The sequence below is a fragment of the Manacus candei genome, unplaced genomic scaffold, assembly GCF_025592945.1.
Source record: "Manacus candei isolate 608988 ecotype Guabito, Panama unplaced genomic scaffold, ASM2559294v1 h1tg000028l, whole genome shotgun sequence".
Lineage (NCBI taxonomy): Eukaryota > Metazoa > Chordata > Aves > Passeriformes > Pipridae > Manacus > Manacus candei.
In genome coordinates, this window is record NW_026138076.1 from 34,107,389 (window position 1) to 34,395,746 (window position 288,358).

The window sequence follows — 288,358 nt, forward strand, 5'->3', positions numbered from 1 at the left end:
ATGGTGCCTATCAGTGTCCAGAGTTGGAGATGCTGTTGAGAGTTTCCCTGGAAAATCCATCCTCGAGTTCATTCCCTAAAAGCAAGGAAGAAATATCTGTCCCCAGACAGCAGCCTGCAGATGTGCTCCAGAGTGGTTGGGTAAAAAAAAACTTGAAAAGATCTCTTAAGTGTTTATTGCTTCATCAGTAGAGTTGTGTTTTCCTTTTACACACCAACTGGAGGTTGTGGGTGAGGTGAGAATCAAGGGCAGAACTGAAGTCTGATTTTTGTCAGGCCGTGATGGGTTGTGAAGTGGTGCAGACTAGTACTAAGCTGTAACAGCAGTAACTGTTAGGGCAACGTACTGCAAAAAAAAATTTAAAACTGTTTGGATATGGATGGCTTCTTAAGCAATAGGTGGTTCTTTCACATTTGTGTGAAATGTGAAAATGATGCAAAGGGGGGAATTGGATTTTTTCTAACAGATTTGTGGCCTTTCCTTGTGCGTCATTTCTTGGTAGATGTGGTGCTGTCCAGCCATCCCTCTGCACTGTGCAGCAGGGTGTCACCGCAGTGGGAGCAGTGAGCAGTGCTGAGGGCATACCCAAACAGAGAGCTCTCAGCGGTGGGAGCTGGTTCTCCTGTAAGCTCTTATCGTGGCTGCTATTGGTTACCTTCAGGAAGCCCCAGGACTGAGACACTTCTACCCTCTGACATAATCTTCTCCAACTATACTTGTATTATAGTGTAGAAACATAGTCCTGGTTCTGTGCACTTGATGTTGTTGCACTAACCCTCTCAGCTGTATGGTTTTCAAGGTTGAGATTGTAATCCAGGATGAATATTTATGTGAAATTCTAGGTGGTCTGCCTGAATAGGATTAATTCTGGTTTGAATACAGCCCAAACAGTCTTTTATGCTCTTGAGGGTACATCTTAATTGCACTGGAAATGGTATGGTTTAATCTCTAGTTATTTAATCTCTAGTTAAATTAGCTTGAGGTGACTCGGTCCTACTCCTTGTCTAATTTTAAAATTTTTCTAGGTTTTAGCAAGAGAGACTCAGCTTTTTGGAAATGCTGGACTGTATATACCTTTGTTGCAATACAGGTAAGCTTCAACTGCCGCCTAGGTCTACCTTCCTGTCACCTAAAAGAAGCAGTTACTGGAATTTGCAGCAGACTTGACATGTGTCAGGAAGGGAATAAAACACCTTGCCAGCTGGCTATCCTGTTGCCAACTGCTGTACCTTGCAGTGCTGAGCCTGGAGTTTGTAAGGAGGTTTGTACAGGTGCACAACTATGCTTGATAATACTTCTGCCTTGAAATCACTGTGTCTTCCCTGCATTGTGTCAGTTTTGAGAGGCTTTATTTCTGCCTATTTTATAACAGTTTCTGAGAATTTCCCTGGTATTGTTGAGATATGCCAAGGTTTTTTAACATCTCTGGAACTGTATGTTGGTTAATGCACCTGCATGCTGGCTGCAGCTGGACTTGGCTCACTTGGAAAAGCAAAGAAGAGATGCCTAGCTGCCTGGTGCATCTATTTAATTTTTTGGTTGGTTGGGTTTTTTTTCCAAAGCTGACCTGTGCTAATAAAGTGGAGAGTGCACATAGCTATGGTAGCCTTTCAGTTGTGCCCTTTAATATCTTCCTGTAGAGGGGATGGCCAGCAAAAGGTAGAGGAACAGCCTCACAGGAACATGCCAAAGGGCAGTGAAGCTGTTACTCAAAAGTGACTGAGCTACTGGGTCGGTGAAACAGCTTGTTCTGGATCTGAAGAAGTCAACCCAAAATACTATTAAAATTCGTAGGTTTTGTCCTAAGCATTATAGTTCCTTCTTTCCATAGGTCTGAGCCTAAATACTTCAGAACGTCTTCAAGAAAACATTTCACACTTTGCTCTGCATGTTTCAGGGGCCAGTATAAGCTGTGCTCATACAATTGATGCCACTTTGCTGAAGTAGATAAAAGCTGTGTGAGAGGGGCAGAAGCACAGTGCTGATCCGCACAAGAGGAGCTGCGTGTAGAGCATGTTTACACCAGCCAGAGTGCCTCAAGCACTGAGCTTTTTCCAACTGCCTTTGTGCTCTTCCTCTTCAGGTAATCTTTTGCTTGGTTAAGCTACAGCTGCTGGGCTGTAAGCAGTCAAAAGTCCTTTACTGGACATGAAGTTTCAGCACAGCTCAGAGGCACAGCATGTGTGAGCTGTTCCATACCTGGTAATGGCATTAGGGGATGGGTGACTTGTGCTGCAGTTTTTGTGCCAGTATATTCAGCAAGTGCCATCTCAGCGTTAATTCCAGTGAGAAAACAAGTATTATTGATGGTGATAAAGACAAATTGAAGGCATCTGAGCCAAAGCACTTCCCTAGGCCCTAGGCAGATGCTGAATCTGAAATCAGATATAATAAGAGATTGAACAAGTTTTACAACTCATCCTCAATCAGCATCAAATGCTTTTGATGCAGCAGCTGCTCTGTGAGGTCAGTACTGTGCATGTGACAGTTTTATCAATTTTATTGCTTACCTTAATGCTATGTTTTTGGGATTTCCAGTTTACCCCGTGCAGCTCCTTTACTACAGCAGACAGAAACTGGAGTTTCCGAAATGGTATTGTTGGACAGGGCAGTTCATATTTTCCAGTTTGTAGTCTAAGCTGTCCCTTGAGTCTTGAGACAATTGACTTTAAAAGGCCTTTTAACTGCAGAAGTCTAAATGGGAGTAGAAAATAAGTTTGCAGTTCTGTTCAGCAAAGTCCCCATATAAACATCAGTCCTCAACCTGACAAGAAAAGGCTTTTGCTGTGTGGACAGTTTTCTGCAGCATTAGTCCAATGTTCACCTCAGCGGTTAGCAGAAGGCTCTGGGGCGACATGAAAGTAGTAAATTAGGGAGAGAAAAACAAGTTTTTGTCACTTCCTGATAGTTTGCCAGAGTCCATCCCGGTCTTCATATCTGTGTGGGGAGTGCTGGGGTAGAAAATTCAATCCACAGACTTCTCTACCTGTTTCCCATCTCTGTCCATGTGATATTTTACAGAGGAAGAATTCAATTGAGTTTGAGATCTTGTAGAAAGGGAAAAAATTCAGATAAGGTGCTACTTAAATCTTTTGTTTCAGTCATTTAGTGAGACTTAGATGTTTCCAAAATAAAACAAAAAATTAAAAAAAAAGTCACTGAGTTCTTGTTTTCCAGTGACTTCAGGCCTGTGGTGTTTGATCTGTTCTGTTCTGGCCGCATGGTTACCCATGGAGAAAACAGTAGTTGACAGCTTAAAAAACTTAGCTTGTTGGAGTTTTTTTTCCTTTCAGTGAAGTTCCTTTTGTGCTTTGTCATTAAGCACCATGGGGCAATTTTCTGTGGTTTAGATTTTGCTGCAGGGGCTATAGAAACGGGTGGGGATAGGAATGTGTGGATTAAGAATTTCGCCCTGGAAAAAGCTTCTCAGTGGCACAGAACTGGAAGATACTAGGAAGATAGAGCAGGATGATATGCTCTCTTAGGGAGATGGTATGCTGGAGGCACAGCTTAGAACAGCTCCAGTCCAGCTGGGCAGCAAGCTCCCTCTCTGACTCCAGTGCTGTCCCTGGCTTTTAGGCATCCTCCCTTCTCTGCTTTGTGTGTGGCTGCACTGCTGAGGGAATGTGGCCTTGTATTTCCCTGCAGCAGGCTGTGGATGGCACACAAAGGAGTGTTTGAGAGCTTCACCAGGTGTGTGTATTGTTTCCAGATATGCTCTGGAAAGGCTTAACAGCTGGGCCTGTTCCCACCTCCTTCCTGGCTGAGATGATTGGATGCTAACTCAAATACTTGCAAGCACACACTTACCAGGTGCTGGCCTCCAGCTATCATCTGCCCTCATGCAGTAATAAGATGGTAGCATAAAAAATTTCAAGCAGTAAACACACGTGGAGGGAGACATTTTGCACAGCAGTAGGCAAGCATGTCCCAAACAGAACTCCAGTAAAAAGTGAGACAGAAACCAGCAGTGCCTTCCCTTTTCACAACAGTTGGTATTGTGTTTGTTGTGATTAGGATCACCTAAAAAAACTTTCAGCATGTTTTCCTGTACAGCTGTTCATATCTGCCCCAGCAAGAGGGACTTAACACATTTGGAAAAATCAATAGACTTCAGCTGCAGGGGGATGGGGCATGGGCTGGCTTTTGCACTGAGCCCTTTAGAGACCTTATTTATCTAGTGGCATGAGATGTGCAAGAGGAAAATAACTGTTACATGATTCTTGTGCCTTGCCAGAGTCCAAAGCAGGAAATGCCATAATTACAGCAGTTCTGTGTAGTTGCCTGGATTAGAAAGGTAACTCTTAAACCATGGTAGATGTTTTTGAACTTGTTGAAAGCGGTTTCCAGCATGCAGTTTGATGTGATTGTTGCTCTCCCTTCAGGGCAGGAGGACAAAAATGTGAACATTTTTTGTTCATATAGTTAGTTGTTATCACTATGAGTTGTGGTACAAACAGGAAAATTAGATTATGTGTAACTATAATACTGAACTGGGCTGACAGGAACTTATGTTCTATAGACTAAAATGTCACTAAAAAGGGAATATTCTTTACTTTGCAACATGTGGTGAAATCCAGGACCTGTTTATTCTTTGGAGGCAATTTAAAAGCAAAAAAAATCCCCCAAATGTAGGTGTTTCATTACTGCTAGTAGAGCTTTAAAGATACTTTATTACTTGGAGCATTCCATGCAGAAAATTAGTTTTCTAGCTCACTTGGGAGGCAGGAGCTCTGCTGTTTGCCTTCCTTTGGCACATACTGTATTCTTGACCATGCTTATCTGAATCTTGGGGCTGACAGCAAAGATGTCCTCCTATCTACTGACTTGGTTAAAATATTGACTGAACTTTGTGTCCTGTTTCCAACAGTAGCTCATGACAGATGATTAGGAAACAGCTTAAGAATTGGAAGATCTGTAGTGTAATCTTTGCGCTGGGACACCTTGTTAACTTGTGGCAGAAGTACCTTGACCATCTTATATAATAGCTCCTGATTGATCTGTCTCCATTAATTTGGTGAGTCCCTTTATGAATGAATTTATAGTATTGTTCTTCAAAGTTGTCACAGCAGTTGAATTTCCAGCACAGCGATGCCTTGTGAGGAGGCAGTTCCGCCTGTGTCATCCTCTGTAGCACCTTCCCACAAACAAACCTGTCTTGGATTGAACCTCCCCTTTCAATTCAGTCTGGTGTCAGACATGTCAAAACTACCACTTAACAGAGGAGGTGGAGATACTTGTCTTTGCTTTAGGTTTTGTTTTTTTTTAAAAAAAACTATGCTCTCTACCAATCCCATTTACAGTTTAGCTTGCATATTTTGTTGGGTTTTCAGTTGTTGAATACTGGAAACCTGGTTAACAACTTCATTTCTTCCACCTGGGGCAATGCAAACAGCACAGTTACAGTATGTAAATAAAAGTATTGCAATTTAGCAGACTATGTTGTAGAAAGGATGGAATTACAGAAGCAGAAAATCTGTTTTTCAAATTAAAAAAAGAAAGGGGCAACTCCTGATAATTAGCACAACTTTTCCAAAGTAGTTCTGTCTGCCTTCCTCCAAGTCTACCTCACCTTATAAAGCAGACCAGGGGTGTTTCAAATGCAAGCTTTATTTTTTGACCCTAGTAATAGTTAGATCATTAAGCCCAGATGTCACTTGGCAAAGCTATCTGTAGGTACTGTGGGCTTTTCGCTTTGCTGCTGCTGTAAATCCTCTTTCATTTAAAAGTAAGCAAATACAAATGGTGTATATTTGTAGGGGAACCCTCTCTCCTGTACTCCATCCTCTTGTGTTAACTATTTTCAAACAGCTCCATGGGTTCCCAATTACTTCAGGAACCTTGTGCTCTAATAAATGAAACAGCCATAAACAAAGCCAGCTTAATCTCCTCAGGCATTTTGCCATGGGAAGTCATTGTTAGCTGGCTCAACTCTGTCAAATTGAAGAGGTACTGAGAGAGAGAGATGACCCATCATGTAAACTCATCTTTCTCTGTCATGGTGAGAGAGCTTTATACATTGCCCTCTCTCTGGGCTCTGCAGACCAGGAACCACACCAACTCGACCAGCAGGACCCTGTTTGCAACTCTGCAGTATGAGGTGTATTTCCATGGAGCAGCATCTCCTTACGTGCCTGTGTCTTCAGGTTGCCTCCTTCCAGAGTTCAGACTCCATCCTCCATAAAAAAATGCTTCACAGGATTTTGAGGTAGCTACAGTAGCTTGCTCTTTTAAAGCTGACCTTCAAAGGAATAAATGCTGTCAGCATGTTTGAGGAGGTCCTGATTACTTTTTCTTTCTTTTCTGCTTGTTCTTTATGTCACTGATTAAGATCTTGTCTGTCCTGGATGACAGAGTGGCAGATCTGGAAATGTAACAGAAGTGTGAATTCACAAGAGCAAAACTTGGATCTGCTTGAGGGTAAGGGTCTTTTTTTTTTTTTTTTTTCCCCCTTTGATTGTTCTAGAATAATTAATTCATGGTGAAGCTTGCAAAAAGGAAGGAGCTACTGTTCCTGATAAATAGTAATGTATATAAGACCCTCACTCTCATAGGTATAAGTTTTATTTTTAGGGTATCTGACCTATTGCTGGAGCCTGAATTTCAGGTGCATGGACTTTCCCTATCGAGAGACCTTGCTGAAATTGCTACAATTCTTCTTTATAGAACTGTTAGTTTTTCTCTGCCAAAGAAACATCTTATTTGATGTATTATGTTGCCTCCTGAAAAACTTAACTCCTTTTTAGACAAATTCAGTTGAAGATAAAAATACTTCCAAAACCCATTGTGCTTCATTTGTGCACAAATTTTGCCAGTAAGGGAAGTTTAATAAATATCCCTCACCTTGCCTCCATAAAATTAACTTTCATACATCTGTACTGTAATTTATTAATAAAAAATTTCTTAGTTCATAAGCTTACAAAAATACCAGCCATTCCACATAATAACTACTTCAAGATAAATTTTTTACATTCCAAGAGTAAGAGGATATAAATCTTACAACAACTGATAGAAGACAGGCTCAAATAACAGAAAATTCCAGCTATAACCTACTTTCCTTTGGAGAAAAAAAAAAGGGAGGAAAAATGTAAGATTTTATAAATATGCCAAGTTTGCATTTTATTTCAGTCCTCGGATTTAGTTGAAATAACTGTATCTGTGTTATGGACCTGTATTGTAATGCATAGGCTCTGTTTGGTGTCTTTACTTTAGATAAAGTTTCTGGAGAGACCTGTAATGCAGCAGTAAACTCTGCCCACAAGATTCAAAAGCTAAAGGTGAAAACTGGATGCTGGTGGTTGTTGCTGAGTCATGCTGACAGCTCAGCCTGGTTAGCTTTAATGAAGGTTCAAAGTGGAACAGGGCATCTTCTTGAGTAATGAGGTAAGACCGAAGAAGTCCTGCAGGCAGTACCGGTGCTCAGTCTGATTCCTGCTGAACCTGCTGTGCCTCTGAGCTGACAGCAAGGGAAAGAATTTGGCTTCTGATTCTCGGGTTTCTGGTGCTGTAATTAGGGCTTTGGCTTTTTGACTCTGCAGAGCAGCATCTTAAAGCAATCTGAACAGTTCCTTTGCTGTCAGATATCACTGGGGTGTAAACAAATTTTCATTGACTTCAACGATGGTGCCCAAAGTTTTACTTTATAATTTTTCTTAAATGTGATTAGACACTCTTGCAGTGAAGGCTGCCATTGCTGCCAAGGGATTCTGGGAACACATATAAAATACAATTTACATGTGAGTAAACTACGAATGGATGAACTTTCTTTTGATAACCAGTTAGGTTAGAACTCCATCGTGCCCTGGAAAGCCAGTGGAAAAGGGACATGGAACCTCAAGGCAAAAGTATTTTCTCCCTAAATCAATCCTTTGTGGTATCTGTCACAGGATGTCCTTTTGCAAATGTGTGTCCGCCATAGAAAATGGCTTAATGAAAAAGTTGTATAGCAACAGATGTTGTTTGTCTTCAGGTGGGTTTACTCAAGGTGCAAAGGATGTGCTTCCTGTTTTCTGACTTTGTGGGCACGCATTTGGCTGGGGAAAAAAGATGCTATTAGTGTGTGGTAGTTCATACCCTACCAAGGATAGAGCTGTTTGCCCTTTCGGTATGAGTCACGCTGGACTAAGCACTGCATGATGCCAATCACTTGTTTCATCCTGTTAGTTCTTGTGAAAAATAAAGTTTCTTGCTCTCTCACCTGCCTTGCATTAGTAATCTGGCCTTGCACATAAACTAAGATCACTCCTTTTCTCACAACCAAATATAAAGCCCACTTTTCAAGTCTGCATGACTCCTGCTAGCTCTGACAGCTCTGGTCTGCAGCCCCTGTCAGTTATTATTTTGTGAAAGTTCAGGTTTCAAACTCACCTGTCTGCCTGACACTACAAGGTTTCCCTTTGGATATATTCATTGGATGTGACTTTAGCTTTATTTACCACTAGGCTTGTTTTACTGTTCCAAGTAAGGGCTAGCCGCTTCCTAGTGCAGAATGTGTGGTATTTGTCAGAAGGAGACTGCTTTAAGGCTTCCAGATAACCTGACCAGCCTGCTCCTCTGTAAACAATTTTGTGGGCTCTGCTGATAAGGATAAAGCAACTGCACTGAAGATGATTAGAAGATGCTGATATCTGTAGGGGAGCAGACTAGTACTGCTCTAGCATATGACTACCCTTGAAGAAAAGCACTTACAAACTTATGAACATTTATAACATCTTGTTACTGGTGATGGCACTGATCTGCAGTTTTTCTGCTGTCAGTGTATGCCATCAAGCCCCAGATGCTTGTTATTTTGTTCTGATCAGAATCCCTACATTGGTTTGCAGGCCCACAAGAAACTCTCTGTGGCTCTTTGCAACAAACTAAATGATAAACAAACTCCCTCCAGACCAATCTGGGTGATGTTTATCAAAGGGTTACTCATATAGATCTTGCCTGTACTGGAAAAGGTATATACCCCTAGAATGAGGCAGCTGGATCCATGGAGCTGCTGGTTCCACTAACTGTTCAATCTTTATCTGAAATTGATTTTAAACCTTGCAGGATTAATGTAAGATTTTGCAGTTAGGGATTACGTAGACCTATGAGGTCATGCCAGTGACATTTTGCTTGTTAAAAATTGTGTTGTAGATTAGATTCTAAGGGACTCAAGTATTTTAAAACTGTCATTCAACCTTGTACAGGTGGACCAAATTTATCTGGTGGGCATGTATAATGAAAACCCTGAGAAGAAGAGTGGAGATCTGTTTTCTCGTTATAATGGCAGCAACAGAGAAGTGATGGCTTTAGGTTAAACCTGTCAGGTTTCACCACTGCAGGCAGGGTAAGGAGAGCAACACCTTCATCCTTCCAGCAAACTGGCAAATAGAAAAGCAAAGACTACAAAGCAGAAGAGGCTGAAAGAAGAATCTGGGGTCTAAGGAGAAGATGGCTCAAACAGAAGCACTGCGTGTCCTGCAAATACTTGCTGTGTTGAAGCATGGGAAGCCTTAAAAGCAGTCTGAAAATCTGAGTATTTACCATCTGCAGAAAGAGAGAAGGGGAACCAGAGAGCAGGTATTAGCTTTTTTTCCTCTGGTTCTATTGCCAGAGGGCCAAGACAGGTGATGGTTGCAGCTGTCTCCAGGGTATGTGGGCAAACCTATCAGACTCCTTGCATTGCTTTCATTTCAGTGCAACTCTGCTCCTTACACCAAATTCTTTTAGAAGATCTATAGACTGCTACTGCCTGCCCTTGCCTTTCCCTGTGTAATTTTTGCAGGAGAAATGGATCAATTTTGCTTGATGTCTGCTGCTTTTAAATCAGCTTCAACTGATGTGAGACTCAAGTGGTGGCAGCTGGGAGACTGCTTAGCTTCAAGCATGGCTGGAATTGTTCTGTGACCCGAAGAAGATGGCAGAATGCCATGCATTAAGGGTGATGGAAAATAGGTATGTGGGAGGAAGCCCTTACTCAAACAGTTAATACACCTAAATGTGAAGAAAAGAGGATTTGGTGTCAAAGTACATCTGTTGCCTGTGGTTTGATGCAGTCAGCGTGACGTATTGCTAAACCTTTGTTCCAGCTGTCATAGGCACCTAAGTTTATGTGATTTTTCATTGGCTGCTGCTTTTGAAATTTAGTGCTTCTGACATACAGGAAAATTTTTTTTCAAAGTGTGAGTGAGCCTGCAGGATGGGTGTGTTGGTAGTACATGGCTGACCACACTGTGCTGAGAGCTTTAGTGCAGCAGCATTTCAACTCCTGGCTGCAAGGGTAGTTAGAAACAAAGAGAATCAAACTGGATAGCTCTCATCAAGTCCTCTGATTCATAGTTCCTGAAGAGATTCTTGTCCTAGTCTACTCCTATGTGCTATATAAAGGAAAACATATAAACTCTTCCCTTTGTATTTAGAAAGCGGGCACGGATTAGGCTTACTAAGCAATAATCAGCTTTCACTGGTTTAAAATTAACTAAAACAGCACTAGTCTTTTTTTCTCTCAGCTGGTGGCAGTGGGGGACAGAAGATGTCTGGAGGAGGTGGCTCAGGCTTTTGTCGCAGTGTGAAGAGAGATGTGACCTGCAGCAAGCTCTGTCCATTGCCAGAGGCATGGTGCTTTGTCCATCCTGGATGAGTTTTCCTGGCCTATCTTCCCAGCTGCCAGAATGGCTGTACTGGAGAGGTGAAGACTGCACTATTAGGGAGGGGGAGGGAGAGGTGTTGTTCTGATGGGATGGGACTGCATGTCCTGGGGCTGGTGGCGTGCCAGCAACAGCAGGTGTCCTTTGCTGTCCACCATCCTCCACCTGTTACCCTAAAGAGAATTTCTCTGGGCACTCTCCTCTCCTCCCCTGCGCTGATAGTTGAGCTGTTTGTTTGAGTTGTAATTGAAACAGGCATGTTGGGGATTTTAAGCCCCTGCCCATTTCAGGGGTAAGGACACTGAGATGCCTTTGCTACCTTCTCTTCCTTTGCTCCCCTGATAACATGCTAAGAGCTTCAATGACAGAGGATGTTTCTGATAGCTCAAGCTGAGTTTGGTTTTGTTTTATTTTGGCTGAGTAGCAGCTAAAGTTTTCCCCTTTCCACTACTGAGCAGTTGAGCCAATGGCCTCCTCCTGAAATCACAACTGCAATCCATTTTCTCTGTTAAAGCAGCAATGATGCAATAGTGCACAGCATAGCACAGACCAGTGCCTAGGAGGCAACACTCACAATTTCTTCTGTTTGCCAAGTTTCTTCTGTTTGCCAAGTCATACTGGGAGTTGTAACTTAAGGCTAAAAACCCTCCACAGGGTGTGGAAGGCCTGTCTGTGTGTCAAGCATCTTTGCGTCTCCTTTTAGATGGCACTGAATAGTAGAAGGCTATTTTCCTTTTCTAGCATTAGGGGGAGCACAGCTGTTAAGAGAAAGATACTACATGGTAAAAAAAAAAAAAAAAGAAAAAGAAAAAAGATACAAACTGGAAAAAAGTTCTGAACCTTATGAGTCCATTTAAACCCTGTCCTTACACAATGGTCTGTTTATAATCCCTGTGCCACCAGTAACAAAGTGTCTGCAGGCACCCAGGACTGTAGGACCTTGCTACCAGAGATGTCAGGCAAAGAGGAGGAATAGAAATGGACAGCCTGCTAATTTTTCAGTCCCCTAGAAAGAAGCAAATAAAACTGAGTGACATTAACAACTGTTTTAAGCTTTCTTGGTGTTCCAGAAGTCATGTTGACAATGTTACAACAGCTATTCAGGAATGCTGTTATACCACCAGGGCTGTCTTTGAGAATTTATAGACTGTAATTTCTTGTTTTAGCTTCCAGTGGTGTCATTGATGATTGTACATAAAGCCTTGGCTACAGGGGAAAATATTCTTCTCTTGTTCCAAGCCCTTGACTCTGCAAATTGATTTTGTTTTGCACTTTGGTAGGAACATTGCCCAGTAAGCTGTGTGGTAAGGCCTCTCTACCCATAAAATCCCCAAACTCTTAATGATTTTCTCAGAGCTAGGATTTCACATGTGGGCTCAAAGTTCATAGGCCTATGTAATTCCTCTGCTTCTACCTCTACTGGCTTTGTGCTTGCTTCCTCTGCTTGTGAAAATACTTGATTGATCAGATCTCTTTAAAACCATAAGGATACTTCCTGGCTACTCAATGAGCAAGGCTAGCAGAATCAGTCCCTGTGTGCATAAAAGGTACCAGATAATGACATTTAGGCCAAATATTCTATCAGGGATATTTTACTTCATATATTTTTCCTCAACTCAGCACACGCTTTAATCATTGGAATGGACAGGCTGATTGATTGCTTGGCTGATTCCTCTGCACTCAGCACCTAAAAATAAATGTTTAAAAGTTACATAATCTTGGAGTTAAGGCTGCTGTCTGCATATTCTTTGGAAGTGAGAAGTCCAAGTTAGGGCCTGTGCTTTGGGAGAGCAGAGAGGATCCTCTGAGAGCAGACAGTGTACCAGACTTGGTTTGTAAAGAAAGGTCAAGAGAGAGCATTGTAGTTTGATTCTGCTCTTTCCACTGGTGTGATCAGCTGGCTCTTAGTGGTGTTACTGATTTGGTTCTGTCAGGTTCACAGGAACATGTCAGCATCCATGCATCTCAACTAGTCCATTCTAGCACATGTTCAATTTGCTTCTTTAGGAATATACCAAAGTTAGTATTGTGAGGAGAAATGAAGGACAAAGTATTTAAGAAGAATTATTCCTTCCAAGGGTAAAGTTTGAGATGCCCAAAAGAGGCATGCCTGGGTGCCAAACAATAGTACTGCTACCTGCAAGAATACTGTGCAAGGAGGAAAAATTGTAACTGGTACATGTGGATCTCTCCTTAGTAGTATTACTCGAGGAGAAGTTCCTATGATACGTGTGATATTTGTAGTGCTTCCAGAAGTCAGAGAAGGAGAAGTGGGAGAGAGTTGAAAGGTACTAAAGAGGGAGGAAGAATCTGGGGAAAGGCAAGGAAGAAAACCAGAAAGAAAAAACATTTGTAGGTCATTCTGTGAAGGGTACAAAGATAACACATGCTCCAGAGGGACAGTGCCATGAAAGTTACAATAGAAATCACCAGTGGGAAAGGATACTCTTCTTTCCTCTTTTTTTTTTTTTTTTTTAATTTAATTCAACAGGATGGCAGGAGCATGATGCAAAGTGTTATTCATATACTGGGGAAGACACACATATGAGGACATCTGTTTTAAGAAGCTGCTTCAAAAATAACCACAGGAGAGGAGTGTGTTTGCAAAGTGCAGCAGGCAACCTGCAGAGCAGTGAAAAGTAAGACAGCAGTGGTGCTCTGAGTACAGACAGCCCCAAATGTTTACAGGATTGTGTACATTTATACTTGCTGCTGAACCATCCCACCCTGACCTCTGTGGGTGTTTTACAAATGGAAGGAGGTGCTGTTTCCATGTTTTCTGCATGAGAACATTGATCCCTTTTCTGTTGCTCTCCTTCTTGACCCCTTTTTCTTAAGTCAGCAGCTTCTAAATTCCAGTTTCAAGCCTTTAAGAAATAACCCTGTTTCAATGAATATCCAAAATGTATGGGAGAGGAATACAGATTTGAATACTACTCCATCCCAAAGATGAGGCCTTACTTGCCTGGAAAAAAAGGAAAAGCAGGCTGAGAGATTTTGAAGCAGGATGCTCATATCCAGCATTCTACCCTAGCCTCTTACTGACTGCTGAGTACAGGAACAGGCAGCAAACCTGGCCACTGATTTACTGAGATGCTGTGAGGAAGTTCATTACAGCTTACCTGTTGTTTCAGCTTCCCGATGGGTAAAACAGAAGTGAAAAGCACAACTCTTGTGCTTGTCTTCTTCCTGAAGTCTGTGGTTTCAGACAGCTCTGAAAGTGCTATGGTGTAGGATTCAATGCAAGTATCAGGTGTGATCCATTAGTGAAATGAGAAGGGGTAAAGCCAGATGGCAGGAGGCATCCCACTGGGGAACACAATGTTTCAGGCACCAGGCAGTTAATTTCTTGTGTTAGCCAGGTAAGAGAGCATGTTTGATAAAGACCAGATGAACAATGAGCATAATTGTGCATTGGGAGATTCAACCTCTCCTTAAAACAGAACTTTGACAAAACATTCATAAAGAATTGTCATCCCTATGTATTTTCTAGTTTTTCATGGGAGAATCAATGGCAAATACCACTTCAAAGTAGCAACCAGATGTTTCCCTCCTGCTTTTTTAGCTACCCATTGTGGATAACAGAAACATTTGACAAATAGAAGTGAGAGTTTGATATATAGTAGCTGATATCAATCTGGTAGGAAACAGCTGTATTTCTTTTCTGCACTAGTGGCTGTCAGCAAGTAACACTGAGCTGACTTCGGATATCCCCTACCTCAAGGGAAGCGTTATCCTCTGTACTCCCTCCAGTACTGTGTTTTCTGATAAAGAACAAATGTGTCTGCTAAAATCAGTTCATGCTGCAGTAACCAGTTGGAGCAAATCTTTGTTTTCAGTTATAAAAATTCTCCCTTACAGCACAAAGCTAACTATTTGGAGTTTTGCAGAATTATTCCATATTTACCTGGCTATGCATGGTATAACCCCAGCTGCACTTTGGCCAGTGTTCGGTAGCTGAGTGAAACCTGCAATGCATTTTCATATGTATGTAAACCAATAAAGGGATGTGCTTTGGACAGAATCTGATATTTCAAAAGAGTTGAGTAGCAGTCAAATTAGCTTGGAGTAAAATGTAGCAACAGGGAATTTAATATCATGCTGTTACTCTACAGGTTAAACAGAGATGGAAATCAATTGCTTGTCACTATATAAGGGGCTGTATCTCTAATATTGGCTGTTTTAAGTAAAGTACTTAAATTTACAGTTAAATAAACAGATTATTTGCTTTATGTTTTTGCTGGGGCTCAATTCACGTTGAAACCAATGGTCATTTAATGTCCAAATTGCTTATGCCATCCCACTGGATACCTCTTCTCAGTGCCCAAGCAAGTTGCAGACTAGGCCCTGCAGGACTTGCATCTGACTGCTTTTAAGTGGGCTTCTAAGCACTGAGATTGCTTTTGGAATGGGAGGTCTGGCATACTGCACTGAATACTAAGAGGTATTCAGGCATACAAATTGTTTGGTTTTTAAACTGTCCTTGAAGTATTTCATGGTTTACTATTTTGATGTCACTTCAGGCTTTGCCAAGATTAAACTTTTTCTATTACTTTGTAACCATATAGAAGATATAAAACAGTTCACTCTCAAAAAGCTTTTTATTCCAGCTAGGACTATGCATATGGCTTTCTGTGGTTAGTTGTTTGATTCCATCATTCTTGTTTCAGTTGTGACAATTTGGCTTACACCTTTCTCTTCTTGTGTGAAGTGAGATCTGAGTGCACTGCACCATTCTGTTGTGCATACCCACTGGACATGCTGTTCTCTGCTATGGAACTATGGAAAAATGCCCAAATTTTTCTCTGAATGCTGCTATACAGGTGCAGGCAGGGTGGCAAGCGTAAACTCATTGGGACAAAGATGTATTCTGAAAGAAGGACTGACTAAGCACTGTAAGCAGGCACCTGTAAGCAGTTGTACCTCTACAGTGTAGAACACTGACTGCAGGCTCCTCCTTGCCCACCCAGCCAAAGCTGACCTTGTGTTTGACACGGTTACTGCTCCTGTCTGTCTTCCAGTTTGGCTGCAGGGTCCTGTGCACCTTAGCTAACTCCCTAGACGTCTCACTGCTGCCACATCCTGCACCTATTAAAATCTGGGCACTGTCCCTTTCTCCCTCTCCGGAGCACATGGAGGCCCTGTGAGTATCCCCATGGAAGGCTGACGCCAACAGGCTGCACAGCGGGGTAATTTACCACTAGATGGCTGGACCTCCTTATTGTCCAGCTCTCGGTTTTGTTCCCGGCTCAGCGTGACCATGCTTAGTACAGAACAATGGACTCGTTGTAAGCTCTCTGCCCACCCACTTTATAGCTTAACATTTTTAAACAGCTGATGCTTTTAGCAGATTTGCCTTCGTGATGAATAGTTCAAACTTTTGAAACGTACTGAAAGAGCTGTGGTAATATCTAAGAAAATTATAGCTATTTTGCAAGGTGAAAAGGAAAAGCTCCCTAGTCCTATTCTATTTTTTTTCCATTCCATTATATGTGTAATACAGCATTCACTGAGTCTTTTATTTTGTACGTGCAAACACAAGTGGGACGCATTTAACAGTTTGTCACTCAGGCTGGGATATAACATCATGATGTCCTGAGTAATCACAGCCACATAGTTTGATCTGGTGAATTTGGTGATGTAAAATCTGTAAAACTTTTAGACACTGACATATATGTCACTGTAATTTGAGGCAGAAATGTCTTTCCTTTAAGAAAAATTATTTTACTCTCAGTCAATCTCTTCAAAAAGTTTAATACCTCTGAGTGAAAAATGTCAACTTTGCTGATGATTGCAGACTGATACATTATACAGAGCAAGAAAGCCTACTTCAAAAGGAAGATTTCTCCTGCCTGAAAGCAGACAAGAGGAATAGACAAAGTAAACATCTGTTTCTTAAAGATATCACTTTTTTCCCCTTATCAGGTCTCTTCACATTTTCAGCTCTGTTACTTGTATTTACTGGGTTCACGTTGTATGTCTATAGATGTATTTGTATCCTTGGGTTGCAAACAACAGAGAGGGATATTTTTAAATTAAAATTACTTTAGTTGCTTTGCTGTCACAACAGTAGCATTTTATATTTGCCATTTGCAGGAACACAGAGGAGTCATAGTCCCTGCCTCCAAGGTAGTATAAACTAAAATATCAAACCTGGAAATCTTAGGGCACGTTAACAACTTTGTGAGAGCCTGAAGATGTGCCTAAGAAGGTGATACATGGAATGGTAAGATAGAGATGAATCTAGAAATAGATTTGGGGTGGGTTTTCTTTTATTTTTTTGAATATCAGTATCAGTCTTTCACAGTTCAATTTTCTTAAAGCACTATGACAGTAAAAAAAAAAAAGCTGATAGTATAATTAGTGTGTTAGAAGAACAGGAAATTAAAATGAACTCCACCCATCCAGACTCACAGAAAAACATAGGTAGTGAAGCATACAGCAAGTGACAAGCCTCTGAAAAAACAGACTTCAAAAGTAATTGTTCAACCCAACAAGAATATGGGTTGCTACTCTGTTCTCATCTGCAGGAAGGTTTCTGGTTATGTTAATGCAAAAGGTGAGAGTAAGAAAGGCTTGGAAATTTACACTTACTGGACTTGCAAACAAGTAAATTATATATTTTTCTGAAGTGCTTCTTTTTAAAGGTGCTTGAAGGGTAATGTGCAGGTTATATATGAAGTACAACTTCATGCTTGGAAGTAGTCTGGACCCAGTTTACTTGCTCTTTGAACTCTTAAATACTGAAGTTCCAAAGTAGATAGAGAAATCACATGGCTAGCTTCAATCTTAGTTCTGGTACTTGATCCTGTCACAAACAACATGTTATTGCTGAGCACAGAAGATTGTCTGCCCAAGATGTAGCGTTATCACAGGCATTGTGTATTCCTCCTATGAAGTTATAGGAAGTATAAAGCCCTGACAACACAGCATGGCTTTGTAATCACTCTAGTACTGCTATTGGGAATGTTTAAAAAAACTTTATTTACCTTGTTCCTAAGCAGGTCCAGTGATTAAAAAGTCTACAGAATACTGCTGTAAAATACCTGTTCATTGGTGATATTACAAGTGCTATGTTTGCTGTGGCAACTCTGCATAACATTTGAGAAATTTAAAGTGTCAATGCCAAGGTAAAGGAAATAGGTATCTTTGATCTAACTATGTGGTAACTGTCATTAGAGGTGAATAAAAAAGGCATATATGAAGAACCAGACAAAAAATTGTGAGGAAATCAGCCTAAGCATTTCAACCACCTTCCTTTGGGATTATCAGCTCACTTGCAGAACTCTTGTACAGTCCTAAAAAACTGGTGGAGGCCCAGGATACACCCTGTTATGTAGACTGACAGACAGGAGACAACGATGTCACAGCAAAGATGGCATCCCTTTTGTCTGCTGCTCTTGCAGCAAGATGATTTAAGGACTTCACAGAGGTCTGGGGGCTGAACTCCTGACCAAGATGGCCAAACATATACTCCAATGCCTTGTTGCTCAATTATTGGTCAGGTCATGGTAGCAAATTGTTCTAAAAGCTGAGCTCTGAGATTAATTGTTCTCTCAGCCTCCCCTCCTACCGCTTTGGCAGCAACTTACAGTTAAAGCCTACAACAACCAAATTTGCAGGCGTGCACTCTCTCATTCTACTTCCTGCTTCCACTCCATGACCTTCTGTCAGGTTTACAGATATTCCTGGCAAGAGATACCAGAATGATTCCTGAGGGACTGTTCATGTGGAAAACTCTGATCCAGGCTCCCAGGAAAAACAAAAATCTGCACAGGAGGAGGGATGAGAGAAGCTCAGGTGGTTTAGGCCTGACTTAAAGGAAACCCTTGAAGGGAACCATACTCAAAGATTACTTATAATGGTGGACTTGCGGAAAATCTTATCACCATTACAAACACACTCAGAGGAACTTGTTCTCACACTTGTTCTTCTGAGTGGTATTACAGAGGAAATAGCTGTTAAACCTCTGAGTTGTAGGTGTCTGAGGGAGGATGTCCTGTGTTATATGATGAAGAATCCCTGAAAGCAACTCGGAGGGCCTTGAAAAACCTCATGGATCTTAAGAAAATCATATGGTGTTCCATTTATAGGATAAACATTGGTTGCCCTTTTGAACAGACCATCGTCAAGAATTATACCTGAACCCCCAGGTATACACAGGCAGTAGTCTGTGTTTGGGAAGTGAACAGTTTCCAAATTTGAAGTTTGTCCAGTGCTTTTAGCAATACAAAGTTAGAAGGATAAATTTTACACGGGAGTCTAAGTTTATATCCATATTAACGACCATGGTCCCGTAGCACCAGTAATGAAAGGGGAGGTCACTACCCATATTCTGATTGCAGTCACCTCTCATTTAGAACTGTAAATCTGTGTCTCTTTTTGTAAAATAATGCATATGTTTTATCTCATTAAGCCCTCTCACTATCCTGTGCACAAAATGGTGGTAATAAGTACCTCATAATTAATGCACTTTGGAGCCAGTTTGGTTGTAAGAGTGCTTGTAACCACACCTGCAGTCACTGTGCGGCAGTGAGCTATGGACCAAGTATGTCATATTATTCCTACTTCACCGTTGTATAGACTCATCAGAGGATAATTCCTGATAAATTTCTGATAAGAAAGAGCTCTGTAAAACACTTCAGAAGAGGAGCTTGCTGAGGCACAGCACTACAGAAACAGAGCTGTGTGTCAGCGTGTTTGCCCCAAGCAACACCAAGGTGCAGACGCAGCCCTGGCTGTTCCTTCGCTTCTGAGTGCACAGTGTGGGGAGGAAGTGTGCCACCACTCCCACTCCTTCCTCCCACAAGCAACAGAGGTAGCAGCCTCGAAGTGCCTGACACAAAATGTACAGCATTTTGAGAAAGATAATAAAGACTCAGATGCACATTCTCATGAGAAAATAAAATCAGACTTAATGTGATTGGTTATTGGTTGTTATTTGGTACTCCTTAGCTTCAGATTCTGGCCTGGAATCCTGTAGATGTATAAACATGTTTAATGCTTTGTGAATCATCATAACAATGTTGTTGTTATCACATTCTAATGATGTTGGGTTGGTCCTGCAAGATGATATCATTATCCAGTATCGAGAGCTAAGTTTCATATGAAAAAGCAGCTCACTACTCACCAGTGTTACCCATAAAAGTAATTAAGCAGTACTTGCACTTGTAAATTAATGAAATATATTTGTGTTATTCCTAAGAGAAGCTGCAGTCATGTTCACAACTGGGACACAGCATGTGATTCCACCAAGGCCAATACAACTTGTATCACTACTTGAGTTTAGACCTATGAAATTCTTAGCTCAGAATTCCTTTTAAACCTACAAAAAGTCCCCTCATCACTGTTCACTCAGTTGCTAAGTGGAAAGCATGGCTGCAAAATTATCAAATGAACACAAATGGCGTTACAAGCTAGTATGGTATTTAGATTGAAAAATATTTTGAGGTAGGTAATACCTCTGACTCTACAAATCTTGTTTTATGTCAGAAAGCTCTATGGCTTCCCTACAGAAAAAGATTGCTCTCCTATGAATTTCTACTAAAATTAAGTGTCTAGGAAATACCTAGACTTATGGACACAGACACTGAACTTCTCTTAGACCACAACTCTTTATCTCAATACGTGTGGCATGAGGTGAGATTGGCAATGTGATAAGTCCCAGAACTACAGTCTTCAATGTGCTGCTCTGCCATTTCTCAAGTCGCTCAGGCTTGCATTTCTTTTTCCCTGGAAAATGTCAAAGAATTCATAGATCAAAAACTGGGAGCTGATGCACAGACAGAGGTGCTGGATCTAAGAAGTGATTGAGGAACTGAGATGAGAGTTCTTGGTGGAAAGTAAGAATTTTACAGTCCGCAACTCTACCTCTTTTAAGATGTGAACTTCTTAAACTTGCCGCACTTATTAGCATTAGAATTGGCAGGTCTTTAGTCAGAAGAAGTCCATTGATATCTACATCTTAGAGATGGGAAGTAGGTTGTCATTTGGTGGGGACTTTTTCTCCAACGTCAGTAGGAAATCAAGGCATTGCCCAGTGTTATGAAGCAGTGTGCTACTAGAAACATTGCTCTGTCATTGAAATACCATCCATTGGTACTCGTGACTCGTCAGATGAATTATGAACTAACTGAATTTGAGTAATTGTCTTGCCCTACTGCAAGGAAAGGTAATATTGCTCCTGCTTAGTATTGCCTCAGGCTTTTGTGCCAGAAGAGCACACTAGAATTCAATGTTGACTGGTAACTAACAGTGAATTTAAAGTGCTGTCACACTGATTGTGCTCAGCTTCCCTAGGTGGCCAAAACACGTAAGAAACAATCCACAAGAGATGGCACAAAGCTAAAGGATGGGGATTGTTTTAATCCCTGTTTGTTTAGGAGAGGAAACAAAATGTGTTTGTAAACCAGAGAGGCTGCTGCAGGTGTAGAGGACTTTGTTACAGCTGGCATTCTGAAAGATCAATTACCTACATCAAAGCTGTTCTGCTGCCTTTGCTGTCTGCTTGCTTATTTCTGAGGCTGCACAGGAACCGTACACACAAAGTGAATTAAAAAGAGCAGGGTTCTGCATTCAATACCCTCTTTGAGTGAGCGGTCTGACCCTTAACACCAGACATCCCAAGTTCCCCTTAAGCTGATGAGATGATGGGACAAAGTGAAATGCTTTTCGCTTTAAAAAGACACTTGGCAATGATAATATTATGCTTGATTGAGAAAGCAAGTGAAATCATGTAATATGATGCTAGAAATGATGTAGGTTGTGTTTCAGTTTGAGTTGTTGATTGGGAATGAATGGATTAATAGGTAAAACATCTGAGGTTGTTACTGAATTTATTGTAATAAATATTACTTTACAATATTTTCTTCCTGCTTGTGAAGCATTAAACTATTAAGGGGTGCCAACACATGATATTAGGAGTGTGTTATGACAGGAATATTATAAATGTTTAATATTAATAATTTAATAAGTATTACAGGTTGTCACCAATATTTGAAGCCACTTGTAAGAAGCGCACCTTAATATACCACATTATTACCATACCCTACTGTAAGGCACCTGTTGTGCCTTTATCCACTGGTATGGAACATATGCATTACTGATGATTCACCTTTTTCTACCCTCTTGCCATGGATGGTCTTGTAAAGATAGTGTTAACAACAGACACAGGGATAAGGCTCATGTGATGAACGGTACTGTCATAGTTAGTGTATAGATGTGTTGCATTAATTTCTCATTTACCAATAATTTTGTAGCTGTCAGGTTCAATATAAACTCAGAGTATGTTAAAATATAAATTCTAGCAATCATTGTAAAACAGTTCTTCACGCGTTCCTGCGCACACGAGGTCCCGTGGGAGGCGATCCGAGGGCGCCCATTCAGAACAACACACACGGTGTAATTACGGTCTGTCTCCTCCTCGTTACCGCAGCCAGCCTGGAACCGGGGCTGTCGTCCGTGCCAGGCGGGGCTATTCCTCGCCGTCTCGGCATTCCCGGGCCTGTGTCACCCCGGAGGAGAGGGAGGAAGGAATGGCAGCCGGACAGGGAGACGGAACTCCCGGGAGCGGCTGCGGAGGGAGCGGGGCCGCAGCTCCGCCCACTCCCCGCCCACACGGGGCGGGCGGCGGCCGCGCGGTCTGATTGGCGGGGAGCGGCGCCAATCACGGGGCGGGGGCGGGGCCGGGCGCGCGCGGCGGCCGTTGGCGCTGCGGGAGCGCGCTCGGGGCAGCGCGCGGCTCCGGCCTCTGCCCGGGCAGATCCTGCCCCGCCGGCGCCTCTCCCGCTCCTTCTCTCCTCCCTCCCGCCGCGAGCAGCCGAGGGCGTCCTCCATGCGGGAGAAGAGGAGGAGGAGGAGGAGGTGGGAGCTGCTCGCCGGCCATCCCCGGCGCCCGGCACGTCGGAGCCGACCCGCCGCCGCGCCGCTGCTGCCGCATCTCCCCGCGGCGCGGAGCCGGCGCTGAGCCCTGCCCGCCGCGCCGCACCCGCACCCCGCCTCGTAGTCTTACCCCTACCCTCCTTCCAGTCTTCCCAGCCCCCTCCTCCTAGTCTTCCCCCTCCTTTTTTTTTTTTATCCCCCTCCCGCCCCCCCGCGCCCCCATTTGGTTCTCACCCTGGCCGCGAGCAAAGCGTCTTCATGAGCGCAGAGGATGTCCGGGAAGCACTACAAGGGGCCTGAAGTCAGTTGTTGCATCAAATATTTCATCTTCGGCTTCAATGTCATTTTCTGGGTAAGCGGAGCCGGTTGCGCGGCGCTTCGTGTCCTCCTCTGCCACCTCCTCCTCATCCTCCTCCGCTTCCATCCCGGCCGCCGGCGCCCCCGGTCTGGGCACGGCCGGGAGCGACAGGGACGTGTGACAGCCGGGCGCGAGGCCGCGGGGGATTTTGGATGGGGTGCGGGTGCGAGGCCGGGGGTGCCGCCGCCTCCGACACCCCCCCGGCCCCGGACAGCCCTTCCCCGGGCAAGTTGTGGTGCTGCATTCCTCCACCTCCCGGGGATGCCGGCTCCTCTTCCCTTCCGGCCCTCCTAATTGCTTTTGTTGTAGGTGCGAAGAGGATTTCGTGCCTTTTTTTTTCCCCCTCCTTTTTTCCTGTTTCCTCCTTCCTTTCCCCTCCTCTGCTTTGTGGTGGGGGAGGGAGGGAGCAGCCAGACACCCGGGCCTGGAGAACAAATTGATCAGCGTGTTTTCACGCTGACATCCCTGTTAGATGCAAATAATAATAAAAAAAAAACATCGCAGCTCAGATTCTCTTAACAGTGATGTTTAATGATTGCACAATGGTGAAGCTGAGTATGGCAAGGGTTTGTTATGATTAGCTGTTAACACATACTAGTAGTAGCAAGCATAGAATGGAGGAGGAGGGAAACAGTATTTCCACCCATCCCTAAAGTTCAAGCCCATGGGAGGCTCGCTTGGGCATTTGTTGGGATTCTGGCTGTGATCTGCCTGCACAGTATCTTGTTGCACCATTCTGGCTGTAGAGTAGGCAGAACTGTATAGTGAAATGTAACCTTCATATACTAGTACTTCTAGCATCTTCTCCATGTGTTAGATTTGAAAGAGAAGCAGCTGGTTTTGGATGTACATGCCAAATTTCGGAACCACAGAGGGGAAGGATGTGAGCATTCTCACACACGTGTAAATGATGAGGTCTTACTGCATAGAATGTTCAAGTCAAGTGAAGGCTCTTACATGTACAGTCCCCCTCTTGTCATGAGATGTTGCACATAACAATGAGAAACATGCACAAACCCAGGTAGGGTGAATGTGTTTTTGAGGGGCTTTGAAGGCAAGTAGAATATATATCCAGTATAGTGACTTGTTTGGACTAGAAAGGAGAATTGAGGAAAAAACCCCACACCACTTTGAAGTTTTATGGATGAAAAGGGGGAAGAATAGAAGAGAAAAAACCTAAGCAGTACTGAGCTTCTGATTGTCCCCTTGGTGAGAACAGAGAGTGGTTACATGGGCAGCAGGTATCTATAGCTAATCTCAAGTCTGTTTTCCTGGAAAATAAAGATACCTGAAGAGGATGTTTGAAAGGATGGGAGTTTTGATTAATTACATTTTTATACTGAAATACCTTTCCTTAATCAAGAAGGTATGCTGCAAGAGTGAACCTGACTAGCTTTATGTGGTGTTTACTTGGCCCCAGGCTGACCCCTGGAGATGAGTGGTAGCAAGCTTTGTAGTATTCTGACCCGACAGAGCTGTTTTGATTGTACTCTTACGTTCAGTTTTTAGTGGTTGAGTTTGCCATGGTTCTTTTCACTTGTCTGTTTCTTTATTTGGATTCTTCTAGGCATATGTTGCTGTGAGCATGAATATTTTGCAGCAGGAAACAAGTGCTGTGAGGAACATTTGAGTGCAGTGTCCTTGGACTAAGAAAGGGAGATTATGGTGAAATCTATGTTAACATGCTGTTTCAGGCACTGTCAGTATATCAGAGGCTATACACCCTATAATTGCCTTCATTTTGTTTTCTGAAGGTTAATGTGTGCAGGGTGCAAGTTGGAAAGTGGTATGTTTTCTGTAGCTACTCGTTTTCTAGTCCTGTGTTCTTGAGGCTGGTGCAGCACAACTTCTGCAGGTGTGCCTCTCTTGTAACTGAATGGGCCAAAGGATATTCCACTAGGCCAGAGGCTTTATACTATTGGAATGCTAATCTGAAAACCTGAAAAAATATAATTGTATATCACCCACTCAGCCACTTGCTTGATGTGTGGCCCTTGCTTGCAAATTTCCTCTTTTGTAAATGGTAATCATCTCATTTGTGTTCCTGGCAAAACTTCTTGAAATTCACGGATACCAAGCACTTTATAAGAGTTTAGTAATTTCTTTAGAATATTGTAATCTCTTTACAAGAAAACTTGCATTTATTACCACATCTTTCATGATTTGGAGTGAAAATATAGGCAGTTACTCTCGTAGAATACATTTTAATATTGTTTTTACTGAATTAATAGCAAATCCTTCAATAGTCTATGATGAAACTGGGCCAGAAAAGCTGTAAATGAAAATTGCAAATTCAGTTGGCTGTTTACAGAAAGTAATTAGCCACTAATGTAGTAATTTTATATAGGTAAAAATGATTAAGAAGTCGTCATATTAATGCCATGACACTCTCCAGGATCTTGCAAACGTGGAGATACGTAGCACACCTTTGTTAGACCTTTTACCTGAGCATTGTTATATAGTTGTTTCAACACAACCTTTAAAAATTTTAATGTAAACAAGTGGGAAATACGCTTTATTCTGCATCATAAACCAATGGACTAAAAGAGAATGAGTTGGAAGAGTAATGATTTTGACAAGAAAATTGTCAATGCCTTGAATAGAGGAATGTTATAGATCTGCTGAAATGATTGGGAGAGTGATTGTACATGCTACTTAAACTGAAATTATTACAAAAAATCCGAGGCTTTAAATGCCACAGAATATGGGCAAAATAAATTACCAGGCCTTTTTTGTCTTTTTGGTTTTGTGCTGGTTAGATATTTCTTTCTTTAAAAACCACAACTGACTTATTAGAGCAACAACTATGGGAAAGTTGCACTCTAATGCTCTGTATGTAGTTGTGACTAAAGGTGACAGTATGCTTTTTGAAGATAGTTCTCAGACTTGCATCACACCAGGTAACATGTTCTTGCCTAAATATGTGCTTCATACTGTTGTAGAAGACAATATTATCTGCTGAGTCTATGCATAATTAATGTTTTAGTTATATTTGCAAGCTTAATTTCTTTTGGAAATTCGGTATTAATGTTGGTAAATATCCTGAAAGTGTTTGGTCAGAAAAACTTATTTTATGAGACTACTATGCTGCTGTGGAAAAGGAAAGCTCATTTTGTGGTGGTCAAAGTAAGATTTAGGAACGGAGAACTAATAGGCACAAATACATCTAAATCAAAATTTAGAACTCAATATTATGCCTCCCTCCCTTCACATTGCTCAGCTGCTGTCCTTCTGCAGGTTGTTCAGGGGGCACACACCTCTGCTTTAACTTGATTAGCATAATGCCTGTGCAAAGCATCACATGGCTTGCTACCTTTCTAGGCTGGCAGCTGGTGGAATAGACAGTGCTTTTTTATGAACCTCTCTGGTTTTGTCTAGGTAAACCATAAGCTGTAATATAAGGTAAGAGAAAGCATTTTTCTATAGTTAAAGAAAGCCCCTTAGGCTTCCATGTACAATGTTGTCAAAGATAGAGTGCAAAAGGTCAAAGTAGGCCAGCCAGCTTCCCAAAGGCCAAGAACCATTTTTCCCTCTTTCCCCCTCTACTTTTGCAAGACAGTTTTAGGCTGACTTTAGTTCCAAGAGCTGTTTTTAATTGTTCTCTGTGTTTTATTATATTTGATGGAAACTGCATATATATACTATTGCTTAACTCTGAATTTCAATCCACACTTGATTCCACTGAACCTTGTCTAATTGGAAAGATATAAAAAGCACTGACAACTCAGAAACTTTTGCTTTATCTGATGATTCACTGTAAGTTGTGAGATATGCTGCAGTTATGATACATCAGCATATTACAAGTCATAACTTGTGTTTTAATTTACTTGGCATCTGATGGTTTTGATGGCAACCATATGGGAGTCTAGTCTTCCGAATTACAGAGAGATAGCAGAAAGAAAATAAGGTTATGTAAGTGTGTTATGGGAAAAGTGTTGGAAAAGTGCAGTGACCTTTAAAGGACAACCAATAGATTGCTTTTTAAATTTTGTACATTGTTGATAGTTTGTTTTCAGAAGGGGAAAAAATAATTTTTGATGTCAGCTGGTTTTCAGATATCCACAAGGAAGTTTGGATTATGTAATTTTCCCTTGCCAAAACAAATCAATGTTTGTTCCGTGCAATTTTCTAATGCATTCTGCTGCATTTGATCTTTAAAAATTTGCATTGAGAAGATGTCCTTGCAGTGGAAGTGGAAGCATTCTGTTCATTTCCCTCCCTTCCCCCTTTTATGATCAAATGATTCTTATTTTTTATTTTGCATTTCTTAATAGCACAGATAGCTAAACATTCCACAAGTGGTCTTGCCAGAAGCAAAACAATGCTTGTTTTGGGCAAGTATCCTGCTGTTTTGTAACAGTGAAGGGAAGTGGTATATATATTGATGAAAGAGATGCGTTGTTGTGAGTTTGTGATTCTTGAACTCCTCAGTGTCTCTTTCAGCAGGTGTAGCCCCAGTATTTCAAATGCATATAAAAATTTAGTAGCTCCTGGCTCCAAGAGACTTGCTTCAGATTTGTAGAGATTGTTCATGGCATAGAATTTTTCCTTGCCTTGCATTCCCTTATAGCTTGGTGATAGACTGTGTCATTGGTCATACAAAAAGAAATAGGTAAGGAACATGGATGAAACTGTTTCCTTTCTCATAAATATTTGTTTTCCCAAACTAGATGTTTGTAAATATGTTACTGTTTTAAGCTCTTTGATGTCTCTAGTTTCTGAAAGACTGAAGAAGTGTAAGGGCACAAGAGCTAGAGAAAACTCATTGTGGTTGATTGTGTGACTCCTCCTGTTTGATGTCAATGTACTTCAAGAGAATATTATAGAAACTATCATAAGCAGCTTACATACTTTTCTTCTCTGTTAAAGATGAATTTGGTAAATATATTTACCAGTCTCTCACCTTGATTGAATTGTCAGAGTAAGTTTTTTCTGGTTGCACATCTGTCTCAAAGTACGAAGAGTCAATTTTGAATCTTTAATGTTCCAGTCAGAGAAAAATGTGAATGGCACGCAGAGTACAGTCAGTCCCAACAGAATACTTCTGCAAGTGAAACATCTTACTGATATGTGTATGTGTAAAAAGAGGTTGTCTTTGGTCCTAATGTCATCCCCTTTGTTGCATGTTGATAATACTTCCTTAATAAAGGCAAGAAATCCATGTTCTGTAACACTGAATATCAGGGTGGACGTGCTACCTTAATTCTGTAAGGCAGTCTTGTAATTGTAAACTTTTTGGTGTATGGATTATGTGTATGAATATGTACATATTCAACTGCAGTGTATGATATAATAAGCATATAGGGAAGGCAAGCATCAGCTATCCTGGGGAAGAAAGGCTTTTTTCCCAGATGGGAACCCAGAAAACATATTCTTGTAAACAAACAAAAAAATTACTTACCAGGTGCAATAGATGTAGGATAATTTTCAGATGGAAAATGTGGGGGAGAAAGTTTTTTTGGGGGCAAGGGAGAAGGAAGGGTTTGGGTGTTTTTGTTGTTGTTTTTGTGTGGAGAGTAGAAAGAAGAAAAATGTAAGGAACTTCTCTATCCTCTCCAGTGGACAGGAGTTTGAAAATATGTATGTAATCTGCCATTTAAGAATGCTCTCTAAAACCTAGTTCTATAGATTACAACAATCGTGATGTACTTCTTAGTGAACTTTTAATTTATTCTTTGTTCCTTAAACTCTGTAAGATGCAAGTTAATGATTAGTAGAGGATGAGAAACTTGGGCTTACATTGCTTCCTTTTCTTTTGATTTCCATTCCTACAAATAGACTTTATGATGTCTATGTTGAAAACAAATTAGAAACTGGTTTTGGCACCTGGACTACTACAAGTAATAAATTTGGAGCAAGAAGCTGATGTGTTGTTAAGTATTCAGGCTAAGTACTTCAACAGTTTATACTCCATTAACCAAAAGCAGTAAGCTGTGAAGATTTGCTGTGAACATTTAGACTATAATGTTTTACTTTCAATTAAAACTGGAGGTGGGAGAGAATATCTTTTGACCCAAAGAAATCGCTTGACCTAATTCTGCCAGTTAGGGGATTCTGATCTTAAAGCGTAGTGCTGTAGGAGAGAACCAGCCTTCAGACTTGGCTTTACCCAAAATATGCAGCACGTTTCTCAAGTACATGGCTAGTAGTCTGTCAACAGGACTGTCATTGTTTTATTGATATGGACAGGAGCGAGAAGCTAAATAGCTTGTGAAGTAACCCAGCTCTGTTAGAGATGACCCAGAAGTCACTGTTAGCATTAGCCCTAAAAGTGCCTTCCAGTATGGTAATATTTTAAACTCTTCTTAATATCTGACTTTTCCATTAGCTAGCATTTCATAGTGACTTTGTACTCTTGTACCAGTTTCTGTCTTTGTTTCTCATAAAAGTTAGCAAGTATTGTTGCAATGCAGTAAAGAAGTAAAACAGAAAAAGCTTATCCATTTTAATGAATGTACTGAATTGCATTTAATGACACATTTACAGTGCAAAATCTAGGAAAACATTAGACCTCAAATCAGTAAAGAATAATCTGTTTCTTTTTCATTGTACTGTTGTGTGAGTTTGGAAAACATCCCATTTTTTGTGATTGTTCTGCTGCTCCTGCCACAAAATATCCTATCTCACGGATCACTGTGGATATAGATTTTCACTGATTTCAGCAGTATTTTGTACAGGTGTTAAGGGTTGTTGTGGGTGGATGTCACTCTTGGCACAGTGCTCGGTGTAGCTACTTCTGTAACGTACACAGAGATCTAGAGCAGTTCAGCCGCCTTCTTATGCTGGCATTTAAAAATGTCACTAACACACTGAGGCTTGCAGTCAGGGGTGCTTGATTTGGTATCAAACTCTGACTCAGTGTGATCTCATATAACCTCCAGATGGCCTAACTTGCGGAGATGCTAAAAACAGTCAGATCCTACTCCTTTAGCTTTATAAAATAAATGAACCAAATGGCAGTACAGGTATTTATTTTAATGCACATCAGTCTCCACATCAGATTCTTCTGCTAATGTTTCAACTTCCCAGCCACTTTCCTCTGGACACATTTAGAATAAGTATTTCAGCACACACAGAGGATCTTATGAATGAACTGTCAATTTCCCACAGAACTGGGAAAAATCAATATGCCTCTTCCAGGCCTTGAAAATCCCTGTGCTCTTAGTGAAGACTCCATTACATCAAATAATATTGAAAATCATTTCAAGCAAAGTTCCTGATGTATTGTGATGGAAGAGCTTTTTTCTTTTTGCAGCAAAGCAAATACATATTATGAAGACACTTTGTATATCTGTTCTGTACCTTTCGTCACCTGGTTTTCCTAACAACATAACTTCTTATGGAAAAAAAAAAGAATTGTAAAATTGTATTTTGCTTAAATAGGTTCTTTTTCTCCTCAATAAGCAAGTAACATTATTTCTGAAAGTGTTTGATCCTTCTTTGTGGTATTAAATTCAAAGAAAGCATTAAAAGGAGACTAGGTATCTTTAGATACATGCAATACTTTGGGTTCATAGAGGCTTCTGTTTTGTTTTCTTGAACATAGTGTTAATGAGTTAAAACCTGAGTATGTCTCTGGTCCTAGCTCCAGTAAGCTACTGTTAGAGGGTAATGAGTGTGATAGAAATGATACTGCAAGGATGCTTGAAATAAGTCAGCCTACGGGGTGTTTCCTAGTGTTAGTACCTTACATTTGATGAGAGCCCAGCTTAATTTACTTTGATTTAGGGGCAAAACTTCTATGATGTGGAACACTGTTTTATGTCAGGATTTTCTCTGTGTCAAGAGGGCAGACTCTCTCAGCTGAGCTCTGGTGCCCTAAGCAAAGATGCGGTAGCACTTTGTGTGGGGTGTCACCCCAAGCAGATCCACCTGGTATCTGTTATTTTGTCAGAGCCTGCATCACAGGTTCTGCCTGTTGGACACCTTTGCTTTATGTACCCATCTAAGCTTCACATATGCATATATTTACCCTTTTGAGGCTAGGTTCTCTGTGCTTCCCTCGCACTGAACTGCATCTCTTCTGCTGCATTCTGTGTTCCAACCAGCTGTGATTTAAAAAGAGCTTGATGGGAGTTCCCTCTACATGCTGTAAATGCTTTATATATAAAAATGGAGACACTGAGGAAAAACATTTACAGATAATATTTAGCAAAGGTTTTGCTACTTCATGCAATGCTTCGGTTAACTGTGTCACCTTGTGGAAGATCACTCTCAAGTTTGTCTTTGCAATGCCATGAGGTTAGAGTGTTTCAGGCTGGAGAACAGAATTTCGAAATGGTGACAGTTTAAAACATCGAGTCCTACTAGGTAATGAAGAGGAGGGTTGGCAAGTATCTGGGGCTATTCTCAGCTGGGAGTATACAGAGGTGTTCTACTATGCACAGAGCAAGGGTTTCAGATGTTTTAATTTTTACCACCTAAATATAAAACTAGAAAGGTTCCCTGTGGGTATAAGATAGCATTTCATAGAAGTTGTCTTCCTGACTGCCAGTTTATGTGGGTGTATGTCAAAAGGAATATGTGTGAATTCAGTCAGTCCAACAATAATGAAATATAAAATTAAAATAATTTAAAAAGAAGAGGTAAAACTTGCACAATTAGAATCCCTCTTTTCCAAGGAGATATCTAATTAATTCCTAGATGAAAATTCAGCCATTTGGCTTGTGAAGACTATAAAAATGTGTATATATAAATATGAAATATGTATAATTGTACTTAAAAAATTACTAGGTCCAGTTTCTAATCAATATTGCTTGATATCATGAACATTCTCTTGTTTCTTTTTCTTTCTGTAAGCATTAAGGGGTCATATGAGGTGTTGCCTAATTCAAATTTTTTTCCTCTCTGAATACCTAGGAAGACCTATTTCTGTAGCAGGACCACTTCCCCACCTTGGTTGGCAGTAGTTTCGTGGCTGGTTTTGGTGTGCTGTCTTGCAAATTCTGGTGTCAAAATGAAAGCAGGGGGCTGCAAGTGGCTGAGGCTGGCACAAGGCTGCAGAACCACATGTGTTAATACAGCTTCAGTGGACTGATAGCAGTCAGTTACCAGATCTGACTGAGAACTCTCTCATCTGGAACAATTTCTATTGACTTGCTGTTTAGCTGCAAGAGTGAAGTATGGGAAAATGATAGGACCATCTTCTCCTTTCCCTGCACAGATCAACTTTAAGTGATTGTACAAGCATGGCCTGTCTCAACTCTAGGTAAAGTGGTTTTGGACTCAAGAGTACACAGAGGTGTAAGACATGCTGCTGTGTTAATAGATAACTCACTCCAGTGAGGACTGTTATGTAGACATGGGCTACTTGGGAATACCCCTCTGGTGCACTTTGATCTCTGTTTTTGTAAGAGTTGTGGTGGTTATCTGTTTTCTCCTTAGTGCTCAGTGAAGTGGAGAAACAAAGAGCAATGTTTGTCTACCAAGTTTATTGTAATGTGAACTTAATTTGAACTTAAGGTTAAGTGGACAACTCCATCATTTACCTCTCTAGTTTCTTCTCCTTCCCATAAATGTCATTCTAAACACCATGCCACTCCCTGTAATAATGCAAATCCTTCATTGGAGTGGCCTGCTAGATGGGGTGGCAAATGATCTCTCTGAAGAGAATTTGTCATGATTGTCCCTTCCCAAGTAGTATCCTTTCTGGTGGCTTTGTTACAAACAAAAGGTTAGTATGCATTTAATGTTGGAGATACATTTATATATATATATAATACTATGCATGCATATATATATATATATATGTATATATATATATAAAACATGTACATAAAATAACGCAGTACTAAAAAATTTTTTTTTCTTGCTAGAGCAGAAGTTTATTATTAACTTATGTATTTATCTATTGTTGTGTATCTAAAAGGAGCACTTGAAGGGACTGGAAACCCATCTAATTGCTGTTACGGGCAAAGGACTTTTTGCTTCCTCTGACTATTGTACTGTTCTGTTCCTGCTGGGAGCTCTGGCATGGTCACCAGTTGTGTTCCTGCTTCAGCTCTGTGGGCTGGGTGTGGTTTGAAAACGTTGCTTTTTGTTTTGTTTTGTTTTCTTCATTTTGAAGATAGGCAAAACCACTTCCTGGGTAACTCTAGTGGTTTGTGGTATTTGAATCAATGTTTTATTTTGCAGAAACTTTTCCATGCAAGTAAGTTTGTGTTTGACTCAAGAACATAAACCTGTTAAAGTTTTACATGGTTTACATCCTTGTTGACCTCTGCTTTCCCTCATTTTTCCTAAACCATTCTCATGCTTGTGGGAGAGAAAGTAGCTCCTGAACAGATGCAGTTAATAACTTTGCATATTAAAGAAAACCACTGCCAGTCCTGATGAGACTGACACTGAAGAGTTTGTGCCACTGTAAGAGGTGAATGAGTTGTAGCTCCCATCTGGCCATTTTTTTTGTTCTGAGTACTCTTCTCTGCCCCATAGTTTCATGACCCTATCAGCTGTTCTGCAGAGGGGCTGACCTCTGACAAAGGCAAAAGGACAGCAACAGCGGGCAACGGTAGCTTGTGTCTTCAACTTTTTCCATCCCAGAAATTTCTCTGTATGTGTATGTGTGTGTGTGTGTGTGTGTGTGATTTCCAGTGAACTCTCTATCATCCAGTATTTCATATATTATTTTAAATGTCATACTTAATAAATGACAGTGATGATGTACTCCACTGTTACTTGTGGCTTTCTTGTCAATAGCAGCTTACTACTGCCTGGATAAATCACTGTTCCTGCCTCTTGTTACCTGATTCTTGTTGTTTTCGCCCTCCTTTCAGTTTGTGCTGTACTCCAACTTGCAGAGACTGTTCCATTCTCCAAGAAAGCCCTTTTTGTGTCCTATATGTGTCTGTTCTTGCTCTTGTCACCTGGAGTTGAAAGCTCAGCTGGGTCTGTGCTGTTAGCCCACAAGAGCCTCTGCATGGTCATTGCCGTGCTCCAAGAGGCGCAGTTTGCTGGCTTTGTTACTGGAATTCAGCTACATGTCCACAGGGTTGAGAGTTGGTGGGATTCCTTTTTTGTGTCTTTGGAGATGATAAGAACTCCAGTGGGTATTGCTGTTTGTTTAAATCTCCGTAGTGTACCAAGGTCAGATTTTCATTTACTTTAAAAGGCTATCTTGCTCCAATCTGCCACTGTAACATGTCCTTAAAATGACTGCAGATGATGAGAGCTACACTTCTGGTGTAGCTGTGTTGTTAAAATTGTTCAAGTGAGCAGTATTAGACACCTAGCTTGAGGAATTCAAAGGACTTTATAAGTTGGAAGGATGGACTTTGCATTGCGGGATGTGATTGGACTTCTGTGTAAATGATGGTGAGAAGAGAAACCTGTAACTTTTCACAAAAAGAACAGGAATGGAATACACCACTTGTTCATAAAGCAGAAGGTGTTAAAATTTAAGAATGTAGTCTTTTAAAAGTGAGAGGATAGTCATATTTTGTCTGAAAAACACTGCCTTATTTTTTATTGTATCCATGTTGCTTTCTGCAAAGATACTTTTCTGCAGTTATTGTTGTCAAAGCGCCATTCTGGGAGCTCCCTTGTTATTGTTTCACTTTGTTTTGTTAGTAGAACTTTAGTTTAAAAACTTTCTACCGTGGAAAAAAACCCCGCAAAGACAAACCAAAACAAACGTCCATAAAGATGTCTCAGAATTCCGAGAAACAAACTATGGATCAATTATTAAGTACCTTCCCTCTCCCTCATGCACTTCCTGATGTGGTATTAATTTTACATGAGCCCCCCGCATTGCCCTTCATCTACTTAGGGTATAGAGCACAAAGGCTTTCAGCACTGTAAATGATTGGGCACTTGTTACAACCCTCTGCGTAAGAGCAGATCCTGTTGACTTCAGTGGGAATCACTTGTTGGCAGCTGCATAATTGTTTTTCAAACAATGTAGTTTTTTGCAAAAAAAAAAAAAACAAACAAAAAAACAAACAAAAAAGGGAGGATGTGTGGGACAGCTCAAAGAGGTACCCGAAACAAAACACTGAAAAGTCTTTCATAAGAGCTAGAGCAATTACCTCAGTTGCCTAAGTAGCTAAGAGCTGGCAAAAAGGGTGTTACAGTAGTCTAACCAGAAACTCTGGCAGAGAACAGTGGAGCCTATCAGGCAGCGTTCCCACTCATTTGTGTTTTAGAATAAGCATCCTGTCTGACCATCCTTTAGATGATAACTTCCCCTCAGTAGCAGGAGCTATATGTGACTCTAATACTTGTAGCACTGGGAGAACTCAGCCAATGAAGCACATGGAGTTTGTCCTCAGCAAGCAATTGTGACTGTATTCTCTCTAGTTGTAGAGCAGTGGTGTGATTGGATGAAATAGCTTTACATGTGCTGAAATACCACTTAACAGTGGTTTCTGCAGGCTATGTGCCTTGCCACTAGTCTGGGCAGCGAGCTGGTCACTGGTGTAATTTTTTTATAACTAGCAATTCATAGTACTTCATTGAGCACTGAGTCCTGCTTTTGCCAGGCATGTACATAACAGCAGCAACTTCATGATAAATCTTTGTCCAATGGAGCTGCTAATGCTCAGCTCTAAAATACCACTACTTATGTGGTCTACCATTAACCACATAAGAAATCTCCACATTTTGTTTATGGCATCTGAACTTCGACAGCATCTTGGGCTAAAGATAATGGCTTCTGCATGAAATATGTTCCATTACTGCTAATGGTGTCTTATTTTATCTGATACACTAGCTTACTTGATAATTTCTGTAAACAAAGCATAAAAGAAGCCATGTATATAAATCAAGCCTGAAAATCAATTTATAGCTGAATGGGAACTGAACATCTCGGTCTAGTTTTGTTTATACTTTGGTGATTGATAAAGAAGAAGTAAAAACAGTCCAAATGTAGAACTTGATGCATATTGCATTTATTTTCTACTATTGGATTGTTTCAGCACTTTGTGGAAAAGCAATATGAGTAGGTAGTTATAGTCTGTGCTAATACCAATGATTTCAATACTATTAAAAGTAAACAGTAAGAGCCACCTTTCTTTTTGCCTTCGAGGAAGGCTTTAGAGAACTGTGCAACTGATTCTTATTGATGGCTCAGGAAAAAAAAAAGGGTCAAAGTTAACAATCCCTGCTTTTAGATTCATTGTACCACCAAGGGAGATGAAGAACTTTGAGCTATTGCACTGAATCCTTAATCAGCTAAATTGTCATGTACCTTCAAATGAAACATTAGCCTCCAGAGCCAAAAGTTGCTCCACAGTTTTGGAGATGTGCAGAGCCTTCCCTTTTGACTAGATTCGATGCAAGGGAGTTCCCCAAGGGAAAGAATCTTGCTCTTTTATTTCTCACTAGTATGTGAAGAAACAATATATTAATGTACCTACAGCTCTTATTAAAAACGTCAAAATTTTAATGGTTTCAAGTTTAAAAGTTTGAAGATCCTGTAGTCTGAATTTCTGTTACTTTTGTGTGGATTGACAACTTTTAAATACCTAGAACAGGTGTTTGTTTATTTTAAGATATATTTGGCTCTGTTTTGTACGGTGTGAAAGATGTGGTTAAAAAGGCATTTTTGAATAATCTTTAATTTCCAGATGGGGTCCCATACAGATCAAAAGTAGTTTGGAGGTTTGATGGGTTTTTTTCCCAGAGGACATTTCAAGATGGTATCCTTGCCAGCTAAACTAACTTAGAACAGTTGGGCCAGTGTAAGGTATAGCTTCATAAACCAACTGAGAGGCTGGTGAAGAGTGGCATAAGAGGAAGACAGCTCCACTCAGGTGAGGATGTGACCAGGGGAACTAAACAGACCATTTTGCTACTGAAAAACCTATCTGGTTTAACTGCCTTGAGTTAAAGTCATGTAGGTTTTGTTTTTATGAGTGTTGTCCATGTCAAACACCACCACTGCAATTAATATTTGGCATAATTAGTAATTTTTATGGACAGACCCAATCTGGAAAAAAAACCCCACTGTAGACCGAGCAATGTCCCTTGAAAATATTAATCTTAATTAACTTTGAAGTCTGTGGACAAGTTGTCATTTCCCTGTTGTTTTCAAGGTCTGATACCTTTGATTGACGCCAGGCTGAGTTAAGAAAGCCTGAGTTGTGAAAGGCATGTTGAAATCTGCAGAGCTAGAGTTACTACAGAAGTTATGGAAACTAAACCATCAATACTGGTCTGGTATGACCCAGCAGGAGTTTGGAATGGTTTTTCTGCTGTACTTTACTTAAGGGTGGTAAAGGTGTGCTCTTTTCTTTCTCCCTTGAGCTTTGGGATAAATGTGTCTAGTGAAAATTCTTCTTTCAGGCTTAAGCTGAGGTAATGCCAGCAGTTTGGACTGCATGATCTGTAAACTGTAACAAAATTTCAAAATGAATTCTCAGTGTTCAGGATGAGTTATATATTTGCTGTTCGTGAAATGTTCTCAACAAACTAAAATCATCAGTAAAGGAACCGAAAGCAAAAGGAGTAAATAATCTTAGGTTTCAAAGGTAGTATTGGAAGTAATTTTGTGAGTGTTATTAAAGGTAGCTCTGAAATTTTCAAGAAATTGTTACTTTAATGAGAATATATAGAATTGAAACGTTTGTTTAAATTCAGATAAACTGTTAAATCAGTGTCTTCCTTTTAATATGGGAATGTTCTTAGATTTGGATAGGATGCAAGATGAAAACTTGTGGAGGGTTGGGCAGAAAGTTGTTTTGAAGCTTTTATGGTGAAATGCTGTGAGCTGTTCTAGTCTTTCCTCTCTGACATCTAGCATTATGTTTGGATTGAAGCATTTTCTGATATAGAATAAATAAGGTATAGAATTCCTGATGCAGAATAAAATAAGGCATCACTGTTAAGGTAGTCCTCAACCTTTTTAGAAGTGCAGCAGAGACCATACCAGTGATCATACTGGACCAGACAATAGGTTTGTTTAAGGTAAATATTCTTAGAACAGCGGCCAGCTGGTAAGAAGTATGAGAAACAAGGCAGGTAGTGATAAATGTTAGGGAGTATGCTCTGAATCCCCAGCCTTTCAGATCTAGAATCAGTATCTTTGTGCTTGGAATCCCTATATGGATTTTTCTTTGTGAATTTATCTGGTTGGTCCTTGAATCTCTGCCTTTCTGAAGTGTGTGACATCCAGTTGTTAGCTGTACATTTTCCCTATTAGTATTGGCTTACTTTTGCAAGAGGTGGAGTTCCAACAGGCATCTAATAAAGCATTCTGCAGCTTGGAGTCAATTAACTTTCATGTTCATCTGCTTAGTTTCTGTGAAACCACAATGAAAATCCTGCATCTAAAGAATGTAGTTTGAAACACCTTTTATCTGCTCCCTCTGTACCCTGCCCCTGGCTTTTCCACACAATACCATTAAGAAACAAATTTTGGATACCTTCCTTTTCAGTGGTTCGAATGGTTGAATTACAAATGTAGGAGGCGTGTAAAGTCAAGTAAGTGTAGCAGTCCAAGGCAACTACAGCTGGATGTCACAGATGAAAAAGCTTTCTGCTGGGAAGAGGAGCTTTAAGTTTCCAGATGGTGACCTACTTGGATCTTTACACAGCTCCTCCAGTTACAATGAATTAACCATTTTCAGCCCAGGCTGTGTTTAACAGCAAGGTATATAGATGGCAGTTTTTATGTAGGATTCCAATTGCTTGTCCTTTCTCATCCTCTCTCTCCCTTGCCTCCCAAAAGGAAGAAATGAGCAAGTCTGCACTCCCAGAGTTCTTATTTAATTCTGACATTGGTTATGGTGGATCCTTATTAAGTAACAATGGTATACTAGGGCTGAGAGTTTTGCGATAGGCAGGTGAATCTGAAGAGTGTTCTCAGGCAGCTGCCAGACTGTTCCTTCCTTTGATTACTATTTTGGTAGGTTCTAGAAATTAGCTTTAACATAAGAGCTCAAATGTAGCACTTACCTATTATTTTGGAAGGAAAGGTGGGAAATTCCTTTCTTGTCTGGGCCCTGAGAAAGTCCACGAGCAAGTCTGTGGCTTTTGGGCAGTGCTACCTGCTGCCTAGGCTGTCTCTGAAGCAGAGACCAATGTGCTAGGAGTACGACTTTGAGGGTTTGCATCAGGTAAATCAGTGGCCAGACAGTACAGTGGAGTCATCGGTGCTGTATAAGCATGACATCCCTAAGGTTGTGTTGTAGCCCAAGCAAATTTGTTAAGACAAGTTTATAGAAGTCACCTTACGTCATACCATGGCATTTGACACCTGGTAAATGCAATGTGAGACTTTTCTTGTTTATTTGCATAATAGTCTTGAGAAGGGAGGAAGAACATAAGTGTCATGGGTGACTACTTGTATTTACTGGCTGACTGAGAGAAGACAAGAGATAGGCAAGAGAGCCACATAAGCTGGTGATAAGGTTCTCACCGAAAAATACCAGATCCTTTAAAGCTAGCTGACCACGCAGAGGCTGACTTTAGATTTAAGTTAGTTTACTAGGCTTGGGGAAAAAAAAAAGCTGACAGAGTTCTAAGACTTTTTGTTTTACTAAGAAATAATAAATGAATGCTTCTGAATGCCTTTGTAAGTCCTTATTCCCAGGGCCCAGGTCCATGATCTGATCCCATTGGGAATGGGATTTCCAGATAAACAACTTAATCTAAATTCCTGTTGTTATAGGAAATGAAAAAAAAAAAAAGGAAGAAGACCTGAGAAAACAGTTTGGTAGGTGTTCATCCTGAAATCTGTTTTATTTGCTGCACGGGGATCTATTTTAGAAGTACTTCAATGAAAACTTGCACAATAGAACAAAGTGCTTTGAGGCTTTGCATTTAAAGGTATGTTATTTTGTTTGGTTGATAGTTTTGGTTTTCTTAAGTTTTTAGGTGTGTGATTTTGTGGGGGTTTTTGGGGGGGTGTGTGGGTTTTATTTTTGGTTTTTTTTATATATATGTGAACTACTTGGATTAATTAGTGTTTTCTTGGCAGCAACAAAGAGTGGTTCCCTCTCTTACCTCCATCCTTGGTGTTTGCTGTATAACTGTGTTTTGCATCATACCCTGATCTTTGATATGATAGATTCTACTGAAGAAGAAATAAACCCATCCTGCAAACTGAATTTCATGCTGTGGGCTAGGTATACTTTCAAAGGTGTAATTGCTACAAAACTATGGTTTCTACTAGTGTTAATAAAATCCATGTTTACTAGGATGTTTACTTTTATATAAAGATATGTTTATGTGTGTATATATATACTTTTTTAATGTTTTTCCCTGGTTCTGTTTTTCCACTTCTTCTCCATACCAGTACTGCTGAAGCTCATTGAAGAGAACAGCTTTTGCTCTTGCCAGCCAGAATCTGTTTTTGCAGTGAGGGGTCCCTGCTGGGGAAGTCTTTCTTTTTCTGCTATCTTTCTTCTCTCTGCAGGGTATCAGGCATCAGGGCTGCCCTCCTGTCTGCCCTGCTGACAGCCGTACGTTCTCTGCTCTTACTGCAGCAGCAGCTGCTCCTCAGCCTGACTGAGAGAGCATAAATTAAAATACAAAAGTCTCCTGTGGCCACTCTTGGCTGACAGTGCAATGGCAGAACAGACCTTCCTACATCATCTTCACTTGACTTTCTTCTTTTTCTCAAGAATTTCCTCTGCATTTGTATCAGTCACAGTCTTTTACCACTGGGCTGAATAGCAGCAGCAATCCAGTAACTCTAAATGTTTTATGTACTTGAGTGATTGGAGCTGTTTGCAGAGAAAAGAATCAGCAATTCACCAAAAGCTCAAGTCTTTCTTTCTGCTTTTTATACTGCCTGAAGAAGGCAGGCTATTTTTGTGCTTTTCATGGCTGCTGAAGATACAGGGCTAATTCCTGTTCTCTTCTCCCCACAAAGTCAGTCGGAGAGTTAGAAACATGAGAACCATTGCGTTGCCATTGTGTGTGTGTGTGTGTGACTTAGGGCACAGCAGTAAGTGGAGTGTTTTCTCAGACGAGTCTTTATTGTTTTGAAGCCTGGTGTTTGTAAAGGGGTTCTTAACTCCCAGAGGGCAGAGAGGGAGCTGCTTAGTGGTGGGATGGAATGCTATGCCTCAAAATTGGCTATGTAGAGTTTCTGACCCAACTGTATTCTTTTTGTGAGGAGGTTGTTTTGTATTTACCCTATATGTGTCTGCCATAGATGTTCTTTGGCTCAATGTACTTAAATGTGAGGACCCTTCCTTGCAGAGGTGATAAGTGATGAGGATGATGATTATTTTTAGTCTTTTTGTTAAAGGAACTATGCCCACCTTCTCTGCTTTTCCCTGCTCTGGATTCCACAAACTGGTTTGGCTTATTGGGCACTTGAGTGAAAATGTATTGATACATTGTGTGTGAATTTCATATCCTCTTTTAACTTTCGGAGAGCACGTTAAGCCACAAACACTTTTCCAGATGGTTCATTTTGTTAAAAACTGCAGTGTTTTCAAGTTAGGTGGACACTCCCCCCTCAATCCTCTTCTAACATGTCATTGTGAGCTTTAAGTTCTGACTGGGCAGTTGGGGCATTTCATCAAAGCATTGCTCTGATTATCTGCGTCTTCTGAGTGGAGAAACAGTTCTGGAGGGAACAGTCTCAACAACATTTTTCCAGGGGTTTTTGATGAAGCTAAGTGTAGCTGTCAAGTTAATTTTTTTGTTAAGAGTTATTTAGGCCTTAACTGAACAAAAATAGGCTTCAAGCACTTAGAGAGTCTTACCTGAAATCAATGGCACTGCCTTTTGTTTACTGTGGAAAAGGGTCTTAATTTGCAAAGACTCTTTTCTCTGAAGTAAGAATTTGATAAAGCTTTCCAAAGTAGTGTAAGCTGTGGCCATCTTCACAAGTGGCTTCAGGCTGATGGAGGCTGATAAGAATCTCTCATTGATAATACAGCAGACTGGAGTCCATGTTAAATGTTAATAGGTCATCTAAGTGCTTTTTGAAAACTCGCCCTGTTTTAAAATTATTCCTTATAAATGTCATAGATATTATGGAAATTGTATAAGCATATGGTAATGTTTGGAAATAATCATGGGACTAACAGTGGAATTGCTGTTCTGCCTACCAATTGGACTTAACAAGAGCAAAATGCCATTACTACCTTTGTAATTAGATTTATTTTAATGTCTTTGAATAAAATACCTCTGAAATCAACTACTGAGTGCTTTAACTGCTTTGTTGCTGCTTAATGAAACCATGGCCTTGCCAGACTGCCTGCTAATGGAGTGCTTGTTCTTTTCCTCCCTGTATATTTAGTGTCTGGACCATCTTCAGTAATGCCTAATGCATATGCATGCAGTAATGAGATTCAAGAGGAGCAGGGTTGATGTCCCTGTATCTTTAATCACAGTTTTCATGCTTATAATGGCAGACAGGCCGGATGAAAAGTTCTCCTTCTTTAAACTTGAAGGCGAGTAAACATTCTTCCAAGACCGGTGAGAAAAATGTTCCTCTCCACCCATCCCCACCCCTCCTTGGGTGAACTTCTTTGCATGAATCAATAACTCTTACAGCAGGTTTTACTTATACGGTAATTGAAATTTGCATTCAGTACCCATCGATCAGAATAGAATTATCCTGCTGTTAGGTTAGGTGAGGAGGACTGTAATGGGACTGGTGACTCCTTGCTCACAGGGAGAGTGGGAGGATTCACTAAAAGGATCTGAATGGTGTTCAGGATCAAGCTGTTTACTGTGTTTCTTTGTCTGATTTCCCAAATCTGGAAGCAATGAACAAATGTCAGTGGTAATTCAAATACCTCTCCTGAATGAATAAACAGGCTATCCCATTTTGTCATACTAAATAATATTCCACATTGTGAAAGCCTAAAAGCAAAGCATGCCTAAGCTTAGAACCTTTTAATCTACATTACATTAAAATGTCTTGATTTATGTAATTGATTTTATGGATTTGGAGGTAGGGAAGTATCAGGGCTTGCTCATGCTGTTCATTTTATCATGCTGATTAGGCAACTGAAAGCTACCTTAGTGGTGGGGTTAGAGACAATATTGTGCAATTAAACTGTTATATGAAAGCAAAAAACACACATGTGGAAAAGTGCATGTGTGTTTTTCAAACCTTCGATAAGTTTAGTGCTAGTACCAGGTGCCAGATGAGTAGTCCTGTAAGATGGCATTCTGTATTTCCATGTCACATACAGCAGGATGAATGGGAAAGCAAGTGTCTGTACAGCATCCATGCTGAGGTGCAGTGCCAGGTACTTCTGTAGCTGTTGGTAGCTCTTTCCTGGTAACTGCACCCCAGCTAGTACAAACAATAGTGGCTCTTTGGTGTGAACTTGCCAGCTAGTGCTTGAATTGAGTAAGCTGGTCTTCCTTTGTTAGCTGCTCTTCTGGAGGGCTGCAGTTGTAACAGCATGTTGACTCTTCCTATCTTTTTTTTCTCCTTTTTTCTCTTTTAAACAGTAAACCTCCTTGGAGAGAATGACAAATATTTTGTGCACTGATTTGCTGTTTGTGGTGATGTGAAGGAGTATAAATTTCTGTTAAATTCTGGTCAGTCCAAAAATATTTTGGTAGAAAGAGACCAGGGTGTGGTGAGATTACCCAAAAAGGTTGCAAAGGACTCATAAAATTAATTGTAGGAATTTTACCATTCCTGTCAGTTGATGGTGCTCACTTCTTTTTTAGTTCTGAAATTGTATCATTCTTGAATGCGTTTTTGTGAATCACTGTCACTTGACTTGCTTGTGGGTTTAGAAGATTGACTTTTGTGTAAAGCTCTTCCCTGTCCTTTCCTGGCTGATTAAATAAATAACACTTTCCTGAATTCTTGGCATACCTTTGTGTTTGTGTTATCTTTTAAAGGTGAAGAAGAGGACTGAGAAGCATATCTGCATCCTCTTCTATTTAATACCAAAACTTACAAAACCCACGTGAATCATGAGGGCACCTTTGATGTTCATGCTGGTCTCTTCTACAGGCTAGAAGATAAGAAAATAGGAACAGTACCTGAAGTACATGGTAGACTGTAATTGCCTACTATCACACTGTGATTTACAAAGACTGTAGAAGCAATACAAATAGCATTGGTGGAGGGTTTTTTTTTCCCCAGGCAATGTTCCTTCCACCCTCAGTTATGACCAGTGCACTTTAGTTACAGCTCCCTCATATGAGTGAAGAGACTTATAGTGGTAGCTCAGTGTCAGAGAGGGTGTGTGTAGCTACAGTGTAGGATTCATTATGCTCTGAACTGACACTGCCATGATTCAGCTGACGGTTTTTACGCTTGCTGGCATGACCTTTTCACAACATAAGATGCTTTGTTCATTTAGTATTGTGCTAGGTGATTGCCATGATTTCAAACAGGCTGATCATGAGATTTTGAGTTTTTTGACACTTGTTTTGGGTTGACTGCACTAGCCTGTGTTTCCTGTGAGTGCTGTAATAATATAAATAACTGTGCTTTTTGTTCTGACCAAGCATATTCTTGAAATGTCATTTCAAATGTAATAATGGAGAGCATGTTAATAAGAACAAGTGGGGAATGCAGCTGTTGGGTTGTTTTCTTTTTTGAGACTGACCTGCTCAACCTTCCCAGGACCTTCTTCATTTTTTCGTGGGAGCTTGGGAAACAACTGCTGATACATTACCTTCAGGACATTGACAAGTATTGTTCAAAAGGGTAGTTTGTTCTGTTCTGTTTCCTCTACTTCCCACTGCAGTAAAGCTTGGCCTGGCTTGTGTGTTAAGAAGCCAGTTACTCTGACTGAAGCTCTCTTAAGGGCTATAGACAAAGACGGTGAGAACTTGCCTAAAATTTGGTGATGTCTTAGACTGGAATAACAGACTTTGGTTTGGTGTGACTTGCTGTTGTCAATGCTTTGCTCAGAATTTTGTAGGCTGTGCAGATAGCTGGAATACACTTGCATTAAGAATATTTTGGCATTAAAACAACATGTATTTTCATACTGAAAGTAAAGCCCTTTCTTGCTGATCTTGCATTTGTTCCTAAAAAGCAGAGTACTTCAGAGGTGCCTGTGGAAAAATAGAGATCATTTAGTTTTGAGCAGTTACTGAAGAACTAATCCTGCACTCCAGAATATAATGAGTTGTGGATTCTTCACTTCATTGAGTGAAATATAACTGGTGTGACCTACTTTATTTGCATATTTAACATATTGGATACTTTCTGTCGTTTTTGTTTGTTTTTTTTTTAGCTTGTTTCCTAGGAAACAAATGCCCTGGTATACTAGAGAACAGCTATTGTATGGAGAATGCTGCCCTTCTGAGCATTGTTCTTTTGTAGGTGGAAGGCTTTAAAGGGGAAAGAGCTGGAGTTTTCAAAAACATCTTTCTTAACCAGAATAGCACAAGGATGTGTTTCACGCTGCTCTGCAACCCCTCAATGTATTTCTTTTTTTTTTTTTTTAGTAGGAGTATCTATGTTATAATGGCTTATCTAGTAAAACTGCTATATATGTTCCTATGGAAGGCATACCAAAATAAACTGAATGAGTAACTAATAAATGGTTGGTTTTGTCATCCTTGCTGAGCACCATGTAGATGCATATTTCTAAAAGTGTTTTATTTTGAATTATGTGGAATGGAAACAATAATGCAGAATATAGGGGTCGAGTAGACTTCAGGAAGTAATATTTGCATTAGTGCAGTAGATCAAGAGGGGAGCGAGAAACCTTTTAGATGTAAAAATTGTCTGCAGTTTGTTATGCTGCTGTGGGTTTTTAATTTCTTATTTTTATTTTTAGCCCAATGTTTATTGTTATGATGTTAAAAAAAATAGTTGTGATTTTTGCAATGTTAAATTTGAAGCTGTGACAGTTTTGGGATTGGTAATGCTGAATCTTACTAAGTGACAAAAGAAAACAAACTAGGTCACTGGTTGAATTGTCTGGTTAAATTACAAGAATGGTGGGGAGAGTGTTGTTGAGTTTAAAAATACTGAGCAAACTGGGGGAGAAAGAATAAAAGGGAATCTGAGCTTTTGGTAATGTGTGACAAATAGGGAATGAGTTCTATGGGTTGAAAGTGCTGCACAGTTCCCCTTTGGTCTTTTTACACAGGCTTCAAAAACTCACATAATGACCAGTGATCAATGGGACAGGTAACTTACAACCATATCTCTTGTAATTTGTGGCTTGTTCTGCTGTTTCTGAACTGCTTGAACTGAGCGTGTAGAATGTGGTGTAAGTCTCAAATACATGTCACTGTAACCTGAGTTATGTGCTGCAAGGTCTTGATAGTTGTTGTTCTGATAATTTACTTTAATTCTGTAGTTTTCCTGTAGCCCACCATATGTTGAGAAGGGAATAGTGACAGGATGAGAGAAATCCGTCCATGTAGCTCCTTAATTTCTCACCAGAGCTTTATTTAGTGCCCCTTTATTCAGCGCCTTCCTGAGGGAAGGACAGATTGCTAACAGTGAGTGTGTGATCCTGAGCAAAATAAGGGGATGTGCTGGGGAATGGAGCTTGTTTGTGTAGAATTGCTTTTGGGTTTGAAATCCAACAGAGCTAATTCTTTGTCCATATTTGCCAGTAGTAGGGATATAATGTGTACTTCCTGCATTCTCTAGGGGTTACAACTTTCAAACAACAGAGCATGTTTCATATAGGGAAAGAAATGCAAATGAATCAGATGGTGAGCTCCCCAGGTGGTTGTCATGTGATTTATCAAGTGGTTTTACCTTGTGGAAAGAAAGTAGATGACTGACATTGTTCTGGATGTTCGATACCAGCATCAGCTGCTGTTCACGAGTACCTGTTCCTACTTGTGCTTGGTCAAAAAGATGACTGACTGCTAGTAATGAAAGATTTTACAAGTCTCTGAACTCTTCACATGCCAGCTTTTGTGGTTTGGGAGTACATTATGTCACTGCACCTCTTCACTGCTTACCAGGGAATCTCCTCAAATTGAAACAAAATTTGAAGACACAAGCATTATTTAACAGTCTCTCCAAGTAACTGCTTCAAGTTCTTTTAAAAGCAGCTGTACTCGATGTGATCTGCGCCTCTTGTAAGAGGTATGTGCCAGTAAAACCGTTGATCTTGTCTAACTTAGTGCACGTAAAATAAGACTTTCTCAACACATAGACACAGGCAAACAACTTCAGGTTTCAACACAAAGCATAAAAATCGCTAGTTCTCACACAGAGCATCTAAAGTTGTTTGTCAGCATAAGGGCTGGAGTGGGGAGCAAAAGTAGATCTAGGTGCCACAGATCTCTTGCAGCAGTAAAATATCTAGATTATATGACTTGAACCAATTAACTATTGCTGAACTGTCCCTTTGCATAATAAATACTCAGCATGTGAATGAAATAATGAGAAGCTGCTGGTTAGCTTGCTCTTCCACTACTGATGGTGGAAGAATCTAGGGGAGAACTCTGTGCCCTGACTACTCAGTTATTAACATCCATGGATACAGCAACTAAAACTGCAAAACATGGAGAGGCCAAGCGTTTGGGAGGGAAAATCTTTCTTTTAATTCCAGCTGGGATTAAGTTAAAGCCTGTGTGCGGTGACCATGGCAAATTTTGCAGCATGCCATATTAATTTAACCATAAGAGTCCCCGTTCTGTGGATACATTAGTTAACACTGTTACAAGCTGCTCTCTTTGAAAATGCTGAACGCCTTCCCCTCCCCAAACCCAGTGCTTGCCTCTGTTGCCTTTCTTCTGGTCACCTTTTGAGACAAGGTGAAAGGAGGTTGAGATGTCCAAATTGACAATTGCAAATAGGACTGTAACTTCTGTCTTTGCATTAAGCATTCCCATCTGTTGGATCTTTAATAGTTCTTTTCTTTCACTTACTTAGTGGTTTTTTTTCTCTTAATAGTACATGCCAAGCACATCCATTGCTGCTCTCAGAGCATTTGTATGCAAATGTAAAACTCTGAAGTGTAGTGCATTTGGGGTGATTGTGTAAAGCAGTATTTGATTGTGTACGTGATTGCAAAGTACAGGCATTCTCTTCTGTGGAACAACTAAATGTGTCATTTAGGGCAAGATCTCAGCTGTTGTAGAAAATACAAGTGGAAATGTTTTAAGAGTTCATTACATAACTGGGGCATCTGATTATTGTTATTCAAATCACTTCTCATAATAAAAGCCAAAAACTTGTAGAGGAGTTGTCCTTGTATGTTAGTGTCATCCTAGCTGTTCCAGTACAGTGTAAATCTCAAAGCAACTCTGAAACAGCAGTAGGGTGGTTCTCTCTTACAGCAAAGTTACAATTTCATTTAGTTTTACTATGCTTTTCATCATATATTTAATGACACGGGCATAGGAAATGTCATCCTTTTTTTTCCCCTTCAAGTAAAGAAGTTCAGCTTTGATTTGTAACAGAATCACAGAGTTTCTTAAATCTGTTAAGATTACTTACCAGTGCTAAAAATAGCTGTTGCCTGAGGTTTTGGAAAACCTCAGGTGCTCTGAGGAAATGAAACTGGTGGCCAGATAAAAGAGCAATATCAAGCAGTGGCTACAGCTGTCCCAGGTTGATGTAAACTGGCACCGATGATGTGGGAGTGTATTCTCACAATAGCTGCAGTGTTAGTGGGGTCCCTTGGTGTGGGGTGAATTGCATGTGGCAGTACCTACTGGCAAAGATTATTTTCCTCCCTGGGGCTCTCTCTAGGGTGTTGAAGGACACGATGGTGATATGAGAAGCAGTAAACAAGGACTATTCTCAACTGTGCTGGTTCTCTGTTTTCTACACCACTGATGACTGTGATATGTTGGTCAAAACTTTAAAGTGCTCTGTGTGCAAAAAAAACCCCCTTAAATATGGTGTCTAGATAATTGTCAAGTATGTTCTAGGCCTCGCAGAATAAATCAGCAGGAGAGCAGTGAGGTGCAAAATGACATGTCTTGCTTTAATTCAAAGTGCTTGGTCATTAGGGGTGCAAAGTTGCAAATATTCATATAGTAATACTGTTTTTTCCTGGTGCTTTCAGTTGCATTCAGTAACTCCTTGCAGAGGAAAATAGAAAATCCTGTCCCCTTTAATGATGCTTAGTTTGTTTTGAAGAGCATCATTACTTTCAGAAAAATTCTGGTGAGTTTCAGCTAGATGTAATATGAAATGACTGTCTTGGTGGCAGATTCACCATCTGCTGGTAGGTGACACTGTTAATTGTACTAGCATGATTGTTGGTTTGACAGCTCTCTAAACTGAAATGGTGAAATGATACAGGTTGCAAACATACAGAAAACCTCCTTTGTTTTTATGCCTTATTTTGTTTCTTGTAAAAATGACATAATTCATAGTTCCAGCTAAACAAAGTAGTGTTAGTGCCTTGAAGAAGAAGCAACCTCTGTCTCAGGGTGGAGGAGAAATGGGCATTGGAGGGAAGATCTCAGGCTTAAGATCTGTTGCTGATGAAAGATTATTTGCATAACCTCAGATGAAACCCTGGCCAGAGAGCCAGTCAATATGTGTCACATATGACCTTTGAAAGGAAATCAGGATCAACTGTAAGAGAATGTAGTAGAGCTGCTCTGTGGTGTTGTCAATTTTCTACTTGCTAGGTAAATGCAGTGGTGCAGTGAATTTGAAATGGTAGAACCTTAAGAAGATTCAACTGATTTTGTTGAAGATTGTGGTTTTTAATGGGAGTACCAAATCCTTATGATTTGGTTGCTTTTTAGCTACCTGTAGTTCCTGCTTTTCCTCACTGTTTTTTTTTCTCTCCATTTAATGCAAGTTACTTGCTGCAGAACTACATAATCCTTTTTTTCTCTCGAATAAATTGCTGCATATTAGTATAATTATACAACAAGCTTTATTTTGTTCCTTGCCTCATTGCAGTAGATCAGCAGTTCTCTAGGCCATGTAAATCTCTGCATTTCAGCATTGTTTTGCAACCTGCTTTAAACTTTTTTCAAATGAAACTTGTATTTTTACTGTATACCTTAGAAATAGAGTTAAGTCATTGACCTGCAAAGTAAGAATGTGGTTTGGGTTATTTTGACCTGAAATTTCTGGGGTATTTTTTTTAGGACTGCATTACTGCTTGATTTTTCATTTTGTTTTGCTAGCACAATGACTAGTGCATGTATACTGCACAGAATGGGACAGAAAGGTTCTACTTTTAGAGGGTTATTCTTAGCAGCATTGCAGTAAAGAGAGAATTGGTATTTTGATTTGCTGCAGTGTAGCCACGATCATGAATTAGGTGCATGAACAATGCCAAGAGAAGTGCTATGTAGCTGTTGTGCTGCCCTTTCACTTCTATTAGCTCTTTGCATGAGACAGTGACACCCAAACCTACTGGTGGTAATATCTACTATCTTTGTGTTCTGCCTGCACTTTGAGCCTGGAGTGGTTAATGTTTCTCTGTGCCCACTCGTGAGTCACTCCCTTACAGTGCTTCCTTGATTAGCTTCAAGCACTGCATTCCTGCTCTGTTCTTATACGTAAGCTCTTCCTGCAAGGACTTGAAATACAACCCTATGCTCCTGAAGCAGCAGATGGAAAACTTTTTGTTGCCAACGTTCTTTTGTTGCTAGCTGATCCATGAATTTGAGTTTCTCTTCAAGTAGGGTTAGGTGTACTCCTGTCACCCTCACTAACTACTCAGCTGCTCATGCTTTCAGCAGACCCTCAAGGAAAGAAGCAGCACTGCTGGGAACAGTGATGTGGTGGAACTTGTTTATCATATACAAGAGCAGCAGAGCTACCTTCATGTGAAAAGGCTTTTATAGTGAATATGTTGTTCTTATCAGCTGAAGTGAGACTTTAAAGCTTCTGGAGGAAAATATTAAGATACTTTTGAGTCTGCTAGAAGTTGCTTTATTGTGGGAGATGTACTGGCACAGATACTATTGAAAGCCTATTTTACATGACAGCATAATAGTAAATTTAGTTGAATGCTTTTAAAAACCTTTCACAAGAGCTGAGATTTAACACTATAATTTTTTCTTAGATTGTGTTTCAAAGAAATTGTTTTCTACCTTCTTTGAATAATCTGTAGGGAAGCAAAGCAATTTAGATCAACAAACAGGAGCTCCTCAAAATACATTTTTAGCAGCTAGTGATAAATAATCTTTTTCTAACAATGGATTTGTTGCTAAATCTAAGTATTGTTCCCAGGTATTTGATTACCTGAGCTGATTTTGTTCATATACTAGAAGTATTGCTGTGCTCTAGTCCTATGCTTATTGTTCAGGTTTGAGTGTATGTATCAGCACTGAAGATGGAGCTTTTAATACAAAAGACATGCAGTATCCATTTCCTTATTGTCTTGAGTGGAGCTGCCCCAAGCTGGCAGTCCTCAGACTGATCTGCAGCTGCTTTGCTGTACTGTGACAACACTGTGACTGAGGAGAGGCAGCAGCAGAAGGCAGAGAAATGGGCTTTCCTGAATTCCCTTCCTCACAGAGCAGTTTCTGTTCCAAAGGCTTTGCTTTATGGGAATTCAGTGTGATTGTAACTGAGAATGAAGCCTACAAGGAATGCGTTTTGAAAAACTGAAGTTCAGCAAGTTTATGATGTTCATTCATTAGTTTAAAAACATTTTCAAATGAAGTAAAGGGTCTCATGGGGCCAAGTGTCTCAGTGTTGAGCCCACGCTGATTCAGTTGAGCTCACATCTGGGGATTGCCATGAGGGAACACCTGGAGTTGGGGAAGGGTAAAAGAGCCATGCTGTAGGTCTATTTGCCACCCAGCTCTGTATTTGACACAACAGGACTTGCTGGACTGTGCAGAAAGTGTGAAGTGAGCACTGTATGGGCTTATACCATGTGGTGCCAGTAACAGAAGCTACAGTGTTTTGAGTTGGTCAGGTTTGGATGGAAAGCACTACAGGTAGCCTGAAGGGGCCTTGCTCACCCACCTGCGGCAGGCTTAGCACCCGGACAGCTCTTGCTCCATCCTTGGGTTATGCCCTTGTAATTTCCTTTTGTTCCTGCAGAACAAAAAATGGGTTGAGTGCTGTTGCCACACATACTGTGTCTTTCCTTCTCAGTTGAGTGGAACGCTAGTTTTAAAAATACTTACGAATCACATACGTAGCTACACAAAATAAGTGCCGTATTCTCAGACCTGAAGCCAGTGGCTCATGATGGTAATGTTCCCCAGTACTGGTTAACATGTGCGAATCTGTATGACACCTTTTGTAAGTCTTACCTAAAGGGTCCAACGTTTGACTGTTGTTTCATCTCATTTATAACATTTTGCATTGCATTGCGCAAAATTTGTTTAAAGCTTTGTAGCCAATTTCTGTGCAAAGCTTACATTTGGAAGACTTATTATCAGTTCTAAAATGTTAATGGCTCAAATATAGTGCCAAATCAACAGTTTATTCAATTTTTAATTGATTATTTTATATCTGGCAGTTTTTTAATTGCCAGTCATCACTTTAAAAAAAGTGATCATTCTGCAATTTTTAAAAGAAAGAAATCAGGTTACTTTGGCTGTCCAGTTTCTCAGATTATTGTTCCTTCTGTGAGCACTTGCAAAGAGGAACAGTCCACTTCAGCTGATTGTGTTGTAACTGTCCTAGTGGCTATGAGAAATTGTATGAACTCTTCTGTACTTATGGGAAAAAAAGGAAATATAGACTTCATGTGAAGATCTGGCTTTATTTGATAAAATATATTTTAATTTGAACTTTCACTTGTTTTCAGCAGCACTGCTTGATATGTTGATGCATAGTCTGTTTCTGAGGGCCCTTGAGTTGAAAACTACATGGAGGTATAGGTAAAGAATTTGGTTTCGTGTTTTACATTGTGTGTGATCCTGCACCTGGAGAATTCAGTTGGCTCTTCCATGCAGTTTCTCAATTCAACCAGTAATTGTGTTTTGTCTTGTTTGGTTTTTTTTGTTATTGTTTGTTATGCTGATATCCCAAAATAGCAAGGCATATGTAAATAACCATGATAATTTGTAACTACCTATCTTTTTTTGAGGGAGAGGAGGAATATATTGAATTGTGCAAAATCTTGGTCCTGTACCAGTGGGCTGTGACAATTCTGGTACCACCACTCTTCAAACTTTTGCTGACATGTTGACAAGAATACAGAGGAAGTAAGGACCTAAATGTGTTACCGTCTCCCCCTTCCTCTCTAATAATTCTAAAATCCTTTGGCCCACAGCTGCAATATTTATTGGAGAGAAAATGAATATATGCCTTTGATCTTATCCAAACACCTTATCCAAAGGGATGGAGTAGGAACCTTCTGCAGAGGATCCTGTTTTATAGACAGGAACTCTTTGAACAGTTAAAGTTCTGAGTTGTCGTTTCCAGAACTTGAAAAAGAGGGACAAGAGGGGAAAAAGAAAAGAGCTAAGAATAACTGAAGCGTCCCTTATTATTCAGATCCTAACTCTGTTGCCAAAGGAAAGCCTCAGCAAAGCAAGAATTAACGATGAGTTAGCTCAAGGTCTGCACCCTTGAGTTACTAGTTAACATAGGAGGACGTGGCCTGGCTTTCGAAAGAAGCTGCTGGCAGAGCACTGCTTGATATTTGGCTCTGACATATTCACGATGATATGAATAGATTTCTTATGTTGCAGCACGTAAGCAGGATGAGAATGTGAGTCTACTACAGCAGTTGGTGAAAACAACATACGTGTAGTTTTGTGAAGACTTAAGGACAGATGGTGTCCCATAGAATAATTATATAACAGCCAAAATTCCCTTAAAAAATCTTTATATAATAGGTGTGATAATTACTCATAAATTGCCAATCATCGCAATATTTTTCTGTTACATAAATAGTACAGGGATCTAGTTTAGCCCCACTTAAACACTTGGGTGAATTTGTTCTTTAGTCTAGGTTATTTTTTTTCACTTGCCTTGTCATTTCTAGTCTTCCCTTGTTTTTGACAAAAGGCCCAAGTGATGTGCGCTTCTGTCCAATCAAGTGAGATAAAGCTGAAAATGTCACCTCTCTCTTACCTCTGCCTCTTTAGGACTATTTTCTTTGCCTTCATGGACTGCCGTGTTTTACTCCTCCCAGTCTCTGTCCAAAGGCATTAATGTTCCCCTAAGAAGTTGGCTATTGCACGTTGCCCTGCAGTCTGCCTGAGAGGAATGGAGTATAGAATTAAGATCTGTTTTCTGGGAACTGCTGGCTTTTGCTCAAGATTTTACACCCATTTCTTCAGCTGTTATCTTGACTATTTCTTGCATGACTCTTGAGTGGGCTGGGAATTTGTGCAGATTGCTGGAAGAGGGCTTTTAAAACTGGGAATGATCTGGACAATTACTTCTGAGGCATCAGTGTAGCAGCCTTTGAAGCATCAGTGGCCCTGATTGATCTGACATCAAGATGAACTGTCTGCTAGCAAAGGACAGTTGTCTTTTGTTGAGAATTTTAAGGATTGGATTTAACAAAGTCCTTTCTTCCCTCTCTAAGTCTAAGCCCTTTAGTATCCAGTAGCTCATAACCCATCTGCTTTCTGTATCCAAAGGGCAGTTTGCCAACTCCATACAAGCCACAGGTTGCTCCTTGACTGACATCATTTTAGGGGAAGTTACAGATAAAGGTTTTTTCCTAACTTGTTGCCTATATCACGTCCATGCTGATTTCTACTTTTTCTATGGAAGGTAATATAGGGCAGGGATTCAGATATATATGATGTTAAATAGACTGGCCAAAATTAGGGACATGTTACATTTGGGAGGGACAGAATTCTGCTAACACAACATTTCAAGTAGTGCTAACCAAAAGTAGAAGCATATATTAAGCACTGGCCAGTTTGTCTGCAAAGTGTGCTTCTTACTTAAAGGCCTCTGTCTGAAGCTGTGTCCCTGCTTTCCCCAAAGGAACATTGATAGCTTCCTTGCTAGTCATGGACCTGTACCAATCAAAACAGATGAGGGTTTGAAGAAGTAATTATAGGAAGTACAGCAGCAAAAGTACTTCAGTAAATGCCACGGTTTCTCATCTGGAGAAGTACTAATGTTGATTTCCTTTGGGACACCACACTTATTCTCAGTGGTAGATATGAGTGTGGTCCTTGACAATTCTACTTGAGTAAGTTACAAGAAAGTTCCTCATAGCAAGAGCAACTCAGGACTGCAAAGTTGTAGAGGCTGCTTGTGTTAGCCAGGTCATTACTCTGAAAATGAATGTTTCTTTTGTGACCCTGTGCACAGCATAACTTACTTCCATGCTGTTTTATGAGAGCATCAACCCCAAACAAATTCTCTCCAGCAGTCAGTTGGAAGCTGATCAAAGACTTCTGGTTGCTGGGGCTGTATCTGTCTAGGCAAGGATCCTGGAAACTGGGCATTCACCTGCAAAAGCACAGATGGGGGAAATATTCTGGAGTTTGGGGGGTGCGAAAAAAGGGTATTTGTAACCTTTGTAAGTTACCAAATTAAAGCGTTTCAGTAACAATAAATTAAGGAAAATCTCCCTTTCTAAGGAGATTTCTAAGTCAACCAACTTGCTCACAGTCTGGTAATACAGTTAATTTTGTCACTCTGTCTGCAGAAGAAATTCAAATCGGATTCAGTCCCTGGCTCAGACAAACTGAGAAATTAAACAGATGTCTCTAGCATCCTAAAGAAGTTTCTGAGCAACTAGACTCTTGATTACTCTGTGATAACTTCCATGGTCATCCATCAAAGAGATGTGTTGATTTCTTGATCTGGATGTTGTTAGGACCCTTGCAGGACACTTAAATTTCTTATTTTCCAAGTCTAGTGTGATTTTTGCTTTACAACTTCAGGATCATCTTTCACATTGTCTGTTTGAATTTTTAGCTCATTCCTAAACAGTCCTTCTCTTGTAGTGCACAAGATTCAGCAAAGTCAGCTGGCTGTGAGAGAGCAGGGTGCTGTCTTTGCTCACTTGGGTAAAACAGCATACCTGCTTTTAATGCAGTTGACCAGTGGATTACCCTTGAAGCCCTGTGAATGCTAGTTGGCATGGAGTTCCTTCTTGCTCCTCGTCATAAAATTGCAGTTTCTCATGATAGGTCTCAGCTTCTCTGTTCATCAGCCCCCTGACTTTGCTTGCTCACAGTGCTCAGTGTGGTTTGTTGTCTTGCTTGTTTTTATTTGCATCTACTAAAAGCAATATGACTGATAGTGGCTGTCTAATATACATACTCAAGGATTAAAGACTGAATTCTGTGGAAAGGCAGTGAGATTGCCATCTCAGGCCTGAATTATTTTATATGCCTTTTTTATATCTTTTTTTTTTTTTAGGGTTTTTTTCCCTCCCCAGTTTATTGTCAGGATTGATTTTTTTTTTTAACTGAACATTTGTTCAGATTTATTCTGTGGTATTCCAAGATGATTGAAATTAGTATTTCTAAACCAGTGGTATAGGTGCCTGCATTCCCTTTATCATGGAGAGCTGCTCCTCATATTTTTCCATGTCCTGCTTCACTTCAGCCTGTTAAAATGACTCCACTGTTCTCAGTCTTGTCCTTCTCTTATATGGAGATCAGGTTGGTGCTTGGACAAATGAATACACAAATCTTGCACATCAGACTTCTTCATAGTCTTTTTTTTTTTTTGTGTATGTGTGTGCATCTTACATGAAACCCATTTAGGAATGAGATGTATTTTGTTCTGTGTTTAATCAGTTGGTCATTCTGTAACTTGCTTAATTACTGTTTGTATATAAATCAGGTTGAAAAGACACATAGTTTTTATTTGTGAGTCTACAGAAATGCTTGTTGACCCGTTTGGTGGACAGTTAAAACATTTGTTCTTGTTTTTTCAACCTATAGAATTACAGAATTTAATGTTGGATTATTTGCATATTCAGTGTCTTACTGTCACATATGGTAATTTGTATTATTTGCTCTGAGAGACCTGTGGCTGGGAGTAAGACACCCCTGATCAGCAGAAATCTTTCTTCTTTTGAGTCCCATACTGCAAGACCTGGGAGTGCAATAGGATCACTAGGGATCCAGAAATCTTTTCCCAGAACTTCTAGACATGACCCATTTATTGTTACAGCTTTTATGTCATGACTTTTTCTAACACTAAGTGGAAATTTGCACATCTTCCCTTGTTGCTTAACATGTTACACATACTAATTACATGCTTATTAAATATTTAATTATCATGCATGTCCTATAAAGAGCTTTGAGATGCTGAGACAGGCATTACCTATGCTGACAATTGTTTGCCCTTCTTAAGATGGGCTATAGGAGTTCAAGAGAAGGTTGACCTCAGACGTAACAGGATTGCTTTCTTATCTGTTAATAAAAGCATCAGCTCTCCAGTAAGATGAAGTGATAAAATACAGTCACAGTTAGGTGATTTCTAACATTGCCAGTGCAAGCCTTGAAAAATATCAAGGCTCCAAGATATGAGACTTGATTTTTAGTAATAATTTAAACTAATATAGTGGGAATTTTGGACTACTGATTTTTATATTTTTATTTGCCTGTGAAGACTAATGAGCCAAGCAAAACAGAGAATCTCAAGTAACAAATAACTAGTTAACTGAAGCTAACAGTAACGAGTAGTTAGAGTTTTGTGGAAAAACTTAATTACTAAGAGGTCCATAAAACACTTGGAAGAGTTGATGCCTCCCTATTTTGAGGATTTTAATTTTCTAGTACTGAGAATTAAAGAAAGGCTCTAAGCCTAAGAAGTATTGCTCCTTGTTAATCAAAGGAGTTGCACGGTGGTGACCGGAAGGAGTAGAATGCCAGTGTCTTTCTCAATAGGTAGGAAACCCCACTGATGTTCCTGCTAAGCAGGTGGATATGTGTTGGTTTTTTGAGTGAGGAATAGGAGTCAGAAAAGTGTAAACTTTATTCTGTTTTGTTAGAAAACAGAAACAGAAGTTTCTGTTTTGTTTTCTGGAATAGTCTGAGAGGATGTAATTCCCCTTTCTCTTAAAAGGTTCTTGAGCATTAAATCCTGCCTGGAAAGGTGCTATTATTGTCCCTTTATTCAGAGACTGTTGCAAATTCTCATTGATTAATGTTGAAATAACCTAAGCTATGCTAGAATAATGCGTGTATAGATAAGTGTATTTATATATACATACATAAACACACTGATTTTTTTAATTGCTTTGTATCACAGAAATTGCTTAACAGTTCTTGCATTTTTTTTCAACTTGGTTTGCTTTGTCCTTCAATCAGGAAATATTATATTTTTTTTCTTTATACATTTTTTTTTCATTCAAGTGAGGGAAAAATCCCAATTGTTCTGTTATAAATATAACTAGCAGACATCTGCCATATTTGCAAGTTCTTTTATTACTTTCTGGTAATTTAAATGTCATTTTTTGTAATATAACTTTTCTAATTTTCATGCTTTTAACCCCAACTGGCAACAAAGCTCCGTACAGCTGCTCACTCAGTCCCCCCACATCAGGATGGGGGAGAGAATAGGAAAAGTGAGAAAACTCATGGATTGAGATAAAGTCAATCCAATAGATAAAGCAGAAGCCACAGGCACAAGCAAAGCAAAACAAGAGATTCATCCCCCACTTCCCATGGGCAGAGTGGTGTTCAGCCAGTCTGAAAGCAGGGCTCAATCACATTGAACAGGTACTTGGGAAGGCAAACGTCATCGCTCTGAACGTCCTCCCCTTCCTCCCTCTTCTCCCCTCTTTATGTACTGAACATGGCACCATTTGCTGTGGGATATCCCTTGGGTCAGTTGGGGTCAGCTGTCCCAGCTGTGCCCCCTGTCAACTCCTTATGCACCCTCAGCCTCCTTGCTGGTGGGATGAGATGAGAAGTAGAAAAAGCCTTGACTGTGCAAGCTCTGCTCAGCAGTAACAAAAACATCCCTGCCTTATCAACACTCTTTCCAGCACAAATCCAAAACATAGTCCCTACTAACTACTGTGAAAACAATTAACTCTATCCCAGCCAAAGCCAGCATGCTGATGGAGGTGGGGACTGCATGCAAAAGAAAGGCATTAGGTCATAAAGCAGTGAAATGTTGCAAGTAAAGTTTATAGCTAATATTTGTGTTTCTTATGTGATCCTTAAAATTAAGAGTATATTCTGTTCATTCTTTTGTGGGGAATGGCTAAAGAGAGTTAGAGTTTATGATGTTGACATTATGTTGGTGAAGTGACAGTTGCCAGCAGTTTGCAAAAGAATATTCTTTCAGATTTCTCCAATTGGTGCAGCTTCTTTACCTCTTTTTAGCAGTAGGAGTCAGATAATTTAAGAAAAAAAAATCTCTGCTACTATAAGGCAAACTGCATTAATATTTCATCTATTCTAGACCATTGTATTGTGTGGAAGGTACAAGGTTCATGGGAATAAACTTATAAGCAGCAGTTAGTTGGTATGTGATTTACACACCATGAAAATCTATTTAACTATTTTAGGCCTTTAGAGCCTGTGATTCTTGAGTGGATCTATTGCCTGTCAAAGTTGGAGGACAGAGGCACTTACATCCTCGGGAAGATGCTGGTTTGGAGGAGTGAACTAGCTCTCTTTCCAGCCTGGGGTTAAAAGTAGGATTGTCAGATTTCCCTAAAGTGATCATTTGCAGCATGATATTAAGTCTTTTATAGTGAGGAAATAAAAAATATGCAATCTTAAATGATAACACTGAGAGTGTTGAGGTGTAAAGGTTTATTATCCTTAGTGTGTATACTGCTAAGTCTGGGAGTCTTACAGTAGTCTCTTCAGTTTGCATTTTTTTGTTTCACTCAGAAAACCTTTTAATGCATTCAACTTGTTCTTGCTACAAGAAAAAAAAGCTTTCAAAAGCAAAGAATGTGTATTCATTGAAGATGTGGGTGAGACAAAGCAAAATAATTATAATGACAGCCTGTAAGTTGGTCTGTACCAGCTTCAGTGATAACTTACTTCTACAAGTTTTTCTTTTTTTTGAAGTGCTCGCCTTTCTGGAATTTTTAACCCTACCTTGTAACTTGTCACTTGAATTTCAGAAATGTGAAAAAAAGATTTTGAATCCAAATCAGTTTCCCTTATTGATACTTGATAACAGAAAACTGCTAATAGTTTGATTTGATTGAGGTCTTTAAGGAACAAATCATTCCAGTGTGCAGGAGTGCTAAGAATGTCAGAAGAAGGGATGTTTAGCTAAGCAAGGAGTTTTAATGAACTCAAATGTATTAAGAGAGCGTAGAAGAAATACAAGAAAGGACAGGAAAGGCAGAGGTGCCTGCAAGCATCCTATGGGCCCTAGGGATTCTACCAAAAAGGCCAAAGCCTAGTTGCAGTTCAGACTAGCTTGGGACATAAAAAATTGTCAAGAAGGACCTCTACAAGTATACCAGTAGCAAAAAGAAAGTTCTTTGAAAATACAGGTCTGTTATTGAATACGGAGGCAACTTAATAATGGATCATACAGGGAAGGCCGAAGTATTCAGTGTTTTTGGCCTCAGAAAAGCAATAGGACAGAGACCTCCCAGAGAAGCTGAAGTGTTCTAGTGTTGTGCTATGAGAAAGCTTTATTTGATGTCTCGTCTGAATCCTCTTTGATTAAATAACAGCCTGTTGTTGTTTCTGTTTGAACGCAGAGTACAGGTTATTCTTTTTTCCTTATGCAATAAACGCTATTACCAGTTTGCTGCCCTTTGCCTTGTAAATAAAGATCATAAGCCTGTTCTTTTGAGGCCAACAGTCATTTCTTTGCTTTCTTAGATACTATAAGCTGCCCATGTCTTTGTAAAAGTTAAGTGCCTAAAACTAGATGTAACATCCAGCTAAGCTTTACAGGGACTAAGTAGAACGTAAGGATTACTGTCTATATTTTGCAGGATATATTGCTTCATTTTTAAGCTCCTGTATGAAGTTTGTGGGGTTTGTATAGTAGCTTTTTATTGTTGACTTAACTTACAATTTACCTTAGGTCTTTAAAACACTTATTTTTAATCTTTAATTTTTTTTAATCATACCTTCTCAGTAAGGAAGCAGTGTATGACTCTGGTTTTGCCAGAGAGGCACATCGTTATTGTGGCTGAAACTGCAGCAATGCCTTGGTGTTGCTGTCCTGGAATGAGAAAAAGGATGGGAAGTGGGGGATTCTCCTGAGAAGTCTACGTGCTATATGTGTGCATATGTGTATATATGTATAAATAGCTGAGACCTTTGAGTCTGGGCAGAATTTACTTGCGCTGAGAGTCTTAACAAGCGTCAGCCATTTGAATAATCCTGCATTAGATCTTTTTCTGTGAAGAACTGCCACGTGCTGTTCTCTGCACTGCACTTCTGCACTTGACTGTGTCAACTTTTGAGTAGCTCCTTGTACATTGTCCCTGATGAATGGATGATTTCATTCTGTTTTGATCTCTACTCTGTTAAAATAAACTTGAGGTCTCATTCTGACTTCTGTAGCAAAACCTATTAAATGTGCTGTCTTCTTTTATCCTGTTTTTAAGAAAAATATTTAATGGCACTAGACTTAGGACAGGCACCTTGTCATGTCCTTCCATTTTGGCAGGGGGGTATTGGTAATTACCCACTTAGCTTATTCTTGTCATTCTTACTGTCATCCTAGTAGATTCACTAAGACTACTTACCCAAACTTGACAATAAGAGCCTCTTAATTGAAATTCCTTCAAAATGCCCAGGACTAGTTAGTCTTGCTGGAGGTAATGGGGCCCAGGAGAGGCACAAGATGTGGGTGGATATTGCTGTAAAAACGAGGTTTTCACTTTTTATGTTGACATTAATCAAAATAATTTCAGCACAGTGCACAACTGCAGTGTCAGTGTCCTCAGGGAAACCTTTTTGATCTAAATGCAGTGGGTGTCATTGAGAGCACTTAAAGTGCACAGGGGAAGTGCAGTCTTGTGGCATGAAATAATCTCAGAATGGTTTGGATTGGAAGGGACCTTAGAGATCATCTATTCCAACTCTCCTGCCATGGGCAGGAGCACCATCTGTCATGTTTTATTTTATAAAGAATACAAAGACAGTTGCCAGACTTTTTTTTTTTTTTTTTTTTTGTATTTGTAGATTACGTTTGTCCTCCTTTGAATGGAGGAAAAGAAGCTTCTATTCATTATTTGATTTGCTTCAGAGCCATTATTGGTTTTGGAAATTTGATAAATATCTGAGTTAATGGTTACTCTGTTGCTTTTTCAAGTGGAGCCGGGCTTGGCAGAGGTTTGCCCTGGTACGTGGCAAACATGATAAAACTTCTCATCAGGAGCCTGTGTTTTGATTCTGTAAGCTGAAAACCAGTAACATCAACTTATGATCCTTTTTCCACTGATTCCAAAAAATGTTTTAAAAGATGCTCTCATGAGACCCTATGTGGAATACTGTTTTGAGCTCTCAGGTCCTTGGCACAGGAAGGACGTGGACCTGTTGGAGTGGGTCCAGAGGAGGCCATGATGATGATCAGAGGAATGGAACACCTCCTGTGCAGACAAGCTGAAAGCTGGGGCTGTTCTGCCTGGAGAAGAGAAGGCTCCAGGGGAAGATTATAGCACGTTCCAGCACCTAAGGGGTACCTATAAGAAAGGTGGGGACAAATGTTTTAGGAGATTCTGTTCCAATAGAACGAAGGTTAACAGGTTCAAACCAAGGAGGATCGATTTAGATTAGACATAAGGAAGAAGTTTTTTGCAATGAGTGTAGTAAAACACTGGCACTGTTTTTGTGATTTAAGGAGATGCTACCTTCTGAAGCTTTCAAGCTTTAAAAAATTTAGAGTTGTTTCATGTCTTTGATATGCTGTTGTGGTTTAACCTTAGCTGGCAACTAAGCGCCACACAACCACTCGCTTACTTTAACAACTCTGCCAATTCTGATGTAAAATTTACTTTGTCCTGTCATTACTGACAGTCTGTGGGAAGTAGTAAAAGTATCTGAATGAACAGAGTCACCATTTTGGATGGAAAGGTGAATCTTTTAGAAATCCTTCTATTTGTAAGTGTAACTTTTTTCTTATTAAATAAAACAAAAACCCTATCCAAAGAAAAAACCCCAAAACAATCCAGCCTGCAACATAAAGAGACCATGAACATTCTAATTGGAAATTGTCCTTTAAACACCACTGGGACTGCACAGTAAGTATTCAGTTGAAATTACATGAATTAGTCGCTTGAAACTGGTAATTCATATGGAAAACTCTAGATCTGTTTTGCTGTCTTCATTGCTAATAACATTGTCAGAGAACATTAAAGAATGAACATTTTGTCACTGAGTAGTAAATTTATATTGCAGTGCATGGGATGGTCATTAAGTGCTTTTTAATTTTTGTTTCTCTGGAGGAGCTGATTAAAGCTGGTCGCTGCCTAAAAGCACATTGGAAAAAGCTTCTGTTCTTGTTTTTTGGGTTTTCTCTTTGTTTTTAAGATAATCTAATGCAACTAATGCAATCTGTATGGGATCTAAATGAAAGAAATCTGCTTCAAGCAGATTTCAAGCAAAACAAGGATTTTGCTCCAAGCCTTATTTCATAGGGGAATTTCTCTTCTGAGAACTGGGTGGACATGCAAAACAGATGAGGAAATCTGGAACAGACAAGATAGCGGGTAACAAGTACTGCCACAGAGAAAAATGTTAACACACTTTTGGAATTTCTTTTTTTTTCACATTGTTGTTAGTATTTCTTCATTGTCTTGTCTGGGTTCCATCTGTGGTCTTGGTCCCTACCAGCTTGGAGTTCCCTGAATTATATTTGTGATGTCTGAGAGTGGCAAAAAATATCACAAGGAGCAGTTTTCGATCTAGTCAGCACTTCAGATTACTCTGGCAAGGACAAGGACATGCAGCTTGTAGCAAACAAGCTTAGTGCCCTTGCTCTCTTAGGATTCTCAATGGCATTACTAGACTTAATTGTGTTGATCCCAAATGCACTTTAATTAGGACAGGCAAGGAGAAAATGAACTGGACAGCACAAATCACATGAATCCCCTCTATCCTGCTTTTTACGTTCTTTGCTTTATTTTTCTCCCTCGTTTGATACTCAGACTTTTATTGGGGGGGGGGGGGGGAAAAGAAGTGTCTGGCTTTGTCAGACAAGGTAATTGCATCTTTTAAAGTATAGCTGTCTGCTGTGACTAAAAGGTACCAAAACAGCCATTAATGTCCTGATACTGATGAAAGTTTGTCAGGTGTGAATGGTTGATAAGGCTGCTGTTAGGTTTGTTTTCTAGTGACATTTAAGACAGGCCACTAGAAAAGATGGGCCTCTGCATTTCTCTTGTGTCTCCTCTGGGTTTTTCCTAGATACTTTTATCATACAACAGTAGTGCTACTCCTTTACACCTGCATTTATCTCTCTATTCTCTCCCTTCCTTTCCTTTTAGACTTCTTAAAATCTGTCAAATTTGTAACCCACTGTAACAATGTATGACCGAAACCAATGAGTGTTCAATTTAGCATTGCTAAAATGAAACCTTTGCTAAATGCTTTTTTCACATGGTGTGTTCTTTCCTGTATATTCAGTATGTTTGAGTGGAAGCGAACCAGCAATAATCTGTCATAAACCCCCAAATCCAGCCTTGTTTAATTGAACAATAAAAACCAGTGTTTCATCAACACTTTACCCTTCCTGAGCCTGAGAAACTACTGGGTGTTTTGCCTGTACAATAGGAATAGTATTGTACTCAACCGTCAGCTTTGAGAGAGGCCTTGTCCTGAAGAATTCACTCTATTTAGACAAGACAATAGATGATAGGGAAAACTGAGGCACAGGAGGGACATGACCTGTGCGGGGTCTTGTTGCAGGTCAGTGGCAAAACCATGGTGAGAACTCGTGTGCTGTAGCTGTTGTCTCATTGCTGGGTCAGCCAGCGCTCGCTGTGAGCTGCCGCTTCCCAGGCACTCCTGATAATCAACTTGCAACATGCACTGAAGGTCAAGCTTCTCAGTGACTCTGTGGGTGGTGCTGTCATATCTGTTCTTTCAGTTCATTGTCTAATATATAGCTTTGGGTCTCTCAGTTTGTTTCTAAACTTCTTCATAAATCCGAAGACTAATCTGGAATGAGAAAATGTTAATTTGTAGAAGTATCTTACACCAGATTATAATAAGCGGGTCATTAAGCTGTCATGGTCTGTCGTGTCTGTGGGACTTGAGAGACCTTTAATCAGCAGATTATTGACACTACATGGCAAACAGTCTGATATGGAAATGAAAGTTCATGACCTTAGGAATTGCTAATAAAAGTTCCTGATTCAGGTTACTGCTGCTAAAAAAGAAGAAAGGTTTATGTATATTTTTGCAGTTGTTTTTATTGTAAGGTCAGTGAGAGGTGAAGAAAGCAATGCCTTGTAGTTCAGGCTCAAGGCTTTTTATCAGCAACTGTAGCATTGCACTGCTGCTAATGTTCAATTTTGTCAAGCCTGCAACAGTTTCCATATGTTGTGCTGTAATCCTCTTTTTGGTAATATTTTTGTCAAAGTTGTTTCAAGTTCCTTTGACATAATAAGGATTTAAACAGTATGCGTGTAGTTTTAGGGATTTGTTTATTTAGTGGTAGTAAACTCATACACATTTTTTATGTAGAGTATAAGCACTGTGCAGAAGTTGCAGTTTAACTGCGTCTTCGAACATGTAAAACTGATTAGCTGTTGCTTTGTAATGTTTTAGATGGTCTTAAAAAACAGAATCCTTCTCTGTACATCAAGACAAAATGCATTTTGCTTATCAGCCCTCTCCCAATTAAAGGTGTGAGAGCATCTAAAGTAGAGAAATTTCAGAGCCCTTCTCTAAAAACAGCCATGTTGTCTCCCCCGCCCCAAGCTCAGTGCTCTGGGACCAAAGTAGGTTGTGAACTGCAAACCAGAACTGAAAGGAGCTCCTGGACTGTGTGTGAAGTGTAGTAGCTTTGGTGCAGAATACAAGTACAGATGGCCACAGTTAGTTTAGCTCCCCCAGAATTCCCACTGCAATCTCTTGTCCTTATGCAGTTGCCATTTTCCGTGTTTCATACCACAGTGAAAATGAAAACTAATGTTTGAAAACAACAGTTCTCAGGAAGAAGCTACAGCCTTAGTCCTTGGCGTCTGTAATTGACAATAAAAAGTTAATAAAACCAACAGAACTGACAATAAGCCTTTGCGGTAAATAAATTCTCTTACTTAGGATTTACAGAAGAAATTAATAATAGCTGACATTTTATTTTTCTCATATTGTTTAGACTTGTTGCCAGTGCTACTGCCTGTGCTACTCTTATTTTGAAGGGAAATGTGCTTACAGTTAATTGGCCTAACCCTAGTTAGCTGAATTTGGTAGATAGACAAAATTTTAATAATGAAAAGGATTACAAATTAATACAAATAGCTAATACTTTTGAATATTGCGTAAAGCATTCTAAATGTTAAATGGAACATGGGAATACAAAAAAGGCTTATTTTTAGTTGTTCATTCAGCCAAGTGTAAATCAATTAGATAGTGTACTTCTTGTCTTATAGTTGTTTTGTCTTTCATACCAGTTTTACAAGAACCTTAACTGAAACTCTGTAAGAAGGTGCTGTAGTTTTAGTTAAATGGGAAGGATTTTTCAGTGATGAATATTTCATACCACCACGTAATTTCGGAGGGCTACCTCTCTCCAAGCTGGATCAGGGGAAAGTCTGTCCCTGGGGGTCTTGAGACCCGATGGAAAGGTGGGTCCCTGGTGTGGAGCATCAGAAGGAACTTGGGAGACAGGAGATCAAAAGCGGGCACAGGCCGGAACTGCTCTCTCGGTACCTGGGTTTTGCCCGCTGGAGGACGGCGGACTCTGAGTCTTTTGCCGGAGTGCTCAGCCTTCCTCTGCTGTTCGGCTGAGCTCAGACTGGGGAACCACCATAGCGCTGCTTTTTGAAGCACTTTTGGAACTATTTTTCAGTAGCCCGGGAGGCACCGCCAGCCCAGGAATTTCCCTTTCCGGAGTCACTGCAGTCTCATCTTGAACCATTTCACACTCTCACCCGCACAAAGCGCCACTGCCAAGGGGTCTGAACCCGCTTGGCCCCGCCAGCCCCAGCCCCGTGCCGGGTCAGCCCCAGCTCTGCCACCACACACACGTGGTTTGCTATGCTGGAACCCACACCAGCAGCACAGGACTTCTTCAGTCTCCCCTCCTGAATGTATTGTCATTAAACCAAGACAGAAGGCTTGAGTTACTAATTTCAGTGATAGAATAAAGTAATGAAATATAATGAAATATATAGTAAGTATTAGATGTTAGACTGTTCAAGAGAAATACTACACTTGTTAGGTGTTTTTCTGACTTCTAAAATGTAGTTAGATTGCCATAACTTGGGGTTTGGTTTTTTTTTAAATTTATCTCCACTGTAATGGCATCAGTCTGTTGCTCCTAATCCCTCTTTATGGAAAATCTATGGGATTAAAAAAACACACTATACAATTTCACTGAAATGTGCTCTATTTTTTGTAATTTGATGTATGTTCAGTATTCACTGAGTAATAGTTCAGTGAAGAATTCCCCTTGTTAATTCAATTAACGCTTCTTGATCCTTCTCATTGTCCAAGTTGCAGCCTTCCTTTTGTGGAATGAAATTGAACAATTGATAGGAAAGGTCAATGGAAATTAGTTTGTCTGTGCTGCGGGACATGCAGCTTGTTCAAAGAATAGTCACTGAAAAGTAGATCAGGGATAATTTGTCTCATGTAAAAACTTTGGTGGCTTTGAGCTCATACACATGCTTCTATAGCAAAGTTCTTGCTCTTGTGTAAATAGAGAGGTAACGGGGACATGAGGTTGTTTCTGTATAAACATTTTTTGGCAGCTCTTTTTCAGTAGAAAAATACAAATGATGACAACTGTTGGAGTGAAAGAAATTTTGCTTCCATAAGGAATTTTTTTCCTATGCAAAATCATTAGTGGTGACCTTATTCAAAAGTATTAAAAATAGCAGTCTGTCTACACTTTGAATGATAAAAATGTACATAGTTTTGCTAGAAGGCATTACTCAGTGCCTTTTCTTGAAGGCATGAAAGGAATAGATGAGGGACCAGTGGTTAAACTGTATCACCCTTGATAACATGTCAGTGTTTTGGATTGTTATTCTTTTAACAGTGAATCACGGAAGATTTGAAGGTACACATTCAGGGTAAAAAATCTAAAGTGAAAATTGTGGTACAAGGATGCATTTAAAAAAAAACTAAGAACTTGTTATTTCTAAATCATGAGTTGGACTGTGCTGCATTGATTGCTTATGCAGACTACTAAAGTGCACCATCTTGGAAAATGAAGCGCATCCAGGATACTGCTTTGAGACTGGCAGATGTCATGCAGCACTTGGGGCAGATAATTGAGCACAGCTTACCTCCTCAGCTTTTATAGACAGGTATTGCATTTTTCAGGTTACTGGATTTTGGTTTTGGTATTTGTTTTCTTTTTTAAATTTTATTTTGCAGGTTAAGGCAGGGTGATATGTTAACTTTCATTATGAAATGAGCTATCTTGCTAAAGAAAACTTACCTGGATGCTTACCATGCAGCTTACCATACTGTGCATTGTATGTGCCAAGAATAAACATTATTTTTGGTATAATTCCTAGGGGACTTCTACAAGTAGGCAATTTTCAACATCACTGAACACAGGAATAAAATTCTCAATTTGTAAGATTAGCTGCAGTGCACTTATTAGGAAGGACTCAGAGCTACACAATCTAAAGAATAAAGAGAGAAAAAAAAGGGAAAGGAAGAAGAGCCTGAGATCCAGGTACTATTTTTATTAATGTCTGATCATATTTTATCTTTTAAAGCTAGAAAAATACTCTGATCAATATGAAAAATATTATTATAAAAATGTATCAAAGTTCTGGTTTTGCATTCACTAATATCTCTCATTACCCTAGAAGACTGTGTATTGGGGAGGAGAACTTTTGTAAAAAGTTCTAAATGTGTGCTTATGGCCAGTGTATACATACATGTATTCCTCGTGATTTTATCAGCTGTGTTATTGCCTTTCCTGCATATACCAGGAGAAAAGGAATGGCTGGATTACTCAGAAAGCCCTTGGTGACGGGATTTGGAAGAGTGAATTAAGTAGAAAGTGTATGTCAGAGCTTAAGCTGAGCTCTTAATTGTATTGCTCCTGTCAGGTGAGATTGACCCACAGAGTAACCTTCCCCTGGCATTGTGCAAACCTCCAGTGTTTTCAGTCCTGACTTATGGAAAAGCTACATGGAAATATAGTGAAAAAATATAGCAAAAAAAGACTCTTCTGTGGTTTACTGCAGTGCATAGGACACGCTATCGGGCAGCTTAGGGTCTTTGGTTTCGCTCCCACAGTTATTGCTGATTCATATGGCAGAAATAGGAAGAGCACCAGGATGTCTGTCTGTGTTGCATTGATCAGTGAGGTTGTTGAGAAAGAAATGGATGTATTTAATAAGCATATATGAGTATCTTATGACTCAAACTGGATGAAATTATTTTGTATTTACTGGGAGCCAAGAACTGAGGAAATCCCTCAACTGATGCAAAGAGGAGAATCTGTATTCATGACGCATCTTTTTTTCTCCAGGGAATCTGTGATCTGTAAGATGCCTTAATTTTGCAAGGGGGTAACCATTTAAAAAAGTAAACTGAGAGAATACAAAAACGCAGGTAGTTATTCTCAGATGGAGATATAAAACAGTTTCATTTGTAAAACTGACTGCTTGCAGTTTTAAGTAACAGAAGATATGGTAAGGCTGGTGGGCATTCTCATGTCTTTCTAAAATAAAAATTATTTTTAAAGAGGAGATGGAGCAGTTGGCATCAAATGCAGTGGTACTATTTGTAGTCTTCTGATTCTGTGATGTGAATTAATGGTAACTGAATTAAGGAAAGCTTGCTGGTTTCTCATGTTTTTCTTTTGTCCACTTAGTTTTGTCTACAGGTATGGTAATAAATTGTTTCTCTGAAGTCAAGTACTGTGGACATTAGCAATAATTACAGGGAGAATTTTCAAAAGCTTCTAATAGTTCTTGGCTACTGTTAAAGTCAAAAGGAAAATTAGAGGGAATTGTGCCTCAATGAAGTATGTTTGTATATCTTGATTGTTGTGCATATTTTGCCTAATTTTTTCAAACATTAAAAAAATTTTTTTTGGTTGTGTTTCATACTTTTGGATAAATAGATGCAGTGTCTTATGGGGACAGACAGTCAACTCAGCCAGCAGCCAAAACTAATCCCCTAGTCACTGGAACGTTGTGGGATGTGGGCTTTCTCCTTCTGCTGCTTCTTTCACAGCTTCAGCCTCCACACGACCCCATAGATGATCAGAAGCTCTTTTTTGTATGTATATGTGATTATGTTAGTTGAGAGTGCAGGAACTCATTTTACAAAATGGGGCTTGTAAGTTCTTGTAGCACAGCCTCAGACATCCGTGTCTTGTAGGAATTGTGTAGGAGAGGCAAGAGTAGGAGCACTGAACAAGTCAGTGATAGACCACACTGACAATGTAGAAATCTATGAGATAGATTTGTTGTCCTGCACTGTTATATAAAAATCATATGTCTTTACTGTAATGGCAGGGCAGGACAACAACTCTGTTCCTTAATTTGGAGCATACATGGTTTTTCCTTCTGCTCCACCCAAGGCAAGATCTGGTAGTGCTAATTACTGTATTAAGTGAAGGAGAGACAAAAAGCTATTGGTGGTGTCTCTTGTCTTCATACACACAGTTCCCCTTGCTCTCTCTTTTTAGTGCCCTGAGGGGGACTGCTGTAGAGTATAATTGTTTGATTTGGTGCATCGAGGGAGAGAGAGAGAATCTGACACGCCACCCTACTCTTGTTTGTTCTCTGCCCATTTGGCAGTGACAGAAACCAAGGCGAGGTCATGTGAGTGCAGCCAGAATAGCGTGGCAGTGCCGGGAACGCAGTCGCATTACACTGGGCTCCTTTCATGCCTTCTGTCTGAATAGGGGTCAGTGCTGAACAAATGTCATGGAATTAATTGGTGATTTTTATGCAGACACATCTAAATGGCATGCACTGAGGAACCCCACCCCGTGCTGCAAACAGCATGTTATGCTTTCAGGGCAGATGGGAAGAGCTGACCATGGACTGTTGAATGAAGGTTCAAATGAAAATGGGAATGACTTTGGAGTAAAGCAATTAGGGGGCTGATCCTAGAAAACCCGTTTACCTGCTTTTTGTATGACACAAGCTAGATGATCTACCATGGAGACCAGAGTCTAGCAGTCACACAAGGATCTGCTGAAGACATGTTCCCTAATAAAAACACCTGCCCCCCCCAAAGTTTTAGGGGGTGTAATCTTGTATGTTTCTGTTCATGTGTTTGTACTTCAATGTACCCTTGCTGGGATGCCTTGTCTCCCTAGCATCGTTGAGGTTGAAGTGTGGTTAATGAATGTGCAGTTTTATGCTGACATGCCCAACTACTTATGAAGTGTGATGGTCCATGTACAAAAATCCTGAGAACTCAATTTCATTGCTGAGTGTTGATGGGGTGCAGTGGGGTCTCATACAGGAGTTGTAATTCATATGCTTTAACTCTTAGAGTTGGGCACTGCCAGTGGCGGTGACATTTAAAAGAAGAGCCCACAATCATTTAGCAGGCTACAGCTGTACTAGTGGTGCTGTACTAGACCTTTGCAGAGATAATAGAATTGAGGGAAACTTAGAGAGCAATTAGTTTCTTTCTGAGAATGTTTTCTTAAATGTCATGAAATTTATTTTGCCTTTCTATATTCCATCAACTTACTAGCTCACAGATTGATGCATGCAATTTCAAAGCTGTCTTCTGTTGTGTTCCCAATGAATAAATTTTCAGCTTATAGCAGGTATTTTCTTAGTCCTTAAGTATATGATACTGTGTTTGGATGGTTAAATTTCATTCCATCTGTGTGTCCCATATGTTCAGCCCTCCTACTGTTCCAGTTTGTTTGTGGTCACATTTCTTCACTAAGTTAAGAAAAGGACATGAGGTACTAAGGGAAGGATTCTTGCTGATGGCTCCACAGTCATGTTGATGGCCTGTACAGCTGCATTCTGCTGACCTCTTACTCTGTCTCTGGGTAGCTCAGTGTGGGGTTAATTGCAGTTTTTGTGCAGCAGGGGAGGATCAAAGTTAAAAGTCTCTTTCTGTCTCCTGATGTTTCAGCTCAAATAAAGAAATACCTAAAAGTATATGAATATGGTTGTAGTGGATGTACTACAGCACAGGTTAATGGGGAAATCTCCTAGGCTGGAAATGGAAGAGAAGGTAAGAAGAGCAATCTGGATTTCCCTGGGCGTGTTGGTCAAGATAACAAATAGTTTCAGTTGTTTCAAAGAGGTCAGTAGATGAAATTATTGAAAAACAGTAAAAATATGTTTGATATTCCTTTTCCTTGCTCAATTAAATTTTTTTGGTTAGTTTGCATTTACTTCTCTAAAATTTGACTTCCAATTACACTTGTTCTTAAACAAAAGCAGGACTGAAAACTGGACAAACTATGTTAAGAGTGCTTTCCTTTCCAAACCTTCCTCTGGGAAAGCATGCCGTTGCCTTTCGAGTTGTCTCCTCTCCTGTTGTCTCTGTGTTTGTCACGATTAGTGGCTGGAAAGTGAAACCGACACTATTGTCTTTGGGTAAGACTTCAGCAGTGTTTTTCAGATGAGGGAAAACCTTCAAATAAGTTGTTATGCTTGCACTTTTGTGCTGCAAAATGTTTATTTTTCTCTTCTAGCATGGATTCAAATTGCAGCACAGGCAGGGAGGTGTCAAAATTGATTTAGCAGTTTGATGCTGTGCATGTTCTCCTTTATACTTATGTTCAAGTTTTTACCCTTGCTCTACTAGGATGCCTTCTTGACATTGGTATTTTTAGCAGGAATTAACTGTCTCTGGTTAGCAACGGAGATACACCTTCTTTGCTGTATAATGTATAATTATCTGTTATCTGTAGTATGGAGTTATACTCCTTTAGAAGATGAAGCCTTTTAAGCAAAGTTGAGAAAATGTCCTGTTTTGTGCTTTTGCCCTTTTGTTTCTGTGACACATTTGTTAAAACACACATTTCTTGATCTCTTCCTATCCTTGACTTTAATATTTATGCTGAGAAATCTGCTGTCAGGGGTAGTTGTGAGCCTCTCTGAGGCTCTCAGTCTGACAGAGGTCTGCTTGCCCTAACACATTAGTATTGTGTAATGTGTACAAAGCATCACAATTCCAACGAGATCCCGTGGAACTCTTAAAGGCAGAGTTCTAGACAGTTGTATTATCTTGCAGTTGATCAAGCCAATTGTAGTAGATTTGCCTGTAAGGCTGGAGTTGGGAGTCTGTGGATTGCAGATGTCCCTTTTGAGATTCTGTGCAGGGTTTCCATGGGGAAACAGCTAAAGTTGTTTAAATGAGTTTTACTGCTGGCAATCAATAGTAAAAAATAAATGCTTTCTTTTATTCTCTACTATAACAATGTCCAGCTGGGCGTGGAAACTTATCCAGTATTCATATTTTTATGATTAAATGGCTGCTTTGTACTGCTCATATACCTTGTACCTTGAAACCCTTCTGGGGCTGAGCAGAAAGAAAAAAAATACTTTTCCTGCAAATGAGGAGTTGCAGTTCTTGGACCAAGTTAAAGTGACGGGTGAATGCATAAAGTCAAACCAAATCCAGTTCTCTGTGCACGATTGTTGGGGGGTTTTTTGGTGGCATTTGTTCTTGAGGTGTTATTTCGTGTGATTTTTGTTTTCTTTTTAATCCCTGTTTGGATACTGAGGTGTGACATGAAGACTTTACTTTGAAGATCATACTAGTGTTTCCAAGGCTTTCTTAAAAATGGTCTTGAGGTACTGTCCTACTTGGTAATGACTATCTACAAGTATGTAAGGTGGGATCTTAAAAACAGCTGCTCTGCTTTTACAGATAAGGGAGAAAATTAGATTATCTGGTTGGCACGTACACTCTCTGCTGCAAGTTATCTTTGCAGTACCAGAACATCACCTTCATCCAGAAAGAGTGGTGGGCAAAGACTGACTGACCGCAAGAGCACAGCTATGCAACACAAGGGTCTTAATGGTACAGCATCATGTGCTTTTCATAACTTTTCTCTTAGGAAGCCTCCATATGTACTACAACTACATTTCCACATCCTTCAGAGACATTTTCTAATCCTTGCTTTTCTACTAGGTGTCGACAGAGGGATGAGCTATTGGTGTTTGTACAAAGCAGCGAAGGTTTGTGCAAACAGTAGACAAAGGTAGTGGATTCATCAGGAACTATAGTTTATGGCAATAATGTAGTTCAAAGTGGCAAAAAATTGGGAATAAAAGTTTGCACTTACAAATGAGCATTTTATATGATATAGATGATACTGTTGTTTAAACTGAAATTATATAAGAGTAGGCTCTGTTGTAGTGAACTGGAAATCTTCCAGTATGGTTCTGTTTATTCAATGCATTTATCCTTAAAGCAAGTTTAATACCCTCAAATTAAATTGCAGTGATAGCGTTGTAGATATCTTCAGCACAAATTCAGCAAAGGTGTCAGCAGCAAAACCACCCCAGGCTGCCATATGTGATCTCAAGAGGCACCTGTAGAGAAGTGGAGAGGATTTTGTCTACATGTTTTGTCTACATAGTCAAGCCCCTGATGCCTCTTTTGAGAATGACAAATAACAGAGGTGCTTTTGATACTACCTGGAAACTAGATAAAAGGGACAGCAGTCTGTTTCATTTAGACAAGCAGCTGTTTATAACTTTTTTTTTTTCCACTGCCAAACTGTGGAACTTTTGCCTAGAAATAAAGCCTTCAGGTAAGTGGCATTGTGGCCATTTGTTGCCTCTTGTTTGTTCCATGTCACTTTGTTTGAAAAGCAACTGAAATCACTTTTGTTTACTTTGCCCCCTGCAAATAATATGAGCGATAAAGAATTTTGGCCAATATTTACAGAACAGCTGTCTTGTAATTTGGCTTTGTATGTCTGGATTGCCAGTAGTAACTGTGTGTGGGTATTGGAAAATAATTTTTTATATGTGTCTAATTGGCATTGAGCTTTATTTGTTTTCCCCACATTTCTCTCAAAACCCAAGGTATGCATAGGTATACACACAGCTGGTCTGACTTTTGAGGTTGTGCTTTTGTTTGTGTTGACAAAATAGTGCTGGTTTCTGTACACTCTTGGCTGCATCTTTGTATAGTGAAGAGTTGCTAGGCTGTCAAATAACTCTTAATAAACCTACCACAGACCTTCTGGTGTCTGCTTCTATCCTGCATCCTCCAGCACTGGGTGCTATGACTATTGGAAATTGATTTAGTTTGTATATTAACATATGCCATATATGTGTGTGTTTACCATTGTAGAGTGTATAGTTCTGAGACAGATTTGTTCAGGGGAGAGGTGTGATAGGCTATACAGTTACATCATATCAGGGTCGGAACTTAGGATACTTGAACTTGGCTTCTGGCATGTTGTTAAATTGCAGTGCACTTCATACCTTTTCAAGCTATGATTTCTTCATATATGTGATACCGATTTCTTTGTAAATGGTTTTAAACATATTACTGTGGGGGACCCTAAAAAAGAACCAGGAGTGAGCATTCGGTGAAGGGAAGAGGCAATAAGCTATTAAGGAATTTGCTAGGAAAAGTTCTATGTGCAGATTGAGGGTGTGTTCACCATTTGCTTGATGCTCACTCTTTTACACACTGGTTGTTTTTTTTGTTTTGGTTTTGTGTGTGTGTGTGTTTTTGTTTGTTTCGGGGTTCTTTTGGTTGTTTTTTTGTTTGTTTCTTTGGGGTTTTTTTGTTGTTTTTTTTTGTTTCGTTGTTGCTGTTGTTGTTTGTTTTCTTTTGTTTTAAGTAGGAGAGCCAGCTTACATTGTTTGGCCCAGATTTGTCTGTAAAGCTGGTGGGGTTCACTTGCCTCTCTGTTCAGACTTGTTCAGTGTTCTCATACTTCCCATCCTCCATATGCACTTGCTTCTCTGGAAAGTGAAGGAAATGAATCTCTGAGTATAGTCCATTGAAACAGCCTGGGATGCGGTAGCTTCTGTAGCTGGGATAGAAGATCTTGGGACTCTCTCTCGTCCCTGTCTCAGCTGTGAGCACAGCTAGAAGCTGAGACTGCTTTCTCAAAAGGAAATGCTGAACATTCAGAATATCGTGCTGTGTTGACAAACCTACCTGTTTGTGTTTCCTGGCTCTGCACTCTGAGGTAGTCGCCACTTCAATCAATTGTGTACGCAACTCAATTGCCAATTTGTTACTAAGGAAAAAGACTAGCTCAGATTGTTTCAGTTTGCTGTATCAAATGCTTGAATTAGGCGTTACAACTTTACTGCTTGTAGCTGAAATAAGTGAATATTTGTGTATCAGTTTCCTAGTGAGACTTTAATGTATACCATGTTTTGTTCTGGTTGGGTTTTTTGTTTGTGTTTTTTTTTAAACTGCTTCTAGTAGAACAGCAGCTTCAGGAAAAGAACATGAAGAAGAATCATAGTGGGGCTGCACCTAAATAGTCTGCAGCTCAGGAAGGGTGGTTTGGGATGAATGAGATTGGCCCAGTGGCAGGAAGAGGACAGCCGGAGGAGGTCTTGCTGTCCTCTGGGGCTGGAAACTGCTAGTCCTGGGCAGCACAACAGACCTGGAAAATGACCCATTTACAATACTGCTTCCAGACCTTTTCCTTCACCTTAGCTTGAAACAGAACATGCTTTCTTTGCCTTTAAACTTTTTCTTAGCTTACAGGCCAGAATGAGAAGACTTATGTCCTTGCACTGTGAAATTGCCGAAAAGAAGTAATGAGTGTACTGCTAGAGGATGTGGAATTCAGGTTTAGTTTTTTCCCCCGATTATCTTATTTTATACTTTTCTGCTGCTTGTATTTGTGTTTTAAACCCATTCTGTTTTCATACACTGCTACACCACCACTTACATAATTTTGGGCTGTTTTAAAAATAGAAACTGACTTTGGGCACAGAAGCTGCAGTGGAGGACTGATCCAGGGATGGAACGGTATTGATGAGGAGAACAAGACTGGACAGGAAAAGTAGAGGGACATGGAGCACTTAATGTAGTTCAGAACTGAATGTGGGGAAGAGATCCTTGAAGAGGTGTGTGCAGCAGAATTTCTCAGTCTTTCCACAAAGTCTTTTGGGCTCAGGAAGAGCAGAGAAAAAGAGTACTGTGAAACAAAGACGAATTGAGAGTGTAAAGAAGCGTAGAAGAGAAGGGATAGGAGCTGTGCCAGATGTGTGTACCAAAGTGACAGTTAATGGAGATGTCTTGTTACTTCAACTCTGTAGGCTTTTTAAATGTTTGTGTGGTAGTGGTGGTCTACCAAAGACCTTAATGGTCTTTGATTTTTGTATGGGGAAAAAAGGTACTGGTTTTAAGAAATGAGCAATATCCCATAGAAACAAAAATATTAAACTCTCAAAAGCTTTAATAGAAGAATTTAACAAGTGACTGTCATGAATAAATTTTATGTGCTTTAAAATAAATCTGCTCCAAATGAAGTATTTTCTTTAGACATCAGGACCTGAGTTTGAAGAGTCTGTGTGCATTTGAAAAGAGTTAAATTTATTTTATCTAGGCTTGAGAGGAGTTGTTTGAAAGTTGAAGCAGGGGAAATAGGGTCCAATTCATCCTCCTTTTTCTGTTTTCTTATATATCAATTTCTATGGACAAGAGGAGAGGGACTTCAGTCTTTAGGGACTCTTACTCCAAGCCAATTGGCAGTGCTTACAATTGCACCACCAGAAAGCAATAAAATAAATACAGAGAACAACAGTAACAGAAAGCAGATGCCTTGCTTTTGCAATTAAAGAACTGGAGAAGGCAGTAAGAAAACAATGGCAATTGACTATGCGTTAGGACAGAGTGTATCTATCTTGGTTACTTGTCAAAACAGAAAACTGGTGAAAATGAAACATACTTTAACAGCCATAGTATCTTGCTTTGAAAATTTGGGTCAAATGTGCTTAATTTTTCATTAGAGAGCATCATGCTAAGAGTCCTGCAAGATGGAGCAGACAGCTTTTCTCATTGTGTTCTCGTGTCTGCTTTTCTACTTTGGATAATTCTGTAAAACCAGTCAAGTCTCTGATTTAGCTGAGCAAGATGTGTGGAAACTGGGATCTCTCTTTTTTTTCTTCCATATGTGTGTTTTGTATCAGGAGGGAAAAGGTGTTACTGAGACAGTTATCTGTGAAATATAGTTTAATGTTTTTTTAGAGGCTGCACATAAAATGGAAATATATTTGACATCTTGTAGTCTATATCTGAATGTCACCGTGAACTAAAATGGTAATTAGTCACCTACACAGCATCTTCATTCACTGACTGTCATACATGGAGCTTTTCTGCTGGTAGTGTCTCAAGGCAAACAAGAAATAGGCTTTAGGAGAATGCATTCTTTGTAAGCATTAGCATAACGTGTAAATGTATATGTATGCTTTGAGCAGTTTGCCTCTCCTTTCGTCAGCATGTTTGTTTAGCCACATGAAAATGAGATGCTGTAACAATTTGTGTTGAGAATGGAAAAGTTCTTGAAACTGGGGTGTATGGAAAAAGAAACAAGGGCAGACTTCTGATACCTTCCTTCCATGTGATATTGGTTCAGGCAAAAGCTGTAGGGTTGAGAAGATCTTTTTGCAGGAACGCTAGCTGACATATTTTAAGCAGAGTACACATCAATGGCATGAAGGGGAGAAAAAAACTGCGTGAAACCTTATTTTAATTTCTGGCTTGGTGCTTTTTCTGTCAGAGCTACTTAAAAACAAACAAGCAACAAAACCAACAACAAAATCCTTTGTGCTCTGGCAGACAGAGCTCCTTTTTGCCCTGGCTTCAAAAGCAAAATGACTGATTTGGCATAAAGTACTTTAAAGAAAGCAGTGAGTATTCTGGCTGAAATATCTCCGAGTGAGTCTGAGCACAGAATGCTGCAGAGGAAGTGCTTAGGGAAAAATTGTTCATCTGGGGTTTTGGAGTCAGTCAGGAGCTTGTCAGCACTGCTTTATATATATACAAAGCTCAGAAGTCCTGTGTTTTCTTGATTGTATTTCAGGATGTGAAATACTACACTTCATGTTGTCCTGATCACTGCTGTGCTTGTCAGTAAAATACTGTACCTTGTATTTCTGTGCTGTGCTGACTTAACTCACACAGAAAGAAGTCTTGCTCTGTGAATAACCTACAGCATATTGCCATGGAAGAAACACCGAAGTGCCCATAGGAATCCTTATAGATCTCTTGCTAACAGTCCTTGCTAACAGTCACCTTCAGGGAAGGGCAGGTGGAAGGTTTTCACGCTGCCAAAATATGAGGCTAAACACCAAAAAAGCTCTTGCAAGTAAGCTCTAGTTCTGAACTCTGACAATTTTGGCAGGCTTCTGATAGCGTGTTTGTGTTGTTATGGGGAAGGTGAAATTAGGTGGCTGAGCTTAGGGTTCTGTCTCTCACAAGTCTTTAATGTAACCACACTTGTACATACACTGGTTTATACACGTGGCACATTAACCAGCCTTTTACTGCTTGGCCTGCTGCTGTCATCCTTTTGGTTGAAAACTGGTGCCAAGTTATTTAAGAATGTCAGCTGAGATGAAAAATTCAGTATGTGAAGTCATGTCTGATCCCTCTACAATTAAGCTCCTCTCAAAGTTTTTCTAGTGTTTCTGTTAGTATTTGCCCCAGTAGCCTTTAAATGCACTGCTGTGCTGTATGGTGCTGCATCCCTAGCAACAAAGAATCATTTTCCTCCACCTAGGCAAGACCGAGAGTAAGGTATGTGCAGCTTGAAACACTTATTGATCAATTCAGTTCTGAAAACCGCATGTGAGTTTTACAAGCAGGGTAACAGTAAAAGTACTGCTACATGTTCTATTTTTAAATACATATAGGCTTTATAGAAGAAGAAATTGGAACACATTTGGTTTATGTTTATGAATAGAAAACCTATGGCTGAGAAAGTACTACTATGCCTGTTTTTTTGTAAGGCTAATATTCCAGAGGAATGTTTTAATATTCTCCTGCAAATTATTTTATAGAAAGGAAAAGTATCACGATTTTACAAGCTCTGCACCAGATCCAGTGACCATTTATAGTTAGGCCAAATGGTCTTACTTGATGTCTGTGGAGAATTGAGACTTTTTCTCTGTTAAGTGTTTTGTAGATAATGAGGCAAACTTCCACCTTTTTATTGCTCATTGGAATAATTTAGTGGATATAAATTAAATTTTCCAGACTTAACTGAGATTATGTGTGTGCCATCTCACCATCTTCCCATGTGCTTCAGATGCAAAGAGATTTTCTTTATGGTTACAAGCAAGCAGAACAAGACTGTCTTTGAGACATCTGCAGAAGGGCTGCAAGATAATCAGGATATGCATCCAGTTTTACTTCTGGTTCTAAGAGCAAATAGAGGGATTTTTGCTAAGCACTTCCAGATATTTTTAGGCTATGCAGGAGTTTATTTCATAATTGTCAAGAAAATCCAGAGTTAATCCTGGTGAGAGGTGTAAGTCTTCTCATGAACAGCTGTCTTCTTCCGGTGGGGATTACTGATAGCCTTCCTATGTGCTTTGTTACCATAGCAGGCTGTGTTTCTGTGAAGGTGGGCCTTTTTAGGGTGTGACTGTAAGGGCTTAGGTCAGTGGTCTGTCTACCTCTATATTTTATCTCAAGTAATGCAAGTGGAGTTTCTCCAAGGCGAGAGACATTTAAACAAAAAGCATGCACACAGAGATCTTTCCCTGATTGTAATCTCCCAATGAGCAACAGCATAAAAACTTTGAGCCAGGAGCTGCATCAGAATCACATTTCAATAGCTATGGATCCTCCATTAATTTATCTGATCTCTTTTTTCTGAACGCCATTAAGCTTTTGGTTTCCGTAGTATCATATGAGAGTTCATGATTTCATTCTGAACCTTTTTCACCTAATGGATCTTGTTCATTGTTCCTGTTTCTTATCTGCTCAAAAGAGCATTTCTGGTTTAGGGTATGGAGAGGACTGAGCAGCATGCAATTTTTTGAGCCTCTTGAAAACTTTGAGATTTTTTTTTTTTTCTTGACAGAAGCTTGACATCTCAGTTTTTTAGGTGCTTCAATTTAGTATAGTACAGTCTGATTACCCAGTCTGTAAATGGAGGCCTGGCTTGAGACCCTGTAGTCTAAGGCACCTTTTACAACCCATGAGGTAATCTTATCCTTAAGTCTCAACTTCTGGTGAAGGATCAGGACACTTGACTAGATTAAGTATGTAAACGAGTAGATCTGAGCCAGACTTGCAGCTGATGTGTATGGCTTTAAAGTTACACTCGTATGCACTGATAAAATTCTTTCATTCTGGTTTTCCACACTTGTTCTGTACAAAGCCATATTAAGCTTTTTGCAAAACATAATTTTTTATACCTCTTACCAATAACAATTTACCACTTCCAAATGCAACTTATGGATTTTTATAATACTATAGCTATTTCCCCCCCTCTTGACTCCTGTTCCTTCAACTATTGTGCCTTTGACTGTGTAAGAAAGAAGGAAAGGAGACTGTTGCTGCAAAAAAGATCTTTGTCTGAGAGATTTGGAAACTTGAACAGCTTTATCTCAAATTTCAAATAATCACTGCAGTCAGGAGGATTACACACGCTCTTCTGGCAAGCTTTATAACCATAATAAAAAAAGCAGTCATGATACAGGTAAGATGACCTTTTTTGGCTCAGGTAGTGTATCACAAGAGGCTGTACCGACTTTCTCAAATCCACCTTTCATACTTTATGAAAATTAAGGCTGTTGAAGTAAGACTTTCTTGACCAACAGTTATCTTTTTCCATCTAGGAAAAATTTCCATTTATCTTGTGTTAAAATGTGGCCAAACCTGCAACGGTTTCCTTTGAAGAATGCTAACTTGTAGTATTGTTTAAATTTACAGTCATGACTCTTCAAGTCAAAAAAAAAGTCTCATTCCCAGTATGCATGGTCCTTTGGGTAGCTGGAAAAGCACACTTGGAGGAGAAAGTCACAGAAATGAAATGGGCGTTAGGGAACTCCAGGGCATTGCAGTGAGCATATTCTGCTTGATATTGGGTTATGCTTTACATATATTGTTGTGGTACAAAGCTGAAAGTGCCCCTTCAAAAAAAAAAAAGTGCATGTAAGGAAGAAGGAATCTTTCTTTGAAAACATTGAAATCACTTCTGGGAAAGCTTTTAAAGTTTATGTTCCTGCCTCCTCCCACTTTTCAGCAGAAACCCACTTTTGTCCTGTTCTGCAAAGGAAAAATCATTAGGATACTTAACTGTTTACACAGATCTTAAGAGAAAAAGTACTTGTGTGCCAGAGTAAGTTCACGCCAATGCAGTGTGGAGAAACCACAAAGAAGACCAGAGTTTTATGTCTGAGCAACAATCCATTATGTACTCTAATACTAATGTGAATATAGTTTTCTTTTTAGTTAGCGCTTAGGTTTTAAAAACCAGATATGCAAGTTGGACAGATGGACATTTGGAGATGTGCTCATACATTTGCTGTGTGTTTTTTAAACATTTTACATGATAGCTACTGTATCATGCCAAATATGCAGTAATGATGTTGGGAGATGGAATGCTTGTTCTGCCTGCTTTGCTTGTCTCACTGATCTTTAGTGTAGATTTTGTATGGAAACCCTGTAGATTTGGAGGGAGGTGATGCCCTCTAAATTATTCAGTGGAATGGAGAAATACAGGGATGTAACAAAATCCGGGACACTGTTCCCTTTTCCTTAGTGGAGGAAAGGGAACTTTTGAGTTTGGAGCTTTTGAGTCCCTTGGAGGAGAAAGGGAATGTTAACTTCCTTTATTAAATACAGAAACGCTCAGTATCAGAAAAGTTGTAAAGTGTTGATTTCAGGGCTTTAAAAAGTTCTTAGTCTTTCAAACCAGTATTGTTTTTATTATTCCCTCCCCCGTCATAGGTTATTTTCTGTGGACAACATTGCTAAAATTGATAATACATGTGTGTCTAGGACTTTCTTTTAGTCACTTTCTCTCACTGGGAGAGCATTGTGAGGACAGATGCTTTGTGCAGGTGGTGGTAATACAGTAGTAAAATAATGTGTTGCTTGATGGTGGAGTCTGCTTTGAATCTGGCAAACTCAAAAAGAACTTAACTTGTTCAATGCTGGTAAAATGACACTTACTGCACTTACTATTCCTGTGTGGAACATCCCTGAGTTGTGCAATTTTTAAATTCTTCAAGTTACAATGGTTGAGTTGTGAAATAAACAACGAGATACGTATTATAAGTGTCTCTCAGTCCTGATAAAATTGATTCTCCAACAGAGAAGATGAATCAGTGTGTATGTTAAAAAAAAATAAGCAAAGAAACCCCCCCAAAACCCTGTACAAAACCCACCATAAATTTCTAGTTCCTGCTCTGATATTTTTTTTCCTTTTCCTTTAGTTCCTTGGCATAGCATTTCTTGGGATTGGATTGTGGGCATGGAATGAGAAGGTAAGCTGAATATAGCACCAAATTTTGTTTTTCTTCTTAATCTCTCTTTTTCTGATGAAATGTTAAAATAGTAATATGCTGTGTATTTTGGGTCCACACACATTTTCTACTGAAACAAAATCAAGCCGCTCTGTCAAATAAAACCTTGGCTTGGGTCACCTAGAGGAACATCATTGGCATTTTTCCCAAGAATACCTTGGCAAGACATCATGTCCGACACTCACACATAAAATAACCATTTCAGGCCTTACACACTCAAACTGCAGCTCAGATACCAGAACCCTTTACTGAGGCAGTATTGGCAGTGTGTTTCCACTCTGTGTGTCCCCAGGAAATGGAGAGGGAGCCTACATGTCTTATAAACCAGCTTCCTGAAAATAGGCCTGCTTGGCTTTGCCCTAACATAGCATGTTACTTGCTGTTCCTATTAAAACAACAAAAACAAAAAAAGAGAAACAAAATGAGCCCTGAAAATCAAGACAAACCTTTAGGGAACACTCTCTGTTGCAAGACTGTAAAATCATCTTCAAAATGGGAAGTGTGTATGTGTGTGGGGAGCAGGCAGGGAAAGAGAAAACAATTGTGAACCAGAGCCCAATTTTTAGTTTGCTTGCTGCTGAAGTTGAGAAGATGAAATATCAAGACATGCTATACAAAACAAGTCAGTATATCTGGGGTTACTGGATGAAGAGTTGGCTCGCTAAAAGACATCAGCTAAAATTAAAGCCAGAGTTTCCTTTTCTTCTTTGTTTAAAAAATTGAAAATAACAAAACCTGGCCGATAACAATGGTGCTATGAAGTTCAGTTACATAGTAGTTTTTTCTTCATTTAATGGAAAACACTGAGTAAGTTATGAATTGATGTTCACTTAATGCATTATAACTGGCACTTGCAGCAGAACAAATAACACATTGGGAGCTCTGAAGTTTTACCACTTAAAAATTCACAACAAATTTTTCTGGTTCAGAAGTGAGTTGTTAACTTAGATTCTAATTGCTCTCTGCGTATGCCTTGAATGTAAGTAATACGAATACTAATGGGATGTTAATTAACTCACACTATATACACTTATATATATTTATATACCATATAATACTGATGTTGGGTAGGTTCAATAACTATGTCTATTTTCATTCAGCAAGGGTGTAAAAACATGTCTTTTTTAATACTCTGAGCATAATCTCAGAGCTTTGTACCTGTGTCTAAGCCAAAGAGAACAGCATTATTTTGGAGTGGTTTTCTGGAAGAGATTTAGACATTTTTGTTTCATTGCAGTAGGTAATAGAAGTGATTCCTCTTCAGAATGAATGAGCAGCCATAGGAAAATCAGCTGTAGTCTAGTGTTTGAAGTCTAAAGTATGCCAGTCCTACAGTTAGAAGGTGTTCTGGCAGAGTAGTGTTTTTTTTAGGGTTTACATATTTTCTATATGGGAATGCATGCACCCTTTCCTAGGAAAAATGTATTCAATTCATAGTTGCTAATAACCAGAAGTCATAGGTCATGTTTTTACTTGAGGTTTGGACATCTGTTACCAAGTCATCTTAAACCATTTTTAATCAGATTCTGAAAGTGGAAGAAAATGCCACGTTGTTTTTAAGACAAGCAAATAAAACCACCTACAGCAGTTTAATATGTGTTAACTCAGGCTCCATATGTAGTAGGTTTTCCTTTAGAAATTAATAAATAAAATACTCTTTATTGGTATAAAGCACGGGTTTTTCCTTGAAAATGAGCATCTTTTCCCGGCTTTTTTAGCTGTTGTGTCTTGCAGTGCTTAGTGTGGACTCTGCCAGTTCATGGTTGTAACAAACAAAATGCCATGTAGGTGTAGCTGAACCACACAGCTCCTGAGCATAGACAGATTTGAGTTCTTGCTACAGTTTTGTAGCAAGAGCTATGGAAAAATGGACTTGTGTCAAGCTAATTTGAGGTCTTTATTTCACTCAGCTCTCCAGAGGACAGGCAATGGCCAAAAGCTGCAGTCAGCAGGATCAGGTTCCAGATACATAGACCCTATGTAACTTAGTGGGGGGCAGATGCGTTAGATCCCAGGCAGAGTTGTTCTTACTGCAGATGAGGATTTGGAGATGAAAACCAAGTAGGTGACGCCCAAGGTTTGAGAGATCTGTATCTTAACTGAAAAGCACTTCTCTAGTTAGACTGATTCTTGCCTAAGGCTGGACTGGATATCCCTTAGGCTCTGTGGGCTGTTGTAAGACAACAAAGCAGCTTGTCAGAGAAGGACACAGGAGTCCTGGTGTTCACAAAGTTGAACTTGAGCCAGCGGTGTGTCTTTGCGACAAAGAAGGCCAGTGGTGTCCTGGGCTGTACTAGAGTGTTACCAGCAAGTTGAGGGAGGGAATTATTCCCCTCTACTCAGCGCTGGTGAGGCCACACCTGGGCCAGTTCTGGGCTCCCCGGTACAAGAGGGACATACTGGAGGGTCCAGCAAAGGACTGCCTAGATGATTAAGGCACTGGAGCATCTCTTTTACAAGGAAAAACTAAGAGAGATAGAACTGTTCAGCCCAGAGAAGAATAGACTCAGGGGACTCGTAATGTATGTAAATACCTGAAGCAAGAGTGCAAAGAGGGTGGAGCCAGGCTGTTTTCAGTGGTGCCCAGTGACGGGGGCAGCGGGCACAAACTGAAACACAGCAGGTACTCTCTCTGAACATCAGGGAACACATATGTTTTTACTGTGAGAGTGACTGAGCACTGGCACAGTTTGCCCGAAGATGATTTGGAGTGTCCCTCTTTGGAGATTTTTCAAAAGGAGTCAGGACATGGTCCAAGGCAGCCACATCTAGATGACCGGATGACGTCAGCCATTCTGCGGAGACTTGCTGCTGCCCAATGAACTAAGTCTTTATCAAAGTTGAACTTGATGCTGTTATTGTATAATGTATAAACATAAATTTGTAAGGTTTTTTTGCAGGAGTGGGTCTTCAGAAGGACTCCTACTTAATTTGGTGCTGTCGAGGATTTTGATTTACTTCTGTTTTGAATCGTGTGACTTTATATCCAGCTGTGTGGTTTTACAGCCTGACCATCAACTTGTATAAACTTTTGCTACTTCACAGAATCTTTTTAAAGTAAAAAGATAGCATTCCAGGCCACATTAAAACTACAGGACAAAAAGAAATCCACACTTTTCAGAAGTCACATTTGCTGCTGGCTAAAACCAGTTTATGGTAGATTTGTGAACTTGGTGGCTAGTTTCTCTTTTTTTGCTAAGTTGTCTTGAATTCTCCCCTTTAAACTTTCTTGTAAAGAAGAAAAGCACAATATACAGTCTCGTGACCTTCCTTACAGCCTTTGCAGGGAGGCAAAAGAGCTCATTTGTCAAATAGGCAAAAGAATTGACTTGACAGCCAGTCAGCCAACCCTAAACAAAAACTGGGCAATTAGCATTCTGAGTCATGAACCTGAAAGAGAGCTGGGGTGGGTGGGGGCAGTAAACTCCGAGGACGAATAAAGCGATCTATACATGGATGTACTGTATAGCTCACAGTCTCGCAGTGTTTTCAGGCATGCTAGACTCGGGCTTGTACCGTAAAATAGTTCATCCATGGCAGCTATGAACATTTTTAACATATAAAGAGTCTATACTAAGCTCCAGCAACCTATACTACCTTTGCTCAGCAGCAGGGGAAAAAGTTTATATTTCACTGGTTTTTTTTAACCACTTCAAGTCATGCCTTCTGTTGACTCTTTAAAAATAAACTAGACTTGTACAAAAATGTCTATTTCCCTCCTCTGTTGTATATATTAGATTTTGTGATCTCTAGGGCTGTTCATGGTATGATGCCAGTAGGTGCTTTGGAAAATAAGCTTCCTGGCTTCCTCCAGGAGATTTATATTCAAGAGTAGTGAACCTGATGATGAATTGCTGTTACGTCTTCTGAAACCTTACAAGACTGTCTATGGGGACAGACTTCTTAGAAGGAAAGAACTGTGGTTTTGGGGTAAACTCTTTAGAAGGTAGCAAAAGTAGAGATACTAAAGTAGGGAAGAAATCTGCAGATCCTTGCAAATTTTGTTGATTAAACTCGGTTTGTGTATTAAGTTTACTGAAATGAAGAGGGAGAAGTGGAAGAAGTTGATTATGTGCATAAGTTTGGTTTCTAGGCTTTTCCTGTTAAATCAGCATAACTGTAAGACACTCCAGCTCAGAACAAGTTGTGTGCAGTTTGGAGTACCAGTATGGTACCTCTGTATGCCAGCATAGTATTCTTAGTGAGCAGGAGCTCTAAATCTGGATCTCAAGTTTTAAGGTACACTTTTACTTGCTAATATAAGGTGATTTGGGCCCGCTTTGGTGTTCTGGGAAAGGCTAAACTCCCTACATAGAAACAGTCACAATTTGTCAGACCAAGTCTGTCTCTCTTTGCCCTGAAGTGAAAACCACAGTTGTTTTCAGGAAAAAATTCTCACTTCTCTTACTGTCCCAGTGAGTGACAGACATCAAGAAGGAGTGATACACTAGTCACTCTATAATTGTTATGCATACATGCCTATCATACAGTTCTTCTAAAAATTATTGCCAGCAAGGAAACTGTGCACGTATCCTGTGGTTCCTTATGGGCTGAAGGATACCCAAAGCATATATCTTGCCTCTAAGTCAGGACTGTGTGTGGATTTTACATGATTGAGGAAGAGAGTGAGGGATACTAATATTCACTGTTACATTTTGTTTAAATTTCAGTACATAAAGATGAGTAATCTAAACAGACTTCTAAATAGTTTACTAGTGTTCCAACACTTTATAGCCCTTAATCCTGAAAAATCTAAAAATTTGTATCTTGTAATGTATTGTTCAATATTTCACCTATTGAACTCTTCTTTGTCAGGGCAAGAAAATTAAACTAGTCGTTCTCCTTTATTAGACACTGCTGCTTTTACTGTTTGCTGTGGGATATACAAAACCAACACAAATCAAGGAAATAAGATTTGTAAACATCTCCCAACTAGTTTCTTGCTTGGGGAGACAAAATTCCGAAGTAGAATTAATTTGGCATGTTTCAATGACTATTGTTCTGTTCCCCATTCTCATTCAGATGCACAGCATGGAGAAACTGCATGGATTTTATGACTAACAAAGCAGAGAGACATTTTTCCATTTTAAAATCATGCATTTGGAAATACTTTTATTTGCCATCACCCCCACATGTTCCTGTTTACCGGTGATTCTAAGTCCCACAGACAAGCCTGTGAAAAGGCTAAACCTCAGTTTGCAAAGAAGAAATCTTTTTTTGATCTTCTGGGTTGGTTGTTTTTTTTCTTTTTTTTTTTCCTCCCAGTAATGGAATTCTGCAACAGAGAAGTTTTTTTTTCCCCATCTTGGAGGAAATAGAAAATAAAAAGTAGCTGATTTCTCCCATCCTACTCTCACAGTGTATTACCCCATTGTTCCCTAGGATGATGATTCTCCTAAGGTGTCTCTGACTCAGTATGCCTTGAATTTTCATTACACTATCAGCTTTTCAAAATTGCTGCTGCCTGGTGTTTCAGTGGGTGCTGTTCTCTTGCCCTGCAGTGTGGTACTGGGCCTGCTAAATCAGCAGCTGTTCACAACAACAGACCATCTGGAAATCTCACTAGCTTGTTAGTGCACTTGTGACTTCCTTCTCTTTGGCCTCATCAGGAACCCAGGATCGCATCAGACTGTACAGGTGTGACAACACTGAGGCACTGTTCCAGCCAAGATGACTGTCTTGCTTTGGGTTCAGCGTGCAGAGGCTGTGCCTGCTAAATGCAGACAGTGTGGACCAATAGAACAGGAAATGGTGTTGAAGATCCAGCTTGCAAACTCTACAGGTTTTGAAAGGGTTTGAATTCTCTTCAGCTTAGTTCTAGGGTGATCTCATGAACTGAATACCTGCTAGTGGTTGGAGCATGAATTATGTTCCAGGGGCACGTCTTCATTTATAAGTAATCTAGTGTGTGTGCTCTGGGACTGATGTGGACTGAAGCACAGCTAGTGTGTGATCACGTCAAATGAACTGCTGGATCTGACCTGAAATATTAATTCAGATGTGCACCAAAGGCAGGAGCTGGAGTCAGGGACCTGTCTCTGGAAAGTAGTACAAGTTGTTCTGATGATCTTAAAAAGTACAAAATGGAGATGGGGTGGGGTAGAAATATGAGATCAGTCTTTCCTGTTCCATCTGTGCATCATTGCATCCTAGTGATTGAAGTAAAATACATTTCACAAATAAAGGAACTTTTCTAATAACTTCACTGTTATGTATTTTAGTTCACATATGGATGATGCTTTTGTTGTTTCACTACCCCAAACAAATTTTGACTTGTGTTGGATTAAAAGATTAATTAACAACTCATGCACTGTTATGTACAGCAAGATATGGAGGATGGAGGAACAGAGCAAACAGATGATCTGGAGCTCAGCCAGGGAACATGTTCTACTGGCTCTCGTTGTGGGACTACAGCAGAGCCCTAAGTTGACACCATGGCGAGAAGTAAAATATTTGAGTATGTAGGTTTTTACAAACAAAGTGTTTCCTGCCAAATACAGATTATACATGTGCCTAAACTACTAAGAACGTGATGTGCATGTACCTCAAAAATAACCATGCTTCCAAAATGAGAATGTGTGTTTAGAGGAAAAAAAGAGTTCCTCCTTTTAGAAGTTGAAGTATCAGAGTATCTGCAACTATTTAACAATAAAGGTTGAACTGCTACTGGGCAACTGCAGTAGCATTGCTGAGGAAAAATACCTTGCATTTGTAGAAAGCCTGATGCTAAACTATTTAGAGGTGGTTTGTTTAGATGTTGCATTGATGCAAGAGGGAAGTGGACAGTCACCATGACTGACTGCTCAGCCTGAGGATTCAGAGCAGATCACTGGAGGATGCAGTGTTAGGATATAAGATTCTTGATCCTCTGCTCAAGCACCTCTGTAAACATTCCCTTCTGCTTTTGGCTAAAGATGGGATGAAGACAGAATTGATCACTACCAGCTGTTTTTATATTTCTGTCAAACTTTCCCTAGCAGTAGCCATTGCAGCCAAACAATACTGAATACTGTGGTAGTAGGTACAGTAGGCATTACAGAAACCTGTGGTGGATAGGAAGAGTATGTGCCTAGAGGACTGTACGTTTAGTTCTTCTTAACAGTATAAAGTGAGATAATATTCCCCAGTTGTTGCCCTGCTGATTGAAGCAAAATATGCTTTTCTTCAGGGTATTGCACCACTGTATCTTCAGAGAGCTTATCTTTAAGTGTCCAGAAAACTGTATTTCAAGCAGTAATCTTCTATCAGACTACCCCTGTGCATCTCTAGCTGTAACCACAGAGCATTGTCTGTGTTTCTCATTCCCACTGCTGGCTATTGTTTTATTGCCAAAGCCTCTCTGAAGATTGTATGTCCTGAGATGTCCCTTCAGAATACTGATAACTTGGGGTTCATATGCAGAGAGCATATGCAGTACAAACAAGAATTACACAGTATGTGCTTTGCATTGTTGGGATGTATGATTTGGGATTTAGCCAAGCTAGGCTTATGATAGCCATGTATGCATTAGCAACAGATGCACATAAGATGCTTTCTAAGGACAGCAAACAATGGCAGATAAAGCTTGTGTTGTTTAATTTCAGTACATGTCAAATCATTGCTACCCTGAGAAACTGGAACCTGGAAGAGATGAGAGATGGGATAAGTTACTTGTACCAGGTGACTGGCCAACATGTTACATGCTAGGGTGCTAAGAGCCCAGCTGTGCTAGAAAATCAAGTAAAGTGGGAAAGGGCATGATCAGAAAAACAGTATAAAACTGGTTCAATAAATTTTACTGCCATCGACTTTCATGACTGTGTGGCAAAATGCAAAGGGATGCGTTTCTTACTACACTTTATATTATGACTAGCTTCTCTAAGAATCCACAGATGTGAGCTGAATTTCACCTGGATTTCTTTTCATTTGAATTTTACTACTTTCATATGGAAAGAGGTTGATTTAGCGTAGTAATTTTCTTTGGAGTTTTTGTTGGTTTTTTTTCGTTTTGTTTTGTGTGTTTTTAAAGAAAGACTAAGTGTCATACAAAAGGAGACTTAAATGGCTGTTCATCCATCTTGGATTTTTTTAAAGTAAAGACAAATAATACAAAGGCAACCTCCTTTATCCAGTGATTGTTTTTCCCCCTCTACTATTCTATGGTCCATCAACTTCAAAATCAGCTAATATTAAAAGAAAAGAGTAGTAGTACTTGCTTTAAGGTAGAATTTATTCTCATCTTGTGGTAACTACATAGGCACCGAAGAAAGGACTTTAAACTTTGTGAAGACATCATTTCAGTAGCTTTTTTTTTTCCCTTGAGGCAGAGGTCATGCTTCCTGTCTTGTGTATGGCCATAGCCAAAGGCCCCGATTTTTTCAAAGGTTTCTGTGTTATTGGATTGTACTGTTTATATTCTGGCTTGTTAGCCAGAAAGTTGTCTTGGATTTCTTTTCTATGACAAATGTAATGAAACGAAAGTAGTGGGAAACTTTTGCAAAAGCTGATATAAGTGTTAATGACAGGTAAGTGTTCATTTCATGCTGGTGTGTACCATCTATTCACTGAGATGGTCCCAGAAGAGGGGATGGGCCAACTGGTTTGCTTTGATAGTAGTGCTGGCTTTGAGTTGTGTTATGTCATTCCTTACATCTATTTTTGCGTTTTTAATGAATGACAGTAAGGCTAGTACTATATGTAATGTAGGAGGAAAGTGATGAATCTGATTTGTTTTAAATTTTTTTTTCATCCCTCTCTGTCAGGCAATAGCCTGTTGTAGTAGGAGGGAGAAGAATCTGCTTTGAGAATGTCATTCATGCTGTTGGATTATTGTTCGTACTTTAGGATTGGGTCATAGTCAGGTTTTTCTTTTGCTTTTAGCATACTGGACTTTTCTAAGGCTCCTTGATTGGAGAAATTCATGTGTACATTTTTATCTAGTCTGTCCTTGTCTGCAGAATTAAAAAACTTTGAGTACTGTCTTTGTCTACTACTTGTTCAATGTCAGTTTTGCTTGGGAAACTCTATGAAAGTGGTTGCAGACTACATGAAGTAATGTGTTAGAAATAATGGTAGCATGATAATTGGTATGTTTTGAGTGGCCCAAAATAGATTTATATATATAAAATAATCACAGGTCTAAAGCTACGGTTGTGAACAGTCATCCATTAAAAATGTTAATATCAACTTCTGGAAATAAGGTTGTAATAATTTCCTTCTAAATTATTGCTGGTTTGGGACTATTTCAAAGAAACAAAGGGGATATGAACAGGAAAAAGGAAAAGGATGAAGAACCTAATAATTCTGCAAATAAGGAGCTGTAGATGTAAAGGTCTATATTGCTGCTTTTTCAAGCCACAGCAATATTCAGGAGTTAGTAGGAAGCAGTAGCCAAAGCGCTCAGCCTGGGTTCTGAGTTCTTTGAGGAAATGCAGCAGTGTGCTTTGCATTGACCTACAGCACCAGGGAGGGGAATGAAGAAATAGTAACACTTCAGCATTTTTTTTCTGCTGTAACTGTTGCTGTGCAAACACACTGGAATAAGGGAGACTTTGTACTTGCTTCTTGATATGACCCATCTGTTCAGCATCAGCCAAGGGATTACTGGCATCACAACCCAAGCTCTGCTTCTAAGGCGAAAATGGCACTACAAGCAGACTGTGCTGACTGCCATATCTAAAACACAGCATATGTGATTTAACATATGATAGGTCTAACCTAAGTTAGTGTAAACCATATCCCAAGACAAGTCCTTAGACTGTCTTATGTCCCACTAAGAGACTTTACATTATTTTCAAATTTTTGCTGCTAACTAATTAGTCAGTAGCCACTTTATTTCTAGAACGAGGTTTTGGCACTGGAGATGCCTGAATCTGAATTGGCCAGGTATGTAGTTTGTCAGAATTGAGTGTAAAATTTTTTTTGCAAGGTGCTGCAACCTAGGACTAAATTCAAGTTGGTTTTATTACTGTTGACTGCTTTTTCTGTCATAGCATGTGTAACTGTGTGCTTACATAAATGGTGTATATGATATGTAAAACGCACCTCATCGTGGGTAATAAGATTGAGTTAAGTTTTGTTCAGATATCTCCTCTGACTTTCTGGCAGACTACTTCGTATTGCTGCAGAAGCAGGAAATGCCCTGTGGGTTTCTCACAGAAGACTCTAGAAGCACATTTTGTTGTTCATTCACATGTTGATTCAGAAATGTTGTACATAATTGCACTTTTTATCTCTTCTGGAATGCAAAGATTTTCTTAATTGTGTTTTCTTGCTGTACTGCAGAACATTTATTTTGCTATAGTCTTCTACCTTTTTAAAAAGAAAAATGCAAGCAGAATTTGTACAACTGAAAGCTGAACATGTTAACTAATTCTTGGCATTGTCTCTTTCCCAGGGAGTGCTGTCCAATATCTCCTCCATCACCGACCTGGGAGGCTTTGATCCTGTTTGGCTCTTCCTAGTGGTGGGAGGAGTAATGTTCATTTTGGGATTTGCAGGATGCATTGGAGCTTTACGAGAAAATACTTTTCTCCTCAAATTTGTAAGTAGCCTTTGCAGCTCTGGCATTCATCAGTTACACAGTGTGTCATGTTATCTGTTCTGCTTAACTGTGTGAAGCTTTTAAAATGTATTTTGGGGAGGAAGGTGTTATCCTGTGTGAGAGTACCACAAAAGCACTTAACTTTTAACACTTTACAGCTCTTCAGTCTCTAGTGATTACTAGTTGTGTTTTCTTAAGGTTGAAAACTATTGGTGGTAAGAATCATAACATGGAATTACTGCTTTTCATATGGATATAGCCTAACATTTTGCTTTCCTGTCACAAAAAGAGAGAAATTTCTGCAGAGAATCTGTGTGTTTAACTTGGAGGCCATAATAAGCTGCCTGTGAAATACAAGGGATGTACATACACCCCTGAATGTGACCCATGCGGCTTCTGCTGTGCAAGTGCTCCCCATGGTACAGAGGAGATTGGACTGTTATGAGGGGTTGCTTGCTGATATCCTCAGTCTGTGCTGTTTAACTAATTTGGAAAGGCTTCAATGCTTACTTTCAGTGCTGGGGCCTGAGAAGGAGGAAGGGAGAAGAATGTGCCCAGGACGTGTAAAGAAAATGCAGCTTGTCTTCTTGTACTCTGGGCTGGAGCGTTGGTTAGGAAAGGAGTTGCTGATATGCAGTCATACCTCAGTGTGCAGAACTCCTTTAGCTAAGTAGCTTGGTTCTGTTTTTTTTAAAGCCTTCCTCCTGTGAACTTTGAAGATGAGGATGACAGTTCCATTTTAGATAAATTGAAGATTTATAATAAAAATGTAAGATTCTTTCCTCCACCACTCCCACTTCCAGAGGTGGGCACAGCCTGGGTAATAGCTGTGTCTCCATTAGCGTTTAATATATACATGAAAAGGCTTTCAGGGAAATAACTGCCTCCGAGTGACACATTTGGCTCCCACAGACATGTTGTATATGGGGAGGAGGCAACTGAGAGTTACAGTTCTTGAGGCATTTATAAAGCAGCTTGTAACACTTTTTTTTCCTCTTCTTCCTTGCTTCTCTTAGCTTGCCTAAAATGAACCCATCTGCTGTACCAGAAATAGCTCCCCATACAGCAGCTGCAGGAGAAATTAAAAATGCATCTGAACACACACAGAGAGCATATTAAAATGAAATTCAAAGGCGCAGTTGCAAAAGGGATGGAGTTCCAGTATACCAGGCCCCCCTGTGTGTTCTAAAACAGTGTAGACTCAGTGGAAATGCTTAGAGAAAGTGGCAGATCATTAGTAATGCCTTTGGCATCCATTGCATTTGCATTAATCATAGCAGCCTCATTTGGTTTTAATGTGGATGTGAGTCATTTCATAGACATTCCGCTCTGACTTAGTCATTAATTAAGTTCTGCTGTTACCAATTTTTGCTTTGTCTGCTTAGGCGAAACTTTACCAGTGAGAGTAGCTAAAGAAGAAGTCATGTAGGAAACATTTTACTGGCACTACTGGTTGTTTATGCCTTTGAAAATATAAGTGCCTATGCGGAAATTAAGATGGGTTTTCAAGGGCCTTACATGTGGTGACTAGCCATTTCTTGAAACTTACAGTGAATTCTTTTGGATCTCTTTGAAAATCCTAGTGAAATGGCCAAGGTTTGAATTTGTTGTTGTTTTTATTATTTGTTAGACTATAATTAAGATTTCTGTACTACAGCCCTAATAAGAAATGGTATATTTTTAATTTAAAATTTCCTGTGTGCTAGAATGGCTTGAACTTGCACTGAAACAAATAAAGCCTTATCACTGGATATAATTATGAGCCTTGAAATAGTTTTTGATCATAAAGGAAAATAATTTTAACCTTTTTTTATTTTCTTCATAGTTTTCTGTATTTCTTGGAATTATTTTCTTCTTGGAGCTGACTGCTGGTGTTCTAGCATTTGTTTTCAAAGACTGGATAAAGGACCAGCTGTATTTCTTTATAAACAACAACATCAGAGCATACCGAGATGACATTGATTTGCAAAACCTCATAGACTTCACGCAGGAATATGTAAGTTGGCCTATGTTTATTTTTTGTAAAGCTTACTTTAAAGAAATATTTTAGCATATAATACTTTCGAATGTATATATGTATGTATATTTGTCTTTACAGAACTTCTACAAACAGTACCTGTGAAAAGTGGTTTATTTGTTGATGTATGACTGAGTAAAACAAGGTGGAGAGTTGGGGTGACTTATGCTGGAAGACTTAGTGTGTCAAATGCATTAAGTTGAAATATTTTATTGTAGGAGATGTCACATCTGTTTAAAAAATTATTCATTTTCTAAGCTTAATTTGGTTCTAAGATGAACGTTGGTGTAGTTTTAGCAGTGTTAGAGTTGCTACACCACACTGTAGAGTGGCAGAGATATTTGGTTGGTCCAAATGAAACTACAATGTTGTTTCTGCTGAAGTAGACTTAGTGGAATTGGGCCATTCATAGAGTTCTTGTGACTCTAAACTCTGTGACTCTTGTTCTCTAAGGGACACTACATCTGCACTTAGGAGGGAGTGGTGAAGCCAGAGATGTACCCACTTGTGAGGGTTAAGCTCTGTAACTTAACAGTGTGTGTAAAGGAAAATTGCACTGAGTTTTGCACACAGGTTATTCTATCAGTACCTTCTTGCTCCAGTACTCGGTTCTGGCCTGTGTTGATGAACTTTCTTTGAATTTGGCCCTGTGTGGCTAAGATGGTTAAGTGTTGTTTGAATTCATGTTTACTAATTTTTGTACATTCTACAATTAAGATAGTTTCAACATTTGATTTGCCTCTATGTGCCTGGGGGGAAAATGGCAAGTAACAGGATGTGGATCCTTGCACTGGTTTGAATCTTGTCCAGTTGGGAGAAGATCAGAGGTCACTACATCTGAAAGCAGTGGTCCATTTGTATGCAAACAAAAGCCTACAGTCCAACTTTGCAGTCACTGTATAAAGCTTTCTCTCCTTACTGGATTAGCACTCTTAGCAGATAAGCCAGGGACAGCACAAGTCTGAAGAGCAAGCTACTTTTTCAGCCAGTAAAGATAGTGCTTGAAGACATATTCAGGTATTGCAAAGAGAACTGTGCTACATCTAGAAAGAGAGAATTGCTATTCCAATGCTTTTAAAAATGTGGTTTGTTTGTGGGGTTTTACATTTTAAAACTTTTTTTAAGTTGACACAGATGGGTTCATTGGGCTAGCTTCTTAAATGCTGTAACCATCAGTGCTCCACTGATCTCCAGTCCATTCTTTGCAGTTCAGCAAAACACACCAGTTCTTTGTGTGTTCAACATGTTTTGCCAGAGACTAAGCCTGCCTTTTGGCAAATATACTCTTTAAAGAAGTCAGTAAAGATGTTATTTGTGCAGTGTGTGATGCTCAAGAAACAGTATGTTCATACAGTCTGATGCACAGACAGGCAAAGTTCTCCCAAACTGGCTAAAGTACCAGTGTAGCCCTCAGAGCTGATTAGTTTTGTTGAGAATCCAGGACACAGTTAGACTGGACTGAATGTCACACTCTTGGCTCTACTGTCCCTTGGGCTGAGCTTGTAGGCTTGTGCAATTCTGTGGTGGTGTTTGGGCTTATCAGCTCACTCCATGGGTTTCTCTCCAGGGAGCAGCATAGCAGGGTGTGAACATAACTTTAATCACATAATAACTTTAGAACAACTTACAGGTTTGGAATGGTCTTTAAAGAAACAACAACAAAAAACAAACAAACAAAACCAACAACAAAAAAAAAACAAATAAAAAACCCAAATAAACCCAACAACAACAACAACAAAAAACCCAAACAAAACAACCCCCCCAAAAAACCCCCCAAAAAACCAACCAAACAAAAGAAGCCAGTGGGAGCGTCAGATTTTGTTTTGAAAGCTAGAGGGAAACTGGTAGCAGTGATGCGTGTTACTAATGCTGAGATTTTTGTTCTGAAAGTTAAGAAGCTCTCCTTTCTTTGTTCTAGTGGCAGTGCTGTGGGGCTTTTGGAGCTGATGACTGGAACCTTAATATTTACTTCAATTGCACAGATTCCAATGCAAGTCGAGAGCGCTGTGGTGTGCCATTCTCTTGCTGTACTAAAGACCCTGCTGTAAGTGACAGTCAAGAGGGTAGATGGGTCTGCCATTCCAATTGTAAATCACTCTTCAAGATTTTTTTTTTTTTTTGGTCTGGAAATCATGCATAATCATTACCTTCTCACCCACCTGTATTCTTTCTGTTCTTGAAGCTCAGCTTACCACTAACTTTTCTGCAGACAGCAAAAATCCTAAGCTAACTTAAGTCTTCATTGTTTGTTTTCTGTTACTTTTCATTAGAATGAGAGAACCATGGGCTTGGCTGAATGTAAATATTAATTTTAGCAAGTATAAAAAGCAGAAGCTCTTAATGAGTTGAAGGATATGAGCTTTCAATTGAAAATCATCAGAACAGCACCTCTTAAGATCAGACACTCTGAAGGAGATATTATTCATTATTTAATGCAGTGTCCTGAGGCTGCAGCCAGTTTGACTCAGTTTGTTCCAGGTACAGTAATGAATGTTGGTCTGTGCCCTGAAGAACTGACGTGTTTGCATTAGAATCTGGAGTTGGGTATAGACACCTTTACACGCTCTTTTTCTCCCCTGTAAAATTACTGCCTGTCCTATGGTCACCTGAAATCAGACTTGAGAAGTCAGAAATTGTTTGAGGGAGCAGCTTTTTGGTAAATTTTCATGTCTTTTAAAATAGTTATAGTTCTGGATCAAGCAGAAAGTGTTGGAGCCATGTATTGCTAATATGGACATGATCAAGAATGAAGAGTAAAGTGTAGGAAAGCGTTCACTAACAGTGAAAGACTTGGAACAGGGATGGCTGTGTACACAGAGAGTGTTATGCGCCTAACAGTGTATACATTTGACTTTCATATGGCTTGAAAGAAGCTGGCTTTGAGTGTTTGCATTATCTAGCAGTTCAACTGTGGCTTTTTCTCCACCTGGAATGACTTAGATTTCCTTGAATGTATGAGTCTAGCACTGACTGAAGTTAGGCAAGTTTCCAACAGGCACCTCAGGTGCTTCCTGCCTCTCTAATGCAATGCAGTCACTGCTCCCAGCATCCAGTCACTGCTGCTGCACTCCTCCTCTCCTGATAAGGCACTGCCACTTGCATAAGCTGGTTCTGGTTCCTCTGCAGTTAATGTGTCTTTGCAGTAGTTTGAATCTTTCTCACAAACATAGCTGAAAATGTTTCAATGGGATATTAAAACAAAATGTAGATTAGGCTCAAGCATTACGTTATGCTTTGGATTCCCTCTGCTGTTTGCCTGTCTCCCCACCCATCCACACAGAGGTCATCACAACCCAGTTTTAAAAATATGGTTGTTATAAAACCAAACCAGTGACAGCAGTACAAGGTAATCCTATAAATCCTCTAGTTCTCTCTCTCTTTGTTGTGTATATGGCTATGCACTTTCTTAGAGTGTGATGGAGCAACCAGAAATTTAAAGATTAACCTGATTCATTGTAAGGAAACAACACACTTAATTGCCTTTAAAATAAAGACTAAAAATATTAGAAGTCATGTATATAATGGATATAATTGTAAACAAGCTGTGACTGGTTCAATTGCAGTGATTAAGTGTAGGTTTATTCTGTGGAAAAGCAAAGTTGTCCCTTTTGGAATTAGGATTCAGTGTTGGACTGATGCAAAGAGTTATGTGGATGCTTTATTGAACAGAACTTGCTTTTAGTTTAGCTTGAATCAGGAAGTGGTAAGTTTAAGGTAGACTAAAATAAGTATCTTAAAACAAATTTTGACTCCTGTAGTTCACTTTGCTATAGTTTAGCAGGTTCCTGTACAGACAAGTGTAGTCACGTTTGTTTATTTCAATTGCATTCTTCATACCTTCTTTCCGTTAACAAATTCCAAGGCAGAAGACATTAATGATGAGGCATACAGTACAAGGAAGAAAGCTTAAAATCCCTCTGTCAGAATCTTAGGTACTTTTACAGCCCTGAAGAACTTGGCACTTATATCCCGGCATTGAAAGATACAAGTTGCTCAAATCTTAAAGGTTCATTAAGGGAATCCAGTTTGGGCAACTGACAGAATGCAATCTGTTGTACTTCCTGCAGAGTGAGGAAACAGAGGAGCTTTAGTGCCGACAGGAGATATTTTTTTCCATATGTCTGCTTTTTAAAATCCATTTCTCCACTGCCTGCCTTTCTCACTTCCCACAATTTGATTATGTTGTGGTGTTTTGTACACCTAGCTAAGATTGGCTGATTTTCTCACTTTCTTGAGTAGTTCCTTCTTCTGCTCATTGTTATTATATGATAAACCAGTAACTTAATATTTTGCTCCCTTTGTGGATGACACTGAAAGTACTTGCTTCATTTTGTTGCCATGAAATAATTGTATACAAAATAATAATGCATCTTCAGCTGTCAGTGGATAGCACTTGTTCACTAGGGAAAGTCTTCCAGAGCCTATTTTATTACCTGTGCTTTGGGAGCACTAAAGGAAAGGAAGTAGGAAAAAAACCCCCCTCCTTTCCCATTGGTATTGAACTCCTGTAAGAATGAACAGGCAGTAAGAACACGTTCTGTTCTTTTTTCTTTCTGGTTTTTGGAAAGGAACTAGATACTGTATATATTTCTAGGGACATTCCCAGAAAGAACTTGCAATTTCTGCAACAGAACTGCCCCTTGTCACCTCTTCACTCTGCACAGACTGAACCCTGAAAATGTTAACAGTATTCTTGGCATATATTTTTTAGTATAGACAAAACCTTTTCAGCAGAAGGTTCTTCCATTTAAAATAGATGTTCCCTATTCCCTTTGCTTTGACTTCTGAATGCTTGTATCTGGAACATGAAGTTCACCCTGGTGGAGGGCTGGTCTTCCCAGCTTGCTGACTAAATCATGAAAAAGTTTTTTGGCCATGTGCTTTTGTTTGTTGCAAATAATTAATAGCACTGAGTGGAAGAGGAAGGCTTTGTTTTAAAGCAATATGCTAATCAAAGTTAAGGTGATTGTCTTATTTACATACAGGACCAACTCTGGGGAGCCTGGGAGAGGTGTTTGGGAGGCATTTCACTAATTGTCTCTCTCTCTCTCCCCCCCCTCTAGGAAGATGTTATTAATACTCAGTGTGGCTACGATGCAAGGCAAAAACCAGTAAGCTTTTTTTTTCTTTCTTCTTAATGTGGTATGTTAAGGATCTGAATCCCTGTTGCAAGAGCAGATTATTCTACTGATGGGATAGTTGAATATAATTATCTCTGTTTTCTTCCCTCTTCTCCTTGGCAGGAAGTTGATCAGCAGATTGTTATCTACACTAAAGGCTGTGTCCCTCAGTTTGAGAAATGGTTGCAGGACAACCTTACCATAGTTGCTGGTATATTCATTGGGATAGCATTGCTGCAGGTAAACATCACATCACGCTCCCTGTAATGAGTCACGCAAAGGAATAACGAATAAAGTGAATATATGAGGGGGGAAACTGTATATGAGAACTGGAAATACAGTGTCAGGTGCCCATAGAAATATAATGTGCTGGGTTTAGTGAGGGGAACTAAATGTATGAGGCTTTCTTTGTGTTAAGGAGTATTTAATTTCTATCTATAGGGATGCATTTTTTTCTTTTCAACTCTGTCAAAACAAACACTCTCTTAGATAAAGCTTAGGTAGAGGTTTTTAGTCCCTACAGACTTACTGTTTCTGATGGTGTTTAAATGAGCAGCAGAAAGCCTTTAGAATTGCTTTTGTTGAAGCAAGACTAGAACTGTTCAGTTTCCTGAAAGCCAGCGGCACTATAAAAATACTGGCATTACAGGAGTTTTGCAATGTTATTCCTTCTTGCAATTTACTGTTAATTTGATTTCTAACTGTCTGTTGCTTGTTTTCATACCTAAGTTCTATATAACCCAAGGAGCTGAACTTTGTGAAGAGTTATCTTATGCTCTAAATGAATAAACTGTCGTCTCTTCCAGATATTTGGGATATGCTTAGCCCAGAATTTGGTTAGTGACATTGAGGCTGTCAGAGCCAGCTGGTAAAACTGCTGAAGTAACCACAACAAGACACTGGACAACCGAAACCCTCTGAAACCTCCAGTGTGTCACTCCGACACCAAGCTGTATGGACATGGGTGACAGGGAAGCCTTCTCTCCAGAGCAGTCTCAAGTCTTAAGTTCCTGATATTGCAGTGAACTTGTGTTTCTTTGGGATGGGGGAGAGAAGAGTGGGCTATTGAAAATCTGCTGCTCACTGACAATTTTTTTTTCTTTTAAACCACCACTTTGAAAGCTGTTGAGCCGTGAATCTCTACTGTATTCTTGATTTTGAGTAACAAGTGGACACTTTTTTAAATTGGTGTATTCAGTGAGACAGAGTTGCATCGTTGTAGTCTGTGGATATGCTGTTTATTCTTCATGTCATGAGCTCTTTGGTAGCTGCCAAATATTCCTGAGATAGTCTGTCTCATCACCACTCCATAAAGGAGCAATCTTCTTGTTTTCACAGCTAAACGTAGCTACAGGCATAAACCCATGAAGCAGGAAGCAACTTTCTATGCATCTATTGTACAGTAAAAGAAATTGTTTTTAAAACAAGGGAAATTTTTTTTTTATGTAAGCTTCCAACCATCTCCCTGTAGTACCTTGAGGTTGGAATCAGCAAGCTCACAGGGAGAATTGCCTAATTTTATCAAGATCTTTCTTCCTTCTCCACCCTTGTATGATGGGAAAGGAGTTTTATATTTGACAAACAAGGGTTGTAGAGCCTTTGGTTGCTGCCATACCTTTGGACATCAGTCTTTTAAGGCAAGGATGGGATATAACTGTATAAATGTATGAAAGCAGTGTGGATGTTGGGTCCAAGTGAAGAATAATATTCAAAGAATGATTTATATATTAACTTAAAAAAAATCAAAACATATGTATCTGATATGGCAAAATCTTCTGTTTCTCTGAAATTTAGTGTAACCTAATGTTTTTAGGGATCTTGCTGATATTAATGCTTTGACATACTCCTGCAAAAATTCCTTTTTTCGTCTGTTCCTAGCTGAGGCTTTGGTCTTTCTTTTTTTCTTTTTCTTTTCACTTGCATGAGCTGTGGAGTAAGCATCTGTGACACTCCAGTGCTTTAAATACGTGCATATGTTTTCATACAGTCTAATCCAATCTTATTTATTGGTAAATGCATGTGATTATGGAAAGATCATATCCCATTCTCTTGGAAGTTGGAGAGAACAGTTTTTGCCAGAGTAAATACATACCTCCAGTGAACAAATCCTTGCTATGGAGATGTCTCCCTTTCTTGCTCTAAAGGCAACAAAAAGCTTTCTTGAAGCAATGGAATAAAAGTTTTAAAAGAGAAGTGTTTATTAGGATCAGCCAAGACAGACTCTTTTGAATTGGACAAAAGAGAGTAGAATTTGGCATAAAGCACAACTAGTGGAAGAAGGCTTACATCAGGTTCCATCCAGCTTAGGCTTTTTGATTTTTCCTTCTTCACTAACAGTAGTGAACTTACAGACCTGACCATGGCTTGGGTAGTTTTATTGCACTTTGTATAAATTTAGCTTGTTTTATGACCTTTCTCACTATCTGCAGAACTAGTCCTGAAAGCTGTAGGTTCTCAGCTCCTGCTTTGGTCAGACAGTGACAAAGGGTGTGCAGCACCTCTTTGTAAGAACTTAACATCTTTCTGAGTTGAGTTTCCTAAAACATGAGGTATGTGGAGTAGAAGAGGTGAATGCATTGCTTTCAAAGCTTTTCTGTTCTGGGGGATGGATAGAAGGCTGATCTGATGACCTGTTAAGGCCCTTTCTGGTCCTGTGACTCTTAAACAAATGAGTATACATACCCTTGCACGTTTTGCCTTTCTGTGCTTTAGCTGGCCATGGTTTTTTCCCTTCTGAAGGCTGGTGATAGGCACACCAGCACTTCACAGATGCCTCAGACAGACCTGTTGTCCTCCTGTCTTTGAGCATTACCTCATCCTCTTCTGGTTAACTCCCACTGACTGGCTCTGAATCAGGCAGCCTCCATATCCCTTGCTATCTGCTGTTAAAGGCCAGCCATGACTCAGAGTATTTTTTTAAAGCCTTTGAAAGCAATTATAATTCACTGTCCTTAATAAAATTGGTTCCACCTCACCACAGTGTTATGTTTTTCTTAGCCACTCCTCAACTTGAGGAGTTACTAATGTTTGTTTTGCCCCAAAAGGGACACACCATTTTGCCTGATAGCGGCAGGACAGGTATTGCTGCACTGAAACAAAATGATGCAGGGAAGCAGGAAGTAACCCTTCCACCAAAGAGCCTTGATTGTGACCCAGGGCTTTGGTTTGGAGGAAAAAAAAGCCCAATTACAGAAACATTCCTTGTTGCCACTGATCTTGAATACTGCTGTTGCTGCTCTGGGCTTCTGAAGACAGCTTCGTTCTTCTACTTGAATTTCTGCAGTTGTACTGTATTGGCCTTTTGTCTTGTCACGCTGTTCTCTCAGTTCCAGTCTGCTGAATGTGCTGTTGGCAGTGTCAAACTGATAGGAGGGTAGATGCTCTGAGGTGAGCAAATCTTGTTCTCACTACTTGCATGTGTACATACAGATGTGCAACACTTCTGCTGAATCCCGGAATGACTGACTGTTCTTACAAAAACCACTAAATAACTTATTTTTCTAGAGCTTGTCTTTATTGCTGCAAATGTTGATCTTCCTCCCTTCCCCACTCCCAAGAGATACTTATTTTCCTTGTGTTCACAGTTGTTTGATGTATGTGTACTGAATGTTCAGGATTAGCCGTCTATATTGCATATTTAAATCCCACATTTTCTTGTCTAAAGATCAGGTAAGATGTCCTAATAATGCCCCATCAGCAGCTGGGCTACTCAGCAGCTTAAGTGTCCAGTTTGCATAGCTTGTGGGGAGGCCTTGGAAATCAATGTATTATTGTTAGAGCCTGCTGAATACAAGCAAGCTTTCTTCCAGAAAACTGAAAAGTTCAGGTGAGCTGCAACTAAAGCACAACTGCTGCTACATGGGCTCAGTGTCTAAAGCAATAAGATACAGTAGGCGTGAGGACTCCTTGGCAATTTCTAGCCTGCCTGGTGTGGTGGTGGGGTGGATGTGAGGTCAGAGGTCAGTGTAATTATCTTTAATGTGCAGTAGTTGTTCAGAGAATTGTTGTCAGGCTTATGGCCCTTTAGACTGTGAAACAGCTCTGTTTGCTGTGTGATTCCTGTGGGATGGTGGCATTGCTAGTGAGGAGCCTGGTAGCTTCAGCAGCAGCACTGGCTTTAAAGTCATTTCCATATACCCCACTGAGCCCTGCCAAAGGGCATCACAGTCCTTGCTCCTCTGCTTTCTAAATACTCTGTGTTCACAGGCCTTTCTGTTGTTTGATTTTTTTCCTTTTTTGTTAATTAATAGCCTAATTGTCAAATGTTTGATTCATCTCTGTGTGACTCTTTTGGTAGCAGTAGAATCTCTTTGTTTCAAAATCCATAATTTTGATTGTGCCCCTTAGAGTTTGAAGCTGTGGGGATGCTTGCTCAAGTGTGCTCTGTCCTGAAAGCCTTCTTCTCTCCCCTTTGAGAGAGATGCTTATTGTAGTTCTGGTGTGTAAATAGTGTTTGAAATGTAAATAGTAGCATGCAGATTAAATGATTCTTGCACATGACTGCTTTTCACCCTGAAAGTGTTTATTGTGGATAGGAAAGGTGTCCACCGTGAGAGTTTGCTGGTGAGTCCTGTGTGGTGGTCTAGGCTGTCCCTCACACCAGGGATGCGGCCTGAGCACCTCAGCTGCCTGCACTTGCGTGTCTGCCCAGCGGGCAGGTGGGTGGCAGCACCTCAGAAAGGTGGAGCCCTGGCCACCCTTTCGGGCTCTGGGCAATGGCAGGACCTCCTTTGCCTTTTCCCTTTGCTGCTTGGCATTAGAACAGCATTAGACTGTAAAGTGGAGGGTTGGTGTCAGCACCTCCAGTTATGGGAGGTTGCCATCCCTTTGTGGCGGGACTAAACATGGTGCTATAAGAACTGTCCTGGACGTCAATCTGTGTTTTTACTACTTTAGAGTTGCCCTTGGTAAAATTGGTTCTGATTAATATGGTTGGTAACAAGAGAAACTATTGTGTGAGTTTTTGATTCCGTTTCCTTTCTTGCTGTGTGTGCCTTTTGGTGCATTGAAATGGCAGTTCTGCAAATACCTAGGAAGGAAATTAGACTTTAAGAGGTGTCAAGTACTCCTGAAGATTCAAGTTCCTCCCTCCAATTTTTGTTTTCTTTCTGAATCTTTTTCAGATACCTATAATAGGTGATGAAACTGTCTAAAGCAAACAAAACAATACTACCCTGATCCATTAGCTACCAAATTTTGCCACTTGAAGAAATAAAAAAATCAGTCTCCCTTAACATGCAGGATACAAAGAAGTGTTTGTGACTACTAGCGTGCACCAGGCAGCACTGCTAGCTGTCTTTTGTGTTTTGGCAATATAAGTGTGTTAATAAAAAGCTCTATGCCTACATGTGTTCATGTTCATGCTGTGTACATAGTAGAGATGGACCTGAATACCACCTTGAGCTCTGGGGAGATTGGGATTTGGGTTTTGTGACTCAGACCCATTTCTGATACGTATGTTCCAGTTTAGTTCCGGCTGAATCTCTTTTTCTGGTTCATCCTAAGGTGTACAGCAAGGTGTTGATATTTACCCTTTGTGTATCATTCCTTTTTATATGAATGTACTCTCTTGTGTTCCTTTTTTTATCAGTTGTAAAATTGATTGTAAAAGCCAACTACACTTACCGATTGAAAGTATTGCTATAACAGAACTGCATGCCCAGTAGAGTTTGACTTGAGCTTTAGTTTTCTGATTTTGGATTGGTTCCCTTCAGTCTAGGAGAAAAGCATAGATCAGGTGCATAATGTATTACTTGTCATCTTTAGCATTAGACTGTGGTATTGTATCACATGCTGATCTCAATGGATGTAACTGGAGTCTACTTAGGAAGTTAATGCAACTTCCTGGTAATTCATTTTAAGCTATTGAAAGTGGTCTTGGTCATGCTACTTGTGTTCTTGGGTTTTTGTTTTTTAATAGAGGCATTTTTTAGGAATGTTTTAATACACTTATGATGGACAATACAATAGTTTTAATAGTCGTGCAGTATTCTGTATTTACTTGAAGTAAATCATTTTATATGCAATTTGTTAGATAATTACAATTTTATAAATAAAACTGTGTGAAATATGGTGTTGTGAATGTGTACTCTTGATGTAGCACTTAATACAATACATTCATGCAAAATCCCTCCAGGAAAAGACCCCCTACCTCCGTCCTCCAAAGTAACAGTGGAAATAAATCCCCAAGTCTCTCATCTACGGTGTAGAATACTGTATTCTAATTAAGTCACAAAACACATTATCACACCACAAGTGGCTGCTCTTTAAATTAATGATAAGCTAATACGTGAAGAGCATGTCCTCACTTGAAGAGATCCCGTATCTGCTGTCAGCTCTTGTTAAAGTCTCTGGCTAATGAACATGCCCTGCTTCTTTCCAACAGGTCGTTGGTGTTCCTCAAGCTGCAGTGACTGCTCTCTCCCCAGAATCATTTTGGTGACCCTGAAGTGTTCATAAGTTGCTGCTTTGCAGGAAACAGCACAGAGTGGATTTGTCACAAACTTTTGAAAGGGAGGTGGGAATTTTATTTGTCTACATGCAACATGTCCTTAAACAGAAGTAGTGAGAGCTGGCTTATTTTTTTTTGTGCAGGTAAAAATGGGTAATGATATCTTATGCTTCTTTGGACAAAGAAGGAAGCAGCCCTTTTTTTTTTTTTAAAGTATTTCAAAAACTGTAGGTTTTGTACACAGAACACCACCATGACCAATTTGAAAGCAGGTCTCTACATCCAGATTGAAGTGGGTGCTCTGGATCCAAGGATCCGTATTGTTGGGATTTGTGTCTTACCCAAAGTGAAAATTCTCCTTGTAATAAGGACATTGTGAAATGTAAAAACATACAGATGTTTTTTTATCTTCCTGGCTGGTGTGATGCTAGGTCTTGCAAACTTCTTAGAGATGCAGACAGGTGTAATACACAAGGCAGGCACTGCCTGCCCTGTGTCGTGTGGCCACAGAGATACTTTAGCTTGGTATACGGTGGTAGTAAGACAGAAGAAAAGGCCCCATGTCCAGCATTGCCATCCTAAAAACAGTCTGAGCAGCAGATGTCAAGCTTTGCTGAGATGTAATCTATCTAGTAAACGTCTAATTGGAATTATTGTCAGCAGTTTCACTTAACTTGCCTCCAGTCAAGTGAGTAGCAAAATACATGCGATAGTAACATCCTTAAATCCCATTTCTGGTTTTGAAGGTGCTCAGAGGATAAATGATTTACCAGCTACATAGAAATGACCTGCAGGCTGCAGCATGCCTCAGGACAGTGCAGTGTTTGTGTGGCCAGATACAGTCTTCTCAATTACCTCCTTCTACTGTGACATATACCCATCTTCGTCCTTATGCAGCCTTTCCTTCTTAGACTTAGCACAGATTTTATCTAGGAATGTAAGTCATTTGATGTTCCATCCAGGGAAACCATCTGAAAGTAGGGTGTCACCACTGGCCTGTGCTTATGCTTGCTATGACAGTGGTATCCTTGCTTTGATGATCAGAATATGGCTAATGCTTAACCACAGCTACCATTAGACAATCAGGCAAATGGGAATTTTGTCAGTGTCACAACTTTGTCCGCTACAGCTCGTATGAGCACTTGCAGTTTATGCCAATGTCAAAAGAATGGTCTCTTTCTAGAACCAGGTAGGTCATTGATAACTGGCCTTTCAAATATATTTTGGGATCTGTTTAAATCAGTTTCTGTGCCTGACAAAACTTGGGCTTGTGAGGGCCTATGACCTGTGACTGTAAACATACTGGTTATGTTCAGCAGCAGTGCAGAGGTTCTGTGTTGTTTGAAGCCTGATGTCACAGGGTCCTGCACTCTGTTCACAGCTCTGCACTCTGTCAGTGGCTTTACTGCACTATTGCTAGCAAATGCCTTTTTGACTATGTGGGTTTGTTTTTTCTGTTGTTGTACAGCTTGGTATTAGAGGCTTTTTCTGGATGTTTCTGGCACTGGATTAAATGATTAAATGGATGTGGAATCTCTGCAGTGTGAAAACTCCTGTAGCATCTGCTGCGTTTTTTCAATTACCTGGCACAGGGATCTCATGGGTGCTTGAACTTTGGGTTTGCTGCCTCTGATGATAAAAAAGGAGCCTGAAACTTCCAAGGCTGGCACTTCAGCTCTGGAAATGCTGAATTCACTTTAAAATGTTATAGATCTTATGACCTTCGTGCATGGTGGGCTTGATCAAGCTAGGTAATGGTATCGCATAGTCCAAAATAACATCTGTTGGCTTGCTGGAAACTCGCAACTGCTCGTTGTTTTGCCAAAGTGGTGTCTGCTGATTTGCTCACAGGCATGTTACAAACCTACAAAGGAGCAGCTGTGAGATACGATGCTCAGACTGGCAGTTTCCATCTCCCTTACCTAGGAAAGGAGAAAAACGAAGTGTTTTGCATCCTCCATTTCTCACTCGATGGACTTCTGTTGAGAAACTGCTGCAAGATATGCCCTTAAAATTCCATCTACAAAAAAACCCCCTAGTAAACAAAAAAGCAATCCCAAGCAAGCCCAAGAGCACTTGTACGCACATGGCTTTATAGGATAAGGATTGTATCACGCACTGCTGCTCAAATGCATGATTGTTACACCACACAGTGCCTCTGTGTGAGCACACACAGCAAAAGTGGTTGGAATAGTTTCTTTTGTATCCGCTCAGCTGCAAGGCAGTGAATGCTTCGGGCCAGAGCCAGGAACAAAACCAACTCCTTGCCAGTGCACGGTAGTGCAGTCGCAGCTTCTGCGTGAGATTACAAAAGAGGATAAACCACAGAGTAAAGTGAGAGCACTGAAATTTTTATTTGTTACCTCTAGGTACCACGAGTTTGACATTAATAGGCAAGACCAGTGAATGAGCAGCAGTACATTGCATTCAAACCTGAATCTCCAAAGCACCAAAATTTGAGCTAGATTTACTTCTTAATCCTATAGTCAGCACACTAGTCTGGACTTGCTGCATCTCGTATTGTCCCTAATTTAGTAGTACATTGTTATGCAGTTAAGGGGCATGAGGAAAGAGTCAGTTGTGTAGTACCACTTCTACATCATCATAGGACTACAACATGCACATTCTACTGTGTGGCCCAAGCAACAAGAATACAAGTAGAACAGTTACGGGTGGAGACAGGTTCATGTTAACACCACCTATGAATTTGTAGAAACCTTTTTGGACGGGTACCTACAGCAGTTCATCAATTTGTGTGGGAACGTTACACGCATGCACGAGTGATACAGTGGAAAACATAGCAGGAGTGGCAGCAGGACGGAGGACAAAGGAGGAATCTGTGATGGGATGCACTGGAAACAAGACCTTCCTCAGCTTTCTACAGCAAGTCTCTGCTCTGTTAGCGAGGCCTGCTGGGCAACAGTTTTGTTCTCATGGCTGCGGAGTTTTGATATGACTTCTAGAAACGCCATGCTCTGCACTTCCTTTTGAAGAGGCTCTGGAAAAGGAAATATTAAACAGTGCTTTGTATGAGACGGAAAGAAGAACAGAAAACTGTGAGCAACTTTTCTACTGAACCCTGTACGCACGTAAGCACACAGCTCTGTGTGTACACATAATCTGGTTATTTACTTTTTTGAATTGCTTTTGAGGAAAGAGAAAACTCTTCAGGGCCTGGGGCATGCACAAACTCCATGGATTTCAGGTAATTATCAGTGATGAAACTGCTGAACAGCAGTTCATAACATCCACCTGCACTGCCTTCTAAAACAGAGGCTTTGGAAGTATTTTCACTGAAAACATTTTTTCACTTTATTCCTTAAACCAGCCTGACCAAGTGAGGTCTCAGCCTTGACAGGCTCACTGCATTGTTTGTGTGTACCAGCTCTTACTGGTTGTGTGGGGATTGATGTCTTTAATGGATGTGTCATGACCTGGTCACTGTTTGCTGTCCATTCACAGCTCAGCTCTGAAGTTAATGCAAACACAACGCACGGAGCATTGCCCAATGCAGTGCATATGGATACACTGCTCATGTTTTACTCAAAACTAAGAGACACTCTGATAAGTCTGATCCTGGATTGCATGGTACTTCAATAAGGAGAGGTTGTGAGCAACTCATAAAATCAAAGACCCATACTCTAAAAATCTCACAATTTTGATCCAAAGCAGTTGGTTTTGTTTCATGCTCTGTTCAGGCAACTCCAGTGAAATCCCACTCAGCAACAAATGCCTACATGTATTTTTGCTTTCCACATGCTGCTGTGGTCCTGATCTCTGAATTTCCCAGGAGAAAACCAAACCAAACCTGCTTGAGATAGCTACGCTGTAGCTGTGCTATTTACTTCTTTTTTTCTTTTTAAATAGCAGACTTTGCATTTGTTCCCATCCCTACCTTCTTTCTTGTTCACATATTTTTAGTTTTCACACAGTTTAACCCCCACCATGTCAGAGCTGGGAACTCTCATGCTGCTGCGCACCTGGGAACCTGTATGTGATGTCATCAGAGTGATGTCAGTGAAGCTGTTGGGGTGATTATGCCATGTAAGCACTTTCTTCTTTCTCCTGAGATATCAACATGTTTATGCAGGCATTTTACTGTGCTTTACAGCAGCTGATAACATCCAGGTTCCCAGAGGCTCTCGCACACAGAAGTGACTGTGCTAGCTACAAATGCTCTGCTTTTGATGATTCTTCCGTTTTCCATTATCCTCATTTTTCTTTCTCTAACCATTCACTCAGTTGCAAGAGAAACTTCCAGATGGCAAGAATCACATATAAATTGATATCTATTTACTGCTTAACACTGAATGAAGTTCAACAAAGGCAAAAGCAGGGTCCTGCACCTGGGGAAGAATTACCCCCTGCCCCCTGCTGGGAGCTGACCTGCTGGAAAGCAGCTCTGTGGAGAACGACCTGTGGGTCATGGGTAACAAGCTGTCCACGAGCCAGCTGTGTGCCCTGGTGGGCAAGAAGGTCAGTGGTATCCTGGGATGCATTAGGAAGAGCATTACCAGCAGGTCAAGGGACGTGATGCTGCCCCTCTACTCAGCCCTGGTGAGGCCACATCTGGAATGCTGTGTCCAGTTCTGGGCTCCTCAGTACAAGGGGGACAAGGAGTTCCTGGTGCAGGTCCAGGAGAGGGCAACGAAGATGCTTAAGGGATGGGAGCGTCTCTCTTATGAGAAAAGGCTGAGGGAGCTGGGAAGAGGCGACTGAGAGAGGACCTCCTGAATATATATATAATTATCTGAAGAGACAGTGGCAAGAGGATGGAGCCAGGCACTTCCTGATGGTGCCAAGCAATAGGACAAGAGGCAATGGGCAGAAACTGATGCACAGGAAGTTCCACCTGAATATGGGGAAGAACTTTACTGTGTGGGTGACCGAGCACCGGAACAGGTTGCCCAGAGAGGTTGTGGAGTCTCCCTCACTGGAGATATTCAAGAACGGTCTGGATGCAATGCTGTGCCATGTGCTCTAGGGTGACCCTGCTTGAGCAGGGAGGTTGGACCAGATGACCCACTGTGGTCCCTTCCAACCTGACCCATTCTGTGATCCTGTGAATACAGTTGTTGGCAATATCAAGTTAAATGTGATGCCAGATATCCTGTAACAAAGCACAGTAACAACAGCAGTCACTGGAGAATTAAACTTACCAATAATTAAACCAGTGGAACTGCTTACAGTCTTTATGAAACTATACTGGTGTCTATTACTTTAAAATGACTACCCAGGTCTGTTTACAGTAGAATACAGAACATGTAAATGCTCACTGCGTGGAGACAGTGATGAAAACAGTTTAGAGTCAACAGAACTGGGAGAGAGGTGTACTTTAGTATTTTCCCATGTAAAGGACATTTGGCTCTTTGATCCTCCCCTCCTTGGTTAAAATAGTAAAAAAAAAAAAAAAAGTTAAAAGTTAATTTGCTCAGTTGCTACTCTTGTGTTCTCACTGATTTTACAGAGGTCTGTTCGTCAGGAAGCAGGGCAGAACACCGGGTCAGTCAAGTGTTAGGCCTAAACTTCACAGCTGCATAATTCAGTAATGTGCTGTCTGTTCGCTGGGAGCAGGGTAAGGAGCCTCATGTCTAGGCAGAGCTTACAGTGTGTTTACACCTTTCTGTACTTAATCCAGTTGTCATCTTAGTTGTCTGTAAATGCCTGAAACCTTTATGGAATGAAATTAGTTCTCCTTCCACAGACTAAATACTTCTTAAAAAACCAAATTAAAGAAATGTAGCAACTTCTTGAAACCTCAGCTGGGAATCAAATTTTCCCCTCAATGACACCTTGCTCTTTTTTGTTTTGTGGTTTGTTTTGTTTGTTTGTTTGCCCACACACAGGTGGGAAGTTGCAGTATCAAACCACAGCCTGCTACACCACCCTGAAAACAGCTTGACCTTTAGCAGAGGGTGAGCTCAGAGAGATGAGAGTTTGCAGCGTCCAGCACTGACATGTGTTAATGCATGTCCTGCTCATCTTTCAAAGCAACCTAAACAGTTGTGGCTGGTGGGCTGAGCACATGAGGGCTGCTGAGGGAAGGACTCTTCCTAGTGAGGTAAGTGTAAGGATCCTTCCTAAACCACCATCAGTTATAGGGAACTTGCAGCTTAAGATGAAAATAAAGTTCTTGTTAGCCTTCATATTTGCAAAGACAACCTGATACTGTAATTTCTTTCCTGTCAAAGTTTGAGCTAGCTGCACCCTGCAGAAACCAGAGTCTGATTTCTGCAGTTAATATCCCAAACTGATTTAACAGCCCCTTCCCCTTCCTTGACACTATAAACGCTATCAAGAAAGTGTCATAGTAAATTGAACCTTTCTGTGTACATCCATTGCAAACAGAAAACCAGTCTCAGTGTGTTTGCATTTGCTCTATGTTCAGGCTGTAGGAGGGAACTAAGTTTACATCCATAAATCTCAGGAAACAGCCTCTCCTGAATACTCACCAGATCCTATAAGAGCACAGATCAGCACCATGGAATTGTATTTTATTTCTGGAGCACTCCTGTCGTCTGAGAGCAGTCTGTGTAGAATCTGAACAAGCTGAGCATTTTCAAGATCCTTTTCAGCAGTGACTGAAATAAAGTGAAAATTTTTAAGTCTGTAAGTGCCACTTGCTTTGATGCTTCCATGTGTAGCTATTTACTGAAACATGGATCTCTCACTGGAGTGAAAGGGGTGCTGTGGTACATAACTCACTGGTATGAAACTGAAGCACATAATTGATGGTATGATGACAGGAATCACAGCTCTTGCTATAGAAATGTGAAGTTGCCTAACTGCTTGAAAGGACAGCCACGGAGTTTAATGACAAAATCCAGTCTTAAATGTGCAGTGAGCTGATGGAAAAGCCACCAGGCTTTCTAGCTATTTAGGCCAACACTTGCAATATTTCAATTTTCAAGACTTCCATTGCCTGAATTTGCTTTTGGAAATTCTGTCTGAGTAAATACAGATTGTGAAGTTCTTGATTCCATGGTAGAGGGAGCTCAGAGTCCATTATAAAGGCTGTGAAAAACTTTTCAAGATCACAGTGTGAGTTACTACCTCTGTAGCTTTCTAAGAAACATTAGGTATTGAACTGGGGCTTAGCCTTTAAGGGCCTGAAGACAAGAGAGTTAGACGATTCATGTGACTAGGAACATCTTTCCTTTTATTTAAAACAATTCCCTGATGTATTGGCAGTGATTTGGAAGTTGAACAGAGCATTCCTGTAGTACGCACTTGATGACAAGAGATGAAATCAAGAGCAAAAATAAGTAATGCTATTTGTTTAGTTCCTTATCTTAGTTAATAAGCAAGGATAAACAGAACCTCAGTTGGCCATTTACCTTTCTGTTTGGAAATCTGAGGTACTACAAATGCAAGTCAAGCCGTGTAATCATCTCTGCCTTCATATGGCAACTCTTACACCTATTTCTGTGGAACTTAATGAAGACATTTTGGGGGCATTATCCATCTGTGTGTGTTCTGTAGCCCTTACTAATTAGGTAAGTGAAAGCTTTATTTTCATTCTGCCAGTTGGTTAGAGCATGGTCCTAATAACGCCAAGGTTGTGGGTGCAATCTTTGTATGGGCCATTCACTGAAGAGTTGAACTCAATCCTTGTGGGTCCCTTCCAACTCAGAACATTCTGTGATTCTGTGAGCATTCCAGTGTAGGAACAGGGTCAGGTCATATAGTCTCCACTGTAAAGTACATTCGCCTTCTTTTGGGTTTTGCCCAAAATCTGAAGGTTAAATTGAAGGGCCCTTCTAAATCATGTCAACATCTACCAGAAGGATGGAGCAGATACTGTAGAACCAGCAGTCTCCAGTTTTCTGCACAACATGACAGCCTGCAAGTGTCTTCATGAACCGTCACGTATTGCTGTGCTACCCAAAGGCAGGTGGAAGGAGGAGGCTGTTCTGCACTGCCAAAGAAACTCACACAACTCCCTCTATGGCTCCTCTTGGGCACAGACTGGAAAGGCAACAGGTGAACTGCTGGGATACTCACCTAACTCTAATGCCGCTATTAATGCCAGTGCAACGAGGGCTTCGTTCTGCATTATTACGTGTTCGCTGGTCGCCATGGTTACTAAATGCTTGATGCCACCACTCTGAACAATGGTCCTAATTACATCCTAAAATAAATAACACAAAGATAAAAAAAATCTGTATTGCATACAAACTGCATTAAATAAGGAAACTGTCATGAAGGCTATGTTATCTTCAGGTAAGGATCCGCGCACTGGCTTTATGCACATAGAATCACTTCATACATAAATGTACACACACACAGGCCTACAAGTTATCTGTTACTACTTTGCAACTGTAAGATACAATGTGTTAAACCAAGCCAGGTAACCCCATGACTAAGTTAAGACACACATAACTAACTCTTTTCCAGGTCATATCGTGTAACTCAGCTTCCCACGATGTGCCATCAATCACCAAACAGTGAGGTGTTCAAAGTACCCAGTGAGCCACATATTTGGGATAAGGAAACACAAGAACATTTTCAGAGTTTCTTCAAAATGTTCAGAGAGGTGAGATCACAACTATTACACCTTACTATGTAACAGAAATGGTGTACTTTAAAAAATATATTTAGACATAGGCAGGAAAATGAGCAGCAGTGTCTTAAATATTGTGGAATTTTCCTTCAAATACAAAGGAAAGGAAAAGGTAGGTGTGGGATACCAATGTGTTGGTTTCTGTTCTAATGCCAACCATTAAAATGAATTGTTGGCCAATACTGGAGCCCAGTATATAAGAAATTAAAACGCTGACTGGGTTACATATCCCCTAAATCAGTTCAAAAATACACAGCTGAGATTCTGTTTTCAAGTCCAAAATTTGATCCAACTTACTTATGTGACAAGCATGAATAAGGATTTCTAGTCTCTGCAGGTACTTGTCGGTTATAATTTTAAAATTGATTTTGCACCTAATGTTTTCACCATTTTATGTCCCAAAAATTGCAGCCTAATAACTCAAGAGTAACACATTTAAAACCCTTTTTTCCCCTAAATGACATAATGTATGCAAGCATTTAAGTATTTATATATATATATATAAAGTAATTATATATATATTATTTATAGAGTGTATTTGCAATGATGTGTTTTATTATTTGTGATTTTCTGGTGGAACTCCAAAGTAGTTTTGAGACAATCTAGAAACTGCTAAGACCTATTTGAATTGGTGTGGAATTTTGGCTGTATAAGCCTTAAGAATCAGTCAGCCTCATTGACATCAAAATTTTTTATGGCTTGGTGCTAGTGTGGCTAAAATCAAAAGTATCTACTCCATTTTTTTAGAATGACTAAAACTAAACTACTGTTGCCTTTGTAAATATTACTCCAAATCCTTTAAAGTTAAAAGCCAAATTAAAATCTGATATGCTGTAAAGAACCATACAGTTGTACTCATATTCAAACCTAGAGGGCAGCAAAAGCTTAAAAAAACCCACCCCCTCAGCTGTTTTCTTCTTCCAGTCAAGTTTCGTCTATGAGTACATAAACCACACAAAAATTCACCTGTGACAATTCTGTTAACTTCTGCATTAATATCTATTTCATGCTATCAGTAGTGTCTCCATATTTAGAACTGAATTCTGTTTTCCTGTAGAGAATATTGATAAAATCTTGCATCTGTGGTGGCATTTGCCATTCCACGCATGCTGGGGATTGTGTGGGGTGGGTGTAGAAAAAATGAGAACTCAGAGAAATGAAACCTGATCAGTTTGAGAGGCTGAACATAAAATGGAGAATGGGTATTAGAGAGAGGTAATATTAGAAACCAGGAAAGATTTAAATCTCTATAAGGCCTGTTGACTTGTTCTTGGAGAGGCTCAGTATAGATCAGGCCCACACTATGTTTTTGACTTTGTAAATGCCATGCATGAATGAAGAGGTCACTGTTACAGTCTGAGTTCTCCAAATCACACTTGCTATTTAAGCTCAGTAATGCAGCCTGTGTTCATATCAGTGAACACGCTGAAGGAAGTCTGAGCCTGAAATAGCTTGTCTCCAGAGGAGATGCATTTGTCCCTTCTAAGGCTACGTTCTGCCTAATACTCTCCTACAAGGACAGCAGGCTTGGACTGTTTAGGTAAAGGTATTTGATTGAAAGGTATTGAAGGTGATGAGATAGACAAATGAGTTTCTCTTAACATCATACCTTTAGCCACGTGCAAGCTAGCTTTTGTTAGAATTTGGGATAAATTATGATGTCTAATGATCCGTCAGAATCTTGTAACTCTGAAATATGCTATATGAAAAGCAGGGGGACAGACTGTTTCTGGATCTCATTTTTATATAAATATATATAGCAAGTTCATAACAACTGAGCTCAATGATTCTTCACATATAGCATCACTAAAACATGGAAAATATGGCATGCTGAACTGCTGCAGGATACATTAAAAACAAAAATGAGTCAAGACTTGGGCAGGGGAGATGTAACACATGAATACCCAACCTGGCTCTCTAGAAGGATTGCGTGCTGAAGGGTCGGCTACCGACAGCAAGTGCAGAGTAACTCTTAGTTGTTACACTAAGAGTTACACTTTTTCACCACTAACTTACTTTTGATTTGCTGTGTCGTATAAGTGCAGAAAGTAGTCTGTTGGACTCTCCCATCACACCTGCGTGATCCTTGGCTTCACACCACTCCACCAATCGTTCCACCAGTTTTACATTTTTGCCCAGCTGTTCAGCTGCTTCTGCTACACGATGCCGGAGCCAACAACACAACAAAAAAGTTGTCACTTTTTTTAAGCAAGTGCTAGAAAAACAAGCTGAAAGTTACTAACTAGAAGGCGTTAGTAGAACTTCACTAGCTTGCACTACAACAGCAGAAGTCTAGGCTGCATTGAAGCAAGTAAAGCCAGTCAAAATGGAAACACCTTATCAGCCCAGTTAATGAAGCTTATGCATTGATTAAGAGCAGGGAAAATACAGGTGATGTCAGACCCCCAGGTTAGCTGTGAGCTAGCTCAAAAATTTAAAACCAGGAGGGACCGCTGCCACAAGGGAGCTCTGTTGTCAGTTAGATTAGGTTTGATAGACTAAGTCATGTAAGTTTCTTCAATGAATTTCTGTTTCACATCTAATAGCTTTACTAGAACTATAACGGATCTTTTGAAAAACTCTGCAGGACTGGGTCAAAAATACATATGCAGCTAATTTACCTCATTAACTACTTGTGTTTTTTAGCAGACTTCTGATTTTATAAATCCTCATCCTGGAATGAGCTGTTAACTCAAAGATGCTTGTTCTTTTTGAAATTACAGTCTATTAATTAATAGAGTATTAGCCCGTTCCAAAGAGTGAGGTACAGCCAGGAAATGCGGTAAGTGAACAGCAAAACAGGAGTGGTTGCTTCAAGCACTCACGCCTCAATACATACTTGTGATGTGACAGTGTAAAGAAATTCAAAAGTAAATAAGTATTTGACACTTATTTGGAGGGTCCTTAGTAGTCAGCTTAGGAGTTCTGAAAGAAAAAATCAACCCACATTCCTCTCCCTTTGCATATGCATTAGATTTATTCCAAGACTTCAGGAATAAAATTTAAAAAAATTCCCTGCTTCTCTCTTTTAAGAATCTTGGCAGCATGTCACAGACTGAACCAAAGAGAATCACTTAACACAGAGAACAGTTTATTTTTACCTTGTGCATCTATTAACATTCTTAATGTTCCCAGCAGCTTGAACTGAACAGGGGGCATCTCCGATCTGAGAAATTTCAATACAGCTTCTGCAACGCCAGCTGATAGCATCTTAGCCTTATTTACAACTGCATGAATAAAGAACAGGGATTGATCTCAAGAACGTTTGTGGAAGATAATTTATTTCCAAGATGGTCTTGAAGCAAATCTTCAGATGTGGTTTGAAAAATAGGTTGTGAGCACAGACTTCAGGAACATGAGCGTGCGCTGGTGCTACCGCATTATGGAAAAATGTCACGGCTCCTAAGGCACAGCTGTGAAATTAAGTGCTTTTTCCTAGCATGCACATCTAATTTTCAGTGTTCAGCCTGAACACAAACTTGGGCTAGACTTCTCCACTTGGTCTAGGAATGGCATCTTCCACAAAATGCATCAGGTAGAAGCCCAGGCTAATACTTGCACCCCAAATTATGAGGTAACTTCCCTGAGTCCCAACAATTCTCTTCTATTCCTCAGGCAAAGAAACTAAAGCATCTAATTAGCAGAATAACCTCTTACCCAGTTCCATTACTTTATAAGAACAACACTGGCCTGACATGTCTGGAGTCTGTAGTCCTTTTATTGCCCCCTACCCTCCCTCAACCTCTCTTTTATGCCCTCCGCTAGTCTACGCTCTCCGCTTTTGCAGAGCTCTCTGAAATGTATTTAAGGTGCAAATCCTGCCCAACAGCGTACTTAGAAAAAAGCACTTATTTGATACTCAAAATAGTGTTTTAACAAGCAGCTTATCACTGAGGTCAGTCATTACTTGCTCATTTTTCTTTAACAATGTTCAGGGGAGCTTATTTAGGTCTCTGGCAGACACCCTTGAGCACAGGCTATAGGGAAGCTGACTGATGGAAGCGAGAAGAATGACTCACCTGAGAAAGGTAAGCAAACTGCATACCACTAAAGCAGAGTGGGTTTAGTTATGTATGCATGATCATTTCTAAAAAGTTATGGTTTGTCAAAACTGAAAATAGTAAAATAAGGTTAAATGGATAAAAGACTTATTTTTGGCTTGGCACAAGAAAGCATACCACAAGTATTACAGATTTGCTTTGTTTTTTATGTCCATGTGCTCTACCTTTTATGCTTGGGTAATCAAAACTCATAAAAATTAAGTTATTAAAAATGACAAAATTGGCATTCAACTCACTGCCTACAAACAGTAACTAATTGCAATAGGCTGGCTATTCTAACAGTCTACCTCCAAATCTAATTTGGCAATGTTCAAAGTCTCAGGAAGTTACAGTAAGGTGCATTGTTTCAACAAAGTGGGCACTGTTCTCTGGTGGGGATCCTCAGCTGTGAGAGAGATCCCAAAGGAAGCAACCAAAAAAACTCATAATGCAGTGCTCTGGGCAAAAAGGTTTGAGAAATCACATCCAAGGCCTCCTCACCTCCTTGCCTTTTACAAAGCTGCTCTTTTGTTGGTGGGAGATACTGTGGGATCAGAGGGGCAAAGGACGGTCACTAGGCCTGTGTTGGATTTTGAACTGCTTGTCACAACTGCTGTGCAACAGACACAAAAGCAATGATGGGCAGAATGAAAAGCAGCAGTGTGATCTCCCTCTAGGACTGTCAGTCAGTTCTCCCACCCTCATTCCCTGGGGGGTGCAGTGGGAGAGCAGAATGTCACCTTTGGGTAGTTAGCAATGCAAAGAGAGGCTCACCAGGAATAGCCAGGTTTCTGAGCGCGCTCAGTGCAGCATGCTGCACAGTTACATTTCCATCCTCCACATGTCTGTCTAGCAGATCCATCAGCTTTTGAACTATGCCATTATCCACCATATGGATGCAGTTTCCGTCTGTGCGAGATGAGACAAGTCACTTGTGAATGGAAGATCATTACTAAGATTTTTACAATAATGTCTAACGAATGGAAGGGTTATTTCCTTCTTCCTTTCTAGATTTCATCGTTTAGAATTTGACCACCATCATCAATGAGAGCTGCAGTGCTCGTGACAAACTTAGAAGAGTGATCGAAGAAACACTGAAGAAGGCAGAAATCCCCTATACCCCTCTAAAAATGCGAAACAGTATTTTTAAAGTAGGTTTAATGCTTTTCAGGATTGTAAAGTATAAAACTACTGATGTTGCTGTATAAACACCAGCTTTACTGTGACACAGGTTTTGTTTGTAGCTGTACAGATAGAGCATGATAGAAGGGCACACATAAATTTACATAAGCTATTATGGCATGTTCTTACCATTTCTGGCAAAATTTGCAATAGCCAGTGCTCCTGCAAGCTGTAGCTGATGACTATTGGAAGGAATCCATGAAAGCACTCTTTGGAACACACTGCCTTTTCCTCCTTCAAATAACTTCTGCATGGATTCATCTGGGGTAAAAAGCACAGACAGTCAGCAAACCAAAAAAGTGTTTGTTAGGGAAACTTCTCTTTATATTTGTGAAGCTATGCTGGTTGCACTACAATTAATACAGTCTTGCAGTGGGATCAGGACAAAATCTGACCTGTTAAACGTTTGCTGGTGGGTAGCAGGTCCTCTAAGTTATTTAGAAAATTAATGAATAGTGAAATTCGGCAGCCAAACAGCATTACAAATATCTGCTGTTGCTTTGCAGAAGACAGTGACAGCCCGTACTTACCTCCAAGCAATAACAGAACCATAAGATCAGAAGCTGTTTTCAGCTCTGCAATATCATCCTCTTTGTCACTGTCCACAGTCTTCTGGACGATCTCAAGTAAGCACTCCACCAAGCCTGCTTCAACCAGCTGCAGTTTAATGACATCTGAAGAACAGCATGGATAATGGGAGTCAGAATCAGGATTTTAAATACACCTATCGCACACACATGCAGGACAGACTGTGAGAAGAAGTAGTGAAGAAGTCACTGGTTTCACTGATGGCTTGTGTACATAAACCTGCAACTCCTTTATTTGAAATTCTTAGGGCCAACTTCTGTTATTACTCCTCTAGCAGGCGCTCCCTGGATGGCCTTTAGAGCACAACCATACACTGAAGCTCTATGGAGTCCTTCACTTCTCAAAAATGAGGATATTTCTCTACAGCAAACTTCTGGCATCTCAGTCATGACACAGCGGACTTATAAGGACTGTGCTGTGTTCATGCTTTCCACAGACTTCGGACTATGCTGCAGAACAAACTTAGGGTTTCTTATTCTGTTTCATGTACAGAATGTGTACATTTGTGACTTCACTGACACAAATAAGTATAAAATACAGAACTTTTTGATGAAATCTTAGACCAAGCAATTTCTTTTAGTTGAGACAATATTTTTGCCATTCATTGAAAGGGCTGCAGCAGGAGTACAGTAAGGCCAAATCCAAAAGGCTGGGTCTGGAGGGAAGTTTGTTGTTATTCAAGAAAAACTGGAAATTGATGAGGCAAACACATTTCTTAGTTATTACTAGAAACAAGGCTCAAGAAGGCAATAAATAAGTTTTTCAGGTGGTGACATAGAACCTGGGAACAGTGTTTTATCTCCTGTTTCCACAACAACAAAATCTTTAACAGATACTTCCCTGTGAACTTGGAGCTGGGAATCTCCTCACATGCCTAAACTCCCTTTCTGTTAAGATGGGATGGCAGGTCGTCTGATGCTGTTATTAAGTCTTTTCACACATGAAAGTGATTCTGGTAGTTTTCGAATGCTGGTTTTGGAAAACACAGTCACAAAGCTCTGCAGAAGTGTGCAAAGAAATAGATTTCTCTCACCTTTCCACATGAAATGGTGTTTTAACAATAAGCTGTTTAACCCAAGTTAAAATACTTGTAAAGGCCAAAGCTCTGAAAATATTTTTTCTTATAGTTTACAAGCCACAGATGGGAGAGGAAGTGTATTCTACCTCCAGTGAAGGATGTGTCTGACTCTCAGTTTCCTGGTGTCAGTAGGCTTCTGGCCTGAGTGAAATTCATTGTTCCTCTAAGAGCAACTGACCTTCTCATGAACTTTGTTAGGGAATGTAAAATATCCCGTTGGGATTTTTTTAAGATAGGCACTTTTGCACTGAGGTGCTTTAAAAAATAGAGAATTCCCTTAGTTCCAGAATATCGGGTTGCAGATGTCTTGTGATTTGAAACTGAAATTGCTACACCAATGTGCTTAATCAACAATTAAATAAGAAACAAGCTTAAAACACCCCAAGCACCAAAATCTAGACTCTGCAAATACTTAATTTAGATGTTTTTTCCTTCTGACCTATTACTAATTGTCTGCAGTCAAAAGCACCTAAATAGTACCAGCACAGTGAACTCATTGAAGTATGCCTTGAATTCACAGTGGAAATGTTCAGCTGACTACCTCGTACATGCAAGCACCTGAGTTACGGTCAGCAGCAGTGAACTTCTCAAATCTACCTGGAACTAAAAAACATAGTCTAAGAAAAATTAGGCATTTAAACTGAAATACGTCAAATACACAAAATGTTCAACCCTATTCCACATCAGTCCCTGAGAATGGAATAACTCAGAGCAACTTGCTAGTTATTATATAATAAATTAATATATTTTGGAAAAAATGTGCAGCTTTAGAACTGAAAAAAGGAATTTATTTCCCATACCACTTAAAAGTCAAAATAACTTTTTAAATTAAAGCTTATCTTAATTTATACAATGTAAGACAGACACACAGAGAGTGTGTATGTACACAGGGTAGAATGAAACCTAAATCTTTAGAGTTTGCAATTCTATCTAATAATTTATTCAACTTAAACAAGCTTTAATGCTGAAATGGTTAAAACAAAGTTATAGAGCCATCAAATATGGTGATGTCTTCCATACTTAGAACTGTCTCCCACTGCAGTCCAGCTCCATTTCCACTAAGGGCAGATGACAGATTGTACAAACTACCTTTGTACAACCCTTTGTTCCTTCGGGAGGAACATCCCAGAGGGGTCATCAGGTGTACGTCACTTCCTGCTCTGGCTTGAGCAGTGAATGAAACTCCCAGGGGCCACCTGGGGCTACCACAGTATATGCCACCAAACACCCAAATTAAATTCCTATGATCTCTTAACAAACATTAAATGGAGTGTCCATCTCTTAGCTCTGCAATTAACACGTCCCTAGCAAAAATAATGTCCGTAGGAAATGGAACTGCTAGTGGCTCTGCGATTCCAGGAAATGATGTCCTGGTGCTGCAATGGTCTATGCATGCTTGAGCCAGCTTTTGCAGACAAATGTTGTAAAGCCCTCTAAAAAGCACTTTTTGATATTCCCACTGAGGGCACAGGGAAATAAAATATAACATAATCGTAGAGTGAATCATAGATGGAATTAGCATCAACAATTTGTTGGCTCCTGTCATACACTCGACAAAAAAATGAAGACCTATTCGCCGTGCACGAAACTACCATCACAAGGGTCAGTCATAGTGGCTTCTGAACAAAGCAGCCAGTTACTCTGCATTTAGTCCCTGAAAGAGACACCAATATACCAAAATACACATAAGGGAATGAGTAAAATATAGTGCAAGAAAAAATTCTCACCATTTTCTGCCAGGGGAGCCAAAACTTCAAAAATCATCTCTTTTTTATCATGCTCTATTTGCTTCTTGAACAGTTTCACAAGCTCTTCAGCAATGTTTGTGTAGGCAAACTGCTCCTTACTTGACTCTGTGAAGCAAAAGGAAAAATTCAGTATGAAGTAAACAAACCACATCAAAAGGTAGGACTATTTCTTTTCTCTTTGTTACCAGGTTTATTCACTGGTAAGATGTTTATTCACAGTAAGATGACTAAGAGTGCTCTTGACAGACAAGAACAATAGACTTGTGCTTGTCACAAAATGAAAAGATACGTCTCACACTTTCAGATAAATGTGCTGACCTGAATTTATTATGATTAAGGCTGTAAAAACTATATAAATATACGATCAAGGCTGTTGGGGCTGGTTTTGCCCAACAAAATGTAAAGGTAGCTATAGAAACAGTAACAGTACAAAAATATATATTAAGTCTTTGATTTCCCTCATCTTAACAGGAAGAAGAGCAGGTTATATACCACACTTTCTATGGGAAAGATGAAGATTTGCACTCAATGCTTTAATATTTACATGGTTTCACGATGTTGACATTTCTTTTGAAATCTGTGTGTGGCTGTTGCTGGGCCATCTCACCCTGCTCAGAGAGCATAAAGCAGCTTTTAGAGATGGGTGGGCTTCCTACCAGCAGATTAGCCAGCAGATCTTCAAATGTACATTCAACAAAAGCATCTCTTATTCCACTGCCTGTATCATATTCCTCCTCCCTGGCAGTATTACAAGGGATGCAAGTGGTAGGGCTGGTGTTCTGCATTCTCCAGTTGCCACCTCCTGAGGGCCATCTGTAGTCAGAAAATCTTCCAGCACCTTTGCTATTGCTCTGATGGATGGTTAGGGATTATTTTAATCTAGAACTGACCCCAAGGACTTGGGAAAAGCATGAACTGAAGACCTAGACTCTTTTGTGCACATTCCATTATTGTTTTCTCTCACTCTGCACAGTTGCACAGCATATTCTAAGTGGATTTTCGATTTTTCCAGTATTTTTAAAAGGAGATTCATCACTCTCTTTATTGGTTTGTGCTCTGCTTTGGCAGAGAATAAGAGTCATATAATGCTTTCCAAGGGATCTGTGCAATGCAGTTGTCTCTTAAGTGATGCAAAATGGTAACTCCACCAAAAAATTCCCTGAAGTTACAAGGCAAAAATAAAATAATACAGTTTCAATGTGATTGACTAAACTATTGCTTAAGGGAGAATAAAGTATTACAAACTAAATCAATTTTGTGCCAATCTTAAAGAATGAGGACCTTTTCATCATATAACAGGAAAGGAAGCAGCTACTGTTAAGCTTCTTTCCCATGGTTCTTGTTCCTCAACAGGACAGAGCTGGATCTTTCCAAAGAGGGAAAGGTGATGTAGTTCTCCATGAGGCTACCATTTCTTGTATTTAATATCCTTATGGTTTTAGTTGCATCTAAGCGCTAGAATTTTCAGAGTATGACTCTTATTATACTTTCTGTTGTGCAGACACAGTATACAGTGCCCATCTTGAAGACCTGTCATCTATTAACTTCTTTAGTGCTACTTTGATGGCTCTTTCTGTTGTTGAGTTGTTAAGAGGAGTTGTCTACTGTAAGTGAAGGTATTGTGTACGATCAGACCGCTAGATGTGATGTTCTTTCTGGCCTTGGAAGCTATGAACTCAGGCCACCAAACACTACAAACCAAACTCAGAGATATATTTTTCATGTTTTGAACTGCTGAATGTTCTCAGAAAAACAGGATGATATCATAACTGCTGTATTATTCTACTGCAGTGCAAAAAAACTCATAAGACTAAAATTTCATTGAATAGGTTAGCAAAAGAACAGCAATGTAAAACACAAGTGATAATAAAACATAGGCTGTAACAACCTGTTGATTTACACTTGATTGAATTCCAATGAAAACTAATCCAGTTGCAAAGACATTGGATCAAAGCAGGGCTACAAACTTCAATTTAAATGAGGTTGTAACTAAAATTGCTAAAGATAACATCTATTCATGACTTATACATGCAAGCATTTAGACTAGAACATGTTAAAACTCTTCACCTAAAAAAATATTGTATAGGCAGATTAATGAACTGTGCCTGTCTCAGTTTCATTCAGATATTTTCATGAGTCAAAGTTAATCCTGATAAAACTTTGTGGACCTACACCAGGATACAATATTTATATTATTAATAAACAATTCACAGTAAGTAGCAGTGCTATGGAAATACTGTTTGGATGATTTAAAACGTGTTGCACTGAAGAACATTAACATAAAACATAAGATTGTATTAAGCACCCAAATAAATTTCAATTACTGAAGGCAAAAAAAAAGACAATTATAGATTCTATGGAAAATAGGCAGAAACTGCTTGTCTATTATTATAGAATGTACCAAAAGGAATGGAACAAGCATCAGTGCAAAGCTTTTGTTAGTCTTTAACTAAGACTTAACTGAATGTGAATTTGAGATTAATATCATGGACTTACCGAGTTCTGCTAAATTGCCAAATGCAACAAGGCACATTTCTGTCAGAGCTGCATTTTGGCAATGAATACCCAACAATTTCACTAACGTAGGAATAACACCCATATTGATAAGCTGTGACTGCAACGTATCTACATAAAAAGAGAGTACAACAGTGAGTTAGCATTTCTGTTCATAGTACCATTCCTTTAACCAAAAAAGCATTTTGCACACAAAGCAACTTCTAGGCTAAGCAGCATTTAAATGTCTGTCTCCTCTACTCTGCTACACTATCAGGTCCAGAGTTGAGAGATATGGACTCATAATTCTCCTTGTCCCTGGCAATGGAATGTATTCCCAGAAATATTCCTTCCTGATATGGTCATAGGGTATAATGAGTTATGCAGCTACTGACAATTTTGTGGTTATCAGCTTCTTAATACATGTCGGGTTTGATTCTGGGCTCACTGAGATGAGCCGGCTGAAATCAACCTAAACTGGGTCAGTGAAATAGTTATTATCTGAGAGCTTTTTCTACATACTCTTTTATTACTAAAGAGCAAAACCGGAAAATTAAAATTAGGATGAATATAAACTGGCACTGAAATAAACACGAAAAGTTTTATAAACACAGGAAGTCACAATGTAGATTATGAGGAGCTTGAGAAAAAAGAAAGTTTAATAAAGACAAAAAATGGAAGGTTTAAGAAAAGTCCTTAGAAGCCATTCTGATAATTTCTTGCATAGGATGAAGGTTTATAGTATTTACAAGTAAGAAAGTTATTGCTCCTAGATGTCTGCAAATAGAAAGATGCTTTGATGGTTAGGCAGAAACATGATTGTTTTGAAAGATTATTTATAACGATATTTTCTCTTACACATTTTACCTATAACATAGCAAAGAAGAAAAACATTGTTTTACAGTTGAATAGAATGAAGCAGACTTAAATAAACACACCAGATGTTGTTTAGTAATTTTCCTAAGCATCTTTTTTCCTTTGTTTCCAAGCACTTTGACTATGTTTAAATGTTACAGACCCAAAAGACAAGGATCCAAAGCCCAGTGAAGTCAAGAGAACTGCATTACTTCATTTAGCTTTGGGTCAAGCCCTACAGGAGAATTCTGGGGGTTTTTTTGCGTTTGGGGTTTTTTTTGTTGTTTTCCTTTTTAAGGAATTCATTCTAGGCAACTGAAATCAGTTGGAGGTTTTATATCTGTGGGATCAGAGCCATAAAAAATTGCAGATTTTTACAGGGAGATAAAAACATATTACATCTTAAGTTTAGCAAATTTAGTACCATCTCATGCTCTCAAAAAGCTCTTTGCCCTCAAAATTCTGCCAAATGTGTTTGAAATTTTCATATAATAAAAAATATGAAAATATTCCAGAATATTTAGCTCATTTTTATTAAGCATAAAAGACTTTCATAATAATTATCAATTTGGTACACTAAGTAAGTAAAAGCCTTGGTTATTACAGGTTAGTGGGGATGAGCAGGAATCCTTATGGCTTGACATCTTTAATAAAACTGTATTACTTACCAGTAACTGAATTTCCTTTTTTGGGGAGAGGGATTATCTCTTCCACAGATTCATGATCTTTAGTGAAATTTATGAGAACGCCATGTCAGACACCAAAGAGCTGTTGAAGTTGTCAAATTTCAGGTAAGTACAAATTGTACTAGCGCATGCATTGAATGCCATTTTACCTCTGGCAGATGTGTGAGTCACTACTACACCCTCCTACTTCAATCCAAACTGACTGTAAAAATCTGTCTCTGAATAGGAAAATTGGAGCAGGGGGAGATGGTTCTGTGGAGAAAATTATTGTGTAGGAGAACTCAAGTTACTGGTAAATAATCTGTTTTTGTCCTTGTTTTGTGATTGTCCCCTGCAGACACTTAAAAATTCTGAAGGAAAACTGGTAGTCATGGAGAGTGGGAGAACAAAGACACAAACCACAAATGCCATAGAACATTATGTGGAAAGAAATTGCTTTGTTACTAGACTATACCTTTAGTCACTCTAAAAACCACTTTATCCAACTGTAATGGACAAAGAGACAATCTCTATGGACTTCATTCTGACATCAGAAGCATAAACTCTCAATTTTGAGGAGGGTTTTTCTAATCTGCTGTCGCTCTCTTAATACAAAATATATAAAAAGCATGGAGGAGAAGATGAGTGGAAAAAGGGAAACCACATCCATCTTTGAAAGGAAATAGGAATCTTTAGAGCCAAACAGAAAGATATATTGTTGGTCAAGAGAGCATGGAGTGCACTGACTAAAGGGCCTCTAGAATTTCCAAGTAAGAAAAAAAGGAAAACACCCCCATATACTAAGAAAGGACAATTGTACTGGGTCAAAAGTCAGGTATTATACCAGACTTCATACCAGTCTCATTTCCCTGGAGTAGAAGGATGACACCTGAGTACAGGAATTGTCTCCAGTGGTAAGAATGGCATTACAAGAATTGTCAGTAGGGTAACCATTGCCTTAACAGCAGTAAGCGAAAGGATAAATTTTCTCTTTTGATGAAGACAGGACAACCCCATGAGTCACAAAGCTGCATAGGAGGTGAGATCTTTGAAAATAAAAGGCTGCCAGCAGCTATTTGCAATGTTTATACTTAAGCTTGGGCTTGCCATACAAATTCTGGACTTGACATTTACATCTGTCATTACCACCAATAGGAGGTTCTTTCTCTAGCAAAGTCTATTAAGCAGTTCAAGAGAAAAGCATTAGGCATCTCAGTGGTATTGAGACCTACAGCACTTTTTAGTTCAGAGAAATTAAAAGCATCTAAGTGGTTCAGTCTTAGCTGAAAAGACTGCCAGCAGTTCTGTATCTGTCCGAGGAAAGACCTCGGACTGGGTAACTTGGATTAACTGCGTATCTTGGCCTTTCACTGCAGGAAGTGTTAATGCCCTACTAGAGCAAGAGACAAATTCAGGGGACACATGCATCCATCCTACAAGCAGTTGCCTGACACAGGACTAAAGCAAGCCATGAAGCCAGGCAACATCGTGTCTCAGGATGAAACAGCTTCCTAAGCAGAACTTTATGCACAGTGAGCAGGAAGCATGAAAAACTGAATGCCTCTTCTGAATTTATGACTCAAAGCCACATTTTACACTGCTATCACATGTTGCACTAGTAAAATGCCTCTGTGTTCTTTTGGGGTGAAAAGCACTGACAGTGATGCTGTACAGATGCATATACAGGTATATAAAAGGCAATCAATACATGCGCCAGCACAAAGAATTACCTACCTAAAACTTGAATTTCAATGGCTCCATGTCCTTCGGTGACACACATGGAAACTCCAAAAGAGTAAGATCTGGGGAGAATATCCCAAATGGAGAACTTTATCGGGGGCATTTTTGTTTAAAACTCTGATTTAGGCTAGTTCATGATTTTGAAAAGAATTCCAGAAAACAACTCATCATTTGTGTCCCATAAGCAACTGTGATTATAATGCTGAAGGAATTTGTACAAATTGGTGGCATGATTTCATACCCTAGAGAAACCTGCTTGCAATCCCCACAGCTATATTAAATCATCACATAACATAAAAGTGATTGTATTGATTATCTCACTATCATAAGGAACATACTTTTTATCTGCTTTTACATACTTTAGGTTACTTTGCATTTAAATATATTTAAGTCTTGAAAGCATGCTAGACATCTTTAGCTGTGATGTAAATGAAACAAAAACCACGGCAAGCATGAAAATTAGCAAAGGTAAATCTTAGGAGGAAGCATTATTGAAATATTGCTTTTAGACCATAATAATGGTGTCATAAATCTCCCTTCCATTTCTTGTGTATTTACATAACTTCTGCAGATGGTCAACAGTGCACATCAGTCCCCAACATTCATTCCAGTTGCTAAGAGTTTTGTGAGAATAAGAAAGGCTTGGCAGTTGTATGATTTAACATCGAGATGTCACCTTTTACAAAGGTACTGAAGGAAAGAGAACCTTGACAGACTGAAGTTTAATATGAAATGAAATGATGAAGGAATCTATAAACATAATTATTTTTATCTACTATATGCCCATATATATAAATGTATGTATACTTTCACACATGCATACTGTATCCAGCTAACTTCCAATCTCTAATTTGACTACCTAATAAGCCAATTGGCCTAGTTCTTGCATAACTTCTGTATTTCTTTAAAAAGGCTTTCATGGTTTGTTTTAGAGATCTCAAGAGACAATTAGTTACCTTACAGACTGATCCCATTAACTTGCAAATAGTCTTGGCTTACAGGATTACGAGATCTGCAGAATAACTACTCATGTTTCTAACTCAAGTAAAAGAGTGTTTGCATATGATTATTAGTTTTATTAGATTAGTTATTAGTTTTTCCCTCTTTATCCAAGCCTGCTTTGCTTCTTGCTTTTAAGCAGATTCATAGCTACACAGAGACTAATAATGGAAAGCAGGAATGAACTATTTGTGATTGAATTTGTGTAGTAAAATACGATTATGACAAGAGGGTCAAGATAACCTGAGCTGAAGGCAAAGGGATGTTTTCCATAAGAAAAAAACCCTCTGATTTCTGCAATGCAATTAAATATCAACACTTTCTTTTCAGCTTGAAAGAACTGCAAGAGATGCCAAAGCTGAGTTTGTCCTCTTAACTCTGTAGTTACTAATAAAATAAGATACTAAGGAAGCAAAGAAAGAATTGAGAGACAGTAGGCAAAAGTAATTCCTGAACACAAGCAGATGACACAAGAACCTTGTAAAAGGAATCTTAGTTTCAAAGCTTAGATAACAGTGTTATAAATGGAGTTACAACTGCAAGCTGAGTGTCCAGAATCAGGATGAGATACAAGTATGCTCCATTAATTTGCTCTGTTTAGAAAAAGGAAACCTTATTTGTAGATGCTCTTCAGTTGCCTTTTTTACATAACTCAGCGTAATAAATCCCTGAAAGTACTCAAGAATGAGTCTCCTCACGTTAAAAAAAAAATGAGGTAGTTGATAGTTACTACTAATAAAGTAGTAGCTATTGGAAAAAGGCAATTGGTTGACTGGGAATGACAAACTGTTTAGAATCAAATAAAACAATTCATATACTCTTTGCTCATAAAATGCTAATAATTGGAAAATATTAGGGTGTTCACAGATAATTAGATGCAACTAAGAGCCAACTCTGCTGTAATGGTCCTTGTCTAGATAGCTAGTGCAACTTAAAAGAGTGCAAGTCATTAAGAGCAGTAAAGAAATCTTCAAAGTCCCCACCTGTGATTTTGTAACACAGCATGCTAAGCTGGAAAAGATTACAGAAACATGAAAAAAGAAGGTAGAAGTGCTATTTCAAAGACTGGAACACCTCCTCCTTACCTAATATTTTTCCTTTTATTTTTGTCCAATTGGTTTCCATAACTACAAAGAACGTGATTCTAGGCTGCAATCCCATACTGCTCATCCTTCAGCAAAACCAATGCAGTGTTTATCTTCTTCGTAAGTAACTGGGACCAAACCTTTGTAAGTAAATCCTGAAAATGATATTCACTAATCTGTGACCACAATTAACTGTCAGGACAATCTCACTTTTGATGTTTAACAGGTCAGCAAAGAACTGCATTTAGTCAGAATATTATCCACCTGATGCTGCAATGCATGGAAGTTAAGTGGTTATCTCAGGCTGACATTGACTGCTGTCCTGAAAATTTATGATGGCCCACAAGTGATATTTTTGATCCATTCATAACTATGGTCCAATTGTACTTGTGGTTCTTAAAACAAAATTGGAAAGACAGGTCAACTATGCATTTCTCCATTCACATGCTACAGGTACGGTCACTGAATTTTCTTCTAAAAATTTAGTCCTCTAAATCCTTTTTCTCCTTTTTTCTTATTTTTTTTTTAATATTGTTTTGGGGTTTTTAATATTATTTGGGGTTCAGTTCAATGGTTGCCCAAGTCAATGAGCAAATTTTACACAGCATACCCATGGGTGCTGGGCCAAACACGAGCTGGGTTCCCACCAAAAGGAACCCTTCCTCATGGAGACCACCAAGTATGTGGGGTAGGGGGAAGGTTTGGTAAGCCCCCAGCACTCCTCCCTGATGTGGCGGCAGAACAGGGTGGTGGTGTGCACCCAAATCCAAGAGCTGGGAACACTCCTGCATTTATCACTTCTGACATTGGCTTCAGCAGCTCTTGTGAATATTGTGTCAGCGTGTGAGATGAAAGATGTTCTTTAGCAGAGAGGAGAGCAGCCAGTGAATCCTCCTAGTTGTCACTGAACTACACAACTGCTTTACTGATTGCATCAGAATAAGCTATCTAACTAGATGGAATGAGTCATTTATTCAGTGTTCATAACAGTTAAGCTGTTCAGAAGCTGCTTGTTTGGGAGATTTATCTCATAATTAGTTTTCCTAGGGAAGATCTGCTGGGAGCTTGGTCACTGAAGCAAAACTGATAACAGTATCTCTACACATGGCTTTTGGACTCGTCTGTCTTGAGCTACCAAGTATACTGTATGCTCATTAGTCTTAATTAATACACAGGATTCCAGTAGCTTAGAGGTGAGAATATCTTTTTTTCCCAAATATTTTAACAAAGAAAACATGGAGTTAACACTATGAAATGTAATAAATGTGACACTCATGCAGACATCAAGCAAAATAGCTCCTGAAGACTGTATGAAATAAAGGAACTAGAAAGTTGCTCTTTAGAGAAGATGGAAGAAGTACTGGAAACAAGAATTCTTAGATAATACAAAGAAAAGAGGAGGAAAAAAAAAGAACAAGAGAAAGAGATGAGACACATACAACAGTTGTATTTGGAGCTGAATGAGTAACACCAAGAGATGAGATCTCCACAGAGATGGCACAGAAAACACACATGGAAATTATGCTAGAAGAGATGATAAAGCAGATTAAAAATGTATACAGTAAAACCATTCTGAAAACTAGAAGAGTTAGGAACACAGGATCGGAAAGTGAGTAACAGGAAGTTACAGCAAATTTTATCTTTCTGGAAACGGTGAGTAGCTAATAAAGAAGATATTTCTTCCTAAGATAAAACACTGCAATTCATGAAATGGGCATGACTGAAGGAACAAAGTGATTACTAACTACATCTGCAATCTGTGCCATTGCAAGTCAAGAGAGCAGCCCCTATTTAGCCTTCCTCACTTATCCCAAATTTCTTCAAATTTTGAAAGCTTGAAACTGTGTGAACACTATAAATATGCTTCGGCATATTAACATACTTGTGTGCAGAAGCAAACGAGGTACTAGTTTCTACAATTAATGTTGAATGCTATTTTGTTACTCTCAGTGGTCAAGGGTTTCTCACTTAAGATACTATCTTGGTTTTTGCCCCAGCCCCTAAACACCTCCAATTAATGGGACAAAGAACATAAAAATCTGTAGACACAGAACAATGTTGACCATACCCATAAATGATTCCCCATTTAACTTAGAAGAACATAACATGTTGTTTTATTTACATTTCACAAGGAGAAAAATTATTAACTGTTTGGCATACATACCCCCAAATCATTAACGACGCTGCATGTCTGCACCAAATTAGTCTTATTTGATACTAAATGAAAAATAGAAGACTGAATGTAGCCTTCTAATTAACTTCTGTAATCTGTTTTTTTCCTAAGGTGTACGATACATCTTCATGCAGTGCTTTTAAAAGAAGTAAATTCCAGATGTTGATCTTAAAACTTTATACAATATACTATATGGAATTGTGTCAGGAATATATCTAGTATTTTTGGGGAACATAATTTTACTGACACAGAAAACTGTATATGTGACCTGAGGTCCTTCATCTTTTCAGAACAGCTTAGTGTTAGTATCCACAATGTAAACCTACAGATGACTTCAACTTTTTATCTTTTTTTTTGTTGGGGTTGTTCTCCTGGTAGACAGAAAGCAAATTTTCGGTGTTGTTTACCATTCTCATTGCTATAGTTCATCAGCATGCCACAAAAGACAGTCAAGAGCTTCTCACTGGCTGGATCTGTTTTACTGCACAGTGACCTTAAATGGTCTACTACAATATGTGCACCACCTGCATGGTCAACTGCGTTCCTGCCCTCATCTGTAAAACAAAGAGTTACATTAAAAAAAAATGAAATCAAAGCCGTCGAATCCCAAACATAACAGTAATCATACAAAATGAAGTTTTTAAACAGAGTGAAGTCATTCTTCCAGTGTTGTCAAATTCATCTAGAGAGATGCTTGAGGGCCAGCTTTTAGTGCAACAGAGCTAGGAAAGTGAAAACACCTACAACAAAAGGGATTAACCACCTGGCACTAATACCTTTGTAAAGAAGTTCAGTGTTTGAGGCAGAGCTGCTGGAGCTGATAAATAAAATTCTGAAGATACATTCAGTTTAGCCAGAGGGAGGTTCTGGGCACTTTACAAAGCCTAGTCCATATACAGGTAAATTACTCTTACCATTATGCAACTTGAGAAATTGAAATACAGAAAATAAATTGCTTGAGTTACTTAAAAACAAAATGGGGAACAAAAAGGACAAAGCAGACAGAGGTACTAATTCACAGTGACGAGCTCTGTTCATGCACTCACTCTGCCACACAGCATGTTCTTTGTACTTCTATAGCTGAAATTTAATAACACTATCAGATTCTTTTTGTGTGGCTAAAAGAAAGATTTGCTCTACATCTGTAAAAGGCTACAATGTTCTGAAGTGTTGTAAATAACACATTATAATCTTTGTATGGAAATCTTCCTATATAAAAAAATCAGAATTTGATGTAACAATTGCCTTCTATTACATTAATCATCAATACTGCTTTCTTTCCCAGCAGGCAATCAGCAATACTCAACAGTCAATAACCTAAATTCCAGGGCTTTCAAAAGAAAAGATATCTCCATGTGAGCTACAGTTGGAATCAACTGGAAAATCTGGATGAAAACAAAACCTTGTTCGGAAAAAGCAATAAAGCAAAAGTTTTTGTGTAATAAGAAAAAAAACCAACCCTCTCCCCAATTTCTTAATGGCCCCAAAGCAAATCTCCTCTTTTCCTTGTTATTCACCACTCTACCATCAGTCCTCTCTCCCCCCCATCATACGTGGAGGCCAAGCTACCAAATTTTCAACATTCTGCAAGGTACTCAGCATGAAAACCAAGGCTGCACACATCTATAATATGATCTTCCACTATAAAATGTTCCAGAACTCTGCAAAAAGAAGTTTTTAAATCTTCCAGTTCTTGTTAATATTATTTATGAGGCATACATACCCCTTATACTAGATATAAAACCCAGGATTATAAGTATTGTATATAGGAACTGCAGATAATTTGCTGAGTGGAGTTGGAACATTAATTCTTGGTGGATCTTAACTATTAGGATTATTACCAAAGTGATAAGTGTTTTGCAGAATAACTGAGATACATGCAACAGAGAAAAACATCACTGCCACGACTGTTTCCACCTTGGACAGGATCAGGGTATCAGAAGACTGTGTTTTGCTGCAAGCATGAATACTCCATTTTGAAAAAGGAGATAGTCATCTATTTACACTCAAACAAATTCAAGGTAAGATTCTGTGTCAAGGAAAGACTATAAAAAAAAGGATAAATACAAAATAAACCTCTCACATATTTGATGTTATAACAAACATAGCCATACTGCTGAAATGAAAGGAAGCCCTACATCAAAATATAGTGGAATGATATAGTTAGGTGTTCAGATTTGGTGTTTACATTTACCAAATCTGCAGAGAATAAAATCAAATTCGGTTGGAATATTACAGCATTCTGCTTTATGTATACCTCTTCTGGTATTTTTTATTACAAAAGTAATGCAAATACATGATTTTGTATTTGACTCACCTGTTTTGTGAGTCAAAACAAGTAAGCAAAATGAAACTGAATCACTGATTCTGGATCAGAAAGGCTGAATGTGGTCCTCAAATTATTATAATGCAATTAAAATCAACAAACTAAAACCATAATAAAGATTAACTTCAGATAAGGATCATATCTCAAGCTTGTTCCTGTGTCATGATACAGAACTACATGTAAAATGTGTAAGTGAAGAATAATGTAAAAGTAGAGTGAGGTGAGGGTTTGGAAGCAAGGGTTAAAAAAACAAAAAAAGGTTACAAGCCAAGTTCCTTACCTGGATGGAATTTGGCAGAACTCCACTGAAAATAATTGTGTGGCAATACTTCAAAACAAATTAAAATCTAAGTCATATATCCTTTAACTTCCATTTTCTCTGGTTTGTGAAAGAAGTTATATATTAAAAACTGGTGTTAAGTCTCTCAATTCAAATATATGACAAAATTTGTATCAACACAATATTTTTGTTAGGTAAATAGATAGTCAGCTTCCACTGTAGAGTCAGCAAAAATAAAGCAGAAAGAAACAGAAACAAATCTCACTCCAAGAAATGTCTCTGTCTCTATGGTATACTCAAAAAGTTAAGCACAAATGAACTTCAGGATCCCTCCCAAGAAGGTGGCAGGCTGTAAGTGCCAGACTTTGACAGGACTACATAGGCTGGCAGACTTGTAAAAGAGATGCCTTAACTGAGTTTGTTGCTCTATCTCTTTCCCATGCTAGAGCTCACCTTGCATGGCTGCTTCTTTGCCCTAAGCAGCTGAGTGAAGAACAGACCTGGGCTAGGGCTATAATTAGGATGTCCTGGTGCTGCCTTCTTTGCCCAAGAGGATTAACTCAGCTCATTAGTGCAGGGCCACAAAGAATCCTGTACCATATGTAGGAGGAACATTCTGAAGGTCCTGACTACCCACTGCAAGCACTGCTATGACACCCCGCTGCATCCACAGGCAAAAAGCTACTTCTGACTCAGAATGCTTCGTGTAGGTATTGCCAACTTACTTCTCACTACTCCGTCGCTAAGAAACAGATCTTGCACACAAGAATACTCATCAAAGTCTAAATCATTTACAGTCAAAACAAGCCCACAGCATGTTGCCGTGTCTTGTTCTCAATCCAACTATTACCTTGCAGTTCAGCAGCTCTATGAACTCCCACACTTAACGTGCTTCCAGCCTCCCAGAAGCTGTGTTGAATTTTTTTCCTGTGACCTTTTTAAATAAACATTTGCTATTCCTAAGAGAACACTGATTGAACAGTTTAATGAGAGCATTCACATTTCTGCTTAAAAATGCTTTACTACAGCCCACAAAGGGCAATGTTGTTGTATAGCTTTTCTTTTAAAGTACGTGTAACACTGTCTAAAGATGCCAGAATGACAACAACCCAAGAGACCAGATATTTTTTTTCCCTGTAAAATGTACAGTAAGATTTATTACAGAATGAGCTATTACTTCCACAATGTTCTTTAGCCCAATTCAATACAATCGTCTCTAAGAATTAGTACAGTCTCTTTTCTCTATCCTGAGTTGCTGGAAGGAGTTTTATGCAAAAAGGGGTTTTAATGTGGATTATCAAATTACTGCAACTGCTCACATTCCTTCTATGAACAGTCTTGTCAAATTTTCCCATAGCTCAGCCATGCCTGCTCCAATGGATGCCCAAGTCAAGAACCAAACTTTTTTTATTGTGTATGATTGCTAGAACTTTAAAATGCAGCACTTAAGGTAATTTCAATTTGCTTTTCCCAAGATGTATTTGCATGATTTTCGCTTGAGTTTTTGTCCGTAGTTCACTAAGCCCTAAAACAAATCAGTCATAAAATGTAAACAAGAAAAAATAATTAAACTGACAGCTTAAAGAATGAAAATTATGTAAAGCATAAGCTATATACTGCCAGTGAGTTATTTCTAAACCACATGCACCAATACTTTGATTTTTGTCCTCACCAAAAGCTTATTATTTCTGGACATACAGCTAAATCAGGAAAAAGGGCTGTGCCACAGTATAGGCAGATATTGGAAAATATTTAGGCTTAAAAAACCCCACCCATTTCTCAAATAATCAGCTAGAAAACTATTTGACAGCATTTCTTAAAAATGATCTTTTGGGCTTGAAGTATACAATTTGAAATGTTCTGATTTTGTCTTGCAACTGGAAACCTGAATTCTTCTTTCCTCAATTCATGTTCTGCAAAAGTTTACTGGTGTAAACAGCTGCATAGTATAAATGGTGCATCTCAGAGAGGAAAAGGATCATTTGTATGATCAAGGTCCCTGATTTGTATATTCCAAGCTGCCAAGACAGCAACTTTTGGTGACGTGGTAAAAACAGTATTTATTTTAAAATTCTTTTTACTCTGCAATTGGCTCATCATTTAAGTGACATACTGCCATTTTATTTTAATTACTACATCTTTATTGCATTTGGCTACAATCCTGCATTTTTTTTTTGACCAAAATATTGCTTAGTCCTGTAGTAAGTTTATCTTAAAATGCTGGCAGCTATCCTTAACCCTAAGGGTAAGCACTGAGGGTACTGTCTCATAAGCTATTCCTTTAGAATAATTCCTAAAATAATAAATATGTAATCAGTAAACTAGAAATGCTATAGTAGAATGTTGTCTCTTAATACAGTCTCTTCAAGGATTGGAAATAGGTAGTGTTGATCTTTTTGGATAAAACTGTTGCCAGCAATTTTGTTGGGTAATGACAGCTCATGCAGCAGCATACTGGCCCTCTTATGCAACTAGTTCATTCTAACAAACAAATTTTAAATGTTGTATTCAAACAGAGATGTAGGGGTGGTTTTGGTTGACTCCTCATAGTATGTTCAATGTGTGGACCACAGGATATCAATGCCAACAAGCCCTAACCTCTTTCATGATTTCTTTTGTCTACAGAGTCAGGAGTTTGGCAGAACATTTGAAGGGAAAGGTAAATGTGCCAGGACCACAATCTCCCTAATGTTATGCTGAGGCAGCAGTCAAATGCAAGCCAGATTCTACTCTACAATTTAATTTCAGTAAAATGTGCTTATTTGTCATATTCCTCTTATGTCAGATAAATACAAGAAAAATCATATGTTTCTGATTTCAGACAAAAGAACAGTGATGAGTTTACTGTTTAAGACTTCAATACTTCATTTCCAGTCAAATTCTACTAGTGGACCTGAGATTTCAATATAGCAGAAGAAATGTTTTTATCAACAATGAGGCATCCAATACTACTAGTCTGAGTATCGGCAAATTATTTGTTCTGGATTCCAAGGATACTTCAGAATGTAATTTAAATGTAGTAATTACCCCTACTGAATTTATCTGAAATTAAAGAAGCCAACTAGTATGAGAATGTTCTACTTAGATATACAAAACTCAGGTAAAGGCCCTCAGAATCGAATTTAGCAGTTCCCTTTGCCTTCCTTTTCATGTGCAATATACTTACAACAGACTCTTCAGGTGATTTTATAACTCTATGAAACTCCACAGTAATTCCATTGCAGTCAAACAAATTACTCTAGGTTTATGAGAGCATAAGTCAGAGCTGAAGCCTGCCTAAGTCAGAGCCAGCCTATGCTTATTATTTCATACAGCATGAAATAAATCATGGAATCCAATTATACACTAAAACAGCAGGCAGTTTTTCTATACTGGTAAATAGGCATTTATAGCATCTCATGCTATTAACAGAATAAACTTGCACAGCACAATTAATTTAGAATTCTTACTCCCAGGCCTGCAGTGAAATGCTGTCTTCTAGTTTCAAACTATCCAAGAACAAGGGTGAGAAGTGAGCGTGGCATGGTCACAGTCTGGTGCAGAATAGGGTCACGCTGCTGAAAGGAGCTTGGCAAGAGGCTTAGATTGGTGTTGTGTGACAGTGGTTCCACCCTCTGAAGGAGCTAAAAGGAGCTGGGTCTCCACCAAGGCAGCCAAAGGAGCAGTCACAGAAAGTGTGTGACCCATGGGGATTTGGAGTAGATTAGGAAAAGTCCAAGAAGGAAAAAGCAAAACAAAGCCAAAAGAATCCACCGTCAAGCACATCTGTGGATCCTACTAGGTCCTGGGAAGAAAGAAAATTATTTAAAGAACTGAAAATTAATAAACAGACCTGGAATCTAGGAAAAGCTGGGGCAAGTCTTGCATTTAGGGTCAGTGCTACTTGCCCCAAATCATGAAGCCTAGAGGCAACTGAGAGGACCTGGCCCTACAAAGTAAATCCAAGCAGCAGCATATGAACTGATGCTTGTTGTACTCTCCTTGTGCAGCCTGCACAGAGGAGCTGACTTGTAGAAGACTCTTGTATCTGAAAGGCTGGAGGATACAGCCTGAGAAAGACCAGCAAACATCTTGTTTTAGGAAGCCTTTTACTTCCTTAGCAGAAGGCAACCCACTGATTTGACCGGAGGGCAACTGGCAATGCAATACAACTGCAGAACAGCCTGAGCTCAAGAGGCCAAGCGATACCAAGATAGGATTGGTAAACTGGACACTGTCTTAGGTAAGTGACACTTTTCTAAGGGGAATCTGAATGCTGTTGTAGACAGGGTATTCAAGGCATCTACCGTGATTCCTCAGGCCATCCTGCTGGCTGGACAACTAGCCAGACATACAGCAGTCTCAGGATCAAGGAGGCTTAAAGACCAACTTTGCTCATACGCACTGTATTTCTAACACAAACCACTTTGCTAGTATGTGTAGTGTGAACTAACTCTTTCCTCACCATTTTTTGCCATATACTTAAGCTGCAACTTCCTCTGGTGGGCACTGCCTCCTAACTGTACTACTGTACAAACAGCATTATTAGAACTCTCTAACTAAACAGAGTCTGGTCCCCTGGCTGAGGCATTTAAGGGCTCCACTGCATTAAAGGACAGATTTTACTAACACAGTTCCTCCACAATAACGTCCACTTTCTGTTTCTGAGAGTTACACAGTATTCCTTAGATAGGAACACAGCAAATGTGATGCAATTTAAGTGGTTTGCATGTAGTATGTTATCTCTATGCTGTTATTACACTGTAGGAAATGCTGTATAAAACCAGATGCCTGTGCAGCTATCATATGAACAACTAAAAGGTTTGGTCAATGCAATACATGCATGGTGCACAGTGTTGCAAAGATCTGCAGAAGTGGATCTGAGAGTACAACAAAATTATATTCTTCGGTATTATTTACGAAGCTATCATTACATAATTAGACTGTATTAAAACACCAAGTTAAAAGGAGAAAAACAATGGCTGAAAACTTTAAAAAAGACAATAAATTAATAAACACATCCCAATTTTATATAAGCAATGCTTAGCAAGATACTAACAGATTCTTTCTTCTGTCTTCCATAGTAATCAGTTGGCGCTTTCCACCATTGCTGACTTAGTGACAGTTGATATTTCTAGTCACATAATGCCTACTTTTCTAAATAGAGTAAGCTAGACACTTTGCCCATGTTGAGACACTCAACTAACAAGCTTTGTTTTCTGAGGGGCGAGAAATCAACAAGCTGACTGGGCAGTTATCTTTAAATATGAAAAATTTCACATATCCTTAACAGCAAAGTGAAAAACGACATGAAAAGGGAGGTTGAATTGAAAAGAGAAGAGGGAGCTACCCATTTTGGGTTGTTCACTTAGAGATACTGAAATTCTAAATGCTTTTCCTCCCGATGAGAATTTTTTCTGTCATCATAAATATTAGGGGAATTCCAAGTTTTTGCTTTCCTATTGTGTTTAACTTTGAAGCATGAAGAAATAGGTCAGTTTTTAACTGAAATTTGAATCTTAGATTTCCTTTTAAGGTGGCAACAAGATCTAGCGAATAAGGGTTTCTTTCTAAGTCTGCTCATGACCCTGGAAACATCTTCCATATATTTTTTTTCCTTTTTTTCTTGTTGCCTGTGGCTTCTATTTTGGCTGTTAATTAAGCACATGTCTCTGAGCTTGTTGTAATACGAGCAATACACAGACTTTACAGACTATGGATTAAATGCTGGAGAGGAAGAAAGGAAGGAATCAGAAAAAATCTGCTTGGTTTCCTAGATATTATTTTCTTTGTACCTGTGCTGACAGAACAGCTATCGACTTATTCTGCTTATTCAAATAATCTTCCTGGAAAAAAACAGGAAGAGGAAAAGTATTTGCCCTGCAGAAAATAAACAGGACCTGTAATACCTATGGACTTTAAAACAAACAGAAAATTAGGCCTCACAGCTTCATCTTAAAGGAAGGAAAAGTTCCAAATCTATGGCAATTTGGTTTGGGTTTTCACACGCACACACGCAAACAAACTCTCCAATGTGGGCTTCTGTGAAGTTTTGGCTTAAGTAATGAGAATTTTGCCATTTGTTTCAGTAGAGTTAATATTCAGTGTAAATTTTAAAAAGAGTATTAGCCTGAGAATGAGAATTCATGGGTTTTGTATCACCTCTCAAATGGTTTTTTTGTGATGTTCTAGGAAGACTTCATCATCATTCTGATTCCATTTAGGCCAGCTATAACATAAATAAATGAGAATAATATTATTTAATAGCTTCTTAAGAACATTCATGATTAATTGCTGTTAAGTACTAAATATTACTGAGAAAGTATGTGTTGGCATACATATGGTATGCTTAGTTTCTAGCTGATGCACACAAGGATTGCATCCCTAGAATTTTAATTCTCTGCAAGCAAAACAATTTTCAAGCAACAATTTAAGGACTCTGGTCTTGATTTCATGGTATTTCTTGGGAAACAGCTTAGTAGGTGGCATTTGCATTTGGTAGGATCTAGTACAATGATAAGTGAAAAATCATGGTAAGATGCTGCCTAGCTGCATGAATCAGGGTGACCTTCATAAAAATGATCAGCCAGTAGTGTGCTTTATCAACACCAGTTGTGTTCTAGGACTCTGCTGGTTTTCCATATGGTAATGAAAAAAGTTATGTCATTTTCTAAAGAAAACTGAATTTGACTGCTTTCCAGTATGCTTAATTTCTTAAGTGACTGGCTTTCTGCTTTAGATCCTGAAATTAATCTTATCTCCTGAGATGGGCATAACTGCAATTGAGTAGTTTCTTATTTTTGTGCTTAGCCTTCCTTAGCAGATCTCTGCAAGAGGTCTGTATATCCTTATAGGATGGGCAGCTGAGAATTTATAGCATGTGTAAGATCTTTTTAATGTTCATGTTCCAGTGTTGAGGGTGAGAAAGGCCCCACAGTCAACATTCAGCTAGGAGTCTTGCCATCAATACAAGTAAGACTGCATAGATAACTGAAAAATATACAGCTTGGGAAATGAGAAAATGATCCAATAAATTTCCTGCTGAGAAAGGTAGATAAGCAGCTGTCAGAGGAGAGCCTTTATAGAATGAGTTGGCATTTCTAGCCTCTTCCTAACTCTGTAGCTGTTTATATCATGATGTATGGTTGCTGAGAACATGTACCCAGGCTGGTGGTTTCATGAAGAAACAAGGTTGTGGAGCAAAAAGAAATAGCTTTGAGATTCCCCAACAAGGTCTTTATGCACTACTATTAATATGAATATTGTGGAAGGGCAGAATGGGAAATTTTTCACTTCTGTTACAAGATACACGGAGAGCTTACTTCCCTTTGCCAGCTTTCAGAATATGTGTATGCTCTAAACAGCAAGAAGGACTTGTTTTCTACTGGGTAAGAGTCTAATCTATTCTCAGCTGAGTCAATCAGAACCACTCCCTCTAGTCTGTATGGCTCCTGAACCAGGCTCTAAATATCCCAGCCTTTCAATTCCTCTTAGAATTATCACTTTTGTAGTATAATTATGGTAGCCTCTATCATATGCACAATGCTATATAAAAACACAGGAAAGTAGTTTGTCAATCAGTTCAGAACTGACGTGTGTAACAAATTACCTGTGGAAAGATGAGAGATTAAGATAGCATGTGCATCACAAACTTAATGATAAAAAAATATTGTGAGGCTACTACCAGCTAAGAAAATAATACTAATTTAATACAGCATCATTTTCCATTAAAATTCTTGATAAAATTTATTTGGTTGGCCTGATCTTTCATCTATACAAACTGCACTGCTGGGGGGGGTGTCAGAGTAGGACAGAGATCTGGCTACAGACAGGTTTTGTCTTTCTCCCACATTGTCACGTAGGTCTTGCAAGAAGGTAGGCCTAACTTGAAAACTGTGTCTCAGTCTCCCCGTCCCCCAAGCATTCAATCAGCCACACGAGTCAAGTCACCAGAGTCTGCCCAGTCTACTGGGACAGAAGCCAACAGAGAGAGCAGAGGTGTGTACTAACAAACTTACTGAAGAAATAGCACTGGGGAGAATGACAGGAGGGGTTGGAAAGACATACAGTAGGAAGGCAGCTATAGTTTGACTCATGTATAAAGAGTGATGAAGCAGGTAGAAGAACAACTCTTGTGCTCTGACTGGACAACACCTAAGAATTTAGCTTGGACTATAAGCAAAAAACCATAACTGGTGGCTAAAAGGAAAGAGTAGGCTAGAAGCTTTGCATCTAGTACTATAGTTCAGATACAATTCTGTCCCCCAGTAAGGTTGTGGAACCCGTTGTCTGGGGATACGGAAGTACAAGCAGCTGTACTTGGTACAGGCTGTAGAGACAGTGGGGGAGAAAGCAGGAGAGAGGAGGAGAGATCATGTCTCCATTTCTTTACTTTGCACTTTCTGCTTTGACAAAAATTTGAGGGCTGAGGTGTATGTGCCATTTACTAGATAAAGCAGGTAGAACAATTACAGGCTGTACAAGAACATGCAGTAATGTACCTTCTTAAATTGTACGACTGCACTGAACAGTCTGCATGCTGTTGCTTCTGACAGTCTGCAATTCATTACTTCTGACTTAAGATCTTTTAGTCTGCCTCAATTGTTTCTTTCATTTCTGCATACAAAAGTAAGGCTGGGTGACTAGAAGACTCATCATTACTAAAAATCTGCCTTCTACTCTGCTTTGCAATTGTATTTGCCTGTATTCTTGATGTTCAGAGATTCACATAATGCACATTTCTTCACAATACAAATACTCTAAAAAGGATGTTCTCAAGGCTGCTTGGTATAAATTTGACCTATTTTTTCCTCTTTAATTGTTTATGAAATGCATTTAATTCTCTGTATTTTCTTCCATGCTCAAATAGGTGATGCAGTGTTATTTTAGAGGGCCAACACTGATGAGCACCCAGACGACAACACTCTGCCATGTGTACCTCAAACTTAATAAAGAAGAAAATCTGTCAGTAAGTCAACAGGTTTTCATTTCATGTTTTTTTGTGAGGAGATGAATCTGTTCAGTGAGGTCCTTGGCCAGCAAGTGTGTAATTCCCCTTTTACCTTGTGGAAGGTACTAAACTTCTTTCAGCATTGGGACTGAGCTATGAATTACCGTTCCACAGCAGCTGTGTTCCAGGAGTAGTCTCTCTTGAACTTATGTGGAAATGGCCTTGCCTTCATGTCAGCAACTCTGGGATCTGTCAACACGAAAAAACTACTGCCCTTTTCCTTTAATCAAGAAAAAAATTTCAGGCAATTCTCTTCTTCAATGTCACTTTTAAGAGGCCTTCCCTGCAGAAAAAGCCATTTGTCCCACAACTTTCCTTCTGCACCACGCAAACTTCTCTCAAAAATAGAGACCCTATTAACTCATTTTTATACAAACTGTCACTAAACCAAGTGATGCATGCTTGTTGGGATGAAATACAGGACAACTGCGGCTTTCAGTAAATAGAAAAGTTGCTATGAGCCATCCAGTATGGGCTTAATTTCACAGTTTCATTCTAACATTGATTTAGGACTTAAAAACATTCCTCGTTATTGCACAGTATAATTACATGAACAGTGTAAGTGAAGAAATGCTCATGTATATGCTAAAATAGTCGCTGATGTATTTCAGGTTCTTATACAAGTCCCAGTTTTCAGAAGGGTAACAGCTGCATTTGTCTCAACTGAAAAGAAAAATACTATCAATAGGCAGCATTTTAATTAAAACTACTGGCCTCCACATGTTGTCTTTGTTATACTTTATGGTTTCTTGTTAGAAAAAACAATAGGAATAAATTGAAATATATTAAATTTTCTAGTAATAAGCATAGTGAAAGTATTTGTCCTAAATAAGAATTCTGGATAGGGTACATAACAATTAAGCTTAATATAAACATTAAGCTAACATATAAAATAATGCCAGATAGCGTGGCTGTGATAACTAGGCACTGTAAATAGCCTCTTCCACTCAAATCCAATATGCTAATCTTAATTTTTGTGACATTTTATTCATTAATCTTATTCAAATACACAGGGAAGGTAGTGACTGTCCTCCCACAGGAGCACAGTAACACATGGCACACAGAACACATCACTGCCCTACTGTAGATTTTATCAGTGCCAGCTTTGCTGCACAGAAGGTGAATAACACAGCTTTTCTGCAGAGGATAAATCCTGCACTGTAGAAGTCAGCAGTAGTCCACAACACCTAATACTGCAAAACCGTTTATGTGTGCCCTTATTGTATTTCATGAAGAGATGTGAGGTGGACAACAATGACATGAATAATTACAATAGATTTTACTTATATGAAATAAACCAGTGCACTTGAAAGTGACCTTTCTGTCACACATGATCCTGAAATAAAATATAGTAATTACGTTATAGAAAAGCTCAACAGCTTCTACTTGGAATTTTCCACGGGGAAGCAGTTGTTCAGTGACTGGTCACCTTAAAGAAAATCCTAAATGAAAGAATTATACATTAACATCCTTAAGAGTAGTTATCTGTAAATGGAAATGCCAGCATGGAAAATATGATTAACTTTCCTGAGGTCAAAGGCAAGGTAATTTAAAACAATATAAAATGTAAATTTTCAAACTTGGATGAAAAAAAGGAGCAAGGAGAAAGGCTACAAATAATTCATTTTTTGTTTAACAGGTGGTATTCAGAACAGCAAATTTTTTAGTAACTACAACACAGTACACAGAAAATTTCTTGTCATATGAAATAAGGCACTAAATCTCAAGATAACAAAATGCTTTTACAATTTCATCTCACTTCCCATCTGCAGACATCCATAGCTTTCTAAATCCTTCATGTGCTTGAAAAAATGTTCCTGTTGTCTCTGCTTCTGCAGAGGCTTTTATCAAAATATTTAAAGTAAGGGATAATGAGGGCACATTTTCAAAACACTGCAGCCACTGACTTGGTTTTCCAGATGACATATCTACGCACGTAATCAGCACACGGAGTTACAACTGCATTTCAAAACTCAATTGCTTCTCAGCGTAAAAATTTATTGTGCCCATACAAAGCTAAAAAACCTCACCAACCTCCCCCCTCCATCACCTATGACTACCAAAAATACCAATATCTAATCTTAGGGTGATTGACTGGCCATGCAAAAACGTTGAGAATTAGCAACATAGCTCAAACATCATTTCAGCCACATATGCAGCTCTTCATAGCTTTGTGACTGGCAGAATACAAATATTCCCTTCTGACTCTGGTCCCTTCCAAGACATTCTGTTTGAGGAAAAATTAACTGTTCAGGCCTCTGCATATGTAGCACCTGCTCCCTGAAAACCTAGTTCATTGTGTTTAAAAAATCCCAAACCCAGAATCATGAATCTTTTCTATTCTTATATCCAGTTGTATCACAATATTGAAACAGGTTTTTTAATCTTTCTGTCGCAAAAGCATAATCCAAGTGTGACATTCAATTTTCCCATACAATCAGAAGAGCTATGTGGTAAACAAAAAAAATCAAGGAAATAACCCCCCAGTACACAAAGTACAGAACACCAAAACACTCCCCTCCCTTCTACAAGAGCATCTACAAAATAGGGCATATTTCAACACTCACGGCTATCGTAGCATATATTGCCCAGGGCACGTCCTGTTTGAAGCAATACTTCCTGGTCTTTGCAGTTTAACAGCTGCACCAAAGGAGGGATCAAGCCAGCATCCACACATGGGTTCCGCATAAATTCTGCGAGTAACACAAAGCCTGTTAAAGCGAGCCAGCTGTTTTCAGTTCATCAATTCTAGTTACACTGGCGTGGCAACTGGGCCTTTTGTGTGACTAAACACATGCATAGATAAACAGTGTAAGTTCTCATGAAAGTTTCTAGAGAATAAGCCCAAATCGGGATTAGGGCTTAGTTCTTTCCATTATTTGCTAATTTAGAAGGAATTCAGAGTATTTAATTGACTTCCATGGAAACTAATTTAACATAGTTCAGACTGTGAATATTTTTAGCATCACAAAGAAGTGGTCAAAAGAACAGTGAATTCACAATAAATTCAACATAAATTAAAACTACTAAATAACACAAAAGGTGATATTTTAGTACTTAAAAGTAGTATTCTAGAGCAACATTTTTCACTCTCTATTCTCTTAATCAGAATTCCTGAAAAGCTTTTGCTTTAAAACAATAAAAAAAAATAAAATTAAAGCTCAGTAAGAGGCTATTTATTTAGAAGGTAAGGAAAGGAACAGAAAAAGAAAGAACAAGAAATACAAGAGATTATGTGAGCCCAAAGGCCTGTATCTTTCCACAGTCTAATGAACGCCCACCATGGGAGGAAAGGTAGAGGATCCATCCCTTGGGAAGCTCTAACCCCTTCTGTCCCTTCTGGCTGCTGTGTCACAGAGAACCAAAGTATTACTTCACACTCATACAAGTCACAGAGTATGATCCTGCTGTCAGACAGATAAAGGGCTGAACTCCAGAAGGAGCTATAGTTAGGCAGGCACTGTGCTGCACATTTTAAAAACAAAGTTTATAGAAGGAACCACCTGATACATCAGTAAGTGTTACTTCATAGTTTACTACAGTGCACCTTTAGGGATGTAGTACTATAATAGGCAAATGGCAAATATGTTTTTGATTTGTTGTGAATGGCAAATTATCACAGACTGGTAAGGTTGGAAGGGACTACAGTGGGTCAGGTCATCTGGTCCAAAATCCCTGCTCAATCAGGGTTTTCCCAGAGCACATTGCATGGGACTGAATCCAGACAGATCTTGAATATCTCCAGTGGGGGAGATTCCACAACCTCTCTGGGCAAGCTGTTCCACACAGTAAAGAAGTCCTTCTTCATACATTGGTAAGGTCCCTCTTAGTCATCTCTTCTCGAGGCTGAACAGGCCCACCTCTCTCAGCCTGCCCTCAGAAGAAAGATGCTCCAGTCCCTTAACCATTTTTGTTGCCCTCTGCTGGACTCCCTCCAGGAGCTCCACATCTCTCTTGCACTGAGGAGTCCAGAAATGGACACAGTAATCAAGATGTACCCTTGCCAGGGCTGAATGGAGGGGCAAATTATGTCTCTTCCTGATCCTAGACAATGTTGGATCTTTCAAAATCAGTTTGCCTTTGTGTTACTTAGTCATTTATAAAACAGACTCAACCAGGGTGCACAATCCCCCTAAAAACAGATGAAAAAGTTTTTCTGATTCCGGATGAACAAAATTCCTCATGCCAATAATTCAAAGATTTCACACCATGCCTGAAGTACAACTACATCTTCTTAAATACTCCCTTTGTTGCATCCATTACAATGTTCTTTGAAATTTCTGTAGCTCCAAAATCTAGTCTCTTTTGTAGTTAATCTCGCAGTGTTATTTTAGCTAAAGAATTGTCATAGAGGTAAGCAATAGTCCTGTGATGATAAACTTCAATATATCAACAGTAGATTAAGAAGAATCAGCAATATCTAAACACTTGCACAGGTACAACGGAATATAGTTGTGAGTGCAATGAACATGCCTTCTTAGGTTACTGCAACATTTTAAAACTGTGGCCAGATGCTATAGTGTGACAAACAGTGATGATATCCATCGTAATGAACGTAACAAATATCAGAAACATCTCTTCTTTAAAATTGGTCTTGCCATGTCCTTGTAATGTTCAATCTATTTCTTTATCACCCAATTTCATCTTCATTGCAACATTTGTTTGCTAAATGTATTTTCTTCCTGTCTTCTCTGTCTCCTCAGCCTCTTCCTCTCAATTGCCTGCAAAAGCTTTTCTCTGGTCCTCAGCTTCTGAAGCACTTTCTTTTACACTTACTAATTTACCATAGTCTCTACATCACCAAAGACAGATTTATGTTTTTCTCCTAGTCTGTAACGGGAAATGAAACCTTTTCTCTTCTAAAACATTGAGAGGTCTCAGTCTGTTCCGCTGTTTGTTTAGGTTCTTCCTCACGTGGTGAAAAAGAGTAAGAAACCCTTTTTCCACCCTCACTCCATTTGGAGTGCACAGAAGCTTTCAGGCTCTCATTCAGCAACAAAACAACCAGGCAATATGAAAGCAAACTCGTATTTATGTAGGTCATGTAAGAAGTAAAAGAACTTCATGCAAGAAGTAAAAGAAATGGTGCCGTATATAGCAAAATAGATTTCTGAAACAGGAACAAAAATGTGATAACTGCAACCACATTTGCAGTTGACACTACACAGAAGTAATAGAAGAAAGAGGAAGTAATCGAGAGCAGACTCACAAAGTTCCCACTTACGTGGCAGAGAAATGAAGCAGATCCTGTGAAGCAAAGAGTGAAGAATCACTTAAGAAGTTAGGAGGAGAACCACCAAGGAGAGAGTAACATAAACCAAAGGACAAGATTTTGAAAGAGAAATGTGATTGTGATCTAGTATTACAGACTGTGAAGATGATATTCTCATTCTTACACTTTGGCAAAGAAGATGAAGCTAAAGACCTTGGAAGAGGGTTTAAAAGGTACACAGTGGGGAGAGAAACTCCATGTAAAAAGTGCATCTGAGCCTTCAGATTGCTCACAACTGGAAGGGAAATAGCCATAGCCGGAAAAACAAGAATGACTAACAGGAGTTTTGTGTGTTTGGATATTCAAAACAGGAGAGACTAACATGAGGTCATGCTGGGAGGAAGAAGAGTCATGAGGGCTGAAGAGGTGAAGCAGCAAGAGCACCAAGAGGTTGAAAGAAAGAGATGAAACATGACAAAACCACTAAAGCAAGTAGAGGAATTTGATGTGACCGGATGCGTGAACGTGTGTGTGTGTAAGACCAGACAAGGGGAATGCAAAAGGAAAACAAGAAGTGAGGAAGGAAAAGATGCTCTTTTATCAGTAACATCCAAAGTCAGTCTCTACTCCCAGCTCTGGCAGTGTTGCATGGCGTGACCATAGGGAAATGAGCTCAAGTGCCTGGCTTTAATGCCTACTATCCGTAGGATGTTGATAACACAAATCGCTCTAAGTGCCCTGAAGCTTGTTGAAAACAGGTGCAGTATAAGCATTAAACTCTTGTATTTTTATGTAATAAAACAAAGAAAACAGCAGAATTCAAATGAGGTATTCCTTGCTATCCTGCCTAAGCAACTATTTCAACAGAGTTAGAATCCAATGAGAAATACCCAGATGATCTCAGTCTTGAAAGCACTGGGTACCTTAAATAATTTCTGAATACTGTCACTTTAACCTTGGCTGACAGAGGTCCCAGTTACACCTGCTAATGACTAAAAGAAAGACAAAAGCTATTTTGTATGATGAACCAGGTAAAATGCCAGCTTTTTTGAAGTTTGTACATATAACACCAGTTTAAAAGCTGTCAGGAAAAATGATACATTAGAAACTATTCAGACATTTCATGTATTATTTCAGATTTGAAAGGTACTGGCTAAAATGCTCTGTAAGAGAATCTTTCATGAAACAATACACAGTAATCAGTTTAGCCACTGTGAACACCGATTTTATTTTTAACTTTCCTCAGGTAGGAGCTACAAGGACTGCCTGGGAGGATACACAGCTGACTTTGATATTCTAAATACACTTATGAATTCATTAATTACAGAAAAAACACGTAATACTGTTTCATAAATCTCTATCATGCTGAAACATTTCTAAGTTGAAGTTTCTATGTTTACATTTTTTACTGGCTATTTATCTAAATAATTTTAACACTTAAAAAATAAACATATATATCCTTTTTTTGTTAATGTAGTTTCTGAATGTCCATATATAGCATTGTCTCAAATTCAGTAAAATGGGTGGAGAAGGTCACCATGGGGCTATCAGTAAGAAGCTGTATTATTGTGATTCCAAAGAAAAGGTGGAAATGGAATGTGGAAATAGTCAGCAGTAATGTAACCCTTTCTCTGAAGAGGCATCAGCATAAGAGTTTACAAAGGGAGAGGGATGAGGCTGCCAGGACAGCAGTTAAGAGGCATCTCTACCTGGCCTCTGGGGAAGGGAAGTCCAAAATGCAATCTCTGCCTCTTTTGCTGGGACAGCAGCAAGTCCAGGGGTGAGAAAAGTCAGCCTCTACCCTCATCACAGGGTCTGCCCGTAGTGCCCTCCTGCAGATATGAGGCCATTCTTCTGACCTCAAGGTATGCAGGGTATTGGGTGAGTTTAATATAATTCTTTATAAAGAAAAATTTAAATAGTCTTTTATTATCTCCTATGTTATATCATACACTATATGTATATAATACATACAAAGATGCATGCCTAATTCTCATTTGGGACCCTGGACTCTAACACGTATAATGCTCTTTAGGTAGAAGTAACTGGTTTTGTTGTGGTATCAAAGGCCTCATAAAGGTAATAACCTTATCACAAACCTCAGACCAAAGAAATGATCTGCTATCCCTTAACTACCTGTATACATGCTACTGCTGTAACTAAAGGCACTATGCAAAACTGGCTGCACAAATGGTGCATGTCTTTTTCTACATGTATTTCATATAGAAATGCATTTCATCAGTGGTGTACTATTTCTGCCCAATAAATTGCACTATTGTCTTAAAAAGTGCAAGTAAGAGCTGAAAGTAAGAGCTAAAAAAAATCCCAGCAGGCCAACTGCATTAAAAAGTAGAGAAAAAAAAATTGACAAAACTAAAGGAGTGAAAGGGAGAGACATGAAAGGTGTCTAATCTATAAAATGAAAACATAAATGAAGTAAAACATACTGACAAGTGAGGTGAAAAACTGAAGATGTTCCAGCAGAAAAGTTCTTGTAGAAAACCTCACCATTTCTGGCTACTTCTGCTATGATGTTAGCTACTTTTGCTGTGCAGGAAGATTGTGGCGTCAACAGATTCGCGAACACCTGAAGAACTCCGCTTTTCTGGATTTTTTCACTTGTCTCCATATCTGAAAAACACATCACACAAAAATGACTTGTGCATCAACTTGCTTTGGGGAAGAAAAGAAAGAAAAGCAGAAGGGAAGTTAAGTCTTCTCAAAAGTAATGATTAAAGTCATTATTTTCCCATATAAGAAGGCAACTGTTATTTTAGTAACCATATTTATTTTATCTGATGTGCTTGTAGAACTTAATACTTTGCCATTCCCAGTCAATTGATCTTTATAAGGTGACTGCTATATAAGTAAATATGATATAAACTTATGCATACATAGGGAAAGTACTGGAGAGACTGGTAGAAAGACTAAAGGTCATGGAGAGATAAGTAGCAGACTAAGGTACTATGAAAAGTCAAGGAATGATACTCTGAAAGGATGAACTATTGGAAATGTTCAAGGAATTATGGGGGAAGTCCTTACAGCTGAAGGTACAGCTTAATGCAGTGTAGGAATCAGGAACTGGAGAAGAGGGAGAGCTAAGATGATCCTGGTCTAGACTTCTCTTATACTCAAATATTTTTTATGTTACTCTGCTAAGCTACAGTAGCTCCAATGTAGAATCAGTAGAAGGAAAAGGGGAAAAGAACACCGAGTTTCCTGTAGTAGAGATCAAATATTTGTGACTAAACCTTTCCTCTCTCAGCATGCAGCTGCTCTGTAACAAGGCCCCCCCTAATATTTTTGGCCAACAGCTCTGTAACAAACTGAAAATTAACACTGATTCAACTGCAATTAAAGACAAGATACTATGGATGCTATAACATATTTTGCTAATGCTTTAAATAATGGCATATTTGAGAGGAATACTAGTGTGACATACAGCATGATTGGATGGCAGCTATCATTTCAGAAAGCAGCATGGCTCCTTAAGCCATTTATAATAGAAGTTGCTTCCCTTCTTCAAAAATGACTCTGAGAAGCTCCAATTGATGTCTTTCACAAAGCAAAACAAATCCACCTGAATGGAAGTCTGCTGTTTGAAAACCCTGTCTCACAGGGCCATTTTTAAGCAGTACAACATGCACAACCCCCCTGACATCACTTTTAATTAAAGGCGTAAGTGTAAGTTAAAATTTAAAATAATGCTACAGCTTGCCAGTACTGGTGAGAAACAAATGTAGACCTTTTAGGGTTGAACAGACAGTCCTCTGAGCACCACTCTCTGCAGTTTCTTAGAAGCACCCTTAGTCTGGCCTAAGAGCCATCAAGACAGGCAGGGCGGGCAGCTATACTAGAAATCAATGGAATTTGGTTTTATAAAGTATCTTTCAAGTCTGTGAGAAAAGTGAGGGATACTCCATACTCTTGAATAGCAAAGGAGGAGCCTTAAACTAATCCAACAGTTTTTTCAAGTCAACATCCTCTGTTTTCCCCCTAAACAAGTCAACGCATATTTTGTGCACCACAACCAGCTGGTCTTATAGAGCAGCAGTTTGCAACCACTCTTTAGCTGTGCTTCACCTGTAAACTGGTAACAACATGTCCCTGGGCTCACCACTCACTCTCCACCTCCTCCCTTTCCCCACTCTCAGGGCTGCCATTGATTTTTGACTTGTAGCAGCCCCAGGACCATCCTGCTGCCTCCCAGCATGGGTGAGATCCACTCAAGCTGACTCCGAAAAGAAGCCAGGACAAGCCTGGCAGAGGTGACTCACATGGGTTTTGTGGCTCACATACAGTATGTATATGCTTCAGTGGCTGGGAGCTGGTTATGTCTAGATAACAGAAAATAGATTAAAAGAGAGAATTTCAAGTCTGGATTGCAGTTATGCCTCCTATTTCTGTATTCAATTCCAATTTGGGATGTTGGTGTTTAGCTAGAACCACTCATCTACAGTATGCCATTGATGACATTTGATTACAAACAGCTTAGGTATCAATAAAGGCTAATTCCAACATCTCATGCATAATGTAAATACTAATTATTATTACTAATTATTATTAACCTGTTTACAATTTACTTAACTGCAATTTTGGAAATACACTGAGAAAGCCTCTCAAAAGATATAACGTAAAGAAGCATATGGCTTATTTGGAAGCTTTTATAAGTTCTAACATATAGCATATATTTAGGAGCTGTATTCTCCTGTGGATATATACAGAAGAAAGAAAAGTTTGAATTCGGAGAAAATCATATCAGGACTAAAGACTGGTCCAGACATCTTAGCTGTCTGCTAAGGAGGAGTTCCTCCTTCTCCCTTAAGTTCAAAACTCAAAGTACAGAATTCAAAATTCAAAATGTAGGTATCTGTGAACCAGTATCAGTAGGCAGGAAACATTACTGCACTTTCTCCTGTCATGCTGCTGAGATATACAGTATCCAGTCTTATTTTTATAATCTCTAGTTTGATGGACTCATTACTGTGCAAAGCATAAATTACATAAGTAGAACTAAATATATCCTGCAAGAAGAGGGAAAATAAAATTAAATGCTTCTCCAGGCAAGTTGTGTGTAGCAGATACACCCTGATTTATTTTCTTAAGATAAGCAAGTGAGCACCAACAAAAGCACAGACCTCAACAGGCCTGTCAGAAATTGGGAGATCAGCTAGGTGCGATCACACAAATGAAAACAAACCAGTGAATCTTTACTTAATCTTAAACAGTAGAGGAGGCACACCTGCATAAACTCTTCCCTTCGAACCAATATCTGAATCCTTCTTGTTACCCAGATTGAGTATCAATGTCAAACTTTTGCTAGTCATAAAGGAGAGAAGACTGATTAATTTGACCAGCAGTGAGTGAGTATACCTGTCACTGGGCAGGGACACTCTTACCTCTGCTCTACCCCTGGTGTCTGTTCACGCATAATTATTTTGGGGAAAAAGCACATTACCCTGGCATCAGGCAGAAGAATTGCTACTAACTATGCAGCCCACAGTGCTCTCTGAGGTGTTTTTTTGCCAGGAACTGCCTTAGGTATAAAAAATGCCACAGGGTGCTTCAGCTTGTCTACTCCAAGTCCACCTAACCCCTAACTAAGTTCTTCCTCTGCAGAACACATACAATTTACACTTGGTGTAATATACTGAAATTAATCCAGTTTCAAAATAGAGAGGTGACAGTATGACATTAAATCTTTGAAAGCAGTTTCTAGTAGAACCTCCATATAAGGCATCTTAAGGGAATGTGCCAAGAAAATTACTGTTACATCTTCAGGCACATTACTCTGTTTTGTATCTGCAGAATAAATCCTTTTTTTTCCCTCCAGGGATTCTGTGTTCATCACATGAAAGTTCTATTAAAGAAGGTGGGAAAAAAAAAAAGACTGTGCTGAAATATGCAAATTAATTTCTTAAGTCACATGTAATTAGTAGATATTTTAGTTATAGTAAACCAATCTTTCTGGAGCTTTGAAATGCTTACACATGAAAGGGTATTTTAATTGGAACAAGATGTCTTATATATAAACATTGTTAAATTTTTATTTAAATTGTTAATTGCCTTGTTAAATATAGCATCTTTGCTTGTTACTTTTTTATGTTCTTTTAAAGGAGGAAGACTTTACAGGCAAATTATGCACAGGCTACCTTTGCAGCTACCCTGCAAAGTCCAGACAAAGATCTTCAACTACTCTTCAACTGTCTGAGAAGTCAACTGTACACTCAGTTCATGTACTAAGTGTTAAAATGCATGTAGAAGAAAATACCAAGTTGAAGGTCTTGAGGTTGATTTCAGCACAGCTATAGGTATGTAAGTATTTCTTAAAAGTGCCCAAATGGGACAGTTACTTCATGGCTATTTGCAAAACATGAGCTAGCAGTCCTGTGAGTGACTCCGTGCACACACGTGTGTGCAGTTCTCAGCTCTGTTCTGTGGGATGCACCTGAGGCATAACTGTGCCAGGAGGGGACTACAGCTGCAGACGCACTGTAAAGCAAATAACTTCCCTTAATCAAACTAAGCCTTTCTACTCCTTTGGGTTTTTTTCCACTTGCAACTGTAGAGTGGCATTGCTATTGCAGGAGCTGCCCACTCATTAAGGCCCATGCACCTCTGTCTCCTTTTTGCTCAGCTTCATATAACACAAGTCCTGTAAAAATACGTAAAATATAAAGGGACATACACAGGGACATAAATGAAGGAAAGTGTGTGTGGTGTTATTCTTTGGAGTGGACAATGAAGGGTCATGTTCATACAGCAGTATTTTCACTGTGATTGTAAAAACCATGAGTTAGCGTTCTGCAGAACCTGAGACTGAAAGACCACACACCAATGCTTGCCAAAGGGCTGGTGCTCATACCACTGCCTGGCCCTGGCAGAAATACTGTAGGGTTTGCTGAGAGAATTATAAATTGCTAGTGGCTTTAGCATAGGCAACCCTCAATTCTTGTTTTTATTTCTTCTCTTCAGAGGCTGGAGAAGGCCTGACTGGCTCCCTGTCTGTGTGTGTGTATGCATGAAAGAGGTATTAGTTATTAAGAATATGCTTCTGCATGCTAGTTTCATTCTGGGCTTCCTAGTAAATTATTAGAGGTTAAATTATTTTGAAAACTCATTTCAGCTGTCATCTTTTGAATTGCTCTTTCAATGTATTGCCCACTGTAGTTAGAGCAAGCAAAACCAAAATATTTCTCTAGGAGCAAGAAAGATCTAGGCAAAATCTCTGCCACATATTCTTCTTTTGTGCTTTCTATACTGGCCAAAAAGGAAATTATAGCCAACATTTCCTTTAGCAGAATTGCACCCCCTTTCAAATCTGTTAGTTTTGTGTCTGAAAGAAACATAGAAATCTAGGTAGCCTGACATTAGGGTTCTAGACCTCAGGATCCTTTTGCTACATGCGATGTCCAGATTTCAAATGCTTTCTTTTAAAGCCTGATTTTCAGTCTGCTTGCACCAGCCCACCTGTGGAGCACCCACTGTCTCCGATCTTAAAGCAGTGAAACTGTAGGACTGTAATAATGTTGCTTTAGAAACAGCCCGTTTGCACACAATATAATAGTGATGTGACACAGAAGCAAAATTGGGGGAATAACCCTCTAAGGTTAAACCTGCAGCTTTAGATGTCTCTTTATATCACTAGATATCAAGACAAAAGGTATGTTAGATCACATAGTGTCAAAATCTTATTAATGTCATAGCTGGGTGATTAAAATGTCAATATCCTTGCTTTTCGTGGTTTTTGCAGTGCCTGAAGTCAGAATAATAAAACGTGTGGGCAGGAAGTTTTTTTAATGCCATAGATCAGACCCAGAGAGCTGAGCACCGTGGCTGCTTAATTAAGTAGCAGAAATCAGTATAGGAAAAAAATTCAGTGAGTGCCCCAAATTAAATCCTACACTTTCTCCCCTCTCAAGTCCTCTGAAATTTCACTTCCCTCTATTCACTCTTTTCTCCTCTCTGTATCATTTTGTCTAACTTCAAGTGAAAGAAAAAGCAGAAACGGGGAACAGAAGGGAAAGGAAAGGTGCATCTGTCAGAAGTGCTATACTATGCCCTCGCTAGCAGAAGAAAGCTATAGGTTCACCATAACTATAAACAACAAGTTTAAGTTACACTGTTGTTAGTAACTCAACAGTAGTGATGACTAGCATTGCAATAATTCCCATGTTGTGGAGCTTCACACCACAAATGAGGCTCACCAAAGAATTGTAGATAAACAGCTTTGTGAGTGTCCTCTTTCTTAAACAAACCATGTTTGCCATGTACTCTTTTGAAAAACATATGTCTTTCTAGCTGCAAAGATGTTTTATAAACCGACTGAAACTACTGCAGAAAATTACCTTGGCTTTAAAATGTTCCTCCTGCAGGTACTCTCATCAGAAAGATGAACACATGAATAAATGATGAGCCACATATATCATGAAAGGAACCTTCCATCTGCACTTTCAGGAGGCAGAAGGGAAGAGAATGAAGGGAACAAGGGATATCTTTCAAACTGGCACATCTTCCTAACCACCACAGTAAAAAGGTTCACAAGACCAAGAGTAAGTACTGATGTTCTCTCCATATACAGCCTCCCTCAAGCAATATCGTCTCTCTCCACAGCCTCCTACTGTATTTTTCAAACCACATAATGAAGATTTTAGTCTGACTACAAGAGCACAAAAAGTGAGTTGTAAAGAACCTCAGTAAAATTATGTGGTCTCATGCAACAAAGAAAGTACCACTGATAAGGAGGCTTTTGCTTAGCATACCTTAGCCAAAAAGGTTGTTCCAGTCATCAAGAGTTAGTTTTACAGGAAAAAAAATCCTTTAATAATAAGTTATAAATAAAAATAACTGTATAAATTTAATTTCTTTTTGGCACACTCCTCCTCACATGGGGAAATACCCAAAAATACAATCGGCTTGCTCACTTATCCTTCAAATTAGACACCTTTGAGGCAGGGAGGGAGGATTCTCCCTTAGCTGTGCAAATGTTTCCATCATGGTGTTTGCTCTGTTCTGTCTCTGTCAGCAGCTACAGGGCAACTTCAATTCCTATTTTTAATGAAGAAACAGAGACAGTACACAGATGTTTGTAATTAAAATCTCAGTTCTAACATGGAAGGAAGGACAGATGGAGAGACAGATTCATCAATCAACTAGCTGCAGGATTCCCACTGATTAAATTCTCAAAAAGCTACATCCAAAGTAAAAAAGTGAATTTCAGGATGAGATTCCACCCCTTGAATAGCCTGTTGCAGGTACCAATGAAGTAAGTTAATAAAAATACTTGTCACCTTTACCTTCAATGAAGAAATATGCATATCAATACTTCCACAAATACTTCACAGCACAAGGCAGAATATTAAAGTTAGGCAGCTTGGAAGCCTCGAGTTTCAGAACTGGATCCAGTTTAGAACCCTGACACATAGCTTGGTGGATTTATTTAAGCTGTTCCCCTGCTCCCACTTTCTGACTCACCCTCTCCAGGATGTAACCACTTCAGTAGCAAAGTTGACAGAAGAGTTTGACATTTCTGCCTCAGCATCTTCATGTTCTATACTCAGCCTGTGTGGCCATTTTCATCTGCCTCCTTTGGTACTCATACTAATTGGAATTGTTACAAGGACCCAGGGTAAAGGTTACCATCATGCTTTAGGTTTTCAAACTTTGTAACTGAAATGCTAGGCCTATAGTGTAAAATCCTTTTTCCAAACTCGATTTAGTTTAAACATCAAATCAAACTTGAAAGCTGACCATTATATATGCAGGAAATGTTTCATGGTCCTTTTAAGCAATCTCTTAAGAGTGCTCTTAAGTGAGCTGAAATGCCTGCTGTAAAATTCCATCCTCTGCTCACTGAAAAAGTAGGTATACATTCAAAGGAATCTTTTACCTACTGATATTTTTAATAAGTTCTGCTGTCAAAGTAGCTGAAGGAAAGCTTAATCTATAAAAGATCACATTTATAAGATATAAGTGACTGAAGCAAAACTAAGAATGAAATTTCAAACCTGAAATTGTGAATTACATGATGTTTAAATATAACTTTTTTTTAAAAAAAAAAAAGTAGACAGCTTCCTTTGCCTCTGTATTGCATTTTCAAAAGGTAGGCATTTTCCTTTGCTTCTGTATTGCATTTCAAAAATGCAAACTGAAAAAAAAAGATGTGTCAGTTCTATTATCTGGAACTGCTATTCACTGACGTCTTCCCCAAAGAAAAAATATGTAATAGTTAATCTTTATTTGGCACATTGTGTATTTAATGAATAGCACTTGAAATTTAACACTTGGATAAACATTTAACTATCTGGCACTAACTAAATACATCACTATTAGAGGGACTTTATGTAAAATATAATCCCACTAAGTGGCGATGATTACCATTCAGTATCATTAGGGTAAGCCAGTTTACTGGGAGACAGTCCAATAAAAAGCAGTCACCTTGATTTAGTATAGTTACATTGTAATAACATACTACATACAGAATTTATGATGAAACATTTCTGGATTATTTGTATACAGTGCCATGACAAGGCAACAGCTCCATGAGCTAAGATGCAAGAAGCATCCTTCTTCAGCAAAAAGAAAGAACACTTTATAACACAGTATTTGAACCAAAACTCCCTCTTATAAAATATCCATCAGGATCCCCAACTTTTAGCTGGACATTTGACTAGAAGTCTTCTCAGGTAAGCTTAACGACCTGCAATGAGCTTGATGGGCTGAGCTGGCCCAATTCAATTCGAACCCCTGGCTCTGCTACAAGAGATTATCTGCGTCAGAGGCAGACTAGAAATTCTTGCTTGTACGAGTAGACTGGTCTAAGATGTGGGGTTTTGGTTTGATAGTTTCCTACCAGCAAACCCTTACTGCTGATGCAGCTATATTGCCAAAAACTACAAAGATAATAGAAGTCTGTTTTGTTGGTAATGTTCTTTCTGAGGGACACGGTGTAAGGTACCGTAGAAACTGTCACTGTACTAAGATGGTTTCCATTCTTGCTAGTGCAAAAACAGGCCTAAGCCTTCCCTAACAGCAGAATATAGAACTTTCATCAGCGTTTTGTGTACTATCTTCACTTTCTCACCAAAAATCTGAGTGTAAGCAGCTGTTGTAAAAGGCAGTGGGAATCACAGAGGGATGGCATCCATCACCACTTAAGTACCCACATTTAGCTTGTTTTTTTTCTTTCAAAAATGTTATCTCAATCTTTTTCTCCTTTCTCCCATTTTTCTCGTTCCTCTAAAAAAAATCTTATGCACTACTTTGATCCTTGTTACTCATCCCCTTAGTTTCATTTCTTTTTCATTTCTATTCCCTCTCCCTCCCTTGGTCTGAATAGACATTAAATGCATTATCCCCACACCACTGAAGTCCAAAGAAACTGGATCAAGATTTATAGAAGCTAAATAGACACCAGTTCATGTCTCCAATATGCAAAGAAAACAAATCGTACAGGGTACCATGGGTAGCTCAGTGCTGCTATTAATATTTTTGTAGTTTCCAAGACAAACTAGGAATACTACAGTAGTAAAATCTTTGTTGTGGGCTAAGGCCACTGTCTTCCTAAAGAATACTTTAATTTCAGCAGATAACTATAAATTTTAGCAGCCAGCAATAAGCCTGTTGTTGTTTTATCTTTCTGGAGGAGGATATTCTAACTTTCATCTGCATATTTCCATTTTGTGGATATACACCATAGGTGTCTGCTGCTTGTTGGAACATTCAAGCTGGGATGCTTAGGTGTCAGGACTAACATTCAGGCATGTGTCTGCTGTGTCTAAGTATACATCTATGGGTGGCCTCCTCCTTCTAAGATCACAGGTAGGTGGCATATAATAGTGATCATTGGAGGGCAGACCCAAGGAGGATCAAAAATCCACCTGGATGAGAGACTGCTGTTAAGAACAAAGGCAGATGCTGAAGATCAAAGAGGAATAAGAAAGCAGGGAAATGCTATTTGTCAATTAATTTAGTTCTACTTGCTATCAGTTGTTCTAATACGCAACTAATCCAATTAGTAGCATTTTCTACCCACTCGCTTGTGTTAAGATATCTTGAGGTGCTTTTGCACTGGTTTGTGTTGCCACAGCTTACGTATTAGTAAAGTGTAGTAAAGCTATGGGGATGCTGAAAGCTCATTTTTCATTCACATGAAACAACTGTATCCAAAAGTTAATTCTATGTATGAGGGTCAAAATAGAACCTAAGAGATTTTATTTTAAGCTATAATGCTATGCAAGCACTCACAATCATGAAAGCATTGTTATTTGGCCACAATATGCATGAAATTATGGTCACCTGCTTTTACTCTTATTCTGTTCAAAACAGAAAAATGTTAGTCTGGTGATGTTTAAGGATATCTTTGTTTGAGCAAGCTGTGAAATGTGGAGTTCCACCTCCATGCTATGAAAGGGAATGGAGAAAGCTTAAAATGCCTGGCCAATGGGAAAAAATGAAAGTGATTTCAGGAATGTTTGTGACTTAGAATAACTCTGCTAGGACAAAAGTTTCTACAACTTAATTTTTCTTATGTTTAGGGCGGGAAAAAGCATGTCTTTTACTTTCATGCTAACATGTAAAAGGATTGTGGAAACAAATGATGAAGTGACTATTGCTTAATCCTCTGTGTACTAAAGACATACAGGGTTTCACTGAAGTCAGATGGCAGTCCTGTGTTACAAGTTAAACAGATAGCTGCCTGACTCTTCAATAAATAAATAAGAACTATAATGAATGTCCAAAAAGGACATAGATAAAAATAGGTAAAGCTCACTTTTGTCTTCTACAAATCAAAGGCATTAAAAGTAACAATAATATTAAAATTTCAATTTTTTATTTTTTTTTAGTTGAGTCCTGAATTAAAGAATTACAAAACATTATCCCTAAATTCTCCATGATTTTTCTGCTCCACTAGAGGAATTGTTCCATCTTGCAACAATCATCACTGGCTATAGAAGATGATAGAATCTGTAATTCTGTCATCTTCTATGGCCAGTGAAGATCAGAAAAAGGAACATCAGGTACAGAAAGCACATGAGTACTAACTAAATTCAACAACATAGGGAAGCCATAGCTATAAAGATCAGAGGAAAATGAAGAATTTCCAACTCAAATATAACCTCACTGTTAACATATGGTTGTGAGAACTGGAAATCCACCATAACATTAAAGACTAGATGTCTTTCAAAGCAAGTGCCTGCAGAGGATTCAGGGCATTGGATGTAAAATTTAATCGCTGATGAAGGAATGTGAAAAATCTGCAGTCTCTGCAGAAATCCAACACTTTCTTAAGCATTCCAGATGCTAACACATCCTCTTCTGTGATGCCTTCAAATAGGAACGGACGCATTTCAGAAAACCCACTGGTGACTTTCAAGAGAAAACCTGAACAAGGTGGTTAAGGTAGGAGGGCTGAGCCCATGATTTCAACACCATAAAGCTGGAACAGCAGGAAGTGATTGATGGCAAAGGCTTACTAGCAGTTACTTACAGAATTTGTAAGAATGATATTTTCTCTGATACAACAAAATGAGTATATTCAAAACAAAACATGGCTGCCGCATATAGCCAAAATACATTTGGAGGCAAAACAAAATATCACTAAGAAACTGTGTTCATTATGTAGAGAAGAATGACATACTAAAGTAGCCTTTGAAAAATGCTGAGATTTCCAGTTTCAAACATAGATTCACAATTTTCACTGGTCATGTGATGGTTCCTTGTGTTACCAGGTATCAGCATAGCTCAACGAACAGAAAATAGGGCATTTTAGCAACCACATCTTTAAGGTAAAGTGTATTATTTCAAAGCTTTCCAACATTTCTAAATCCCTCTCAAAACTGGGGCCCTGCCCTCTCACTTAAGATTTTTTTTGCTGGTCTGATTTTGCTTAACTATTTTTACATGTAACATGTAGACTCATACTCTTAGTCTCCCAAAACGTATGAGTTAGAAAAATGTTTCAAATGCATGTGCCAGTCTTTGCACTTCAATTACATGTCAGACATTTTCATAGCCAAGTGCTGAAGGCTGGGATTAGTGGGCATTTTCAGCCTCTTACATTGAGTACATCAGAGCCAAAAATATAATTCTCAGCAGATTTTTCAGATTTCTCATTTATCAAAACTGGGTTACTTATGTCTGCTATAACTTCTTGTATCTGAATCACAGTATGTCTGGACTAGCAATAACTTCTTTTTTTTTTTTTTGTTATTGCAATAATTATGTCCCAGAAAGTCTGTGGTTTAAAAAGAAATCTCTATTTCCTTTTTATTTTCTTTTTCTCAGGCAGTCCTCTCCTGCAGACCTCTATTTGGGGATCTTAGCTTAACAGTATTTTTTTGATAGACACGGTATTTATGAAATTACTCTTAATAGGTAAAAATTTGTATATATATTTGTTGATATAAAATTATGAGCAATATTGTTTTCTGTTGCATTTCCTTATACAAGACAACCAATTGTTCTCAATATCTGATAGTACATACCCATATTTTTCTTTGGGTGTGAGATACAAAATAAAGCATTTATATCACTTTACACTCCATATCACTGTAAACAGTCTGCTTCCAGATCAGCAAAATTCTTTCTTTACAATAACACATCAAACCATGTCTGTATAGAAAGAATCCAAATTCTGTGGAGCAGACAATGGAGTAGCTTGTGTTAATACACAGTTGTTAAAAGAAAACACATGCAACATATGAATTTCACTTCTTGATTCAGTAGAAGCCAGTATTTCATTTGATGCAAGGTTGACTGTTTTTTTGCTCCTAATATTGCTTATGGATCATGTACCCCAGCCTTCTCTTAAAAATCTGAATTAGGGAAAGTTTAGCAATCTAGAGAGGGTGAACGTTGGCAGGTGGAGAAAGACCAAGCATTCCTGTTTTTCTTTCAGAAACAAGGTGGACAGAATCTCAGCTTATGTGAATGAGGTAGATCCACAGAGGTGCAAAGAGCTGTGCCAACTCACATTACCTGGGAATCTGGACTAATGTTACTGCAGCCTTTTGGCTGCAAAGTCCCCAGATATGTCAGTTAACTTCACTGGGAATGAAGGAACTCCACACAAAATGAGGTATGTTCTTACTATCCTGAATAATTTCTAGTTTCTAATTTCTACTCTTCTGTTATTGTTGCCTCTTTCATCTTGAACTCCTCAGTTTTACCTAGTGCCAGAAGCTAGGCCATATATGACTGGCCTCAGCCAGAACTAAAATTGAGAACTAAAACACTTGCATAAATAGGAATATACATATTTCCAAACAATGTCTCCTAAGGAAACCATCTGCAGCTTTTTCAGACCTGGCTCTAAGATGTGAAGGGCTACACAACTATCTCCCTAGACAAATAGTAGCTAAAACAATTTGAATTTGGTTTGCCAAATATTTACCAACAGTTACCACATTCAGCTATTTGACTCATCCTTGTGTGTGTGCATACACCTTAATGTGACTGGTGTGACAAATAGCATAATATCTTGTAAAGTCAGACAGGAGCTATCACGTTCCAGGGCACCACCTGTCTAGGATTATCAAAACATCAGCTTTGAGAAAGAGCATGAAAAACAAAAGAAAAAGCATCAGATTACATAGAAAGAAATGAAAAGTTCCAATATTCATCATAACTTTGCCATCTCTTTCTATACAGGAAACATTATAAGAAAAAAGTAATGTTTTAACATAATGAAAATTTAAAACACTGTATGCAAAGTAAATGGAACTATAATTGTCACTGCATTGTTAGAGACCAGGGAACTTTGATTTCTGCATATGATTTAAAATTTGAAAGGTCCATACAACTTACTGTTTTGTGCCAGAGCTTGAAGCAGACAGTCCAAGCATCCCTCCAAGCTATCTGCTGTGCTCTCAGTGGTTGTTATCTTCAGCTTTTTCAGGGCATCACTTAAATTATCTGCTTGGTAAATACAAAGAAAAGAGAAATCAGTGTTCTCATCAATTTGGTAATAGCCCTAAAGCCTTGAATGTAAATACTTAGTGTAAAATAAAGAATTTCTGTATCAGTGAAGAAGGCATGTATGGTCTGTGTTCTGAGGATACAAAAAGCCAAGAGTCAAAGGTTATAGATGAAATTAAACTTGTCAAATTTATATGTACATTTATCATTCTGCATTTGAGAAAAGATGTCAGCAGGTACTTCATGAAATGTCACCGAATAGTAATCTAGCCATCAGTATTTTCTCATCCTAACTGGTGCAGAAAACCAGCAGCCATTTCTTTGCATCTATCTTTGTGTGCAAGAATAACATAGAATGAAAATAAGCATATCTTGATTTTTTTCATCAATAAAGGGAAAATAATTGAAAATGCCCATTTCTGCATGCTGTGTAGGCTTTCATCTTGGTTATACATTCACAGATTCCTAGTGCTAAGCTTACAGCCCTTTAAGTATTTTTCCATTTTCCAAAAAGAATGTTACAAGCATCATTGCTTATATTTATATATGTTTTACTGTGTTAACTCTTTAAATTCAACTGATCTGTAGAAACAGATGGCATTTTCTTGAAATAAGAAAGTTCTGTTGTGGACTTTAGATAATTAACCCTTTCCCTCTTTAAAAAAAAAACACTGCCCAATGCAAATGACATAGTATCATTCTCAAAAGATGCACATTTTTCCCCATAAAGGTCAGGGTAGTAGGACCATTACCATTTTGAAAATTCTGTCTATTCACGAGCAAGGTTTAAGTGCTGGCAGCTGCAGCCTGAGTCTCCTTGGTAAGGCTGCTGATGACTAACCTCACTCTGCATGGACTATTCTTTAAAAAGGAGTGCTGATTCAGTTTCCATGCCAACTCTGACAGTAAGCAGAAAGTGTTACTCAAAACAAATAATGTTAAATAATGTCTAGCTGTCCCTTGTTTCCCAGTGGCTAATCCAAGAACCTTGACCCAAACCCAACTGAACTCTAGGTGCAGTTTCTTTGCAATGCATCACCGGGATCTTCTGAGGCTGAATGGCAGCCAGCGCTGCCTTAAAGTTTCACACCAACATAGGAAGCCCCTTTCATAGGTTGGCACCTACTGTGCTTTGCCTCCTCTTCACCTGCCTACATATGGGATGGTGCAAAGGAAAGGAATGGAAACATAGCAGGCATCCCGTGAAGAGGGTGGAATCTCACTCCTGGAACTGCTCTGCTTCTCAGCCAAAGCTGTGGCTTTGTTCCACGTCCATTTTTTATTAGCACATGCTTTTGCAGTTCAATATCCCATACAGATAAAGGTAAGGTACTTAATTTTTAAAGTGCTCAGTTTTTATACACGAAATTGTTTATATGTTTCTATGACCAATCTGTTCATTAATAAACGTGTTCTTAGCAACACTATAGCCAGGATTCCCATTACTCCTAAATGCAGAGAGCCAGCAGCATACTGGCAACTCTATAAAAGCCTTTGGGGCAACTGCACTTAGTTGTTCTCCTTGAGATCTTAAACCTGCCTCCCTACCATCTCTCCTTGCTATGCTGAACTCCCAACTCCACGAACAAGCTAGAAGGGAAAAAAGCCCTAAATTTATTTTCCTTCATACTCACGTTACTCTGTAGCAGCTTACTGCAGCACCTTTCTTGAATGACATTTAACTAACAGTAAAATTGACCATGCACTGCAAAGTATCACTGGTTAAATACATTATTCAGGAAATAACATTGGAATTTGTCAAGAGACACAGGTGTAGAGTACTCAGTGACCAGTCTCAGTACTACAACTGTGCACTCCATCTCCTCTTATATTTTCTTCACCTGCCTCCATCTCATATTCTTACCTTCAGTTTTCTGCTAATATAGCCCTAATTCTCTTCCCCCCTTACAGGCATCTCATCTCCCCATATATTCACACACTTAACTTTTAAACTGTAGCAACATTTACAGTAAGAGGACTAAATCTACTATACAGATAAAAACCAGGGGCTCCTACAATCTGGGGAAGAAGAAAATGCATAGGTAAGAAATCCACCTTCACATCAGATTTTGCAGGCTATGAGGAGAGGTTATTGTAATCAGAGAGCACACACAGACTTTATTTTTCTCTTGCAGCCTCTTCTACCTCACACGCTCAATAGATCCCACTTATTTCATTTTTGTGTGCAGAGATGGGTGCTTTATCTCAAATACCTGTAATTTCTTTCACTCCACGCCACATCAGAACCTGCAATAGAGTTAGGAAAGTCCCTCCAGCTGTTCTTCCTACCTCCCCATTCTGCTCAGTGCCATGTTAAGCTCCTCTGGGTGAAGGCCACTATTTTAATACTATACAATTGCATATGACATGCGGAGTGATGCATTTAGGGCAAAATTGTCAAATGTGACTGTCCAAATGTTTAATTCCCTAGGACAAACAATTCATTTTTTCATGGTACTGAGCATGTGCATGTCCCACTGACATACATAAACATTAAACTGCAAATTAAGACACACTTGAACTATCAATGGACACTTGTAGCAACGGTATACCATATTACCTTTAAAATATCTTATGAAACCATGATGCACTATGTGCCAAACTGCCACTTTACTAGGTATACTTGGATGCTATAAGTACTTAAAAAATAATAATAGAAAACAATTAATAAAGCATATGCATTAAGTGTGTTTCTAAAATAAATTCCACTAATCCTTGATTTTTCAATAAGCCTACAACTCCAAGCTTCTTGCAGCTTGGGATTTACTCACTCTGTGCTACAGAAGAAAACATAAGTAGGAATACTGCAGAAACAACAAATCTTTTGATACAATGTCAGAAGGCCAAGAGCACAGAGGGAAAGAGAACATCCTTCGAGAAAGAATTTATTTGCTCACTTTTGTCATAGCTGGTCTCCTTTCTAAAAAGTCAACACCTTGAAAGATACAGTTACTGTCAAAACCCGAGAATCTTGGACAAATGCAAATACACCTTAAACAGATTCAGGAGTTTTGTTATTATTTAATTTTTGTTTCTGTTGTTGTTCTGAAAAGCACAAACCCTTACAGTCTGAGATGACACTGACAGGGATATTCAGAGAGAAAGGGCTGTCATGTTCTAGATGGCTCTTAACATATAATCACACAAGGCTTCCCGACTTCTGCAGTTTCACAATTGCCCTAAACCTGTCATTTAGGGAAGAAGCTGCAGATGCTTGTCTTCCAGGTACAAAACCCCTGTTGTTTTCTTGTGATCATCTCCTGCTTACTTTAATGTCTCTTTCTCTCCTTCTAGAGAAGCTGCTTTCAGTAGGCTTGTTACTGCATAGGCTGATCAGATTCTCAGCAATAAAACCTCATTGGAGAAAAACAATATAAAGAATCTTTTTCGCTGAGTATCACAGAAATCTGAATAAGTAGATTTTGTGGGCAAGATTAGGATGGTAAAGGTAAAAATAGACTACTAATGTTCCCTATGGCACAGTTGCTCAACAATCTGGTATCAGATTGTGAAATTGTGAGGCATCAAGTCTGAAGTTTAACAGAAGTATCAACTATTTTGTTGATGACCCCAAGCACAGGATGTCTCTCACACTTGCTGGCTTACTGTACTGCTTTCAGAAGAATTAGTTATCTTATCTGGACAAAAAGCTCAGAATCCCACACCATAATCCTATATAACCTAATGATACAAACTGGTAAGTGAGGAAGGGGAGTCTGCCAAGAGCTGTCAGACCTGTCTGCCCATTCCACCTACTGTTGCATTTTTTTTCCTCATAACTACTCCTGCACAAACACACCTAAAAAATAATACGGCTTAAATACTATGGTTGCCCACATTGCTTTTGGAGTCACAGTATTACTATTATCTCTTGCAAACTATTTCTATCTCTTGTGCAGACATTTTTACAGAAAAAAATTAGTCAGAAACTAACATAAGTGAATGTTTTAATATTTAATTTCATTTCACCAGACTATTTTTCTGAGAACTTTTCTGCGACTCATTCCTATTTTCAATCACAAACTTGTTTTATGCAGAAGACTATTCTTTTATCTTGTGAAAACTGGGTAGTTAATCAACCTTGTTCAGGGTCAAGACCACAGGAGTGCTGGTTAGACCACAAAAAGTCTGATAAGGTACCCAGCAGGCAGCTTCTGTGGGCAAGAACCAACATTTTGCTGTGAATTCACATCATCTTCACCCAAATCACAGAAAATGCCCTCTTCCAAGACTGATGTTAAAAAAATTATTTAGAATGTCTTAGTTGAGTATTTAAATAGGCATCTTTTGTCTGGACTGTTTGTTTTTCATATATTTGTATTATTTTTTGAGTATGGATATTTTCTCTGAAAATGAACACTTTGAACATATTAAGGTTGCCTATATCTTTTGATTGACACTTAGTCTGCTGTTGTTATTAAAGAGACTATTACATTATACATCCTACTTAACAGATAAGGAATTCAAAATTAATAGATATTGAAATGGGACATACTGAAACAGGCTGATCAGATAAGAAGTTCAAGCAGTTCTGCTATTTTAGGGATGGTGGCTGTATTAACGCCAGAGCCTTTTGATTCTGTTTCACTGCCTCTCAGGAAACAATGACACATCAAACTGAGCAGAAGGAATGTGCCATTTTATGGGTCTCCTTGTAATAATGGCATAAATCTCTTACAAATTTAAGTGCATATGACTAGACTTAAGAAACTACTTCACTTTCTTGTATGGACTTTAACTTATTAGAATTTCAGTACAAACTAACCTATATAGGCAATCCACCACAGACTCACCACAGTTGTTTTTGACAAAAAGTGTATTTTGAGGTTATATTATTTGAAAACCTAGGAACTGACACGAAGATCAGACTCATAATCCATTTAGGGGAGCATCCAGCTCCCAAGCCATCATTACCCCAAGCTCTTCCCTTCTGATACCATCAGTGTTTCTACTCTAATGCAGACCCTACACCACCAGCAGAGCACTAAACCATGCTAAACCATATTCAGTGGTGCCTGAGGTGCCCTGTGGTGTATAACAAGTATCTGACCTTGATAACCTCCCACAGGGTGGTGGTGGTTTGTTGATCCTGAAGAGCAGGCACATTTGGCCTGAATTATTTTTTGGAGCAGAAAGCCCAACAACTGGTGAGATCTCTAGCATGCCTTTGGTTTTTAATGAGCCCAGATGCCACCTCTCCTTCTTTTCCATAGGAAACAGAAGACTGGCCCAAAATTAGGAGAGCCCCTTCCTTAGTTCCCAAGACATTGAATAAGCTGTCAGAAATGTACACGATAAGTCCTTTTTGAATATGTATAAGGAAAAACTAAGACACTTCTTGGATAATTTATGAGAAGATATCTAGTCCCATACAAGTGTTCATCCACCTAGACATGCAAAATACCTCAAATGCAGAGTTTATTGAGGACAAAAGAATTTTGTTCTCATACTTAGTCTATTGCCAAAAAATACTCCATCTTCAGCTGTCTTTGTAGACAGCTGCCCTCAGGTGCTCCCAAGTGTACAGTGGTTTCTGTCAAATCACACGAATCCATCATTAGAAAAACTCTTTGTTCTTAGTCCATCTGGGAAATTTCTAAAATTGGCATCTAATCAGGGGGTACCTATATGCTGTCAGAGGGCAGCGACAGGGGTAAAGAATTAAATTTTGGTAAGTAATGCCTGGAGACCTGGCAAGGACAGACAAGACCAAATGGTCTTTGACAATGCAGAGGTCAACGGCTTTGTTGGGAAACAAACAGGAAACAGAAAATGATTTTGCCACTGTTAAATTATTAACTATACACCCAAAACCCACACTTTTAATACTGCATACATCTCCTGGCACCTCATGCTGCAAATGACATGCTGCAGAAGAGGCACAGGCATGGCTGAGCAAAGGTAAGGAACAACTGCTCCCCAAGAAGTTAAATAGACAAGGACTCTTCGTTCTGTAAAAAAAAAGGTGTAGATTTGTGGAATCAGAAATAGGACTAAGGTAACTAAAAGAAAGCTAATAATTACTGTTTCTTTTAACACAGCAACTAAAATGCCAACATTAAATTATCAAGCAACAAACTTAAAAACGACAAAGTATATCTTCACACCACACATAATGGAAACATGGAACTGTTAAGAAGCTGGAACCATAAACAGATTCACTCCATACATGGCTACTAATACTATGATATGTGTAACAATTCTGGATTAGGAAGTTCCTACATGCCAGATTACTGGAAACTGGGAGAATACCTCCCTGTACTTGTGCTACTCCTGTCCCTGCCCTGCCCACTGTTTTCCCAGACACGAGCTACTGGTCATTCACTGTCAGAAACAGAATAATTGGGTGCACTGACTTTTGGCTACGGGTGGGTGACATGGCATTTGTTGTCACACTGTGCCTCAGTGCCCTGGTTCACCGAGAGAAGAAGCTGGCCAAACACACCTACCCAGATATGTTTGGACTTTACTGGGCCATCTGCCTGGATCCAGTAAGCTGAAAAAGATTTTGGATTCTGTAGTTTCTCTACAGCCAGTGAGGTAATTCCCATGTTTATCAGTTGCCCCTTTGTGCTGAGGCTGATCCTGGCCCTAAACCAGATTAACATTTAAATCCATGAATCCAAACATCTTAATCAGGAAGGAACTTTTTTTTTAAAAACAGAAATCCTGTTTATTTGTTTCTGTCCTACCCTGTCCATTGAGGTGGGTTAATGTTTTTTTTCCAACAAATTTTCTAGTTCTAGGGATATACTGATAGATCTTTAACTGCAGGGCTCCTGCTGCAACCTGTCTTTACTTAGGTACATTTGCTCTACTTTTCTAGCATAGTAACTAATTTTAATGAGAGTGCCTATTTTTGTCAACAGTTCAGCTGCTTCATTCTTAAACACTTTCTGAATCTTAGATATATACCATCTGGCCTTAGAGACTTGTTACTCTTTCATTTATCCACTTGTTTCTGCATCTGTTCTTCTGACACGGGACTTCATTTTTATTACCTGAAAATACTGACATGCAATGATTCATTGCCACCTGAGCACTAAGCTACCTAATTATTTTTTGTAATTATCAGCTGAGCCTATAAACACTAATAACTACTTAGTAAGTTGTATTCAAAATCAGGATAGAAACCTGAAAAAAGTGACATCAGCCACCATTCAGTTCATTTGGAATCTCTTGCCAACGCAAAATTTTCATTTTGTTGTTGAATTCTGGTTATTTTTAAACAAAAAGAGTGGTGTGTTGCTGGAGTCTTTTTACTACTTCTGAACTCCCTCAATAACATGTTCATGAGTAAAATTAAAACGATCAATTGTTACTCTCTCAGTAACAGAGATTAGCTAAAATTACTTTTATTGCTTGTTTTCTGGTGGGTTTTTTTTGCCTTGGAGGAAATTTGGAAGATATTTGAAAATAATTTCATGTATTATTATTACTGTAGTCACAGATAAACAACAGACGCTAGTATAAACATATTTACACTACAACAAAGTATATTGACCTGTAGCTGCTGTAATTGGTTTCTGAACACTAATGATCCTTTTCCTACTATTTAAATCATAGGTTGCAAAGACCAGACTGTAAGAATGACATTTCAGAATATTTTACAGAATCTTAGAGGATTTTTGTCTCTTTCCTAGGAAAATGTGGTACAGATTTAGGTATCTTTATATTTCATAATTAAACACTGAAGATCTGGAATTATCTTAAGGTCCAAAGAAACTGATCAAAATTCAGTGAAATCAACGTAACAACTTGTACTGGTTTATAAAAAGCCCTAAGAGATCTTGCTTAAAATCAGTCTTAAAAGAAGAATTACACTTAACTGACAGATAACTGCACATTTTATGTTCATATAGTCTGTTTTCTCCAAGTGCCTGATCTTCACTGAGTCACATTCTGAAAACCCAGGAGACATGCAGGGCATAACAGAAAATACTAATTGGGACTTTCGATAGACACAAGCCTTTAAATTCTCACTGGGGCCTTAGTGAGCAAGAAACACACAACATCATCTGTAATCAAAACTGAATCCACTTCAGTGGCTTTATTCAATGCTCCGTTATAAAACTGATAATAAAGAAGGTAGATAGATGCCTGTTTTATCCTAAGTGATGTGCTGTGTCACGATTAGCCAAATCTCAAGTGGTCTGGGTGCTGAATGGAAGAAAAATCTCTTACTGTCTCCACTCTAAGTAATATATGATTTTCCTCTGTGTATTTTTTTTAATTCTCATATGTTCGTATGACTCTTATAAATATATTTCACAAAGTAATGCATATCACCATTAATTTCTTCAGAGTCAACCTACAGAATAGATCTGACCTTTTTCCCTTACTTTATAGAAAGTTCTATAAAGACAATCTTTATGTGAACACGCCATCATCAGAAATAAGAGCTCAGGCATAGATTTATGTCAAAACCAAAAGAAAGTTATAAAACGTATATCACAACCTAAGCCTTTAAATACCAAGTTCTGTTAGGGCTCATTTTTTAAATATCCTGAGAATACATCTAATGCAGGCAACAAATACCTGTGCATCATGGTGCATATGGATTTTCCTTACTCTGTGTAACTGGCTAACAAAAACATGTTATTTAATAGATAAAATGTTCTCACACTGATGGATTGTGTCAAAGCCTACGCTACTGGCCAAGCCGTGGAAAAGCACTAGGGTCAGGGGCTTTGCTGTCTCTAGACAAATGCACTGAACAGGTTGTTTGGAAAAAAAGAAAATAAACATCCAATTAAGAATTTGAAAGCACTCTGTCTAAGAGCACCACTGTGCACCTCTGCTTGCTGGGTGCGGTGGGTGTTACGCTCCCTCCTCCTCCCGCCTCTGACCTGCAGCAATGCAATATGTGACGGCTCACATGATGAATGCTTGCCAGAAGGGAGGGCAGGCTGCAGGTCACCTTGCTTTCAGTACTGCTTGTCTCCTTACCAGTCCTTGCTGAAGGACAAGAGAATGACCACCAGGAAGTAGAGAGGTTTCTTCTGGGATCTAAGCTACTATAGGATACAATGAACTGACTTTATGAATGAGCCAACCAGTTTGCCACCATATGTAGCCACAGTACTCAGTTTTCTCTTTCTATTTTCAACCAGATTCTGTCTTTTTAACCCAAACTACGGGAATGAATTGTTTGGTTTGGTGGCCTACCACACCAGCTCTCAAGAACCGCTAAAATTATGCAATTCCCAAGCAATCAATTGTCACTATATTATCATGTACTAGCTGGTATTTTCCTCCAAAGGGATGACTCTGAGTCTCAAATACCTGAGAATATCAGGTTACATTTCTCAATATACATTTTTTAGCTTTCATATCTGGGAAAAACCCAAGAACTTAAAAATATAAACTAGATATTACAAGAGTAAACAGAAACAACCCAAAGGCTTACCCTTTACAAAATAATACCTTTTTAAGCCAATCTCAATTACTTTTTTCACGTTGCTCATCATTTGTGCTTTTCAAGCTTCACTGTGGCTTTTTCCCAATTATACACATACTTGGCACTGTTGCATTAAGTTGGTTAGATTTACACAAACACTATTACTTACTAATATAATTCCCCAAATAAGTAAAATATGTATCTGTGCAAAAGTTGCATGACTTCCATATTATAAGATCTCCAGATTTCCTTTATCTTAGACACAGGTATGCATATACAAATACATATAGTATATACATACACTACCACAAACAAAAGAATTGCTAAAGTGATATCAGGTTGCATACTCAGGTTTTAAAAACAAAAAAAGTTCCGGAATTAAATCAACCCATATATATTTCACCACGTAAAATATTTACGAGACAACACAGTGCATGTCAAGATGTACACATGAAGAATACTGTTTTATCCAAGGGACACCTATCTCTTTCAGGAAAAATGTTCTGTCAAAGAACAGTTACCTAATATCTTCTCGTATCCTCCTTCTTCGCAAGTGGTTCTAGTTTTATTTCCCAGATATTACAAAAAAATTGTATTCTGAAGGATCGCTTCCTTTCTCGCTGACAGTTATAAAGTTAGTATCATTACATTATGTCATCATGTTTCAAAGATATTAATGTGCTTGCTTTCACAGGGTATTTATAAGGTAAGAGAGAATCAATATACTGTGTGAGTGAATGAGAGAACTGAAACTTGAAAAATTTAAGGTCAAAAGTATCTCTGTGGGAATTTGGGGTTTCCAACACAAGATAGCTCCCGATTTTCAGGTTCCAGAATCACTGCACATTCTGGATTTTTTCAGAGTCTTCAGATGAAGATACAGATTACTCTCAGCACTTCTATAAAGCAGACCATGACGCATCATGCATAGATATCAAGAAAGCATGAGATATGATAACAGATTACCAGGGATATATTTTAAAAAGTTGCCTACCATACTTTCCTACAGGAATTCCTACAGGAATTATGTGCCATGGGGCGGAAGTGGATCTAGTTCTTTGTGGGAACGTTCAACTATAAACTCTCAGATGAATGCTTCTTTACACGTGCCCACCCCCCCTTAATTTGTGACACGGCTTCAAAGTACTGCAACGTAAAAAGTGACAGAAGGTCTCCACCACCAGATTATTCTGGATTACTGCCCACCCTATGCAGAGAACGTAAAAAATTTAGAGGGGAAAAACAACAGGACCAAAACAGTCTCTCAAGTGACTACTAATACTTCAAACAATAGTCCAAACCTGTTTCTTGCTCATGCTAAAACAAAAGCCCACCAAGCAAATTAAAATGGACAGCCTAAGGCAGACACTTGGTATAGCACATAGCTCTTCCAGAAGAGTCAGTATATGACTGAAACAGGATCTTGTAAATAAAAGGGTAACCTTAATAATAATCAAATCTATCATTCCCTACAATGCTATATTACATATAAATAGGCAACCATATGGAGCAGTATAGAAAAGACAAGCTGCATGTGTGCATGAGTCTATGCACACACACACACATGCAACTAGCAAGGCTTGCATCTCTCTACTAGATCTTTTTTTCATTCATCTTAGGTGTTTTATGATGTTCTTTTGTCTTTGTCCTCTGCTCCTCCAGATGATTTCTGCCTGAAGCACTTTTAATCTAGCAAGCAAGAGTCACTTTGTCAAGTCAAGACAGGAAGAACAGAGAAGAGGTAATAGAAAACACACACAAAGAAAATTAAACTACAGAAACGGTACAGTCTAGAAACAGCATATGTGAAACTGAGAGCTCTTTAAGCTTTACCTTTTCTCTGGGATGATCTTTGCCTGTGCTACTGTGTCTAACCTTTTCTGACTGTACCTACTCTAAAAGTCTTAATTCTAATGTGATTCAATTCAGCGGACTACAAATGCCAATCTAGACATTACACAAACAAATAAGAGGAAAACACTTTCCTAGAGATATTTTTAATTTTTCATTAAATTATTTCCCTTACTCTATTAGAACAAACATTGATTTTTATAGATACATGTTATATTAGAACAAACAAAATATGGCTTCTTAGCAACAAAATAATACATATGTAAAGCTAGAAGTTAGTCTGAATGGGCATTTGTAGGATGTTAAAATGTGGGATAACAATTTAGACTTGAAGTATACGTTCCTAATCAATCTAACACTATTTTACTGATAGCCTTTTCAATAAACAAGTTAAAATTACTTTTTCCTCTTACTTGGGCTAAAAATAAAATACATAAATAAATTCAAATAAGCAACACAAAGCTGAGGATACAAAGTTCCGGAACTGCCAGTATTGAAGAAGAAGCTGAGACTTCAGACTTCAACAAGCTTTGATTCTGGCCTCTGGCCTAAACTATGCAAGTAAGTACATATAAATTGTACAATATATGTATGCAGTACAATGTCTGTATAACTATACTTACGGTACCAGCTTGAGTTACTGAACAAATATAGGATCTGATTCTGTACAAAGCCCTCAGGCACATTTCAACCAGCAACAGTAGGAATTTTGCCTGAATAAAACACCCAGGCTCAAAATTGGTACTGTTAGTTCTAATTGTATGTCACATCAGTGTTCTTCTGTCAGATGATATGAAATACTGATCTGTAACACAGCACTCTTCCAGCTATCATGAGTTCCCCAAAAACCTTAAATATAGAAAGGAAGTACTTGAAAGGAATAGGGCTAACCGTGAGTCCACAGTGTGTTACAGATTTTGTTTCTTTGGTTTGAACTGTCTGGTTTGAAGATATAGGATAATGGAATCATTAAGGCTGGAAGAGACCTCTAAGATCATTGAGTCCAACCTTTGATCAAACACCACCATGTCCACTAAACAGTATCACGAAGTGCCACGTCCACTCAGTTTTTGAAAACTTACAGGGTGACTTTACCACTCCTCTGGGGACCCTGTTCCTGTTTTTAGTGAAGACATTTTTCCTAACATCCAAACTGAACCTCCTCTAACACAACTTGAGGCCATTTCCCCTTGTCCTGTCACTAGTTAACTGAGAGAAGAGGCTGACCCCCACCTTGCTACAACCTCCTTTCAGGCAGCTGTTGAGAGTGATGAGGGCTCCTCTGAGTGCTCCTTCTCTGGACTGAACAACACAGCTCCCTCCACTGCTCCCTGCAGGACTAACTGTCATCCTGCAATTTATCGGAGACAACAGAGACTTCCAGTTTTCAGGTATTTCTTACTGACAATAAATAAACCCATGATGATGACAGAATGGGAGGAGTCACATAAATCTGCATGGTCTTATATGTTCCCCAGAATCCTTAAATGGAAATCTGACATCACTACTATCAGTGGTTACTGATGTCTGAAATCAAGTTTATTTTAATACTTAGGTACTATTTATTCTTTCTTATAAAATACTTCTTTAAGTCTGTTTATTAAAAAGCCTGTTTCTAAATTCTCCTTTTAATATGATCACCAACTGTGTATATAAAACCACTTTTTTAAAATTCACTAAAAGGCTGTGATACTTAAATTACCACACATCTCATAACTCTTTTCTTACCCACCTTACAAAAATGACAACCTCTGAAGCAGTCATCATCTTTGCATTAAGGGAAGGTATATGTGTAATTTTGCGTAGTAGGAAAATATATCAAGCTTTCTGACACATCCTCTACAAGCGTTTCAAATATAGTAAGTTAAGAAACAAAATCTCAGCCCTTGTCCTGTTGGGTGTTAATAAAATTCCATCTGGTCACTTAGGAGCTGTGCCAACATTACCACACAAAGAGCCTTTAAGCTGTTTGAATGTTCAAGAGTCATTTGACAGCTTTTTTATTTACCTTTTTTTTTGTCAAATATGCACCTAATAGTGTACAGATGGCTAGGTTTTAACAAGTTTACTTGTATGTAAACACGAAACTAACCTTGAAAGTAAACTGCTGAGGTTTTGCTTTGGGTTGTTGCTTGGGTTATACGTTTTTCTTCTAACATTTAAGATTGTTCAGTTTACTGCTACTCCAAGTTCCTTATTAGGCAAATACAAAGCGAAAGTGAAAACTTGGTGCCTAGTTTTCCTAAAACTGCAAACATAGTAAGAATCTGCTCAGCCTGCTCAGAGTCAACAGAATGGGAGTAGGTACATGAAGTCTCAGTAGACAGCAAGTTAAAGGAATGTTCACTGATAAAAACCTTCACAGGGGAAACAAATCCCAAGAACTGCTCTGGGCAATGAGAGAGATTTCAGCAGCAGATGGATAATAAGCTCAGTGTATACTAAGTATATATCTTTTAGTGCCAAAAGCAGTTCTAAATTTATTCTCTAGTCACGGTGATACAAGATGTGTACTTAATACAGAAAAATAAATTTCACACTGTAATTTATATTCAAACTTGAAAAGCAAAATTGATTTGCCCAAAAAACCCCCACCCCTCATTTAAAAAAAACGTTCTGGGTGATCTAGCTTCAGAGTTACCCAGCTTGGCAGAGGAGGCTGTATTAGGTGATGTCCCCAGTGACTTCATTTTCTGTGTAAAGCTATTATTCCATGTGATGAGGTTGTATACATCATAAACACATAGCACTGAATTTGCCTGGCCTGGTCTGTTGCCTTCAATAATCATTCTAATAGCCTCTAAAGTATCAGAGAGGATTCAAAATGTTGCAAGACTGGCAGAGGTAATTTAGGTCATCCACCTCTGCACTATACTGAGCCAAAACAGACAGGTAAAACAACCCTGAATGGTCCATCAGACTCTCAGCTAGAAGATCAATTGTCTGGGATGTGAGAAATACATAGCGAGAGAAAAATGCTATTTCAGTTACAAGAAGTGGTTTGGTAACACTCCCTCCTCATTCCTGTCCCTCAACACCTTTTAACTGAATCAAGAATAAATCCTGTAAATTGATGGAATTAATTTATATCTTAAATCTCCGTAAAATATGCACTCAGTATACAGATAAGGGTCCAATTCTGTCACTATTTATCAGTGTGTAACTCTTTCATTCTTACTGGAGTATTTTGTAAGCAGTCTTACACGTCTGCATAAACTCTGGGAGGTCCAAAGACCAACCTACTACAGAAAATAAAATGGGTCTGAGTAGTGGAAAATAGAGACTAACCTAGAAAAAACTGTGAAGATTTAAGGAAAGACTATAAAAGATCTAAAATTACAGAACATAACAGTGTTTCTACGCATGTTCTGTAGTTACTCAGTGCTATATTTTTAAAGGTATCTTGGCACCTTAAATGAAGATGTGTAACTCCTGTTCCAAAATCTTACACTTTTATCAATTAATAACTCTTTGGTTTGCTATTCGGTTTTTTTGCATGTGATTATGAGAAAAAAAGTGTTGTACCTGCCTGCAAATGCATACCACTCTAGAAGGAAGTTTGGACCTTGAACATCTTTCTGAACGGTAAGCCCTTTTAAAAGCTCTTAAATTAGGGAGACTTGTATGTCCCAGTCCTTTTCTAAGCGAAGAAATTGTTTTGTTTGTTGGATCTTCAAGCAGATAATTTTAAACTCAAGATTGATCAGAGCACTCTAGCAACCCATTTTCTCCTGGTCCAGATACTGACTTAAGTTTCTCCATGGCACTTGCTACCACTGTCCTGTGCAGAAATAGTTCCCTCAGCACGTATTCTCTACAAGAAACCTCTGACACCTGACACAGAACAAATAAATAACAGGCATTGAAAGGCTGAGGGCTCATGCAACACACTTCAATGAAACTTCAGCAAGGAAAAGTAAATATCTACCCTGATATAATTATAAAGGTAATTTTGTATTCTATTCTTTTACATTTAATATTAATATAAAATAAAACAAATAAAAAAGGTAATAAGTAAATAAGCTTAGCAGTTCCTAATTAAAAAGACATAAAGGCATTCTGTTATGCAACAACACTCATGCAAGTTCCATTTTCCTTCTTGACAAGATACATATCCTAAACCAGCTGATCTACTACACTCATCCCTGCAGTTATCTTTTTATGGAAACATACAGTTTTTCCCCAGTTCTCTATCCCAGCAGAAGGCTGAGAGTTGCAGCCTCTGCATCTTGTCAGACTGGGGGACTTCACAATGATGCTTCAAAGCACACATATTGCTTAGATATGAAGTCTTAATGGTGGTTTATTTTGCTCTCCAGAGGACTTTAAAATTTGCTTTTGTTTTTATTTATTTTTCCCAGAAATGACAAAAAAATGTCCCTACTTTTAATTGCAAGCTACAAGATAATTACAAACCATGCATGAAAGCTTTCAGCCCTGAAAATACATTGTTTGAATTTGATGAGTGTGTGCAAACAAGTTCATAATGGAAGTGATGACCTGCCATTTGTTATTGTTTGGTTTCCAGTAAAAGTTTCTTAGAAACAGGTTGGTTGCAATTCTAATGAGAGACTCTGAACCCCCTTTTTAACAAATGTTTTACAATTAAAAACTCATATGGTTCTAAGTAATTGTTTGCGTGTATTCTCCTACTAACATCACTTTCATCATTTTTGTCCCAAGGAGGGAAGAGAGGGAAAGACTATCACATAAAAATGCACCTTTCCAGCTGAAGACACAACTGTTAAACCTGTAATTAAAAAATTTCCTTTAATCACAGAAGGGCTAATAGAAGTGTGGCAGCTTCCTCATGCCACGGAGAAAAAGGCTTTTAATATTCTCTAATGCCAATGAAGGATACAAAGGAAATTAAGTCAGTTCTGGAAAGCACTGCTTCTAGGCTGGTGAGACTGTCTGATGCCACTGGTCCTTTAATTTAGCAGTTTAGCAAAAATTACTAAAATGGCCCGAAATCAACAACATGCATTTTGTAGGCTGATATGTGGTGCCCACATATCACAAACTGAAGACTAGGCTGTCAGCATCATTCCTCTATAAGCTTTTAGGGCCAAAACATACTCTAGAGTTAGTCTGGTTTTATAGGTATCATGTATGGCTTTAAACCTGGTGTTACTAAGATTAGTAGACATCTGTGGTTAATCCCTCTAGTGATAAATATTTACCTATTAACGCAGTTATTTGTTTTCACTTATGAATGCACAGGATGTAGAACAGCAACAAAAACACTGCAGTGATAGGATCAGCTCAGATCCTCTCTGAAGGATTCAACTGAGTTTTCATGTAAGACAGACATAAAACTGCAGAATTGGATGGCAAAATTAAGATGGGGTACAAACTGCTCAATATAACCCTATTTTAAAAAAAGATTTCCACAAACCCCATTACTATTCTGCATGACTGCTGCAGTTACAAGTGATCATTAACCTCTGCACAGCATTTAAGAGTTTTATTTAGTAAAAATTATACAACAGTGACAATGCAGTAAACGTGATACTGATGTTCTGAGGCAGCACATTACAGTACATATGCACAGCTGGGTAAATCGTAATCCGAATGTTGCAGTCCTCAAGTATTACTTCAAATCACTATGATGAACATTGGAATGAGTGAGACAGGACAATATGTATCCACTAAAAATACGTTTTAGGAGAGAGAAAATCTGACAGTACAAATAAGGGGGAAAAAAATCTTCAAAAGAAAAGGCTACTTTATATGTCTTAAATCTCAGGACTCTTAATTAAACTGTTAATCCTCCATTCACTCAGCTGTGTTTGGACAGCATCCCAAAAACAAGTGAAATGCTCCCAAGAGACACATATTTACAGGAAGCTCAATAAAAAAGGCAACCAGGACTTTTTTTCTTTTCAAAAAGAAATATATCTTTAAAGACAAAAGTTTTCTGCAAAATGCCACTTGCTACATTGAACTGCGAGTCATTTGCTTCCCCCACAAGCAGGATCTGAGTGTGCTGCAAAGTGGAGGAGTGATTTGCTTTCACTGCTTAATAACCATCTCTCAGACTAAGTAAAGAGTCATATTGACAGAAACTGAAAGGGGTCAGGCTCTGCATACAATCTGCAGGTCTTAAGGATGAAGGGCAGAGCTAATAGCAGATGGGGAGGACAAACAAATCCTCGTGTTTCACAAGGGATGCAAGACTGTGTGACACTTGGATACAGTTGCACACATTATACCCCCAAATTAAGAATGGCCGCCATACTCTCAAAGACATGTGTCCCTCTGATGGCCAAGCAGATCTCGACTGACCCTTAAATCACAGGGGAGGAAAAAAATCAGGTTTATATGCAGAGATGACTGTAGGAAGCCTACCTCCCATGCTCCCATTCACCGGACACCAAATTCTGGAGAAATTTAACTTTTTTTCCTTTGAAGTTCTACATGCATTCACCTAAAGCCCAAATGCAGAACTCTCCTAGTTCTCTCAGGTAGCTTCATAACCAAATTTATATGTTAGTCTTACTGAGATCTCTGAGGGTGTGTCTCTTCTATGCCCTTCTTTGAATGTGCCCCGTACACACAGGCAACAGGAATTCTTGGAGAAAGGCACCAGCATCTAACAGGAAGTGCATGGTAAAAATGTCAAAGTGCCTTTTGCACATCAGTCTGAACATGACAATAAAGCAAATGCTATCCTCTACCTCAAAGGATTTAAACACAACTTCTCAGAAACATACTTGAATCCGATTTTTCATGTGAGGACTGAAACACCTCTTACCTCTTCTGTTAAGATATATTTCATATTGGATGGGGCTTTGAGCAACCTGTTCTAGTGGAAGGTGTCCCTGCCCACGGCAGGAGGGTTGAAACTAGATGATCTTTAATGTACCTTCCAACCCAAACCATTCTATGGTTCTGTGTTAAGCAATCGATGCATAAAAAAATAAGAAGTCACAGGAAAAGTTGCTGGAACAAAAAATCTCCATCTTTTAAAAAATATGCCTTAAAAAATAGGCTTTAACACACACCACTATTAGGCCTGATATACTGGTCTGTTTGAGGGTATAGCTTTAATTTCAGGCAGAGAAAAAGCTTAGACTTTTAGAGGTATTTAGAGCTCTTTCCTGCATAAACATGTACCTTATACAAGGAAGGTGAAGGTGGTAGCTCAGTTGTGCCTCTTCCTCCATTCATGTTTGAAAAGAAGGCTTGAAGTTTTCTTAGAAATATCCACCTTTAAGAAATAATTTCAGGCCCTGGGCTTAAGGCAGAAATCATGCTGATCAGAAAATAATATGCATATTAATTACGGGTGGTTTCCTGCTGAGCTCAGTAGCTGAGCCTACTCTCAACTCTCCAGGCATTTTTTATTTAGACAGCCAAAACTCCTGGCTCAGGTTTCTGAATGCCATGCTGGAAATCAGCACCTCAATACCAGAGCATATCTGTAATGTAGTCTGTCCCTAACCATGCCTCTACAAAGAAACTACCACTGCAGTAAGTCAGTAAGTATTTCAGGATATTCATGTTATTTATTTTACACAGACTCTTAAAAGGACTGAGCTTCTGATCAACTGCCAGTCTTTTTGCCATTAGGGATGAAAGAAGCAGTGATACTTCAGAAGGCAGAGATGCAGAGAACAGAAGTCAAAACTCAGCATGATTTCCTGGGATGATTCCTGACCAGCTCCTGCATGTAACAATGACGCTGCAGCCTTCAGCATAACTGAGTGCACTGAGGAGTTATTCATGGACTGCTTAACAGCCAAGAGACACTAAGAATCTTCACAATGGTCTGTCACAGTCTGAAAAATTTCAATAATGTGCCCTAGCCCATCCTCCACTAGGCATCTTGCACCAACATTAAGGAACAGTCTGGTCCTCTCTATATCATATGTTTATAGTGTTTAGGCCAAGGAAATTCCTCTCGGTCAGCATATGTAACTCCCACAGATGCCAGCCACAAAGGGACCACAGTTGAGGAAAGAATCTCTCTCCTATTAAGTTTTCTGATTATGCTGGGGTTTTTTTCCTGAAACTTTATTTTCTCAATTATAATTGGTCTCTTGAAAGTGGAAGAAAGGGGAAGTGGATAAAAGAATAGCTCAAAAATTGTCACATGTTACAGGGGTAAAGCTTAGAGACACTCCATGGAGTAAACGTGTGGCAGCCAAAAGCTGCTGTCATTTTTAACCACTGTTCATACGCTGAGGTTTTAATGAAATGAATAAGACCAGGATTCTTCTGGATCAGCAAGCATCAAACAGTACAGCTTTGTTGCTGACCACATTTCATTTACTCTTAGAAGCTGCACATAAGAATAAAAATTTAAAAGAGCATTATCAGGTTTAATATTCTTCCTCTCCATTTTAAAAAACACACAAAAGCCTCATATGGAATGTTACTGAGGTAATATTAATGCAGTCAGCAATTGATCCATAAAGTATTATTTATCAGGAAAACTGTTAATTGTTCAGCTATAAGCACAAGATAAAAAAAAAGTCTTTCTCCTTCTTCAGGTCCATTGGAACAGGCAGTTAGGCACAACGAATAGTAGTTTGGTCCCTGCTGGTAATTTCAAATCTGCTATAAATGCAACAGATGACAGGACACACATAGTTCCTTCTATAACTCATCTAGATATCAGGCCTTCTCAGACTAAGCAATCCCCTACTCTACATCAGCACTTCTATGTGTAGTAAGAGCCAGACTCCTCTATGCAAAAGATTACAGGAAGGCCCAGAGGGAAAGAACTAAAAACTCTACTCTACACTGAAGAATCTAAAATACCCCAGGAAATACATCTCTGTTCCTCACCACCCTTTTGTACTGAAGTTTGTCTTCCCTTTGAGTAGGATCCACTGTGATAACCTCTTGAAAAACAGTGTGGTTATGTTCTACTATGGAAGCATTATATGCCTCTGTCAAAAGGAATTATTCTCTGATCTAGTTGAGCTGAAGTTTTCATTGTCCTACAAGTCTACACCATGGGTGTCTAGAAGGATAAAAACTGTGGAAGATGCTACCAAATAACTCTGTTAGGATCTATCTTGGAAAAGCTTCCTTCTGCTCCAGGTTGACAAAAATTTATTACCGAAGATGAAAAAAAATTAATAATAATACACAAGTAAAATACAATGTGTTGGGATAAATTCACCTAATTTAGGTAGAGGCTTTTACCTCTACAGTTAATATAGATATGGGCCATAACAGACAGACTTTGGATATAACTAAACTGCAGGACTCAAGAGAGCTTCCAAGTATGGGTTCTGGCTCATCAGAAAGCTCAAGGTATGCACTCTCCCCTGCTTAGCTGGAAAGGAATACAAACGTATCATAAAATCACCTGCTGCTGCAAGTCAATCTCAATGCATTTCTCAACAGCTAAATAAGTAATGTAGCACAGAAAGAGCTGAAATTCTATTTAGGCTACACCTGATAATCCATCTTTCATTCCCAGTGTGATTCTGCATAATTAAGCCTGTTGGGTGTGTACGAAGTAAGGTTTGACATCTTCTATTCACTTCCATTAACTTACAGTAACTCATGGTTACTTGTAACTGCAGCTACTGTAAGTTACAGGCTAACGAAATCCCCCAGGCAATTTTTCAAGTGTACAGACTTTAATTTTCCTTTATAAATAAACAAAAATTAATAGTTATTATATTTTATATATAAAATAAGTAAATAAAGTTTAATTTTCCTAGAGTCACAGTTATGAAGGGTTTATCATTGCTTTACTTATTATCAAGAAGTCAAATATAAGTCCACCTCTATTCAGAAAGGTAAAACCACAGATTTTGAGTATGCAGTTTGTGCTTAAAATCAGTATAGTCTGAAGGTAGATATACATTTGGAATCCTTGCAGACAACACTAAATTTGGGGGGACAGCTGGCATACCAAATAGGAATTCAGAGGCACCATTCAGAAACCTGGGGGCTGGATCAACAGAAGTCTCCTGAAGTTCAACAAGGGTAAGGTGTGAGTTCTGCAGCTAAGGTAGAATAACCCCAAGTGTCTATGCAGGCTGGGAACAAACTGTTGCAAAGACACAGGGGTTACAGAGGATGCCAAGTAAAACATGAGGCAGCAGCATGCTCCCAAAGTAAATAAAGCAAACTGTATATTGCTTATATTAGGAACGTGACCAGAGATCGAGGCTCTGCTTCATACCTGCAAGGATTTGTGTCTCCCACAATTCTTTCTCTGTTTGGTTCTGTATGTCCCAGATCAAGGAGGATACTAAAAACCAGAGACAGTCTAGGACAGAGCTATCAAGATGGGCATGTTCCCACAAGAAGTAAGAGGAGGCTGAGGGTTTCTTTAATCTGGCAAAGAGGAGGCTAAGGGGGGGCCTCAAGCTACCTGAAGGGATGTTACAAAAACTACAGAGGCTTCAAGTAGCAGCTATGCAAAGTCATAGCCGACCTGGTTCAAGTGTTGCCAACAGCCCTGCTTCAAAATCCTTCCAAATGATGATTCTGCATTTCTTCTATGAATCTGTTCAAATTTCAGCTCAAAACAATTTCACTCTTTCTACCACAGGACTTATTACAGTGGTAATAAGTAGGACCTTATTACAGGTACAGCCAAGTCTTTCTGTATGACTTGCTTGGTCCAACTAAAAATTAGCAGAGCACAGACTGGAAAATTCCTGACCTGACTATTCCTGCTATCTACCTCTCAAACAACAAAATCTTTTCCCTTTCTTTCCAAACAGGTTAAGTACCTTTTTGTTCTACAAAACAGGAAATGGTTTGGGGCTCAAGAAGGAAAAGTCTCAAACACAAGTAGAAAGTACTCCTTTTACATCTAAAATTATTCCATTTCACTTGCCAATAGAACTAATTTTTATTATGAGATTCCTGTATTGCATTTACTCAACAGTGAGTGTATTTTTGGTACTGCTTTAATTCCCACATATATGAAGACAAAATTTATTGTAAAATACCATGGAAGCTAAGTCTTACTATTGAGAAAAAACAACTTGCTAAGTATGCTGTAAAATTATCTTGACTTGGTAAGTCCTTCACGCTACTCCAGAAGGATTTGAGCACAACTCTGGAGAACAGAAAAGATGGACCCCCTTTCACTGTGGTCATCAGTTGAAAAGGCAAAATAAAAGGAGCTTGACTGAGACTTGCCTTCTGTAACAGTATCTTAATACTGAGGAAAGATCAATTATTTCTATCTCTAAAGAAAAAAAGAAAGCATTAAAAATGTGACTTCTGCTTAAAAAAAAAATCTCAAAATACATGAGATGACAGTATATATGACACAAATGGAACACAAGCACCACAGAGGTGATTTTGTGAACTGTTTACTAGTAGAGCTGCAAAAGTATATTAACTGTCCATATTCCTATTAAAGCAAGCAATTATGAACTTCTCAGACTATTAATTGTCAGGAGGTGATACATATATAAGGAAGTAATTATCAAAATACCTATAAACTTTACATTTTAAAGTGAACAAGGAGTTTTGGTCTGAACATAGGACTTTGAAAATGCTGGTGTTACTATAATGCATTTTGCACCTTGACACCTCTTTAAGTGATGTAATATCACACTAGAACACCACATTTAGGAGCAAATGTTTTCACATATACCAAACCAATATTTTTTTGCACAGCATGCTTTTCATCTGTTATGCTACTTGTTTACCTTCACATTTCAGAGTTCAAGGTAAAAACCTAGTTTTCACCTAATTTCTATTGCCCCATCTGGGTCAATAATAACCGTCTGCAATACATTAACTTTACATCCTGAATGAAGGTGGGAGTAGAGAGGAAGGAAACTTTTTACAAGCCACTATCTTGGTCTTCTTGTTTTCACTTTTTTAAAGAAACAGATGGGAGGGGGCTAAATTTGAGCTTGGTTTTATTTATCTGCTTTACTTTTTGTGTAGATAAAATTGTTGATAAATATTATCTTCACTCTTGCACTTAAAAGGCTATTTAGATGAATTAGTGTTTATAGACACCTTTGAAGAGGATTTTTTTTTTTAATGACAGAGTTCAGTGCTCTTATTTTATCAGTAACTGTCTGTTTGTCACCCGTTGCTAGCACATCTACCTTTTCTCTCTAATGCATGGGAAGTCATATTTTCTCATCTTTATCTGACATCATGATACACTGAACTGACTAGTCTTTTGAGAATACAACTCCTAATTCCCTTGTGCCACAAATGCTCCAGTGTACTAATCATGTGCAACTTTTTGTGGCTTCCACAGATGTGACTCACTGCAAAAAAACCCCTGTATGCAGATCTTAAAGCTGTTAATTGTACTAAACCATGATGACTATTTAAACATGAGGCTTTGTCAAGTCATCTCAAATATGAAGGCACTGTGGGCATCATTTTATTGCACATCACTTTATTACCCATTATCCTATGGTCATTTATGTCCAGGCAGAATATAAAAGCTACAGTTTGGGCCCAATTACCATCTTAAATCAAATCTGCAGTCTCTTTACGCAGAATGCAGGGCAAAGGGGAACTGAGGCTACAATCTGACTACACAGAGGCTTCAGCAGCAAAGCTGGTTTCAACAGATTACCTTTTCTAAATGCTCTGCAACGAGGTCACTTAAAGCACTGCACTACAGTGTCATTTAAATCTACAACACACGCTTAAACCTGTCATTTGTTAGAGTTTTCTGTACTCAATTTAAAGAAGTCATGTCTCAGCACTGAATAAAAAGTTTTACTTTCATTAAATTAATGCCTCAATGCCTCTTTATAAGCTGTGTTGAACATGCAGATCTTTCATGTCAAAGCAACTAGACTTTCTTGTCTGATGGTTTTACGTTAGATTACATTAGATGAAGCAGCAGAAACATCTAAAATTAAAAGATTCAGATGATATGCTGAATTCTGGGGACAAAGTAATTCTTCAAATACAGAGCAGAATAGCATGCTCATCTTAACAAGCAGAATTGGGCTTCTAAACAACTAAGCCTTGGAAAGTCCAACATAGGCTACAAGATCAAAGCCTAAGCAGTAAAGAATCTGTTATGTAAACACAATAACCACAGTGGAAATCAAAACCCTATTCTGATTATTCTTTGAGATTCCAGCAAGTAAGTGTTGAAACAAAAATTGTTAAAATATAAATATTTTAATTCCGATTTGTGATCAAACTTAGAAGAAGCCTTTTTTATTAAAGCTGCTTTTTCAAGAAGTCAGGAAGCAAAAAGAAAGAAAAAATGAGGAGCTTGCAAGAATTCCTGAGTTTTCAAGTTTGATATCTACTCCTTGATATCAGATTTACATCTCTGCCCAAAGACAGTTCAATCTTAAACTGCAAGCAGGCTCCTCAGCATATTTTCAATTGTAAAAAATAAATTTCTGGTAATGGGAAAAAAAATTAATAGACTCATCTATTTATTTTTTAAGAAATAAAAAGGGTCAAACAGAAAAGCCTGTGTTTCAAAAACCTGTCAAAGATTAAGTCATTTTTTAAATGTGCCCATTGACCAGCTTTCAAAAAAATCCAGAAAGTTCTTTGTGTACAGCCAAAGATGCTATTTTGTTGATGACCACTTATGATTTTAGAAATAAAGCAGTTTAGTTTAGCTAAGTATGCTCACTTCCAAGAGATACCTCTCTGTTGTGACCACTAAAGTACAGAAAACTGTTCAGAACTGGAACAGCTAAAAGCAGGCTAAAACCAATCCAGTATCCCACAGCTGTTGCTTTTTATCAGAAAGCCTACTTAATATCAATTTAAAGAAAAAAAGAAAATGTAAAACAGGCCACCCCTTGCTAACCTGAAGTGCTGTATTATCTAGGGCATTTCTCTCTCCAGCCATCTGTTTTGAGCTGGGCACATGCACAGAACTCAAATTTTATGTTCACAGAAGAACCCTACCCATCTCTTCCAGAGACTGTATGAGAAGTCTTAAATTCTATCTTGTTCTCAACAGCCCAAAAAAAAGAATGGTGATACCTCGTAAAGGGAGAAGTTCTGGCCTTCATAAAGATATGCAAGCACTTCAGATAATTTCTGGAATGAAGTTGCATTACGAAGAAGTGTATTGAACTGCTTTTTGTTTCTTTCCACCATTCCTGCCTTCAGAGAACTAAGTGTCCACACTAGTATATATCTGATTAGAAGCATAATGTGTAAAAAGTCTTGCAAAAAGAAGTTCCTAACATTTTCCAGGAATATCAGAAAGCATCAAAAGCCATCATCTAATGGCTACAACAAAGCAAGTTTTTGAAACAGAGTTTTGAAACCTTAATTTCTCCTTTTTCCCTATGCTGCTACAAGATAGAACAAAGGTCACTGTATGTATATTAATAGCTTATGGCACCGTGCTTATTATTCCTTTTACAGGAGGATGTTCTAACATGATGATCTCCATGTTAAATTGGTTTCTCCTTTGATATAACAAATTATACAAACTACATACACAAACTACATAATTCCACCAGTTTTAAAGAAAAAAATCAAGTTCACCAAATCATTTTCTTTACCACAGAACATGGCTCTTTCTTCATTTAGTAAGTTCCTTCAGATGCTATGTATTAGTATAGCATCATACCTAGGAATAAAAGACTTGTAAACAGTGCTTCTGATAGTAAAAATTGGTCCAATGTCTGCTATTCTTTCTCCAGCTGTATAAACTGGAGAGCCAATATTACTACACCTTGAAAGGATGGGGTGACACACCGTTTTACATGGTTTCATCAAAACAAGACAGTTTAAGCTGCACTACAGCCGAGTCAGAAAAGCAGGAGCCCAATGACTTCAGTGGCACTCAGTGTGGGCTTTGTGTGGGCACAAGAATGCTGTATAAATAGCATTTATACAAATAGGGCCCAATTCCGTACAATTTCTTTCCTCCAAGATACATTCTTTCATATATTCTCACTTATTGTACATTAGGCAAAACTGAAGTAAGATTTTAAGCTGGCTATAGAAAATTGCTTCACCTCTTGAAATTAGAAAGTTGCGCATCAGTTTTTCAATTCTTTCCCTAACAATGATGGTGAAAAGGGTAGATGATAAAAGAAGCTGTTATATATTTAACTAATAAAGACAGAACCTGAGGAGAAGAGAGAGTATGAGATGGGAAGAAAGATGGAAAAGAACAGGTAATGGAAGAAAGCTGTTATAGAAAACTGGGTAAAGAAATAAAGAAGCCTGAAGAAATAGGACAGCTGTGAAAGACAGTGCAAAGAGTAAGAAAGGATTATTAGGCAAAATAGAAAAGACTGTAAGAAAGTAAGTACATTGTAACATCAGATACAGAAGTGCGGGTTTTGCCTGGAAAGCACGTACTGTATTTCAGGCACTACTGTATTGATTACTATCTTTAACTGGACTGAAGCACCATTGTCCTATAAACAAACAGGTAATGGGATTTTTATTGCAAAAGCTTAAAAAAAAAATTAAAAAAGGCCAAAACCCCCCCATGAGCCTGCTTGGTTCCTGTGAACAATCCCTTATGAACGTGTTCCTTCTCTTTCTCTCAATCACCAATGTTTCCCTGCTCTTCCCCAATTCCATATGGCAGAAGCCAGCACGTCTATACATTCTCGCTGAGTTTTGCAGAGAACTGGGTAAGAAAGCCTGTCAGTTTTTGCAGGATGAGAGCAATTATATCTGTATAAAGTGTAGTAATGGACTTCTAAATTATTTGATCATACCAGATATTTTTTCAAGGAATATGTTCACAGACCAGTTTTCTCTTGTGGTTGTCCTTTTTTTTCCCCCTCCCAGAGATCAACATCCTGATCCTAAAATCAGACTGACGCATAAACAAGGGAGAAGAAGGAGGAAAAATAATGGCTACTAGTTACTTAGGAGAGAGGGGAAAAAAGAGAGAGAGAACGATAAATGTGAAAATGCCTCGTAACTGTTCACTACTGCTCCTCTTGATGGTCATGTTCACTCACTGTTCACTCCCTTTAATTTGCTCACTGAAGTTCAGGTAGGGTGTCTTAGGTATTTGTACAACAGGGTTCTAAAATTGCCAGCAATCCAGTGACATCCAGCGTGCACAGTGAAAGACTGCTGAAGGAACAGTGGTCATATATATAAGATGCTATTACCAAGTACAGTGGACTCAGTAAACTGACTTCAGTCAGTTCCTCCAGAGGCCCAAGAGGGGTAAGTTAAACATTCTGTGGACAGGGAAGATTTAGACAAGAAAGATGTGTACGATCCTGCTTCAGTTTCAAAACCCTTTTCTCTTCCCATGCTTTGTTCCTGCTGTCAAGATAAAATAGTGTTTTGATTTAAGGAAATTGTTCCAAAGCCTTCATGTAGCACAAGGAGTTTTTTGGCAGTACTGAACTTAAGTTTTGCCTGCGGGGTACTGGGTGCTGTTGACAGTGAGCACGATGGGATTTCTCCACAGAGAAGGGATACAGGAATGAACTTAGCAAGGCTGGAGAAAGGAAAAGGTATGCTACTGGTGGTATACTAGTGGCATGTACTGTAAGGTAGCATTCAAGGCTAGAAGAGTTAAAATAGTCCAATTAATTTAAGTCACTGGACTGTCATATCCAACATCAAAGACAGGCAGCATTTCTAAATATGCCCCCAAGAGGACCTCCTAGCTGCCAGAGAGCAGGCCACCATCAGCAAGAGGCAGACCTCCCCAGCCAAACATTCCCCCAACCCTAGAGATTATAAAGGTTTGCAGATGTTCACGTGGTGTGTTTCTGATATTTATGAAAAAGAGCTAGGCTTGCAGCATTTTCATCTTCAATTCACAAAGCACTGTCATAGAATTAATCCATGTGGTATAATGCCATTTTATTTCCAGTCTGGGTATAATAAGGGTAAAAAGGGGTAGAACAGAGTTTGTGAAGTGCTGGTTACAAGAGTTCTTTCCCAACTGCAGACCTCTACTGTATAGAAGACGGGATGAGAGAAAGATGAGTGTTCTGTTGTATCTGCCGTTCTTTTTGGAATGATGTATTCTAGAGGTAAAGACAATTACTGAAAGGTAAAGAATGTAATAAGGATGAGGTTTTCAACTGCAGGTTTTGTGCCCGGTTGCTCTACATTAGTACATCAGGAAGGCCATACATGCACAGGCAGCTGACAGTGGATATGAGAACTCAAGACTATCAGGAGATGCTAAGCTGTCACATCCCCATGTCTCCCAAACACAGGCCTGTTCCCCACAGGCTCACCGACAGCCTTGACAAATTTCTAAAAGGTTTTGTTCTTTCTCTTCATGTCATCCATCCTATACCGCTTAGCTGCTCTCCTCCATGAATCACAGTCTTCTCACTCAGTCTCCATCTCTCAGTCCAGCCTTTCTCCCAAATACATTTGCAGAACACAGTCAGTAAGCCTGAAAAAAAGGCTGCTATTCACCATGTGAGTTTAATGACCTGTTTAACTGGGTTTAATCAGAAATAACTTGTCAAAACTGAGCCAACTGATAGGAAGGGTCAACAAAAAAATTAAATTATACACAAGTTTTGCATATGTCTCCAAAATCATTGTGTCCGTCAGGCTGGTAAGTATCAGTGGATGGAACCAACTGACAAATTCAAACACCGATTAACTTTCATGAACCTCCCTGAGTTATCACTAACATGAATTAATAGCTCAATGTTTTAATAGAAGCTCAGAATTGGCTTATGCCTCAGATGTTACTATAATACATGACTACGTAGCAGTAAGCTTGTAAGAGATGTTAAATATTAGGAAAATGGGACCTAATATTGAAATGGATCACTGAAGATATTTCCTTCACACAAGTGTGATTTTTTTTGTTTGTTTTCCCTGACTTTTCAGTGTGTAAATGTGATTTCTGTTAGAGGTTTCTGTCTGACCTATAAATGAAAATCATGCAAGCATTTAATTTATTTTAAAGTTTAACACAACTTTATACATGCATCTACATTGTCTCAATTCATGTGTATGGTTAATTTCATCTACCTCAGATGTATACACATTTATTCCCTGACATTTCTTATCATAATTTGTGAAGATATATCTGAAAGTGTTTCAAGTCAGAGATATTTCTAAGACACGTGCCCTGCCCGCACACACACTTGTAACAGTTCAGGCATGCTGTATTTATTTGCAAGTCCCAGAGCATCATGCACTAAATTCTGTCCTTTATCTCGAGTCAAATGAACAGCAGTTATCTGGTTTATAGATTTGACAAATTCTTCTGGATATCTGCCAGCTTTATAATCTACTTGAACTATAGCTTAAGAACAGTGTGAGATCACCAGGGTTTCTGCACAACTTCAAAGCTCTCTAAGCTAGAGCTGTGCAGTTCTCAGGCTGAATAAACGTCGCCAGGCTATGTGCACAGCTTTGAGGCTCCTTGAACCACAGCCATTTGTTTCAGAGGGTTTACAGATTCTATTAGGCATATCTGGAGCGCACGTAAATTCTAATATACATCATCTATTTTTTTGCACTAAAAGAAACTTCAACATTCAGAAATGCAGGGCTTTTAACTGTCATTTTACTCTACCAAAACAAATTTCATTTAGTTACCATTATAATAAAATTTGTAAATAGAAACAATTTTCTATACCATATTTAACAAAAAGAGGCCCTGGGAGATTGTCCTTTCAGTGAAAGCTGCTACTTTTAAAATCCCTTATTAGGAAAAGCTCCTTGTCTAATTAAAATAAAACTGCCATTAAAAAAAAATTCTCCATTAGCTGGAGAACACATATTAACATTTTAAGACACCTAATTTCCAGAAGCTTAGATGGAGTTTCTAATCTATTTTAATCTGGAAACAAGTTAGAATCTGAAATGTAATGCCTTCGACAGTATCAAGACAGCATGAATGCTCATTTTCTCAAACACATCATGTGAACAGACCCAGGTGAACTAATCAACAGTGGAAAGTGGGTTTTCTCTTATGTAAGTAAGTGGGTCACCGTCTAATGTCCCTTTGTTATGGTAAAACATGAACTTCATCCTGTGATACAGTTAAGAAGGGATAATGACCAACCTCCTTGACAGATGCCACAGATGAATCTCCATAGCTTTCTCTCCTGTCAAATGGTAATGACATTATTTTCTCCTTTATTGAGCAAATGCTAGTTTATGCTAATCTCTTCTTTTTGTTTTACATATTTATTAATAATTAAATTCTGACAACTTTCAAAAATAATTCAGCTTTACTTGAGGCAGATGGAAAATTACATTGAGTCTTCTCAAGGACTGTCAACAGCAAACAACTGTTACAACAACAAAAAAGAGTAAAAATTATCTGATTATTTATATTACCCCAGCTATTTTCTTAACATTGGGGGGAGGGGCATAGAGTAGAACTCCTCCTTTCTTCCTCCTATTTCTGTCTTCTGTTATTCTGTTCATCCATCTTTCCTCTACTTCTAGTATTTCTCTCCCTTCACGCATTTCCCTTCAGGGATTTTTGTTCTCTTCCATTCTTGTCTTGTTAGCTTTCTCATTTCCATTATTACTGCTTTGTTTCCTTCATGTTTCAGCTGTTCTTTTGCCCTTTCTCTTTCCACTTTTAGTTTGATGCTAAGGATGTTCCTCATAGACTTCTGAAACTACCTCTGAATATTCTGTTCTCAGGAAACATACCTAAAGCCAAAGACAAAATTGGTTGGTTTCAGTCTCACATAATAACAGAAGATCACAAACACTGGCCTGAACGCAGGAACTTATTCACTGGGGAAGGTCAATCAGAAGTAACCTAACCTTTCTGCTTCAGAAGTACACTTCAAGGAGCATCAGTGAAGCAAAAGAGATGCACTCTAAAAGCAGTTTCCTTCATGTTTATGTTTTAAAAGAGAAGACTTTTGCCAAAATCAGCCTTGTTTTTTTCAGAAATGCTAATGCAAAATGTTATAGTGGCTTAAACTGGTGTATTCTGGCTGTCCAGAACTAATATGTTGGTGGTTTTAGAAGCCTCATTGTTTTAGCAAAACCTTTAAAAGAATTACAAATTATCTTTTTGTGCAATTGATATATCTCTTCTCTAAGCAGTTTATTAGTCGGACTTGCATTTCTTGTAAGAAAACTAGCAAAAGAGCTCTGACGATGGAAGACTTTTTTCATTAGCTGTCATTTCTCTCATCTAAGGCTACTGATTACAATTTTTTAATCACAAACATGCTAGTTTATCCCTATCTTCCCAAAAGCATTAGTGTACACAGCCATGCCTGAAGCTTCACACCCTCCCACCTCCTCTATTTCATGAACCTGAAGACAGGCCGTGGTTTGTTACACCCTGCTCTGTGGTTCACAGCTGGTTGCATATGCTAATTCTTATGGGAAACTGGGAGAGGAAATTGAGTATATTTGGAGGAGAGGGGCAATATAAATCCTTGTTCTGACAACAGCACAGCTAAATGGACAGTACTTAAATAAACCCATCTACGCTATAGACTGGAAATCTGACATATCTCATCATTGTGCTCTTAATGCTAGGTATTGTAAAGAGAGTCTAGCAAGCTGCTTTCGCAGTTTGTTGCCCAACTAGGCACTTAAGTTAGAGCAGAGGCTGCCTTCCATTTCCTGCTAACAAAACTAGTACTCTTAAAATGGAAGAATACTTTTATAAGCTTTCACTACTACAGACTGTAACTGAAACTTCAAACAAAATGATAACTGCCACAGAAAAACATTGTGTCCTGTATTTGTATTCTGCATACAAACACTTTAATATGGGGTTTCTCCTCTTTGGGGTTCAATGGACTACTGATGAGTGGTCAATTTGCAACTGAGTTCCTAATTTTTATTTTATTAATTTATGTCCGTGGAATAATTGCAGCCTTCTTACAATACACTCCATGGGCCACTACTCTAAAATAGAAAGATTTTCTTGGATACAGTGTGTTTGCATGAGTATACCAGTTGTGTTTTTCGAGGTTACAAGCAAGAATTGACTGAGGAAATGGACCATTCATTGTGAAACTGAAGCATTACATTAATAAATGAAAAGTAAAAGTCTGTAATTGTTTTTGTAAAAACAGAACAAAAGTAGTGGTGGTGCACGTCATCTGAAGTATTCAAAGTTCTCTACTGAGAGCAGTACTCAAGGCAACTTGCCTCTCTAAGCCAGAAGTTGAATACTGTTTAAACTGTACTCAGACACAGCTCTAAAAACTATAAATGCAAGAAACAAAAGTTACAATTTTGGATAGAACCGGTATTAGTGAGAAAAAAATAGCTATCCTCTAGGAGGAAACAACTGCCATGATAATGTCTTCAGAGGAACACACACTTGGAAACAGTGTAGCAGAAGAGATATTTCTATACTGTAAAGATAATGCAGATCCATGTATACATAACAAACATTTTTAACTACAGAAGTCTTTTGATTGGAGTTAGAATATACCTGCTTGGGCTTCCATGTTACATCTCCAGTATAGAAACCAGTTAATACTACACCAACATTCACAAACACAGAATAGACCATATCTTTTACCATAAGACATTACTGCACTCTCTGCCACAAACACTTGTTTGTTGAGCATCATTTCAGAAGAGATATAAAAGCTGTTGGAAAAACAAATTCATCCTTGATTTAACTCTAAGGATTTTCAGCTTTTATGCAATGTGTTACCAAAAAGAAAGCTGTAAGCTGAATGGGGGAATCGAGTACATTGACTGTGTAAGTTTAAACACAGATCTTAAAAATGAAAAGTCATTACAGTTGCTAGCCAAGGTGAAACTGATTTCAGTCTTTGCCACTCACAAGAGTTGCTGCAGAGGCTAAAGTTTGCTCTGATTTTAAAGACAGTGGAATCAGACCCTGATATGTGAAGAAGGGGAAAAAAAAGGTTCCTCAGTATTTTCACAAGCTGTATCTCTGGGCAGTTATGGACGGGTGCTGACAGATTCTACAGGAAAATTATTTCAGTCTTCCCGAAAATAATTATAACTACTCTTACTTTTGCAGCAAGCTGTAGCAGATTCTCAAGATTCTCAAGCTGTTTTCAAACTTGCCTGCAAGTGAAGCGTAGTCTCATCTAAAAAGGAGTGCTGCGCTCATTCTGCACCAGCTTTTCTGAACAGGTTTTAGCTGATGCCCTGAAGTTATTATTTTTGCAAGCCAAAAGAGCTATAACTAGACTTTGACCAGAATGAAGAGATTACCAGTCTTACTTGGTGAATGTAGATAGGAAACACATGCCAACTGTATCTTGGTGTCTTGTCTTTTCAACGCTCATGGAGAAGAGATCTTCACTACATTGTTACAGTTTTACCTAATTCTGATGAAATCTGACAGTTATTCCTTATGCCTGACCCTGGCAGCTTCTAGCTTGAATCGTTCTCCAAAGGTTCTCCATTGCTTTAAAGGAGTTAAATAAGTATTTAACCCCATTTCACAACCAGAAAAACTGAGGCACTGCAACTGCTTCTTTCCATGGAAACTTCTAGTTAAAAGTGAAAGATACATGTGATCTGCAAAGAAACTACTGATATACCTAAGGCCACAGGAAGTGCTGATGTCAAACCCCCGAGGCAAATTCAGGAACTGCCACCTCCTTATGCTGGTAGAGAACCAAAGTTCCTTGCGCTCTGGACCTGCAACCTTGATCCCACCATCACATCTGGTAGACTGGCTGGGTCTTTGGCAGCTCCATGTGGGCAACCCCTACGAATCCCTGGGATCTACACTACTGCCAGATTTCCGGAAAATCTGTTTTATGATGGCTGTTTCAGACCGGGACAGCTGCAGCTTTGTGCAAGAGGATGAGGTGGAGAAGGCAACACAAATTAACCAACAGCTTTGTAAAGCAAAACCAAACACCATACTTCCTAGACTCATATGGCATTCGTTGGACACTTCATACAAGTGTCAATCAGCGTGAAACTACTTAATTAACAATCTCATGATAAAAAAGGAAGAGGTAACATGGCTGCATTTCTAGGCATGATTAATGCCCTAAGAGCTAAAGAAATACAAGGATCCTCGTCTCCCACAAACAATGAGCAAGAGATTACAAAACAACCTAAACGTACTACCCCAACTTGTCTCCATTATGCAAACAGTAACTGGGAGAGAGTCCTGGGGGTGCCTTATATAACTCCTTGCTCTGAGTCCCCCCCTGGCACCGGGGGAATTTGTGCTTCCTCTAACCTGAATGCCCACCCGGGGCCGTGCGGGAGCCCCGCGGGCTGGGCTGGGCTGGGCACGGCGGGCGGGCGGCACCGGCGCAGCACCCGCGCAAACTTTGCGCCGCAGGGGCCGTGCAGCGGCCGCGGCAGCGCCGGGGGCACTCGGGGGGCTCCTCCCGGGCGGCGGCCAACGCGAAAGTTGCAGCAGTCACCTCTCTCCGCCCGCCGGAGCCGAGCGGGCGGCGGCCTCCCGGGGGCAGAGGGGCGGCGGCAAGGGCTGCACGGCGCGGGGCTGGGGCGACTTACCCATGGTGCCGCCGCGGCCTCTTCCTCCTGCTCCTCCTGCTGCTGCTGCTACTGCTGCTGCTGCTCCTGCAGCCGCCGCCTCTCCGCCGGCGCGGAGGGAGGCGCGGGAGGCGGGGGCGCGGAGCGGGGCGCGGCAGCGGCGCGGAGCCTGCGTGCGGCGGGCTATGAGTCAGGGCAGCACATCCGGGCACGGCCGGGGAGACACCCCGCCCGACCGCCGGGCAGCACCGTGCCGCCGCCGCCGGGGAAGGGCGGGCAGCCGCGCAGGGAGGAGGCGGTGCAGGGCCGGGGGGAAGGAGGCGGCTGAGGGGCGGGTCCGCGCTGGGAGCGGTGGCTGCCACCCCTCACCGCGGCCTCGGGCCTCCTTTGTTAGAGGGGCTGGGGTGGGGCCGCCAGCCGGGCTGTGGGGCGGCTGGCGGGCAGGGAGAGAGGGAGGGAGTGCGGAGCGCCCGTCCGGCGTGATGTCCCCAACACATTCCCACACCCAGCGCATCCCCACGCCCGCGGCTGTGGTTGGTGCCGTCCGCACATCCCACCGCATCCCCACACCCATATCGCGCCGCGCCGTTCCTCGGTCCGGGAGGCAGGTGGGGTGCTTTAAACACGGCGAGCGCGGTGCTTAAATTAATATTTAATGATACGGACTCAAGGAGGAGCGTCCTGCAAGAAGGAGGGGATTATGCTGGATGGGTTAGTGGGTTTTTATGTGTGCTGTGTGGGGAGAAGGATCCGTGGAGGAAACTGCACGTAAAGTCCGAGTGCTGCGTGTTTTGCTGAACCAACGTTACAGGTTTTACACTCGAAACTGAAAGACACGAGGTAGTTCTGTGTGGAAGGCGTTTTTAACAAGAAAATAAATCTCCATGTTCAGTGGTGCCTCTTCCTTTCTGCCCTGGGGTGCTCAGTCTCTGTCTAGCAGGGAACAATAAGGAACTGCTTGCTGTCGCAGCTCTCTCCTTATAGCGCTTTCACTGGGAACCATGTGGGGCGGAGGGCAGTGGTGAAATTAATTGAGTACCTTTTTGTGGCATTTTCACATTTTTCGGTTCTTTCCATTGTGCATTCACGAGTTTACCTGAGTAAATCCTGAAGTGTGGTTAAATAGAGTAGGAACAGTGTGATAGAGGGGTTTGCTTGCTCTGTAGAAATGGATCGGCCAGGGACAATTCAGAGGAGTGATGCAAAAAGAACTTTCAGTTGAATCATCCTCCACAGTGCCTTCACAAGTGATACCAGTAGTCCCTTTCACCAGAAGTCAGCAGCTGCCAGGGGTTTCCTCTCTGGAACAGGTCCCAGGAGCTTTCATGCCTATAAAAGGGCAGTGTGATGTGACAAGCAAAGAATAATTCATCAGTCCTACAGACTACAGACTGAACATGTTGGGGTTTATCCATTTACTTTGGCATAGCCCTGATTCACCAACTCTTCCTTCCTGAGGACATTGCAGAATTTTGCAGTTGACTTCAGTGGGGTTAACCACAGTATGCAGAACTTGGCACTGAAGATATGTAATTTTATGATCAACTGATACTGCAAATCAGTATGCTTTTACACTGGCTAGACAACTAAAACACTTTTGTTACTGTTTTCATTGCACTGAGGCTGCAGAAAATTCAAACCAGAACACGTTGGGGTTTTAACTGCAGGTTTTGTCCAACTCAGTAGTTGGTAAAACACAGGATTCTTAAATGAATCTGAGTGGTAAAAAGTTGTATTTTTTCTGCTTTCTTCTATCTCTAACTCTTGTCTGAAATTCATCTTCGTCCTATGTTTTTGCCTCCTCATTTCTTTCACTCAGCAATAAATTTTGAGTTGGCTTTATAGCTGTGTCCCAAATCATTCTTCTACTTGTCTGGGAAAAAAAAGGCAGTGAAATTCTCTTCTTACTGATCTGTTGTTGAGGGATCATGGAAGAGATATTCCACATGGTATTCCATATGGGATAAGTCCCACCTGGGATAAATCAGAGCAACCTGTGAAATACACAGGCGTCTCAAGTTTACTTGCATGCCCTAACTGAAATGCACACGTATATCTTTGCAAGACCTAGAAAAGTAAGACTGTTACCTGCTCCAAGAAAGAATTTTGAGGATGGTAACTTCTAAAGAGTTCTGCTTTCAAAAACACTGCCAGAAAGAAGTCTGGCACTTCAGAACATCTTTGATTATAATTGGTTTTCGTGGATCCAAAAGAACCATGCAAAACTAGGGAGAGCTTTTGTTCTTTTGACTGAATACTTATTAATTCTAGGAGAGAAAGAGAAAGCTCCAGACAAGCTGAGGACTTGATTTTTGTCAATCTCTTAATTAGGTATAAGTTTACAAGAGAACAAAGAGGTGTTGTGAAAAAAAAAAATCCAAATAAAAGTCCTGCCATTCCTGCAGTTGAATGCAAGATCCTGTATGTATGGCTACTCATGGAACAGTGCAAAAGAGAGAGGGGTCTTCACGAGAGGAACGTCCATCTCCAAAAGACTATACAGAAGAGCTTTGGGCCATTAGGCATAGATATCATATGTGTACAAGATAATACACAAAGTCAGCGGTGCTGAATTTTTTTAAAGCGATCAGCACCTCCGAAGTGTGGTCCAATGATACCTGTGAGAATATCTCATTAAAACCAATGAATTTAGGATGTTCCAGATCCAGATCACTCATCTCAATTTTCCCTGATGTATTCATAAAGGAAAAAAATAATTAAAAAGCAAGTTTTTGAGAAAAACTGGCAACTAGGAGCATTATACTGAGTTATTGGTGAGGTTTGCAATAGAAATCGGGTAGAAACCTGTACAAGTGTATTCTATGGGTTTCAGTAGATGTTTAATTTTAGCAGTGGGGAAAAGACTAAAAGATCAGTTCATAAAAATATCCTTTAGGACAGCTTATGACTGCTTTTTTAATGTACTTCTAGTGCAGCTGTGGAAATTGAGTTGTAGACTACAGAAATTAGGAAGTTATTAACAACTGCTATCTCTGCACTCCCAAACATTGACTCTCTAATGTCTTGCAAGAAAATGGACAATTTTCTTTGACCTTCCAATGCTTACTATTTTATGAATTTTCTTTCTCAGATCTTGCACTTCAAATTCTCAGCACACCTCCTCACCCCTGACATAGCAACTCCTCAAAAAGCTTCTCACATACATTATGTCATTTAATTTGGCGCTAAGGCACATGTAAGGAATATATTTTTAATTGCCTCTGTACTGATGTTAGAAATTTACATGAGCAACAGGAGCATGCTGGGATGCTTGAATACATAAGGAAATATGATACAGGACCATAATTTAGTGGAATTCAGATAATCTGATGGGAATGGGCTGTCACAACTTGTTCTGTCAGTAATGAAGGGCAAAGAAAGCAAAAGTGTGGGTAGTGCTTTACTCCTATTAGAGGCACAGGAAACCTTTTGAATCCTGGCACCTTGAGAAATCTCAGTTCTTGTAAAACTAGAGGTGGAAATAGTGCAGAACTATCTGTGAACTTGCACATGGAAAATAGGACAAGCTTCTTCTTGAGACCTTCCTCTGTTATGTGTGCAGAGGGAAGTGTTGCCAGGGATGACTCGATATTCTTCTCCCTGAAGGTAAGCTACCTCAGATTTTCCATGGGATAAGAGGAGTTATTGATACAGAAGTGAACACCTGACCTTCTTCTATTATAATTCATTCATGTTCCCATACCTGCTGTGTAAGTATTCATGATAAAACCTTTCTGGTAAGTGCTGGAAGTTGAAATTAGGAAACGTCAAGCTAAGGTACAACTTTCTATCTGTGAGTTTAAATACAGTTTAAATACAAAAATGGCTGACCTGGGAAAGTAAAATCTGAGAAACTCATGAGTTTCTTGTGTTTTTTAATCCCAAACTTTCAAAAAACAAAGCTTTTATCTGGCTGAAAAAAAAACCAACCTGTATGTGAGTTTGTATGCAGTGTCATGCTATAAGACTCATACAGTTGCCCCTTCTGGCCTGAAAATTTGGGGCTTTTTAATGACCGGTATCTCCTGCTTTCTCCATAGGGAGAATAAAAATAGCCTATTGTATTTGGTACATTCGTAACATATGAAGACAGTAGTTGTATGCTTGACTTACACTTTAGAGCTGAAGGAGTTTTCCTGCACAGTCAGAAGGGAATTTCTTCCTCCTTGCCCTCAAATTTAACTGGGTAGTTTATTTTTTGTTTGTTTGTTGGTTTTTTTTTGCTAGTGTTTTGTATTTATTATAGCTTTTCTACAGACCTCAAGAAGAAATAGGAGAGAAACTGGAGGGTAAAATTGCTCTAAAGCTATTTTGTCTGTACCAAATCTGTTCGGATGACCTAGTCATAAGATCTGGGCTTAGGAAAAACTTTGCTTCCAGGTGAGATTGGTAGGAGCCTTGCTTCTATTTGCCTTTCCCTTCACTATGGGAGATGGTTTGCCAGCTGAACTCTCTGTAAATCTCACCTAACCAGCATCCAGTTATACAGCTGTCTTGAGTAGGAGAACTTGGTGGTTGCTGTTCCTCAATCATGTTACACAGCCAAATTTGACTAAATCCTATTAGGGCTCAGGTGAGTAAAGTCAGACTAATTATGGAATATCTTGGTTAAATTTATTGGCCTGTGATACGCAGGTGACCTAATGGCCTCTGCTTAGAGAAGTAATTTGAGGCAGCTGAGAGGGCTGGGAGAAAAAAAGTTGAAAAGGGTGAACTAGCTTTCTGGTTTATATCGAGGCAAGGGAGAAGTCAACTTCCTTCAGCAAATGTAAATATCATAAAATGAAAGAAGTTAAAATATTCACTCAAAGAGAGTTTGTCTGCAGACATTTCCAGCTGTTCTGTAAGTATATTCTTCCCAATGTTGACCAACTATCATCTCTTATTTTTAGTAATTTTCTTACTTAAGTTAAAGGAATGTGAAAAAACTGGAAAAAAAACTTTTATTGATTCACGATGTTTCTGAGATAGTGCTAATATGTGATCACATTCTTGTGTAAAGGTTTATTTTGGGGGAGTTAGATGTACAAAGCAATTATATGCTGCTCTTTATTTTTAATTGTATGCTTTTAGTACATCTTAATTTGTGTAAATCACATGTTTTTGGACTTAATCTAGTGAAGGGCACACATCTGCAGCAGCGTTTGCTATGGTGTGCTTTATTTTGGCATTATGGAGCATTTTATATTTAAATGTTTTTTATTACTACATAAATAATGTTACTGCTCTAGTGGGATAATTATGTCCTATTTATTTCTCTGCTTCCATCAATTTCTCTACCTTAGTGCAAATAAAAGTAAGCTCTGAAGTAACTTCTCATTTGTAAAAACAGCTCCTGACCTGATAATACTAATGGAGATAATTTGAATTCTACCTGAGCAATGATAATTGCAAGAGCAAAACTGTAACTAAGTAATGCCACTGTGTCAACCATTAGTGGTGCCTCAACCAAAAGAAAGCACAAGAAAAAGCACATTTTTAGGGTGGAGTTACAAAAAAAGACCCGATTTGAAATCTCACCTTTTATATTTCCCAGGTGCTATAGGCAAGTTACTTTAGTCTGTGATTGTATGATTATGAGAATGGCTATTCTACAACTGAGGGGTAACAATTGGTCTATTGTTCACTGTATGTGTTCTGCTAGAATCAAATAGCCAAAAAAAAAAGTCCAAGAAAAACCCCACTATGCTCTAGCACATAGTATTCCTCAGTGCCACATGAAATACAGCAGTGCTTTAATAATATCAGTAAGCTTTCAGAGATGTGTATGCCAGAAATTTAAAGAAATTTAAATATTTCTTATTTAAATCTTTCTGCCCTTTTACAACCTTACAATTTTTTGAGCTTGGGCTTCCCCAGTGCTCTTTAGCTCTTTCTTTATTTTGACTCCATTTGCTTAGTCCCTGTCAGGAAATAATTTTGCCACATGTGACAACTGAACTAATTCTGACTGAAGTTAGAAATGGGATATAGTATTAGCCAGATGACTCTCTTCAGAGGAACTTGCAACTCTGAGGCAATGTCTTGCCTCATTATTGCCCACAAGATGCTAGTGTTACTCTGGAGAAAGGAATATCCAGCTGCCTGGACTGTGTCCTTTTAAAGCCTGTCTTTAGTTGAAGCAGATGAAATATGAACTCTGTGGTTTATTTAATTTTTGATTCCTTAGTACACAGATTCAGGCTATATCTTAAGGTAACAAAAATTGTTTGGTACATTAATATATGCAGAACCCTCTATGCTTTGTGGTTCCTCAGCTGTAAAGCTGGCTATGGTTTTCACTGAATTTCAGAAACACAACTTTCACTAAATGTATGTATGTCTATATCTTCACATATATTTAACGTATGTGTCTATATTTGCACACAAATATGTATACGTGCATAGCTATTTCTGGGACATCTTAAAAATATAAATTGTGTATGAACTGAAAGAAGGTCTTTTTTGCATTTGTGCAAATGTGAAGTAATAAGTCTGAATACCACAGACAAAATCCTTAGGGTTTAATTTTTCAATGCTGCAGAATTAGTAATTTTCTCAAGTAAGTTACAGTCTTCACATTACTGTTGAATACAGCATTTTGCTGCAGCTGCATACCTTCCCTCCCACCTTGCATTTTGTGACTTTTTTTTCCTAATTTCATTTCTACTCTTGAGCTACTGCAACTTCTCTCTGACTGCATTCCATGACACAAATAATTAGTTGCACCCCGTTTTCCTGGGTCTTAGAGGTAGAACTCACTTTGCAACCAGGCAGCTCCAGCTGCAACCTGGTGATTTGAAGTGACTCTTCGAGTTGTCATTTTTCCTGGGCAAGCTCTCAAAATTCATAGTGTATTTGAGATTCTGCAAGAAACTTAGCCTGCCATAGCATCTGTGATGTCTGTAGCTGAAATCATGAGGTTCAGCAAACCCGAGAAGAATACTGAATTTTCAGATAGATGTTGAGTTCTGATCTGCTTGCTCTCAAGCTTCTTTTCTTTTATTTCCCTCTACCATACAGCTCAGGAAGTTGGGTTAGAATAGCAACTTATGCTGTGAAAGTGATTAATGCATAACAGCAAAGGCAGGGGATGGGGCTGTGTGTGTATAAAAGGTGCATAATGGAACAATAAGTGTAAGTGCTGCTTTAGGCAATGAAGATGCTGGTGTTCATGAAGGGATTGGCAAATGTCTCTCAGATTTGTAAGCTGTGAATTTTACATTCTTTTTTAATTTTTTTTTTAATGTTGAAATCTAGATGCCAACAATGATATTGCCAGTAAAAACCACAACCATTGTAAGCATCAAGAATAAACTGTAGCAATTCTATAGAAAGACAGTGCCTTCCAAAACTAGAATTAGGGAAATTCTGCACCTAGGCACCAGCAGTAAGGCAATTATCTCCTCAGAATATTTTAGCAGGTGCTTAGTAACCTTTCCTGTTCGCTGAGGCTGAGAATTTCAGAAAGACAATTCTGAGGTGTTCAAATGCCCACAAGAGAGACTCTCAGGCTGTTGAAGCATTTAAGTCTGTCTGTAACTACTTGATAAGTTAAACCTAGATATTCTGTTCTCCAGATTTCTTGGAATTTGCTCGATACCTCAAAATGTTGATGTCAGTTTCTTCTTCCTTAATGCCCTTTTCCTCAAAAAAGGCATTAATCTAAATACAGTAGCAGGACTTCTTGGAAGTTGTCAAATGTACCAATTTTATGTCTCCCACAAAACATTACTAAACCAAATTCATTGAGCCAGGTTTCCCAGTTATTGTTTGCCTTTGTAAGGTTTGGTCCATGCAAAAAAGTAAACATAATGATATTGCAGGCTCAAATTTTTTTTTTAGTTTGCCTAATGGGACTGGAAATACAAAAATATTGTTGTTAAAAATCATGCCTTTGGGAACATGTTCAGTTGCCTCTAAGTTCCTCAGGTTGTACATATGACTTGTGTCTTCCTTGAGAAAGATTTAAATTTCACAATAAGCAGATGAATAATACCGGGCATCAGGATTGTTGATGAATGTGAAAGACAAGAGGTGGTGCTTAGTCTAGAATCTTTAAGATGATACTTGAAAGGGCTGTGAGGATGATTGGACTTGATGGATGAAGATTCCAGGTATATGACAGTGGCCTGATAGCTGATGCAACAGTCAGACTAGAAAGGATTAAGGAGTAAGACAGACCAGACAGAAAGAGTTTACAGTTGTAATGTAAAATTACACTTGAGATCAGGAAAAAAGAGTATTATTTGTTATATTCCAGGTAGTGAGAGAAAGCTGATCTGATGTATCAGGAGAAACGAATTAAATAGAGAGACAAAAAATCTGACATTTACCTTGCATAATGAAAAAGGATTTGTGGTCAGCTGTAGTGTTCTGACGTGGAGGGAAAGCTGCTAAGCTAGAAGACATCTGGGCTATAGCAGCAATAAGAGAGGATCAGATCATAGACAGAATTGAATGCCAGTGCAATTAGAAATGCAGAGATTATTTAATATTTCCGTGTCTTCATTATCTATTGAACAAGCTACCAAACCAAAAAAGAAAATAAAAGGTAAATTAAAGAAAAATCAAATCTAGGCTGTTGAATTATTTAAAGATTATTTCCATCAGTATCGTAGGCCAAAGTCTGGGTTATTCATTGTATAGAAGCCTCAAAATTGGCATAACGCAAGAAGGTGCAAGAGTGGAAAGTTTCATTGTTCTTGTCCTTATGGAGAAGAATACTGTTGGATAGATGTGAGACTGTGACAGATTCACATTCTGAGTCCATGTGTTGAAACTTGGACCTCATTTTCCAGCAACTGTGCAAGTGTGCCTCTAATGCTTGGGACCACTCACAGGCATGCTGAGCATGACCATTTAACAGTGTAGATGAAGGCTGTGTATTGTACAAGTTGCACAAACACTTGTGTTCACAGTCACAGCTTTATTTTCTAAAAACTGCTAGGTGCACGCTTTTTCTAATAGTGGGTATTAATATACTGGTTTTACTCATCAGGCTTTCTAATTTTAAAGCTTAGAGCTGATTTGAAGTTGCCCTGTTTTAGTGCTGCATGCCTCTGTTAGCATATTTTTCCCAACACTACTGCTAATTTAGCCTGTCAGGCATTGTGACACACTACAGGACCATGCAGGTACTTGTCATGTCTGAAAACTTCATCCCTAACAGTGCAGGTGGGGGTGGAAATCGCAACAAAGGTAATTACCACGTATCTCGATCTTCAGGCAATGGAGATCGTGGTTTGGAGTGATTTCCCTTGGGGAAAAGCGGAAGGTAGGAGTCAGAGCCTGCAGTGCTCACTGGGTGCTCTCTGAATGGTTTTTGGCATGGTGAGAAGAGCTGCAGCAGCACAGGACCGGCAATGTGTAAGAGGAAATACAGCCCCTCAGCAAGGAGTGGGGTACAAACTGGAGCTGGAAGAGAGGTGGTGGGAGGGAGAGCATATGAAGAAGGCAATTTTAAAAGAAAAGTTTTATGAGAGGTATATTATATTTTATAAAGCCTTACAAAAACGTTTCTCATTTAGATGGCAGTTTTCCATTATGCTGTACTATTGCGTTTTCTAGATATACATTACAGCTCTGACCTCCCCATCACCCCAAATGATGCTGTGGTTTGCCTGTTAATAGTTACTGTATAAAAAAAAATGTCTCTTGATGTCAGTCTGCATTCAGGGACACTCATATATGTACCCATATCTCAGTACTTTTAGTCATTAAGGACCTCTGGAATTGAAACAAACACTGTTGTCAACAACAAACTGAGAGGCCTTTGAAAAATTAGCTTTGAAGTCTTAAACTTCTTGCTGCGGGGCTCACCACAGCTGCACTTCTTGCACTTCCTGATGGCAGGAACTGCAGGAATGTTTATAGAAAAAAGGGGTTTCAAATAATCTCGTGTTGCTTTATGTTGCTGAATTTTGATTTTTTTTTTTTTTTGGATGTTGCATTTGAGGTTATGTCTTATTTTTCTTTGTGTATGAAACTGGTAACTACCCAAGCTTTGAATTTTAAATCAGCTTAAGATCTCTGGTATTCTTAATTAACAGGCCCCAAAACTGTTTTATTTTCACAATCTTAATTAATAAATGAAATATTAGCGGGGAAAAAAATAATTAAAAGTTATGAACCAGTGTAGTTAAAATGGTTATTTGCTTCTCTGTTTGCTTTGATACATTTGTCCTGCATGAATCTTTGCTGCCTGTTTTAATAAAGGAAGTTTTCTAAGCTCCTGTGAATGTTATCCTAAGTGGAAGCCCCCGTGAGATTGCTGCTTAGCGAAAGCATATTTCTCTCCTTTCTTGGGTTTGCATTAGTGATGATGAGTTTCTGGAGCTTTCAGTGCTCTTGCCAGAAAGATAAGGCTATCGTGTCTTTGCTGTTGTCATTCATTATAGTCACTGCTGCCTGATGATGTGCCAAGAATAGTTCAGGGATTAGTTGGAGCTGGGCCTATGGGCACACCTGTGTGTTCATGCTAATATTGTGAAAATAGTAGACTTGGAAGTGTAATTCATATGGACTATGAAGTATGTGCAAATAAAATCTGTAATTTGCAGGTAAGAAACGTACACGGAGATGCAGGGCTGAAAAAATGAAAACTCCTCTATTGCAAAACTTGCTTAAAACTGCGTAGTTAGAGATCTGTGCCTATGTCACTGTGTAGAGAGACAGCTTCATCTTATTATTCCCTTTTCTTCTCCAGCACCTGCCCTCCCAGCCCCTTGTACTGTCTCATATATATTGTAATTTTCTTAGTTCACCTTCTCCACAGAGATTCTGTAGGGCTGTGCATTTTGTAGGGAAGCCTCTTCTCTTTGTGCTTGTCTAACTCCAGGTGACCTCTGTGTCTCCTCTAGGAAAACAATGAGACCCATGGCTCAGTCGAAGCAGCTGTGTGTTCTGACAACATCAATGCGCACCAAAGTCTAAGCTGAGCCTCCTAGGCCCCATATGGGCTCATGCACAGATTCCTATGGGATCCATGGCTTATCAAAATTCAGAATTACAAATGGCTTATCTACATAAAATATCTGGAAGGGAGAGCAAACAGGAACCAGTGAAAGGCACAGTGATAGCATATTACCCTGATAAATTGAAATGCTTGAAAATAAAAAGTCCTTGGGTAATTTTACAGGAGGGAGCAAACATAAATAAATGGAGCCTTCAATAACTCTAACTTCTGCCTCAGAGTTTCAATGGAATATTTGATCCACTTTCCTCTTATGTCTTGCTCTACTAAATTAGAAGCATTATTTATTGAGATGGTTGTCAGAGAGGGAGTCTAAAATAAGGGAATGCTGTACTGTGGTTCCTTGTAGGCTTTTGGACCCCTAGGTGTTTACTCTCAGATTGAAGAATTCTACTGCCCTTAGGTTGCTTATTTTAATGGAAATTCTTTTGTTGTGCAGGGGAGATAGGATATAATGACTTCAAAATTAATTCAACATAATATTTAGCAGAAATTAAGCATTTCCAAAGCTTCAAACTTTGGGGAGCTGAAACTGCCTCTCTGACAGCACAGATATTTTCCTCAGGGTCAGACTTCTGTTCTCAAAGAAGATGAGTCAAACCTTGCTAACTGGCTTTATAAAACCCTCAGCTCTAAGAATTCTGCTGTCGTGGACTCTTTTGCAGAGCTTTTTATTTCCCAGGCAAAACTTCATTTGCATTGTGGTATTGTTATGTGTTTTCCTTTGATCTCCTACTTTGGATTTCTAAGATTGAGTGCTTTTTTTTTTTTTTCTTGCAAATTTGCATTGCCCCAGGATATGAGAGGTTTGTTTGAACTCATTTAATTGGGCAGTGATGTGAAAAATGATCACTTTCTATATTGAAAATGAGCTCAAATAACCCTTTCATGCAGTCCTTATAACCTACTGTAACTTTCCATGCATTTTTACTGAGTCAGATTTATCTTGTCTGGAAGGAGAATGAACATTTCTAATCTTTTCCAAATTTGCAGACATTGATTTTTGGATTTACAAGGCATCACAATAAAAATATAGAAAAATTGAAAGATAATTAGCCACACTCTCCAGTGTTCTAATTTCAGTGAAAATGATACAATTCCAATTAAATCAAAGGAAATAATCACAATAGATATGATGTGCCTAAGAGTAAAATGGAGTTTGTTTTTTTTACATTTGATTACATGCTGTTTATATTGTAATTTTGGAGAGATTACCTTTTATTTACACAGAGGTTAAATTTTATAGGCTGTTTTTGGACAAGAAAAAAAAATTATCCTTTGAAAAGCCTGAATGCAAGAATCCAACCTGAAGTCTATAAAAGCTGTATGACTGGTCTTAAAAAAGAATATGCTCTATTAAGATTTTTTTATTAGCATTCATGACATCTTAAAATTACTTCTTGATTTATTAGAATGTTAGGGGGAAATAAAAGTGTATACATTAAATTTGGCATTTTATACTGAAATTATAAATACATTAAACTATCACTGTTTCTTCTATCAACTTTATCGACACTTAGAGTTTTCCAGCCATCTCTTTTGTCTTGTCCCTCTGCAGAATCCTCACCTGTAACATTTTACTTTGTTCAGTTGCCAAGCCCTGCAACTAGAGGTTGCATATCTCCTTTTAGTCCTATATAAAAGGAACTTGTCTCTACCTTGTAGGTGGGAGGGTGTTATCTTGGCATTATGAGGAAAAAATGGCAATTTACTCAGCTTCCATGCTGTTCAGAATCATCAGGTCCTACTTTTCTTTTTCTTCCCCCCCCTTCTCAGCTCTTAATTTAAGCCATGTACAAGAAATAAGCTTGGTTGTGTGGTTTGTTTTGGAATTTTTTGGTTTGGTGGGGTTTTTTCGTTTGTTTGTTTTGTTTTGTGGTTAGTTTGTGTGTTTTTTTGTGGTTTTGGTTTTAAATAATCTTCAGGTGTAGCTGGTCTGTATGATCCTATGTGTTTTAAACAATGTACTCAGGGAAGAGTGGACACAGATTTGCTATTAGATCTCACATAGCAGTGCTTTAAACTCATTACTGAAGACTGAAACTTGTAATTGCTACATGACAGGATCCTTGTAATGACACAGGTGGCTACATGCATTATGGCATATTTGCTCTTTGTGATTACTATGCCTTTGAGTTTGTATTTTTTTATTGAAAATAATAGTTAATCTTTCTTTCTATTCTTCAGTGCCATTGCTGAATTATGGTCCTTTCATCCTGTTTGGTAAGAGCTGTGATCATTTTTCATCACGTAGGCTTAAATTTCTCTAAGGCACATTAGATATGGAAAAAAAATGAACAAAATGGTGATGAACAAGTCTGAGGAAAAGAGGTGATTCTTAACTCCTGAAATATGTAGGGACCTTATGCCTTTCACTGTGTAGTATAGAGCTAAATTAATAAGATGAGAGGGATGACCAATGTTTATCATTCTACGTTTCTCCTTCTAAAACTCAAAGTAATGCCTGTTGTATGTGTTTGGTCAGTTGTAGTGCTCTTGGTGGTCTTGAATATAATCTCCTTGCTATGGGAGACTACTGCCTGGTTGCCATGCTAAGGCACACATCAAAGATATTTTTGAGCAATTAGCATAGTTTTGCAAACTGTTCAGCAGAAGTTCTGCGTAATAAAATTCACTTGTCATGCTTGGACTTTCTCAGGAGAAATTCCAGATTGAAACCAAGACTGTCACTTGCATCACATGACAGAGAGTGCAAGAAAATAATTATGAAGAAAAAAGAACAGACAGACTGCATTCCAGGCATTTTAGGCTGTCTGCTTCTATTTTAGAGTGAACATGCACCACAGGTAGAAGTACCCAGACTGGAGGGATGTACACAATACACTGTATCATTTTAATTTTCTTTGGAGGAAGAAAATCCAGACCTATAGGTTCAGGTTATTGAATTACTATCTTTCATGTTCCAGTTATCAGAGTTCAATGAATAAGAAATACTTTAGGAAACAAACACAGGATAATTTTTTTTTCTGTAGAAGATTTATTTTTGGAATGATCCAAAATAAATGGTTGCAAAAGATATATAGGAGGCTAGTCTACAAGCTGTTCCAAGGATGGCCTCCTTTCAAATATTTGGAGCTTGTGAGCTCTCCTACATATCCAGGAACAGATTCAGCAAACTTTTTGGATGTATTCCCTAGTAAAACTTTCCAGTCTTTGATTTCAATAACTGATTTACTGATTTCTGTATTGCTGCAAGTGTCTTTAAGTTAATACCACAGGTAATATATGTTTGCCATTAAACATATCTGTTTGTATTCTTCTTCTTCTATTAGTGTTCTAAATCTATTGTCTTAATTAATCTGAACAAATGATTTTTTTTTTGCCTTTTTTGTTTGAGTGCTGTATTCTTCCCCTCTGTACTACGTAAAGTATCCTATTAAAATCAAGAGCTGCACATAAACAAGACATGAAATATGACTGCAAGTTTACAAAACCCAGCAAAATACCAATTGTTTCATATTTTCCTTGGCTAAAGGGGGAAGAGGATAAAACAGCTACCACAGGATACCAGTTCAATGCAAGCTTCTGGTGTGGACAGGTTATATTCATACTGTTGTGTGTTCCAGAATAGCTTCTCTCTGCAGACAAACCCTCAGATCCGTTGACAGGAATGATGTCTCATCAATGTATGTATGCATATCTTAATTAAGGGTACACATTGTTGGACCTGACAAGAATGTCAGGCTCTTTAGATTCCCAGAAATTCTCTAAGCCTGACAGATATGAAGCTGGTATTGGCTGAGTGCATTCAGATAACTTTTCACAAAAGATGAGTAATTCCTCTTCCTGTATGAATTAGAACTGTTCCCAGAGTCTGAATTTTCCATTCCTCTCTGAGACTTTTTTTAAAATGCTTTACAATTCAGAGACAGACGTGTACATATATTATACTACTTAACAAACACTTAAATGCAAGAGTGTGTCATACTTTTGAGACATAGATAGAATTTTAACTCAATTAGAAAAACTCACTAAAGGCTTACCAAGTGTTATCAGGGACATATATTGAGATGCAAATATATCTCTTGTCAGAAATTTTGTTATTTTTCTGGGCAGATACAGAATAACTACAAAAGCATGACTAAATCTTGGAAAAATATTAAGGGTTCTGTAGCTGAGGGAAAGGGTGTTTTTCCTCATCTTTCTACGTGTTTCATTTAAGTTATATCTTACCCAAACCTTTAAAGAACAAATCCTAAAACTGTGTGGTGCTATGAGTAGTTACTCTGGTCTAGTAAATAAATACATGATCTTTTTTTTCTTTAAATATAAAACTGGCATACTGATAAAATCCCTAGTGTGGAAGCAATTTTATAGGGAATATGTACTTTAAGCATATATAACTAGCTGTAGCCATCACCTTTATGTGCTTATCAGTGTGTCAGTAAAATAGGTATTGTTTAACTATATCAATTGCATCTTAGTACATAAACCAATTTTCTTTCTCAAATTTGGTTGAAGTAGTCGTTTTGGTCAGATCTGCATTACAAAGTTTTGCTGGCATAGATGTTGTTGCTTTTACTGAATAGTCGATAACCACTGATTTCCTTTAATCTTTTATTCATAATAATCCTTTTCTTTGTGTACAGTTGCCAATAAAATAGTCTCTCATGTAAAAGACTCTGGAAGTCTGAAATCTACCTGCTGGAGCAGGAATAGATACTAATGAGCTCAGTGAGGGAAACAGAGTTACGGCTCATGAGAGATTGTCAGAGAAATTAAATGGACTGGACATGAGGTTTTAGGCACAGGGAGAGCGTAATTATGGCCCTCAGACAGTACTGAGGAGATGCTTTGAATACTACATCTAGGACTGAGAAGAAAAATGATCTAAAAGATGTCAAACACTCTGGTACTGATGATAATGAAGACAATTTTCATGATACTTGGAAGGTGATTGCTGAAATTGAGTATTTGTCTTGGTAGGAGCAGTGTTTGTAAACTAAAGAATTGTGTCAGTACTAAGTACAGTTTATTATTTACTGGTTCAGTGTGAATTTTCTGACAACATTAATTTTGATTAGGGGCATTAGAGCTCGATGGTCCCCCAGCATAGGTAGAATCCTCCCATATATGTGGTTTTGTATCTCTTTTGTTGCAGTTGGTCCTCAGTTAAAGCAGCACAAAAATCTGTGTGGACAAGCCAGAAATGAAAAATCAGTATAAATAAACGTCACAAAAAAAAAATTATTTCAAAATCCATTAGCAGCAAAGGGTTAAATAAGAAGGAAGTGACAAAGAACGACTACTTTAGCCTTCCTACCAGTCTTGCTATTTTAGCGAAACAAGGGAGTAAATATGGGCTTGCACTTCTTTCAGTCTAGCCTCTAATCAAGGATCTGCTTTTTTCTTTTGCAATAAATAACATTGGGCTTAAGAGACTTCAATTAAGAGAGACAAGTACATTAATCCAGGGCTTTATCTCCTCTTAGGTTGGTAAATATACAGATCCTTAATAATACCTCCTCTTTAGCATCTTATAGATGTCTTGATCTGTTTCCAACATGGAAATTCAAACTGTAAGATGCCTCTTAGTGGTTAGATCTTATTTAGGATCTCTATGTAATTATAACTACCCATGTTCAGGAAAGGCAAATTCAAATTTGCTTTACAGGAAAATGGAGTATCTATATTAAAAGTGGAGTATAACCTGCATCGTTGCGTATAGATGGCAATTAGCCGACAACATATCTGTTATCAACATCAGAAAGGTGAGGTACTCCATGTTTGAGTGCTTTGGAGTTTGTGGTGTTACAGGAATGGTAAGCTACTAGAATTCAATTAATTTCTTCCAACATTTAATATCTTGTGGCACTGATCCAGGCTCATTGGGACAAGAGCTAGTCCTTAGACTAGTACAATTTTTCTAGGCATGCTGACAGTTCAGTGTTGTGTGGTTGTAGTGTGTGGGGTTTTTTTTGTTGTTGTTGTTTGTTTATCTGACACTAAACAGAAATGGTGCCCTGCAGATGAGCAGCCACTGCTTTATGCCATACAGGAGGCACAAAGCAGCCCTTAACAGTAGCATCCCAGTCTAGGCATGGTGCAGAGCTTGTGTAATGACTTCTGTGTTCCCCAGCTACCAGCACAGAGGGTACTGGCAGGTAAAGAAGGTGTGGATGTATCATAGTAACTTTGGACTACTGGCTTTACCTGCTGACAGCCTCCACAGCTAGCTGCTGCTCAGGTGCCTTGTTAATGACAGACAGAAGACAGGTATTTGGACAGATGTATGTACACTTGGACAATAATGGACCTTGCTACCCCTGTCTTTGTTCTTCAGTAACCTTTAGGGGTCATACGTGTGAGACAATAAAAGTGCTATCCAAGGCATTCAACCTATATAGACATCCTATAATTTTCTCTGTTGGATGGAGGCTAAACTTTGGTGTAGTAGTGTCAAAATCAGAGTTTCCAGGAAGAAAGTTAGTGAGGTGATATTTCCAGTAAGTCCAAAACAGAACTGTTATAGAGATGCTGAGGGCATTGAAAGGCAAACAAAAGATGCTAAAAGAAGTCCAAGAAATGGGACAAAAGAACTAGAGATTTTGAAAAATTAAGATATTATTTCCCAGTCTCTTCTGGGAGACCTCCAATGCTTTGTCAGGGGAGATAAAAACTCTGTAAACCATGCAGTTTAAAGTGTCTGAGTGATGTGGAAGCCAAATTACAGAGCTCTCAGTCTGTAAGAGCAAGACAGATTGATGAGGTGCTCAGTGACCTGGCTGTCATGACCCAGAAAGTTTTCCAGGAAATGAAGGAGACATGGAAACTACTGGTCAACTTGAAAAATGCTGAGATAAGATACTGTAAGTAGTGCAGGAACTAAATAATTAGCTTGTAAAGAAAGAAAAGGATTTTAGACTGTAGTAGGAGCTAGCTTTCTGCATAAGATATGCTGAACATCCAACAGGCTTAGGTAAGAAAGGGTATTTTCCTAGCCTGCTCCTATTTTATACCCTATTTATAATCTGTGGAAAGCAGAGGCAAGAAATTGGATTGCCTCAGTTTAAACGACATTATCTTTGAAGAGAAAACTCCTGTGACCATTATTTTACTGTAATGGACAAAAAGAGGCACTTTGGTAGACAGCTTAGGTGACCCACATCTCAGGGTGCCTCAGAATTTATGTGCAGGAAAAGAAATCTCATCATCTGAAGCTTAAACAAGTCTGTAATATGCACCTCAGAGCTACTCATCCATCTCAGTTCACCAAGAGACACTTGAGAACTAGAAAGAAAGAAAAAAGAAATTTTATTTCAAGCGTTAAAGGTATGACATTTCTTCCTTACATAGCTAAAACCACTCAAGGCATTCTGGAGTAAATTGGTAGCATGCCAATTTCTTGTTCGTTGGAATTTAAGACTGAAGATAAAAAGTGCCAACATAAGACAGAGCAACGGCTAGTGAGAGTATTAAAGGGAGAGTGTTTTGTCTGTATGAATACTAATGTAGTATGGCCTTGCTCAAGAGAGTCTGAAAGTCAGTGTTCTTTAATACCTGGGCTAGTAATTTATAAAATAGTTAGAAATCCTAATGTAAGGAATCCAAAATCCTGTAACAGTACCTAAGGTGTTCTGTTGATTAAATTCTTCATTGCACCTGGAGTTCTGAATTACAAATATTTAATTCTAAGTAAGTAAAAAAAAAAAGGTTTAAAATGTCAGCCATTCTAGTGCTTTTCTCAAGTCAACAGAGAAATAAAAGGATGTGCATCTGTTCACTGCTGTTTCTATTGATGGCATGCTAAACTGTCAACAGTGTACCAGACTATAATCTCTTACAGAGACTGCTCTGAACCTCTGATAATAGTAAAGAACCAGTATAACTTTGCAAATGAAAAAAAATTGGCTTATTGGGGTATTGAAGGTTGAAATACAGAAAGTGAAGAATGTGGCAGAGTTGGCAAAAAGCCAAAGCTTGAAGCCTTGCCCAGGTTTCCTCTGCTCTCTTACCAGGCAGCTCAGGTGCACAAATATCAGACTTCCCTATTAATCAGATTTTTGAAAAGACCTTGTTAGCTTGGTTGCAGCGATGGGTCTAAGGTGACTGTAGGCTTTTGCACTGTACTATGCCTCATGTGTAAAGCCTTTTATACAGCATAGAGCCCCAAGGAACATGCCACTTGGGCTCATCACAGGAAATTAGCTTGGAAAGACCCAGACTTATGAGCTCTCATTCGATAATTGTTCTGCTGAATTCATGCCAACCCAGAAAAGCACCTTCTCTAGAGTTCAGTTTCTATTTGGGAACAGGCTGAAGACTGCTTTCAGTTCTCTGATGAGATGGTAATGTTGCGTTGCACAAAGAAGTGCTGGAAGCTTGGTCTGTTCTTGTGATTTGGAGAAGGAAGGGGCCATATGGGGGAGGCAGTTGGAAGGCTTTGCAAGTTTTGAGGACTCCCTGATTCATTGTGTATAATGTCAAAGCTGAAGTAGCCTTTGGGCATGTGAGATAATTCAGAAGCTAAAACTGCCCGTGCAAGTTCTGTATTGAGATTATTAACACAGGTATTGTACACTGTTGATAGGATGCCTGTCAGCTGGCTTCTGTGTTTTCAAGGCAAGCAGCAAGTAACATTTAATGAGTTGTGACACAATATGCATGGTTTGTACACTATCCTTTCCATTTCCAGAGGTCTTGCAAAAGGTCAAATGAATCTAAGCAGTAGGTACTTTTCTCACTGATTTAGTAATTATGAGCTAGAATTGCAAAGCAGGGGAGGGAACTGCATTCCATGGAACAGGCACTAGGAAGAATTTGTGGACTTCATTCAAGATGAATTCCAGTACACTGACATCCTTCCTAAAAACTAAATGGAAGAGATACTGAAATTACATTATTTAATAAGATGGCTAAAACTCCAAAGTGTTTGCCTGGGTTCCCATACCATGAATGCATGCATGGGAGGAAGGGAAACTCAGTTTGAGAAGAAGAAAACAGACTCCAGGACAGGCTAGTTGCAGCTGTGGTTGTCCATGGTAAGTTAGACACAGAAGGTAACTAGAAGTCAGAAAAAGTAAGCAAGAAGTAGAGAAGAAATCATGAACACGAATGCATATTGAATCACTGGGACATTCGTCTCCTTACAGTATTTAAAATTGCTCTCTTTTTATGCTTGAATTTGAAAAGATTTTGTTTTTGTTTTTGTTTTTTTTTTTTTAATGTATAGTGAAGCAGAACTAAGTTGGATATGTTTCTGAAGATGTCTTTAGAAATCCACTCATTTTACTGAAAACTCAATAAGTGAAACAAATCTAACAGCTGTAGGTATGATTTGAGTCCAAAATTGGAAGAATCCAGGAAAGCTTTTATCATATTAAGTCAATCACCTTGCAAAACATATGTGTCTTGTAGAAAACATCAATAATTCAGAAAATATTTGTAAAAGTTTGATCTCATGTCAGAGGAAATATTTACATAATATATTTTTCCAAGCATAACACTGGAAGTGCACAATGTTCCTTAGCATTTTGGAAACAATCTTCAGGAAAGTGCTGATTGGAGTTATCAGTCACTACTCAGGTTTTACATTTGAACTGTCTTTATAACAGTGTGTTTAAAGCAAAAGAAATATTCCTTTCCCATTTCATCAGCAACCTGCAGGCATGTAGACTGGATCTTAAATTCTGTGTCACTGCTGTGTCTTTATTTTTGCTTACACAGCACCTATTTTAGCAGCATATAGAGATCTTAGCTAAGGTCTTCCATTCCCTGAAGAATTTAGGTTTCTAGAGGTGTTAATATGGTACATCCTTCTTCCTATGTATTTTTTGTACATAGATTAGTAGAATAACAGAGTACATTATTTGGTAAATGTTCTGTTACATCTACAGTGTATTAAGAGTTTTATTTCTATATTAATTAATATTGAACTGGGATTTGGCTGGGAGAGATCTGAGTTAAACTGAAAGACAAAAAGAGAATTTATAATTTATTTTCCAGGGAAGGAAAGGATGGAAGTAAGTGTAGGCAGGGCAAAAATTAGGAGCTCAGGGGAACAATACCAGCCTTTTGGCATTTCACTGGATTCACCCTAACTCTATTTCCACTTTCATTCCAGCTCTAATAGAGACTCCTTTGCCATTAGCTGGAACACACTGAAAGGTTTTTGAGACTCTCAAGCCCACAGTGAACAGGCAAGTTGTGCTGACTTGCTGTTTCTTTGGTGTTACTTTTCCAGAAGAGTAATTTCTAATATAACTTTTGCCTCTACTTAAGGGCTGAACTACCAAATGGTGCTATACATTCACAAAGTGAATAAGAAGCTCAACATTTACAAATGAGGTGGATGGGGGCCTACCCAGAAGAAAAGGAGTCTCCTAAAGTGCTGTTTGCATATTAGGGGGGAAGGAGGGGGAATTTAGGGAATGCAGCTGTAGAGCCTATAGTGCCTGCTGTGTAAATTGCCTACATTGCTTGCCCCTGAGCTCACAATACAGCTGGCGTGCTATCAAATATCCCAAAGGGTATTAGCTGTGGGACTTTAGTAAAAGCCTCTCTGTGCTTTTTTAAAAATAAAAACTTGTCCAACAATAAATAGAGGGGAAGAACCTAACAAAACTCCGATTGTGGAAATCTTATTTCAGTATGTACATGTCTTTGTGGAGCAAAGAACAAATACTGGGCTTTGCTGATGCAAATGTTGTTCCTAGAAATGGTTCACAGCTTTCCACCTTATACTCTAATTAGGTTTTCACTTTTGTGGTCTGAGTTTTCAAAATTTTTTGTCTTCTTTTCCCTCTTGTAATCACATTTTGTTTAGCTTTGGACCCTGCCTTTTCCCTTCACCCTTGAAGTGATGATCTAACTTCTAAAAGCTTTGAGAAATATATATCTATGAAGTCCTTTCACCTTGACCCCTTTCTGTCTGCTGCTGGAAGTGCAGTTCTGTGTGGCATCTGTATGCTTCCACCTGTCTTTATAGTTACCATGGAAACCTGCCACAGGCTGCATAAAGCCACTGATGAGACAAGGAAGAAGAGATAAGCCTTTTAGTTCCTAAAATAGAATGATAAGTGTATGACTGAGAGCAAATCTCACTCTAATTGTCCAGGACACATACCCAGCAAAGGATGAATTCTGGTAGTGCTGTAAGGTTGGGTTTGATGGTATTTTGTTAGAGGAAAGTCTTGGTCTCTTTTTCATTTGCACAGGCTTGTACAAGAGGCTTTTTTGGCCTGGTGAACAAGATTGAATTCGGCTTGCTTCAGTTCTAAGGCAAAATCCAGTTTTTCCATTGAAAGCAGGTGATCCTAAGTATTCAGCAGCTTTGGAGTTTGAGTGATTGTTTTCAGCTGGGCAACATGAACATTGAGCACAGGTTTTCTGCACTGATGGCCATTTATAGAGGTGGTGTGCAAATTGATCCCATAAAGTGCAAATTGAAGGCTGGCAAAAGCTGCAGCCTGGCAAAGCTGCAGCTGGTGAATGTAACAGAAACTCAGACATCCAAGATCAGGCTCAGCAATCCATTCTGCTTCTGAACGTGGGTGAGATCTTGGGTGGCATTGAAGCGATAACTCTGCATGCCCAGAACACTGAAGAGCTGGAAGGTTGAGTCATTTTCCTGTCTTCTGTCTTGCTCTCAGGTTTATGTTTCTCCAGTGTTAAGAATTTACTAGAAAAAGCCACACTTTGGATTTACTAAAGGCTCAGTTTGGTAACTTCAAGATTTAACAGGAGATAGATTTAGTTGTCCAGATCTTTGTGGGCGCCCATTTAGCAGAAGGGTTAATGAACAGAATGCTCTATATACTTCACTGATTTCTTGATGGCAGGTGATGAAGGGCAAGAATGGCACATGCACTGTATATACAGGTGTGTTGAAGGCAAACATGAGCAAGCACAACTTGCTCTTAAAGCCAACCTGAAGTTATGTGACTGTACCACTAAGGTCCTAAGCTAAGGGTACTGCTGAAATTTCAGGAGGGCTTGTCAGTTCAGGGCTGGTGTGACGCTGCAACCACATGGCTTTGTCCAGGGTAAAATATGGACAGAACTGCTGAATCTGCTGATTTGTCTTGCTGACAGTTTGTGATGCTGCTTTTTTCCAAGCCAGACAGCTGTTCATTGGCAACTGGAGTAAGAACACTGTGCTCTCAGTTCCCACAAGCTGCTAAAAAGTTGTCAAGGGGAAGCTGACTTCTATTAAGACTTCTCCTGGCTATATGTGATTGGAAATGACTTTGAATCCCATTACCTGTACTTTGCAACTGCTGGTGCTAGATCCTGGTCTCATTTATAACTATGAATATGGAATTGTGCTTTGATTTCACCATGCTTGCTTTTCACTTTAATTGCATTATGAATGAGACAAGACTGACTTTCCCACTCCCCTCTATAACTGTTCAACCTTACTAAAGTCTTCAGTACTTTATTTGTGTGGTCTCCATGTTATACTTCAGTGGGTCTTACTCAACCTCTTTGTGCCTAATAAAACTCAGTAATAGTTGTATTTGCAAGAATAGATTGATTTTTTTTTTCTTTTTAAATTACTATAGTTTTAACATAATAAGGAAAAATTCCGATGTACTAAATACAGTGATATTTAAAATGTACCTTTTTAATCTTTTATCTTATTTGTAAGAATATGAAGCTTAACTTGAAAAAGAAATTTTTCAGCTGTCAAGTGAAAAAATGCCACCAGTTTAAGAACAAATTAAAATATGTTACAAATGAGATTACTCTGGTGCCACATTTATATCAACAGTATATGTTTGCTTATCCAGTTCCTAATGAAAACAACAGATAGAACATAATAAATTTAGCTGGCTGTGTAGATTATGCTGTTCAAGCAGTTTCTTTTGAGAAGGGTGTACTTGTGAGTCTTGTATGCCACTAACCATATTTTTTATTTTTTTACTAAATATGAATCCAGATTCATTACTACTTATCAGAGACTCCATGGTTTATAGTCACAGATTGTTATTTCTGGTAATGCTCGTGTGATAACAGAATAGCAAAATCCCCTGCAATTCTTTTTCATATGCGTGGTTGAATATAAGAGGTATAATTAGAAACTTTAAACTAATAAAAATATATCCATGGCTGATAGTGTTCACTGTTCTGCTTCTTGAGATAGCTGATGTAATTTGTTTCCAAAGGACCAAGCCAGCTATAATGATGTTCCATAGCAGAAAATGGCTATTCTTCACAAAGCCAGCTTTTAATCAGCTCCTCTCAAGGGATGTTTCATCTGATAGCAAAGATACGTAGATGCACACACTACATATGTTAGTCAAAAATACTAAGCAGATAAAGGCAACTTCCAAACCATTTAATCTGTAATAATCACCCCTTTGGAGAGGAGAATTACAAAATGTAATGTGTTTATATTACATGGTGTGAAAGCGGAGAACATCTCCTGAATCACAGCTGTAATGTAATGCTTTTGTTTATAATATCCTCTTTTTTCAGAGGATCATTATGGTTAGAAAAAACAATCTTTAAAGTAAGCAAACAGTGAAAACACAAACCTTGCTTCTTCAGCCTTTTTTCCCACTCTTTAGAAATTCAATATTCAGCTTCAGTAACGCAATATGCTACCTTTCTCAAGCATGTCTTAGGTGTTGTGCAGTTGTTACTAATGTATTGTGGCAATATGAGTTGCAGATCCGGGATCATGTTTATCAAAGCAACTTGCTTATTTTTAAAATTTTTCTGGTGATGGCACTGGCATTTCTCTTTCTGCAAAATCTTGATATATATTAGTACATATGAACTGTACTTACTGCATGGAAAACTTAATCCTGAATTAGGTTGTTTGGATGAAACTGGAATACATATAAATAATGATAAATAGAAAATGTCCATGAAAAATTAGAGGACAATACTGGAACTAAGGAAACCAATTGCAACAAGCATGTCTTTATACAAGACCTGTCTTCAGACCAGCATCTCCATTTCTCCAGACAAACATCATACATACAGTTTGTCCATTCAGTAACCCAATTGGTAAAAATAGTTTCAGCTGCCTGTATAGCTATTTGGAAATGGGAAAAGGAAATTAATCAAAAAATCTCAAGGCAGACTCAAAGAAGATAATGCAAGCAGAGTGAGGTCTGAGCTGCAGAAAGAATGCTGGTGGAAAGCTATGGTTAGATATTTTCACATGACAGGCTTGAAAAATGAAACAGATGCAGAATTTGCAGAAGGATGTAGAAAGAAATGCTAGAGTAAGGAGAATCATCTCTCGGGAATATTCTCAACAGAAAAAACATCTGACCTAAGATTAGAAATCTGGACTATTTCATCTGAATTATCATAAAATATTTATGATTTATTCTGTTGGTGATTTGATGATCTCCAGCTTCCCTGATCACTGTTTCTTTTATAATAAGCCCATTTTTTCTGTCTTCCCCCTCTGTTTGTTTTTTTTTTTTCTTTCAGTTAAAATGTACTTCTTTATTACTGCTGTACTTAATCAGCATCTTTGTATAGTGGAATTCAGAGTAGGTTAAATTTAGAGTCTAAATGATAGTAGGTGCATCAGAAATAGTAATACAGCATTATTAAAGCATCTTTTTTTTCATGTACACACCCCAAAATACAGCTATTTTTTTTTCTTTCTTCTGGTATTTTGGCAAACTTCTTATCTGTTAGTTTCACGCTGTGCAATTGCTTTTCTACGGGGATGTCTGTGTGAGTTTTCTAAATTTTCACTGGAGACAAAAAGTGCATTTATTTTTATTGGCTTACTCTCCCTACAAGATTTTTATCCTACAGAAATTCTTTTCCAGCTTCAGATGGGCATATATGGCTACACACAATTCAAATAAGGATGATACCAGAAGAAGAGAGGAGCAGAAGCCTGCAGTTTTTGCTGCATGAAGCCTGCTCCAGAAATGATTAGAGAAGCAGAGATTTCCACATATTGAACACAGTTACCAGCACAGAGGTCACTGTCAGTCCTGAATCAGAGGTCCATTCTTGGGTGAACTCTGATCCTTGTCATGCATATTTAACACTTTGTTTATGTGAGAGCTCCATAGCATTTCCCATATGTAACCTGAATAAAAATAATGAATACTTTACCTAAGCAGGAAGAATATCACTTATGATAGAAGAGTTCTATTATTGATTTCCACTTGTAGGAGCTTTTAAAATTTATCCTTACTGCATGTTATTCTGTAACATGTAAATGGAGCATGATATTTTCATGTGAGTAGATAATATGGTATGGATATGTTTAATCTTGGAGCTGCAGTAGCTTGAAGATACTGTTTATAAATACTTTTTGTTTTGTTTTGGTTTTTTGTTGGTTTTTTTGGGGTTTTTTGTTTGTTTGTTTGTTTTTGTTTTGTTTTTTTGGTATTTTTTGTGAAAGCGCTGGAAATGGCAAAGCTTTCTGCTGCATCACGTTTGCAATGGTGAAGTGGGCAGAGTTCAGCTACATGCATGTAGTCTGATAAAAATAGGGGAGATACGCCATCTACAGCTACCTCTGTAGTATTCCTTTTCCTGTGATTGTGGGCTGCTTTTTTAGTCTTTTTTACAAACCTCTTGTTGAAAACCCTATCAAGAAATTTTACCTGTTAGTACTAATGAAGGGGAGTGAATATTTTTAACCTTGTGTATATTGCCTTTTTTTTTTCACCTATGCTGGCCTAATGGTAAGGAAAAATAATTCTATTTAGAGTTAAATCCCTGAGTTTAAATTTTAATACTGTATTTTTAGGTTTTTAGGATGGGGGCTAAATTCACTGCCTGCATAGCCAGCTGCAGTCTCTAGGAATTGGCACCATTTTTTAACAAATGCTCTGTGTGAATGTAAGAAAGATGCTCCTGGATAGGCTGAGATGTGTTTAAATAGGCAACTTGGAACCATGCCCTCCAGAGATACAATTTCACTAGAAGGTGTAGGTTGATGGAAATAGGATGTAAATGATTACTTGCTTGGAGGTAACTGCTTTATGTATGCTTGCTGTTTTTCAGCAGTGGGAAACACTTGATGTGTCATTTCGCATCTGCTCCTTTGTTTCTCTTCCCACATTTTTCCATAGTTTGAAAGGATGTACCAAGATGCGGTATCAAGTGTCTTTAGGAAATAATCTATACTCTTTAATGGTAAACCTAGTGTAAATAAACAACTTATCCAGCTGCTCCTGGGATCCCAGCAGAAAGAGGGCATATTTGAATGGAGGAAAGGAGAATGCATTTTGAGAGGAAACACTGAGGCCAGTTATCAGCAGTTTGGAATCAGTGCTGTGCAGGACTAGAAACTGTCCATGTAGTTCAGGCACTGTGGTGTGGGAGCAAAAAAATTATGTGATCAGCATTTGTCATTTGGGGTTTTTCTTGGGAAAAAAAGATGGAAAGAGTACAATATGTAATAATAATCATTATAATTATTAGCAATAATCATTCCAAGGGCTAATTTAACCTCTTTTGAGGCTTGCTGGAGGAAAACTTTGCTGCATTTTCCAGGCATGCTACCTGTCTCCCAAAAGTCAGTGTTGTCTCCTCACACTTCTTGCAACTTCTGGAGGTCATGGGTATTTCAGCTGAGCGATTTCCACTACTGCCACTACTCTGTTGCTAACAGGTCACAGAACCAGGTAAGACCTATTAAAACAAGCACTGTGAGACTGTTGCCAAGCACCATCACCGTACTTGTTTCTGGTTTACTGTGAATGGAGGGTGAATGGTGGCAGCCACGATTACAGGATGAAAGTGAACTACAGCTCTGCTGCAGTTCAACGTGTTTAAGTTCCATTGAAATTTTAGAGGTAAACAATAGGGGAGAGTGGACTTGGAGATGTGAAGTTTGAAACCTTGTTCTTGGGATGGCAACAATCAGCAGTTGTTTCATAAAAGGTTTGGTTAGAGTAACCTTTTCTTTCAAGTAAGTTGGCCAACTACAGAAAAAAATAGCAAATACCATTTGTTACAATTATTAGTCTCACGTGTTCTTTTAACTTCTTCTAGTTTCTTCTTCTTCTTTTTTTTTTCTGTAGTAAGATTCTTATAATGTAACCCCTGAAGGTGAATGCTATCTGATGTTTAAAAATCCCAGCTTTACCTTTTTCATGGCTGTCATATTTTCTAAATGTTTTTTTCACTACTTATTTGAAGTCACAGATTATGCTGTAGCTAAAAATGTTTTTGTAGCCTAATGAACTAACAAGAGAACAATTTCTAAAGAAATGGGAATTGTGCATTAGTTTTAATCTAAATAAATATATATTTAGTATAAATATATATTTATATATATTTTAAGCATACTTTAAAAAAAAAAAAAATCAGACCCCCAAAAACCAACAAAGCAGAGAATTTGTAACTTAATTGTTCTTATGAAACTCATGTATGAAACCACTGCTTTGAGTAATTGTGGTGTGCAAATTACTACAATTTGGTTAGTACCAGGAGAACAGATGATGATGTGCATGATGTATTTTTGAAGAGTTTTTGCAGAAACAAGAAGTAATTTTGATTTAATTGATGTATTCTAAAAGCATTTACAGAAAAACTTTGGTGTCACCAAATGAGTTTAAAGACATTGAACTTCCACAGATCAAGATTTAATGATTGTCAAGAAAATAGAAAACACAATGAGAAACAGTTGCTGACTTTCCTATATAAGGGAGAATCAAAGAATTTATTCTAGGTTCTCTGCTGTCTAATATCCCCATAAGTGATCTGGAATAAGGAGATGAAAGAGATGGTAAAGTTTGCACAATGCACTGTTTTATTCAAAGTAACAAAAATGAAATCTTGTTACAAAGAACTGTAGAGAGAGTTCAAGATAATGCATGATGGAGTGATATAAATGGCATGTGAGATCCAGTGCAGATAAAAACACTTGAGAAAATCAATCTTAATTTTCCACATTAAAACCAATGACACATTTTGCTTGAGAGAGACCTTAAAAGTATAACAGTTCATTCTAAGCAAATATTAACTCAAAGCGCAGTATCTGTCAAACAAAAGGGGGGCAGGTAACTAGACTATTAGTGCAATTATACTGTTAGAAAAGGGATGGAAAACAAACCATAAAACCTTATTATGCCCTTGTATAAGTGTCATAGTTTGCTTGCAGATTCATTGTTACCTGAAGTTCTGGTTACCCCTCTTCTGAAAGTGTATTTTAAAATAAAATATGTACAGGGAAGGATAACAAGGATGATCATAAATATAAAAGGACATTTTCTTAAGTTGCCATTAGATAGATTAAGGTTTTTCATCCTGGCAAAGTTACAAAAAAATGATGGAAGTCTATGTAGTGTTGATTTCCATAGAATAGATAAATGAAAGCGATGTTCATGATTTATTTTTTCTTTCTGAGGCAAAAAATGAGGAGTATCATATGAAATTATCCAGTGAAATGTTTACAACAAAAGGGTACACAGTTATGTGATCAAAGATTAGACAAGTTGGCGAAAGCAGAAATTCTGAAGAGGTATTAAATGTACCTTAGTAAAAAGTGCTTTTGTTGCGGATTTCAAGAATCTAGCAGTGAGTATTAGGAGAAATATTACTGCATGCTTACCCTTGTACAGCAGATCATCAGGGAAGACTAATATAGGGCAACATGGACTTTTGAGTTGATCCAGAAACACAATCCAATCTTGTGTTTCTATGTGATAGGAACAACATGTGTCAGAGACTGCAGAAGATACTTGTATGCCTTCCTGTACAACTGCTCAACATGCAGTAGGGGAGCTTCCACCGTGGCTGCTGCGCGGTGTGTCCCCTCTCCTGCTTTGGATCCTGACCTGCCCATGGCAGTTATGTGAGGTCTCAAAGCTGAAGGATGGCTATGATTTTAGGTTGGTGCCACACAGACTGTGGGTATTTTGGGTAGAGAGCATGAAATGGGGATCACGTGAAAAAATCAGAACTGCATGTGACTCTTGTGTAATCTGTGGAAGGAGCTGGACTTTAAGTTCTGCTCACTTCTACATCCTTGCACCACAAAGTGCTGCAGTTGCAGTCCTGTTTTTGGAATCACAGAATCATTTAGGTTGTAAAAGACCTTTAATGTCACTGAGTCCAACTGCTAACCTAAATCTACGAGGTCCACCACTAAAACATGTCTTCCTGTGCCACATCTGCATATCTTTTAAATACCCCCAGGGATGGTGCAGAAGTCTGATCTTCCTCATGCTTTCTTGTGCACTTCTAGGCATTGTAGGAGATTCTTTGACACTTTTTTTTCCTATCTGTTAGTAAAGATAAATGTGTGGGAACAGTGTCTCTTGCTGCTGGAAGCTGAGCAGGGATGCTGTTTGCCTGAGGCAGTATTTCTTATTACTCTCAGAGAAGAATGATGCTTAGAACTTAAAATGGAACATATCTTTAGATGTATAATTAAGTCCTTATGACAAGAAGAAAATTGTAAATTCAGCTTTTTGAACTTTAATATGTAGGGCAAACCTTATAAAACAAGAGCATAGCATGACTGCAGTAGTGTCAGTGCCCACAGCTACAGAATACATAAAACTACAGAAAGAATTAGACTGTCTAAAGCATGAGACTAACTGATAATGAAAAAAAATCCATATTATAGTTATGCATGTCATGTATTTCCTTGCTGTACAATCATTTAAGACAAGTTGACAGCTATATACATTCCCAAGTGGGAAAAGGTGATAAAACTGTTTGTATTAAATTTTGTACTAGAATGGTAAAATCAGTCATACTGTATCATAAACAGTGATGAACAATGAAGATATTTTTTCTTTTTTCCTGAGTCTTCCTCAGCCTTAAATTATGATGGCAAAAGAAAACAAATAACTCTTTAAGTAATGAAGTTTATGAAAACCTTTACTCTGTTTTTAGACATAATAGTTTGAAATTGGGGATGTAAATATAACCTACATTTATCTTTGGTACTTCTATTGAATTATTGGTTCTTCAAAGTGGAAGCTGGGAATCATCACAGTGTTTTATGAGAGTGTAGTGATGAGGACAATATGCTACAAAAGTTTACAGATGACAGGCCTTGTGGAATGGCATCTTCATGTTGCAACTGAGATACAACATGTTATGTGCTTCTGTTAATTTATTCTTGTGCTACACTGTTTTTCATCCCATCTACAGTAAAATTGCATAAATAATGCTTTACGCTGTGAGGTATTGTTGGTCAAAAAAAGCTATTTCTGAAAATTTACATTTAGTAAGGATGCTTATTTTAAAAGTATTCAGAAAATGCATTTTCAATGGTTGACAGTTATAGTAGCAGCACTAACGATTAGTAGCTTGGAAATCTTCTAAGGTTTTTCTCTGTTTATGTATTTATATTTATATGTTTTTAATTTTTTTAATTTCTGAGAGAGAGTGACCTCTATAAAAATCTACTGAAAGGAGAATGGCCCCTCTATTCCTTCTCCTGATCTGGCTTCTGGATATGAAGAAGCTGAGTATGACACTTTTATAAAACAGTACCCACCTCAGGGTCCAGCTCGCTATCAGATATTATTTGTAAGTAACTTTTAATGACTTGCACATCACTAAAGAGAAAACCATAAACAGTGTGCTGTATTTTTACTTTTTTACTAAATAACACAAACTAAACCATTTCTGCTCCTTCCCCTCCCCTCCAACCCCCCACCCCCCCAAAAAAAGACTGTCCTGTTCTCTTTTCTCCTAGAATAACAAAAATCAAATAGCTGCCACTGGATTTCTGACACTATGCAGGATGTTTCTGGAGGTTATGCATGCAAATGTAATGAAGTCTTGTTAGTACTGTAGTGAAGTAGTACCTGCTTTACTACATCTAAAGATGTTTCTGTAGACTTGGAAAAAACCCTTGCACCTCTGAAAGAGAGTAATCATTCCCTTTTCATCTTGAGTAGAAAGGTGATATAAAAAAGGGCATGCAATAATTCTGCAAGTGATAAGAGAGAGCCTTAGGGTGTAAAGGCTGCAAGAAACCTGCTTATGCTTTTTTTGCAGTTATTAATTTCTTAAAATAACAAAGCCATGAGAAAATTGATTCAAAGAATTCCAGTATGCCTATGAATTCTAAAATAAAACTGAATTGTAAGAATGCAATTCTAATATTGAATGTGTTCTGGTTGCTACCTTATAAATACATATTTGTCTCTGTTTTATTTGCAAATATTTGAGAGAAATTTCCCATTTTTTGACAATATTTTTCTTAACTATACATCAAAAAAAATTTCAATGTATAGATATATTTTTCTCCCTTTAATCCCTTCATAAGAAGGGGACTAATATATGAAGAAATATATATGTATTACACATGTGAAACATAAAATCTCTTTTAAAGTCATGCAGTTCTTTGATATGCTTTCTAAGCTACAGGAGGACTCTTGCAGAAAAGTCTTGAAGTTCTAGGATTTCATGTAAGAGCACAGTATGCGAGACCTGTTGAATCACAGACTTTCTTGAATTATTTAAAAAATTTTTTCAGAATTTTGTAATTTTAGGGAAGTAAGACTAAAAGCAATGAGCTTTAATTCTTCTATATTTTCAATATCTTTAAGTTGCCATATTTTACTGTAATGTCTGACACTTTTGAGAATACTTACAAATAGTGCAATTTAATAATATTAAAAATACTCATTCCACATCTAAAGCATCTTGCAAAGGAATCTGCCTGCAGAGTTGTTAATACCACAGCCAAAAATCTTTAAGTGATTACTTTCCTGTTTATAACCTTTTATCTCCTCGTAGTTCTTGACATTTTCATCTTTAATTAAAAGTGTATCATTATAGGTCAGGACAGTAAAGTATTAATATCTTTTTCAAAAGGTACTGGGATTTGACTGTATGATTCCTGCTAGTAAAGCACTTGACAGATCTCTATCAGTCTGTGACAAAAAATGCTATTTTTCAAAGTCTGTAGATTGCCACATTATTTTTGCTCCAAAGTCTTTTTGTACTGTCTGTATTTTTTTAGTTCTAGGTCAACTTACTGCTTTCTCGAAGAAATTTATCATGTTTTCAATATTTTTTTTTAGACTATTAAATCACTTTTGAAGCTGAAATGCTGTAAATCTGATATCAAATCTACACTGAAAAAGAAAAATGTTCTCATAATTAAGCAAACTTTTATAAATTAGCAGCTCTACTTTAAAACCATTCTGAGACATGATAGATTGAAATTCTGTAAACTCTGGGTTATACGTCTTGTGTTGCAAGATGTGTATTTTTGCAATATTTTAGTAAACTGTGTTCTTTAATATCTCTGTCACATCTCCTCAAACAAATCGCAGATTAAATGTGTCTTCCCTTTGAAAGGCCTCACAGCTACTGTTCACTGTTCCTTATTAGAGATGATTCTGAAGTAGTGACATCAGCTATAGATAGCATTTATAACAAAGGGGATGCTTGAGTAGTACTAATTGCATGGACTGCATTATAGTTCATAATTAACCAAAGTAAAGAAGGGAATAATGAATTCCTTTTTGGTTACTCTTTCCCCCTATGATTAATTTTCCAAGAAATGCATTAGGGGGCAGCAGAGCCACGTGGAGACCCAGATCACAAGCATTTCTAAGTATTCGATGCCAAAGCTTTAGTATTCCACATTGTTGTTAGGAATCATATTTTCTGTGAGTGCTGTTGCGCAATTACAAGTCATCATGTTTTCTCAACATTGAACAAACAAAATGCATAGTCTCTATGTAATCAAATATAGAATCTGGGAAGTGATCTGTAATTATTGTAGTTATACAAATAGAGAACTAACACAAGGAGATTAAATGGTTGTGCTGGTTTGGGCTGGGAAAGAGTTAATTTTCTTCATAGTAGCTGGTGTGAGGCTGTGTTTTGGATTTGTGCTGGAAAGTATTGATAACACAGGGATGTTTTTGTTTATTGCTGGGCAGCACGTGTACATAGTCAAGGCCTTTACTGCTTCTCTTATTGTCCTGCCAGTGAGGAGGCTGGGGCTGCACGCAGGAAGTTGGGAAGGAACACAGCTGGGATGCTGACCCAGACTAACCAAAGGGATATTCCATGCTGTATGGCGTCATGCTCTGCATATGCAGCTACCACATTTGGAGTGATGGTGTTTTGTCTTCCCAACTAACTGCTACGTGTGATGGTGCCCTGCTCTTCTGGAGCTGGCTGCACACCTGCCTGCCTGTGGAAAGCAGTGAATTAATTCCATGTTTTGCTTTGTTTGTATGCATGGTTTTTGCTTTCCCTATTAAACTGTCTTTATGTCGACTCAGGAGTTTTCTCACTTTTCCAATTGTCTCCCTGGTCCTGCTGCTGGGGGAGTCAGTGAGCAGCTCTGTAGTACTTAGTTGCCAGCTGAGGTTTAAACCACAAAAATGGTATACTGAAAAGGTGATTGGGAATGTGAGAATTTCAATCTGAAGTAAGCTTTTGATCTCTAGATCTGGATGATTTCAGGTAGTATTTTAGCTACCTGTGTGCTTTAGCTTTTAGCAAAGGAGAGACAAAGGGTTAAGGGAAGTCCCAGAATGCGCAACTGGAGTTTTTATTCCAAATCTGTGTTTCTTTTAAATAATCTATTCAGAAATAATTTTTGAAAGCTAGATTTACCCGGTGATGTTAAAAGAATTTAAAACACTGTATTTTAAGGAATGTTGACCATTTCATCGCTGTTAAAAATCTAAGAACTGGAGTATTTTGTTCTGTATTCTGGTGTATTTGAGTGTACAAGAATTACATAATTCTTTGATGCAAAATTCCTTTGTTACCATTAATGTTGTTATAGAAGAGATGTTGCCCAATACTGGCACAATGGAACTTAAAAAAACTGTGTAAAAAGAGCAGAAAACTTCTGTTGGATCTGGGGTCCTAGAGACTGTAAGGTATCTCTATCTTTTACCATGACAGCTTTCTTTAGATTTATTTTCTAGAATGGTGGTGTTTAAGGAATTTTGACTACTTCTGAAGTAGTTATCCTACATAAAAGGATAAAACAAAATAAAAATAAAAAAAGCAAAGCTAAGTATTTTAATTTTAATTTACCTACAATATTTATATATTGATTTTTTTTTTTGTAAGACTCGAGTACAAAGAGGATTTTTGTCTCTGTCTCTTAGGGGAAATAATGAACACCTTCATGGGAAAAGGTGGGCATCTTTCAAGTGTCTAATTATTACTTTCTATTAATGGAGCTGACCTATAACCAGACCAAAGTGTTTAAGTGGGTCAGTACATTTCTAAGACAGGTCCTTACTGTAGATTATCTTAGCAGTCATTGCCCTTTCTTTAACTACTGTTTTTTCTTATCAATAGGTTATAGAAATGTTGTAGCATGGCCCTGTGTATTTTTTATTTGCCCACGTTTCTTGTCTAGTTCCTCTTGGTTTCTCTTTGTAGATTTCATAATTTTCTTTGACACTTCAGTTTCATTGCCCCATTTTTTTTAATCAGCCTTCAGAGCTGGATACAGTGTAGAAATCATGGTCTAGTTTAAGATCTTAGTTTTAAAGTACTAATAACTTAGGCTTAGAATGGAAAACATTTAAGTGATTCATTGGAGTCTGTTGAACTTGTTCTGTACTTATGTGTTGGATGTAATAAAATGTTTTATTTTTCTTGATATGTTTCTAATTCTACTGTGGGCAAAGATAATCATGGCTGAGTCTTTTCATCTTCCTGTTTCTCTTAGAAATGGCCAATTTTTTATTATTTCTAAGGACTTGTTTGCAAGGTTATACTTCACAGAAAACCTTCTGCAGATGCATGTTTCTCTTAATACTTATTACAGAATCAATGGCATCAGTTAATACTTTGTATGAAAATATAAAGTAATTTGTAATAATAGCCATCAAGGGTGTCAGAAGCACGCACCAACAACACACAACTAAAGCGTTTCTCAGGAGAGAAAGAACCTTCTGAAAACAATTTTGTCTTTGGAGGGTTTTGAAGTGCTTTCTTGTTAGCAAAATGTACCTTATTATATATTTTTATTTAATATAAATTTGCTTAAATAAAAGCAGTGCATAAACTTTAATAATTTAGTGAGTTTTCACAGTTATAATAGCACAACAAGAGGCAACATGAAAAGCAGATACAATAAATAAGCCCTTAAGTGGATAGTGAACTATTTTGAGTGTTCTTTTAGCACTTGCTGCAGCTGTTTTGGCCTTATTCTTTCTCTAGAGAAGTGACAGTATGTGTACAAGTTGTTGGATTGAAGCCCTTATTTTATTTTAGACGACCACTATTTTTAGGTCAGAGCTCCTTTAAAGCTTAAGCCACTCATCTAAGATTCCCCAAGTTTCTGCTTTTTTCTTACTGTGGGTACATATATTGGATAAGTCATGAATTCCCAAAGCACACTTTCACTGTGAAACAAATGTAGGCCTCAGTCCAGCAAAGCACTTAGATGTTAATAGTTAAATACATAGTTAGCTGTTGCATTTGACTGGAGTAGGACTGCTTACATATTTTAAGCTACGGACATATGGAAGTGCTTTAGTGGATTAGTGCCCACATGCAATGCCAAGGAAGAGAAACAAATTTGCATGATGTTACTGAGTTTGATCCTCTGGTACAGAGATAGATCTGCAAAGTCCTCAATTAAAAAAAAAAATTCAAATCCTATTTTTAAATAGCTAAAATATTTGCGTTATAACATATGTATTCTATAAATATCACAGAATTAATTTAAAAAAACCCCAGCTGATCATTTTCTCTTACTCTTATGGGAGTTATTACCGTACTTTGATAAGATTGGCAGTTGCCTTAAAAATGTGTAAGGACTGGTGTATCAGGCGGGGACCCAGGGAGCTCTGCAAATTTAGGTCTGCTTGCCCATAAAATATGAGTTGAAAGGAGAGCTGGAGAAAGCAAATAATTCTGTGACATAATGTGAGAAAATAGTGTGTGAAAAAAGCAGCATTATTAAAAGGTCTCTGCTGAGAGGCACTGCCTTAGTTTAAATATTATAACCCTCGATGGTATGACTGTGTGAGTTCATGCTGGGAAAGATGAAGAATATGCAAATAAGGTTATTTTTGAAGAGTGTTATATTAAAAAAAAAAGTATTAAAACCCAAACCTGTGACAATTGTTATGCTAGAGCTTAGTGAGGTGACTATAAAAGCTACATAATCCCTGTATGTAGGTAATACAGGTGCGTACATCTTCAGGCAAATTGTATATCAGGTCTTACTCAATGTGTTGCATCAATTAACTTAAAGTTTCAGGTAGTATTTCATAACATGAAAAATACATCCTTTTGAAACAGCGTGTGTAATCAACCTAAATCTACTTTACAAGGCTGGGTATTCAAACTAAAGGGTACTGCTGGAGTCTGACGCTGATACATTAGCTAATGTTGGTAACATGCTGGGAACTACCTGTGTGCTGTAACACTGGAAGGCAGTCCATTAGTGCTTGAATTAATGCACTCAGGGACTTTTAATTCTTCACGGAATCTATTTCCATATTTAATTACGGGAAAGTCATAGAAAAAAGTTACAAAGCACCTTCTTCATCCATTTCATTGTCAACGGGAGTGGCGATTAGTAATTCTTCTTCAAGTTATATTGCAGTGTTCACTTAAAATAATGCAGCTCCTTGCTGAGTTTGCTCCAATTAAGCCATATTTTATTTGCTAATGACTTACCAAGTTGACAATGACCTTGAAGTTGGTATTGTCAACACTTCTTGACATAAAGAGCTAGATGATTTAGAGTTATTAAGAGTGCATCCATATATTCTTCAGTCTTTGTCAGTATTTTTAAAAAGATTTTTAATTCCATTACAGATGGGATACTTTACCTGAATAACGTAGAGGTTAGTAAGTTAAGTAACAGTCAATTTATATTATTTTTTCTGCAGAGTTTAAAGATTTATATATAAGACAACACTTTCACTGTTTTTGAGTTTGCAAAAATGTGCTGGAATAATGGATCATCTTTACAATTGAGTAGCTTTAATAACTAGAAATGCAATTTACTACTGTAACATTGCTGCTGCCTGTAAGTCACTTATATAAATAAATTTATAAATATTTACTATAATGAATTTCACTTTTTCAGAAGTTACACTTTATTGTGGTTAAATTTACTTCACTGTAGCATCATTGTAGTAGTACTAACATCACTTGTACTGTATCATTCACTACTATTTCACTGCTAGTATCATTGAATAGAATAAGATATTAATGCTTCTTGGTAATTTAAAATGAAGGTGAATAATAAAATTACACTTATATAGTTTAGAAATGTTTAGAGCCTCATAGTTACAATTTCATAATAACATGAAACACCTGTGCTTTTAGATATAACTTACAGTGGACTAGTTTGAACATTTTAGATCCAACACTGTATTTAATACAAATGAGTGCAGTAATGAAATCTCTTTTGTCACTAGAAGTATCCCTGAACTTCTCAGTTTGTTGGTTTTTTATCATCTTTGTCTTTTTGGAAGCTGATGTTGCATGTTCTGTTAATCCAGATGCATACATAATCACACTACCAATTCACGCACATTATTTGCTGGGAACTATCGTTAGTTCCTTTTTCTTCATGTTTTTATATAACATCATACCTGTCTTCAAGAGATAAAAAAATGAACCTTAGTGAGTTTAAAAGGAAGTAGATTTGAAAAATACTCTGTGATAAATTTCATGTTCTGATTTGATGCACTTAAATTGTATTACATTTTACTTGTTAAGAGTATAGTTCCATATACTAAAAATATGACTTACTGAGTGCCATTTAAAAAAAAAGTGATCAAACTACCAATTTGAGCAGATCTTTTAAGAATATACTTCTTTTGTTTTATCTTCAAGAATTGAGTTACTGTGCCATGAAATTTTACTTTAATGGAGTCATCACTATGTGCAAAACTGCAACTAAGAAATCTTATGATCTAATTACTGTAACCTGTTTATTTCCTCACTCTAAATCTCTCTTCTCAGTCTCTGTATCACGCCTAATAAAATACTATACAGGCTTTGGGCTGTTCAATCTAGAGATTGTGAGGTGCCTAGGATCTTTTGAATATTGAAATGTTCATTAATAGCGTGTATGTACATAGCTTGCTAGGGTTTAACAAGCACACGTTTCAGGTCGAGTTACTCAATCACATCCATAAATTTAAGTATAGAAATTATTATTATCTCTTTCTGTTAAAAATGACTTCTTATAATTGAAAAATTATTTTAAATAAGTAGAGTGAGTGCAGAGTAACAATGTGCTGAGCATTCTTCTGTAGGTGTTAGAATATGGCTAGAATTGCCTCTCATCTGATTGGATGACATATTTACATAGCAAAGTTTTCGTTCATATTATTTTTATTTGGAAACATATGCTCATTTGAATTAGGAAGGGATTAAAATAAATGATTTTCCTTAAGACTATAGAGCATGACTTGTGTTTTAAAAGCAGAGATGACTTCTAATGTTTTGTCCAGTATTTCAGTTTTTATGTCAGAAAATCCGTTTTCTTCTGTGCAGTCAACTGTGATATTTGAAATTGCTCGTAATTTCAAAATGTTTTTTTTCAGTCATGGAAGGCTTACTGCTCTGTAATAGGGTATATATGCAAAAAAGCAACATCTGCAAAAAAGCAACATCTGCATAAAATGAGAGAATGACTGCGCTTGACTTTGGTTTTGTTTTTTTATTTAGATTTGCAAAACATGGAACACTTTATACCTTGTGAAATATATATTTTTCATTATTACAGAAACTAATGGTATTGAAAATGTTTCATTTGTTTAAGATATGTTTCTAAATGTAATAGTCTTGTTCTGAGTAAAGTTCATTTACTTATCAAGTGTTGCCCCCAGAAAAGAAGCAAAAAAGTACAGATACTATGAGATTATTTATATTTATTTTTTTATATATATATATAAAATAAGATGACAGTCTGCACATTTTATTCTTCATAGCAGGGCTTTATATTTTTGCAGTTTATTGTTAGTAATTTAACATAATTTCTCTACATGCATAAGTCCCTTCTCTTTTTTTAGAGCTGATGCCCTCTGGGTGGGATTCATTTTGGTGTTCATTTCACATTTTTAGCTGCCAGAGAAATTAAGTTTAACTGATGTGAGTCTCCTGTCAGCTCAACATTTTCCTAGATCGTAGAGGACGTGTTAGAGAACAAGGCCATTCAACTCTTGAAGACCTCCGCCAGCGTGGTTAGAATGTACAAGACTTTTCCTGTCATGACAAGGTTCTGTTCCATTAATAATAATATTAATATCATCGTGCTCTTCCTTTATTAGTGTTGTAATCATATGTAAGTAATTCCACAAAATTACCCATATAAAAATTCAATATGATTAATCCTTATTATAGACTTCAAAATAAATTAGATTTCTGCAGGATCATAATCTGTCAAGATCAAAACTACTTTTAAGAAGTCCATTCAGTACATATCTGAACAATAATATTTTTCTAATGTGTAGTAAACCAGTAGTAAATAGTGCCTTACAGAACCACTTGATGGTGCTATCACCCTTTTACTCTGACAATTCAGTTTAGCTCTCATGCTTCCTTTATAAAAATGATCATCCTAAACTTCTTTAAATAGTGAAGGAGGAGAAATTGTATAAGCAAGGATATTATTTATTTTTTTATTATTTGTTACTAGGGAAAGGTACAACACTTTAAGAAAGAAATATGTAAGCCTGTGATTTTTTTTTTTTAATGTGAGCTTGTGAGAAGGCATATACTGGATATAGAGAATATACATATCTGTAAAAAAGGAATCTAATCTGAGGAAGACGCTAGCTGATATTTCCAGGATCCTGGTTATTTCTGCATAATGAAGATGACTGAGTAGTTTTTCTGAGATGTGACTGACTTCAATGTTAAAATTATTGAATCATAGAAATGTGCATGCTGATCCTGGATGTACATTGTATTACTGATAGCAAAACGTGGGTTCTTTTGGTTTGGGATTTTTTTTTCCTTTCTTCAAAGTACTACAAAGATGATACTCTTTGATAGCCAGTCTTATTCCCAGTATGTGACTCTGAGAATGTTCTCTCAGCGGTCCATGTATCAGGTTTGTTAGAAATCATGTAAAACTTGCTGTGAATAATTTTGATGGATTTAGAATCAGTGAGTGAAACTTTAGATATATAATGTATTTGCTGAACTAGTTATTTTCTGATGTTTAAAGACATTCTGTCTACAGGCCACTGAATTTCATCTATATATGTAGAGTTGAACATGGAGCTGAAAAGTTAGTAATGAAGGGAAAGGACATATTTGTACAGACCTTTATGAGTCAAGGTAGATGTGTTCTATCCAGTTTAGTACATTTAATTCAGCCATTTACAACTCATGGCTTTATATAAATGTATTCATGTTGGACCAGCACTTTAGGCCCCAATTTTGGGAGGGGGGAAAGGTGACATAAGGGCATAGGAGAACTAAATGACAGAACATGAACATGAAATTTGTAAATCTTTTTATATACCTCACATTAAATGAAACTGTTTCTGCTTCTCAACTTCCATAACATCTATTGAATAGACCATAGCTAGATGTGTGTTTGACAGCTCAAAAGATGACTATGAAGATGTGTGTGGAAAGTGTAATTGGAAAGATGAGGGGTACATCGAGGTCTAACTGCTAGGTGTGGACAATGATAACCTGATTTTTACTATATTTGTTGTTTTTATGCATTCTGATCTATGCAGTCTGAAGCTAAATCGTTAACCAGTACTTTCTTTTCTATGACAATCATCACTGCATCTCTGGGAGAGACATCTGTGCTGTGTTGTGTATGACTTAGGAAGCAGCTCTGGATAAGGATTATAAAGAAAAATTTAACTTGAGTAACTGAAAAAAAAAATTTAAAAAAGGTTTTGTTTCTACAGTGAAATAAGCTGTCTAGAATCACAAGCTGCTTCCCTGCTAGACAGCTCTTTACTTGTGAATCCTCAAAGCTCCCTTAGCTGATACGTGAAGTTACTGTTTTCTGTAGTTCAGCATTACCCCTCACAATGTTGTTAGAGAAACAAACTGATAGTATTAGTTTCACAAGCGCTATTTGTTTGCAGAGAACAGTGACACTGAAGGGGTTGGGGGTGGAGATATGTGAGTGAAATAGGAAGGAGAAAACCTGCTTGAAGGCCTTCGCAGTGTAATAGAATTAAACTGCTGTGTGGTTCATATTGTAATTATGGTGTAACTAGTAAAAAAACCCCAAAACAAACATCTCTATGGATAAGATTCACTACAAGCATCAAAGTGATTTTTATACAATGATTTTGGCTGGTAATTAATTATTTTATATTTTAGCTGTACTTTGTAGATAGGGTAAAACTGTGGTTAAGAAATTACAGAATTCTTTGACTTAAATTTATTTTTTCTCTTTTGTTTTTTTTTTCCATTACTTATTCTGCCTTGAAATATAAAGGAATACCTTTTACTGATTTAAATGGAAAAAGCTGTGATTTTAAGAGGGTGCAGGACTGGGCAATATGATATAACTCAGTAAATAACAATATACCAGGATATTTAATTTTTTTATCTGTTTATTAAAAAATTGCTGTATTTATTATTTAGAATTGATTTGTTATATTTTTTGTTTTTATTTCCATTTTGTTAATATATATTGATTGTCTTATGTTTTTAGCCATTTGGTTTGCAGCAGTCAGGCTCATTTGCTGTTCCTGAACTCTTATACTTCATGGAATCTTTCCTTTCATATGCACAGACATTTCTGCTTGTTTCACTGGAAATGTAATCCTTACAGTTATTAATTTTGCTGTGGTTTCAGAGCAGTGAACACGTTTTTAAAGGTTTCCTTCACTGAAAGCCAATTTACTTTATACTTGATGGCTTGTAAAAATTATGATCTACTTTCAGTAAAATAGTTGAGCTTTTGATTCATCCAGGCTGGTCTTCTGCCACACTTGATAGCTTTTTTGCACATTAGAATGTGTTTTGAAAAGAATGTTCTTGAATATCAATCAGCTCAGCTCTCCTGAGCCCCTTGGCCATTCAGCCCTATGGGATAGTCAAACAGATCCCTGAGTGAGTCAGAGCTAGGATAGGTGTCCTGCTGGGCTTGTTACTGATGAAAAAGGAGGAATTCCTTAGGGCTCTGAAGGTCTAAGTGATGGTAGAATTTAAGATCCCGAGAAAAGCATGTAAGGCAAATAGTAAAATTAATCCTTATTTCACTAATCCTTAATTTAGCCCCTTCTCTTGAATTCCAAATGGTTCATTGTTAAAAAGGATGTAAGGAAGTATTTCTCCTAGTTGAACTTGTAGCCTTGTGTAAAGAGGAAGGCAGCTCATTTATGTCTGTAACTTCCTGCGGACGTGCTCATTAAGATACTCTAGACTATATATTTCTACTGCTGTATGAGTGGTCATTAAGATACTAGGAAACGTGTGTATGACCATTGTTTCCTCCTCTGTGTGACTTACAAGTATAAATGACCAGCTCAAATTTCTTTTAAAAATAACAACAAAAAAAGGCTTCTAGTTTCAGATTGTGCATCCTACTATCAAGCTAAAAGTGAAAAAGGAAGTTAGTATGAAAAGTTTGGGAAAAACAAGATTCTAAAATCTCATTCAGTGACTCTGCTGATTGGTTTAAGCAGCAAAATGATCAATATGCTGCCTCACCTTGGTTGCTTATGTTTGTAGGTAAGTAGTGCTCTTGTGTTTGTTATAAATGGCACTTAAGCATAAATTCCAAGCCTATGACTACAGAGCTTTGCCAGTTTGCATCTTTGTGATTCCCACCTTTGATGCTTAAATTGCCTACTCCAGTTATAGGGTCTTAAGCCTTGTAAGTACTTTTTTAAGTGTAATGTTAATTAAGTGTTAATGTTTTGTGCCTGAGCAGTTCCTACATGTATTGCAGAAGCTTAGACCCATAGAACTTTTGGATAAAATTAAAAATATGGATGAATTCTATCTGTATACTTAACCAAGCAACTGATTTGGCCTAATTTTTCAGTCTACAGCTGTAAATTCATTAGAAGTTGGAAAAAGAAATTTTTAAAATAAACTTCAGCATGCTAGTTGGTTGGTCTTAATTTACTGTGTGAGCAGTTTGCTGTGGTTTAAATCCTTTCCAGTGTCTTGGTCAGACTTATTGGAATGACATTTGAAGTGGTCATAAAAGCTACATGAGTATTTTTAGTGATTTCCTTTGAAGTTTTTTTTCCCCTAAAATTAGTAATGAAAGGGCTCTCTAGAGAGTTGCTTCACCAAGAGAGTTTTAAAAATTTGTGATATAGCTAGACCTGTTTTGGTGAATTACAGTGTTAAGTCTCATAATTAGAATTAGAGAATCATAACTCACTTGAAGCTTTGTTTGACATGGGGTATCATCTCAAAAATTGTACACTGTCTTTTCTCTAAGCTTTTTATTTTTTCTCCATTGAATAGTTGCTGTAGTCATCCTGTGTTAATAAATATATGATTTTGCCATTTGTGAAATAAGCCTTGTGTTGCTTCTTTGGGTTTACTGCATAATTGTATGATATTGTGGGACCCTTCCTATTTGTAAGTAATTTTGGCTTTCATTAGTTATTGCAAGTAGCAGCTGTTTGTAATAGAATAGACTTTCACTAAATGTATTTAGATAAGCATTTAAAAGTGAAGACTCATAAATCTTTCCTTTAACTTTCTAAAGGGAAACTGCACTGCATTATGAAAAAGTCAACAGCAAGAAAAAAAAATGAGGCAAGAAAAAATATGACCTCTTCTTCCCACAGTAATAGAATTACAGAAGAAAAGGAGGTAATGGCACTTCAACTTTTTCCTCCTATTTGAAAACTAATTTATACCCAGACTTCAGGTGTAAGGCTTTCATAATAGAGTGAAAAAAAGACTGCAATTTATATTGAAAATAAAAAAACCCCCACTAGTTAAGAATGAAAATTCACGAGCTTTTTTATTTTTCCTCTTCTACTTCAGTGTAAATCCTGTGAAATAATTTAAGAGCATAAGCTCTTTACACTTTGTAGAAATTGTGAAGCTGGAACAGATTGCCCAGAGAGGTGGTGGAATCTCCAAGATATTCAAGAACTGTCTGGACACAATCCTGTGCAATATGCTCTGGAATGGACTAGCTTGAGCAGGGAGGTTGGACTAGATGACCCACTGTGGTCCCTTCCAACCTGACCCATTCTGTAATTCTGTATTTTCACAACTTTTGGAATGATATGTCAAAATTGTAATCAAATGACTAGTAACTCCTCTCAGAATTTGTCAAGATTCAATAAATATACATAAAAATATATTTATTGTAAATGAACAGTGCTGTTGTTTTGGTTTATGTTTTAAACTCAATGAATGAAATATTTCAGACCATTTAGGTAACATGGCAGAATTTTGGAGCCTTTAGGCATGTGTGGGGAGAGATGTCTTCAGCTACAGACAACTGCTTTAGCTTCATGTTTTTTTTCCTATGTAAAAATGCTTTATTTTAAAGTTTGCTTGATATATTTATATTTTTAGAGATTGCAGTTAAAAACCTGAAAAAATCAATACTTCACCACATCCAACTATATTTTCTCTTTTTACTGATTTTACCATGTCTCCAGAAAAATGTGTTTTAGGTATAAAACTTCTTGTCATTGTTTTTCTTAGATTTTCTTAGTTTTTCTACTTTCATTCAGTGTCACTATAAAGAATTGTAAGGTAAATTGGATAGATACTACCAGATCAAATGATAGGACACCAAGCATCATTTTTGAAATTTGAGCATTAGAAGTAACTAATAGAGTTTCATTAAACAAGTAACTGATATTGCTGGTTCTAAGGACGGAAACATTTATAGTATTGAGAAAAAGCTGCAAATAATTAATTCTGTGCATGTGAAAAGTTTTCTTAAAATTCAAGGAACTTAAGTATAGCTATGGGACTTGTGAATTTTGAAAACTTTTGTATGTAGGTGCAAAACTGAGAAAAATCGCTATTTTTGGCACACAACCTTGCAACTGAAAGCTATTCTAACCGGGACTGTTGTACCACCATACAGAGTATCCCGAAACTACTTGTATTAGGATGGCATAAACTTGCAAAAGCTGTCCGCTGAGATTTTTTGAAATGTTAAGGATGTCTTTTCAAATATACACTGTGAACCTAGGTTTCTTATTTAGAATACTTTCAGGTGAAATTAATGAGGAAGTTACTACCTTATCTCATTTAAAGACTGAAGGACTGAACAGTGACATGAATGGAGGGAACTGCATTAGTGGGAGGCAGCTTTTTTCTTGGCATATGATCAAACATGCTATGCTGAGTGATCCAAGCTATGCTCCTTTATGCTTCGTTTTTTAACTCCTAATAAAGTAGTTTAGTCTTCCTTGGGTGTGTAAAGCTACATTTGACATAAGAGGAAAACAGAAGCAATGATGTAAAGGGGTACACAAGAAGGAAGATAAAAAAGAGGAGTTGAGATGACCTAGCACTCCTTTTACTAAGGAAGAAGCAATGTACAAAGATTCAGGAGGAAGGGGGAACCTGGTGTTTCTAGGCAGGAAGTGATAAAAAAAGGAGGTTTGGTTTTTCTTTTTTTTTTTTTTTTTTTTTTTGCATGTTGGTAGAGACAGAGAATGTGTTGCTTTTGGTTTTGTTTTGGTTTTTTGTCCCTATCTGGTTATAAATTTCAGAAAAGAATTGATGAATGAATGGTGCCTATTTTTGAATTACATGAAATGTCTGATGGCACTATTCTTTTTCAGGTTTCTGTTAAGTGCTAATGTACGCAAATTTATTGTGGAAATAAATAAATAATTATCAGAGAAAAGATATGTTAAGTGAGAATTAAAACTGAGAGTATATCCCAGAATTTGAAGCTGATGGACAGCGTGTTGTAATTACCTTAAAGAGATCTCAATTCTTCGTGGTTTGGGAAACACAGCTGGGTAAAAAAGATGTGTAAAAACCAACTTTTGTCCTTAGCTAGGATGATAAATGTAGTTAGAGCAGGCGTGTGGGAAGTATTCACGTGAACACTTACCTGAACTCAACCCTGTGCTTTGGGACTGAATGCAGTAACCAGAAACCTTACTTTTGGAACCAAACTTAACCCTGAGCTTTGGGGTTAGATTTGCTGGTGTCAAGGAAAGATTACATGCTAATTTATGTTTTTTTCTGTAAAGACATTCATAGTAATTACTTTCCTGTGGACTCACAGATTTCTGATAAAACTTGAGTTTACAGTGCACTTTATTAATCAGAGCAATCTGTTTCCACAGATTCCTCGTTTTTCTCAAAGTTGGTGAGAATTTTATGTCAAAGAGTCTGCAAGTTCTTAATCAAATTTGGTTAAGGCTGACTAATAGGTTCAAAATTACCCAGAAAGGATGACTTGACTTTTATACCTAAAAGCATGTCCATTTTTTCCTCTAAAGACCAGGCTGCAAATTGAAATCATCAGTTCATTCTAATTTAGATTCACAAATGTTAAAATGTGCAGTGGTAACTATCTAGCTGACATAATGTCCCTTCTAAAACAGACAATGATTTCCTAAATTACCTTATTGAGAGTTTTGATGTCTTAAAAAATTTGCATTATTTTTTTCTTAAGCTACACTTTGATTAGGATTTCCAGAGGTTAAAATGCTTGGTTTTGGTGCAATGCCTGTGTGATGCATTGTAATTTTTTTTTTTTTTGAAGGTCAATAATTATTTCCCCTACCTCCTTTTTTTTTGATGAATAAATTCATATAGATATCTTAATGCATAATAAATAAAAGGAGGCAGTGAGGTTTTTGGGATGGGTCTCTGATTTTAGAATGTGATTGCTGCGAACTTATGTATGATAACCTTGTTTCATGATGAACTGCTCCTCTCCCCCTCAGCTTTCTTAAGGGAAAAAAAATGATCAAATTTTATAAGGAACTGGATCTTTTAGCTAAAGCAGATTAAAAATAAAGCAGGACTGCTGGGGTGAGAAATTTATCAACAGGTAAAGTTGTAACAGCCTTGCTGAAAGTACTGGGAAAGAGTTTCTCAAAGTATGGAGGGACTTGTAAAGTTCATTTTGCTTATATTTAAAGTGAAAGGATAACAAAAACAGGTAAATGCAAACTATAGAATGCTTTACAGTATCTTCTATCCATTCATCTTCTTATTTTGACTGGCTCTCTGTGCTCCTAATAACGTCCTGAAGAGGAGATGTATTTTAAAAAAGCAGACAACAGATATTTTCTTTAATACATCCACTATACAAGAAAAGATTTTCTTAAAAAAACTAAATAGGATTTAAATTTTTTTAAAATGTTTTATGAATGTGCTTTAATGTATTTTGCAGTTCTAAGAATATGTACAACTCTTGCATGCAAAATATTTCTCTGCTATGTTTCTGCAGATTTGTAATTATGGTACTTGATCAAAAGTTAATTGCAGTTGTGCATCATGATTTCATGATTAAACATGCATAATACTACAAAACAGGATCTTATGACATAGTATAGAAAAAACAATTGAAATTTAAGTGAAAAAAGGCTCCATTCCATCACAGTGTATGATGGAATTGGTAGCATCTTAGATTGCTCACGGGCAGCAACATCTGACTTCAGTGCCTTAAGGTGAAATGGTTGCAAATGTATTGCCTTGACTTTGTTTAAGCTTCAGTAAAAATAGGCTGAGTATTTCTGAAGAATTAAGTAAGATAGATGTAGTTTACTTTTGTTAAATAATTTTTCTTTTAAAGCACTACCATGTTTCAAAGCCTAGAGCTGAGCTTGGTAGAGAATGTGTTGTGTTAGCAAAGGGAGGGATATACTTTGTGAGGAGGGATATACTTTGGCTTTAGCAAAAACAAAAGCAAATTCTGATGTGTCTGAATTAAAAACATTTGAGAAGTGGTGTTTTAAAATACAAGGTTAGGGTTTGTCAGTAGGCTGCTGCAGAAATTTTTGAACACTCCACTTGTTCACTTCAGTATTTCACTGAAGACACTCTGGTTCCACAGAGCCCTTACCCATAAACAGAGTTAGTGCCCTAGTTAGAGAAATAAGTGGTTGTTGCAGGCTTTGGTCACTAAAACCATGTGCAGGGTTGAGAGCAGAGACACCCAAACCGGCTATGCCAGAGAACTTCCATGTAGAGTTTGGCAAAATAAATGTTAATATATTTTTTTTAATATATATATATGTACATATATAAATGTAAACCAAAATTTGATAGAGAGCTAATTTTGGAATTTTATGAGGTATAATTTATTTCTTTGCATTACAAGAAAGTAATCGTTATGCAGGAAGAAAGGTATGTACCTGTTTGTTGTGATTACTTAAATCAGTTTGTAAATAGTTTGTTGATCCTAATGTATTTATAGCCAATTTTTTGTTTCATTAAATATGTGCTTATATAAAGTGCTATGACCTTTGAATTAATGAAATAGCTTATAAATTAAAAAGCATGTGTAGGCTGTTCCTCTACCAGGAAGTAGGAAATGAAGCAAGGTGTTCATACCATCTCAGAAAAAAAGGAGGAGTTGATTAAAAGATGTGAAGCATTCACCTGGATGCTTTTTAAAACTTACTACCTTCCCATTCTTTATTGAAAAGTCCATAAAACCATTTTTTCACTTATATTATCACTATGACACTTTATCTTAAGGAAATTAGGCTTTTAAAGACACTTCTTGTAATAACTTTCACTAAGCAAGTGCAAAATAATGTTTTCTTGAATAATTTCAGAAAAGGGACTGGAGACCCAGCTTTCAGTTGGTAGTGCTACTTATACAGTATAAAGAAAAATGTGTACAGCAGTGCAGCAGTGCTGGCAGTTTCTCATTTCTTCCTTAATATTGATGACATTTAGGTAACTTTGTTCTAAATACCTTGAAGAATGCCAAGGAACAGCAATCTCTAAGCTGTATATGTGTCAACATTGTGGCATTGTTGTGAAAAAGGGAATATGGCCAGATGCTCTGTTAGGACGTGTACATAGAAGTTTTACTTGCAATGAATGTGAAATAATTCTTGTGAACTGTGCTACAGAGAGCAAACTTTATCTGCAGTATGGTGTCATTTCTACCATATTTCAAGTATAAAATGTGGAGGCCAATCAGAGCCAGTTTAGAGTAAAATAACAGAAGTAATGAGACATTTAGAGAATGTTCCTAGACAGAAAAAATGAATGAGTAAAGAATAAAGGAGGACTTAATGTAGTAATCTTCAAATATGCAAAAGCTTGCTGAATAGAGACAAAAAATAATGGGATTTCTAAATCCACCTACAATCAAGATGAGAAAAGAAAAGCTTTGGCCTAACACAGATTTGTGCTTCTTTCAAAAGAGTTCTTACCAGAGGCTTGTAAATTTGATCAACTTGCATTCTCTATGCAGATTTTGTCTGGATTTTTTGAGACTGAGGTTTCTGAAAGGTTTCAGTAGTATAGATTCCTTTATTTTTTGAGAACAAAGACATTTCAGATGAGGAGGGTTATACTTTGTCGCTAGCAAAAACAAAAGCAAATTCTGATTTTGCATTTGATTAGCTCTAGTGCCTTAATGGAAAATGATTCAAAAACTTGAAGCTTGTCAGTTTAGTTCTCATTTCATTACTGGGTTTATGCATATGTATGTATTGAACTTGCAACATATATATAATCCTATGAAATTCAGGAGATCCTGAGGTTAAAAATATACTCACCATACTGAGTAAAACAACACTCTTTTCCAACTCAACTTTTCTTCAAACACAACTGACTCTGTGTTGGAGACATATCCTTTGCCAGTCTGGTAAATATCTGATTCATTTTCTCAAATTGAAATAGTTGGAAAAAAAGTAGTACCTTGTGTACTACGATGTTACTATTTGTGACATGAGTTAATAATCTGCTATATTCCTCTGGATCTGCAAAGATAGGCATCTTTGTGAAAGGATGGCAGGAAATGTGTAACAGCTTTCTCTATATGAGTCGAAGATGGAATGTAAGGAAATGAAGTAAGATTTGGAAAGAACATTTTCTCCTCCCCCATCATATGTGTAATTAGCTGATCATTAGCTGTGTCCTTTGAACCATCACTTGTTTTCAGATGATGTGTGACCACATGTTTCAGAAGTTTTTGTTTATGGTACTCTTTTATCAGTCTTCCTTTCTATGATATTTACTTGTTTTACCTTAGAATTATATATGTAAATCAGTTTGCAAGTGAACCTGTGAATACTAACATCAGTTTTCCCTAAGCGCTCGTAACCATCAGTGCTTGTTTAATGGCTGTGCTGCACTATTTATGTATACAGCAGCATTTTTTTTTTCTTACTTGGGAGTCTCTTTTCTTCATGGGTGAAGGATGCATGTATAGGAAAATGAGATTCTGGCCAGAGGACTTTAAAAAAAAAGTGTGATGATGGGAGGACTTAATTGGTAGATACTATTAGATTTCTGTGTTACTGTCATTTTTATCTCAAGAAGGTAGGAACGTCTTCTCTATACGGACTGTAAATTTTTTAAACTATCCTATACTTTCTCACTTGTAATCATATATTTAAAGGAAAGTGGGATATTATGCATAAAAACAGAACACAGGTCAATGTGTGTCTAACAACCAGATTTGACTGGAATTGTAAGTTTTTCTCATTGAAAAATTGCAGGTCCTCAAATGGCAAGTGAGTTAAATGGAAAACAAAGCAGTCCCCTACAAAATGTTCTGCACACATACTATTATGATGATATTAACACTTGAGTTTCTTTTTAAATATTAAAGGACCTATTCCTAGACTATGGTAGCTTTTGTTCGCCAGTGAAATTGTGACTAATCCCAGGAATGCACAATTACCGTATTTTTGCAACACTTCACCTGTATTTGATGCCTCTCACTCCCAAAGGTTTCTTTTGTTTTGTTTTTTTTCCCCCTGCTGCTTTTAGTCTTCTCTCATAGGATAAATCAGTGAAATCACCTGTAAATGAATAAGTGAATTGACTATATGTAGTTAGTTTCATCTTGTATGTAATGTTAGTAGCTTCTTGCAAAAGGAAATTCTCAGATTCATATATGATGGAGTAACTGGATCTTGAAGAGCTTCTGTTGCCTCAGGCAAAATTCTGAGGCTGCTTAATCATTTCTCTTCTGGGAACAACAGTAAATCATCTGTGAATTTAAATCTGTTTGAAAAGGTAACTTACACTGGAGTCTCTCTTGGCATATATTAGGCAAAACTGCAATTTATACCCTCAAAGAGTAGGCATAAATTTCCTTATATTTACTAGAAATCATTGCTTATCTGCAAGGTAAGCTTCCAAGTGTCACCAACTCATTAGTTTTATATGAATGAAAAAGCAGGTTCAACACAGAGATGAGATTTACAACTATGCCAAATTCTGTTAAAAAAACTGTATTGTGGCAGAAGTTGAAAGGGCTAGTTTTCATCTTATAATACTGAGAGTTAAAAGCTGTTCAGTGTTAGCCTTTGTTTATCAAAACTTTGAGAATTTTTACTAGGTTATGGCTTAGATAAAAATTACATGACTTCTATCAAGCAAAACTTCCCTTTTATTTTTTAGCTTAGGATAAGGATGTTATAATATTCTTTACTTCTAAAATACATCTTACTGTAAAATGCCAGGGCCTCCCCACCCTGTCATCCTCCCCTGTATGAATGTACTGAGCCTTGCAAAATGAATGTGCTGAGATCCCGATGTTCAATTTACAGTTAAGAATATAAGGGCCTAACGAGGTTACAGGGTGTATTAAGGATTATTCAACAGATGAGCATGACAAGGAATAAAATGTTGACTTCTAGTAAGGATGTCTTTTGCATTTTTATAAGATCAACCATTGATACACCATAGTATTGGTTTAATATTACTACAGGATTGTTTTTTATTGTATATTTATTGTATTATATGATATATTTGGTAAAGAATCTTTTGTAGCGCTTGGTATATTTGGGTTTCCTATCTACTGTTAGAGTTACATCAGAAATGAAGTTGGTAGATTCTTGTATGGTGTTTTGAAAAGATATTAGTTGATTCTAAAAGCAAGAGAGCCAGTTCTCAAAAGCTGTTACATAAAAATACTTCTTTCTGGTTTTAACATAATGAATAATTTTCTTACTTCTCTGTACTTTTGGATAGTGCTGTGACTTTGCTTTGTTGCAGCTGTTTATTAAAAAATCCTGGTGAACCCTGGCAGATGGTAATATTCTCTGCAGGTTTCACCCCACACCAGCTCAAAGTCATAACATTTCTCACTATAGGATGGTTTTGGTGTGGTGTGTGTTTTTTGTTTGTGTGTTTGTTTTTGTTGGTTTTGTTTTGTAGTTTGTTTTTTTTTTTCCCCTTAGAGAACTTCACTCTGGAGTTTCCCCATTGTAACTCTTCCTGACATTTGCTCTCTACTTGAATTGATGAATGGTTGGATTTTAATCAATATTTTGTCACAAGTAGCTGGCTTTTGTGGTGCCATCACATTCATGTAGGAATTGACAGAATGAGTCAAATCCTCACTGGCTTTTGCGGTAACCATTATTACAAAAAAAATCCATTAACTTGAGGTCTGTGTGAATGGAGTTCACTCTTTAAAGTTCTTTCATATACTGCTGTCAGATTGTAGCATTTAGGAAGTGTGAATACCTGTAGGGTTTTGCAACTAGTAGCTATTTCCTTTAAGATTTTTGGTTTTACTGTTAGTGTCAGAGGTCATGTGTTTTTGTAAATTACAATGAATATGTTTTTTGGGGTAATAACAGTAGTGAGTCTTTCATGAGATCTTTGTTTCAGCCTTTCAGGTTATCTCATGGCTAAAGTAAAAGAGAAGCTAGCAGTTCTGGGGTTTTTTTTTGATTTTTTTTTTTTTTTAAGTGTGAGAAGACAACATTAAAGTAAGTGTGTGTGTGTGAGATATCCTAGTAAGACTAATGATTACCTGAAATACTTGTCTGTGCTTTTGAAGCTTAACCCTTTTGCTCATCCATCAGTCAGCAGTGGCAGGTAGTGACCATTAGGTGGATTCATTAGCACCCTGCAGCCTTCTTGTACGGGGTGACCCACATCTGTCTTCATTAGAAGTTTGCTACTTGCCAGTAGTGAACAGATGGGTCATTATAGCCTACACTGCCCTCTGGGCATACCTGGAGGACGGGCAAAGTCGTCCGGTGCAGGACACAGATGTGTATTTGCTTCATAGAAATGGGACAACATATTTAGGATAAGTCTAATAACATCAGGTTTTTTCATCAGACTGGCTAACTTATACTTAGGAATTTTATTTTTATTATTATTTATTTTGTCTGATGCCAGCTTTGAGAACATGAAAGTATGGCTAAAACAGACTTGAATTATGTGTGACTATTTCTTAAAAAAAATATTATGGAATATAGCATATAGCAATGCTGAACTGTTAGTATTTTCATTTGAGCTTTAGGTGCCAATTTCAGCATCTCATTTTCTTTTTCTAGAACTGAGATATTTTCTGTAAAAATTAAGATTTTTTTTTTTGAAAGACTTCTATGAGGTAAGGCTGAAGGTAAAATGCATTCATAATCCTATTGTCAGGAGAGGAAAGTAAAAGCCTGGTTTCCTTATTTCTTCATGCTCTTTACACTGCATGAATTTAAATCCTATTCTACCACCATGGTTAAAAACATTTTTGAATAAAAACCCACCCTATCTGTCAATTATTCACTATGGGTTGCCTTTTTTCAAAATTTTGGAGCAGTTAAACATGTATTTTCAGTGTTAGCAGCATTATAATTGATATTCCACTTTAGTGTTTTTTTGAGAAAATTCCTTTCATCACTGTGTTTAAGAATAGCACTCTTAAATGTGAGGCAAACTGATTACAGCCAGAAAGCCTGATTATGCCAACAGCTTCTTCCCTGGAATGCTCTCCAAAACGAAACAAGAACTACCTTTACCAGTGAAAAAAGGCTCCCATTAACACTTTAAGAAAGTGTTGCTGCATTAAAAAATCCCCACCCAATGTGTTCTCTCCTTTACTGGACCAACCTTACCCTCGACTTAGGCATATTTTCTATAGGAGGACTTCAATTATTATCAAAAGATTTTTTTTCTTTAGCTTTTTGTAGTAAGCTACTACTCACTGGGAAGTTGTTTCATGTTTTTAAATAAGTATACTGTTTCTCTCTTCGTAGTTTAGAATAGATACTAATTTTGTCCAGTTCTTTTTCTATTCTGTGTAGGTGAGTGTGACTATATGCTTTTTTTTGGTGGCACTCAAAGTAGATTTTAAAGGCAAAAGTATTTCTGGACTTTGGTCTCTGTTACAACAACAAGCACATTCTCTTTAGGAAGGTATGATCTTGTTCCATAGTTACATCTCATGTAAGAATAAGAATTGCCTGCATTGTTTATGTATAAAAAATTTAAAATAATACGGTCATCTTCTTTAGTTAAAAATTAGGAACAACTTTTGTTTAATAAATTTTAAATTAAAATAGATGTTACATATTTAGTGAAAAATACTATTACTGAAGTTTTTCATTCACTTGAATGAAAAAACTGTAACGTTTGGAGTTTTATTTGTAACAGACGAATTGGACAGCAAACAAAAAACATACTTTCTACTTGCAGTAGAAGTGATTAATTCTGCTTGGTGCATGGAAAGGAGCATTAATAATTTCTTGTGAGAAGTGCAGTATCTTGCTGCTGTAGCTGTGTTCTACTGATTTTTTTTCATGTGTTTGTTGTGCATGATAAAGAGCTGGCAAAAGCTCATTGCTGTATCTTAAGAAAAATACTGAAATTTATTCATCTTTTCAGTTTTTGAGAAATAGCATCCTGTGTTAGCATGTTCTATGTATTTACAATCTCTGATTACCTAGCAGTAAAGATGACATTCAGGGTCCATCTGGAATATTTGCATGTATTTACATTGTTTGCAAAAGCCACTAAAATGATCTGAGAGGCTCTGATTTAAGATGGTGCAGGTAACCTCAATACAACTGTGTTGTATCTGTAGTTTATGATATGATCTTTAATTATATGATGACACTATGTTTTCCAGAGAATCTTGCCTTAGGGTATACAGAATAGATAGTGTTCACTGAGCGAAGTGCTTTTTCTTTATTTCTTTTTTATCTTCCTGTTCTGCATGAACTCTATGCTATATGTGGCACATCCTCTTTACCATGTTCTGAAATGTAGGTGATTAATTTCCTTTCTAGTGTTCCTCTGCTGCTTGTTGTAGAGGTTTTTTAACCTTTTTACAAGCATAAAATGTACCATCTTTCTGTGACTCCTAGTCATGTTAATTTTCACTGCTGCAGTCCTCTGCTCTTTTTTTGGTAACTAGCATTAGACCTTTCATTCTTAAACCCATTCTTTGTACATCTCTGATTCTCTGTTTCCTCATTAAACACTTTTTTTTTTTTTTTCACCCTTACAACAGTCAGCTTTCCTGATGCAGGTGAAAATTACAAGTCATTTTCATTCTGCTCTTAAGATATGTGAAAAGGGATATATTCTTTTGAACTTCTCTACATTTATTAAAACCACTGATTCTGTCTGTGTTATGATGTGTTAATATCAATAGAAAGAATGGCAGTGTTTTACTACTTTGTTGACAACATGCTTACATTTACCATGATAATTCGTAGTTAAGGGTAGTGGAATGATAAATACTTTTCAGTGGCTTCATAATGGCACATAGAAATGCAGAGTTAACTTTCAGTGTTTAAGAAATTGAAGAATCACAGATAGTTGTATAGCTATCTGTTTTTGACAGACATACATTAGTTTTAAATAACTGGTTTGCTGTAGTTCTGTTAATCATTGTTTATATCTCCAGAACATTTTTTTACAGACTGTAAAAGTACAAACAGTAATTTAAATTTTTTTTTTTTAATTCTACATTTTGCCTTTTTATCTAATGACTATTTGAAAAATAGGTATGGGAATGTGGAAACCAACTAAAGGCTTTGTAATGACCCTTGATAGGACTTGAAATGCCTCAGTATTAACAGTAAAACTGTAATGAATTTAGTTACTAAAACTAATAATTATGTATTAATGAACTTTCTATTGCCTTGTAAATAGTAGACCCTAGTAATTTTCAGATGGTGATTATCTGAAAGTGAGATGTCTGATGACTTTTAGTTATCTTATACACTGATATTTGTCAGTTCATTTAAGTACGTGCTCTTAAGGCCTCCTGGAAAAGGTATCGTCATGTGAATACTATTTGCTGTGATTTAATTACTTCCATCATTGTTTAATCAGGTTCTCATTCAGGTTTGATAGGGTGACATCCTGTGTTAGATACCGGCACTTGCATGTTCAGATGAACTACCACTGTCACAGTTATATGTTTAATCTGTGGTGTATCTGGATATCATATATTCTTGTTTATGCAATTTTTTTTATTGCATGTTACTTTTTTGTTCAAGAAATATGCTCTAGATGTTCCTATTCTTGAAACGCTTGTATCGTTGTTATGAGTTGCGCTCCACCTATTTTTACCATTTTATGTTGTGTTTTGATCTTATTCTTTTTTTTCTTTATTCTTTTTTATTCTTTTTTTTCTTTAAATGAGGAAAAATGATGTTCCAGCTTCCTGAAAAAGTTTTCTGCAGATGTAAGAATTTTTATATTTTGTATTTAAATACTCCTGACAAAAAATGAATCTGCAGAGGGACGATTCTGTTTCTGTTCAGGTTCCATGTGTATTAGATTTGTGATGTGCTATTCTGAAGATATTTGGTAGTTTAGATTAAATCGCCTGCTGATGATTGAACTGGCTGGTCTCGTTCAGTCATCCCACTGTGGAACCCCCTACCGTCCCCTATCAAGGCTACCTATTGTTTGTGCTGTTCTAATGAGACCCTCTTGTGGAATTCATGTTCTGGCCTGTAACCTTGTCTTGTTACAAACTGCTTTGTCTTTTAATATATTTGACTTCCTTATTCACAACCCAGTTTTTAAATTATCTTCTGCCAGTTTTCACAGATACTCTTTCAGATTGAAAAACCCATGTGCTGAACAAATACTGTCAAGGGAAATGAACTTCATATGAGTGTAGCAGCGTGTGTTAGAATTTTTTTTTTTTTTTTGAAGTGTGACATTTTGACAGTAGGATCTTAAAGAAACCACCATGCAAAATAAAAAAACTTTGACCTTTTTTTGTGTAGAAACCTCTGCCATGTATTGTGTGTGACAGCAAGCAGAGTAGATAATCCATCAGGTTTACGACCAAACAAATATAACTATGTTTTCTTCACAGGAACATTTTGTTAATTTTGTGCCCAGATAAAATGTGAAAGATACAATACAAGTATTAATGTAGCTGTCAACACACTTTTTCTCCATTTAAAATATGACCTTATAAGTGTGAACTGAAGACCATCAGCAAAAGTGTGATTTTTGCTGATAAAATAATGCTACTTTGCAGATCATTCATTATAGCTACTTGATCTTTTCTTCAGTGGGTTATCTCTTTGAATATCAACAGGTGCTGGAGTGACTTTTTAAGACAGCTATTTATTCATTACAAGTGGGGGCATATGAACTAGCACTCCTAATGAACTAACATACTCTAGAATTTATGAGAATTAGTGCTTGGCAATTACTGTTGCCGATCTGTATAGTGTGAAGTTATTGTGGGAATATAAATATCGTGGCATAAAATGACACATCAACAAAAATATCTCTTAACAGCAAGGAAGCAATCTTATGTTAACATAGTGTTAAAGCTGCACTCTATTATGTACCTGCATACATCCTGGTGAAGACTACCTGATGCAGGATCTTCTCTGAAAACTTCAGGGAAGAAAATAGGGAGTTCTGCTCAGAGCAATAGGAAGAGAGATAGAACAGTGCAATTCTCTATCAGTTATAATCCTTTACTGGGTGGCTTGATTAAACATTAAAAAATTATGGAAGGAAATAATTTTCTTAAGTGGGACCTTTCAGAATTAGTGTTACTTCAAAACCAATTCATTTTCATGCCTGGTGTTTATAGCTTAAATGCAGATCAACAAATTTGACCCTTTTAAAAAGATTACTGCAATTTAGCATCATTAACTATTTTCAGCATGATATTAATTAGAATATGCAAGTTAGTTGAGCTTTTTGGAGATTAAATTAATTTGATGGAGGCAGTATTGATACAGGGTAATACTGCTGTAATATTATTTTATGTTATTTCTCAAGAAGAAATTGTTTATTCTATAAGGAAATCTTAACAGAATTAGCTTTTGATATCTGTAGCTATGTAGTAATTTGTGTCAATGCTTCTCAAAAAACTGAAATATCAGAGGTCAAGAAAAATCAGTGATATGTAATGCTAATATAGCAAATTTTTGTCACTTCTAAACTTTTAACCTGATTTGAGAGGTATGGAGGTTTTGACCAATTTGTCTTTAAGTATTATATCTTAACACTTGGCAGCTACTGGAGTCACTTTTAGTAGTAATTTACAGTTACAATGATTGTGCTTACATTAATATGGCAGAAGCATGGGAAGTTCTCAAGAGAGTAAGGTTTGACAGTTTAACTTGGGTTAAGGTCCTGAGAAGCTGTCTGGATGTTTCATGATGTCTTGGACTTCATTTAGGCAATCTAAATACTTTATCCAATCCTTATTGAATCAGTAGGAAAAGTTTCCTTACTGAATGGAATTTGGACTACTTTGTCTTTATCTGATAATAACGTGTGTCTTAACTGCAAATAGAACAAATCATTTGACTACTCTAATAGCATAAGATTTGCAAAATGCATTTGTAAGCATATGGTCTATAGAAATTAGTATACCTGAAAAAAAATTAGAAATAATCTGCCTTGTTCAAAGAGAAATATGGGTTGAATGAGAGAAAGCTATGGGAGAATCCCCTGTTTTCAGGTTTTGAAAATGCGTTGAATGCAGACAGTTTGAACTTGAGCTGTTCTTTATTCAATGCATAAAATAAATGTAAGGGGAAAAGGATCTGCGAAAAGCCTGTTGCTTGTCTGCGTTGTGTGAAGTATCCAGGAGCCAGAAAGTGACAGACTTTTAAATATAATAATGCTACCACTTTCAGGTTCTGTGCTTCGATGTACCAGGCAGTAAATGGAAAAAAAAAGTAGACTGTGATATAGGCTTACAATCTATGTGTAAGATAGTTGTATGCTCACAACTCACTGTGCACAGTGAGTCTTATTTTAGCCAGTACAAACGGATGCGTTGTGTATATATAGTAGTTCACAAAGCCTAAGTGATTTTTGGATCAGGATTTTGTTTTAGTGTATTTCCTAATACTTAAGGACAATTAATTTGATAGTACTTTAGACCTTTAAAAACACTTCTTCAGTCAGCAGAGCTCCAACAGACTTTTTGAAGTAAGCTTAATGTAGTTTGTCTATGTTTGCATTTATACCCTTTTCAGCTACACTTCAGCTGTATGTGGCAGTGACATTGTCTTGAGCTGATTTACATTTCTTAGTTTAGAAACTATTAATGGCTCAGGGAGTACTGTAAAAGCCATTAATACCAAAACTGACATCTGGCAGGTCTTACAGCAAAAAGAAACAGAATTTCAATTTCTAGTTCTGTCTGTATGTAATGCATTTTGGGAACTATCACTTTGAAGAGAAAATTTATAAGTTACAGGGCAACAAAATGGTACAGATGTACAAAAAATATAGAAATTAACATCATCATAGTGTGGAACAGGATTTTTATACTGGGTGGTATTTACACATTAGGGAAAAGTAATGTTCGCAAAATAGAGTGAAATTTGTAATACTTATTGAGAGATGTGCTTGTTTAAATGATGACCTCTTGTTAAGCATGCAGATGTGAAAAATAGGTGCTTTAATTGCCACAATAAAGACTTCCATGTCTTAGAAACAAAAATAACATATTGAAATCTCAATGGCTGGTGAGATTTTTTTTTTTCCCCCAGAAACCTCAATATGTGCTTTTATAGCTTTGAAAGTCATAGAATCATAGAATCAGCTGGGTCAGAAGGGGCCTCTGAGATCATCAAGTCCAACCCTTGATCCAACACTGCCGTGGTTACTAGACCATGGCACTAAGTGCCACATCCAGTCTGATCATTCCATCTTTACCTGTAACACTTTTTTTTCCATCTAGTTCTTGAAAAACTGTTGTTCCATGTTCCCTGTAACAAGCACTTCAGGAAATACCATCCAGTTAACTATACAGCTTCCTGCTGTAATATTATATGGACTGCTTGACCTATAAACAGTAAATGTTTATACTGATAAAGTGATTTATTATCTTGAAAATTTTCAGTTATATCTAATCTGATCCACTAGCATTATAAAATGATTTGATTATTTCAATTTCAATATCTTGCAGGTTAGCTTTTGGAATTGTGAGGCTGCAGTTTTTAAATAATTGGAAATATTTTTTTTTTACTTTCATAATAACTTATCACTTGGCTGAATTTTTCCATTCTTAATTTCTGCCCACAGCTGAAATAATGTTTTTGAGGAATGTGAAAAAAAACTGTCATGGTGTGTTGTGTGGTTGGTTTTGGTTTTTTGTGATTTTTTTTTTTTTTTTTTGCTGTTCTTTTATTTGGTTGTTTGGTATTTTGGCTTTTTTTGTGTCAAAGTGAAGTACATTGCTGATTATTTGTTTTAAAGAAATTATAAGATACTTTTTGACATGCTCATAACTTTAAAAATAGATGAATGTTTTCTCTTTAAAATGAGCTGGTTAAATAGATGTAACTCTTGTTAATTGCTTGACTAACTCTAGTCCAGTATTCTAATTGTTGGTGATTTTTTTTTTTTAACCAGAAACTGTCTAAAATGAATGAGTGATTTATGAGCACAGGAGATAAGACATAGGATTACATCTCATTTACTAAACTTTTTACTGAGGAGCTCAGGGGACCTACCACTTTATGCATGGGAGCACTGCATGTTTAATTATCTCCACTGGTAAATATTTACATCTGAGGGATCCATCAACATCTTTCCTGGCCCAGAGGATGGGTTTTTAAGCATTGATAAGTCCAAGATTGTTAGTCAGGAATAAGTTTATTGGCAGCAATTTTCTAAACTATGTGACAATGGAAAAGATTTCATTGAGATAACTAGTTTCACTAAGAAATGCTATAAATGATTGTAGACTCCCAGCTCATACCTGTACTCTGTCAAATTTTGTATAACTGATATCATCTAGTGCACTCTAAAAGCCTGAATATGAGGAAAAAAGAGGTGAAGGAGCACTGTAGATACTTTCACAAGAAATGGTTGGCTTGCAATCTTGTGTTGAAAGCCTTCACTGACAGCTCTGGCTGGGGAATTCTGTGCATCTGTCTTGCATATCAGATGCTCTGTCAAAAAAGGGTACAAATGAGTAACATAACTTGAAGATCTTATTTCCTTTTCATTAATATTAACTGACTATGCTTTGCTTTCTCATGCAGGTTACTTAGTTAACGTATATTTAACAAGGAAAAGATTTATCAAGGTATAACCTGCTAAAGCAGAAGAGCAATGCCTGAACAAGGTAGAAGTATCTAATATAGCTGGCATTCTTCAAAATAAAGTCTGTTATATGTAAATGTTGGTTTGTTTTTTTCTTATAAGATAGATAATATATGAAATTAATGAGAAAAATAGATTTCAGATAATCATATATACCGACTACAAACAGACAATGCCAAGGACAATGGTACAGTGGGATTTAAACACACTTTAAATAAAGGAAATTGTTACAAGTTGACAAGAATAAATGTCTTTTCAGAATTCAATTTTTTTCCCAGAACTAGAGTCTGACTGCAAGTTAAATTTAGGTCAGTATAACTATTATGAAGTATAACTATACAAAGGTACATATATTTTTAGTCCCCCTTATTTAGCCCATCCAGTATTTTTAAGTATATTCTTCTGTCTTACTCAGGTTGTCAGTTGATTTTTATCCAGTAGGTAAACTCCTGAGGGAGACTTTTTTACGTCCTTGTAGTTCCATTAATTCATATGGAATTGAATATGTGAGGCAAGGTTTTAGTACCAGGATGGGGAGACTGCAGGTGTGTCCTCTGTGGGAAGAGGATAGGAAATGTCTCCTGCCTGACACAGCCATTTCCAGACAGCTCTGCAACGGACCCCACACACAGAATACCTGAGCCCATCAGCCAACTTGGTGCCTCAGAAAAAACGTTTTCAAGGAAATGCAGAAAATATCAAACAGGCAAAGGAAGAGGGAACAAAAAGAGTGGGAAATAGAGAGACGGAAGCGAAGGTGCTCCAGGCATCAGAGCACATTTTGCCCTGCAGCCTGTAGAGAGTCCATGCTGGAGCAGATTTTTCTTGACAGGAACTGTGATCTCTTGAGAGCCCATGCTGCGGAAAATTTTCTGAAGGACTGCAGCCAGTTGGGAATCCATGCTGGAGTGGAGTTGAACTGTGAGAAGGAAGCAGTGGAGGAGAGAAATCAGTATGTACTGTCTGCAACTCCCATCCCCTAATGCCACCTTGGGATCGTTAGAGGAGTCTGGAATGAAGGGGTGAAGTTGAGCCTGGGAAATGTGGGGAGGAAAGGTGTTGTTTTAATGTTTGTCTTTTTGTTTCTTGCTCTCTGAATCTATTTTAACTGGCAATAAAGGGAAGTCAACTTTCCCTAAGCTGAGTCTAGTTTGACCATAATGGTAATTGCTAAGTAATCTCCCTTGTTTTATCTTGATCTACAAGGTTTCTCTTTCTGTTTTTTCCTCCTGTCCCTTTAAACAAAAGTAGAGGTTTGGCATGTGAAAATTAGTAGTTTTCTTGGTTTAGTTTAAAATTATCTGTGTAGGGAATGCTGAACCAGAAAATTGAGTTTATGGAAAGCATAATTAATTCTGTGCTTTCTATTTCCTGCCCAATAGTTGTTTTTCCATGTGATCCTCAGTGGAACTTTTCCTGTGTTCTCTGTACATTGTTACTGACAAATAGACTGAAGTTCAGGATATTGTAAGTAAAATAAGATAAAAATGGTCAATATATTGTCTTTCTTGGGATGTAGCTATATCATATGTGTCCTTTGTCTGTCATTCCTGACCCTACACAGCAGTTGGTGGCTTTGTTGCTTGCCGGATCTGATAGTAGCTTCCCTGAGCTGTGGGCTTGGAGCTTGCAGGCTGTCAGCAGAACTCTTGTTCCCTCCTTAGCCTCCCAGGCAAGGTGAGGCCATGCTGAGGACTAGGGACTTCCTCACAAGACTGAAAGTAAGTTATCACAGATGATCCCAGCTTGGTTGGATCTTCTAGGAGAGATATGCACAAAGGCTTCCTCTGTCCCCACCAGACTTGGAGGAGATGGGAGTCCTGGAAGATCTGGGTTAGTCAATGGACTATTTAGGTCAAACAGACTGTAAGGATTTATGTATATATTTGCCTTCAATGTACTGGACTGGTGTTTTGTTGAGGTATTTCTTTAAATACTTGGTGAGGAAATACAGATTTTGTGGATAAATTCTAAATCAGTTTTGGTGACCGATTTTGCTTAAATTTAGGACTAAAATCTGTGTTAGGGTTCCTGTTTCCTCAGTAAAGTAGGGATGAAAATGCTTTCAAGTATAAGTGAATTTATTAAGAATTTATTTCAATAATCCATGTGCAGCATTCAAAAATTTTAGATTCAAGATAGCATAAATATCCAATAGAGTTTTCTACTATACAAAATAAATGTATCTTAATTCATGATTGAAGTGGTTCAGTGTTCCTATACTTCCAAAATATACAATGGCACTTTTTGTAAGGGAAAAAAAATAATCTTTCAGTTGAAAGCACTAGTATGATTTTGGCTTGTTTCCACCACTGATTGTAATTATATTCATAGGTATCTGTGAATCACAAGCAAAATTTGTAGTTTCTGTCACGTTTTGCTTGTCCTACAGATTCTGAACTCTTAAAGTCTGTAGCTGATTGCAAGTGTAATTGTGTGCTTAAATAGTTTTAAATTTGTTTGTTTGATATGTGTTCCCACTCGGTCTAGACTACAAAATACTCTGATGCTAGTATAAATATTCTGTTTTATCATAAATCATTCAATAGGACAACTTGTCCTGTAATATCAGTTTGATGAAAGGGTAAACATGGGAATTAGTGATTTTAATAATAAAAATTAATTCTAGTAGCTTTTTATAGCAGAGTTGCTCAGAACAAAAATCTTTCCTAGTGTGGTGGTTAACTTGCATACAGCAGTTTTGCTGTATAAAAAAGCTTTTTTTTTGTAATATAAATAGATCTTAATAGGTTGGGTAAAAACTTAGTAAAATAGAACATGCTGATCTTTAAAATTTAGGAAAATATAGTTAATATTACTAAATTTTATTGTAAGCAATATATCTAAATTAATTTACAACATTGTGTCTATTATTGATTGAAATAATTATATTTTTTTCTGAGAAGATTGAGATCCCATTAAGTGTCGAATATAACACTTCGTTTTACACACTTATGAAGGCTTTGCTGTCTGTAAAGTTAGTGAACTTGTCAAATTATAAAATGAAGAAAAACGTATCCATTTTTTTACTTTAACCTTGTAAGTTAACTTTCTGTCTCTGACACTGGGCATAATTTCATATCCCATGTCTGGGTTGCAGTGTGGGAGAGATCACTGTAAGAACGCTGCTTCATCAGAAGGAGTCAATAGGTCTTTTTAACATTCACTACAAATAATAGTAATTTTTTTCTCAATTAAAGGAAAGGCAAATCATTATACAATAAGTGTTACAATTTCTGGGATGCTTTCTCATAGATTTTCACATTTAGTTGGGAACCTGATGCATCCTAGAGTTTGTAGATGGAGCAGAAAAGCTGCCTATGTATTACTAACCAAAGTCTGTATAACTTAACCAGAGTTAAAATATTTCAGCTCTCCCCTGTGTGAAGTATTTTAAGTAATGGATGTGTTAGGACTGTAAGTGAAATAGTCTCAGTTGAACTGTTATTATTCTGGCATTTTCAAAATATATTTTCTCCTGAGTTGCTGGAAGTGGCTTTGAATGCCAGATGTAAGTGCTGACATTTATAATGGAGGGGAGTAGCTTGGTTAGGCTGCCAGGCTGCCAGGTATACATATACAGAACTCATTATTCTTTTGCTGCTATTCAAATTCAGAACTGTTGCAATCCATTCAGTCTAAGGAGGAGACACATTAACACAGCTGTGTGCATAAACATTTGCTTGAATGTTATCTTTTCTTAGATTTAAAAAAAAAAATTGTCATGTGCCACTGCAATTTTCAGAGCAGAACTAAATCACAACTATTATGTAGGGTTTTATTTAAAGTTTTTATTCCAGGTACATAATTTTAAGGACAGCATCTTTCATTTCACTATCCCAGATCAATTCCAAAGTTGTTTTTCTATCTTCTTTAACCACGTGATCTGTTTGTACTAGGCTTACTTGATCTAAACCTGTTTGATTTTTAAAAAATGCCTTGTTTTGATCATGTGGGACAGATTTCTTTTCTGAAAAACAGAAGTCATGATAACTCAGATTAATGTAATTTATGTTGCAATTGCATGAAAAAGTTCTGTAGATGTAAAATCCCTGCAGTTGTGTAAGTTGAAAAGAACATACTATGAATTAGGCACTCAATCACCAGTTACAGTTCACAAAAACCCAGAGTGTTGTATTCTAATAGCAATCTCTCTTGTTATTAAACATATATTACTCTAGTAATTTAGGAAAATGCTGAGTTGGTATAAGATTCATACCAGAAAATCTTTAAATAACGAACATTTTCCTAAAATTGTACTTAAATAAAATTGATTGTACTTTTTGTATGAGAGGAAACGCTTCTGAGGTGGAAATGTGCTTATGGTCTCACTGAGTAAACTGAAAAAAACAGTGATGATAACAGCAATGTCTTCATTAGAGTGCTTCAAACTATGGAGAAAATGTGGAAAAGTTGATTATTTGGTAACATACTTAAAAGTTTTAGTGTGTTGTGAAGGTAGTTATTGCCTGTGGCAAAGGTATTAAACTCCTTTAGAGAATTACAAAGTCACAGAATGCTCTTTTATAAGAAGCTGGAGAGATCTCAAGACTTCATATGCCCACACATCCTCCAATTGGCTGGTTAGTAGTTGATCTATATTTGCCTTGAAATGTATCTAAGTGTTCACTTTTAACTTCACACAAAACTTATGCGTACATTAAGCAATTGCTGGTTTACTTTCGTGTGTAGACAGCTGTGGCATGAGTTATGTTTTTTCAGGGTTTTCTGAGATTTGGGCAATACGAAATGAGAATTCTGTTTCAAAAGAGCAGTGTAAAGTAAGCCATATGTGTTTTTCTTCCTTCAGGATAGGTATTGTAATAATGTGAATAATACAACAGTAAGGTTACTGTCAAGAAATAATAATTGTAGCGGTCTGTGACTGCTAAATTAATTGTTTCTGTGTAGTTTTGCATTTTTTAGTTAACTGTTGATGTTTATGAGATCTATATGAATATAGAACTCAGACATAAAAGTATTTGTGGACCAAATATGTGTGTTTGCGATCTGCTGGTATTCAGAGTATATAACCTAATATTGGTAAGACCAATATTCTAGGACATTAGTAATTAATCTTGTAATTCAAAATACAGTAAATATGAAATTAATTTGAAGTTTAAATACTGTAATATACATACAGTTGTTGGTCAAAGGAATGTGAATATGGTTTCTAATTTGGCATTATTTATTTATGCAAACTGATTTATAATAGTATGTTTATTTTAAGTAATTTATAGGATTGCTAACTAATGAAGAAGCACTATAAATAGCATCAGTGAATGATTTCTTCAAGTGAATGATTTCTTCTTTTCCCCTATTTAGGGCTATTGGTAAATAAGGCTGTTTCTCTAAAATACAAGTTCTTTAGCTAATTATCAACGAAATACCAAAGATGTAATCGTAATATGGAAAAGCATGATTTTACGTAAGTAAATACATGAACAATGAATTATGCTTTCACTCCACTGGCAAGTTTGCATCTTGCATCAGCTTAATAATGGTATGTGGCTGGGAGGGCAAGTAGGAGAATGTCTCTCTAAGAGACACATCCACACAGCTTGCTCTCTTGTTGTTTGGTGCCTGATTATGTAAAGTCACTGGTACTTGGTTGTGTACTAATTCTTTTTGGTCTTCTCTTTTGACCAGTGACTTTCTTTAACAGTCTTGGTACCCTCTGTACTTTTTTTTCATTTGCTTCTCTTTGTTTTGTAGTTGAGTGCTCATATGTCACGCAAGTCATCTACAACTCAGTGGTTCTCTTGAAGCTCACTTTTCACTCTGCGTCACTCTACCATTATTTTATCTACCATTTAGACCCTGCACTGGAAAGGGAAATATTCAGAAATACCTTCTCAATGACATCACAAAGTAATAAATGTCTGATCTCAGACCCTGATCAGTTAGAATCAGAGTTAACTGCCCTCAGCAACTTTTATGATTTCTGTGCTGGGCTGCATGAACAACCTGTAGCCATTAACTGAAGAGAATGGTCAGGAGATTATTTTTCATACATCATCATAGTTCGAGGTGAATGTTCTGAGTCACCTTGGGGGGAGTGTGTGCTGATAGTAATTACAGAGATTCAAGATACCACATTGCCATGTATTTAACATTTTGACATAAAGCCTTATCTGACTCTTCTGAATAATGTTATAGGCTTTACTCAGGAGGTGATACTCATTCTTTCTATATTCTACTCATTCTCAATGCTGCTGGGGAATATAGTTTTGACTCCTCTCTCCTATGCTGTTGACACATGTTAATTTGAAATAGCTTTTCAGCTCACCTGTCAACTCCTTACTAGCAAGCCTTTAAAGTACACCTGTAAGACTTATGCTTTAATATAAATTTTCACTAATTCATATTAAAACCTGCTTTTTTACCATTACCTTTGACAGTAATTGTTTACTCAGCCCAATCATTTACTTGTGACATTATTGTAATGGTCAAGTCCCCACAGTATTGAAAATGGAAGTTTAAAAGAAGTGTTTGGAATATGTAAGGATAGCAGTATTTGTATCTTCAGCTCCTCAATGTTTATCTTCTTTTTGGAAAAGCAAGATTTTTGTACTTTTGTACTTTGACCCTGCTGATTATCAAGTAACTTTAAAAAATATGTCTTTAAAAAGAAGGTAAAGACACAAAATGTCTGTGAATTTTAGAAGGTGTTTTTTTTCCCGAATGAATAGCATATTTTTAAGAATTATTGGTACTCAGTGAAAAAAGAGAACTAGTCAATGAAAGGAGAACTAGGTGCTGATTACATTTTGTTCCTTTCTGCGCTTTTGTTCCTGAATGTATATTTTTGCTCTTTTGTAAAAATAATGAGTTTAAAGGCAAAACCAATCAGTTTTGACACTTCTTGACATGTAAAGCAGAACATATTTTACTCACAGTGGTATGAAATCTAGGCTTTTCTGTGCAGTTAAAAGGACAACTTATAATTAAGAAGTTATGCAATGTTAGAAGAAATAACAAAAAAAAAGGTGGTGATGAATGAGACATGTTACTTGCTCTTTTTTGAATAACATGTTCTTAGGCTCTTCAGCTTTCCTAGTTTTATATTTTTGTCGCATACTCTTTCTGTTCTTTGTCACAACTTCCCTGTCTCTACTTCAAAATAATAATACTTTTAAAATATGTTTTTCCCTAATTGCTTAATGTGTCATAGAGTTTTATAACATATTGCAACCTGATTCTGTCTAAACCATTACCTACTGAAGGGAAGTGTTTAAGAACATGATTAATTCTAAGCATTGTAATGTTTCATTGCCAGAGTTCCATGTTTATGTTGCTGAAAGCAAATTATCATCTGTCTATGTTCAGAGATGGATAGCCTATAGTTTTTTAGATATATAAACCTAAATTTTTAGCTCTTCTGCCCTATCTCCTAAGAGAATCATGCTCATTCATCATTTTTGCTATTTTAACATTTAAATCTAATTTGATACAAATCCAGAGTGGCAAGACATAGTTTAACAGGCCAGAATGTAAGAAATGTGATTAGAAAGTAAGTTGGGAAAGTAAGATAAAGATCACAGTAATTGGATAATTAACAATTTTAAAAAAGCTAGGGCATCATATGTATTTACAATAGCCCCTGTATCCTCTTTAGCAGTAAGAAGACCCTTAAAACTAGCATAAATGTTTGTAAATATTCAATATAAGGATCTGTTTCCTACAAAGATTAATCTGTAGATTGGAGTGTGTTTTGTTCCTTTCCATTTGCCACACTTAGTCAGTAAATGTTATACTGTTTAGAGGCTAAATTTGGGCTACATTGCTCATGTTTGAAGGGATTCTCATGCTCTGATTATTGAAAATATGATCATCACTCTCTTTCATACCTAGTTTTCCCATCTCCAGAAACTGGGATGATGGTTAGTACCCAGTCACATCTGGATGAGGAATCACTGTGCAGGTAAGCAATGTGCTTTCACCTCAGAGTGTAGGAACACACATATCCCACAGTGTAAACAATTTTTAAATGAGTTATTCTTTGTATTGTCATGGCAGTTAATTGCAGATATATTTAGACATGACACTTCTTTAATAAAGAGTAGATAGAAGACTGAAGATAATTCATGTTTTCAGGTCTGTATAATAAAACCAGTTCCTAGCAAAAATTGGTGATTCCTGTCCTCATTTTGAAATGTTTTTACTCAGCCTTTTTGGACAATAAAGCAGGCACATTTACATAACGTGTGCATACACATAGATATCATATTCTACTGATTGATTTAAGTAGACTGCGAAGAAGTTCCAAACCTTAGTGAGAAAACATCTTTAAGCCAAAAATATGCCTAAAGAATTAAAATTACCAAAATGTCTGAATTTTAAAATGTCAATATTGAGAAATGTTATTCAATATTATAAAAATATTTCAAAATTTTGAAGCATTTTTTGCAAGAAAATAGAGTAATCTCAGGATTATTGTCTTTTTTTCTTTCTTCATAAGACATTGTGTACAAACTTCTTGTAAGGAAAAAAAAGTTGCATGAAAATTGTGAGTAGTAGAAGAATATAAATACAAAAAGATACTTCTAAATCAATTCTACCCTTCCCTCCAGCTGTTGTATATCTGTGGTCGGTTCACCACTCACAGTAGTACTTCTTTTCTCTGCTAACACCATGGATTCTAATTTTTTTGAAAAGAACTTCTGAGTTTTTAGACTCAGGTCTCTAACCAATTGCTTAGACTTGTCTCTCCTGATCATAGGCCTTCTTTTTGTCATGGGTTTTTATTCTTTGATATTTTTGTTTAGTTTGTTTTTAAGAGCAACCTTTTATGCCATACCCAATTCTTGTGACAAACCCTGTGTATGTGGCACTGGATATTGGAAGCCCTGCAGTATTGCTGTTGTCATGTAGATCTAGAAGTAGACATTTAAAGGTGCCTCATTCAGGAATTCATCCAGTTCAACTTGAGTTCAACTCTATCTGTCTGCTTCTTTTCCTGAATAATGATGATGTGCTGGCATCTTAGTGCATGGATCTCTGGTAACTTTTTCCTTTTGGAATTGGAGCTCACATTATAATAACACAAATACAGTTTAAGTCACTGAGACTTGTACATGTTCTTATGTGTTTGATTAAATTGGATGAAGGAAACTGGAATAAAATAATTTTGATGTTAGACTCAGAGGATATTACTGTCTGGGTGCATGATTTAAAATGCTTGTATTGTGCATTGCTACAAAGTATGATGGATGCATATTATAACCTGCATGAAGTGTATTCTTTCAGGGAAATTCAAATAAATTGTTCTTGTATTGTTAGTATAGCATTAAATAATTTTAAGAGTGAAGCTACAAATGTCAAAATGAAACTTGGAGGGTTTTCTGATTCTTGTAGTTGGTGTTTACTTTTGCATCTATTACACAAATGTAATAATATAAGCATTAGAATGTTATAATTATATAATACTACTACTATATAATATTACTTATATAATATAATTATACCATTATGATTATATAATTATAAATATATAAGTTGAGAAATAATGCAAAGCTGCTGCTTTTGCAATAACCATGTTTTTTTATTCTCCAAGTTTTAATATTTAATGATTTATTAATATAACTTGTACTCTTTGTTTTAGAATAATGTAAAACTTGTCTGATATGAATGAATTCACTTCAGATCATTAGTTTTCATGTTAACAGGGTTCATATGAATTAAAACTCCAGAAGACAATTTTAAAGGAGGTATTTTTAAAAAGACTAACACTTCTTTGTTCTCTACAATTTTCAGGTCAAAGAAAACACTGAAAAGCTACAAAACCCACTATTTGTCTTGTCAACAGCAGAAAGAAGAGCAGTTGCCATGGTAAGAAAACTTCCCACGTTAATTTATTGGTTTTAAATTAGTGAATGAAAAAGAGTGGGTTCAGCCAATTTTTTGTACATCTTAGCTCATTTGAACAAATTTTGTGTTATGCTAAAAGAAAAAACACAAGCTATCTCCTAGATTACATATTCTTATAAGTTATGAAAATATTTAACCCTGCATATGCTGATAGCCTTTGAGGATGACACATGGATGTTATTTCTTGTTTTCAACCAAATATTGCAAATTGAAGGGATGAGTCTTAAAGGTTTAGGATTTGTGCTGCAGGGCCTTTACTCAGTAAATAGTATCTGCATTAGAGTAGTTATGCTTGTCTAAATTTATACATGGGACTGTGTTTGTTGGAAGAGGAAAATTATTTTTGTTAGAACGATGGATATAGCATATGTATGTATGTGAGGAGATATGAGAGAGGGAACAAATGATTTTGAGAGCTTGAGCCCTTCTTCAGGTGATGTTTAAAGAAATATTTCTGCAGGATGGTTACATAAGGGGATTTTGTACCTGTAAACTCACCTCAGTTTTCCAATTTAAGGGAATTAAATTGGAATTTTATGCTCCTCCTAGTAAGAGGAGCACTGTGTGTAAATTTTGTGCCCCAACAGAAATGCTAAGCCAGCTGAGTGCATAGGCCACTGAAATGAATGGGGTTACTCATAAAGTGAAGCACATGGAAGGCCTCTTTTGGATAGGACTTCAGAATCTGCATGTTAGTCTTTGTCAGTACTCTACTTCTAACCTTCATCAGTTGCAATTTTTTTTAGTTAATCATGTTGCCTTGTGAAACCGAATCGTGTCCTTCCTGGTTATGTCATGGGCATACTTGCATCCACTGGCTGACAGAGCAAGTTAGATAATTATAGTCTAGCTTATGACTGGAGGTAACCTGTAGAAAGAGAATAGTTTTGTGACTGTTTAATGCATAACACCTGTGTCTATGGCAACATGCCTGCTTATTCCTTTTTTTTCTATTTTCGAGCTATTTAGAAAGGACAGTTCCCTTTGCAATGCTTTCAGCAAACTAAAAATTAATCCAGTTATTGAAATCTACCATGGATAAGAATAAAGTCTCTGTTAAGTATGAACTATAAAACGAAGTTGGCAGGTTTAATCCCCTATGAAGCTGTAATCATGTAAACTGCTGCTAGACTGCCATTAGGCTACTGATAGTATGCAGTACTCCTGAAGAGGACTTAATTAGATGTAGTCTTTTATGACCACTAATACACAAGTATAGTGTACTACTGATTCTGCCCTTTACCTGATCTTTAAATTTCCATGAATCTGAAATGTATGGAGGTTGATTAACAAAAATTGCTTGGATTGAAGAAAAAAAAAGTAAAATAAATTCTTTAGAAAATGTTTAAAGATTTAAATCCATAGAGTTATTTTTGTTCCAATGACATGGATATGTTTTATTGTTTAGATGTCTAAATGTCTGTCAAGTCTACATAACACAGTATTTGTAGTTTGAAGGTCTGTATTTACATTTTTTGTGTTTTATAAGTACTTAGGAGATATTCATATTTCTAGGAGGTAGAGAATATGCCTCTCGCTTGTCTTTTATAATATTCTCCATGATTCCTTTTCTGTGAAATAGAAAAAAAAACCAACAAAAGATTCCAGCTTAAATCCTCCTCCTCCTCTATCCTTGATAGTCTGGAACTTACAGGAAAGGGAAATAAATTGAAAGAACTCAGTAGTGACTTTCCATATAAGCTTTAGATAGTAAACATTAAAAGCATTTACAAGGTGTTATACCTAATTAAAAACTATTTTCTTATTTCTTTACTTTTAGAAGGCCCTGAATGATAAATTCTGCTCTATGTATGTATGTATAAATGTCTTTTATGGTGTTCTTGTTTGGATTACACATTTTTATATTTTCATCACAACTGAAAACTTTATCTTATTGTATTCAAGTGTTGCATCTCTTAGTGCTGGACGTCTGCCTCCAGACCCTGAAATAAACTTATGAATTATCTAACTCTAAGGGGTATGGCAGGACTGATCATGATTAAGGACGTACATCAATCCTAAAAAAACCTTTTTTTAATGCTAAGATCTTCTCCAGAGAGAGCCAACTATAAATCCAGATAATTTGAAATTGGGCTCCCAGCTGCTCAGAAATGTCTTGAAGCTTTGTTTTTTTCTTTCTGAGCAATCCTCTTGTAAGATTTATGACAACTTTATCTTAGAATTACTTTAGTTAGAAAACCCAACAAGATAACTTTAGTTATCACAGTGAGCTATGTAACAAAAACTTTAATCAATATTTGAAAATCTTGTCAACACTTTTTGTTTTTAAAGTAGTGGAAAAACAGCTTTCTAGATACCACTTCATGGAGCTAGCAAACAGATTTAATTAAGTAATAGTAGGAACAGAAGTGCTCTAAAGAATGTGGTCTGAATTACTAGTGAAGTTAAAGTCCATGAAAATACAGAACCTCTTAGTTTTGCAGAACTCTGATTTTAGCATGCTTCTTGATTTAATCAAGCACTCTAACCTTTTACAAATAAATAAGGGATTAAAAAAAAAAAAGAAATTATCACAAAGGAAGCAAAGGCTTATAAATGTTTTAAAGGATAAAGAGAGGATTGTCTTGTGAGAAAATATTCTAGACTTGTAGACTAGTTTAGTACGAGACTGTCTTAGAGGGACAGAGGGGAGGAAACAAAGATTGGAGAAAAATACACAAAAAGAAGTCAGGAAAAAATTGGATTTGATTTACTGAAAAACAGTAAAAAAGAGAGTGATGAAAAAACAAACAAAAACTTATGTGATTTAGTAGCAGTTTTACATTAAATCATGAATGTGAAAGAGGACAAGTGTAGGAATGGTACTAATTGTGGTATTCTCTGTCATTAGGTAGAATCTAAAAGATTGTTGGATTTTTTGTCATTTGGAATTTCAGCATTTTTACTGATGGAGAAATAGAATGCCGAACACTGCGTGTTTTTTATTTATTTATTTTCTTACACAAATAAGGGGAGATTATAACCATTCTGATTGTGAAATGTACAAAATGAGATTAGATACAGTTCTGAAAACACTGAGGTTTTTAGTGTTGCTACTATTTTTCTTTTTCATATTAGTAAAATTCTTGTGTTATTAAAAATAACTGTCTTGTAACTTGAAAATTATCTCATTATTAAGTTGTTAATATGTTTGAAAAGTTAAATATGGTACCCAAAGAGAATAGAATATATACAGTGTTTTGAGTGATTAGTAACTATATTGCTTCTAGCTCTGTTCTCTCTCTAAACATATCTTGCATATGCAGGTAAATGGCTTCTATATAAAGGCTAAAACATTTTTAGTAGATTGTCAGAATTATGGTCTTCATACTGAATCACTAATAGATTGGAGCCATATTAAAACCAGTGCACACCATGTGCCCCAGTTAATTGCAGAGCTAAGACTTGCCGAGTTATTTTGTGTAATTCTGGATTGCTGACCAAAATTGTTAATTTAGATTGTGGATATACAATACAGAGATCCAACTCAGTCTTTTGTATGAATTCTCTGTCTCCAAATAGGTTATGGATGTTTTAATTACTTAAAGTACTAGACAGTTATACTATGAACAGTGAAAAGTTTGTTACATTGGTAGTGACAAGTTTCCCAACTTTTGCATCTCTTTAAGCATTTTCTTAGTGTATATTGAATGTTTAGACTGTTTCCTGTTTTTGTACAACAATTTTTTAATTGAAAAAGATACAACACAACACTTTGACCTAATACATAAGAAAATAAAGTCAATGAATTTATGATTATTAAAGTACTGGTTTGAAAAGCAGCAATTATGGTGTGTGTTTCAAAATCAATATGCAGAATAAATCTTTTATTTACTGTGTGCATACTTGCTATCAATTTATTAGTAAGGATTTAATATATGAAGGGTGATTATTAGGAGAAAAGTAGGCAGAGTAGCTAAGAAAAATTATTTTCAGGCAACTAGCTTATTTGTAGCTAAAATGGACTTAGCATAAGGAATAGTTCAGGTATCATACCCTATATATGGCATGGTATGCTGATGTTAGTCTTGTTTCTGGAATATACAAAAGTGGAGTGACTTTTCTCCCTGGTACAGAGACATCTGTAGGAAATTTGTTGTGTAGTAAATTAGGGAAATCAAAGAAGCACCTGATAAGAAAGAGCAGTCATCTGGTTTCCTCCAAAGATCACAGGTGAAGAGAAACTAGAGATGCTGAATGAAATACCTGTTACTTAATGACAACAAAGTTGAAGTTGGACAGCAACTTGGGGTCAACAGATGAGAAAATTTCCTTGGAGGTGTCAATTCATTCAGAACAGTTTAATACAAATGTCTACTGTTGAAGCAGGTGCAGGTAGAGCTAGAATGGAAAAGAAACTTCCTAACTGAAGTATTAGTACTCTAGGGCTGTAACAGTGGGTGTGTTCAGTGTAAATACAGAACTAAAACAACTACATCATGAGATGTGCTAAAACTGGTGTGTTTACTACAAAACATGCAGCAGGGACTGAAAAGCAGCATCTTTGTCAAGTGAAAGACAGGCCATTCCTTTGAGGTATTTTCCTCAGTTTCCATTCCCTGTGCTTCTGTGGAAAAAGACATGTTTCCAGGAAACAAACATCTATGTTCCAGGCTGAATTATGCATGTAGGTTAATTTTTTTTTTTTATTTTCTTCCACTGTTCTTAACTATTACTTTTCACTTGAGAGCAAGTACTCCATGTTTACCATCAGGCTGGTGTGTTTTGCCTTGGGGAGTGTCGTAGATTCACTGCCTCACTTTTCAGTCATAGGAGTGCATGGTTCAACTTCATTATCTATTTTACCTCTGGTATTTTGTATTAAAGCTATATTCCTGCCCCATTCAAGATGAGCAGTCCCACTAACATGACATTTAAACTGGCTGTTTGGGACTTAAAATTTTGTTAGGTAGGGTTAATAAAAATTTCCATTGTCTGGCATTTATGATACCAGTAATTTCTTGAGACTACAGTGCTTTGAAAACCCATGGTGTATAAAAACTAAGCCAACAGTAAAATCAAGTACAATGGAGGCTTTCTGCTTACTAAGGTATTTAGCTCCTGGAAATTTTTGCATTATTTCATGTGGGATTTTAAAATTCATTTTATGAGATAAATTACTCCATTAATTTTACAATAGGTTGCTATTATTTTATGCTCATCTAATGCTGTGATACCATATGGCAGTGGAGATCTGTAAGCCTCTAACTGCCTTACATTTATTTCTGTCATTTTGTAGTAAATTGTATTTCTGGGAAGTACCACCTTTTATAGAGCTACTATGATCATATTTAGATACCGTCATTACTTTCCAAATGAGTTTTTAAAAAATCTGTCTCAGTTTGTGTTTGGGCAATTTTGTGTTTTAACCCTGTTATGCAAAAATAGTGTCTGTTCTTCCAGACAGTCAGTGGTTTTTGTTGAACAAGGAATGTCCTAGGTCAGGGCTATTGATGATTTCATTTTTTTAATATATGTGAGCTTTATGATAGAAAAGAGAAAAAAGTGCATTTTATTTTTTGTCTTCCTTCTTACAGTAGCATCTTTGGTGATGGTCTTCTGCAAGAATGCAGTTTTTATATGCGCTGAGGATTAAAAAAAGGCCAGTTCTGGATTTGAGTGTTTCTATGAACTGTTAATTCACGTCCAAAGTCCTTTTTAGTTTAAATTTGTATTTGGGATGAATTTGGTTTTCTAAAGTTGACTTATGAGTTGTAGAAGTTAACTTGTCAGATTTGGAATGAGATTTTTTTTGTCCTCAAAGGGATAATTCTTATTTAAATATGACTTTTTAAAATTCTTTTTTTTTGGTAGCTTCTATATTATGTTAGTAACAAATATAGTTTATTGTAACTGACACATTGCATCAACAGTGTCCCAAAAGCCCCTTGCTGTCTTTGCAGTGCAAACCCCAAAAAATTAACCTGCTGTGTTGATGGCCAACCGTGAATGCCAACTTTATGACTCTCATACATACCTGCTGTGTAAAGGTTAAGTTTAGTAACATAAAACATTTCGTTTTATGTTGATTCATGCTGATTCATTAAAGATAGCAACTGATTAAGTCACTACACTGAAGTCAGAAATTCCATACCTTCTGTACTGCTTGACAATAAATTCTTAAGAAATAATGTAATACCACAGCTTTCTACTGACCATCTTGTATGTACAAACAGATTGGATAGATTTTCTGATAAAATGAGCATGCTAAGAGCTAATTCTTCATCAGAAGCACAAGTCATGTAGAAATAAAGAACTTCTAGGCTTTTAACTACAGATTGATTTAATACTGTTACATCTTCTGTAAGAATAGATCTTTGCCTTACCATGACATTGATACAATCTGTATGCTTGGGAAACTGTGAATAAACAGGTTTTGTGACATGTCTGAATTACTGCTTACCTGAGCAAAGTGAGAAAGTGTCGAGGGAAGAAAAATTTCCTAGTTTAGTAAAAAATGAAGTAAAAGCAAGTTTAGGTATAGTCTTCTGTTCCAGTGGATTATGAAAACTATTTATTCATAAAGCAGTAGCAACGATACATGTATTCTTGGTTATGTTTGTTTTGACACATAAAGTTACATTACAGAAGCAGGAATGTTTAATTCATAGTCATTTTAATAGAACACAGAACTCTGTAACTACTGCCATTGGCCACAACTAAAGAAGAACAATAATCTTTCTTTTAAAGCAATGTAATAATATGATAGTTTCTTTCAGTGTTGCCAAATACTTGACTTCCCAGTTTTTGTTTTAGCTGAAAAGTTTGTGAGGCATCTTGATAATTATCATTGCTTATCTTGGTCAGTTGCAATGCTAATGATGTTTACATTTTTGTTCCAGTACCTATTTTTATGCTTCATTTTGATGAAAACTGAGATAGCATCGTGTTATGCGAGCAGAGAAATATTCATTCTTTATGTAGTTTTTCTTTGCAATGTATTGTCTTGTTTTAAATATTTAAATATTCTGAATTTAATATTCTGTGAAAAATAAATTGTTTATATATGAGTATTTTTAAAAAGGAAGAGAAGTGTATTAAAAATAAAATTTCACCAGTCTCTTCCAACCACCTATTGGTCATTTAAAAAAATTTTAAAAAAAAATAGAAACTATTCTTCGTTTAGCGCTTCTCCTTTTTTTTTATGTCATCCTATTCTTACCAAGCAAGTTATAATTAGAAACCATTGACAGTAGCAGTTTTGGATTTAATTTGTGACATTTTATTATGGAATGTAGTATAACTATGTATGAAAAACTTAAGCAAGCTGTATGCATCAAAAATCGGGGAAGGAAAAACGGATATGTTTAATCCAATTTAAGCCTTCAAAGGGATCAGAGCATCATAAGCAGAATCTAAATTTATATTTAGGTGGTTGCAATCTAATTAGATACATGAGAAAATAAAAAAGCAATTATCATTATTGAAATAATAACACTAAAAAAAATCCACAATGTGTTTTATGCTCATTTCAGTCAATGTGAGTGTGTCAACTGTTAACTCTAAACCATCTTTTTTTCATATCAAGCTGAAAAACCAAGTCCTGGCAATATGGACTCACGAAGAGCTATATGGAAGAAATGTTCCTTACTGACTACTGCTCTTATGTGCTGGATCTTGATCAAAACAGTAAGAGATTCACATTCCTAGTTTCCAGTAGTTGCAAGACATCTGAACGAACTTGTCATGGAACAAGAAACAAACTTTTTTCTGTATGAAACTTTTCTCTGCTGCTTATCTAAAGATGGTTTTTCTGGTAAGTACTAATCATTTTGAGACATACGAATTAGTTATGAGAGAATAAAATAAAAGGTGCAATAAAAGGTACTGCTTATTTTAGTCTAGTTGAGCTGTTCTTTGCGACTTTCATCACTAATGAGGTAAGCAGAGAGAGAATAAACATGTGACTCTAAAAGTGATAGCTGTGAAAATTGGGGTAATTCTTTAAAAATGGAGTATGATGGAAAAATTAGTAATCAACTATATAACCCCTTTTTCCAGTGTTTTTAAAATGTTTCAGCATCATATTTTTATTTTTGGACAGTACTTGCTCTGAGATCTGATTTTGCTTTCTATATCTTTATAAAGAACTCTGTATTCTGAACATCAGTACATGAAAAGAAAGTGAAAAATAATGGTCTTTTTCTGTACTTAAGCACATGCCAGTCTTTCTGAAAAAATCTGCTGCAACATTGTAGCCTTGAGAATTTGGCATGTGCCTGTAGCATCCAGCTGCTTAAGTTCCTTGCATCTTGCTGTTTGAGAAGTCAATTTATTTTTTACAGAACTTATGTTCTTATACAGATAAATTTGAGACTATCGCAGAATGAGACATAGTAATCAATTTAAACTCAGCAGTTGCCTGCTATTAATTGCCATTTAGACACATTTAGATGCAAAGCTCATGATAGCTCTGATTCATAAAATGTTAAAGATATTTTTAATATGGAAAAAAGTTTTGAACTCTGTATGTGGCAATAAGAATTTGCATTCCTGCCCAGGTAGGCATCTTACAATTCTTTAAAGCTTTCCCCTCAACACAGGCTCATTATTGTGTCTTTGAAAGCTGACCAGGAAGATATTTCTGGATTTGCAGATAGTGTGTATATTTAATACGGAGTATAGAGCAATAAATTGTATTAAAATGAGGTAATTCGACCAAAACATGGTCTTCAATCTGTTTTGATTTATGTTTATGCTTTGATAACCTTATCTGATAATAATGATAGATTCTCTGGCTCTCTGAGTTCTTGCTTTGTGCTAACATTATTCACAGAAAACCCGTACAGTTCCTACCTATATAATCTCATATTTGGAAATGTCACTGTGACATCCTCATATAAGTTGTAGTTAACACTTATTCTGGAATTAGTTTATGGGAAATTTGTGCATTTTGTTAGCACAAAGAAAGAATTTCAGAAAACATGATAAATGGAAAGCAACTTGCCCCAACTCTCTAATTGCCCATTATCAAGGTAAAATATTACCTATTATCAACTTTATATATATATATATGTATGTGTATGTGTGTCTATATATGTATATGTATTGTATCTATTACTATTAAGACTTAAATGTCAAATTTATATAGTGTTCAGATCATAAAGTCTGACTTTCCTTGTTTTGTCCAGAAGGACACTGTAAACAAGGCCAGTGAAATTTGCTTCAGAAGGTTTCAAAAGGCATCAGGATACTGGATCCAAACAAAAACTGTGTGAACTGCAATTAATTTCTTCTTATGTTTAGATTTTAAATGCACAATATGTTCATCTTTTATAACAAAATAGAAGGTAGAAACATGAATAATTCAAATAATTCAAATTCAAAATGAAGCAGTTTTATCAGTTATCGAACCAGTGATTGATTTCAGAAACTACTTGATGATGCCTGCAACAGTGTCTGGACAGATTTTGGTGATTCCATGCAGACAGTTAACAAATAGTAATGAGATGTTGCCAAGGTAAAAGCATTGTAGTGTAAGCATAAGGTCTTTTCAGAGAGTCAATCTGAGAAAAGTTGTTACCTTATCCTCTGAAAAATTATAGTGAAAAGTGCAATTTCAGATGAACTCAAGCTTTTTAATTTGATCAAAGAAATTTAATTAATTTCATAAAAAAACCGAGCACCATGAGTCTATAATCAGTCAGGCATTTATACATTGATATCTATTGCCACTCAACAGCAGATAGGTATAGAGCTAGGATTCAGAACAAATGGATGGTATCAGCAGGTATGCTGCAGTTACATCACTAGGAGTAAGTTGAATTTTTCAGATTGTTTCTGTTTGAGACCTAACCAAACTTTTCCTCGAAGAAATGCTTTTGTCTCTTGACTATCTTTTCTCTTGATTATATCACGTGGTCTGGCAAGAGGTAAGACATTACCTCTTCCTTAAAACATTGTGTCATATCTTCAACCACAACTTCCGTGGTTTTGTTTTTGGCATCTAAATAGGTTTGAAGGAAAAAGGAGGGAAAATCTTCAAAAGCAAATCCTTGGCAAAATATTCCTTAATGTAAAAGATCTAAATCCATGTGGAATGCTTTCTGCCTTTTGTTTGTATAGTTTAAAAGCCTAATTCCTTTCTCCTCAGCCTGCATGTGAACATGGGTGAGTCCGTTTAGTTCAGTGTCGTGCTGAAGCTGAAGGAATAGTTCTGTGTAAATCTTCTGAAGTTCAACAAAGCCAAGTGCAAGGTGCTTCACTTGGGTGGGGCAACCCTGGGTGTTGATACAATATGGGAGATGAAGGGATTGAGAGCAACCCTGCTGAGAATTATTTGAGGGTGTACTGTGGATGAAAAGCTGGACATGACCAGGCAATGTGATCTCAAAGCCCAGAAAGCCAAAAGTATTCTGGTCTGCATCAAACCAAAGTATGGCCAGCAGGTTGAGGGAGGTGATTCAGTAGAGTTCCGGTTTCGAATTTATGGTACTAATTACTTTGTGTGCTGCGTATGAACTCATTTTGATATGTAAGAAACTAGAAATTATACATTAAAATGTAGTGGCAGGAAAATATCTGAGCAGAAGAATGGGTATGGTAAAGGAATAGACAGTGAATAATGGGAAAACTTGTATACCAGGTTTTTCTGAGCTAACATTCTCTGTTAATTCAAAACAACTTAGTTACAATTATGTTCCAGGTGGTTGCATATAACTTTCCAATTTAATCAATTTATTCTTATTCATTTAATTTTAGGTGAACTGGGTCCACAGTGAGGGTAAACTGATGTATTTCCATTGTCTTCTGTAGATGCAAATCTAACTAGTATCTCCACAAGCCTCCTGTAATTTTGTTTGTTGTTTTCAAGTTACATCTTGAGAGAAATATGTTACTTAATTCTCCCTTGTTAAGATATGCTGTGATGAATTATGCAAGTAGGCCTTATTTCCATTATTTTCAAAAAACTTCTAAACAATGCATCTCCTAAAACTTACCATAAAATTGTTTTGTTATTGTTTGAATTTGCAAAGTTTCTATTTAGCAACTACTTTGCAGCAAGGGCTTCAATTTAATTTTTTTTTTTTTATAGCTACCATTTCTTTTTTTTTTTTTAATCAAATTTTGGTATTTTGTTTTTAACCTGAAATCTCAGAAACCCCAGTATGATGTCCAAACATCAAAAGACAACAGTTTCTCAAATGAATGAAACTCTATTCATGTTCAAATGGCTTTAAGAAGTTGAATTGAGCTAAAAGGAGGGATGATGAGCAATGACAAAATTGTCTAGATACTGCATGTGCACAGCTTTACTCAGGCAAGGTTCAGTGTCCTGAGCAGGATGTTAGAAGGTCAAAATGGCTGCTCTTGTCTAGTTAAAATCAAAATCTAATGAAAGGTTCATCACACAAAATTGTAGTGTTTTTTTTTTTTAATTACTAAAATGCATTTCAGCAGATTAGATGAACAATGCTGAGTATTCAAATATGTTTCTACTGTGAAATTATGAAAGAATTTGTTTTGGAATAAAGTCATTCTTTGGATACTTTCATGCTCTGAAAGTGATTTGTAGCTGTCTGTTCTCTATATGCTTCCATCCTCTACCAGTTTTTTAATGATCTTGGAGATCTTGGACCTTAAACACCCGTCTCATAAAGAGCAGGGGTCTCCTGAATCGTTTTCCTTCTCTTTATAGTGTGATGTATCTCAAGATCTGAAGTAGCTCAGATGATTCTGTAGGGCAAACAGATAAGTCAAATTTTCTTTATAAGCATGAATGAAATTTTAACCATTTCAAGTAGGAAATTTTTTAATAAGGTGAGGACACATTTTGAATGTGTGGGTGATGAAAGAAAAGGGAATAAAATGCTGATGATTTAGCTTCTTCTTTGTAGTTGACTTCTTTGTAGCTTAAAGGCTATATAAAAGTAACTTGTTGTTCTGAAGTATGTCAATAATGCCTTGAATGAGGTAAATTGCAACTGTATGTTGCAATAAGAAGATGAAATTTGCTATATTCATCATGACTGGGCTTCGCGAACAAAGATTTGGGAAGGGCTCTACCCACATTTATTACAAGCACACTGGTGGCTAAAAAGGCCAATATGAGATAGACACGTCTGACTGCAAAAGGCACAGCAGAAGGACTCCTTATATGATAAATTCTGCAAGACACGATTCTTTCTGCATTGTCTTTTCTCCTCGAGAGTGATCCTGCGTGCATTCTTAAAGGAAGCAGCAGCTTTATAGATAGTATGTCTCCAGACCTCCTGATTGGAGGCCAGAGTAGAACAGTTATGTTGATCAATATGGCCAAGGTTGAGATGTTGTTTCAGGTAGCCCTTGTATCTTCTCTTTGGGGCTCCTCTCTTGCAGTAGCCGGTGGCAAGTTCACCATAAAGCAGGATCTTAGGGAGGCGGTGGTCCTTCATCCTGGAGACGTGCCCTGCCCAGCACAACTGTGTTCTCAGCAACATGGCCTCAATACTTGTGACTGCTGCTTGTTCTAGAACAGACCTATTAGTCACATAATCTGACCAGTGGATGTTTAGGATTGTACGTTGATGGAACCGCTCTAGGAGACGCAGGTGGTGGCGGTAGATGACCCATGATTTGGATCCATATAAGAGAGTAGACAGCACTGTGGCTCTGTAAACACTGATCTTTGTACTTTTCTTCAAGTGTTTATTTTGCCAAACTCTTTTGTGTAGTTTTCCAAAAGCACTATATGCCTTTGCTAACCTGTTGTCTATCTCTCTGTCAATCTTACCACCCGAGGTAATTAAACTGCTGGACTGATTTGAGCTCTGATTCACCAATGGTGATATGGGGATGTTGGAAGTCTTCCTGAGGTGCCAGTTGATAGAGAACTTCTGTCTTCTTTGAGCTGACTTCCAGCCCAAAGAGCTCAGCAGCGTCTGCAAAGCAGGATGTTAAACGCTGCAGAGCTGCTTCTATGTGGGTGACAAGGGCAACGTCATCAGCATAAAGCAGCTCCCAGACAAGATGGTTTAAGGTCTTGGTGTGGGCCTTCAGTCGCCTTAGGTTGAATAGACTTCCATCAGTACTGTATTGGATGTAGATACCGTCCTGATCATCGAGGTCTGCCGTGGTCCTTTGGAGCATCATGCTGAAAAAGATTGTGAATAGGGATGAAATTTGCTATATTAATATAGAAAGTACTTAACAAACTTTGGGTATCTTCAAAACTATTTTTACAATACAGATGCTATGACAGTAGACCATTAGAGGTGTATATAGTGCTGTGATGATTTTACTTGTTACAGCAACACTTAATCCTTTTTCCAGTTAGTGCCCTTATCACAGACATCTTCCCTATCACTTAACTGCATGTGTGCTGAGATTTTTGTAATAAAAATGATGACATCTAGATTTTTTTTTCACCATTAAGTTCACTGAAAAATAAACATTTTCTTTAAAAATATATTTAAGAAGGACATAGTTCTATTTCAATGTGCATATAAGTACATTTCTGTTATATGTATTTGTGTGTGTGTATACAAAGGATGTATCTAGTTTATATGTAAGCTACTGTTCTATACATTGAAAAACCAGGTTTGTATCTGGGTCATTAAAATGCAAAAATAATTTTGAAACTTATAAGGGCCAATGATATTTTTAGATCTCTCGATATAATCAGATGACAAGTATTACTAGGTTTCTGTATATTTCTTTTTTTTTTTTTTTAAACATTCCTAAGTAGCTTTACCGCCAATAAAAGAAGACTGGTTTATTTTATGACCAAGGCAGAAGACTGAAAAAATCATGGTTTTGGGGAAAGGCTGATGGAACCTTAACTATGGTAGGAGCTAGCAGGTGTCACTATAAAAAAAATAGTGATTGAGAATGATGGCTATAAATAGACGAGCCATTTTAGTCATTTGCCTTTGAAAGCAGTTTAATAATTCCATGCTGAGCCCCCTTTCAACAAATTTAATGAAAATCAGCATGATGTTGTGGCAGTTACTATTGGATTCTTTTACCATCTTCTTGTGTTTCATGGTGTGAGAGATTAAAATAGCATCTAATAAACTACATTAGCAGTTCTACCTTTCTTATCTGAGGCCCAATTGCATACAATTCCTCCTCCTCTGGAGGGTGCCCCTGTTTTTCAGTTCATTGTTACCATGCCTAGAAACTAAAAATTCCTAAATAGCAATTTTGTGGCTTTATTCCCTATTCATTATGGTTGACAGAGTAGAGCTACTCTGAGGCATTCTGAGCAGGAAGTAATGATTTGATATGCAGCCTACTGTGAAAATTTATTAATCTGAATGGACCTTTCTGAAATTCTACTCTATGAACAGATGCCTGTATGAATGCTGTTATCTATTGGTTTCCATAGATATAAGGCAGAGCAATACTGTAAGCTTAGAAAACATTCTTATCCAAATATGAATCACGTAAAAGTATTTTTTCTCTTGTATTTTTCTTTTGCGTTTATGATCAAGAATCAAATTGTGTGTTTATTACAATGCTTGAGGAAGATTTGAGGGAGTTCAATACAGGGTTCAGTTGCTGGGAACTTTCTAAAAATTTAATTATTTTTACACTTTGTGGTTTCCAGTTAGTTTGCAGAGTACAGTATAACAAGGCACAAAGAATGGCAACTGCA

The 288,358-nt window shown here is 37.9% G+C and overlaps 2 protein-coding genes and 2 long non-coding RNA genes across 7 annotated transcripts; 3 read left to right on the forward strand and 1 right to left on the reverse strand.

Annotated features, from left to right (window-relative positions):
* The first annotated feature begins 22,703 nt into the window (after positions 1-22,703).
* On the forward strand, positions 22,704-107,738 carry TSPAN5 (tetraspanin 5). The gene is made up of 8 exons (XM_051789799.1): positions 22,704-22,851; positions 82,995-83,045; positions 93,460-93,606; positions 95,432-95,602; positions 97,542-97,667; positions 100,687-100,734; positions 100,867-100,983; positions 101,550-107,738. The coding sequence occupies exons 1-8, from the start codon at positions 22,771-22,773 to the stop codon at positions 101,613-101,615; spliced, it is 807 nt and encodes a 268-aa protein (XP_051645759.1). The 5' UTR covers positions 22,704-22,770; the 3' UTR covers positions 101,616-107,738.
* Positions 107,739-109,524: 1,786 nt separating this feature from the next.
* RAP1GDS1 (Rap1 GTPase-GDP dissociation stimulator 1) lies at positions 109,525-201,947 on the reverse strand. Of its 4 annotated transcripts, XM_051789756.1 has the most exons (15): positions 201,705-201,947; positions 167,018-167,125; positions 153,719-153,841; positions 148,566-148,691; positions 134,811-134,957; positions 126,890-127,018; positions 124,373-124,498; positions 121,510-121,653; positions 121,109-121,240; positions 120,572-120,706; positions 118,859-118,984; positions 117,774-117,913; positions 115,199-115,325; positions 113,647-113,775; positions 109,525-110,192 (listed from the first exon to the last, which is right to left on the reverse strand). In XM_051789756.1, exons 1-15 carry the CDS (start codon positions 201,706-201,708, stop codon positions 110,065-110,067), a joined length of 1,824 nt encoding a protein of 607 aa, XP_051645716.1. In that variant the 5' UTR covers positions 201,709-201,947; the 3' UTR covers positions 109,525-110,064. The 4 variants fall into 4 exon arrangements, with proteins under 4 accessions (XP_051645716.1, XP_051645717.1, XP_051645720.1 ...); XM_051789757.1 differs by lacking the exon at positions 134,811-134,957 and having other exon boundaries at positions 201,705-201,944; XM_051789760.1 differs by lacking the exons at positions 167,018-167,125; positions 201,705-201,947 and having other exon boundaries at positions 153,662-153,810.
* LOC127472113 (uncharacterized) lies at positions 141,126-160,787 on the forward strand. The gene is made up of 3 exons (XR_007904872.1): positions 141,126-145,956; positions 157,327-157,521; positions 159,586-160,787. It is a non-coding gene; the product is annotated as an uncharacterized LOC127472113 (long non-coding RNA).
* Positions 164,276-181,313, forward strand: LOC127472116 (uncharacterized). Its single transcript, XR_007904875.1, has 3 exons — positions 164,276-164,611; positions 166,110-166,289; positions 178,191-181,313. It is a non-coding gene; the product is annotated as an uncharacterized LOC127472116 (long non-coding RNA).
* Positions 201,948-288,358: the final 86,411 nt, after the last annotated feature.

What these genes read in the sequence shown, in the direction of transcription:
- TSPAN5 (XM_051789799.1), top strand. Translation starts at nt 22,771, where the DNA reads ATGTCCGGGAAGCACTACAAGGGGCCTGAAGTCAGTTGTTGCATCAAA. An exon ending in ATACTTTTCTCCTCAAATTT is followed by an intron (nt 93,607 to 95,431) that starts GTAAGTAGCCTT and finishes TTTTCTTCATAG; the next exon opens with TTTTCTGTATTTCTTGGAAT. An exon ending in TAGACTTCACGCAGGAATAT is followed by an intron (nt 95,603 to 97,541) that starts GTAAGTTGGCCT and finishes TCTTTGTTCTAG; the next exon opens with TGGCAGTGCTGTGGGGCTTT.
- RAP1GDS1 (XM_051789756.1), bottom strand. An exon ending in CAGAAACCTGGCTATTCCTG is followed by an intron (nt 118,985 to 120,571) that starts GTGAGCCTCTCT and finishes TTATTCATGCAG; the next exon opens with TTGTAAATAAGGCTAAGATG. An exon ending in AATGTTAATAGATGCACAAG is followed by an intron (nt 117,914 to 118,858) that starts GTAAAAATAAAC and finishes GGCATCGTGTAG; the next exon opens with CAGAAGCAGCTGAACAGCTG.